This window comes from Lemur catta, chromosome 13 (assembly GCF_020740605.2).
Source record: "Lemur catta isolate mLemCat1 chromosome 13, mLemCat1.pri, whole genome shotgun sequence".
Taxonomy (NCBI): domain Eukaryota; kingdom Metazoa; phylum Chordata; class Mammalia; order Primates; family Lemuridae; genus Lemur; species Lemur catta.
Window position 1 is genome coordinate 82,924,788 of NC_059140.1, and position 265,937 is coordinate 83,190,724.

The window sequence follows — 265,937 nt, forward strand, 5'->3', positions numbered from 1 at the left end:
TTTTCCTTACCGTACAGAGTTCCTTTTTTAAGGCCGAATAATATTCCATTGTATGCTTATGTCACATTTTCTTGAACTGTTCCTCAGGAGAGGGACATCTGGGATGCTTCTGCCTTTTGGCTTTTGTAAATAATGCTGCAATAAATACAGGTGTGCAGATACCTCTTCTAGTACCTGCATTGCATACTTTGGATATATACCCAGAAGTGGGCTTGCTGAGTCATATGATAATTCTATTTTAAATTTTTAATGAACTGCCATACTATATTTCATAGTGACTGCATCATTTTTTTCATAAGCAGTTCACAAGGGTTCTAATTTCTCCACCCCTCAACAGATATTTTTTTTGTAGTGGCCATTCTTGAGTGTAAAATTATACCTCATTGTCATTTTGCTTTGTATTTCTCTAAAAATTAGTAATTATGAGCATCCTCTCAAATGATTGTTGGCCATTGGTATATCTTTGAAGAAATATCAGTTCGATTCTTAGTTAACTTTTTAGTTGAATTATTCACTTTTCACTTTTGTGTTTCAAGAGTTGTTTATATATTTTGAATATTAACTTCTACCAAATACGTGATTTGATATTTTCACTGATTTAATAAATGATATTTTCAAACTACTAAATATTTCCTTTGTGTAGAAATTTTGATGTTTGATATAGTCCTGTCTTTCTATTCTTTTTGCTTATGCATTTGATGTCATATCCAAGAAAACAGTGCCAAAACTGTCATGATATTTTTCCTTTATTTATTCTAAGAGTTTTCCAAATTATAATTCTTATGCTTAAGTATTTAATCCATCTAAAATGTCTTATGTCGTACAAGGGAAGGGTCCAACTTCATTTTTTTCCATGTAGATATCCAATTTCAACACTATTTGTTGAAGAGAGAGACTCCTTTCCCCATTGTGTAGTCATGGCTACCTAGTGGAAGGTCATTTGAGCATATACACAAGGGTTTATTTCTGGCCTCTCTGTTCCCTCCGCTGAGGGAAGGCGGAAGTCCGAGAGCAGGTGTCAGCAGGGCTACACTCTCTTGAAGCCCCAGGGAAGAATCTGTCCCTGAGTCTCTCCAGCCACTGGTGGCGCCTCCGTCCCTGGTGCTCTTGGCACCTGTGTGTGTCACTTTCATCTCTGCCTCCAGAGTCACCTGGCACCTTCCCTGTGTGTCTGTCTCATCATAGGAGGGCACCAGGAGTGGTGGGCCAGGCCCAACCCAACAGCCTCATCTTAAGGTGACCACGCCTGCAAACCTGAGTTCGCGGGCCCTTGTCCCAGCTGCACGCTGAAGCGTCTACAGACCTCTCCCAGGTATTTCCAGGGCTCGAGGTGGCTGAACCCAGGCAGCCGCCCACTGTCCTCCCACTTGGCTCCCTCTCCACCCAAAGGGTCTGCTCCCCGCCCCCCTCATGGAGCCACAGTGCCATCCCACCCTAGGGCACTGACCTCAGGTGCTCCAGGAGAGCTGTGACCTGCCCGGGTGGGCCTGCACCCGCTCTGTCCCCAGGTAAGTTCTGGGCCCGGTCAGTGGACACCACTGCAAGCCGTCTAGGTCGGGGGGCTCAGACGTGAGCTTTCAGGTGTGGGCGGGGAGCCAACATCTGGGACAGCATGCAGCTTACCCTTCCTCTCAAGAGCATCAAAAATCCACTCCCACTATTGTCTGCAAACTAAAATTTTTAAAAATCACAAACCCAACCTCGTGCATTGGGTTCCTGCTGGTTTCCCTGCGCAGCTCTGCAGACAGGAACGTGTCTGAGCCCCACGAAGTGTTGAGTCAGCGCTGCACTTGCTCCGCCTAAGGATACCCTGGTCCCCAGCCCCCCGCCCCAGGCTCGCAGGACCCGTGAATGCATCCAGCCCAAAAGACTGGTTAGATGCAATCCAGGGTGTTGCAGAGTGATTTCTGGCCCCTGTGGCGATGCTATGGACGCTGTGACCTACGGACATACATGAAGGGAGGCTGAGTCACCCTTTGCCCCCCGGGAACAGTGTGACCAGCCCAAGCATATGGCCGGAGACCTGCACAACAGTGACAGCCACCCTTCCCATGGCGACTGGTGGTTCCAGGCACAGTCCTGAGCGCTTTGCAGAGCTCGGACCATAGTCCGTCCTCTGCAGTTCTTAAACCCAAAAAGCTCTGGAAAGCCAGTTTGGTTGATACCTCCCTTGGCAGCAACACAGGCGCTGAGCTTAGCTGCAAGTGAGCGCAGCGTTTGTGCTTCTTCACTGCAAAAGTGGCCGTAGGCTTGGTTACAAGATGCTACACTTTAAATCCAAGCATTTCTGAATTCCCAAGTACATTTGGCCGTGATATATATGGATAAAGGATTACAGGCCTGTATTAGCTCTTTTAAGCAAGAGACACCTAAATAACCTACGAAATATAAGAATGACCCCATTCCCTCTGCCCGAAGTGGGGCAGCGGTCCCGTCCGCGGGCGCACTTCGTGTGGGGCGGGCGGGGCTCGGATGAGGGCGCCTGTCCCCGGGGCAGAGCCAGAGCCCGCAGCGGCGCGGCCCGCGCCTGGGCGCCGAGGGGAGGCTGCCTTGGGACGGAGGAGGGGTGTCCGGGCGGGCGGGCGGCAGGGGAGGCTGCGGCGGGAGGAGGGAGGAGAACTGGGGGTCTCAAAGGTTGTGCGCCGGAGAGGCGACTCGCACGCCCTCTCCGCGAGAAGCCCGTGCGCAGCCGTTTCTTGTGGCTGCTTCGTGGCGGTTCTGTGAATTAAGCCCCTGTGGCTGCGGTACCAGAACTCCGCAGAGCCGGCGGCGGGGGCGACAGCACCGTGTCCTCTCCCGGCGTGCGCGCCGCTCCGTCCAGGCGGGAGCGAGCACCTGCCCGGCCTTCCGCGGCTGCGGCGCCGGCCCCGCGCACGGTCTCGGCCCCCGCGTCCCCGCGGCGCCTGTCGCGCTGGATCCGGGCCCAGCACTCTGTGAAGACCCTGCCTCCAAATAAGGCCTCAGTCCAAGGTCCCGGGCGTTAGAGCTCCGGCACAGCTTTCGGGGGACGCCATTCAGCCCCTCCATGGCGGCATCCGGTCCTGCTTGGGGACGGTCGCGGCCAGGAGCAGAGGCCGCCACCTGCCGGTGGGTCTGCAGCCCGGGAGCAGGGCCGGCCGGGGGCGTTTCGGGGCCTGCTCGGCTGCCCCTGGGCACTCAGGCGCCTCCCTCCGGGGAGCTTCCCCTGGAGTCTCGCGGAGGGACTGCCACCGGCCGGGGGTTCCTGGGACAGCCCCCCCGGAGGCGATCGGAGCCAGCCTGGGGCCCGGGCGGGGCAGGGCGGGGAGACGCGCGGCCGGAGGGCGCAGCAGCCCGAGAGCGTCCCCGCCAGGAGGGGTGGACTTGCAGCCCTGTCGTGAGAACGAGCTGGACATCCGGACTGGACCCACGTCCTGTGCTCGGTCACTTCGTAAGACGTTGCTCCTTCTCCCGAAAGAGAAGAGGGGACCTGCGGCCGGTCGCCCCTCCGCCGGTTCTGCTGCAGCGACAGTTCCTGCCCCCACCCCTCGCCCCGCACCCGGGAGCCTCAGACAGAAGCCCCGGCCCCGCCCGCGCTGCCCGCGCGTTCCCACCGCCCCTGCCGCTTGTGTCTGTCGTCGGTCGCCGAGCCAGCCTTCTCTTCGCGACCCACCCGCATCGGGCCTTCCTCCCGCCCGTGGGCGGCTCCCCGGACCTGGGACTGCGTGGAGGAGGACGGGCCTCCCTGCCCTCCTGTCCTGCGCGGCTTTTCTCTGAGGCGCGGAGGTTGCTGTCGCCCTGTTCCCGACCCGCGTAAGGAGCGCACGAAGGCGGCTGCCACCCACAGTGTGACCCCTCGTTTCCAATACCGACTTTTCGTGAGAGCGACGCCTTCACACGGGGGGCTGCTCTCTGACGGGCAAGTTTCACAACGAGAAAGTGGAAAACTTTGGAAGCAGATGAACCTTCCTAAACTGCTTATTGGACACAGTAATGAAATGTAGATGCCCTTGAAGGGTTGCTGGGACCAGGGGTCACAGAGGCTGCCCTCACAGCCCCCAGGGCCTGCTGCCAGTCCTTCCCGACCCTGGCGGAACCCGCAAGCCTCGGCTCTCTCCACACACAGCCCGGACGCTCGTGTGCCGCGTCCCTGAGCGCGAGCTCGAATGTGGGGCGGTGGCCCCTGCGGTGTCCTTTCTGCTTTCCTGCTGCAGACGGACGCTGACCCACCTGCTGGTAGCAAGGAGCGCCCTGGGGAGTTATTCTGAGATTTCTGCGCATCCTGGTGCACTTTCTGGAAACGCGTTTGTGAGGGCCTGTCCTTGTGCCTTGCTGTGGCTTCGGTGGCTGTGAAAGCCAGATGAGCATAAAGGGCTTGGCCCGGCCATAACAAGACAGACCCCAGAGGGATGCTGGGGGTGTGTGATAAGCTGCCCTGGGCCTTTGTACTTGGCTAAATTAGTTTTCTCTTGAATTACCTCAACTTTAAAACTAGTCCTGGCCAGGCAGGGTGGCTCACACCTGTAATCCTAGCCCTCTGGGAGGCCGAGGCGGGTGGATCGCTTGAGGTCAGGAGTTCGAGACCAGCCTGAGCGAGACCCCTGTCTTTACTAAAAAAATAGAAAGAAATTATCTGGACAACTAAAAATATATATAGAAAAAAAAAATTAGCCAGGCATGGTGGCACATGCCTGTAGTCCCAGCTACTAGGGAGGCTGAGGCAGGAGGATCGCTTAAGCCCAGGAGTTTGAGGTTGCTGTGAGCTAGGCTGACGCCACAGCACTCACTCTAGCCCGGGCAACAAAGTGAGAGTCTGTCTCAAAAAAAAAAAAAAAAAAAAAAAACCTAGTCCTAAGCTTTTCTGAACAGCACAGAAATCTTGGGGGTTTGTCCTCTGTATTTTCACTGCTTTGGTTACTACATCCCAAAGCAGAAAACCTCTACAGAGAAGAAAAGATGTTCTGAGTTTCCATTTGTCTGTTCCCAGTGGACTTCTGTGCCGGTCTGTGGCATGTAGAGCTGACAGGCGTTATTCAGGACGTTAGATGGGAGTGTTGCATGTGGCAAAGAACATTCCAGCCGGGAGCCTGTGCCACACCTGCCTGTGGATTTGAGCCCGCAGCCTGCAAAAATGTTGCCTGAGCAGGGTCGCAGCCAGGGTCGCTGGCCATTTCCCCTCATTTTCTGCACCAGTGGCACCATGCCTTTGTACATCCTGCAGGAACTCTGCTGCCTGCCTTGGGAGTTTTACTGCTCAATTAAAGGATATTTAATACAGCCTGTCTGGGAGAAGTGTGTTATCAGAGTCTTTGATGCTGTCACTGGAAATGGTGTGTTGGTCTTAAAAAAGCAAGTAAGGAACACCCTGTGGGCCCTTCTGGCCTTTTCGATGGTGGCTGCCTTTGAGAAGGGAAGCCTGTTCCAGGTCGACTCTCGAAAGCTCCGGGAAACATTTCCAGCCGCAGGTCCTTCCTGTCTCCTTGGCTAATTATGTGAAGCGACAGTATTGGGTTGAGGGGAGTTCCCCTTGAGTTTAATTTCCTGTCCTCCTCAGATCATCCCTCTCTCTGTCCCTCCCACTGGATTCTGTGTACTCCTGAACCCTTCTCCCTGGGGACCTGGGGGGGGGGTCTAGGCCTCCCTGCGGTTCTGCAGCCCTGGTGAGCGGGATCCCCGGCGGGTCTGGGCGGGCCTGGTGTCTGCTGCCCTCCGAGGGGCCAGGCCCATCCCCGCGAGCACGTGCACCTGCCTGGGAGGGAATTCTGCAACCGGGCACTGCCCTGCAGGCCTCTGTCGGCCTCTGCGCACCTCACCTCTGCCCTCCCGGGCACAGGCCCACCTACCGCCCTGGTTTCCGTTTATTTCCGTCCTGCCAGGGCTCTGTTTTCGCTGTATTCCAACCGGCTCCCGCTTTTACCCGCCAAAATGGAGACATTTTTAAAGCCCCCACTAAAAGTTACAAGTCTGTGTCTGGCCCACATTCTCCATGCTTTTGTCTTTTTATTCCACTTCACTTTTTGTAGTTTTCAATCAATGAACTAATATTCCCCTGGAAACTTGAAGACAAAAGAATGACACGGTGGGGTCTTTTATTCTTTTCTCGCAGACAAACTCCTGCTGCGGGATTAGGGACCAAAGGGAGCCGTCCTGTCCCGCAGCATCCGTGACACTGAGGGGGCTCTGTCCCTCCCTACGCTGGGACTTGAAGGCGGGAGGCCTCAGGTGGGGCGCGGGTTTCGCGTTTCCCCCACAGCCGCCGGGGTCTGCGAAGGCTCCGCGTGCCCAGCCCACCAGCAGCGGCGACCTCCGGGTCCCGGGAAGGGTCGCGGGGAGCGGGGGGGCCCTGGCAGGTCCCGGGGGGGCTCCGGTCCGGCGGCCCCTCGAGCGGGCAGGCGGGACCCCGCTTTGCGGGTGGGCCCGGGAGGACCCCGACAGACCCCTCGCCCCGCGTGTCCCCTCCGCTCGGGCCCGAGGGCGACCCCGGGCGGCCGCAGCGGGGACCGCACGCCCTCTGCGCGACCCCGCGCCCGCCCTCGGCTGGCGTGAGGGGCTCGGGCGGCTCCTCCCCGCCCCCGGGCCCGCCCCTCCCCCTCCGCCCCTCCCCCTCCGCCGGCGGGAGGCGGCATCCGGGCGCGCCGACACCTGCGGCGCGCGGAGCCGGGGCTGGTGCGGACGGTCCCATGGCGGGCAGGTGCGCGCGGGGCGGGGGTGTGCGCGGGGCGGGGGTGCGCGGGGCGGGGGTGTGCGGGGCGGGGACGCGAGGCGGGGGCGGGGGCCGGGGGCGCGGGGCGGAGGGTGCGGGGCGGGGGTGTGCGGGGCGGGGGCGGGGCGGAGGGGTGCGGGGCGGGGGTGGGGGCCGGGGGTGTGCGGGGCGGGGGTGTGCGGGGCGGAGGGGTGGGGGGCGGAGGGGTGGGGGCCGGGGGCGCGGGGCGGGGATGTGCGGGGCGGAGGGGTGGGGGCCGGAGGGGTGCGGGGCGGGGGTGTGCGGGGCGGAGGGGTGGGGGGCGGGGACGCGAGGCCTGGCGCTGCGGACCCAGCCTGGCCGCGTCGCGCGTTTCCCTCCGCCCCGTCCCGCGGCGCGGCCGGACGCTGGACCCCGGCCCGGGCCTGGAGGTCTCAGTTCGGCTGCTCGGCCCGAGCCCGCGTCTGGCTTCTGGGAATCTCGGGACCACGGCCAGGCGGGCTCGGAGTGGGGGAGCCTCCCGCCGTGTCCCCGTGCAGAGGCCCCTCCCCATTGTCACGGTGGGCGATCCCCAGACCCCCGGGGGAACGCCGGGGGAGGGGGCTTCTGCTGGGGTCCCCTGGGTACCTCCTAGAGCCACACCCTAAGCTCTCCGGACACGTACCGGGGCGCTTCAGACAGGTGTCCCGGACAGGTGCCTGCGGACAGGGCTGCCTGGGGAGGGCAGCCTGGGGTGGGCTCCCCCACCTGAATCTTTAATTTCCTTGCTTGTTTGAGCCAGGGTCCTCTGGGCCACCAAGTCCCCACAGTCTTAGCTACTTTGCTTTCCAGCTGAAAAGCAGACTCTGTCCACCCTCTTTGGCCGTTCCTGGAGCCCCTGCTGGAGCCGACTGGCGCTGGAGCTAAAGCAGGAGCCCGTGGGAGGCTGGGCCAGGAGGAGGCTGTCTCCAGAGCAAGTGTGGCTTCCAAGCTCTGCTGGACACCTCCCCCGGGGCACGTAGTCAGAGCTGTCCCTGACAGGGCCAGCAGAGCCCCGGGACCGTGGGGGGGCGAAGGTTACTCAGGGCTGCAGAGGCGGCTGGCTGTGGGAGGCCCCAGGATGTGCTGCCTCGGAGAGGGGCAGGCCGGCCACGGAATTAGAAGTGCTGTCGTCGGGCTGCTGGTGGTGGAGTGTCCGTGCAACCTCCTCCCCAGCAGACGGGCGACCCACTTGTCCAGGTAGGTGTGGGGTGCTGGCCTTGGAGTAACTCTGGGGGCTCTAAAGTGCAGACTGTGTGCGGCACTTGGTACAAGCTGGTTTGGAGAACCGAGCGCAGACCAGGCCCTCCTGGATCAGCAGGAGGGACCTCACCCCCTCCTCACTCTGCCGGGGGACGGGGGACGGGGACGGGACAGGGACAGGGAGACGGGAGCCTCGGTGAGGAGGACTCTCAGGGTGCGTGTGAGTTGGCAGCATGGACAGGTGGAGGAGTGGATTTTCGGGCTCTGAACTCTCCTGTGGCTCTTGCCCAGTGCCCACGGGGGCCAGCTCCGCCCTGCTGGTCCTGGCCTGGTGGGCGGGCAGGGGCCTGGCCTGGGCGCTCATGCTCCAGGTCCAGTGACGGCCAGGCACCACCCTGTCTTCTGTGAGACAAGGACAAGGCGGAGCCCGGCTGCTCACGGCACTGCCGCGGAGCCTCTCACGGGGGTGCAAGGCTGCAGCTTGAGCTCAGGTCTCTGCAGCACCCGCTGCCTGCGGAGGCCCCGACGGGGCGGGCGGAGACCAGCTCTCCGGGTGAGACACACCCACACTGACTCGAGGGTGTCCTAAGTGGAGACTTTCACGAGAATCTGCACATTAATCTTGGAAAGGCAGCATCTTGGTGACCTGGGGCTGTAATTACTGTCACTTCAAAAGGAGAGGTCCCCGCCTTTAAGGTTATTTAATTAACTTCTACAAAATGGAGGGCGAATACCTGAGCAGAGGACACTGCCGTAGAGGTGTGGTGGAGACAGCATTTTGTCACCAATTTAGCTGATTTGGCATTATTTAAAGTGTGTAAAAAGGACAGAAACCGAATGTTCGGGGTGCCAGTCGGCTCTGGCTGGCAAGTTCGCCCACTCCCCACAGCACTGGCTCCCAGGGGGCCGCGGTGCCCCGTGAGCCTGAGCCCGGAGCCTGGGGCTGCTGGTTGAAGGCCGCACCCCAGGCCGGCCGCACCCCACTGAGGTGGCCCAGGGCCTCCGTCTTCAGCAAGCAAGTGCCCCCCCGTGTTGTGCCTGCGCTGAAGGGCGTGGAACCGCTGGTGTCTCCCACAGGAGAGAGTATGGAGGACGGGGATGAGGCTTCTCCCAGGGACGAGGCCAGCAGCTCCGCGGTGGAGTCCTCGCGGGCGGGGCCAGCTGGAGGAAGACACAGTGGCACTATGGGAATTGTGAGTCCCTTGCAGACATCTCTGGGGCCTGGGACTGTATGGCCAGCATTTAACACTTGGGACACTGCATCATGACGTTTCCTCCCGGCTTCCTCAAGCAAAACTTCCAGAGCTTTTGGCCCACAATAGGATACTGGGCCCGCACAGTCACCAAGAAACTCAGGATCTGAGAGGGCAGGTGACCTTGAACTTGGTGGTGAGGACCTGGCTGGACAGCGACTCAACCAAGCCTCGAGGCAGCCCCACAGCTCCTCGGGTTCACAGGACACACAGGTCCTTGTCACAGCTTCCCAGGGTCACTCTGGAGCCTGGAAGGATTGTCCCTGCGTGGCCCGACAGAGGTGACGATGACAGCGGCAGTGGCAATTGGGAGGGCCTGTAACAGAGCGGGGCGACTTTGGGACCTGCCACAGGAAATTTGGGGCATAACTCAATGCTGAGAGCCATTCGCCCACCTGTTGAGAAGGGGAAGTGTGTCATTAAAGTTTCCACCACAGCCTGAGGAAAAGAGGAAACAGTAGGAAAGCGTGATGAGGAGCCCGCGGGAGTGACCACGTTATCTCCACGAGTCTTCACTCTCACTTTTCCATTTCGTCATTCCTGAGAGAAATGGCAGAGTGACAGCAGGACTGGCTGCGGTCAAGGACAGGCCATGTTCCTGTTGGCACCATTGGCCGTGAGGGCAGGTTGGTGAGTGTGGACTCAGTGGGGGGACATGTCAGTGAGGGCAGCATGGGTGAAGGGGGTGTCCTTGAGGTGGGGGCAGTCAGGCGGGGGTCAGTCAGGCGGGGTCAGTGAGGCGGGGTCAGTCAGGTGGGGGTCAGTCAGGCGGGGTCAGTCAGGCGGGGTCAGTCAGGTGGGAATCAGTGAGGTGGGGGTCAGTCAGGTGGGGGTCAGTCAGGCGGGGTCAGTGAGGCGGGGTCAGTCAGGCGGGGGTCAGTCAGGTGGGAATCAGTGAGGTGGGGGTCAGTCAGGCGGGGGTCAGTCAGGCGGGGTCAGTCAGGCGGGGGTCAGTCAGGCGGGGGGTCAGTCAGGCGGGGTCAGTCAGGCGGGGTCAGTCAGGTGGGAATCAGTGAGGCGGGGGTCAGTGAGGCGGGGGTCAGTCAGGCGGGGTCAGTCAGGCGGGGGTCAGTCAGGCGGGGGTCAGTCAGGCGGGGTCAGTCAGGCGGGGGTCAGTCAGGCGGGGTCAGTCAGGCGGGGTCAGTCAGGTGGGAATCAGTGAGGCGGGGGTCAGTGAGGCGGGGGTCAGTGAGGTGGGGTCAGTGAGGTGGGGGTCAGTGAGGTGGGAATCAGTGAGGCGGGGGTCAGTGAGGCGGGGTCAGTGAGGTGGGGGTCAGTCAGGCGGGGGTCAGTGAGGCGGGGTCAGTCAGGCGGGGGTCAGTGAGGCGGGGGTCAGTCAGGTGGGAATCAGTGAGGCGGGGGTCAGTGAGGCGGGGGTCAGTGAGGCGGGGTCAGTGAGGTGGGGGTCAGTCAGGCGGGGGTCAGTGAGGCGGGGGTCAGTCAGGTGGGAATCAGTGAGGCGGGGGTCAGTGAGGCGGGGTCAGTGAGGCGGGGTCAGTCAGGTGGGGGTCAGTCAGGCGGGGGTCAGTCAGGTGGGGGTCAGTCAGGTGGGGGTCAGTCAGGCGGGGTCAGTCAGGCGGGGTCAGTCAGGCGGGGGTCAGTCAGGCGGGGGTCAGTGAGGCGGGGTCAGTCAGGTGGGGGTCAGTCAGGCGGGGTCAGTCAGGCGGGGGTCAGTCAGGCGTTTGCGGCACCTGCTCAGTGGGGAGGTGACAGGAACCGGAGGGCCTGGGCTCTGACTGGCTCCCAGGCTGTCTCCAGCGGGAACAGCAAACCCAGGGGCTGCAGTGGCTCTCGGTGGCCTGTGTTCTGCCACTCTGGAGACTTTGGAAGTGAAAAGACAGGAAGTGCAGCCCACCTGCCTAATGCGGGATGTATCCTCTGTCCTCTTCCTTACGGCGCTGCTTCCATGGAGCCACCAATAAAATGCATTTAAGTAAATAGTGCACAACTTCATTCTTAAGGGAAGGATCCTGCCAGGTGTTAGGCCAACAAGGAGATACAACAGCGAAGCATAGATATGCTAAGAGACTAAGTACAAAGAGACAGAGTCAGTAATTACCTAATGAAGGCGCAGTGTGTGCCCAGCAAATGATTTCAGATGGCCTCTGTTTGACATACAGTTATTCATTTTCCCTTTAAATTCAAGATTGCTTCCAAAAAACTTCATTTAAATCTCTTTGCCAAATTTTCGCTGGAGGAATACTTTAATGTTTGTTCTGGAACCCAGGAGGACAGTCTTTACTAAGGGGATTTAAAACGTTTTTATGTAACCTGAACAAGCGGTCGGCACTGGTTCTGACAGTTTGCCGGCTCAGTGAGACGTGGAAACCCGGAGAACCAGGAACTTTCATGTCCTTGAAACAAGAGTCTAAATGTCAAGGGGAAAAATCTAGATTTTTCTTTTTATTTTTTTCTTAAGCAGCAGAATAATATGTTTTGCTTATACAATCCTGTGTTCTATTTTCATATTATAAAAGAAGGTTCCTTAACTGAACGTTGATATAGTAGAAATATGTTGGTGAAGAATGAGTTTAATTTTAAACATAATATATCCATTTCAGAAAAAGTACTACTAAAGGCTGTATCTAGTTATTTTGGCTTTGTTCGAAGAAACAATTCTTAAGTCCTTTTGCAGTGTGACCTCACTTTCCTTTTAAAATGTACTTTCTCCGTTGCAGCCTCATGTTTGACTGTTGGAGATTTGTTCTGTGCAAGAAAACTGGAAGCAACAATCATGCTTCTCCACAAGGATCCAGTGAAGCCAAAAAGGAAGAAATGGATCATCAAATTGTTGTCTCTGATGTCATCAGGCTTGTTCAAGACACGCAGGAGGTGACGGCCACGCCCACAGGTAGGTGCCTGGTGCTTCAAGCCTGATTTGGTCCTGAAGGTCGTGCTACCACCTGGACTCGCAGGTGCTGTCCTTCGCCCTCCGGTCCGTGGTTCGGATCTCGGGGACTAGTTGCGTGCGTGGCCAGCGTGCTGGTGCGTGGGGGCGCGACTGAGTTCCCATAGCTCTTCCCCACCCCAGGTCTACAGCGAGACAATCTGTCTCAAGACATGTGGGCATTTATTTGGCTTCCTGTTGGTTGTTTAAATACGGATTTTAAAATGAGTTTAGTTCTGATTAGAGATCTCAAGAGTATTTCTTTGGGTTTTAAATAAAGCACAGCACACCCGAAGGGGAAGTGGTTGTAGGTTTGGCTTCAGTTTTTCAAAACAAAAGAGCTGTTGTTTGGATTTGGTATGTTGTCGTATTAACACAGTGAAGCCCTTACTGGTCCCCAAATCAGCACCGTGCCTGGAAGGACAGAATTAGCCGCACCGTGGCAAGAGTCCCTGCGCTCGTGGGGGGTGAGTCGCTTCTCAGAGCACAGCCTGCCCTCCCAGCCAGCCGGGGCGAGGCCTTCCCCTCCGTCCCTGGCGGGTCTGAAAGGTCCGCGTGTGTCTCCTACCTGGAGGACCGGGCTGGGTCCTCTGTCTTGGCTTTGCCTGCATTTAATTGTTTGTTGCCATTTTTCCCAAACTGACTCTATAAGTGACATTTGTCTGGTGCACGCCCCACGGGGAAGGTGTGGCTTGATGCTGAGGGTGCTGGTCTGGTGCGGCTGGGGCAGGGGCTGAGCCGGGAAGGATTGGGTAACTCTCCTCCCGGCCCTGCATCTGGAGCTTTCTGTGGCCTTGGACTGAGCTGGTATTTGCGACGAGTGGCCCGGACCATTGGGCTCCTTGGGTAGAGGCCTGTCCTGAGACCTTCCGGGCTGACGTCCACCCCGTCCCAGTCTCGGCCCCCACGCCGAGGGCTGTGTCTGCTGGTGGGAACCGCCGCGGCATCAGCGCCGTCTTCAGAACATGGCATCCGTGTGTCTGCCCGTGGCCGTGGCGTGTCTTGTGGTGGGTTCTGAGCCACAACTTTTCATAGAGATTCTTGCACCTGGAGACCTGGGCCAGTCACTTGAGTTGGCTGAGTGGGTGGGTGTGTGTCCGTGTGGACCGTGTTTAGTTTTGCAGGTGTGTAGACCTGGTTTCTACCGGCAAGTGAGCGGCTGAAGTCTGCACGGAGCCTCTCCGTGTCCTGTGAATTTCCAGTGACCAGCTGTTCTCAGTCCTACCCGACTCCTTCCTGTACGCTGGGTCACACACGTGTGAGAAACCCCACGGGGACAGAGACACTGCTTCCTGCGAGAGCGGAGGGGGGTCGGAGAACCCCGCCCAGGGTCAGCGGCCGGGACAGAGCTGCAGGGGTGGGTGTGTGCACTGGCAGGTTGTCTGGCCTTTCCCTGCCCCCCTGGGCTGCAAATTAACTGCCCGTAACACTCGGCCGGCCCTGCTCAGCACCCGTGGGCTTTCCCCACCCCGCGGTGAGCTCCGAGTAGCAGGTGTGAGGACGGATGGGGTCGGCCTGTCGTTTAAGTCTGAGACCCTCAGTGCTGGCCTAACGGCTCTGAGTCGCTTGTTAACTAACCTGGGCTCGGTGACACGTCAGGAGCCACTGCGCGTGGCTGTAGAGCAGAGGGCCTGAGCTCAAGTTCTGGCTTTGTCACTCTGTCCCTTGCCGCCGTGTGCTGCCGTGCGATCTGGGTGAGTCCTGAGGGCGCTCTGCACCGCGGGTGGCCCTGCCAGCAGCCCAGCGCCGCTCTGAGGACCTCAGAGCCCCCGCTCGGTGGGTGCAGCTCTTAGGGATATTGCCGGCTGGTTTCCTCCCCTGACGCGTAGAACCTCTCTGATCTGAGAGTTCTGGACACCCAGGGGTGACTGTACCCACAAGGCCCTTTCAGACGGCCTCCCCCCGACCCTGGACTCCAGGAGGTAGCAGGATGATCTGCTGACGGGTTCTGAGCTGAGCGTCCGTCTGGCCTTCCTCGTCGTGTTGGCCTTTGCGCCTCGAGGACAGAGGGCTGCCGTGAGCTGGTGGCCTGCGGGGATGGCCCTCGGAGGGGCCACACCAGCCCGTGCCTGTCGTCCCTGCAGGCTGCCTGGGGCCTCTGCCGTGTTCCAGCCCAGCTGACCCGAGACACCCTTTGGTGTGAGGAAACCTGTTTGTGTCAGAACTTCAGTTGTTGAAATCAGTAAGAGTTTTTTCGTGGTGGTGGTGGTAAAATATGCATAATATAAAACCTGCCATTTTAACCATTTTTAGGTGTACAGTTCACTGTTACACAACCATCACCACCGTCCGTGTCTGGAACCTTCTCATCTTCCCAAACTAAAACTCTGTCCCCACTACACAACCCCCCACCGCCCCTGCCCCAGGCCAGACACCCACCGTCCCACTTTGTGGATCTGATGACTCTGGGACCGTATGTGAGTGGCATCGGCAGTGTTTGTGCTGTCCTGTCTGGCTCGTGTCACTCAGCATGATTCCCCGGGGTGCGCGGTCCTGCACCGTGTCAGGACGTCTTTGCTCTGCACGGCTGAGTCCCCCGCACTGTGCGTGCACGTCCCATCTGGCGTCTGTTCATCTGCTGGTGGATGCCTGGCTTGTCCTTGTGAACCACGTGCCCTGAACAGGGTGCACGTACCCGCCTGGGCCCCTGTGGGTGTGCGCCCAGAGCGCTCTTGCTGGGCAGCGTGAGTGTTCCTTCCGAACCAGGACGCAAGGAGGTTCCCCCGGGACTCCCTGGCTCTCCTGCTGCACTGGCAGGAGCCGTGTGGGAAGGACCAGCGGTGTCCCGTCCGCATTCCCAGTCAGCGCTGTCTTTCTGGGGCGGCGTCACGCAGGGGCGTGGGCCCTGCTGTGTGGACACTGATAAACTTATTTTCCAGCTCGGTTGGTGCGGTCCGTGGCCCTTCTGTTTGCTTTCGGCTTCGTTTCAGCAGACCACCGTAACAGTATGTTTTACACGGTTGTTTCAGCGACTTTGCAGTTAACTGTTTCGCGGGTGGCTCTGGGAAGGCCTCTGATCCCACGGGACGCCGTGCAGATGGGCCTGCTCTGGTTTGTCAACAGGAAAGAACCCAACCTCTGTAAAGATCCGAAGAGGTTTATTCTGAGCTGAGTGTGGCTGACCCTGGCCCGGAGCCACGCCCAGGAAGCCTTGAGCAAGTGGACTCCGTGGCTGGGTTACAGTTTGGTTTTATACATCTCGTGGAGACAGGAATTACGTGTAAAGTCATAGATCGATACATGGAAGACGCACATCGGTTTGGGCCCAAAAGGCAGGAGATCTTGAAGCAGGGCTCACAGGTTATAGGGGGGCTTAAAGATTCTTTGATTTGTAATTGGCTAAAGAAATGAAGCTTTGTCTAAAGGCTTGGAATGTTATACGCTAAGTAACTGATGACCTGCAGGTGTGGTCTGAGCTTCGCCTTAGTCCTGGTGACGAGTCACAAAGGACGTCTCCAAGGAGAGAGGGGCGTGGCCAGGCGTCTGACCTCCTCCTCCTGGTCAGCCACTCAGCATCAGGGTATTTCTGGGGTCCCCTTAGCCAAGAGGGGGTCCATTCGTCGGCTGAGGAGCTCAAGATTTTCTTCTGGTTCACAGGTTCCTGCTGCGGTTCTGCCCCCGAAGGTCAGTGTGTCCCTCCGTGGCTCTGCTGTGTTTGCAGGTGACAGCAGAGGGCATTGCAGGAACCAGCTCACTGTGGCCTCTGGAACTGCCTTCCTCCCAGGGCCTAGCGAGGCTTTGTGACTCATCTGGAGGTTGGCGGGGCCCCAAGGCAGGCCGGAAGGTCCGGGCAGGGGACCAGCTGTAACAGAAGGGACAGAGACTGGTCAGCCGTGTGACCCGCTGGGACCTGGGAGGGAGGAGCCCGGTCGCCCCAGGCACAGGTGGTGCCCAGTGAGCAGGCCTGGGGTGTGGGGAGGACACGCTCCTGGGCACAGCCCACGCTGTAGGAGCCCGGCGTTTACGGTGTTCTGTAGGTGAGAACTACACATGCACACGTGTGTGCACATGTTCACACACAACGCACACAGTACATTTTAGTGGGGTGAGTTTAGAGCTCGTCTGGCTCTCCGGATCCCGGTGCTCCGTCCGCCTTGTGGTGCTTTCACGCCGAAAGGCAGAGCCGGATCGACAGGGGCTGGTGGCTGCCCTCTGCCATCCAGGTGCGAGAATCAGGCAGTGGGGCTCCAGCGGGCAGGCGAGGAAGCGCTGACCTGGAACACTGTCCAGCGTTTCCCCAATGCCTGTCTCGAAACTTGAGCCCAAGAGACCATGCAGATGTGCTTGTGATAGGAGCAGTGTCCTCATTAAAGAGAGGTGGGGCGGAGCCCAGGCAGGTGGCCCCGGGGCCTCCCGGCGCTCACCTGGGCGCTTCACGCACTTTAGAGGGTCGTTTGTGCACGCGCTTCCTTTAAACAAGTGCTGTCAATCCCCCTGGTTAATAGTGTTTTTAAAGATGCCAGCAACTTTTTCCCCAGTAAACCTCTGAGCATCACACTGTTCAGGTGCTGGACAAAGCCTTGTGGATAAAAAACACAAGTAAAATACCGTCCTTGACGTGGGCTTAAGGTGCAAGGAGAGAGACACGTACACAACACCCGCGGTGCCTGGAGGAATCATGGAGTTGCTGTTTTGTACGTCAAAAGCCTTGGAAAGTGGGTGATGCTGAGGGGTGAGCCTCGTACCTCAGAGCTCGTGTGACGTGAGCTTGCACAGGGCTCTGGGGAGGACCCTAGGGGCAGGATAGGGGTCGGAAATGGCTGGAGGAAGAGGAGAGACCTGGCCCTGCCCGGAGAAGTGACGTGAGAATCTCACCTAGGGGTTTGCAGACACAGTTAGCTTGAGCTGAAAATGTATTTTGGGAAGAACGAAATGACCACAGGAAACCAGTGCTTGGAAGGAAACTGGCTTTTTGATGATCTCCAGCGTGTCTGGCGCGGCCACGCTCCGTGGAGGAAGGTCGGAGCGCCGTGGCTGTGAGCCGAGGCACTAAGTTGTATGTGCCACGTGCTGACGACCGGCCCACGGAAGACGTTCTTTCATAATTTGGTAGATTCTGGAATTGCAGCTTCTGGTTCTTGTGTAGTTCTCAAAGCTCGTGTGATTTTCTCTGGAGATTCATTGCTTTTTCCTTGTTGGCCGTTTAAAGTTGGAGAAAACTGCCCTGAGAACAGGTGATTTCAGCAGCGCGCTCCATCACAGAAAGGCAGGGCGTTCAGGGAACTACTTTGCTTTGTTAATCTTGTCTTTGTGGTTTCATGAGTCCTGAATGAGACATTCTCAACAGGTGAACACGTTGTTTGTGGAAATGGCGCCGGCAGTGTGGTTATCAATGATTAACTTCTCATTTTTACCCTTTCCTGAGTTCTCAGCATCTTTTTTCCTTGGCTGTGCTTGTCATTCAGGAAGCTGGCGGGCGTTCCTGGTTTACTTTAGCCGACGTGTTCAGTGCACATGAACTTACAAACACCTGGGGCAGCTGCGGTGTTTCTAGTTAACACTGGAGGCGTGGCTGGTGTTCTGCCCACGTCACTGCCAAGTGTGTGGGGAGCTGTCACAGGCGAGACCGGCTGGGGTGGGCACAGGGCTGAGCCCTCCAGGCCTCACCCGAGGAGGGGCGTGGAGGGAGCCCCCCCCCCACGCCAGAGCCTGCTCTGACCCAGGACTAGACTGTTTTTCTCTTTTAATTACAATGAATGTGGCATCCCGCCTGAAACCAGGAACGACTGTTCTGAGCCACGGGGAGCGACGTCCTCGGGGGCATGGAAGCTGCCTGCAGAGCGAGGCCGTCCTGTCCTGAGGGTTCCCCACCCCCCACCCCCGCCGCCCAACCTCCATCTCCACAGCCAGAGCCGCTTCTGCACGCTCAGTGGTCTGGTGATTTGTCCCTGTTTTATCAGCAAGTGGGTTTTCTGCTTACCTGCACATGTGCAATGTGTGCTCTATGATGAAGGTGTTCTTTGAAGAAAGCCACATTCTCATCTGAAGAGTGTTTGACATTATAGCATCAAAGGAGAACACGGTTAGTCCTCGAAGCGTGTCTGTCCGGGCCGGAGCGGGTGCAGGCGGGCGTCTGGGCCAGGGTTTTGGGTTATGGGCGCCCGGCCTGTGGTGGTGTGGGGTGTCGGCAGCAGCCTGGACTCCGCCCGCTCCACGCCAGGACTGCACCAAAGTGCTGAAGCCCACAGCCCTCTCCAGACACGGCCCAGTGCCCCCGAGTGGCAAAGCCACCCCTGGTTAATAACCCCTGGTCTCCGGTAAGAAATAAAGTCCAGCCGCAGATTCACTCTCCAGGGGCGTCTCGTGTTGCTGGTTTAGCGGACTCCACATTGGCCTGACCGTCAGTCACCGAGGACCCGCTGACACTGACTGACCCGGAGACCCCCCGGTTACAGGAAAGGAATCGGCGCATGCGCAGCAGAGAGGCCCTTCCAGGTACCAGCCGGGCAGGAGGAGGCAGGTCGCGGGGCCTCCAGCTGGGGGGTGGCGATCAGACCTCCTCAGCGCAGCCTGCCCCTTCAGCAGAGTACAGAGGCCGTCCTCATCCTCACCTGCCCCTCGGCAACTTCAGGGTGCGCCAGCTTCCTTGAGCAGGCATTTCATTTCTCACTGTTTTCATAATAAATATTTTAGGACTTTAAAAATATCTGGACACTTTCTCATGTAAATCTTGAAGTTATTATGTGTTTTATGATAAGTAATTTGTAATTAGTTTATTCTGACACCACCAAGAAACACTAGTAATTGTAGCTCATTGCCTGTTTTATCTGTCTGGGGTCAGGGATGTCTCTTATGACTGTGTCCCCAATGCCCAGTGTTGGAAGGGGCCCAGGATTGGAACTGAACTGAATGCAGAATTCTGCTGGTGCCAGGTGGGCCAGGTGGCTTTCTGGGCAGGCACTGCCGGCCCTCAGCTCGGGGCGGAGGCGCCCTGACATCCCGCTGGCGGCTTGCCCACCGCACCCAGGTCACCACCCCCGGACTGCATGGGCCTCTCTCAGTGGGTCTCAGGGCCACATCAAAATACATGACTTGGCCGGGTGCAGTGGCTCATGCCTGTAATCCTAGCCCTCTGGAAGGCTGAGGCAGGTGGATTGCTCGAGGTGAGGAGTTCAAGACCAGCCTGAGCGAGACCCCATCTCTACTAAAAATAGAAATAAAAATTATCTGGACAACTAAAAATATATAGAGAAAAAATTAGCTGGGCATGGTGGCGCATGCCTGTAGTCCCAGCTACCCGGGAGGCTGAGGCAGGAGGATCGCTTAAGCCCAGGAGTTTGAGGTTGCTGTGAGCTAGGCTGACGCCACGGCACTCACTCTAGCCCGGACAACACAGTGAGACTCTGTCTCAAAAAAAAAAAAAAAAAAAACATGACTTTTATTTTGACTTTGAAACTTTGTGTGCCGATATCTGAACATGAATCTTTTCTTAAATATGCATGTACATTTAGAGAAGTTTTTGCAGTTAGAATACATGGTTTTGCAGTCGCACTTCTGTATTGTGTGTATTGCTATAAACATAAATATAGCTATAAAATGGCATAATGCAGTAACTATGCACATACTTGTGTGTGTGTGCTGAATCTCAGTGCTTCAAGTCCTGAGCCCTTAAACAATCGAGGCTTCATCACGGGTTTCCCTGTTTGTTCAGCTATTCATGCGGACCCGGCATTTGGGTGACACATGACTTAGAAGACAGGCGGCACCTTCCCCTGCTGCTGGGGTCATGACTTGTGGGCCCAGCCCCCTGCTTGGACAAGGGTCCCCTGCGGGCAGCCGGGTGGCACAGGGCCAGCCCTCGCGCGGACTGCGTGCGTTCCCAGTGCGTTCTCACCGAGGGATCACCTGGCATCACCGCAGGATGCGTGTTTCTTTCTTGTTGCCAGGACAAGAGTGGCGAGTGCCGGCTTGGGCATGACGTGGGAACGTAACCCACAGATGCTCAGCTCAGTCTGCAGTGCCACTCAGGAATGTAGTGTCAGCCCCGACGCAGGACGGCGACCTGCCACTCTTTAAACCACGCCCGCCAGCCCCGGGAGGAAGCTCCGTTCCTCCCCGGTCTTGGTTTCCCCGTTTCTTCCCAACTGCGCTCTGAAACGCCCACGTCATTGTGACACGCGCGTCCTTCCGACACGCTTCAGTGCTCAACGCACAAGGAAGAGTAGACAGCGTCTCGCCGGGGCAGCGCTCCGCAGGCCGGGCCACCGCCGGGCCGAGCTCTGGAACCCAGGAGGGAAGGTCAAGGTCAGGCTCCCCTAGACGGGGAGCACACCCGCATCAAGACGTGCCCCTGCCCGCGCCGCTGCACGGCCGGGGCGTGGGAGGGGCCGGCCCGCCGGGGCACCGCCCGCTCCCCTCGGGCCCGCTGTCCCCACCCGGCTCTGCTGGTGGCGGGCGCGGCTCCGGGCCGCCGAGTGCGCGCGCATCGCGGGGCGCCGGGCTCCCACCGCGCACGCCCGCTAGGGGGCAGGGCCGCCCGCGCCGGGGCCGCCGCTGTCGCCGGGCGCGCTGGGACCGGTCGGAAGCTCCGCGGACGTGCACGTGCGTCCGCGCGCAGGTGCTCGCGCGGGCATGGACGCCGAACGAGCAGCTTCCTCGGGGAAGGTTTTGTAGAGAAGGTGGACGTCCTGCCGGGCCTCCCTGCTCCCGCGCGTGCGCCCCGCCGCCGGCGCCCCCGGGAGGGGAGGCGGGTTCCGCCGCGCACGGGCGTCTGCGTGGGGCTTTGCGGGCGGAGGAGCCGGGCGGCGGGACCCGCGGCCGGTTCCCGCCCCGAGCCCGGGGGGGAGGCCGGTCACTTCCAGTTCCGCCTCCCGGGGAGCACGCGCCACGGGACCCGGAGCAGCCTGGGGCGGCCTGGCGGTCGGGGGTCAGAAGCTGGGGGGGCACGTGGTGGGGGCCAGGGGGTCGTGTCACCAAGTGCGTGGCCACCCAGGAACAGAGGGGGAGACACCGCCGGGCCCCTCGCAGGGTCCCCGTCCAGAGCAGAGCCTTGGGGGCCGAGTGTGAGGCCGTGGGGAGGGTCTTTGCTATGGCAGGAGCGGTGTCGCTAATAAATGCTTCTCACAGTTTTTCAGGGCCCCAGATGTATTTCAGGGCTCCCACAGTCGGGTGCTCCTCCGGTTTGCTCTGTCTCTGTCCCCAGAGCTGGCGGCCTGCGAGGGTGTGGACAGCAATTGGCTCTACCTACCTCTGCCTCAGCAGTCGCCCCAGCCCCACTCCTGGCTTTTCTGCCCAGCACCCGCCCCGGCTCCTGGCTCAGGATCCCCTCCTGTCCCCACACTGGGCCTCCCCCCGGATCCCCTCCCGTCCCCACACTGGGCCTCCCCCCGGGTCCCCTCCCGTCCCCACACTGGGCCTCTCCCCGGTCCCCTTCCGTCCCCACACTGGGCCTCCCCCCGGATCCCCTCCCGTCCCCACGCTGGGCCTCTCCCCGGTCCCCTTCCGTCCCCACACTGGGCCTCCCCCCGGATCCCCTCCCGTCCCCACACTGGGCCTCTCCCCGGTCCCCTTCCGTCCCCACACTGGACCTCCCCCCGGGTCCCCTCCCGTCCCCACGCTGGGCCTCCCCCCGGGTCCCCTCCCATCCCCACGCTGGGCCTTCCCTCACAGGCTCCACACTCCCCGCCTCCCACAGGGCAGCCTAGACGGGGCCGCACCATCCTCCGAGGTGGTTTTACAGTGGAGAGAAATGACGGCTGTGGTTTGTGCCTCAATGGCACCGCGTGGATTTCTGCAGAGCCACGGCTAGTACAAAGTGATTTCTAACCTTCCGTGGAGACGTCATCGACACTGAGCCACACCAGGGGGCGAGGGCGCCTCCTCGGCACAGAGAGCACCCGCGGGGCTGACCCCCCCAACACCTTCAGTAAATCTCTTTTCAAAACTAGCAGTCCTGGCTTCCCTCACGGTTAGGCCGTGGATTATTTCCAACTATAAATGTTTAGATATAAAATATATAATGTATATTTACTGTCATGAATAAAGGACAGTGGGATCATTTGCTCCAGATTGCTCTGGAATATTTAAAATACGTGGGTGTCCATCACCCTGCTAGTGCCGGACATGCCACGCCCCCGTCCGTGCGGAGTAGAAGCCGTGAGTGGGTCGGAACTGACATCTGTGCAGACCTGCTGGAGCAGCGTGGGCGGCGAGTCCATGGGCTGTGGCTCGTGGGGACAGCGGCCGGTGCTGTGTGCGTCCTGTGCCAGATTCCCAGCGTTGCCCAGGCTGCTCCCGCAACGTCTGTCTGTGCCAGGTGCCGGTCAGCGCTTCAGGATGGTGAATGGAGCCCGTCGGGGTGAGTGTCGGCAGCTCTGGGGTATCTCGCTTTGGGGGGATTTAGCTTTGAAACTTTAAAACTCCTTTCCACTTGTATTTGTTGGAATTCTAGAGCTTTTGGTAACGCACGCTCAAATCTGTTTTAAAAGCTTTATCAGCTTTTCATTCGAAATGTCAAAATTTACGTACAAGGCTTCATCTTGCTACCAAGCCAAACTATCTAACCAAAACTATTCAAGATACTCACATATGTATATAATATATATCCCTAAAGACAATGTTTCATCCTTTCTGATAAAATATAGGAATTTTAATCTCAAAATCAACAAAACATGTAGCTGTCACCCACCCAAGCGTGGTTACCAGGCGGGTGCCCTGTGACCCAACACATTGCTCTACTTTGCTGTGGAAGCAATGTTGACATATGTGCTCTACTACAGCAAAGGACACGTGAAAACACGCTGAAGTGGAGGTGAGACAGGCAGGTGCCGGTTTATCCAGCGCAGCGGAAGTCAGCTGTGCCCGCTCCCCCGCCCGGGCTGTGCTGTGGTGACAATGGGGTGGAGGTTTCCTTGGCGTCACTGCTTCCTCTTAGGTGATGAAACGCACATGTGTGTTGTCTGAGGAATTCTTTTTGAATTAATTCAACTAGAGAACCCGACGAGGTGTGTACTGAGGGTCAGGAGAGCTGCAGAGAGGATGCCTGTGCGGTGGCTGAACTCTAAGAAGTCACCAGGAAGGGCTGCACGCAGCGAGCTGGGGCAGACGTCCCTCCCGCGGTCCACCAGCGGTCCACGGAACCCCGGCCACAGGGGGGAGGCACACACAGGAAGGCTCGGAAAGGAGGCGAGAGGGAGGCAGGCTGGCCGGCACTCGGGATGCAGGTGCGGGGGTGGCGAGCTCCTGGGCTTTCTTTCTGTTGCCAGACTTGGGTCTTGTCTGGTCATTTGTGCTGCTGTGACAAAAATGCCACAGACTGGGTAATTTCTACAGAGCAGAATTTTTTTCCTCACAGTTCTGGAGGCTGGGAGGCCCTTCCTGCAGTGTCCTCGCACGGTGGGAGGTGGAACGGGAGGGCCCAGGCTGCAGGAGCCGAGGGAGGGGCCCTCTGGCCTAGTTGCATATCAAGGCCCCACCTGTCAAGGCTGTCATGTTGTCCACCTGTCAAGGCTGTCACGTTGTCCATTGGGTTTCAACATATGAATTTTGGAGGGGACACATTCAAACATAGCGTTCTCCCCCAGTCCGCCAGAATGCATGTCCTTCTCATCTGCAGAATACAGTCATTCCCTCCTCATAGCCTTGGGTTGAAACTCATCCCAGGGTCAACTCAAAAGTGCAAAGTCCAGAGTCAGCCATGGGCCAGTCCACTGAGTAAGTCCCTGCTCTCCAGCGCCAGGAGCCTGGGAAATCAGCAAGTTATGTGCATCCAAAATCCAGCATGGGCAGGCGTAGGAAGGACTTTCCTGCTCCCAAAGGGAGACTCTCCAGAGCATCGTGCTGAGTGGAACATGCCAATCCGAGAAGGTCACGTGGCGTGTGATCCCGTCTCTGTGACACGCTTGCGCTTGCGGTAGCGGGATTCTAGCCACAAGAGCAGCAGGGTCACCGGGCGAGGGGGGTGGGAGGGCGTGTGTGCAGCAGGGCACGGAGGGGCTGCTGTGTCCACGTCAGTGCCCGGCTGAGGTGCTGTGCTGCATGTCGGCAAGACGTCATCACTGGGGAAAATGGCAGTTCTCGGAGCCCCTCTCAATTCTCACAACTGCATGTGAATCTACAGTTACCCCCAAAATAAAAATTAACCCACAGCCCTGTGCTCTCTGCCGACAAACGCACACAGATACACTGCATTAGAAGTGTTAACGGAAAAGAAGCCAAACTCTGTAAAATAATTTTAAAGAGATTTACTCTGAGCCAAATTTGAGGACCATGACCTGGAGCCGTGCTCAAGAAGCCTTGAGCAAGTGGACTCGCTGTGGTTGGGTCACAGTTTGGTTTTATGCATTTCGGGGAGACAGAGGTTACAGGTAAACTCATAAATCAATACATGGGAGGCACACATTGGTTTGGCCGAAAAAGGGGGGCCATCTCAAAGGGGGAGTGCTTACAGGTTATAGGTGGGTTTAAAGATTCTTTGACTTGTAATTGGTAAAGACATGAAGCTTTGTCTAAAGGCTTGGAATGTTCTAACATAAGGAGCTGTTTATCGAAGATAAGCCACAGGACATCTATTTCTTGTGTAAATTGAGGATCTGCAGGTTTGTCTTGCATACCCTTAGGCCTGTTAATGGGTTACAGAGGATGTCCCCAAGAAGGGAGTGTGGCATGATAAGGCAAGTCTGACCTCGCTCCTCCTGGCAGGCAATTTAGTTGTAGGATATTCCTGTGGCCAAGAGGGGGTCTATTCAGTCAGCCAGTGGGGGGAACCTTAAGATTTTATTTTAGTTCAGAGAAGGGTTCTGCCAACATGTAGAGCCTTACTTGAAGTGGGAAGAACAGGGGTAAAAGGCTTTCGTTTTAGATAACTGCGACCTTGACTGATTTAAAAAGAATATTTGCTACAGATTTGTAAGTCCAGATCTAAAAATATAAATAGATATCAAGGTAGGTTAACTAAATTTCAGTGACCTTGAGCCTTTGAAAATATTGCCTCTGAGTTAAGGCTTGAACAAATAACATTTCTAAGATTAAATCTGCTGAGTCTAAATATTCAGAGCCAGCGAAGGGAGGCGTGAGGCCGCCGGCTGCATGGCGATGGCTGGCGAGGCCATGGGTGCCTGGGGCCTCCGGCTGCCCTGGTGCCTGGGAGTCACGTCCAGGAGCAAAGCCCCAGCTGGAGCAAGAGCCCTGTGGGGGCAGGAGCCACCAGCCCTGATGTCTACGAATCATGGGTGTGGTTCCAGATTTCCCCAGAGGTGTTAGGGTCCAGTGTGACCTTGTCATGCTAGCTGTTGAACCTGTGGACACTCCCAGCTCTCAGACAGGCCTCTTCCATCCCTCTCCTCCCTTGCCACGGAATAAAGCCCTGCCCTTAGCAGCTAGCCCTGGTGGCCTGTCTTGGGGGCTGGCTCTTAGGACTTGCCCCATCCACCTCACGGCTCGGGTTTCTCCCTCCCTCTCCAGGCTGATCTTCCCAGTGGCTGCTCAGTGGCCTCTGGTATCCAGGGCTAGCGTCACAGCCGGCCGCCTCCCTGGGGCGCCTTCTGCTTCCCCTTCTGGGAGGGGTCCCAGGGAGTGATCAAGGGAAGCCTGTTCCCTGGACACCAGCTGGGTTTGGGGCCTCACCCGAGTGTCCTGCGTTTACCGGTGAGGAGCTCTGTGCGTGCCGTTTCCGTGGAGCCGTGACACTGGCTCCAGGCCTGTGACTGTGGTCGGAGTGTGCACCGCGCCGTTTGCCAGCTGTGTGGCCTTGGGCAAGTCAGGGTCCTCTCTGTGCCATCTCCTAGGTCGCCGTGAACGTTAAACCAGCTCATCCACGGAAAGTGCTGTCAGGAGGGTGCGGGAGTGTCGTGGGCAGGCTCGAGACGGTGGTGCTCCAAGGCAAGTGTTAGACGAGAGTGGCGGAACGATGGCATCATTCGTGCTGTAGTTCAGAGAGAGTGAAGGCTTGACAGAGGCAGAAAACTCAGCTTGAAGAACTAAGTCACCAAATGGTGGAGGCTGAGTCTGAAGCCCGCGGGGCCAGGCTGGCTGCCGGGCGGGGAGAGCCGACCCTGCAGTCCTGTTTCCAGAGGCCGCTGGCCGGAGGGCCTCCTCCTCGGGGACGCGGAGTCTTTTTCTCCTAAGGCCTTCACTGTCACAAGTGCCCCCCGTGTTGTGCAGGTGACCTGCTTCGCTCCAAGTCTACCGATGCACGTGTTGACCTCGTCTGAAGGGCACCTCACAGTGACACGTGCACCGGTCATCCCAGGCCATCGACATGCAGAGCAACAGCACCGGGGCCAGGAGCCTCAACCCGCAGCACTACTGTCCCCTGACCTGACACGGTGCTGGCCAGGAGTCTCGGGGGACAGAGTGGACGGCACAGGGTGAGGACAGAGGCTGAGGGCAGGCACGGAAACGTCCAAGGGGTGGAGAGAGAGGAGGTCCGTGAAGCGGGACAGGCAGCAGGTTCTGCATTTCGCTTTTGCTTTTCGTATGGCTTTAAGGAGGGGACCCACGTTAGAGCGGTCCTGAGCGTGGACCAGCAGCCCCGCGGCCCCGTTGGCAACACGCATTCTCAGCCTGCCCAGGCCTCCTGGCCAGACTGTGGGGTGGGGCCGGGGTATTCCGGAGCAGCTGGAGCCTACAGATGCCACCCAAGGGAGGGCGAGGGTGGGTGTCCTGCCTTAGGCTGGCAGGAAGACAGAGCTGCCTACCGGGAGGGACGATCTTCCTTCCCTCTCAGACCTGGGATGATCTTCCTTCCCTCTCAGACCTGTGAAGTCTTTGAGGGCAAACACTGTGTCACCCGCATCTTTGTATCCCTTAGGCCTGGCTCTGTGCCAGGAAAGTCACCACACTGGGGGCCCCAACATGCCCCCGGACACAATGTTTGAGGGCACACTTTTATTGGACCCTGGGATACTGGCACACACATGTTATTGGCACACACATGTTTGAACCTCAGCCACTCCATGCTTGGATTTTCCAATCCATTCATGGAAATGGACACTTCTTCCTGAAATACTTTATTTTTTTCCCTTTAAGAGATCTGGTCTTGCTGTGTTGCCCAGGCTGGACCCAAACTCCTGGGATCAAGCCGTGCGGCTGCCCCAGCCTCTCGAGTAGCCCGGACTGCAGGCTGCACCCTCCTGAGACGCTTTCTTTAAGGAAGGCATGTTACCTGCACTAGAAAGCACAGAAGGATGGCAATCCCCCTAGGAAGGAGACGCCAGAGTCTCCTGCACACCCGCAGGAGGTGGCGGCCACCACGGGGCACACACAGGAGCTGGGATCTGCAGGTGGCTGCCAGCACGCTCAGGTGTCGAGTGCACAGTGTGGCTTCGTGCCGCCATGGTGAGGGCGGAGAGCCCGTGTCTGCAGTGTGCGCTCCCCTCGCTGTGTCCTGCGTCCTTGGGCAGGCGACACCCCCGCCCGGAGGGGCCGTTTCCACGCGCGGCCAGCCCCGGAGCCACTCGGGCACCCGGCGACCCCCAGACCCGCCGGCCTGGGCGCGGCCCGGCGGCATGAGGCCGCGCGGAGAGGGAGAGGGCGCGCTGGGCTGCTGCGGCCTCTGCACCTGCCCGGGGGCGGCCGCAGGTAAAGGGAGGCGGGCGGTCAGCGGCTGCCTGGGAGGCGGCAGCCCACTCGGATGGTCGTCAGCTCGCGTCCCCGCGGCTGCTACCAACAATCCCCGGGCGCGTGGAGCTCCGGGACTGGGGGAGGGGCGGGTCCCTGCGCCCCTGTGCGGAGGGTGCGCACGCGGGCTGCCAGGTGACCGCGGCGGGCGCGCACGCACGACTCCCCGGGGACCCGCGGTGGTGCTCACGCGGGGCTTGCAGGTGACTGCGGGGGCGCGCACGCATGACCCCCAGGTGGCCGCGGCAGGTGCGCACGCACGCCTCCCGGGTGGCCGCGGTGAGGACACGCGCGCCGCTTCCGCTTCCGCCGAGCCGCCCCCCGCCCCGCCCCGCCACGGGCGCGGGACCCACCGGGCAGGACGCGGCGCGCGGTCCGCACCCGGCTGTCCCCAGCCCCGCCCGGCGCAGAGGCGCGCGCCCGCCCAGGTCGCCGTCGCCGTCGCCGGCCCGAGGATGAGGTTCTGGCTGAGGAGCGAGGAGATGGCTCTGGAGGAGATGGTGCGCAGGCTGGACGCGGTTTCCCGGCGCACCGGTAGGAGGCTGCGGGCCCGCGGGCGTTCTGCTGGCTCCGCGGCGCCGGCGGACGGGGGACGCGCGGCTCATCTCCGCGAGCGCCGCGGTGGGCGTCGGCCGGGCCGGGCTCCGCCGGTCTGTGCGCGTCTGGGGGCCGCCGGCCGGGCCGGGCACCCGCGCGCCCCGAGCTGACCCCCGGCCCAGGGCTTCGGGGTGGGGGCGCAGCCATCTAGGCTCGTTCTGAGCAGGAAAAATACTGCTAATGGCGGAGGGGGGGTCTTTTCTCCACCAAATACAATTTAGATTTAAGACAAATATTTGAGAAAGGTATGGGCAAAAAGTGCACGAATAGCACATCGGACATTAATTTCCTGTATTAATTGAAATGTTACATAAGCTACGAAGTGCGGTTCCCACTGATGCGTTCGGATTTGAGCAAACACTGAGCTGGCAGCTCGTGTTGCTGCTGTCGCTTTCAGTTGGTCACATCTGACGTTTTGTGCTGCATTATGCAGAAGGAAGAGTCGTCATTAATTTTTCTTGAAATGAAGAGGGAATGATAATATACCATTAAAAGTAAGTTGCCAGTTTTTTGTCTGATATTGCCATGTGTGGTGTGTGTATGCATTACCGGGCTGTCTAAACGGCACTTTCGTGGGAGAGTAAGGTCTTTCAGTTATTTGGTCGAGGTGTAGCATCTTCCTCTCTCCCTCCCCCGACTCCCCTTCCCGGCAGTGGACTTTGAGAGCACCGGTGATTAAATCGGCATAAACACCATCGTGTGCCACGCTCTCACCAAGATGCTCTCAATGATGGCTTTTGTGATTAAAGCTGCCGAGTTCTTTCTATATGGGTCAAAAGGAAATAAAGCCATTTTCATGCCATCTGCCCCCTTATCCTTGGAGATGCAGCCCCATTTTCTTGAAACAACCTCGTGCAGGGTTTGGCGTGTGGTGAAGGGCTCGGTGCTGGATGGCCACAGTCGCAGGGAGGCTCCCGCTGGCCGGGAGGGGACAGGAGTGTGCCCTGCCCACACTGCTTGCCTCTGCATTTGGCTTGGCATCAGAACCCCGGAGTGGGAACTGCTCCAAAGAGTGATGTCATTCCCTGGGCTTTTGGGGATTGAGGTTTCTTCATGAGCTCTGAAAGACACATGCACATTTTAACTGTAAAAAGGCTGTTTCAGAAGAGCCCACACGTCAAGGTGCAGGCAGCTGGTGCTGAGCCAGGCCTTCCGTGTGGACCACGGGCTCATCTGAAGCAGCAATTCTCAGACCTGTGTCCTCTGACACATCTGCGTTAGTAATAGCTGCAGACTCACCGAGATTCCCTTAAATCCAGGTGAACAGATGGCTCCGTGTATGCACAGCCATAGTGTTCGGTGAGGGGCGGTGATGCCTGGTCCACATCCTCCTCACCACCCGTTAGCTCTGACCACAAATCCTCCGGAGGGCTGTGAGTCACGCGGTGTGGATGGTGCGGAGGGCAGGTGCATGGTGCACACTGCCTGGTCGGGCAAGGGAGGTCAGTGTGCACCTAATCAGCAATGCAGGTTTAGGGTCCAAGCACTTCCTCAGAGGAATTCCCCACCTGCAGCAGGATGACTTTTAGCTCCAGGTCACAGAGTTGTTCATGCCTCCCAGGCCAGGTTGGGTTGTGGCAGGTGTGAGCTGATGGCACCAGGACAGGGACCTGGAAGCTGGTGCAGTTCTCAGGGCAGGGGGCCTGACCCTTCAGGACTGGGTCATAGCGGAGGGCTCACACAGTGACCGGCCTCTTTCCACTGTTCCTACCTTGGCCTGCTGTGGCGTCTCCCTGAGCCCACGGGCATTTTCTCTTCACTGCCGTTAAAGACGTGCTGTTGCTGCTGTGTTTTAATTACAGACCTTCGCTGTCCAGGCCAGTCTGCATGGAAGAGAGGGTGACGCCTGCTGTCCATGTGGCCTGTGAGCCTGCGTCCCTCCAGCTTGAGAATTTATATTTTATATACAACCTGACCTTTAGGAACAAGGCCAGGAGCACTTTCCAGTAGCAAACTCCCCACCCCATGTGATAGGGCTCCTTTTCCAGCATTTTCCTCTGTTTTGGTTTTCTCTTGAGATTTGCAGTAATTTGTGAAAAAGTAAGAAACATTTGAGGGAAAAATGCTGTGGATCTAGTTGATTTAAGGATTTAAGCTTTTTAAGGCAGAAGAATAGTGTGGTCCTCAAACTACAGCTGCATCTGAATCACTTGTTAAAGCTCAGATTGCTGGCCCCCACCCTCAGACTCACTGATTCTGGAATTCTGGGGCAGGGTTTGAGAATTTGCATTTTTAAATTTCCAGGTGAGGCAGATGGTATAAGTCCAGGAATCAAACTTGGGGAACCACTATAGTAGATGAATCTTTAAATGTAGCCCCACCTATTCCCTTAATTGACCTGAAATAAAATACTAACTCTTGTCATGGTTGGATGATGACAGATGGATGAATGGGTAATGGTAATGAGGATGATGGATAGATGGATAATGGATAATGGATGCATGGGTGGATGATGATGGAAGGTGATGGACTGATGAGTAGATGATGACACATGGATGGATGATGGATGGAGGATGATGATGGATGGAGGATGATGATGAATGGAAGATGATCATGGATGGATGGATGATAATGGATGGAGGATGATGTTGGATGGATGGAGGATGATGGATGATGATGGATGGATGATGGATGGATGAAGGATGATGATGGATGAATGGAGGATGATGGATGATGATGGATGGAGGATGATGGATGGATGGATGATGATGGATGGATGATGGATGGATGGAGGATGATGATGGATAGATGGAGGACGATGGACGATGATGGAAGGTGATGGACTGATGAGTAGATGATGACACATGGATGGATGATGGATGATGGATGGAGAATGATGATGGATGGAGGATGATGATGGATGGAAGATGATCATGGATGGATGGATGATAATGGATGGAGAATGATGTTGGATGGATGGAGGATGATGGATGATGATGGATGGATGATGGATGGATGAAGGATGATGATGGATTAAGGATGATGATGGATGAATGGAGGATGATGGATGATGATGGATGGAGGATGATGATGGATGGATGGATGATGATGGATGGATGATGGATGGATGGAGGATGATGATGGATAGATGGAGGATGATGGACGATGATGGATGGATGATGGATGGATGGAGGATGATGATGGATGGATGGAGGATGATGGATGGATGATGGATGGATGGAGGATGATGATGGATAGATGGAGGATGATGGACGATGATGGATGGATGATGGATGGATGGAGGATGATGATGGATGGATGGAGGATGATGGATGGATGATGGATGGATGGAGGATGATGATGGATGGATGGAGGAGGAGGATGGATGGAGGATGATGATGGAAGGTGATGGATTGATGGATGGATGGATGATGGTAGATGATTATGATGGATGGAGGAGGATGATGGGTGGATAGATGATGACAGATGATGATGGAAGGTGATGGATTGATGGGTGGATGATGACACATGGATGGATGGTGGTAGATGATTATGATGGAGGATGATGATGGATGGAGGAAGATGATGGATGAAGGAGGATGATAGATGGAAGATGATGATGGAAGGTGATGGATTGATGGATGGATGATGGATAGATGGAGGATGATGATGGATGGAGGAGGATGATGGATGGATGATGGATGAGTAGAGGATGATGGATGGATGATGATGGATGATGATGGATGGTTGGATGGAGGATGATGATGGATGGATGGTGATGGATGGATGATGGATGAGTGGATGGGTGGATGTTGGGTAGGTGGGTGTGAGGATGGATGGATAGGTGAAGTTGCGTACAAGACAGGGAAAATAAAAGCTGTATCATACTTTAAAGTGTTATTATCCTTCGAATGAGGACTAATGACTTTTAGCTATTTACATATTGAACAAGCAAATCATTGGTTTGCATCAGAGCAGAAGTGATTGAAGGTGTGGAGGAGCCGGCCCTGTCCCACTTGTTGGAGCTCAGCTGTGGTACCCGTTCTCAGTAGGCCAGACGTCTTCTTTCCCACCTATTCTGTGGCATCTTCTCATCTTCTGCATCAAGCTCACCACAATCCAAGAACTAAATTTCAGGTGATATCTCAGCTGCTAACTCAGCCCCTTTTTGGGGTGTGGGGTGTTTGTCCAGTACCATCATTATAGCAATACCTGAGAAGTTAGCATTCGGGGTTATTATCTGAGTCATTAGTCTCAATCCTTGTAAGGAACACAAGCATCCCGCATTCGTGTTGCCGGCACACCGTATTAAGTAGCAAAAGGCACCGAGGCTTCTTGGCTAGGTCTGTCGCTAAGATCCCTGGAGAAGTCTGAAGTAGGAAATGCCCGTGCTTTTGTGGCAGACCTGTGACGTTTCTTTGTACCCCGAAAGCAGATGCTGTTGGGTAGAAAGGGAGAGAGTGAAGGACAAGCTGAACACGAGACGTGTCCCAAGCGGCCCTTGAGGGAAACAGTGCGGCCACGTTCTTGTCTTTGGTTGTGGAGCCTGCATCCCGAGTCTCCTCTTCTAAAGGATGGTCGGTTTTCTGTGTTTTTCCTAAAAATCCATTCGGTCATGTGGCTGCCAATTGTCATGGTCTCAGTGGGCCCCTTGGCCTTCTCCCGCCCCCGGGCCCTGGCCCAACACTTGGGACGCCTGGCTCCACCCAGCGGGCGAGTCCAGCTCAGCCGCGGTGCCTCCGTCGTTGCTGGCCTGTGGCAGTTCTGCTCCTGTGTCGTCCTGCTCCATGTGGCGATGCATCCTGTTCCTTTCTGGGAGCTCGTCTCACCGTGAGTGCGCCAGCGGCTCCCTTCCTTCTCTCCCCGGGCCGGGCCGCCATGGCTCTTCTGTGCCTGGGGCCTGTGCTGATGCTCACCTGCTCTGCCAGGCCCACTGAGGCCTGCGCTTTGTGGCTGGCGTTGCCGGCCCTGACCTCCCCCACCCCTGTTGCCAGGGCACCTGCCCGAGTCCCACAGTCCTCCGGGAGGCCAGGCCACCCTTGGGAGAGGCTCCACGCCTCTCACTGTCGTCTCTGATGCCCGTTGGCTCTGTGTGTCCTGCTCTCATGTCCGGCCGCCAGGTGGGCCTCTGTCCTCCGTGGCCACGGCTCAGGCAGAGGCAGAACCTGCCACACCCGCTACATCTGGCGGGAGCTCCCTCCCCAGAGGTCACGGATAGTCTGTTTTGGGATTCGGCCACAGGCATGGCTGGGTCTGCGGATGACACACACCTGCCGTTGTACGGCCACGACTGCTGCGCTGTGCTGGTGAGGGCACAGTGATGAGGATGTTCGCCGGGGCTCCTGCCGTCTCCCCGGAGGGATCCCTGACGTCAGGCATGCATGCGAGTGTAGAAGAGCCAGTCATCACACCCTTAATCATGGTCTTCTGTGCCGTGTACCCGTCTGGCCCGCCGGCCCACGTGTTGGGCTTTACAGGCGGAATACACAGAGAAAGCTGAAGTGTGCTGCCTCCGCGGATCATCTTGGAATCAGAGGACAAAACGTCGCGTCCACGAGGGAGGAGTCGTGGAGAGCAGCATTTTGCCACGTCTGTAAATTCTGTTAGTGGAAAAACCAAGACGAGGACCCGCACCTCTGGCTCCCAAATGGCACACCTGATCCAGGCTGTTCTACTTGAGTGTGTTAACACCTAAAGCACTGGGAAACTGGACTTTTCTCTAATTTGCCCCAAACTGGACTCATCTGATGGCAGCTGTGCCTGGGTGACAGCTGTGCTGTGAAGGGTGAGGCTGCCTTTGGCTTCCCGGCTGTTAGGAAGGGGAACGAGAATGTGCCGCACTTCTTGGTGGTTTTAAAATGGACACAGGCCAGGTGTGTTGGCTCATGCCTGTGACCCCTGCACTCTGGGAGGCTGAGGCAGGGGGATCACTTGAGACCAGGAGTTGGAGGTTGCTGTGAGCTAAGCTGACACCACGGCACTCTAGCCCCGGCAACAGAGTAAGACTCTGTCTCAAAAAAAAAAAAAGAAAATACAAAAGAGCCAACAATGGCCTTTGCACTTCTGAATTGCGTTGTCAGCAAATGTTGAGTTTTTATTTCTTTACTCCTTTATTAACACGTTAAAGAAATGAGACCAGTGCCCCAAGCTTCATGGTCACACCGCACAGTTGTGTTGCTTAACTTGCTAAAGGAAAGAATTGTTAATGGCATTAAGTTTCATTAATGACATTTTTGGCAAGATATCAGGGATGGTAAATTAATGCCCCAAACATTTTTGTAAGAAAGCTTTATCTTTGAAGAGGAGGCTTTTAAAAAGTGCTTCGATTTCCGAATCCTTACATGGAAGAATGCGCTGTTTGGTGTTTAAATGGGAGAAAACAGGGCTGTTGACTGTCCGTGTGTATCAGTTTTATAATTTATCGTCCGTCAGTTCTGAAAGAAAAATATTTATGTTTTCTCTTCCGAAACGCAGTTGGTGGTGCTGGCAGGCGTGGTGCGTGCGTTCGCTTGGCGCACCTGGGGCAGGTGTGGGCGGCAGGAAGAGGCGGGTCTGCTCCAGAGGACAGGACGAGCCTCTGGGAATGTCTCAGACACAAACTGTCGCTTGACGTGACAAGCATCAGCACCCAGCACAGAGAGAGGGGGCCTTCCTCGTGCCCATGTCGGTCCCTTTGTGAAAGGCCTGGCCCAGCCACGTCCACCCGTGTCTGACAGTCGGTGCAGACAGCGCAGAAGGGTCTGGTGTCACCGTGCGGTTGGCACCTGTGCTTCCAGAGACTTCTGAGTTTGTGTGACTTGGGCACAAGCTCTGGGTTTTGCCTTGGTGGGTCAGTGTGGGGTGGCCTTTATTTTAAAAAGTTAAGCGTTTCATTTAAAAGGCTCATTTTAGGAGTAACAAATTCTGGACTCTGTGAAGACCTAGCATCTTTCTGGAGGATTCTATTCCTGGGTTATGGAGCCTCGGAATTTTAGAACTTCGGCTTCTTGTGGGCTTGCCGGGCCCGGTGCTCTCTCGTCAGAGGGAGGAAATTGTCATCAAAAATGACAGGAGATGTTCCCTCTGCAGCGCCTGCCTAGACGTGGCACCGTCCAGACGTGGCGGGCAGCGCGGCTGCACCAGGCCTCTCGCCGACACCGGCCACTGACGCGTGGGGCCCGGGCTCCTCGAGCAGCGCCAGCGCCACCTGAGGCCGGGGGGCCGCATGGCCACCTGCCTTTCCAGGTTCTTCAGCCGCCTCGGCCAGCCCGGAGCCCGCGCCCCTCACGCGTGCACGTGGCTCCACCGCATCCCCAGCAGGGCTGGATTTGAGGTCGCCCAGCGTCTCGTTGGGTGTCAGACCTGTGCACACAACGCCTGGCGCGGCCAAGACTTGTCCCGCCAAAGCGGACACCACTCACTGGTGTGTGTTGCTTCACAGTGGCTGGGGCCGTAGCACATAAGGCGCACTCTTGGGTCTGGAGAAGCCCCCACTGCCCAGGGGTCCTGCCACCCCTGCGGCCTCCCAGCGCCGCACTCGGGCACCGCGGCAGCCAGCGAGTGCGGAGCTTGGCTCTCAAGTGGTTCTTGGGGTTTTTCACGGGGAGCTGCCGGGGGCTCAGGGAGGAGACGGCCCGACTGCCGGACACCACAGCGGGTTTTCACGATGTCCCTCGACACGAAGGCCGCGCCACGTACGAGAAATCAGCAGACTGTGAGTGAGGCTCAGATCTCACCGTCAATTTTTTGAAAAAGGTTTAAATTGGTAATATCTTTAAAGCATGTTTAGATATTTAGGAACAACTGAATCGATCCAGCTCCACTTGATGGAAATAATGCATTGAATAATGAACTGTTTGTGTGTCTGTGTGTCTCTGCGTGTGCACGTGTGTGTGTTTGTGTGTCTGTGTTCACATGTAAATATGTCTGCATGTGTGTATGTGCCTGTGTGTGTGTGTGTGCACCGTGCACTGCCTGTGTGTACGTGTGTCTGCGTGTGCATGTGTGCATGGTCTAAGTGTGTGTGCCCGTGTGCAGCTCTGACTTAGCTGCTCAGTGAATGGCCCTGACATTCCAGATTGTTGTGACTTTCCTTGTGCACCTTCACCCTTCACATGGAAGACAGCTGTTTGTTGCGGCTCCAGAGGCGGCCTGGGGCAGCGCAGTCACTAGCTGGCTGCTCCGGCCGCCGGGCAGGCAGGCAGAAGTCCTGTTTTGCGTCTCCCCGAGAGGCGGTGCGGGTAGGGCCCAGCGTATGGGCTCGGTTCCTGGGTCGTCGGAAGAGGCCAGAGTCTGGAGTCTCCACGTCAGATCTGGCGCCTGTCCCCTCGGGCTGTGCGGACTCCAGGCTCAGACTGGTCTGCCTGTGGCCGGCATGGCAGGAACGAGCTGGACTCTGCCCCGGCGTGGCCGAGACCTGGAGGCCCTCGTGCTATTGTCCTCCCCAGCCCTTTCTCGGGGTGCAGCACAGAGAGTGGCGTCACCGCTGCCTTCGCAGGGGGTGGCCTCCGGGGCCACCTGTTGCCTGGGCAGGTGACAGCCGGGGGGTGTGGATGGTGGGAGAGCGACCTGCGTGGAGCTCTGTGCTTTCTGGCAGAAGCGGGCACTTGACCCCTGCAGCGCTCAGCGGTGCAAAGCCCGTGAGAGAGCTCTGCGTGGACCCCGAGTCCCAGGAGGCCGAGCGGACACTGCGCTGCCACCTGTTCCCTTGTCCTGACTCCAGCGGGAGGACGGATGGCGGTGGCAGGGCCTCTTCCGCCGCTGTTAGCGCCTGTGCAGGCTCAGGGAGGAGGTGACTGGGTGAGTGACGCCAGGTAAATGCCCCGGACTGCTGCCAGCCGGTGCTTGTGCTCTGATCCCGTGGGCTCGCTGAGGGCGAGCGTGGTGCTCGGGAGAGAGCATGTCTGTCACGGGCGGCCCTCGCTGGCCGGAGCGTGTGGTAATAACCGTCACAGCGCCCTGCAGGGAACCGCCCTGCGGATGAGGTGTGAGGGCCGGTGCACTGGCACCCAGAGCACGACCACCATGACCACGGTGATGATGCCGAGGAGATGCCGCAGCTGCTCTGCTCCAGAGCCCGTGGGCAGCACCTCCCCTCGGGGTCTCGGAGGGCCCTGGGCGTCACCTCGCTTTCCAGGAAGCCTTGGTGTGGGGCTGGCTTCTCCAGATGGAAACCTGGCCGCCAAGCCAGGCAGCCTTAGCGCTTCCTCCCCGCCCAGGGATCGGCAGCAGATGGGTACAGGCGGCGGGACTTCCCGGTTTGTTTCCAGAAGCCGGCGGCCACTTCCCCCGCTTCCTCCTGGTTTGTAGTTGTTTGTTTGAACTTGAGACTTCCTGAGCCCAGAAGGTGTTTCTGGCTTGCCCCACGGAACGGCTCCGTGACATTCGGCACTGCGGACACCTCCGGCCCCCACCCCCGGGGAAGGAAGCGCCCGGAACGCGCACAGGGACGCGGCTGCCCCGCTCTGCCCAGTCTCTGTCCTGCACACGGCGTTGCTGCGGCTCTGCGTGGCGGGGCCTTGGCCGGGCTGTGGGAGGCCAGGCCTGGGGCAGGACGGCCGGGGGACGGCACAGAGGTGGCTGAATCCTCCCAGGTTCTTACTTGGGACTTGGTGAAGCCCGGGGTCGCTGGGACTTGAGTGCCTGTTGCCCGGGACAGCGCAGGTCCCTGCAGAGACCTGAGGGCCGGGAGCTGCGTGGCTGCGACATCGGGGTCGAACTTGGCCTGAAGAACCTGAGCCGCCCCTGCCTGGGAGCAGCCCTGTGACAGGCACCTCGATGGCCGAGAAGGGGGCCTCGCGGGGGACCCTGCGTCGGCTCTGGTCGCTGCCCCGGAGGCGCCGGGGGACCACGGGCTGCTCGAAGCCAGGTGAGGTGGGTGGTGTGGTGCGTCCATCCGTGGGGGCATGGGGACGGGCGCAGGGTGTCCCTCAGTGGCGGGCACCACCCGGTGGTGTTTCTCCCACCATCTGACCAGCAAAAAGGAGGGGCTGTGGGCAGTGGGGGGTCCTCTGAGCCTCCGGGGGCATTTTCGGGTTCGTGGATGGGGCGGAGCCGTCACCGGGCCTGGCCCAGCCTGAGCCAACTGCGACCCCTGCTTGGGCAGCCAGAAGGGCTCCCGTGTGGCACAGCACTGCTGCTGGACGGACGGCACCATGTAAATTCTCACGCGCCTCAGAGTCGCGGCTTTCAAACTAACCTCCAGAGCAGCGTGGGCATCTCAAGTGAGTCGGAGAGAGGGGCCTTGCGGCTGGTTTCTGCTCCCGGCCCGCCCAGGGACACGGGGTCTGCCGTGAACGGGAGGGGTAGCTGCCGCGGCCGCAGGCGCACGGTGGCACCTGTGCGGGGTCAGGGCAGGCGCCCGATGTCTGCGAGGTGCCCGACAGCCCCGCCCTCTGGGTGCTGCTCCTGGGGGGTCGGGTGTCGCCAGAGCCCCAGCCCCCGCCCGTCGGGGAGGGTTGAGCGGCCTCTAGTGCTGTCCGGTCTGCCGGGGGTGGGGGGGGGCAGAGTCGGTGCAGCAAACCCTGGATCGAGGGGCAGAGGGGGCTTGGGAGGTGCCACCCAGCACGGCCTGGTGGGCACAGCGGGCAGGAGAGCCCCTCGTGCCGCCTTTCCTCCCCCCCCACCCCCCGTGGGCCTGGACAGTCTGCGACTGTGAGAACCGGACTGTGGTCAGCTGAGCCTAAGCTGTGTGGCCTCCTGACCAGTCCCCTGACGTCTGCCCCGCACAGTGTGAGGGAGGTGACACCGTGCGACCCCCACACCCACCTGGCACACGGCAGGGCCGACGCGTCCCCGCCCCTCCCCCCAATGCTGCAGCGCGAGGCCTGAACACGGTGCAGGGAGGACCAAGGCGGGGGCTCCTCAGTGTCCCTCAATGTGCAGTGGGGACCCCGGCATCTCCTCAGTGTGAAACGGGGACCCCCCAGCGTCCCCTCAGTGTGAAACGGGGACCCCCCAGCGTCCCCTCAGTGTGAAACGGGGACCCCCCAGCGTCCCCTCAGTGTGAAACGGGGACCCCCCAGCGTCCCCTCAGTGTGAAACGGGGACCCCCCCAGCGTCCCCTCAGTGGGAAATGGGGACCCCCCAGCATCCCCTCAGAGGGAAATGGGGACCTCTCACTGTCTCCTCAGTGTGAAACGGGGACCCCCCAGCGTCCCCTCAGTGTGAGACGGGGACCCCCCAGCGTCCCCTCAGTGTGAGACGGGGACCCCCCCAGCGTCCCCTCAGTGGGAGACGGGGACCCCCCAGCGTCCCCTCAGTGTGAAACTGGGACCCCTCCAGCGTCCCCTCAGTGTGAAACGGAGACCGAGAGGGCCTCGTGCCCGAGTGCGCTGGCCTGCGAGGGGCCGAGGGAGCTGCATGTCTTGGAAAGGTCTCATGCCGGGAGGACCCCGTGCGCCTGGCCGTGGAGGGGTGGGCGCCATGCCCACGTGGGGCGGGAAGCAGGGCGGCGTCTGTGGGTTTGCCACGGTGCTGGCCGAGAAGGTGGTTTGGAGGGCGGGTGCCCGGTCAGGGGGCCGTGTTTTTATGGGGCCTGAATATGCAGATTGGAGGAAGCCATGGGGGTGTGGGATGGAGGAGGGGCTGGGCTGGGGGCCCCCTGGGCACCGCTGGGGAGGGTCTCCCCAAGGGCTCCTGTCAGGGAGGTGGGTGGGGAGGGCTCGGCCCACAGCCTCACAGGTGCGAAGGGGGCGGAGGGGCGGCAGCTCACGGGGACACAGAGCAGCCAGGCAGGTGCTGTGCTCTGGGCACGTTTCCCCAGCTGAGTGCAGGGGACACACAGGACAAGGGCCAGCGGTCCTCGAGTGGCTGAGTCTGTCCTTTCGCGGCAGTGATGTCTCCCTATGTGTCTGTGGTTGGCGGCGAAGGCTGGACTTGCCACAGGGCGCGGCAGCGCTGGGTGACCAGCAGGTTGTGCCAGGGGCACGAGGGCGGGTACAGAGGGGCACAGAGAAGGGGGTGTTGGCTGCAGGGCGGGGGCCCAGGTGCTGGGGGGGCTCCTCCCAGGAGCCAAGGGGGCGATTCCACGCAGGTGGTGGCCGGCTGACATCGGGGAGGCTGTGGAGAGTGTTCCCCGTTGTTGGCAGGGTCAGCTGAAGCGTGGGGCACCCCGTGTCCTGCAGAGGCTGGGACAGGTGACAAGGCCTCCCTTCCACAGCCCCGGCATTGACGGTGCCCCGCAATGCAGTGCCTGGGGCCGGGCAGGGAAGTGCTGCTCCGGTGAGACCGGCCTTGCCGTTCCTCCAGAAGCACTTAGTTGCCGTTTCTAGTTGGTTCCATCTCGTGAGAAATAAGTTAAGACACCTGAGGCTTCGTGCCCGACGGTGCGTGCAGCGGCCCGTGCGCAGCTCTGGGTCTCGGCTTTGCAATTCCAGGGAGAGCCTGGCTCATCCTTGCTCCTGTGTCCCGCAGACAGGCCTTCTGGCGAGGCCCCTCCGTCCTCAGCGCAGAGCCCAGCACCGCTGGCCGCAGTGCCGGGCCGTGGAGGAGCCGTGGCGGAGACAGAGCCTCGGGGGTGCACCTTCGCAGCTCTAGTGGCCTCGCCTTGCCTCTGGGCTCCAGGGGTGCTGCGCGAGGCCCTGCGCCCTGGGTGAACGGCGCCCACAGCCCTCCCGCCTCTGGGCCGGCACCGCCCTGCGGGAGCACTCGACCACCAGGCTCCCTGGCAGACCCACCTCACCACCCCGGCAGCCCCTCGCCTCGGCCTCCCTCCCGCCGGCTCTGTCCACAGCCCCGCCCTGCTGGTCAGGCGGTGTCCGTGTCTCCGTGGCCAGAGCCCGCCCAGGTGCTGCAGCTGCTGTCCTTGGGTTGGAAACAGCACCTGCAGGCTGGGAGACGGCCAGGCGGACTTCCCAGCGCAGGTGAGGGAGGAGCCTCCTCTCTATCAGGAGAGACGGTACAGGGAGAAAATACAGTTGCAAGATGGTGATTTTCTGATCACCAGGAATAGATGTTATCGATTTATTAAGTGGAAGTTAGGGGTAAGCTCCTGACTGCCCAGGTCTGCCCTGCCCCATAGCGCACGACACCTTTAGACAGAGCCCCGCCTGTGAGGGGTGCTGGATCCCACGGTGGGGCTCCACCACGCTCCGCTCTGCTCTGGGGCATTTGGGGATGAGTTTCAGTTTCACACAGAATGTAGGAATCTCCTTTTAGAAGTGGGTTTGAGGCTGGCACAGTTCTAAACAGAACCAGAATTAATTTTTAAAAGCAGATAAATTCATTTGAGTCACATGGAGTGAGCGATCACTGCAAAACTTCTCTTTGAGCTTCCTGGTGGCTAATGCAAAAAGGAAAAATGCGTGGGCATAAGATCATGTGCAAAGAGAAGATTTTCTGCTGGAAAGAATTCTGGGGAAACCATCCCTCGGCTGTTTACGTTGGGAACATTAGAACACCTGATGGCTGATGTCTTGGAATGTTTTCTTTCTTTTGGAAATCAGTGCCCCTTAGATGGACGTTTCTTGCTGACCACCGGGGCACCCTGAAAACACAGCAACTGAGTTTCAGCGAGACCCTCCCTGAAGCAGCGCTTGGGTTTGCTCCCGCGTGGGGCTGGGCCCGGCTCTCTGGAACAGACACGTTGCCGCCTGTGCCTGGCTGGGCTGTGTCAGCAGCGCCGGGGGACGCTGGACACGCCGGACATGCAGGCTGCAGGGTGACGTTCCACAGCGACCGTGGGGAGCGGCCTCTGCCCTCCCAGACCAGGGCCACCGTGTCTGTCCTGAGGCCAGAGGTGGGAGGGTCACCAGGGAGAAGCCCCACGTCTTCCTTAAAGTAGCTTGACTTGTGAGTGAGCATTCTGGAAACGGTAACATTGAAACGTGGCCATTGACTAACTGGTCTGGCCCGTGAGGGCTTTGCTATTCGTGAACCGGGTGTACATCTTTCCAGAAACTACAAAAGCAGGAAGGGAGTGTTCGCCCTCGCTGCGGCTGTGCTCTTCAGTTCCTAGAGCAGCCGGGGCCTCAGCCGTGCGGCCTGGCTGGGGCGCGTGGCCGTGCCCGGGCGACCCTGCCCAGCCTCCCAGGCCGTCCCTCTTCGGAGTGCGTTTGTTCACGGGAGAAACACTTGCATGGGGACATTTTCTTACGGCCTTTGGTCACATTTGTTTGTAAGAAGAGGTTCTGTGGTCTACAGAAATGTGGTGATTATTATTATTATCATTTTGATTTCTGGCAACTTGGTTGAAATCGTTATTTCTGGCTTCTCCCGCCAGCTCCCGTTGCCCCAGGCCCACTCGGGTGGCTCTGCTCGGCCCGAGGGGCTGTGCGGCCCACCCCACCCCCAGCGCGGCTGCCTGTGGGGTCTCTGTGGGGTGTCTGTGGGGTCTCTGAGTATCTCTGAGGGTCTCTGTGGGGTCTTACACTGGGTCTCTGTGCGGTCTCTGTGCTGTCTCTGAGGGTCTCTGTGGGGTTGGGGTCACCGTGGGATCGCCGTGGGTCTCTGTGGGTCGGTGTCCCTGTGGAACATCGGGGTGGCGGTGCTCACCTACGCACGGCTCCCCCAGCCGGTGCGACCCGGGACATGGCCACCCAGTGCCCGTGGGCCCTGAGCTGCCGGTCATCGGGCTTGGAGCCCGCAGGTAACGGGAACCTCACCACCACCTACTGGTCGCAGCGCATGAAAGCGTCCCCACTTGGCCTGCTGGGCACAGAGTGAAGTGACTGTCCGGGCTGTCCTTGCACCCAGGGAAGCCACTGTCTGGGTGTGCTGTGGGAGGGGCAGTCAGGTGCACGTGGGTGTGTGTCCTACGTCCCTCCCCAGGCCGGTCCTGAGATCAGGACGTGGGCCCTTTGTCTCTGCATTGCTCACCTTCCAAAAGAAAGAAAAGAAAACAAAGAAGAAGGAAGACAGACTGCCTCCACCTCTGTGCCCCGCGTTGCCATGTGTCAGGGCTCTGGGGCTTGGCGGAAGGAGCCGGCAGGCCGCGCTGCTCCCGTGGGACGGTCTGACTCCTCCAAGAATGTGCCTTTCCCCGGCAGAGTGGAAAACCAGGTGCTGTGATCTTCCTGTTGCCTGTTCAGAAACAAAGGGAGGTCACGCCCCCAGGGGTGTCCCTGGTGCCTTGAACGGGCGGGGAACAGCTCAGGCTTGTTCCTTTCCGCCGGGTACATCCGCCCCGGAGTCCTGTGTAAACAGCAGGGTGGGGTGGCGTGTGAGCCCGGCTGGTGATGGGGGAGGGAAGGAAGAAAGTCAGCTGGTCCTCGGGCAGATCCGGGGGACAAAGGTCAGCGCAGAAAGCTGCTGTGGCCGGAGGGGGCATGGTGAGCCCGGGCAGAGCGCACCTGCCCTTGGCGGTGGGTCTCAGCCATGGGGGACGGAAAGCCCGTGCGGATCTCCGTGGCCGAGATGAAGAGCTACTACATGTACTCCGAGTGGTGCTCCTGGCTGCTCTCTGTGGCTGAGGGTGAGTCTCTCGGTCCCTCGGTGCCACCGCAGTGCGCTGGGGACAGCAGGGGCACAGCACGGATGTGTGTTCATGGACGCCTTGTGCTGGGGAGGCCAGACGTCTCGGGAGGTCACAGGCTGCGTAGTCCATGTCCCCTTTGGAAGTTGCACTGGTTCAGGAACAGGGACGGCGTGGACAGGCTCTCCAGCCCAGTTCCCGCTCGGCTCTAATTCACGTCATCGTTACCTGAGGCAGAGACCTTGCGTTGCCCGGCAGGCGCACACCTCACGCCAGGTGCAGACATCAGCCAGGTCCGCCGGCTCCAGGCCCATTGGGGGCGCAGCCGGGGCAGGTCTGAGCTCCTTCGGGTGGCGAGCAGCCAGGCGCCAGCCAGAGTGCCGCCTGGGGACTCGGGGCACCCGCTTGGCGCTGGGCTCCCGGTGCGCGTAGCGTGGTTCAGGTGCACAGAGCTGCCCGCAGCAGCTGCCCAGGGAGCCTCAGTCCCAGCCGAGCTCCCCTGTGCCCGAGGGGGTGCTGCCTGGCGTTCAGGAAGTCCCTGGATGTGGTGAGGGCTTGCTCCTTTGGTGGCTGGGTTCCTTGTCTGTGTGTGGCGTGGGCTGCAGCCGGGCCGGCTCCCAGCTGGGAAAGCTCAGAAGGGCGCAGTGAGGGCAGGTCAGCAGGTGGGGCCGGGGCATCTGCCCCACCAGATTGAGAGCTTGGCAATCACATGACGTTGTGTTCACTGTCCCATTGGAACTCACCAGTGTCACAGATGGGGCCAGGTGGGTAGCAGCTGCCATCTGTGGACGTGGCACAGAGACAGCAGGTGCCTACAGGAAGACAGCTGCCACCCTCGAGTTCTGTCTGTGCCTGGCTCCTCCCACACCGCCCATCTCCCCGTGGACCTGCTGCCGTGGCTCAGGAGACCAGTCAGGCAGGGGTGGCTTTGCCACAGGAGTGCCACGGGAGCATCCTCTGGGGACACGGAGCCCACCGGTTATGAGCACCAACTTGGGAGCCACACAGAGCACTCTGGCGTGGTAGGGAGGAGGCTTGACCACCTGAGGGGAGGGAGGACCCAGCTGAAAGGAGGAAGGAGTCACCTGAGAGGAGAGAGGATTCACCTGAGGGGAGGGAGGCCCCACCCACCTGAGGGGAGGGAGGATTCACCTGAGGGAGAGAGGATTCACCTGAGGGAGGGAGGATTCACCTGAGGGGAGAAAGGATTTACCTGAAGGGAGGGAGAATTCACCTGAGGGAGGGAGGCCCCACCCACCTGAGAGGGGAGAGGACCCACCTGAGGGGAGGGAGGACTACTGAGAGGAGGGAAGATTCACCTGAGGATCCTGGGAGCAGCAGAGGAGAGCCAGGTGGTGTGAGCGGTGGGACCAGGTAGCCAGACTAGAGCAAGCCCTGAGCTCTGCCAGAGGTGAGACCTGCCCTTCATCCACTGGCAGTTGCCTCAGTTTACCTTTTTGTGAAGTAATAACTTCCTTTTCCCTTTTAGGGACTTTGAGGCTAAGTTAGGAGTGTAGCGTCTGTGGGGTTAAATTCCAGTCTGTGATTGGGCTAATACGGCCACATTTAGATGAAATGGCCTCAGACACGGCACAGATGCTGATGGGTCAGTTACGTCTGTCCCCAGGGATGGCAGCGCTGGCGGGTGGGCACGCAGTGGGCAGCGTTGCAGGGAGATTTTGCTCGTCGGAGCAGAGCCACATGGGCCCACCGATGTCCTCCCCGGGGCAGGCGCTGGGGCCCCACTTCTGCCCCTCCTCCCGGAAGGGAGGAGACTCTGTTCCGTGTGCTCCCCGCGCAGAGCCGCTGTGCGACTCGGAGGTCCACACAAAGCACCTGAGAACACGTGTCGCAAACAAAGGACGCCTTGTGAGAAGGTCTGGGGGCAGTGAAAACCTAGCGTTTTAATTATTTAGGAGACTTGATAGATGTAAAAGTATTTGTGGAAGGAATTGCATGAGGGGAGAGAGCACACAACAAGAGGAAAGAACGGGGTCCCCAGGCCACCACGCAGCACAACCTGGTGACAGGCCCGCCCTTGGGCTGCGTCCCACTGCCGCCCTGGGGACCCCCAGGCCAGCTTTCCTGGCCTCTCGCTGCTGTGCCCACCGGGGCCATACGGGCCGCCCCAGGGCAAGGGAGGAATGGCCAAGGCCACTGTCTCCTTACGCTTGGACAAGGAGCGGTCCCAGCAGGGCTGCCGGAGGTTCCTCCTCCTGTCCCTCCTTGGTTGTGGCAGATGGGATGTAGGGACACTGTCTGAACGTGGTCAAGTCAGCGCCCCCGTGGCTCCAGAGCACTCGCGGTCACGGGGACAACAGTCCTGGGGGCCGGCCCCGCCCTGCGCAGGCCGATGACACCAGCTGAGCTCGCTGGGACAAAGTGGCCCTTCCCCGCCATCTTGCCGGCTGTGGGGTCCATGGCCGCAGCTCACCCACCACCCCTTCCTCACGGGCTGCTGCCAGAGGGGCCGCCCTAGAGGGGCACAGGCAGCTGGGACCACGGGGTCTCTGCGCCACGTCCAGTCTGGGTTGGATGGGGCCCTTGAGGCGTCTCCACCAGTTCCTCCCAGGGCTTTCCCACACGCTGCCTCTGTGCCCGCAAGGTCGCTGCCCAGGGCTCCCCTGCCACCCAAGCCGGCCAGCGAGGGTGACCGGCAGCAGTGCCTGTGTCATGCTCTGTCTCCTTCCTCTTGTGTTCTGCTCTTAATGTCCAGGTTCCCGATGGCCCTCAGCACCGCGGCCCAGGTGGCTGAGAGTCTCACGGGGGAGGCTGGCAGAACGGCGGCCAGGCCAGGACAGCCCCTCCCCACCTTCAGGGACAAGCGCTTGGCTGGTGACAACTGAATTTGAGTCAGAGTGGCCCAGCAGAGGTGGTAACACCACTTCTGTCTCCTGGGGAGTTGAATCCTGGATCTCAGAGACCTTAGGGCAGGGAGGGCCGAGAGAGGGACAGTGCTTGCGCACATCTGACATTTGTACCTTCATGGCGTGAAGGGATGAAAAGTGAGTTTTTAAACCGACTGGTCAGTCTTAGCCGGGTGGTGAGAAGGGGGCGCTGGGCTCCCGCACCCCGGGGCTGCTGTGGCCAGCCTTCTAGCCTCCCGCCTGTGCTGGGCTTGGGAGGGGCGGGCGGTACCACGCATGTCTTGAGAGCGTGAAGCCTGAGGGAGCGTAGGACGTTTCCGCTAACGCCCTTGCTGCGGGCAGGGCTGGTGGCGTTACTGTCCTGGTCGCGGCTGACCTTGAGAGTGGGCTGAGCTGATGCCATCCCGCCGGCGAGGGGTGGGCACACCCAGCAACACGCACCCAGTTCACCGTTAGCTGAAACCCTGCTGTATGTTTTTGTGCTCCAGAGAAAGTAGACCGGGCTCCGCCTGAAGGATTTGTGTCTAGAAGAAAGTTGCAGGGACGGGATGCAGGGCGGGGGCTTCCTTCTGGGGCTGTGCGCACAGCGTGTCCGGAGGCCAGGTGGCTGTTCACTGGCACCGACCAGTCTGCGCCGGTTGTGGGGAGTGCAAATGGCCTGCGGCTGCGGCTGCCGAGACCCGGGTGCGGGTGCACGGAGCCCTTCACGCTCTGCCTCCTGCGTTTGTTCTCTTCTGACGCTACAGGATGAGCCCCAAAGGTTGTTAAGCACCTTCGGGGTACACCCTCGCCTTAGAAAACCGTGTACCTGAAACACACGGAGCAGGAAAGGGGGCCGCGTGCCTGGCCGGGCGTCTCGGGGCAGGGCCGGATGCTTTCTCAGAGTCTCCGACAGGCACAGGTGAACCTTCCCGTGCAGGTGGCTTTGCGTCCTCGGGTGGGGTGCGCGTTAATCCTCGGCCGGCCCTGTGGTGGCCCCGCAGAGACGTGGCTGGGCAGGAGGTGGAGCTACGTCTGCGTCTCTTCTTTCCCTCTTACGCTCTGCGCAGGTCTGTGATGTTCTCTCCCTGGTCGGCCTCGGGGAGCCTCACCTGTCCTGCAAGCAGCGAGAACCAGACCTTTCCTGGTCCCCGTCCTGCGTTTGCAGACCTCTGGGGCTTATTCAATGTGGTGGCCGCACTACTTTAAGCCCCGTGGTGGGATATTTGTCCCAAGATATCAGGGAGGTTTGGGGACAGGAGAAGTCCGTTTTTGAGGACAGGAAGGAAGCGTGAGCTGAGTGAAACCAGCACAGTGGTTTCCTCCTGGACACTGCGCCTGGGGAGAGAGGGTGATGACCCTTCGACAGCACAGGTGGGACCGATGGCCGACAGATACCCGCTCGCAATCTCGCTCACACCGCGTGTGGAGTAGAGCTGCTCTTTCAAGCAAACCTTTATTTTCCGTGATAGCCCACGAGAGGGGTTCATAGCACTTCCATGATTTCTACGTCTGGGAACAAATTTTCGGGAAAATAAAACGTGCTTGCTTTGAGCTAAAAACGAATGAATTAACAAAAGATTTCCAAGGCCCAAAAGGGGCTTTCCTCCCTTCCCCCATCGCCTGAGCACACACGGACTCTCCTGCCCGCCAGGCCCCGTACCCGATGCTGGAGAGAAAGCCGTGGGATCCCGTGTTGTATGTGAGGACTTAGGGGCGTGACCGGACGGATGGTTGTCGGCATGCAGGAGAGGGGCGAATTCGGAGGCCTGAACGGCACGGGCACTTGGAAACCCGCTCACGCTCCTGGCTGGTGCGTGTGGGGCCGCGGCTCTGCGGGCCACGTGGGAGGTGATTTCCCTCCCGGAACCTGGGTGTGACCACAGCGCGTCCTACCCTGGGCCTCCCGCCACGTCTCCTGCGCTTTCCGCCGCAGGTCATTGTGCACATGGGGCCCAGAGCCTAATTCCCTGTTTCGGGGGGTGTCTTCCCGAAGGGTACACGCACCCTCTCCACACGCCCTCCAGGTACCATCCTCACCCCACAACAGAACAAAAGCAGATTTTTAAAGTAGGGTTTCGTTGGAATGTTGGAAAGTTTTAGAAATTGCTGAGCATTCCGCAAATCTATCGGCTCTTTCTAACTGGATCAGGTGAGTCACCCTAAACACAACAGTGTAGAAGGCAACAGAAATTTGCATTTTTAAATTTATCGACTCACTTTTCGTGACCGGTTTTGCACGTGCACAGCAGCTGCAGCCCGCGGCCGAGCGGCTGCTGTTCACTCCTGGCCAGGGCCTCCCTCCCAGGTGGGGCTGGGCCGGCCCGCCGCCCTCAGGCCGCTCTCGGCTGCCTGGCTGTGTCTGTTTTATTTCTGTGGAGGCGGACAGAGGCCTGCAGGGCAGTGCCCGCTGCAGAATTCCCTCCCAGGGGGTGCACGTGCTGGCGGGGACGGGCCTCGCCCCTCAGAGTGCAGACTCCGGGCCTTCGTCCTCGGGTTCGGAGTCCTGCCCGCCCGGAGCTGCAGCCTCCGTCCCCACTGTGCACACGTCACATGCAGGAGTCTTGGGGCCTGGCCGCCTCTTCTGCCCTGTCCTCATGGGGCAGCAGACGCTTGTGGGGTCGCGATTCCGGCCCCACAGCCCAGTGGGGACGTCTCCGTCCCTGGGGCTGCTGACCCGTGAAGGCAGCTCCCTGGCCTGCACCCCGCAAGCCCCGCTGGGACCCCGCTGACCTCACTGGGCCTCCGCCCTCCACACTCCCCTTTCCCTCCTGGGCCGCATCAGGGCCACGAGTCGCACTCCCTCCTCCTCCTCTCCCGGAGCCACCCGATGCCGTCCCCAGGCTGGTCTGAGCCTCCTCTTCTCGTGACATTCTGTAGAGCAAAGGTAAAGGGCATTAGAGATAAAACACCCGAGCTTTAGAGAGTTTTAAAAATGAGAGTGAGAGTTTTCCCAGTGCCGTGACCCAGCGGCGTGGGCGCGCCGAGCTGCCGTGGGCGCAGTGGAGCTGGGGCCAGCCCAGGCACAACCTGCACTGCGACTCTGCACCCACGTGTCTCGAATGTTGCCTCCACTGGGGACACGTTTGGGGAAGCAGCTTTCGGGGTGCACAGCGCCCCCGCCGCCTGCATCCCAGACATCTGCCGCAGACGCAGACCTGACAGGCTGTCCCCTGGGGAGCCCCCGACTGGGGCCGGCGGGGAGTCCTGTCTCCGGCCTGGCCCCTGCCTGGAATCCTCAGCCACCCTCCCTGCTGTCCACCACCCCCACGAAACTGGAGACGCCCTCACTCCCTCCAGGCACAGCCGCACCCCCACGTCTCAGGCACCGCCAGGCAGCTGCAGGGAGACCCAGCCTAATGCCCGCCCTCGGTGGTGCTCCTGCCAGGTGAGCTCCCGCCAGGTGAGCTCTCAACTTCCTGAGGAGCCTGGATTCCCACTGAGAGCCTGGGAGGGGGCTGAGACAGACCCCCCTGCCCCCCGCCCCAGGCAGCCCCGGGAAACACAGCCCTTCTCTGCGCCTTCCTGAATCAGCAGCAGCTTTGTGCTTCCAGGTGTGTGATGGGGGTGGGGGAAGGGCAGGCCGGACCTCGGACGGCCCCCTCCAAGGCCTGCCTGGATGCCCACTGCAGCCAGAGGGTGGGGCACCGTGGACCTGTCCCCCCCCCTTCAGCCCCGGCAGGGAGCATCCTGGGGGCCCCACCCCGCGTCCAGTGCCTGCCGTGGCTTTTATTTGACTAAACCCTCCGGCTGTTTGGGTTCTGCAGTGTGTCCCTGCCCCACAGCCTGGTGGCTCCGGCCCAGCTGGTCGGGGGTTTAGATGGGATTGTCCGTGGGGGGGGAGGAGAAAGCCGCTCCCGCCCAGTCAGCCCCAGGCCCATCCGCCCGCCTGGGCGGGAACAGCGAGAGCCATGGCTGCGGTGGGTGACGGCCGAGTCCCACTGCACACGGGGTCCCGGGCCCCACCCAGGCTGTCCCCAAGGTGTGGGGGTGGGCGGGGGGCAACACGTGGGATCACATCTCCCCTCCAGGTGGGGAGAGCCTTCCTGTTGAGCTTATCCGGGCAGGGCAGGGGGACTCTCCCCCGGGGGTGCCAGCCCTGCCCACAGCAGTGGCTCCCTGTGGCCAGCGCTTCTGCCCCACGCTCTGCATGAGGGCCGTCCCCGTGTCCCTGCCTCCCAGCAGCTAAACCGTCGTGTGCACCCGCACAGCTGCTAGGCCACTCGTTAGCACTGCTTCTCTCTGCATCGGTGTATCTCCTGTACACATGTATGTCCTGTGCACGTGTGAGAAAGCCGTGTAAGTAAACGGCCCCCTCCTGTGCCACTGTGAGCCCTGCCGTCGGCAGTCCTGACGCACGGGGACGCGCCTGGTGGTATCGGGAGGGCGAAACCTTAAGTGCGTAACAAACTGGAAGATGGTGCACAAAATACAACAAAGTCCCAGCCGAGTGGCCTCGGAGCGTCCTGAGGAAGGCGCAGCGCAGAGCCAGGTGTCGGGGCGCTGGGGTCCCGGCCTGGGCGCAGGGACGTTGGAGGAATGAGCTGACTGTGATGTTTCCAGAGGCTTCTAGGGGCCTGCCCGGGAGGCTGGGTTTGAGCTGATTGGGCTCCCAGAATCAGCTTGAAATCCAACCGAAGGGAAGAAATTGCAGGAAATGCGTGTCCTGGGGCGATGGCCGTGCCCTGGCGTGGACTTGGCCTGGCCTGGGCAGTGTGGACTCCCCGCTGCACCCCCGATGCTGGGCGAACGGTGGATTCTGTCCCCGCTGGGGGTGTGACTTCATGCGCCACTGTCTGGGGGCGGCAGGTCTGGGTGCCCAGAATGCCTTTTATGACTTGGAAGCCGGACGAAAACCAGCGCGGGGCCACGCGAGCTCCTGCCTTGCCCCGGGGACAGCTGGTCTCAGCTCTGCAGCCGAGACCGGAAGGGGCTGCAGGGGTGTCCCAGTTTCCCCTTCTGCGTGTTTCATCAGGGCTGCGGGCAGGTGTGTGCAGAGGTCTCATCCTGCTTGTCCAGTAGGGAGGGGCTGCTCTGTCTGCAGCAGGCGGGAGGAATCGGGGGCTGGAACAAAGGGAAGAAGTGAAGCCGCATGATGTTAGCTGTGGCAGGACGGCCACGCGGGGACAGCTCGCTGGGGAGGCAGTGGGGCGCAGCCTGGCCTGGGGGGCTCCCTCCTGCAGTCCTGGGCTGGGTCACCTCGCGTCGCTTCTCAATCCTTGTCCTGTTTAAGCTACGACGTTGCTCTCACTCTGCCAGATGCTGCCCGTCTGGCCAACGAGGCTGCACTTGCTCAAATGAACCAGCCAGCCCTGGCGGGGGAGCGGGGCTCCCCCAGTGGAATGTGACACCTCCCTGGGCAGGTAGATTCCGAGCCAGGAAGCCGTTTCTGTCACTCGCTGGCATCGCGAGGCAGCGCCACAGGCACAAGCCCGCCTCGAGGCACCGTCTTCTGCAGCCCTTCCGGGTCCCTGCCCCTCAGACCCCACGTTTCTCCAGATTCTGCACAGTTGTTGGGGACGCGGCATGTGCACGGGACCTCCCTGTGAGCAGAGCCACATGGGTCCCCGTGGGCCCAGACACCACGCTCGGGCCTGTGGGGGCTGCAGAGGAGGGAGCTGCCTGCCGCGACCCATAGTCACAGCCGGGTGCGTCCGGGGGACAGGCTGACCCACGCCACAGCCTGGCAGAGTGCACAGAACGTGAGGGACAGTGCCGTGGCGGCGGCGGGTGGGTGGGCAGGTGTGGGCTGAGCGGTGAGGGTGTGACACCCGGGCTGAGCCGGGTTTGTCTTCAAAGTGTTTTTCTCCTGATCCTCCGTGGCACGTGGGCCGTGATGAAAATCGCACAGCCGTGGTTTTAGAACGTGTGTCCTGGTCTCCGGAGCTGGGGCTGGGCCCGGTCCCTGCAGGCTCAGGTCCCCGAGGTCAGGGGACGGGAGGTCCCTGAGGTCAGGGGACAGACTTGGCTTAGCGTGGGGCCCCTGCAGGGAGGGTCTAGACAGCCGACACCAGGAACCCGAGCTGTGGCCAGCAGGGGCTCAGCTGCCAGCAGGCTCTCAGGAGTTAAGCTGCGTGTGACAGGATCAGGGAGCCGATCCTGGCTCCTTCATCGGGGACACTGAATCCAGGCCCCGGGAGGAGCGGCGGCGTCGCCCTGCAGACCCGGGCTCCGCGGCAAGCGCAGGGAGGTGTGGCGTTGCCGCTCTCAGCCAAGATGGTGCTGAGCCGGCTTCCTTTGTGTGCCCGGGGAGGGCGTTCCGGGAGGCGGGCGGTGGGCTCCTGACCCGGCCCGGCGGTGGCAGCATGACCTTAAGCCTGGTCTCCCTGCTGTCCCAGGACATCACGGCTCTGTGGCTTCTCCTAAAGACAAGCACAGGTGCGTCTGGGGTGGGCGGGGCCTCGCTTCCTGGGAACTCGCGGTGTTTGCGGTGGAGACATCGCCGGGGTGATGATGCGCGTGGACCGAGAGAGGCTGGGACACGTTTCCGGTGCCCTCGGCGTGTTGGGCCGGGTGCTGGGGGCTCGTGCCGAAAATCCACGTGGACGCTGGGAATTGCAGAGCAGGCTCCGGGGCGGTGGGGGCCGTGTTCCTGCGCCTTCGGGGCGGAGGTGTGTGCAGGCCGTCGACCTGGTGGCCCTGGCGGTTTGGAGCGCTGGCCCGTGCCCTGGTGTCCCTCCGGAGCAGCACGGGCCGTGTCTGCCCTTGGGACGTGGGTGACAGTCGCTGTGCTCACCTCGGAAGGCTGGAGGTGGATTCCCAGGGGCTGCTTTGTTCAGGGCTGGTCACAGACACGCCGCGCCGGCAAAGGAGGACGACACCAGTGTCTGCAGCTCCTCCGTCTCGGGGACGCCGGCCGGCGCTGTCCCCACAGCTGGCCCGTGCGTGGCAGAGAGGGGAATTTGGGAGTGGACTGCTGGAGCCCATGTCCGGAGCCAGCCGCGTCCTGGGGTGGCCTCTGGGGTCCTGCGTGGGAGCTCGGCCGTCTGTCGGGGGGCAGGTGGCTCTGAGGTGGTGCTGGCCCCGCACGACTGACCAGGGTGGGGACGAAGGTCCCTGGAGGAGGGACCTCAGCCGGGGGCCGGGCTGTGCTGGGGCTCAGCGTGTGCTGGTGAGAACGGCAGAGAACGTGTCTGAAGGAATCTGTCATGATTCCATTTTCCAGTGGGTCCTTCTGCCAGGTGTTGGTGAATAATTCATGAAATAAGTATTTCTGTGAATTTTAATGACTCAAACCATAGTTATCAGTGGCAACAAACAAACACCCAAAGTTTCCAGTGTTAAAATGAAGAGCTGAGTGTGTGATCGGTGGCTGACTAAATAAATTCCCACAACAGATGAGATTCAGGGGGCTGCGGACGTTTGGCCCCGATGAAAATCTCATCATTCATTTTTAAACTTGGAACATGAGCCCTGGTAGGTCAGGAGAACTTGGTTTCGTCCCCGACGCCAGCAGCCAAGTGGGGTGCTGGGAACAGTCGGCCAAAGGCCTTGCGGGGACGGCTTCCCAGAGCTCGGCTGTCCGCTGCACATGAGGGGTTCCGCAGCGCGTGGCCCCACCCACACGTGTTTCATCCCACCCCACGCGTGTTTCATCCCACCCCACGCGTGTTTCATCCCACCCCACGCGTGTTTCATCGAGGGAGAATTGGGGTGGAATTCTTCTGCCATAGGAGAAGTGACCCTGTTGGGTGGTTATTTGTTTTCCTAAGTCGATACTCGTTTTAACTTTCCCTTAACAAATTCTCAGTGTTTTCCTAATGCATACTTTATTTTTAAGACAAATGGTCTCTCAAATAAATGTCCCAAGGGCGTTTGGTGTAATTAGGGATGGAGGGTTTTCTTCACTCTCTAGGAACAATTTGCTGTTTTCCTTCCAACCCCCCCAAGCACGTTTTGTGGGTGTGGGGAGAAGCAGAGCTGTTCCCGCCTGCGCCCTGCAGAGGCCTGTGCGGTGGGGGGGGCACTTCCGTGTGGGCACCGCAGGTCGGGTGACTGGGTGTCTCCCGTGCGTGAGCACCTGCTGTTTACCAGCCAAGCGCCCTCCGTCTGTCACGCAGGACCCACAGGCACACCTAGGAGGTGGCTGCTTCCCGCTCAAGCCGGGAGGTCTGGGAGGCCGGGAAGACGTTGGCGCCTGGCCCCGTGTCAGGAGCTGGGCCGGGTCGGTCAGGGCGGCTCCGTGCGTGAGACCAGGCTGGGTCCTGAGTCTGGACTCGCGGTCCAGGGCTGGGGCTAAGATGCAGCTGTGAGTGCAGGTCTCACCAGGGCCGACCTCCTCCAGTCCCCGCTCACCGAGTTAACGAGGCCCATGAGTGCGTCGTGGAGCCTGCCAGCCACGCCCCACACCGTCTCTCTCTGTCTCTGTCCCTCTGTCTCTCTCTCTCCCTCTGTCTCTGTCCCTCTGTCTCCCTGTCTCTGTGTCTTTCTCTGTCTCTGTCTCTCACGCACACACTGGTGGTTCTGGTCGGCTCGGCCTATGTTGCTCAGCTTAGCCTTTGAGCCGCAGCCGACTGGTCGTCTGTGCCCGGCTGTGTCTGTGGCTGCAGGTGGCGGCTGACGCTCCGCCTCCGTGAGCCAGGCCAGCGCCTCGTGTGTTACTGTCCGTTTGTCCAGAATGAGCTTTGGTGAAGGATGAAGTGACTTCTTGTTTGTGTTTGGTTTATAGAATTCCTGGTTCTCGGCAAGTGGGACAAAACGTCGTGTCTCCGTCCTAGCGAGGAGTCCCGAGGGCCGCTGGCCTGCCGGGAGCTGGCGTGGGCACGGGTGTGGAACCCCCAGCCTGCGCTCCTGTGCTGTCGATGCCGGGCCTTTGTGTTGACCTCCTGGGTCTTGGGGTTGTTTTGCTTTTACGTGGATAAGTAATTACTCTAGGAGGGCGAGAAACGGAAAGCCCTGTCAGAAGGACCTCCTTCATTTCCCAGCGGCGGGCCACGCGGGGTGTGCGTGTGAGTGCATGTGTGTGCATACGTGTGACGTGGAGGCCGTACCTGTTCCTGGTCCCCAAAACCCAGCCGAGACCCGCTGCCCCAGAGCATCACAAGTGCAGAAATCCGGGGGCCGGGCGTAGGGGACCCTGAAAGCCGGGCTGGGGAAGTTGCAGAGACGGCGGCCGAGCCCGGCGTGCTCTCGGGGCCGGCCTTCTGCAGAGGCTCCGCGCGGAACGTGAGCCGGCGTCGCGAGCGCCCAAGGTACCCACTCACCGTCACGCGCACGAGGGCACACCCAGGACGTGTCACCTGCTCTGTCGGGCCAAGGTCACTCGCTTTGCCGACCAAGGTCCGAGCTCTGCAGGGGAAGAGCGCAGTTGTCTGAGGCCTTGGGGGTCTCCACGTTCTTCCCAGCGCCCCTCCTGCCCGGGTTACGGGGTTGGGGCCGTGAAGACTCCGGCGTGAGTGGAGCGGGCGGCTGTTCCGAGGGAGCTCTTGCCCCTGGACGCCCACAGCTCTCCTCGGGACACGGGAAGGGGGGCAGAGTCGTCCTCCCAGCCCTGGCCTTCCCTCGCTCGGCCCTGGCACCTGCCCGGGGCTTTACCTCTGGCTCTCAGCTCCCTTTGGGTGAGTTCAGGGAGCGGCTTCGTGCGGAGTCCCGGGTCTGGCGGGGCACCGCCGTGCGCATCCGGCCTCCCTGCGCCTGTCCTCGCTCCTGGAGAGATTCACAACCTTGAAAGAACTCGCAGGTGTGGGCTTCCTGAGCTTTCCTACCTCGTGGTCCTTCTGAAGATTAAACCCAGTGAACGTGCCCCGAGACGTGGCCCTAGTCCTCCGGCCTGCTCCCCCTTCCCCCGCGCACAGCACGGTCCCTGGCTACCCCGGCTGGGCCTCCCTGCTGTGCACGCGCTCCCGGACAGCCAGCTGTTCCGGATGAGGCACTGAAGTGTCCCCCTCCCAACGGGGCAGGGCCAGCCAGCAGGACAGTGTTGGGGGGTGGAGGCGGGAGAGGGCAGGTGCACCCCAGGAAGGGGGGAGAGAGACTTGTGCATCCGCAGACTCAGCCAGCGCCGGCCTTTGCCCCTGGAGCTTGGGGTGACCCTCAGATGTTAAAGACCCTCAGGGTCTGTGGAGTCTGTGCTGGTGAGAATGCTCCCTGCTGGGGGACCGGCTAGCCCTGCCCACTTGCCCGCTCAGCTGTCCTTGAGCAGTGCACGCCCTGAGCAGCTGTTCACAACACTCTCACCCTCCCAGCTCCCAGGGTCCTGCGGGGCTGCATCGTGAGGCAGCTAAACCAGTCAATGGTGCCTAATGCTTTTCCCAGCGTGTCGTCAGACTCCTTAATTTCTGCCAAGCAGGGTCCCCAGTCACCCAGGGGCGCCCTCGCCTGTGACAGCTCACCACCTGCGGGTGGCCCCAGGGCCATGGCTTCTGGCCTAGGTCTCCGTTTTCTGTCTGCCTGGGACCCTCTGCTGCTCATCAGCAAAGCGGGAGGGGCGCACCACGCCGCTCCTGGCTCCAGGGTGGATCTGTGCTCAGATAAAGCAAGCCCTCGAGCCAGTGTCCGGGGCCAAGGGAGCTTCCTTCCGTGGTCTCAGGCCCTCCAGGCAGTGTACGCGGGAAGGGAGCCTGCTTCCGCGTCCAATTTTGTCAGCACAGGGAGATCTGAAGATAAAAGACGGATTCCTCCCTCCTTGGACTTGAAAACTGCCACCAGGCAGCCAGGGTTGGGGCAGCATTTTGTGTGAATGAGACTGGGTGGTTGGGGTCCCCCCTCACGTCAGCTGAGCCAGGGGCCCCTGCCCTCCCCGCTTATGGGCAATCATGTCGGGGGTCAGACTGCAGCAGCCATGGGGCCGGCAGTGTCAGCCCTTGCGTCCCCCACAGCCGTCTCCCTTCTCGGACCCCACTCTCCTTGGTGGGGGGCCTCGGTCGGGGGGGAAGAGCCCCCTGCTCACAAGCAGGTGCCCCGGGAGCTGGGCCTGGCCTGAGTCCGGTGGTGCAGGCCGGTGGGCCGCCACTTCCTGCCCCAGGACACGTGGCCTGCGCCTGCCGATCCCCCCCAGGGACCTGCGTCCTGAGCCCGCCGCAACAGTGCGGATATGTGATGCATTTCTCAGTCTTAGAGCTGCGAAGTCCAGTAGGTTGGGCCTTACAGACACTCCCATCATAATGCGCAGAACGGTCCTGGCATTCTTGGGTGAGTCCACGCCGAGCGTGAAACACAGGGTGAAAACGTAGCCGTGAGTGAAGGAGAGCCCGTGCCCGTCACGCTCCGGCTGGGCCTGTGGCGGGCGCCTGCCGGGACGGCGGGCAGCAAGTGCACAGACGTGGTGGGAGAGTCCTCATCCAGGGTCACCACGCCAGCGACCACGGACAACGTCATGATTTTGGAGAGTGTGTTTTGTGGGCTGAGCTTTGTGCAGTTTCCTGTCATACTCTGTGCACGGCGTGGCCCTGCCTCTCGGTCCTCTAAGGCACAGCACGTAGGATTCGTCCTGCCCAGAAGCCCAGACGTGTGGGCTCCGCAGGTACCGCTGCCGCCCCACCCCCAGGCCTGCGGAGGCCGAAACCAGGACCCGTGCGGGAGCAGTCCTTCTTCGATGGAACCACCTTCACGTGGACAAGGCCGCTCTGTCACAGGAGTGGGGACGACGGGCGATGCTCCCGTGTCTCTAACCCTGGGGTGAGCAGATGCCCCGAGGTGCAGGTGTCTCGAGGACGCTGCCGGGCAGGGCCCCCAGAGCAAGGTCTGAGAATCGACGTGGGAACCTCGTGTCAGACACCTCGACACCGGCAGGCGGACGGCGTCCGTGAACGGGCAGCGTCAGGACCGTGGCAGGTGCCACCACGCCTCGGCCAGCCCAGTACCTCACAGCCCCCCCGACCTCAGTGGCCCTGCTATCCGGACCGCCCCGTGGTGAAGAACGTGCCCACTCACAGCGTCCTTGGTCTTGTCGCTGCCCCCAGAACGTCTCACAAGCTCGGGAAGACCCTTCGCCAGTGGCTGTGCCCAGTGCTCGGCTGGGCCCCAGGGCCTGAATGGCCGAGAGACCGCAGGGCTCGTGCCCGAGCTGCAGCTGCTCCTGCTGAGGGAAGACACGACGTGCAGCCTGGACGCCCAGCCCAGTTCGGCCACCGCGCCCACTGCCCCTGCTGTCCCCACAGACGGGGTGTGTGAGCCTTAATTCACCTGGCCTGGAATTTAACAAATGTTTCGTGCTTTCTTGGGCAGTTGTCTCTAACCCTGTCTTTCTCCCACACAAGAAGCCGTCGCTGAGACGAGGCTGCTGGTTGGGAGTGGGCCCTGCGCCCCGCGTGCCCCGGAGGCCCCTGCAGCCCGAGGCGCTGCCTGACATCTGGCCACGTCCGCGCCAGCACCTGGCGTCTGCTGAGTCCCGGGCAGGCCAGCCCGGCGGTTGGCAGGTGTGCGGACGGCACGCCTGGGCGTGGGTGCTCCCGTGTGCCCGGCTGAGCCGTTGGCGTGTTTGCCGGGCCAGAAGAGCAGGTTTGAAGGGTGGTGCCGGGCAGACGGTATCTTGCTGCCTGCTCTAGAAGTTTTCAGGTAAAACTGTCCCTGTGACACATGCCTTCCCGCTGTTTGCGGCCTGGGTCTTCCAGGTGTGTGAGAAGTGGCCTGTGAGCCATCTCGAGTCTGCGTGAGCCTTTTAGGGAGCAAGCGTGTTAACACGCAGACTGCACATGTTGCTGTGCAGCGAGAGCATGGCCCGAAATCACACTTGATAGTCTGGGATCGAAAGTCCCTGAGTCACGAGCATGTCGGGCACCTCGTGCCCCCGCGGAGCCCCCGCACCCCTCCGCCTCCGTGGCAGTGCCGGCCGGTCCGGGCGAGGCTGTGGGCTCCCTGGGCGCGTCTCGCTGAGCCTCCTGCTTCCGGGTGGCGTCCCTGTGGCCGGCGGTGCTGCTGCCACAGGCTCCTGGTGCAGAGCCACGCGGGCAGGTGCTGGAGCCGCCCGCTGTCCGTGCTCAGCTCGCGGACTCGGCACCCCAGCGGCCACCCTGGCTCCTCGGCGTCAGCAGGGCATGAGTGCAGCTGGCACAGACCCTGGGCACCGGTGTGTGTGCAGGGCCGGGTCCTCCCTGTGGCCGGCAGCTCCGCACACGGGCAGCAGGCGCGAGGGCGAGGGTGGGGCGCAGAGACCGACACGTGTTTCTCCACCTCATGGGTCAGGTCCCAGCCCCAGCTGCTGCTTTCCTGGTACCTCCCCTCCGCCTGCGTGTGTGTGTGCGTGTGCGTGTTCCTGTGTGTCCCTCCCTCCCTCTGTCTGCCTCACACACATCACATTTTAAAAACTGATGGTGAATCACTCAGCACGCAGCTTTTCCCCTGGAAAACACAGGCCCTCACGGGCTGGAACCGCAGTGCCCTTTCCAGACACCTGGCAGCTCCCGTCGGTGCTGGCCACGTGCCGGCTCCGTGGGGCGGTTCCGGCCGGCACCTGCAGGCCCCAGGCGGTTTCCCCGAATGACCGGGCATCCGCTTTCTCCCGCAGATGAAATCATGCACCAGGACATCGTCCCGCTCTGTGCCGCCGACATCCAGGACCAGCTGAGGAAGCGCTTTGCGTACCTGTCTGGTGAGTCCCGGGCCGGGGCGGGCGGGGGGTGGGCAGGGGTCTGCGGCCTGTCTGAAGCTGCCCAGCCTCGCGCGGCCCGGCCCGCTGCTGGAACCTCTGAGCAGGCGGCCAGAGGCGGCTGCCTCAGGTTGGTGGCACCGGGGGGGAGCGCAATGTTGTGCATTGTTTAAATAACGGGCACATCGTTTGTAAAGTGTGGAAAGCGGTTTAGTTCGCAGGGTTCGGAGGAAGGATGAGAACTGTGTATGCCTCTCAGTTGTGTAGAAAAGCACAGAGAAAAAGGTTTGGGTGGAAATGTGCCGAAGCGTTGGGGTGGCTGCCCCTTGGGGGCTGCCCGGTGTGGGACGTCCCGGTCTGTCCCGCTCCATTGTGCTTTCCAGATGCCGTCTTCAGTGCCGTGCATTTCTGCCACATAACCGTCATACGCAACGGAGACGCTCCTCAGTTTTAACCGAAACTCTCGGTGACTCTGAGAAGTGACTGACGGGCGGCTGCGGAACCCGAGCCCGCACTGAGCTGCCGTGTTCTCTCCCCAGGTGGGCGGGGCCAGGACGGGAGCCCGGTCATCACCTTCCCCGACTACCCGGCCTTCAGCGAGATCCCGGACAAGGAGTTCCAGAGTGTCATGACCTACCTCACCAGCATCCCCAGGTGCGTGGCGAGCCCGGGCCCGGCCACCTGCGGCCCATCCGCTGTTTCTCTATGGGGATGTCAGCATCGTTGAGACCCCCGGGACCATGGGAGGGGCTGGTGTCTCTGGGGGTGTCACCATCACTGAGACCCCCAGGACTGTGGGAGGGGCTGGAGCTTTGTCAGGGAAGGAAATCGTGGCTCGTGGAGTTCCGAACTTGCCCAGGATCTGATCTGGGGCCAGAGTCCAGCTTTGCAAGGCCCAGAGCCACCGTCTCTCCCCGCAGGGCTGCCTGGAGCCCGGGTGGCACCCGTGGCCCTGACTGAGCCTGGGCTGGCTCTTTCCTGTCCGAAGTGTCAGGGGCCTGCAGTGGGAGGGTCTTTCTTTTTATAGCAAGGGAGCCGCGCAGCAGGCAGGGCTGTCCCGGCCGTCTCTGGCCCGGGGGCCTGAGGTCCGTGGGGCTTGTCTGCCTGCGTGTCCCGGGCATGGTGGGCATGGTCCGGCCCTGAGGGCAAGGCCGCCTTGGGGGTCTCGGGGGTCCCTGCGCCTGGCACTGCCATCCCACTGCTCCCTCCGAGCAAACGTGGAGCACGTCGGCCTCCTGCCCTGTGCAGTGGCTGCTGGTCTGCTCAGGTGTCGTGAACTGAGACGGGAACATCCTCCCACACGAGGCTCTTGTCCCTCATGCCACACGGAGCATGAGGGAGGTGGGAACGCAGAGGAGACATTTAGCCAGGAGGGACAAGAGTGGGCCTGTCGTCACTCACCCCTGCCGCCCTCTGTTCCCCACCAACTTTGAGGACAAGTTGTGGGGTTCTGGTGACAGAGCTCTGTGAATTCGCCTGACCTAGAAACGGACCACAGCAGCGAGTTTGGTCCCTGGTAAACGTCAGACAGTTGGTGCTCTGAGGAGGTTCCCGGCGACCTGGTGGGGTCTGGTGAGCAGAGAGGGTGGCTCGTGCCCGGCTGTGGGCAGAGGCTTGGGGACGGCAGCGTTCCAGCATCCAGGACTCCCCTTGTGTGGGGATTGCAGTCTGGGCCTCGTCTCCCTGCCCTCCGGAGAATCTCACACCCCCACGCACCAGGTTCTGCCAACCCCGCTGAGCGCAGAGGACAGAGCCGGCTCTAGGGGACCAGGGGGACCGCGGTGGCTGCTTAGTGAGTTGTGATGCCACAGAGCACATCCGGATGTTTTCTCCCTCCGTCCTCAAAATTGCACAGTGGTGGGAAGGCAGTTACCAAGCCAGTTTCATAGAGGAGGCCACCAAATCCCGGAGCGACGTCTCATGTTGACAAAGTGGTGCGTGGCAGCGGCTGAGGGCTCAGACCCAGGGCCACACCCGAGGACACAGGCTCCAGGCCTCTGTCACTGCCCGCCCCGCCCCAGCCCAGCACCCCGGCACACACAGGGCTGCACAGGACTCCGCGGTGCCGGCGCTGAGTGCTAAACGTCCTGAACGCGTTTCTGAGACAGTGGGGCTGTTCTCAGGCTGGCGCTGTCCCGCCAGGCGCTGACTGTCCCCATCCGTCCAGCCTCCTGCCCCTGCCTCTGAGGCCTCATGGGGTCCTGCAGTTTTCCATGTCCCTTTTCTTGGGATGTGACAGAGCAGACTCCACAGAACTCGGAGGCCGTCTGTAAACACCAGGAGAGCACAGTGTGCACGTGCGCTTTGTCGTTGGTCACCAGGTGGCTGCGGAACCTTCCTCGGCCTCCTTGCTGCTGACTTCCCTGCCCCTTCTGCTCCTGAGACCCAGGAATCTCGGGCCCAGACTCCCGCGGGCCGGGACTCGCCCAGCCGTGCCTGTGGGCGCGGGACCCCAGCACGCGGAGCCTGGCCCCGGCTGGAGGCAGCTGCTCAATGCCCATCCTGCTGGTGCCACTGTGGGTCACGGCCGTGTGCACACGCCGGCCCAGGGCTCCCCGCTGCTCCCTGAGAAAGGATTCGGCGGAGTGAATCCTTCTCCTGCCTGGGGATGGAGTGACCGGGTTTTCTGGCCGCTCTTGGATTTTAAGAAATGAAAGGATCATTTGACGTCACCAGATGGTCTCAGTCAGTCCCAGGAATGTCAAGGCCCAACATGCTGAGCTTGTGCAGCCGAGAGCCTCTCCCGGGGCCGCAGGTACTGACGCCTTCTCGCCCTGCCCCGTGTACCTGTCTTCTCTAGCCCTCCCCCTCCCCGTCCTGTGTCTGCCTCGACATCCTCCTTCCCCTCCCCCTTGACGCTCCCCCACTCTGGCCCATCCCCCACTCTGGCACCACTGGGGCTTGTTGGCTTGTCGGGGCTCCTCGGAAATGGTCCTCACTGCCCTGCGGCCCGTGTCTGCCCCAGAAGCTCCTCACTGTCCTGGGGCCTCTCAGCACGTGTATTGGGCAAACAGACTCCCTTTGTGGATGAGGCAAACGCAGGGGCCAAACTGCCTGGCGGGACCAGGCCCCCCCCCTCCGCTGTGGTCTCTCGCACACACTGACCCAGGCGCCATCACTGTCCCCACTTGAATCGGGACGGGCAGCTTAGACTTTCTCTTCTTTCAGTTTTGAAGAGGTTTTTATCCCGAAAGGGATGCAGCCTTTTCAAAGCCCCGGCCACCAGGGCACACGCACGGGACAGGCGGGCACAGGCTCTCCTTCGGAAGCAGGGGTGGGGGGGCACCGCCTCGGGACTCGCGGGCCTGTGTAAGACCAGCCAGGGGCCGACGGGTTGAACACTTGAAGCTGAGAAGGATGGATCCCATTTCCAGGGTCCACGTTGGAGAAGGCCTGTGTTGGGCATCTGTGTGTGGGGTGTGTGTGTGTGTGTGTGGTACAGCATGTGTGTAGTGTAGAGTGTGGTGTGTGAGGTGTGGGGTGTGTGTGGGGTGTGTGTGTGCTGTGTGGGGTGTGTGAGGTGGGAGTGTGTGCCGTGTGGGGTGTGTGTGTGCCGTGTGGGGTGTGTGTGTGCCGTGTGGGGTGTGTGTGCCGTGTGGGGTGTGTGTGTGCCGTGGGGTGTGTGTGTGTGCCGTGTGGGGTGTGTGTGTGCCGTGTGGGATGTGTGTGTGTGCCGTGTGGGGTGTGTGTGTGCCGTGTGGGGTGTGTGTGTGCCGTGTGTGTGTGTGCCGTGTGTGTGTGTGCCGTGTGGGGTGTGTGTGTGGTGTGTGTGTGCCGTGTGTGTGTGTGCCGTGTGGGGTGTGTATGTGCCGTGTGGGGTGTGTGTGTGCCGTGTGGGGTGTGTGTGTGCCGTGGGGTGTGTGTGTGCCGTGTGGGGTGTGTGTGTGCCGTGTGGGGTGTGTGTGTGCCGTGTGGGGTGTGCCGGCACAGTGGCAGCTAGAATCCAGCATCCAGGTCGGCAGCCACCCTCCTTCCGTGCTGCGGGCCCTGCCCTCTGGTGGACGCGGCCGGCAGTGCGGTCGGTCCTGGGACCCACGGGAGAGGGGGCAGGCACATCCCGACGGGGGGTATGGAAGGCAGCAGGGACGGGCTGGGTCCCCGCTGGGGCCCCACCCACCACCAGCGGCCAGGGGCTCTCCCCTCCCCCATCCTCCCCAGCACAGGGGTCTCTCCTCGGCCCGCTCTACTCGATTCAGCAGCTCGGATGCCGACGGTCCGTGGCCTGCTTCAGCCTCCCGGCTGCTTGGGAGGCTGGGACTCCATCATCATGCAGCCCGTCACAGCCACTGTCACAGCCAGCCCTTCAGAGGCCTGTGCACTTGCAGACGCACACACACCCACACACAGGCATGCATGTGCACACACCACACACACGCAGGTGCATTTACAGATGCACACGGACATGCATGTGCACACAGTACACACAGATACACTTACAGATGCACACACCCCCGCACGCAGACGTGCATGTGCGCACACCACACACAGATATACTTGCAGATGCACACACACCCACACACAGGTATGCATGTGCACAGACCACACATAGATGCACTTACACATACAGACATGCATGTGCACACACCACACACACAGACTTGCATGTGCACGCACCACACACACAGATGCACTTGCAGACACAGGCATGCATGTGCACGCACCACACACACAGATGCACTTGCAGACACACACACAGACTTGCATGTGCACGCACCACACACACAGATGCACTTGCAGACACACACAGACTTGCATGTGCACACACCACACACACAGATGCACTTGCAGACACACACACAGACTTGCATGTGCACACACACAGATGCACTTGCAGACACACACAGACTTGCATGTGCACGCACCACACACACAGATGCACTTACAGACACACACACAGACTTGCATGTGCACACACCATACACACAGATGCACTTGCAGACACACACAGACTTGCATGTGCACACCACACACACAGATGCACTTGCAGACACACACACAGACTTGCATGTGCACACACCATACACACAGATGCACTTGCAGACACACACAGGCATGCATGTGCACGCACCACACACACAGATGCACTTGCAGACACACAGGCATGCATGTGCACGCACCACACACAGAGATGCACTTGCAGACACACACACAGACTTGCATGTGCACACACCACAGACACAGATGCACTTGCAGATGCACACACACACAGACTTGCATGTGCACACACCATACACACAGATGCACTTGCAGACACACACACAGACTTGCATGTGCACACACCATACACACAGATGCACTTGCAGACACACACAGGCATGCATGTGCACGCACCACACACAGAGATGCACTTGCAGACACACACACAGACTTGCATGTGCACACACCACACACACAGATGCACTTGCAGATGCACACACACACAGACTTGCATGTGCACACACCACACACACAGATGCACTTGCAGACACACACAGGCATGCATGTGCACGCACCACACACACAGATGCACTTGCAGACACACACAGGCATGCATGTGCACACACCACACACACAGATGCACTTGCAGACACACACACAGGCATGTATGTGCACGCACCATACACACAGATGCACTTGCAGACACACACAGGCATGCATGTGCACACACCACACACACAGATGCACTTGCAGACACACACACAGGCATGTATGTGCACACACCATACACACAGATGCACTTGCAGACACACACAGGCATGCATGTGCACACACCACACACACAGATGCACTTGCAGACACACACACAGGCATGTATGTGCACACACCACACACACAGATACACTTACGGATGCGCACACACCCACACACGGGTAACCCCAGTTGTGAGTTTAGTTAAAATCAAAGCTCTGTCCCGTCCACCTGTGATGGGACAGCATATCGCGTGCCCCAGTGTGTTGGGGCAACTTCCATGTCAGCACCTCCTGCCACCTGCCCCAGTGGCCCCATGGCACCCCGTGGCATAAATGGGCCTGGTGTACTCCGCCCATGCCTGTGGGGGGTCCTCGCCCCACCGTGTCCCGTGTTGGGAGCCCTGCATGACGAGTGGCCTTGCTCCCGGGTCAGCGGCTGTTCCCGTTCTGTTGGTGGGAGCGTGCCCCGCGTACACCAGCTCCCAGGTGCTCTGCCGGGCAGCCTCCCGCCCGATGTGGTGGCTGCTGTCCCCTGGCTCTGCCTGAGACTATGCGCACGCCGCCGTCCCCAGGGTCTGAGCTGTGAGGACGCAGCTCCGAGGAGAAGCCCTGCCACCCTGTCCAGCTGCACCTGAGAGGCCAGGAGCAGCTGCTGCACGTGGCTGTGGTGTCCTCGATCCACTGTACTGTCCACGAAATCGTTTCCTAGTCTGTGTCCCTCAGCTCCTCCGTAGCATGGGCACTATTTGCGGAGCTGGTGCCCCCGCGCCCTGCGGATGTGGGGAAGCCTCCCGGAGACCCTGGAATCCTTCCCCTGGACCTGCCCCGTGCTGACCGCCTCCCACGAGGGCCCCTGCCTGCAGCTTCCTGGCCACGTTCCCCAGGCCCAGCCTGGAGCTGCCACCTCCTCGAGCCGCTGTCCTCACCACTCGTTGCTGTGATCTTTCTCGGTAACTTCCACCCAGTGGGGTAGCCACAGACCACTCGCGGCCATTTAAATTTAAAATGGAAATTAAGTAAAATTAGAAATCCTGCCCTCAGCGGGGCTGCCGTGTTAGGCAGTGCGGGCCCCCAGTGGTGGGGCTGCGTGACCGGGAGAACAAGGCCACGCCGTGAGGATCTGGCTCCCTGCCCTGCCCGGGGATCACGGCACTTGCTGCTCAGAAGCCACTGCAGGGCAGGGTGGGGCCGGGGAGCTGTTCCTTCCCACCCTTCCCCTGCCCGTCCAGCGCCCAGGGCTGCCCGTAGCCCATGGCCTGTGGGGGGCTGGGGGTGGCACGGAGGAGGCAGGGGGTGCCCAGAATCCTGCCGGTTCGCAGTTTGGCCTCCAGGTGGAAGGTGGTGCTGGGGTGAGGCCGGGGTGGCAGGAGGAGGAGCCGGCTGAGCCCAGGCAGTGGTGGTGAGGACGCGGCAGGCCTCTCTTGGCGGGAGCTGCAGAGCAGGCGCTGTGGGGTTCGAGTGCCCGAGGGGGGCCCACGCCGCCCCGGGTCTCTGCTGGCATGTTCCTGCGGACAGCGAGTGACTGGTCGAGTGACGTGACTGGTCTCGCCGCACAGCCGGGACAAGGCCTGGGCCCTGCAGGCAGGTCGGAGGACGAGCTCGGGGGCCCTTCCTGGGCCCAGGGGTCAGGGTCTCTGTGGCAGCGGGGGCCGAGGTGGGATGTGAGGGCAGCTCCCCTCACGCAGGGACGGCCACAGACGGGCAGGCCGTGGGGCGGGCCCCCCTGTCCACAGCACGGTGCACCCTGCTCCCGACCTCCTCCATGCTCTCCTGACCCCACCCACGCATCCCTGCGGGGACGAGGAAGGCCACCGAGCCCGTGGCCCCGTGGATTCAGGTGGCTCTCTGGCCACGTGTCCAGACAGCTGGCCCCAGGCCGCCTGGGCCCTGCGTGGTGGTCACTTAGGAGCTTAAACTCCCGACCAGCAGGAGCCGGCCACACACTCCAGGGAAGACGAACACGCTCTGGGATTAAGGGATTTGCCACAAAGACAGCACTGCCGTCCTGGCTTCCAGAGACCAGGAAAGACCCTGGATCTGTTCTTGAAAGCTGGACTCGCTCCTTCAGGGTTAGATTGTGGCAAGCTCCGTTCTGCCACAGCGGTCAGGGTGCCTGGGCCAGGCAGCCCCACGCACAGGCTCCTGCCAGGTGGGCCCGGGGAGGGTCTGTCCCCGGGAGGGTCTGTCCCGGGGAGGGTCTGCCCCAGCAAGGGCCCCCCAGGGAGGGATCTGCCCCGGGGAGGGTCTATCCCAGGGAGGGATCTGCCCAGGCACATGTGGTTTCTACCTGTGACCACACGAGGGTGCCATTGCTCAAGACGCATCTTTCTGGAAAGTGACCACACTGGCAGCTTTTCTCCCTCACTTTGACCCGTCTCTTACTTCACGAATGGTCGTGGTTTATTCTTATACCTAGTTGTGACACGTTTACAAATCATGCATGTCGTCTCCGGAGGGTCTGGTTTTCTTGGGTTCCGACGTCCTGTGGTGGGTACGGTGGGTACCGTCTCCCTCGGAGGGGCCGGAAGACCGTGCCCACAAGTGCCGGCTCGCTGCGGAGCCACAGTGACCGAGACCAGCAGTGCAAACAGAAGGGTGACCTCGGTAAATGACCTGGGTGTGGGAAATTAGGGATTTGGGCGGCCCTGCCTCACACCGTACGTAAAAGTTACTGGTAATTTCAGGTAGATCACAGGTTTAACTGTGAAATGCAAAGTGACATGGCTTCTAGACAAGCAGGAAAACGTCCACCTTGAGGTAAGAAAAGGCTCCTCACACGAGACTCAAACGCGGTTACAAACGGAAAGGTCGGCAGGTCGGGCCACCTCAGTGTTACTCAGGCTGTGCTTCTGCTGAATCTGTCATAATTGGACAAAACGTTCTCGTAAGAATGTCAGAGTCCCAGGAAAGGGACTTACATGCCACATACTCTGTCCTAAGTGGGCTGCGATGACCTCCCGGCAACACGGAGAGGCCTTTCTGTGCCCTGGGACCCTGCCTGCTCCTCCGTCGTCCCCTCCTCGCCCTCCTGGCCTGGCGCTCGTCCCAGCTGCCCCGTCCCCGCGTCCGCCTGCTCCCTGCCCGCCGCGCCCCAGGGAGAAGCGTCCTGCTCCCCTGCGAGTCCCTGCTGCGAGATGCCGCCGGCCAGGCACGGGTAGGGCGTGGCTCAGCTGTGTCCACGCTGCTCTGTGCTTGCTGCTTCCGCCCGGCCACGCTGTGGTGGGACCCACGGGCTGGCGGGGCCCGTGTGCCCCCAAGGCCAGCCAGCCTGGCAGCCACGGCCTCCGCTCGGGAAGGCCCGGCAGATCGTACGTTCCTGAAGCATTTATGGGACCTCGGTGCCTTTTTTGTTTATTTGGGCCACAAGTGAACTCATCAGCCTCTAGCCCAGCTGCTGGGCGGGCGGCCGGCCAGGGCGGCCCCTCCAAGCCCGGCTGTCGTAGGGTTGAAGCCGACATCGGGGTGTCCGTGGGCCGTATTTGTGCCCAGGGTGCTGCTTCTGGCCTGGCTGCCAGCCTCAGCGTGGTCTCCTGCCGGCTCCTCCTGTGCCACTGGCTTCAGAGAAACCAGCCCAGAGCTGGGCCCTCAGGGACCCCAGGCATGTTCCTGCTGGAGCCAGGCTGGGCCGCACCCCTGTCCCTTGGGCTTGAGTGGTCACAGATGCGGAGCGTAGGTCAGGGCTCCACCAGCCCCAGGCCCTGCCTTGCTGGGTGGGGTTTTGGCCACAGGAGAGCCACGCGCTGCTGGCCCCACTCTCTGGAGCCACTGCCCCGTCACACTGCCTTGCTGGGGCCCTGCGGGCAGACCAGACAGGGGACAGGTAGGGGATCTTTATGCCCTCACGTCAGGCGCTTTCTCAGTCTAGTTTTTGCACCTTCGGGGTCAGTTTCCCAGAACGTGGCAGGAGGGGAGCTGTGGGCCGTGGGCGAGTGCTCACCTGGGCCCCAGGCGGAGGGGCCGCGGCTGGGGGCAGGCGCGTGGGCCTCTGGGGACAGGTCCCACTCCACACCGGCCCCTGAAGCGGGAGGGCCCTGCCTGGCGTGGATGCTGGGGGGAAGAAGGGGCTGCCGTGTCCCCTACCCGGTGGGGCCGGAAGCTTTGGCGTCAGGAGCGGGTCTCGCCTCTGTGGGTGACTGCAGTGCTGCCCGTGCCTGAGCCTGTGGATAGACGCTCGCAGGCCGGGCCGCAGCGTGAGAAGCCATGGTGTGAGGGCCTAGCGCCATGGGCCGTGTGTGAGGGCCTAGCGCCGCGGGCCGTGTGTGAGGGCCACAGCAGGGACGTCCTGGTGCAGATCCTGGTCCTGGTGCAGAGGCCGAGACCCCTCCGTAGCGCGAGCTCCACTCTAGGGACAAGGGGGAGTCAGGCCTGGCAGCAGCCGGGGGCCCTGCGCAGGGCACAGCATCCGCGGGGGGCGAGGGCCACTATCGCTCCCGATTTGCGGCAATGGAAACGGATGGTTGGCGCCCCGTCGCCTGCCCAGGGTGCCCCCAGCCCTCCCGCCCGGGGCCGTGGCTCCCTCAGCACAGGCTGCAGAGGCCAGTGGGACCTTCCTCTCAGCCCCCACTTTGCAGAGAAGGCCTCTGCAGGCCTTGCTGGTCTGAGGACTCGGTGCTCCACGGAGACCGGCCTCCCGGCTCCTCGCCCTTCGCCGCAGCAGGCGTGGTCGCAGAGAGACCCCAGCACTGCCCAGGGTGGCGGAGGCAGCCCTGGCACCATGCGGGGCGGGGGTGGGGGTGGGGCCCGTGGGTCAGGCTGCCTCGGGGCCGCCCTTCCGAGGTACAGACGGGCTTCGTGGGGACGTGGCAGCGTCAGCAGCGCTGCAAACCTCCCGTGCCGTTGTGCCCCTCTGGAGGGAGCGTGGCGTGTCTCTGTCCCCGTCACCGGGTCTGAGTCAGCAGGATCTTGCACGTTGGCTGGAAAGCTCCGGCTTGGCTAGGAGACACTGGCGGCAGGCGGAGCTCTTCTCGTGCCGTGTGATGTGTGTGCTCCGCGCAGCCCTGACCCCCACGGAAACCCAGAAAGGCTCCCTTAGATGCGCCCAGAGACCGCAGTCCGTGCCGTGAGCCGGCCTGTCTCGGAGCAGCGCAGCCACCGGCAGTAGAGGTTGCCTTCGCTGTGAAACATCTCCCCGGCTCCACGCCGTGCCCCGGGCTCCGGCCTGCAGGCCCCGCCGAGGGGCGGAGGTCGCGGTTCCCCGCAGCTCACGTCTGAGCGTGATCACAGATGTGGCTGTTGCCGGGAGCCCAGTCTCGCCTCCCGCTGCCAGCAGATGCTCCGGAGCCTCCGGAAGCCTCAGGCATTTTCTCCCAGAGCTGCAGCAGCTCCGTCAAGAGCGGTTTTGTGACACGGATGAAGACGGGCCCCGCAGATGCCAGCACTGGTGTGATGTACGGGCAGCAAAGCCGGTTTTGGAGGTTTAACTGCCTGAGCTCCAGGAAAGACGGGCTCTGCCGGATCTTTGAACTGGGGCGGTCGCGTTAGGCTGAGAAATAAAAACACACCAGGAATATCGTTCCGTGTTCGGATGAGAGCCAGTTCTGGGAATTGCGGGGATGGGCTGCCGCCCGTGGGGACGTGGCCGAGACCTCCGCTTGGCGCACACCTGGCCTGCGTGGCGGGAACGGCACAGGATTGCGGGGGGCTTCACTGCGAGGTTTGCTCGGGGGAGCCGGGACCCCCTGCGCACACTGACCCAGCACCTGTCCTCCTTCAGCTTGCAGGATGCTGGCGTCGGCTTCATCCTGGTCATAGACCGACGGCGGGACAAATGGACCTCCGTGAAGGCGTCGGTCCTGCGGATCGCGGTAAGTCCCTGGGCAGGTGACGGCACGTCCTCCTCACGGTGCCACGGGGGGTGTGCTCCGGGCTCCAGCCGGGCCGGCGAGACAGACGCCCAGCCCACGCCGCCTGGGCGGCCGAGTCACCGGTGGGCGTGTGCGTGTTCTCAGATGGGCCAGCTCCTCGGGAGTCTGCTGAAATTTGGAAACAGTCCCCGGCCCGACAGTCCTCTGTTTCTGAACGCCGAGTGTGTGGGATGCTCAGGGTTCCATCGCGTGTCGGCTCTCACACGGAGCGCGGGATTCTGGAGAGGCAGGGTCTGAGTGTGTCACAGGCAGCCCTCAGGCTGGACGTCTGAAATCACGTTGAACAGCTTCTCTTCTGTCCAAAGAGGCTGCTCACGCATTGTCTTTAAGACTCAGTGAGGTGTCATAGCCTTCCCTGGTGGCCGAGCCAGCGTGTGGTCACCTCCTCTCCCAGGCGTGGTCTTTGCCTCCGGGAGCCGTGTGCAGGCGTGTGCCCCCTCGCGACAGGCGCTGGGCTGTGATCACGGATGGGGGAGATTGAGCCGGCAGAAACCCCTGAGCCCTAACTATTTCCGGTGGTGGCCCCCACCTCCACGTGGGAACTCGCGGGGCCCCTCCCTGCCGTCAGTCTCAGCTCCGCCACAGCCGAAGGACAGAAACACTTTGCCGACCACAGGCCCGTGGTCCTCGCTGCGCCGGCTCCGCTGCTCCCCCCAGCCCCGGGGAGATCAGGGTTTGAGGTTGCCTTGGGGCTCCCCGGCCTCTCAGGGCAGCTGGCCGAGGTCGGGGTCGTGGAAGGGTCAGGTCCTTTCCCTGCAAACGGCCCCACTGTGTCACCTCCAGCAAGGATGAGGCTCAGCACCTGCCCTGACTCAGAACCAGCCTCGTCGTCTTGGTGCAAACGTGTCCCTAAGCTGCTAGTTCTCACGGGGGTCGTGGGGATCCAGTGTCCCCCTGCGCACACACGTGCAAACACTCGTGTGCACACACGGCACATCTCTCTGCTGAGCTCCTGCGAGGCTGAGCCCCTCACCTCAACTGACGGCCACGCTGTTCCCTGTCCCAGCCGGCATCATTTACCTGAGGTAACTTGGAACACTTCCGGGTGTTTCCAAAGAAGTGGACATGTCGTATAATCAGCTTTCCTTTGTTTTAATGTCTCTGGGAATTTAGAAAGTGCTTTTGATAAGCTGCCACCAGTTAACAGCCAACGTGTCCATTTCGTTAAACTTTAAGATGAATCTGCATGTGATGTCATAGCCTATTTTAAAAATCGTAAGGACCTACTGGCTCAGGCGCACCGCGGACGTGCGGCAGATACTTCTTGAATGGCCAAGTTAGTCCCAGGCTGGACCCAGGAAGTTCCCACACGCAGGTCACTGTTTGGGAAAAGACACACGTTTATGGCGGCCGCGTGTTTCAGACGGACCCGGCTCCTCGACGCTCCACACCACTCAGCACCGCAGCGCTTCCTGGCGTGGACGGAAGGAGTCCGTGTCCTTGCCGTGGCGTTCTGGGCTGCCAGGAACTGGGGTGCCCTTGTGGCCCCATGGGGTCCGAGCGCCATGGCCCGTCATACCTTATGGCAGCGCATCTCTGCCTGTGCACACGCCCCCCCGGGACGTCCCCCAGCCGTGGCCAGGCAGCTTCTCCTCGTCTTCCTCACAGCGCTCACGCGGCACCTCCACGGGAAGCCCCCAGGGCCAGACCTTGTCACTCTCTGAAGCTGCTGCCCGGCCCCCCCTGCCCACCCAACCCAGGCCGGAGCTGTGACGGCCACACGCGAGTCCCCAGCGGGCGGGGTGCCTCCAGGCCCCGTCACCCGTCTCTCCTCGGTCAGGCCCGCGTGTGACGGCAAGAGGAGCCCCAGACACACGGCTGCTTTTCCAGAAACACAGACGTTGTTTTTGGAGACGTAGGCAATCCTGCGGGGCAGCAAGGTGGGCTCCGCACTGGCGTGTGGGTGCAGGGGTCGTGCGGTTTAGTCCCCGGGGGCTTGTGAGCCAGGATTCCTGCAGCGCCGGCCGCCTGTGGCTTTGCTCCGTGAGAATCATAACTGGAAAGTTAGTGTGTGAGCTTTTGTTCTTGCAGTGACTCTTGTACCATAAAGATACGATTTTCCCATTCTTTTTCCTATAATTCTCACACTTCGCCAGCACTGGTTTGGAAATAGAAGTTTGCATGTTTCCATCAGAATTGCCAAGAATTCTGTTTGAACTCTGGTGCTTTGTCACCACAGGAGTTCGCTGATCACGTTAATGCAGGTTCCATTCATGTGTCCACTCGTGTCCTGAGACGCCTCCGTGTGCCAGGCCCGGCCCAGGTACTGTGGGCTTCAGAGGGGGAAATGGACAGGAGCACCCAGCCCGGGGGACGTCGTGGTCCCAGGAGCACTCAGCCCGGGGACGTCTTGGTCCCAGGAGCACACAGCCCGGGGACGTCTTGGTCCCAGGAGCACACAGCCGGGGGACGTCGTGGTCCCAGGAGCACACAGCCGGGGGACGTCGTGGTCCCAGGAGCACACAGCCCGGGGACAGCGTAGACAGGGCCAGGCCCGGGGTGGGGCAGACCGGGAGGGCTGCGGTGGGAAGGGCGCAAAGGGGAGAGGGTCCGGGCTCTGTCCGTGTGCCGCGTGATGCTGGGGAGGACAGGCCTGGATCGACTCCACGGGCTGTGGGTTGTCGGAACTGCCCGGCTGACCTGGTGGGTGCCAGGCGGGGCAGGCGCTGGTGGGCGGTGCCACCACCCCGGGCCGCGGGCCTCAGCAGGGGCTCTGCCTCCGCACACGCATGCAACGTGGCTTCGGGAACACGACACCTGGCGTGGCCGTGGCCAGGGCCCTGGGGAGGATTCTGAGCAGGTGCCAGCACTCAGCGAGGACGATGCCGCCAGGGCGCCCGGCTCTCCGAGCCGCAGGGCAGGGCAGAGGCTGCGGCGGAGCCTCCCTTCCTCTGCGAGTGTGTTGGCACTTAGGTAATGCACCATGGTTAAGTGTCTATTTTTAGCCGCCATATGGGCCATCTCATGAGCTGAGCTCTCCCGAATTTGGGATGTTCTTTTTTCTTTTTTGGGTACCTTCAGCTTGGCTTGGAATAGAAAAATAAGACACTGGAAGTCAAAATCCAACGTTTCTTAGAGCGGACGCCCACGGACAAAGCCCGTCGACTGTGACGAGGGTTGGGGGAGGCGGCCGGGTCTCAGCCGACGGGCAAAGGCAGGACGGCAGGACCCTCCGCTGGGCGTTCACCGCCGTCCCTTTCTCTGTCAGCGTCAGCACAAGGCTTGGACTGTCCTGGGTGGGTGCGACTCTTACAGAACACGGAAGTGCCTCTCCTGGGATTGCGTGTCAAAGTGCAGCCCCTTCTGCTGTGCCGTGTGTGTGCGTGTGGCCGCGTTCCTGGATCTCGTACAGAGTCCACACGTCTGTGCGCAGAACTAGCTTATTTCACCCTAAATCCCTGCCCAGAGCACGTGGCTCAAGAAAATTGAATTTAAGCCATGTTTGGTCTGCGTGGGACCGAACGCCGGTTTCTGCCTGTGAAGCCCCCGGAGCAGTCTCTGCCCAGAAGGCACGAAATGAAGGACCTGGGGGACCCGGGACTCTCCGTCATCCGGCGGACGCCTCACACTCGGCAGAACACGGCTGTGTGAGGCGCCGCGGTGGGATTCGCACCCTGCACTGGTTACGGGCTGGAGAGGGCGTGGGCAGCGAGAGCCCACGAAGGCCGGGTGGGGGCCGGAGTTTCCCTGGAACACAGGGTGGGGGCTGGAGCGTCGGGGGGGGGCAGCGGGAGAGCACAGGCTTCCCAGGGGGAGGGTCCCCCCACCCGGGTGCCCCCTGGGGAGGTGGACCCGCCCCAGGCGGCGGGGGCTGGACAGTGGTGCCGGCCCCCGCTCGGGAGACCTGGCCCTTGCCGAGGTGGCTGAGCCTGCCCAGGGCAGGACCGCAGGGCGCAGTGGAGCGTGGCCCAGGCCCAGCCCTGTTTTAGGGGACAGGACCAGGCTCTGCTGGGCACCTCCTAAGTGCCAGCCGCTGTTGCAAAAATGCACTTAAACTCGCCCCGTGTGCCTGTCAACCTGCGTGGTCACCAGGCCCCGGGAGCTGGGGACCTGCAGGCAGGCAGGACGCGTGTGGGCGGCTAGACCTTCCTGCCACGGGGGCCCCAGCCGGGCGGTGGGCAGCGCGGGTCCCCGCACAGGGTTCCGCAGGGGGGGCAGCCCCGAGACTCACTGCGGGGACGTGCCCTGCGCCGTGGTCCACGACCAGCCTCCGTGTTCCTGCAGCTGCCTTCCGTGCCGGCGTCTGAACAGTCTCCGCAGCGCTGTCGCATGGGGGCTCTCGGGGTCCAGCCCGTCCTCAGTGTGTCCTGCTGGACCCCGAGACCCCAAGTCTGGTGGCTGCCGCCGCCCACTCTGCGGCCTCTTCTGGGGGGCGCAAGGGCTGCAGGCAACGGTCACGCTGGCGAAGCCATCTGTTGCCACAGCAGAGTCCCTGGTTCTGAGCCATTGACAAGGAAAGGGATTTATTTCTCACAGCTGTGGGGCTGCACGTGGCTCGGGTCTCTGTCCCTTCCTGCGAAGCCACGGTCCCCTCCCGCGGAGCCCGCCAGGCTTCCGATCCCACGCTCCGCGGACGGGGTGGAGCCCAATGGCCTGTTCCCCACGGGACGCACCGGGTGGGGTCTCCACACGGGCTTTGGGGGAGACAGATACTCACACCACGGCACACGCGTGTTTCAAGACAGCTGAAGGAGCAGGTTTCACACGGTGAACTGGGTCTGACTGTGCTGAGTTTGTCCCCGACCCCGGCTCCGGTGGGCAGAGCGAGTGTGTGAGGTGCTGGCGTGTTGACCAGCCTGGTGTATTCATCCCACACGTGTGCATGCTACTTGTAAATTAAAAATAAAAACAAATTTTTGAAAAAGTTGAGCAGAGAAGAGAAATAAAGAACCGGGGTCATCCTCGCGCTCGGGGGCTCTCACCGTGGCGAGGAGAAGAGGGCCCAGCGGCTGCTGGGGGGCCGGCGCCTCCTGGCCACGCTCCCTGCGGCCCCCGACAGGCCTAGCGGGGGCGGGGCGTGCGCTCACGAGGCTTCTCCAACACCGCGCTTTATTTAGCTTGATGCGTGGAGACCGTGTGTTCGCTGCATTTATTTTTCGCCACTTAGAGCTCATTGCACCTCGTGTGCTGGTGACTCGGAGCACAGGGCGGAGGTAGCGCCGGGCGGGGGGAGATTTAGCCACTAAGGAAAGGGAGGGACGGAGGCTTGAGGGGCATCAGCTCAGAGCCTTTGTCCTCAACTTCCAATTTTGAAAAACTGCAAACCTACAGAGAACTTGGGAGAGTAGGGCAGACACTACACACACACTACACACGCACACACATGCACACACAAACACAGATACACACAGACACATACATGCACACACAGACATTCATACACATAAACACACGGAACAGACACACATGCATTATATGTGACACACAAGTACACATGCACACACAGATACATGCCCACACATACACATTCATACACAAACATACATGCAACACACATGCATTATACATAAAAAATGTTGAGGCCTCTGAGAGGGACCAGGCAGGGGCCGTTTTTACGAGATGTGGACGTGGCCCTGTGGGGACTCCGTGGCTGTGTGGCCGGCTGCGGGTGGCGCTGCCCACGTTGGGCCACGCTGTCCACGGAGGTGATGCAGCCCCTCCCCCTCGCAGGCCTCCTTCCCTGCAAACCTGCAGCTCGTCCTCGTGCTTCGCCCAACGGGATTTTTCCAGAGGACCCTCTCCGACATCGCTTTTAAATTCAACAGAGATGACTTTAAGATGAAGGTGCCGGTAAGTACGGCCGCGGCAGCTCTGCCCTGGCAGAACCGGGCGGATCACCCTCTCCGCCCGTTGGAATTCTCCAGGCTGCCCCAGCGCGTGGCCATGAGCAGAGCCCTGTGTTGCTGGGTTGGAAGCCGCATTTCCTGTCCCCACTGTCCCCGCCCCCGGGCTCACAGTCCCTGCTGCGCAAAGCCTGGCCTGGGATGGGCCGCCGAGTCATGGGACACGGTCACACCTGCCAAGCCGCAGAGGAGAGACCCCAGGGCGAGAGCCGTGGCCCTCCAGTGAGCACGGCCCCCGCTCTGCCAGGCGGATGCAGGGCCATCCCTGCCCCGGCACACGCCTGCAGCCCCACACGCAGGGCCATCCCTGCCCCGGCACATGCCTGCAGCCCCACACGCAGGGCCATCCCTGCCCCGGCACACGCCTGCAGCCCCACACGCAGGGCCATCCCTGCCCCGGCACACGCCTGCAGCCCCACACGCAGGGCCATCCCTGCCCCGGCACACGCCTGCAGCCCCACACGCGTGGCCTGTCTTAGCGCTGCCTGTCCCGTCAAGAAAGGGCACGTTTTAGTGTTGACCTGTTGTCCTTTAAAACACGAAGGTCATAAAGTCCCTTAAAGCCCGTGGACCCTGGGCCTGGCCGTCAGCCCCAGCTGAGCCAGACGGGGCTGCCGGTTGGAACCTCCGCGGACTCATTTCTTCTCTGTCCCTGGGCCGTCGAGCAGCACTGGCCCGCTGCCCCGGGAAGCCTGAGACTGGGCTGGGGACCCCTCTCCCTGGGGTCATGTCCTGCCCCTTGGTATGCAGGTGGCAGCGGCCATGCTCCGCGCCCGCCCGAAAGCCGGTCCTGCCCCCTCTGCGGCCCTTGACCTCTGCCCCCGACACACTCGGGCCCTTCTCTGACCGAGGGTGGGGGAGACCGGGTCGGGGCACTTTAACCTCCTCCACCCCACCCACCCTGCCGCCCCGACCACAGCCCGCCCGGGAGCCACTCCGTGACCTGCCGCCTGGCGCGGGGCAGGAGGACGCGCTGCACGGCCAGGCCACGTGCGGGCCCTGCAGGGTCTCCGTGTGAGTCGCGCCTCGGTGGCCCTGAGAACCGGGCTCCCGGGTCCCTGGGAGAACCTGGCACCCGGCCGGCCTTGTCACAGAGACCTTGTCTCTCAGCGACCTGCTTGCCGGAGGGGACGCCTGCCTGCTGGGGGGAGGGGCGCGTCCCCACACTGGGAACAGCCAGAGGCCGTGTGCGGCTCCTCACTCCACGGACAGCGCCTCTCGGCAGTCACGCGTGTGCTGTGACCGGTGATGGGTGACAGGCGTGTGGCAGGTGGTCCACACTGACAGCTTCTCTCTCCACCGCAGACCACCATGGGAAGTGGGGTCCCCCGGTCGTGCCTCTGCTGTGCTGGAGCAGAGCCTCTGGCATCGTCAGACGCGCACGCCCATTTTAGATCGTTCTCCAGGCCTGTAGAGAGGGCCGTGTGGGGGCTGCGCTGTTGAACATGCGTGCGCATCCGTGTTCCGGGCCACATGCCGAACTCGGTGCCAGAAGGAAACCACCCCGCAGAGCAGTGGGTTCCTGCCCGCTCTGTCGCGGCTGAGCACACGCGAGGCGCAGGCGGGACGGCAGAGGCCACGGGGCGGGGGGTGGCCGAGCCCTGAGACGAGTCAGTCGGCCTTGCTGGGCTGGTCGGGAGTCAGGGTCACCCGGCAGCTTCAGAATAACCTCGTTAAACAGCAGAGAGAGGGTGGAGCCATCTCTCCTGAGAACTCTGTTTTCTAGCTGAAACGGGAAACTTAAAAGATTTTTTAAATGGAGACTGTGCCTCCGTCGAGGGTTCTCCACACGGGCGCCGTCGGCAGTCCGTGGCAGGCGTCTCCACCGCGGGGTTTAGCGGCTCTCCTGGCCTCTTCCCCGACCCTCCCCCAGGTGTGACAGCCCAAAGCGTCCCCAGGCACTGCCCAATGTCCCCGGGGGGCAAAGTGGCCCCAGCTGAGCACCCTGCATTAAACTGACGCAGTGTTTAATAGCATCAGCGCTGAGCTCTGCAGCCCGTCCGGCAGCTCACAAGGCAGAGGCCGTTTGTGTGTGAAACCCCGACGGCAGGACCCCCAGGCCCAGAAGAGCAAAGACGAGGCGTGTGCGGGAGAACTGACCTGGCCACCGCAGCCGGGGTTCCCCGTGTCGGGCGTGACCTTGGGCACCGCCAGCCTGTCCCTCGGCCTGGCCTCGAGGTGCTGCGTTGACTAACTGGCGCCTGCGTGACCTCGCGGTGCGTCTAGGAGCAGGGACCAAAACTGCCTGTTCGAGCCCCGAGTGCTGTTTGTCAGTCTCGCACGTGCTGCCTGCCGCGGAGGGCGAGGACGCCTGCGGGGTCCGCCGTGTCCCAGCTCCCTGCCGATGTGTGCGCGGTGACAGCATCACTGGTCACCGCGAGCCGGCGAGGGCAGCTGTACGCGCCCACTTATGCGCGAGACGCTGAGGCGGAATTGGCCACTCGCCTGGTGTGGACCGGCCGGGAGGCGGCAGCGCTGGGACCAGCCCAGGGCCGCTCCAGGCCACGGCCACCGCAGCGTCCAGGGCGGGGACGTGTCCTCTCTGAGCCGCTGGCCCTCCTGCCCGTGGGTGGTTCTCGCCGGAGCCAGTCGCAACCCCACAGGGCAGCCCTGGGCGCCGTGACCCGCTCCCTCCCCTGCAGGTCATGATGCTGGGCTCTGTGCCAGAGCTACACGGCCACATCGACAAGTCACAGCTGACCGAGGACCTCGGGGGGACCCTGGACTACTGCCACACCAGGTGGCTGTGCCACCGCACAGTGAGTCGGCTTGGTGCTTGGGGGGTTGTGGTTCCCGCTGATTCGTAGTTCATGCAGCAGAGCTACACTTGCAGCACAACGCTGCCTTTTCCAAAAACACGTTCACGTCGGCGCAAGCCTCCTTCCCCAAGAATGAGTAGATGGTCTCAGCGGACCTTAGTCATCGTAAAGACATGACATGAGTAATAAGTTTGGGAGTAGCTTTCTCTGGGCTTGCAGACAAAAAAGAAAAGGAAAAACACAAAACAAAGCCCCGTGGTGTTGTGGCTTGTGACGCTCACCCCGCTCCACACGGAGAGCGAGGACTCCGAGCGCAGAATGACTCCGGGCGGTGGGGAATTTGTGAATTGTGCCTGGTACGTTCCTGAAGAAACGCACGGGGTGGGGACTGGCGGAGGCGCACGCGTCGGCCGGTCCCACCTGGCTGCCAGCCGGCCCGCGTTGCACCGGTGACTGTGGGGCCGGCTTTCGGGGCAGCGGGTGGCGCGGCCCAGTGGTGACCGTTGTCCCGTCTCCCGAGGCCATCGAGAGCTTCGCCGTCATGGTGAAGCAGACGGCCCAGACGCTGCAGGGCTTCGGGACGGAGCTGGCCGAGACGGAGCTGCCCAACGACGTGCCGTCCACACGCGCGGTGCTCTGCGCCCACACTGAGAAGAAGGACAAAGCCAAGGTACGTGTGGCCTCTGCGGGGCGCGGCGGTCGGGGGCGCCGTGGGTCTCCCCAGCCGTGGGCGAAACGTGGGGGAGGCGGGGTCCGTGTGGGCTCCGGCGAGACTGAGACCTTGAGCAGGTTTCAGGGGTGCGTCTGGCCGCAGTCGGCTGGGCGGCCTCTGCTGGGACCCGACGCGCTCCCTTAGCTGGGCGCAGCCACGTCACCTGCGGGGTCTGGGGAAACTGAGGCCCCAGGGCCGTCCTCTGTGCGGGGGCAGGTGGTGAAGCAGGTTGGAGTCCTGTGCCTGGGGCCCTCGGTGCCCACACGTCCCCGCGGCTCCAGGGGGCTATTCTCGGAGGCCTGTGCTCCCCGGGTCTGCGGTGCCCCGGCCCAGCTGTGTGCTCGTGGCCCGGAAGCAGCGTGGCCCGGTGGCCGTGACCTGCTGGCGCATCCCCGATGACCACCAGGCCCCCTGTCTGCCGGGGGAGCTGCTCCTCCCCACAGACGGCGCGAGGGCAGCCGCGGGAGCAGGGGCGCTTAGGTCTGCTTTCCGATCCCTCTTCTGCCTCGGCCACGGCCCTGCGCACCCCGGGCTGAGTCCCCACCCAGCCCCCTCACGTCGTCACCCCGAGGGTCCATCCTCACCCTGCGGGATGTCACCACTGCCCGACAGTGCGGGTGCCGGGCCGGGAGCTGCGGCGAGGCTGTGCTGTCCCCGCAGGAGGACATGCGGCTGGCGCTGGAGGAGGGCCGTGGCGTCCTGGAGAGCATCGGGGCCCCGCTGGCCCAGGGCCCGGAGCACGGCGTGAACCAGGACCAGCTGGACAACCAGACCACCGTGCAGAGGTGAGGCCCGGCCACCTGTGCCCTTGGCGCCCTGGCCGAGGGGCAGCAGCAGCGGGGCCAGAGCCCCTGTGAGAAGAGGCCGTGGGCCAGGAAACAGTGACCGTCCCAGCGCCCAGGCCAGCGGTCCCCTCCCTGAGCCTCTGCGTGAACGCCGGCCCCGTCCTGCTGAGATGCCTCCTGCTGATCCCAGAGCAGCGGCCAGTCGGGGAGGGAGGCGGCCAGTCCGGGGAGGGAGGCTGCCCGGAGCAGACACTCCGTTTCATAGGCGAGAAGGGGACATTAGGGCAGAAGGTGGTGACGTGGCACGTGGGCTGCTGTGGCTTCTGTCTCCCACACAGGCCTTGTGTGGACAGGGAGGCAGCTGGGGCTCCACCCACTGGAGACCTCCTGTCACGCTGTGGTGACAGTTGTGATGTGTGCGCGTCCCCTGGGTCTCCAGCCTTGTGACAGGGCACAGGTGACACACCCGTGGGCTAGCAGATGTCAGCTGCCGCCTCGCAGGCTGGGGGTCCAGGACTGCCAGTTGACGCCCGTCCGTCTGCACAGGTGGGCGCTGTCGTCCCCGCCACGCCGACGCCGCTTCTGTGGACTCCTGAGCTCTGCTCTGGGCACGGCAAGGCCACACCAGCAGCCACCTGTGCCGGGGACATGGGGAGCCCCGGGGTGCGGGGGGCACACCACCGAGGGGCTCCACGGAGCCGGGACACGGCCCGAGGCAGAGCTTGCCCAGCCTGAGATGGATGGTCCCAGCTCCACACCGGGCACCTCATCAGCTTCCCCGAGACTCAGTTTCCTCATCTGTGAAATGGAGCCAATCTGAGCACACACCTGGCCGGGAGGCTGGGGACCGAGTGGGGACGTGGGCAGGGCTGGCACCACGCCTGGTGAGCAGAAGCACCGGCCAGAGGCAAATGGCCCAGTGCCCCCCCACCCCTGAGCTAAAGTGCACGAAATGAGCCAAACCTAACTCCTTGGCCTTTTAAAACTAGCAAACCTGGCTGGGCGCGGTGGCTCACACCTCTAATCCTAGCACTCAGGAGTTCGAGACCAGCCTGAGCGAGACCCGTCTGTACTAAAAAAATAGAAAGAAATTAGGTTAGGTGGACAGCAAAAAAACAACAAAACACACACACACACACACACACTTAGCTGGGCATGGTGGCGCATGCCTGTAGTCCCAGCTACTCGGGAGGCTGAGGCAGGAGGATCGCTTGAGCCCAAGAGTTGGAGGTTGCTGTGAGCTAGGCTGACGCCAAGGCACTCACTCTAGCCTGGGCAACAAAGTGAGACTGTGTCTCAATAAAATAAAATAAAAGCTCGGCTGTCTTCGCTGGGAGGGTGACACGAGGGGAAGTGCTCGGGGACAGGACGCACCCCGGCCTCTCCCGCTCCACCTGTGGGTGCTGCCGAGTCCCGCGTGTTGCTCCGCCCACCGGGCGCCCAGGGGGCTGGCCCCCCCACGACACACGCGGGCCACGGCCGTGTCCTCCTCTCCCAGGCTCCTGGCCCAGCTGAGAGAGACGGAGGCCGCCTTCGACGAGTTCTGGGCGAAGCACCAGCAGAAGCTCGAGCAGTGCCTGCAGCTGCGGCATTTCGAGCAGGGCTTCCGGGAGGTGAGTGCCGGAGCCCGGCGGGCGGGGCCGTCCCGGCACCTGTGCGCCAGCCGTGCTGGGCGTCAGGCCTTCATGCCAGGCGGGATGAAGCCTGGGCAGAGCCCCCCAGGCCACGCGCCCCCTCCCGGCCCCGGCTCCCACCGGCGTCTGTCCAGGCAGGGCGCACACGCCCCTGAGGCAGCCCCTCCTCTGTTGCAGGTCAAAGCCAGCTTGGACGTGGCGTCCCAGAGGATCGTGACCTTCAGCGACGTGGGCAACAGCCTGGCGCACGCGGAGCACCTGCTGCGTGACCTCACCAGCTTCGAGGAGAAATCCGGCGTAAGGCGGGCCGCGGGCGGCTGGCGGGAGAGTCCACGGTGTCACAGGGGCTGTCGGGACGGCACAGGGACCGGGCGTCCCCCCGTGGGAGAGAAGCCCCTCAGCTGGGTGCCGTCGGGGCCGGGGCAGGGACCCCCCGCCTGCCCCTCGTCCTGCACGTGCCCCGCTGAGGCCCCGGCCCTGCCCTGCGACCTCTGGGTCAGTTCCCGCAGACCAGTGGTGCCTCTCGGGCGCCATTGTGGGCCCCAGAAGCGTTGGCCCTGGAACAGCTGAGGGGAGCGGGTGGCGTTTCAGTGACCGTAAACACGGGGAAATGACAAGCGTCCCGCGCCTCTGGGACACCCCCCGTTGTGACGGGGGCCCCGCTTGCCCCTCACGGAAGTGACCGGAGCTGGTCTCCCGGTGACTGTCCCGCAGGCGGCGGTGGACAGGGCCCGGGCCCTGTGTCTGGATGGCGAGCGGCTCATCGAGGGCCAGCACTACGCCGTGGACTCCATCCTCCCCAAGTGCGAGGAGCTGCAGCACCTGTGTGCCGCGTTCGCCGCCGAGGTCGGGAGGCGGCGGGGGCTGCTCGGCAAGTCCCTGGAGCTGCACGGTCTCCTGGAGACGGTAGGCGGGGGCGCCCACTCCACCCACGGGCACCGGGCCCGTCAGCGGGCGCATGGCCCGCACTCCCTCTGTTCCTCCTCGGGGTGGCCCGGACGGTCGCGTCCCGGGCGAGTCGTCTCTCCCCTGGAAGTCACTAGCCACAGCAGGGACTCCCTTAGAAGGCCCAGAGACCCAGGCCCCAGCTAGCCCCTGCGCTGCGCCTGTCTCTCCTCCGTGACGCTCGTGCACCCAGCGCTTGGCCTCGCGGGGGCTCGGTGCCTGCGGGTCCTCTCGACTTGGCGGCAGAAGCGTGGCCAGCGTTTTCGGTGTTCCCCGAAACACGGGTCGGCGGACGCTGTGTTGGGCGGCGAACGGGGCCCCACAAGCCGGTCCAGCTCCTGACGGTGGCCTCTCTCGCCGCTGTGTCCCCAGTCCATGAGGTGGTGCGACGAGGGCATCTACCTGCTGGCCTCGCAGCCCGTGGACAAGTGCCAGTCCCAGGACGGGGCGGAGGCCGCCCTCCAGGAGATCGAGAAGTTTTTGGAGACCGGAGCAGAAAACAAGATCCAGGAGCCCACCCAGGTTTACAAGGACTACGAGTCCATCCTCAACCCAGACCTCATGGTAAGGCTGCCGCGGGCTTTGCCCCTCCACTGCCCTGGACGGCGGGCGTCACCGTGCGCGGGGTCCGGGAGACGGTGCAGCGAGCTGCCAGCAGACGGCGGCACTGGATGGGGCGGGACTGGGAGGACAGACAGGAGCGATTCCCTGCCGGCCTCGTGAGGTGGCCATCCTGCCCCCCGGCCGAGTGCGTGCCGTGGGCAGGTGCTGCGGGAGGTGGTGCCCCCTGGGACCCCGGCCAGGCCAGACGCCCCAGTCCCGCCCTCGGGGGCGACCAGGAGACGTCCGCTCCTCCTCCTGCGGCTGAGGGGGCCCTTCGGGTACCGGGGAAGGTGGCCGGGCCCCGCCCGGAGCTGGGCGTCCTCTGGGCAGCGTCCACGGGACGGAGGCACGCCACGCGGTGAACATTTAGAACCGGGAGGCGCATCCCACGTGTGGCGGCTGCGTCCTAAGTGATGTTGTCACACCGATGGTGACACGCGTCTCACTGAGCCCGTCCCCGCGTTCCAGGAGCACGTGCGGAAGGTCTTCCAGAAGCAGGCCGGCACGGAGGAGATGTTCCGCCGCCGGCAGGCCAGCCTCAAGAAGCTGGCGGCCAAGCAGACGCGGCCCGTGCAGCCTGTGGCCCCCCGGCCGGAGGCGCTGGCGAAGTCGCCCTGCCCCTCCCCAGGTGCGTGGGCTCCTGCTGCCTCTGCGTGGGGGGTGGGGGGCTCTAGGGACGCGGCACACGGAGGAGGCCACACGGATTCTCCAGGCTCCGCCTCCCAGAACGAGCGTCTTCGTGACGGGGTGTGACGGGACGCGGCCACATACACTCTCTCACGTGCCGGCTCTGGCTGCTCTCGTGCCAGGCGGGCTAAGCTGGTCCTTTCGGCCGCGTGTGCGGGGCCCACGGAACTGGGACTGCTGATGGCTGTGGAGCCCCTGTCACCTCCCCACTGGGCTGCGCCACCCGCCCGTTCTCAGAGCCCAGAGGGTCCCGCACACTACCCCAGGCCCCTGTCCAGACCCCCGCACAGCCCGCCTGGCCACACACCACACCCGTCCTCCGTGGCCAAGCCCGGTGCTCCTTCTGGGAGACGCTTCCCTGTCACCTCCCTGCCCCCGTCCTGGCCGGTGCCCTTGGCGAGTGTCAGTCGGAGATTCCCAAGAGCCTGCGGGAGCTGGCGCCTGCCCCCCCTTATTTGGTCCCGGAGACCGGGAGACGTTTGCTGTGTGTTTGGGGACCGCCCAGGCCAGAGGCCACCGGTGTCCTCACCAGGGGCTTCTTCCCGTAGCCCCCCGCTCCCAGGAAGCCCTCGCTGCCCCCGCACAGACCCCCGAACCTCGGAAGCCCCTTTCCTGTCCTGCTCGCGTGCACCGGACTCCCCCTGTCCTCTGGGCCCTGTGCTGTTCCCGACTCGGGTGACAATATCGTGCTCAGGCTGCGCTTCCCCCCAAGGCCACCGGGCCCTGGGATGACACCGCCGTGTCCGCTTCTTTCCAAACAGGCGTCCGGCGAGGCTCAGAGAACTCCAGCTCCGAGGGCAGCGTGCTCCGCAGGGGGCCTTACCGGAGGGCCAAGGTGAGGGCCCTGCGCCGGGTGCCCTGTCCTCGTGCCCACGGCGTCCTGGGGAGGGGACTCCTCCTCGGTGGCCCCAGCCCTGCTTCCCTGGGAGGCGCTTCCTCCACCTTCCCCTCCTGCCCCGGGGCCCCAGGCCTGCGTGGGGGCACCTGGGGGCCGCGTCCCCTCCCACACCGACGCTGTCCTCCTCCGCAGAGCGAGATGAGCGGGAGGCAGGGCCGCAGCAGCTCCGCGGGGGACGAGGAGGAGAGCCTGGCCGTGCTGCGCAGGTGGGTGGGCTCCGGCCACGGCAGGCGCAGACGATGCCAAGTGGCACGTAGCTGGCATCGAGGTCTGTGAGGTGGTGCGTGTGCGTGTGCGTGGGGTGTGCACACAGGGCACACACGTCCGTTTGGCATTGCCTTGTCTGAAAAGAAAAGAAATTTAAGTTTTCCCTGGAAAATCCCCGCCCTGCCCGTGCTCAGGTGGGCACTTCGGTGGTTCTGGACGCTGGTCCTCCCTGTCCAGGCCCCACGTGCGACGCCCTTGGGGGGGGGCAGAGCGCGAGGCCTGGAGCCTCCGCCCCGCGAGGGGCTGCCGCACACCTGGGCTGCTGCCACGGCCCCACGCCCTCCGGGGGCGTCCACACGCTCCAGCCTCCCGAGAGCGGCGGAGGTGGGACGCGGCCTGGCGCTGGTCCCGGCACAACCCACCTGCAGCCGCTGGGCTCCTCACGTCCCGCCCCGGCACCTCTGCTGTCCCCCCGACGCGCCACCCCTCGGCGTCCACACCCCGCACACCTGGACGGCAGCATCCCCTTCCTGCTCCCCAGGGCTGCGGGCAGCAGACGGGGGGCCCTTGGGCCAGGTCACCTGAGCCACCACGTGGGGTTTCAGGCTCGGGCAGCGGATGCCACACAGCACCTCGAGGTCCTGTGCATGGCTCACTTCATCTCTCTGGTGCCCACACACCTAGCACACGTGTGCCCCCCGCACACGGCTGGTTTGACTTTGCATGAAGGGAGGGTGGTGATGCGGTGGAGTCCCCAGAGCCAGCCCTTGGCCCCAGCGGGCGTCTCTGCCCGACACGGCACTGCAGGGAGCTCCGTCCACGGCCCCAGGCACTGGCCGCAAGGGAAACGTGTGTGCCACGTGGCAGCTGGAAGCTTTGTGTTGTTTACGTGGCCGCTCGTGGCCAGTGGCTGCCGTGGTGGGCAGTGTCTTTCCGAGCCCCCTTCCCCTGGGCTTGCGAGGCCCCCGGCGTGGGGAGCACCGTGCGCACAGAGAGGCGGCCCCCTGCTTGGTCTCTGCCACCGTGTGGAGGAACGACTCTCTCCAGGGCCGGGGCAGGTGCGCAGGGTCTTGAGCTGAGAAGCAGCCAGAACACCCGCCAAGTGCACGGGAGGCGTTGGTTCCCAGAGCTGGAACCGCAGCCCCTCTGGGGACAGGAGAGAGCCGCTGCTGCGCCCCACTGCCCTTCTCTTCTTGACATTTGCCCTGGTCGCCTCCGGGGGATGCCTGGAGCCGGGCCTCCCTCTGAGCACCGTCAACTCCAAAATTGAGCACGAGGAGCAGGCCACGCCCCAGGGTGCACGCAGGCTGTTCTGCTGTTCTCCTGCACAGCCGTGTCTCTGGGGCCACCAGAGAGCGGAGTCTGGGATTAGAGTAAACTAGGCTTGGGGTGGAGACAGTCCTGTCACTTCTGCCTCTGGTGGAAGCCGGTGGAACTGGCGGGCAGGGGCCGTCCAGAAGCTTCCAGACAGGAAGGAGCGCGAGGCGGCGGGGCAGCTCGTGGTGGTGCGGGGTCCCGAGGTGCTGTGACACTGGGTCCCGAGGTGCTGTGACACTGGGTCCCGAGGTGCTGTGATATGGGGCCACCACGTCCAGGCTAGGGGCGCAGACACCCCGAGCGGCACACAGAGGGGCTCTCGGTGCCACCGGCAGCTTCAGAATTGAACTTCTCGATAGTCTCAGCCCAGGAACAGCCTGCTGGTTCCAGGGTCCGTGGTCCAGGAGGTCGGTGGTCCCCCGTGTAAAACAGGGAGACCCGCACAGCCGACTGGGACCCGCTTCTGGGATCCACAGCCCCGGGGCTGCGTGCAGGAGGTGGTGGGTGGCAGCTGGCTGCAGTGAGGCCAGAGCCAGCCCCAAGCTCCAGGAGCCCACAGGTGGGCGGCTGGGTCGGGGCCAGGGTTCTCTGGTGGCCCGTGAAGAACCCGGGCCTGGATCCAAGGGCATGACTGCCGATAGGTGTGGAGACTTGAGCTCATTTTGCACATGGGAGACCCAAAAGCCTGGGAGGTGGGTCGGGGAATCCACTCTGCAAGGCCTCGAATGCCAGGCTGGGGGGGTCCAGCCACGGTCCCCAGGGTGTGAGGAGCATCCAGCCTGTGGGCCAGGCCCCACCTCCGGTCCCCTCGGGTCTGGCATGTCACCGCCTCTAGCTGCCGCGGTTTCCTTGTCCACAAGCGAGACCCCACGCTCCTGCCCCAACCCCGCCCCGGCCCTAACCTGCCTCTGCCCCGCCAGGCACGTGATGAACGAGCTCCTGGACACGGAGCGTGTCTACGTGGAGGAGCTGCTGTGCGTCCTGGAGGTGAGGCCCCCACGCCCACGCCGTGCCCCTGGGAACCTGCGCTCAGAGTGCTGTTTACGCCACCAACACTGTGCCGGAACATTCCCAGCATGGGTGGCGCTCACAGCAGTGTAGACAGGTGTCTGAGTCACCCGGGTACCCGCAGGTGGCGCTCACGGCAGCGTAGACGCCTGTCTGAGTCACCCGGGTACCCGTAGGTGGTGCTCACGGCAGCGTAGACACCTGTCTGAGTCACCCGGGTACCCGCAGGTGGCGCTCACGGCAGCGTAGACACCTGTCTGAGTCACCCGGGTACCGGAAGCTGGTGGTCACGGCAGCGTAGACACCTGTCTGAGTCACCGAGGTACCCGCAGGTGGTGCTCACGGCAGTGTAGACGGTTTAGAGTTGTGCCCCTGTGTCAGTTTCCCGTGAAAGTAAAAGGTTAAAAGGAAGAAGGACGGACTCCCACCCCACCCAGAAGTGGGTGCTGTTTGCAGCGCAGTCATGTTTGGTTCCTGGGTTGCTCTGACAGATAATCCTCTTGGAAATGACCCATGAATGACTCTGAGCGGATTCACGTGTCCACACTGAGACAGGGTCACCCAGCCCCGCCGGATGCCCATGGCCGTGGCTGTGAGGTGGTCGGGGGAGCTGCCGTGACCCGGCCTGGCCTCGCGTTGGGCTGTGGCCCGGGCTTTCCTGCCACCTGTCCCTCCCCGCAGGGCTACGCGGCCCAGATGGACAGCCCCCTGATGGCACACCTCGTCTTGCCCGACCTCCACAGCAAGAAGGACGTGCTGTTCGGAAACATGGAAGAAATCTATCACTTTCACAACAGGTGGGCCCGGCCTCTGCCACGCCCGGCGCTGCGCCCCCCAGGGGTGAGCTCTCAGGGCCACGGGCGCGAGCCGGTGCCCAGGTGTGTCCTCTGAGTGCCGTGTGGCCCTGGCCTCCCTGACGGGGCCGGGGGCTGAGTCATCCGCGAGCTGCTGCCCTGCCCGCCCTCCTGGTGCTGCGGACAAGCAACGGGTCCCCACGCTGTGCGTGTGGCACTTGGGGGGTCATGGAGGCCACACCGCTTAGCAAGTCGGTTTTGTTCCCACGCGGTTCTGGAGAAGGAGGCAAACTCAGCCTCACTTGCGGCACCGTCACCCGGGGCCGCCTCTCCTCCACCCCTGGTCGCGCTTCCTGGTTTCTTAATGATTTGCCGGAGCCTGTGGGGACAGGATCGCGTGGGCACCCAGTGCCAGTACCACCGGCAGGCGGAGGCGTCTGCCGTGTGCCCTGGAGAGAGGCCACGCGGTGGACCCCGCTCTGCAGAGCCGTCCTCAGGAGTCGGGACCATGGGGACCCCTGTCATCAGCTCGTCCCACCCACCACTTACAAAGGAGGCACAAGCAACAGCTGACCTGCCCGGGAGCCCCCCGCTCCCACAGAGGTTGGGCAGAACTTTTTTCTTTTTGGGGAGAGAGTTCTCTCTGTCACCTGGGCTAGAGTGCTGTGGTGTCAGCCCAGCTCACAGCAACCTCACGCTCCTGGGCTTAAGGGATCCTCCTGCCTCAGCCTCTCGAGTAGCTGGGACCGTAGGCATGCGCCACCATGCCCGGCTAAGTTTTCTATTTTTAGTAGAGACAGGGTCTGCTCATGCTCAGGCTGGCCTTGAACTCCTGACCTGGAGCGATCCTCCTGCCTCAGCCGCCCAGAGTGCTGGGATCACAGGTGTGAGCCACCATGCCTGGCTTTGAACCTCGGGAATCAAAAAGATTCCTTAGCATCCTCGAGGCCTCGGGCCTTGGGCCTCAGGGTCACAGCCAGGCTGTCGTGGTAGAGCCCCGAATTGCCCAAGGCAGCTTCCCCTCCCGCCAGGATGTCCCCCAGGGCACAGAAGCAAATCGGAGACTTGGAGGGGAAACAGCCCCAGAGCTTGGGACAGTGCTGCAGATGGAGGGTCCCTGACCCGCGAAGGCTCTGAGTCATGTCTGCAGGGACCCTCGCCACAGCCAGCAGAAATGTCCATCTCCGTCTTGGCCGCGGCCTTCGGCCTGTCTGTGCTGACGTCAGAGCAGCTCTCTGCCCCTTCTGTGCACGCCAACACCAGCAACGGCAGGGGCCCGGCCCCGGGCTGCGTCTGCCATCCCCCGAGAGCCTGGCCGGGAGGGCTGCTGTGGGGGGGCCCTGTTGTCCGGAGTAAAGTATGGAAATCTGCTGGAAAACAATCTCTGTTAACTGTCGCTGGCGTCGCCGGACTCAGGTTGTTTTTCGCCTGACTCGAGAACCTCCCTTTCTAGAATATTCCTGCGGGAGCTGGAGACCTACGCAGACTGCCCGGAGCTGGTGGGAAGGTGCTTTCTGGAGCGGGTATGTATCTGCCAGGTATTTCCTACAACTGGCCGAGTAAAATGACTGAATAACAACGACTTTAAATCCTGCTGCAAGCTCCGCTTCTAACCAACTGGAACGACAGAGAGCACATGTTTTCGATTTGGCTGACATGATGTCTTATTTTGGGGGAGGGCTGAAAGAATAGAATTTTTTTTAAAGTCCAATAACTGGTTCAAAACAGAGAAAAACTTAAGCTTTAATGAATGCTGAAATTGTATAGTGTCTAAGTTTTATTTATTTTTTTTTTATTTTTAAGATAACATACATAGATACACCTAAATGTGTCTAAGTTTAAATGCAGCCTTAGATGAAGCTGGATTTTTTTTCATGGGCTGCTTGCTTTGGTTTCGGGCTTGGGGGGCCGGGTGGCCGCACTCGCTGGGTGAGCCGGGACGAGTCCCTCGACCTCTCTGACCACAGGCTGGTACCGAGAGGCAGAGGGAGGAGGAAGGGGCGGTGGTCGTGCCCTGTGCAGCCCGGCTGCTGGTGCTGCCTGAGCCCTCCCGGGGGTCGAGACTGTCGCGTGGCCCGGTAGGCAGTCTCGGCAAATCCTGGGATGGATCAGAGATGCAGATTCCTGGGTCCCGCCGCATCAGACCACCCTGGGCGGGGCAACCTGTGTGGTGCAGATGGGGTGGTCCCGCTGCCGTCCACGAGGCTCAGGGGGTCTTTCCTGAGAAGTGGGAGTCTGTGTGGGTCCTGCAGCCTGTTGCCATGGCAAAATCAGCATGTGGAGCCAACTTTTTAGTGACGAGAAAGTAGCAGGCCAAACGCCTCCTGGGGAAGTGACCTTCTAGTGGGAGCTGTTACCTGGCTGCCCATACACGAGGGCGCGGCATCTGGGGGTGCTCTGGGCCCCCGTGCTCGGCCGCGTGTCCCTGCTGGGCCTGGGTGTCCAGGGCTCGGACGCTGGCAGGTGTGTCCCCAGCCTGGCTGCAAGGCGGGGGCCACCCGTCTACAGGCTCTGCCACAGGCCCTCACAGCCCGGGCCCTGCTCCAGCTCAGGGTGGACGAGGGAGCATCGCCCAGGGGCAGCTCTGGGACGTCACATCCAGCCAGAGAGGGCTCTGGGGGGAGGGGAGGTGGGTCATCCTGGGCGCAGCCTGTGGAGGGCACCTGCCTCTCCCAGCAGGAGCCAGGATGAGAGGTGTCTGCGGCTCCCGCAGGGACTGTCCCTGCCCTGAGACCCCTCTGTGCCCTGGGACCTTCCATGCCCTAGAACCTTCCATGCCGTAGAACCTTCCATGCCCTAGACCCTTCCCTCTGTCCCCTGGAACCAGGGTGCCCCGAGAGGCAGCCAGGAGCAACTGCATTTCACACGGGGCGCAGGCCTAGCTTTTGCTATATAATTTGTGTAATTTGCAAAACTGCCAGAGAAAACTCTGGAAGGTGAGTGAGATACCTAAGCAGTACGCGCCACCTTTCAGGAGTGGCCGCGGCCAACGCCTGTGCCCGGGGAAGTGTCCACACTCACACATGGCAGGTCCCCGGGGAGTGGGCCGGGCCTGGCAGGAGCCGTCCTAAGCCGGAGGACGGGCTGTAAGGCGTGTGTGCCCTCTGGTGCAGATGGAGGACTTCCAGATCTACGAGAAGTACTGCCAGAACAAGCCGCGGTCCGAGAGCCTGTGGCGGCAGTGTTCCGACTGCCCGTTTTTCCAGGTAGGTCCCTGCACCCCCTCCGCCAGCTGCTCGCAGACAAAGGCGGTGGGCTCTGTGCACCAGGGGCTTTTGTTGGCTGCAGGAATGCCAGAGGAAGCTGGACCACAAGCTGAGCCTGGACTCGTACCTGCTGAAGCCCGTCCAGAGGATCACCAAGTACCAGCTGCTGCTCAAGGTGGGCTCTGAGGGGCAGCCCGGCCCGCCCAGCCTCCCCGGGCCACCTGCTGCCCTCACCTGCCGACAGGTGTCTCGCTGCCCTGGGGCTGCTTCCCAGGCCAGGCCCAGGCCTCCTTCCCAGCACGCCCGGCCCCGCCAGGCCAAGGGACCCTTCTCTGAGCCGTTCTCTGCCCCCTGTGTTGCGCTGGCTCGTCCAACGCTGTGAGGCCACTGTGTGCCCACCGCTGCTCAGGGGACAAACACCCTGTCCCCCCAAGTGCGTTTCCCTTCCCGTGGCTGGGATTCTGCGATGTCACCTCGGTTGTCCCCTGCAGGAGGGGGCAGTGCCGGTGTATCCTGCTCATGTCGGGGCTGGGGGGGGCCTGACCTGGGAGATTCCTGCTGTGGGTTCACCGTTCGCGGCCCCTCCACCTCCGTGTCTTTGACGGGGTCGAGGTAGACGGGGGGCTCCCCCTGAGGTGGGCGGGGTGCAGTGGGAGCCTGTGCTGGGGGCGGCCAGGCCGCAGCTTCCTGCAGACTGGGAGGCCGAGTGGGGCCCCCTCCTCTGTGCCTGTGACCACCACGCCAGGAACTCCTCAGCTCCGGGAGGGTCCACGTTTCTGGGAGAGCCGGTGGCTCTGGAGGGTGTGGGGGGCTTTGTGGGCGCTGACGGCCCCCCGCCCGCAGGAGATGCTGAAGTACAGCCGCAGCTGCGAGGGGGCCGAGGGGCTGCAGGAGGCGCTGAGCTCCATCCTGGGCATCCTCAAGGCCGTCAACGACTCCATGCACCTCATTGCCATCACTGGCTACGACGTAAGCCCCCTCCCTGCCCCGCGGCAGCTCCGCGGGCCATCAGTGCTGCAGGCTGTGGGCGCCTGCGCAGCCTGGAACCTGGCGGAAGCCGGGTCTGCGTCCAGAGGTCCGGTGCGGCCCGAGGGAGTGGGCTCCTGAGTCGCACACACGGGCTCGCGGCTGGCGCAGAGCGGACGGGCGCCCTGGGGTCACGGCATCTGCAGAGGGAGGGCTCAGACCTCATGTCCCGGCGCAGGGGCCCAGGCTGCAGGTGTGGCCGTCGGTTTCCCGCGGCGCAGCTTTTGGGCTGGCGACTCATAGGTGGCCGCGAAGGGCAGACCCCTGTCTGTGCCCGGCGGACTCTCCGCATGTCCGTTCAGCACCTGCCTCGGTTTTCACGTCAGCAGACTTGGTTTTCCAGCAGCCTTAGGCTCATGGCGCGGCTGCGTGACCGTCTGCCCGCGTCCCTGCCACAGGGCTCCCCATGGGCGCCTGGCGCCGGCGCGACACCCCTGTTACAGCCGACAGCCAAAGTCGCTGCGCGGTCCCTGGCCACACGCAGTTCCCGTGATGGCACACGCCCGGCACTGTGCGCTCGCGGGTCTCGTGTCCGCACACGGTGTCCGGTACCACAACAGGGTGGCTGCCCCAGATCCCCCGGCCCCTCGCCCTGCCCTGTCCCCGGGGGCTTGCCTTTTCCGGCCCAGCCTCCTCCCCACCTGGTGCTGACGGCGCCTCTGCTCCACGCAGGGGAACCTGGGCGACCTGGGCCGGCTGCTCATGCAGGGCTCCTTCAGCGTCTGGACCGACCACAAGAGGGGCCACACCAAGGTGAAGGAGCTGGCCAGGTTCAAGCCAATGCAGCGGCACCTGTTCCTGCACGAGAAGGCCGTGCTCTTCTGCAAGAGGCGCGAGGAGAGCGGCGAGGGCTACGAGAAAGCCCCGTCCTACAGCTACAAGCAGTCCCTGAACGTGAGTGTGGCTACGCGCCCGGGGGACCTGAGGTGCCTTCCCTCCCGCAGAGCCTGTGTCTGGGGCCGGCGCGGATGCTCCGCGGTCACCTGGGCAGGGGTGGGGGCCCCTCGCCCCACCCAGAAGTGTCTCTGGGCGTGTTCACCTCGCTCCCGCCTGCCCGCAGATGACAGCTGTTGGCATCACGGAGAACGTGAAGGGGGACGCTAAGAAGTTCGAGATCTGGTACAACTCGAGAGAGGAGGTCTACATCATCCAGGTGGGCCTTGCCTTCGCCTCGGGCCCCTGACAGCAGCTGGTGTCTAGAATCTTCCATGCGCTTTCGTCACCCAGAGGCCAAGAGCAGCCGCTGTTCACTGGGGCGCTGCCCGAGGGGGTCTCCAGTGGGAGCTGGCCCCAGCACACCGCACACGGGGAGGGTCACGTTCGGGGGCAGAGGGACCGCAGGAGAGGGGCTCCCCCTCCCGCGTCCCTGGGTGGCACAGGAGGGCTGGCGTGTGTCCAACACATGGGACCCGGCCCCTGCGTCGAGACAGGGGAGCGGCGCCCGCCATAGCTCGAGCTCCTGGTGCAGACCCTCCCCTTGGCAGTCTAGTGTCTGCTCCTGGGCTCAGAGTCACTGTTGTCCTTGTCACCTAAGACAATGTCGAGTCGAAGCCACTCCCCAGACAGGGCAGGTTCTGCCACAGCTTTGCCAGTGACCCAGGTGTGGGTGGCTTTGCGGCTGTCCTAGCCTGCGGCCTGTCACGGGCTGGCAGTGCAGGGCCGGGCACCAGCCACGGCCACACGGCCCTTTTCCCGTCCGCCCCGTGCTGTGGGGCCAAGAGTCCTGCCGCCCAGGGCAGGCCACTCACACAGCCGTCCCCCGCTGCTCCCTGCGAGCGGAGAACCCAAAGCGTGTTTTGTCAGGGCCCCGGCACTCACCTCCTGGTGTTTCTCTCGGGGGGAGCAGGCGCCAACTCCCGAAGTCAAAGCGGCCTGGGTGGGCGAGATCCGGAAGGTGCTGACCGGCCAGCTGCAGGCTTGCAGAGGTGAGGGTGCCCCGCGGCCGCATTCGCTCAGCCCGTGCCCAGAGCAGCCCGAACTCCTAATGACGCGAGGTGGCTCGGTGCCTGCGAGGGGCCCGCGGTGCCCGTGGCGAAGTGTGCGAGGTGGTTCTTTGTTTCCCCCGCAGAGGCCAGCCAGCACCGGGCGCTGGAGCAGTCGCAGAGCCTGCCCCTGCCGGCCGCGCCCGGCACCAGGTGAGCACGGCACTTCGCGAGCCTTCAGCGGGGGTCTTCAAGCGTACTGGGGTCCCTCAGCCTCTGCCACTGGAGTTTGCCCACGGCCACTAGCGTGCTAGGCGTCTGGGAACGACGTCTGCCCCAGGGTCAGCTTCACAGGCCTGTGTCCTGGTCCCCCAACCATCCTCCATTCGGGGACTGTGGGCGGCGCCTGCCGTGGGCTCTTCCAGGGCCGTGATCCTGGCATTGCCCTGTGGTCGGTCGGCACCGCGGAGCTGAGCTCAGGCCTCTGGCCGGCACACGCGGCAGCTTCCACACGGCGACTCGGCAGCAGCTTCACTGTCTTTCCCTCCCTGGTTTTTCCTTTGTCATCTTATTTACCTGCTTTTTTCACTTTATTTTTCCCATTTCTTATCTAAGCTGCCTTTAATCGTTCCTGGAACAGGATGCAGCCTAAATAAATCATCCGCAGAGCAGCAGTTTTAAAAGGGAAACACCCCCCTCCCAAAAAAGCCCCACAGACGTCCTACCTGACGCTGGCAGGGTGGTTTGTTCTCACCTGGTTCCGTTTGGGCAGAGCTAGAACCCGCAGCCTCTGGCGCAGTGAGGACGCTGCCGGCTGGGGCCGGTGACGTCTGAACGCCCTGGAGAATTTTGGCAAACTAACCAGGAACATACTTTCCTTCCTTTTTTTGTGTGTTGGTGGTCATCAGTCCCTTGAGAGGGACCATAAGAAACACCAAGAAGCTGGAAGAGAGGAAAACGGACCCCCTGAGCCTGGAAGGCTACGTCGGCACCGGGCCGCTGCCAAAGTCCCCGGAGAAGGGCAGAGGTGGGTGCCGTCCGTGCCGCGAGCAGCCCCCGGGCATTCCCCAGTGTGCAAGAAATGGCAGCTTCCCGCAGCGCAGCCGGCACCGAGGGGCTGGGTCCCTGCATCCGTCCTGCCAGGACCCGCAGCTCACAGGGGAGCCCCGACTCACGGGCGCTGTGGCTCCCAGAAAGCGCCCGGCGGGACCCCGTGTGCGACCCAGGGCGTGGCCCCCCAGCTCTTGCTGTCCTGGGACCCCTGCATCCATCTTTCTCTTCCCTCCTAGACGACCTGGTCACTAGCTCTGCCTCAGAAAGCTCCATGCTTTCCAGAAAGCGCTTTACGCTGCAGGGCTTGGCTAGCGTCAAAGGTCAGAAAGGTAAAAGGCTCTGAGGAACCCACCTGCCCCCAGCATCCCTCCACGGTGGCATGTATGCCCAGCATGGCGCGGTGACCGTCCTGCCCCGGGTCTCGAGGAGCCCAGCCTCCTTCCCCACCTTCACCTCACTGGCACTGCGTGTGCCGCGCGGACCCCCGAAGCTCTGCGTTGGGGGGCGCCTTTTCTTCAGAAAGGAAGGCGCGTTTGCAGATGGAGGCCGGCTCAGAAACATGCCCTCCTCCCGCCTCTCCGGCCGGGCCCCTGTGGGTGCCGACCCTCGGCATCTGCCGTGGCCGGGGCGATCCCGGGACTGAGAGTGCCGACGGCCGGCACCTTCAAGGGCTCTCGGGGTGAAACACGCGGGAAGGAGGCACTGGGGAGCCCCGGAGCCAGCCGGGGTGCAGGCAGGTGGCTCGGTGGCCAGGCCCCAGGCCAGACATTTGGGGATGTTTCCAACTTGTGGAGTATTGGTAAGGTGGCTTCACTCGTGAAAGAAAGAAACAAACTGCAAATTCTGGCACGAATTTGCCAAGAAAAGGCATCTAGAGACAGCCCTAAAATGACACTCTGAGCCGACGCCCATCTGGGGCCCTCTCCTGCCTCCCCTCACCTCATGGCCACCGCGCCCGCCCATCCCAGCATGAGCCGCGCCCCCGCCCCGCCCCCGCGGTGCTCACGCTCTGTCTCCTCTTGTCTCTGCCTCTTCCTCCCCCGCAGCCTCTCCCACCAGCCCCGACAAGAAAGCCAAGCGGCATCAAGTAAAGAGTGACCCCACTCCCTTTGGGGTGCGAGGTAGAGCGACGCGCCCCAGGTCCCGCTGCCCCTCCCCTCGGCCGGAGCGCCGTGGCCACCTAGGACCAGACCCCAGTGGGTCTCCCGGGCGGGGCAGGTTGCGCCTGTGCCCCGCAGCTGCTGCCCTGGGGACAGGGCCTGCGAGGCGCCTCCCCGCTAGGCAGGCCTGTCCTGGACCCCTGCTGCTGCCCTCGCACTGGCCGCGCTGTCACCGTCACCTGGCGGCTGGGGTAGGGTGGGCTGGTCTCGCTGCTCAGAGGCTGGGGTCGGCTGCCACCCCCAACAGGCTCCGTCAGGGCCCCCGTCACGGCCCCTCAGCATGAGCCCCCGTCTGTTTCCCCTGTTTGCGTCCCTCCCCCGGGGAGCCGGCAGGTGCACAGGCGGGTGGGGCCTTGTTCCTGCCCCCTGGACACACTGTCCCGAGAAGCCTGCGGGCACCCACCCGAGGGTCTCCGGTGTTGGGAGAGGGTTTCGTGTTTTGAATCTTCCTGCATTTTCGAAAATTTGGAAAGCTCTGTGGAAAGGACTGTGAGCAGAGCCAGCGTGCCCACCACACCCAGAGACCCCCACCCCGCCAGGCCTCCTGGGCGCACCCGGGCCGCCAGCCCTCGCTCGCCAGCGCCTGCTCCGGCAGGAAGTGCTGCGTGCTGCTCTGGGCCCCGTGTCCCGCAACGCCGGGGGCTGCCGTTTGCCATGTTCGCCCTGCGCCTCGCCTGTCCTCTCCCCGCCCCTCCGTGGGGGTCAGTGCTGCCCCTCGGGGCACCTGGCAGAAGGAACCCGTGCAGGGACACGTGGGCCTGGAGTCCAGGGAGCAGCTTTGCCCCTCACTTGCGACAGACGCCGACTCGGGCCGTCTGTGCCTCGGTTCGCCCACGGTGCAGTGAGGACCACGGCCCTCCTGCTGTCCTAGGTCAAGGGCCTCGGACCCTCTCAGTGGGCGTCAAGCGTTTTTGTTGGAAACTGTCCCCGCTGGTCCGGTAGATGTCGAATGTTACAGGCCAACTAAAGGCGCCTTTCCTGGAGGGGGACCCAGGCCTCCCTCTGCCGACAAGCGCACCGCCCCGCGGAGGGCCTGGGCCCGCTGTCCCGCCTGGCAGGGCTCGCGGGCGGCGCGGGACACTCGCCACCCCCTGGGGGCGGGACACGCAGCTCCGCTGGGGCCCTGACCGGCCTGTCCCCTCAGGCTGGAGCAAGAGCTCCCACTCGCCCGAGGCCCCTGCGGATGACGCGGACTGGTCGAGCGCCGAGGAGCCCGTCAACTCGTCCGACGCGGAGGAGGACGTCGGGGCCCCTCCCGAGAAGCTGGTAACTCGGCCTCGGCGTCCCCGGGGGTGGCGTCTAGAAGGTGCAGCTCGGCCGGGTCCTGGGGCCACAGGCCCTCCTGGCACCTCCGCTTCAGAGCCGCTCTGTTCCCCGGACTGAGTTCCGGTCCCGGGCTCCCTGCGGCTCCAGCCCCGCCGGCCGCTCCGCGGGGCACAGGCGGGGACCCTCCCTCCCAGACGGCCGCAGCCCACCGCCCTCCAGCCCCGCCGGGCCGCACGGAGCGCCGCTAAAGCCGTGCACACAGCTGGGTCTCATTTGGGAAACTGAGCTGTCCTGAGCGTGGGGTTGCGTTCTAGACCACGTCCCGTCTCTGTCAGAGGCAAGGAGCCGCCACTTGCACCTTGCTAGACCAGGACTGTGCCGAGTGTTCGCGGCCGCTCTGTGCGGGGCCGGGTCCCGCACCTGCGCGGTGGCGGCGACGGAGACGTCCGGGATGAGGTCGGGCGGGCGCAGGCGGCGCGGACCGGGGCTGGAGGCCGGGACGGGGCTGGCGAGGGCTCTGCTCTTGCTCCCGGGGGGCGGCGGAGCCCGCGCGGCCGGGTGGTCCCGCCACACTCCCAGGGCAGCTTCCGGTCTCGGGCTCCGCCGCCCACGACAGAACCCCCCGCAGCGCGTCTGTGCCGGGCCGGGTGCTGGGCGCCGCGGAGGAAGCGGGAACAGAACACGCGGGAGCCTCCTCCCTCAGAGGAGCCGGGGGGTGGCGGGACGGGGCCCGGTGGCCCGTGGGCGGGGACAGCTGGCGGCAGACGCGCGGTGGCGCTGGGGGAGGCCGGCTGCGCCGCGCGGGGGCGCCCTCCGGAGACCCGAGCCCTCCCCAGGGTTGGGCGCAGCCTCGCCAGGGCTCCCCGGCGCGTAGTGTCCCTCTCGGTGCCGGGCGGCGTGAGGTCCCCGGACGTCCTTGCCTGTGCCGCGGGGACGGCGGCCGGCGCCGCCTGCTGGCGCTGCGAGGCGAGTGCTGACGCGCCCGTGTCCCTCGGCCCCCAGGTCCCGGGCGGACGCTCGGTCGTGGTGGCCCACGTGGAGGGCGGCCCCGGCGCCCTGGCCCTGAGGAGCGGGGACGTGGTGGAGCTGGTCCGGGAGGGCCACGAGGGCCTGTGGTAAGACCCCGCCTGTCCCCGCGCCCCGGCCGCGCGGCGCGTGGCGGCCGGCTGACCGCTCCCCTTGCAGGTTCGTGCGGGACCCCGGCACGGGCAAGGAGGGCTGGGCGCCGGCCTGCAGCCTGTCCCCGCACCTGGGCAAGTCCGGCTCGGCCCAGTGCCTGAGCAGCGCAGGTAAGCCGGCTCCGCCCGCCGCGCCCGGGCCGCGTGGGGACAGGCCCGGCGCGGAGGCCAACGCGGATCTCCGCCTGCGCCCGCAGAGTCCAGCCCCGGCTCGGCTGTGCTGAGTCACTCGTCCAGCTGCAGCGACGGCGGCCCGGCCCCCTTCGCCGAGCTCCAGGGCTAGGCCCGGCGGACGTCGCGGGCACAGGGCAGGAGACCGGAGCGTGGACCCCGTTTTCTTTGGCTGGGGCTGGCGCAGCTTGGCGAGGGGACGGTGCTCTGCGATACCCTGGAAGGGGGCCCCAGCTGCCCTGCACGAGAGCCACCTGGCCGCGCAGGCCCCGGCGGACCTTCTCCGCGGCGGAGGCCGGGTCCACGGGAAGACCCCCGTCCACGGAAGCTTCCTCGGAAAACCTGGCGCGGACAGCGGCCGCGAGCCGCCGTGCTGCCGGGAGGAGCCTTGTCCCTGGGCCCGAGCTTCCCGCGGAACGTGGGGACCCGGCGCCGCCTGCAGGAGACCTGGACCAGCCCCTGACCGACAGTCTGAGGGGAGAGGGGGCCCTTTTGTCTTTTACGAGTTTTAGGATTTTTTTTAAATAGGGATTAATCCATGGCCATTTTTCATGGTACTTTGGCCTCAAATCTTTACCAAGAATCACTGTGTTTACATGAAATGACAATTTGATACTGTATTTGATATAAAACTATTTTTTGTTATTTGGGGTTTACATCGAAGCACGTGGTTCATACCGCTAAATGGCCTGGGGGTCTCTCACAGAACTGGATGGCGCCCTTGGGCTCGCCTGGTCACAGGTGAGTGAGATCAGCCCCGGGTAACGCCCGGTGCTGCGTCCACGCCCGGAGCAGGTAGAAACCGAGGAGATGCTTCACCCGTGTAGATTTCATTTTCAAAAGAAATTCGAACTATAATTTAAGGTAGTAAATTCTTTTCTACGAAGAGTGGGGGGATTTGATTTTTTTAAAGAGGTTCACTGAGTTAGAATATTTTTTATCATTTTTAAAGAAAATACAAAGATGCCATTTCTGCAGGGCATCATCTGGACCGGCACTGCCGACCGCAGCCTGGTGACGCGGCCGCTGCGCTCAGGCCCCCGGGCAGTACCTCATCTCCGGCCCAAATGCCCCCACCCCGCACACAGGCAGCCCCCACCCCGCTCTGTGTCACACGCACCCAGCACAGACATGCAAGTGGGGTGCATTCACTGTGCTCCAATCACGGCACACGCAAAGAAAGCACTTCTGTCTGACCCCTTGTCGTGTTCCAGAAACAAATTGTTCTTTCGAAACACTTCCCTGTGTCTGGCCAGACAGATGAGTGTGTGTGCGTGTCTGAGCATGTGTACATATGTGTCTGGATGCAAAGGCGTGTTCACGTGTGCTCCTGTCGTGGGGGCCGACCCGGCCCCGTTCCCACCGGGTTTCCAGATGGCTTGCTGGCCCGCCCCATGGCGTGCAGGCCGGCGCTGGGCGGACCCCTGAGTGTGGGTGTGAAACAGGGACGTGCAGAGACTCCGCGGCTGGTCCCCCGGCGAGTGAGGTGTTTGGAGCCGAAGCGTGATGCAGTTCATGCGATTGTTGTTCTGACACAGCCCTTCGTCCCAGCAGGATGTCACTCCTTCATGTGATCTCTTCCTCATGACGGCACTTTAACCTCCCGTTTCACTCCCTGTCACTGTTGTTTTCACTGCTGGTGTAAATGAAGTTTAACAGTCAGAGTTCTTTACTGTATGGATGAAGTTTGAATAAATGTGAGCCAGTCCTCTGTCCGCCTCCGTCTGTGAAGGGCACAGAATCTCGCCGTGGCGCTTGCGCGAGGAGGGCGGCTGGTGGCCCCAGGCTGAGGCAGGTCCCCGCGCGCCTCGTGTGCTTCCTTTTGTCAGACAGTGATGACGCACAGTAGCCACAAGTCTCCACGGAGGCAACAAAAGAAACAGGGTAATGACACAACCGACAACCCCCAGCGGGGAGTCAAGGTGAGTCGTTGGTCCAGCGGAAGAGGGAAGGGTGGCGGGGGGAGGCGTGCCACACAGGCACAGTGACGGACAAAGCGAGTCCAGACACCCACTTAGTGGCCGCAGCCACATCAGACTGACCTACGGGGAGAGCATCACGTCGGGGGTCACCATAACCGCTGAAGGAGCCCACGGAGTAGAACTGTACAAAGGCTGACAATGAAAGAAAGAAAAAAGATTACAACAGACACTGACCAGAGGAAAGCTGGCGTGGCAATGCCAGTCACATAGCACACGGGGCCAGGACAGTGGACGGTGGGAAAGGACAGTCAAGACCGGCAGGCACTGGACAGTGACGTCACAGCACAGCAGAGCCCACGGCAGGGCAGGGGCCAGTGCTCGCGGAAGTGGCCCCGTCTGTCCCTGCTGACGGAGAAATGCGTGTTATCTCCTGGAACACGCCAAATGTGTACAGAACAATGACAGAGACAGTTACGATGGGATTTGGAGTTGAAACGCATGTTTCTGCCTCAGGGCTGGGAGGGAAGCGTCTGGGGCTCCGAGCTGGGCCGAGCACAGCCCACGTCCGGTTTATGAGACGAAATGGACAAGTTGACCACTCACAGGAGCTAAAACACAAGACCAGTTTAACTCAAAGACAGTATAAAAAGGAGTTAGTACAACTGTGAGAAGAAAATAACAAAGGCAAAACAAATCAACAAAATCAAAATGGTTCCCTGAAAAATCTAATGAAGGTGGCTGATTTATAGAAAGCCTGAGAAGGTTCACAACACATATAATTTCAAATGACAGAACCATCATGAATAACTTTCTGTGAATACATTTGAAAACAGACAAAATAGAAATTCTTTTTTAAAAAAATCAAATTGGTCGAATTGGTCAAAAAGGATAAAATACTTGGGCTGATGAATAACAAAGAAATTGAACTGCAGTTAAAAAGAAAACAAAATTGGTTGGGTGTGGTGGCTCACGCCTGTAATCCTAGCACTCTGGGAGGCCGAGGTGGGAGGATCGCTCGAGGTCAGGAGTTCAAGACCAGCCTGAGCAAGAGTGAGACCCCATCTCTACTAAAAATAGAAAGAAATTATATGGACAACTAAAAATATATACAGAAAAAATTAGCCGGGCATGGTGGTGGCGCATGCCTATAATCCCAGCTACTCGGGAGGCTGAGGCAGGAGGATCGCTTGAGCCCCGGAGTCTGAGGTTGCTGTAAGCGAGGCTGACGCCACGGCACTCTAGCCTGGGCAACAGAGTGAGACTCTGTCTCAAAAAAAAAAAAAAAAAAAAAAATTCACCCCCAAACAGATACTAGACCAAGGTGGTTTTATAAGCACATGAAAATACTTACACAGCTATTTGATATACAAAGAGCATCAAAAGAGGGAAACCAACTCAACAGACATACAAAGCAGGTTTAAACTTGGTGCCCAAACCTGACAAAGATTATGCAAGAAAAAATAAAATTATGCAGATAAATGCAAAAGTTCCAAATAAATATATATGATCAAATAATACAGCATCAAATAAAACCCACCTGTACGATATAAATAAAAGTAATACCTTCTAATCAAGCGGGTCTGTCCCAGGAAGGCACAGACAGTCCAGTGTCAGAAACGGTTGCTGTAATTCGCTGCGTCAAGGAGCCAAAGGGGGTCACCAGCCTGACACGCAGGAAACATAATCCAACTTTACTCAACATTCATTTGTCATGTTTAGCAACGAGGAGTAGACGGAAATTTCTGTAGCCAAATAAAGTGTACTGTACAAAATCTTTACAACAAAAATTTTAGTTATTGAAACACTTCAGAACCATCCCCGTTGAAGGCAAGATAAAACAGATGCCCACTACTGCCCAAAGTTACTGGAAGTACTAGTGATTACAACAGAAGAAAAGGAAATGAGGCATATTAATTGAAAAATAACTTCATAGCTAGAAAATCCAGGAGAATTCATAAATTATTGGAACTAATACGAGTCCACAAGAGCAACCCACAAAAAGCCATTAATATTCCTAGCAGTAACAGATTGAAAAATACTGTTTTACCATCAACCAAATGGTAAAATACTAAAATGTAACAAAATTTCTGGACAAAATTATGCAACATCATAGGTCCTAAAAGAAGGCCTAAATAAATGGGGAGATGTCTATGGATGGGACGATTCCATATCACCAAAATGTCAATTCTTCCCCACATTAATCTGTAGATTTAATATAATTCTATGGAAATCCCAGCAGAGTTCTTTGTGGAATTAGGACGTTGCCGTGATATATGTGGAAGGAAAATGTCCCGCCTATCGCTGGGATGGCTCTGGGGCTGGGGCCGGGGAGGAGGAGAGGCCCCGTGTCGAGGCTGACCACAAAGCCCCGGGGGTCCTGCCTCCTGGCAGGGGCCAGAGCTGACGGAACAGCGACCTGTGTGTCCCGGAACGGGAGGGGCAGCAGGGGCACGGAATGGCCTCTTCAGCAAATGTCACACTGCTGGGACCACCAGCTTTCCAGTGAATAATAAAATACAGTTAGACTCCTCCCTAAATGTAAAAAATTAGGGTTATTAGAAGAAAACATCCTTACTGCCTTAGGGCAAGGACGGATTTCTTAACGAAAGACAGGAAAGGGACCCTCTCAACGACAGACAAAAAGACGGAGAAATCCGAGCACATCTCAGGATGAAGTCTTGGCCCTGTGAGGAAGGTACAAAGACAGGCCCAGAGGAGACACTGAGTCACACTCAACATCACAACATTTCACCCCCCCAAACGAACACCCCCCAAAGCGACCAGCAAAGGTTGCCATGTCCTTTGCACTGGGGGGCGGCCCGTGGGTGGCTCAGCGTGGCAGACAGACAGGCGGAGGGACCAGCAGAGGCCACCACAGGAGGAGGCAGAAGCTGTGACCGTCCCTTCCCTGGGGTCAGTCCACAGGGCTCAGGTGAGGGGAGCCTGCCAGCCTCCCTCAGGAAGGCAGTGGGGGTCAAGAGGGTGGGGTGGCAGCCCCCACGCCTGCCCCTCTGGGTGGCCAGGTGCAGCTCCAGGCCCAGGGCTGGGTGCCCACGGGAGAGACGTGGACAAGCCCAAGCCCGTGGGGCCCCCTTTCGGGGGAGTGGGGCCCAGGTGGAGCCCGCATACCTGTGTCCTCACAGAGCCTGTGCTGGGACGCTGGCCTCCGCTGTTGGATGCTGGAGAGCCAGGCAGAGAGCGGGTCCTGCCCTTGGGGACAGAAGCTGCACACGGGTGAGGCTGCAGCCCCAGGCCATGGGACCCTGAATCCCTCAGGGGCTTGGCATGTGTTCCCTGAAGTCCCCCAGGTTTTCTGCTGTCCAGGAGGGGTTGAGGACCTCTGACCCGGAGCCCTGCAGAGGAAGGACACCCTAAAACCAGCCAGGCCTCCACCCTTGGGTGGGCGGGGAGGGGGTGTTACCATGTCACCCTCTCACCCTGTGGCTGTGCTGGCTGAGAGCGGAGGGGACCCCACCGGAGCTGGACACATTATCCCGGACCGGCAGCTACTTGAAGGTTTTTGTGTTTGTTTTTTACTGGATACACTTTTAAACATACTTTAAAGTTTGAAATTAGCTCAAGAGTTAAGAGACCTCCCTGCGACAGGTATTGTCAAAGGACAAACAGGGCTTCAGCTGCTCCGGGTGGAAGGGAAAACACTTCCTGGGGCCTCCCCAAGCTGCCCCGTGGGCTGCGCTGAAGGACAGCAGCAGCCCCTCCCTCCCTACAGGGGACGGAGGGGCCGTCCAGGCAAGGCCTGGCCCGGAAGGAGCTGCCAGCAACACCCCCTTCCCACAAAGGAAATTTACCCAAGAGGGTCCCACCTGGGAGGCTTGGTGCCTGGTGAGCCAGTGGTTTTAGCACAGAAAGTCCCACATCCTGGGAAACCCGGGGTGGCCGGTCACCCTGCTGTGGCTGGGCCTGGAGGGGTGCGGAACAAGGACAGGTGGGCGGGCACGGGGAGGGGCTCTGCTGGGGGCCGATGTTCCTGTCCCCAGCAAGGCTTTCTGGCCCCCCGGAGCCGGGCTGTCCTGACATCCCGGTTTCTCACCTGGACTCTGAGTCGTCCCCCACTGGCAGTCTGTGTCCGGGCCCTGTGACCGAGCCTGCCTCCGGGGCATTGGTGCCAGCGTCTCCCGCAGGAACGCAGAGAGCTGCGGCACAAGCTTCGCAGGCAGGGCCGGGACCACGGTGCTCTGCCATTCTGCCTTGAGCTTGGTGGCAGCACCAAGGGCACGCCCCTCACCGGTGTTTGGGACGCTGTCCCCTCCCCTCCCCCAGCCCCCTTGCCCTTTGCCCGCCAGTCCTGCCGGGAATGTCAACAGGCTGCTGGGACCTCGTCATGGCCCGCCGGCTCCTCTGCGTTCTGCTCGGGCTTCAGGGCTGCCTGGCCGCAGGTACACCTGGGAGCTCCCCCTGAACCGGGATGCAGGGCCGCCGGGCTGTGGGCAGCGAATCCCACCAGCCGCGCCCCAGGCCTCCCCGGGCCCCACCTGTGCGGGGCACCCCTGCCCAGGAGCGTTTGCTGGTGGCCCAGCTTGAGCTATGGAGGCAGCTTCCTCCTGGAGACCAGCGTCCCGGCGCTCACCGCGGCACAGCCAAGGCCAAGGCCGCGCTTGCTGGCCCCGGCGTCGGTGCAGTTATAGTTCCAAGAACTCTCAGGAGGGGTGGTGCGTTCCGGGCCCTGCAAGCGCCTGGGAGGACCCGCGGGTGCCTCACTCTGTGGCTCCCGGGCTCAGGGCCGGCGTGTCTGGGCTGGGACACGGACAGGGGCTGCAGGCTTGGTCACCTCCGCAGCTCTGTGACCGCGGCCACCCTCCCTGCCCCGCATGGGGGTGCTGAGGCCTCGGGGAGAAAACGTGGGCACGTGCTGTGTGCTGGGAGCCCTCGCAGAGGCGATTCCTCGGTTTCCCGTCCACGTCCTCCACTCTCCTCCCACACCCCATTGACTCTCTGGGAACATCGACACGTGAAAGTCTGATGTAGAGAAAGACGTGGCCCTGTCAGCCCCTCCACGCTGCCCTCCCTCCCCTGACTGCGCCATCACCGCCCTTCCCGCTGCCCAACCCCCGCGGTCCTCGTCCTCCAGCAAGGCCCCAGCTCGTCCTCCCTGGACGCCTCCTCCAGCCTCCCCAACGCCCGCCAGGCACCCTGTCACTCGCGTCTTTGCCGCACACACAGCTTCCCCTCCTGCCAGCTGGTCCTACCCCCCCACCTTCTCCACACCCCTCTTGCCCCGGGAGGGCTCAGGGACTCCGCACGTAATTTCTGCCTCTGCATAACTTTCGACAGCTTAACCCTGCTAGCCTCCACCTGCACGGCCTCCAGGACACAGTCCCCACAGCTGTCAGGTGTCCTAAAGAATGAGAGTAGCACTGCCCTGGTGTCCTCGGCTCAATCTGAAGCCCCACCGACCTCGTGTTCCTCATAAGCAAAGTGGGGCCCATTGCCTGCGAGTGGTGGTCGGGCTGCCGTGCGCGGCTGGGAGGACGCTCTGGAGGTGCCCGCTCAGGAGCCCCGGGGGCCCAGGGGAAGCCACAGGGTCTCGAGCTAATGGGCCCGTGTGACGCAGGCGGGCACCCAGGACTGGCGCGAGCTGGCGTGCGGGGATGAGCATGCGTGGGTGCCGTGTGGCCGGGGGCCAAGGCAGGGGCCGTGCCGTCCACCAGGAACCCAGGGAGGAGCCGGGCTGGCCGCCAGGGACACGGCAGCGTCACAGATGAGGCATTTAGGTTTCACATGAGGGCTGTGACGTGCCCAGTCGATACTTACGTATCGTTCGTGAGCACCTGCTGTGTACCCAGAAGGGGACGGCACAGCACACACCGTGGCGCCACCTTCGTCTTCACTTGCTGGGCCGCACCGCAGCTGGCAGCAGGGGAGCCGCCCGTGGTGGCTTCTGACTCGCACTGGACTGCCAGGAGCTCCCGTGGCTGAGTGTGTGCGCGGCCCCGATACTCCCCGTTAGAACACATTCCCGCAAGTGAAGCCACCAGGTCAAAAAGGATGCGCGTGTCAAACTAGTCTAGACAGCACACTGCCGCGTACCCGCATGGAGGGCTGTGCCCGCCACCTGTCACCAGCCGCCCACGGAAAGCACCGAGTTCGGCCAGGCCTGCAGGCACCACGCTGGTCTGTGGCCCCCGGCCCTGGAGGCCGAGCAGGCCTTGGCCCTCCCCGCCCCGGGGCAGACAGGAACCTCTGGGGCCACCACGGAGCAGGGGGAGCCCAGCGTGGCCGGTCCCCCAGCCTCTAGGCCCGGCGGGTTATGCGTATTCCGTGGGGTTTGCTCCTCAGTCTTCATCACCCAGGAGGCGGCCCATGGTGTCCTGCGCCGGCAGAGGCGTGCCAACTCGTTCCTGGAGGAGCTGCGGCCAGGCTCCCTGGAGAGGGAGTGCAAGGAGGAGCAGTGCTCCTTCGAGGAGGCCCGGGAGATCTTCAGGGACACGGAGCGGACGGTGAGTCCCCCTGGAGGCCCGGCACTGCCCAAATGCCCAGTGTGCAGAGGCTGCAGGGAGGGACGAGGCGGTGTTTGGGGTCACGCCAGGGGTCCGCGTCTCTTCATTACTTCGCGCACAGGCGGGGTCACCCCCCCCTCAGGATGACTTCACTCTCCTGGGCGATGCCACCTCCCTCGCCCTGTTCCAGGGACATCCTCCACGCATGCCGGTTTTTACCTCACAAAATGTCATCTGAAAGCACACTCAATGTGTCCCTCGACTTCCCCAGGAAGGGCCCCAAGTCCCTGAGGGTGCAGGGCAGCCCCAGCATCACAGCGGCGTGGGCCGCGCAGATACGGGGGAGCCCGGCCCGTGAGGGGGAACCGTGCCCTCCCCCACCGACGTGGGCCTGTGGATAGCGCCGTCTTCGCTTCTGGCTTCAAGTTCTGAAATTTCTATATTTGCGCATCTTTGACATGTTCCTTTCTCTTAAAACATTTCCGTGTGAACGCTTTCACCAGAAGAATGGGCCAGGGTGTGACGGGGACACAGGCTTTGGGGTCGGCAGGTTCCAGTGGCCTGTTATGGGCCATCTCTGGAACCACCCGAGCGAGGTCAGAGCTGCTGGAGCAAGCGGCAGCTGTCCCTTCGGACCCGGCTCCTTGTCCACACTGGTCCCGAGCTTTCTACCACCAGCCCTGACTCATGTCATCTGTCACACCCACGGGACAACTTACACTCACAGGACACCTCACTCTCACGGGACACCTCACTCTCACGGGACACCTCACACTCACGGGACACCTCACTCCCACTCACAGGCCCACACACTCTCACACTCTCAGGGTACCTCATACCCCCCAGGAAGTCCAGCTATTTGGGACAGGCAGAGCTCAGGAGTCCTTGTCTCTAATAAAAATAGAAAAATTAGCCAGGCGTCATGGTGGTGTGTGCCTATAGTCCCAGCTACTTGGGAGCTTGGGAGGCTGAGACAGGAGGATTGCTTGAGCCCAGGCCTTTGAGGTTGCAGTGTGCTATGATGACTTACTGTACCTGCATTCTACTCAGGGCAACAGAGGGAGACTCTTTCTCACACACACACACACACAAATGTAGAATTGATACTGGAATAATCATAGATATCAATCCAGAAACAGACTTAAGTATACATAAATATTTAGATATAGGTATATAAATATTTTTTGAAACGAGATCTTGCTCTGTCACCCAGGCTGGAGTGCAGTGGCACAATCTTAGTTCATTGTAGCCTGGAATTCCTGGGCCTCAGCCTCTGAAGTAGCTGGGACTACAGGTGCACCATCATGTCCAGCTAATTTTTTATTTTTGTAGAGCTGGGGTCTTGGGATATAGCCCAGGCTGCTCTCAAACTCCTGGGTTCAAGCAGTCCTCTCCCCTCAGCCTCCCAAACTGCTGGGATTACAGGCATGAGCCCAGCATGACCTTTTCCAGGCAAACTGAGGGTGGTCGTGGCCTACGATTTTATGCCACTTAGCGTTCAGGGCGTTGTCAGCGTTGCTCATCTGGTGCATTCTCACAGCAGCTCTCTGAGTTTCAGTTCAGTTCGCCAAAGCTGCTTCAGGAATCAGTTCTATCAATGGGCCCTTTGCAGTTTGCGGAATGCCTTTCAATCTTTTGCTGCCCCTGTCCCGGTGACAGCCCGTGGGTGGGTGGGTGCCCCGTCGGAGGACAGGATGGAGGTCAGAGCCTCTGTGTCTGGCCCCAGGTTCCCAGCTTGGAGGTGGCAGAGTCGGGGCTGAAACTCGGATGTTCTGACTTGGGATAGGGAAATACGTGGCCTCTGGTGGCTCTAGCTGCCCTGGAGAGGGGAGAGATTAGGAAAAATGCGCCCCCCCCCCCAGATGAGTGCACCTCATCTCCAGAGGGAATCGGGATTCCTGAGCCCATGCCCCGCCCAGCCCATCATTCCGGTTCGTGGATACTGTCGCTGGTGCTTCCGGGAAGCAGGTGTCTCACGCGGCTTCCTCTCGCGTTCCCTCAGAAGCAGTTCTGGATTTCTTACAACGGTGAGCCCGTGAGCCCGTCCTGGTCCTGCCTGCCAGCCCTCTCCTCAGCTCACTAACGCCAGCCCGCTCCGCAGATGGGGACCAGTGTGCCTCAAATCCATGCCGGAACGGGGGTTCCTGCGAGGACCAGCTCCAGTCCTACATCTGCTTCTGCCTCCCCGACTTCGAGGGCCGGAACTGCGAGACGAGTGAGGCTCCGCTTCCTGTCCCCTAGCTTGCAGAGGCCCCGGGCAGCGTGGAGTGTGGGCACTGGTCCAGCCGGGGCTCGGCCCCAGAGGGAAGTCTATCTGGGTGACAGTGAAGGCCCCTTCCGACCTTGAGGGTCTTCCATCTAGGGCCCCAAGATTCTAACTCTCAGACTTGGTGGCCCCTTGGGCTCCCAGCCCCGCAAGCTCTGACCGGCCTGGAGAGGGCCTGGGCAGGTCTTTGTGTCACTGCCAGGCAAGGCAGCTTGCTAAACTTCACCTTCTCTACCTGCCTTTATAAAGGTAGGAGATTTGTTTCACCTCCCAAATATTCAATTCAAAGTCTGGGGCCGCTGGCCTCCCTCAGGCTCAGTATTCACTAGAAGGACTCACAGAACTCACCGAAGCAGATGCACTCACAGTTGGTTACAGCAAAGGACACAGCTAAAAGCTGCAGAGGGGCCAGGCACAAGCTTCCGGTTGTCCCCACCCCAGTGGAGTCACGTGGACAGTCCTGAGTTCGCCTAGAACAACATGTGACGAGACGTACAAAGTGCTGCCCACCCGGAAAGCCCCCCTGAGCCTCGGCCCTGTCACGCCGACTGCCTGTTAGCTAGACCCTGTGCCACGGCCGAGGCTCAGGTGAGCCGTGACGCTGCCCTCAGGCAGGACCTCCCGAGGGCTTGGACGGCACCTCCCAGGGGCAGGGGCAAAGGCCACTGTCTCTTCGGGCGAGGCTAAGGCTTTCCTGTCCAGGTGCACATCCTCACGCAGAATTAGATCCTTTGGCTCACGGCCACTGTCTTCTCTAAGCATAAGAGAACCCAGAAAGAGTAGAGGGAAACTGAGGAAAGAGACTCCCTGCTGCTCAGCCTTTGGTCCACCAGGGCCCTGGCTGTGCTCGTCCCAGGACGAGCCTCCCGCGGGGCCAGCTCCCATCCCCCGTCAAGCCAGGTCAGACTGAAGGTCCCTCATCTTCTGTCCCAGCCAGGCGGGCTCTCGGTGGCAGGAGGCCGGCTTGGAGACTAGTCTCGCCTCCCTGGCCCTCTCACTGGCGGGGTCTCCAACCCAGCAGGACACTTCTCCTGTCGCCAAGGGGCTTTCACTGCTTTGCAGGGCCCTCCTCAGCTTCCTGTCAGCTGCTTGCAGGAGGGAGCGTCTTGGAGGCCCCACCTGCCAGCCTAGCGTCCCCCAGACGCCGTCTGGGTGGCCCTGCCCCCCACCGGCCAGGCTGCTCCCCCGGCTGCGGCCCCATCCTCCAGGGCCAATCCACAGAGCAGGTGGTGCCAAGTCCCCCAGCCCACAGCTGAGCGCCACCCCCGCCACCAGGACCCCCCTCTTAGGCCATCCCCTTCCTGTCCCCAGACAAGAATGACAAGCTGATCTGCGCAAACGAGAACGGTGGCTGCCAGCAGTACTGCAGTGACCACGCGGAGGCCAAGCGCTCCTGCTGGTGCCACGAGGGGTACTCGCTACAAGCGGATGGCGTGTCCTGTGCGCCCACAGGTGACGGGGCTCAAGGGGCTGTCTGCTGTGTCACGTGCCAGACGCCTTGTCCCACTGCAGATGATCTTCCTGGCTAAAAGGTGGGGGGTGGCTTGGCATGCACCGAACACCTGCTACTGCCGGGGCTGGGGGGTGAGTGTGGAGAGCAGCCCAGAGCAGCAGTGTCCAGGACGGGCACCCTGGGGGGCTTCCTGGGTGGCCCCGGGCCCCCTGCCTGTTCCAGCCAGGCCCGGGGAGCCAGTCAAGGCCGTCTCACCTTCATCTCACGTGTGGGACCCGTCGGGGCTCATGAATTTACTTTGACACACCCAGAGTCTGTGCCGGCTGCTACACAATTCTAGATTCCAGAAGTTTTACAGGCATGCCCTTTCAGGAAAGTGGAATTTTTCTCCAAACCAGCCTCAAACGAATGGGGCTGCAATTCCAAAGGCTGGGACACCCCACACCCACTGTGTCTCTTCAGAGGTAGAGGGGCCCCGCCTCGTCCAAAAAGCCTGGAATCCAGCCTGCCACCTCTCCAGGTGTTCTTTCCTGGCCCAGGGACTTTAAAGACCAAAGTCAGCATGGGATCCAAACAACACACTGGTTTTCCACGTGGGTTCCTCTGTAGACAGAGCATCACTCACCTTTCAGTAAATTCAAGTGAAACATCTCCCCCTGGAAAAGTCAGCAGAGCCCAGTACCAAGAGGCAGCCACACCTGTCCCCCACCCAGCCAGCCCCTGCACACCGTCTCCCCCACTGCAGCTTCCACAACCTCCCCCGAGCCCCCAGCCCGCCCTGCCCCCACCACCGCCCCTGGCCCCACAGTCCCCGGCTCTTCGGGCACGGGTGCTTCTGATCCTCCACCCACTGGCAACTTCGTCCCTCGAAAACCTTCCGTCTTGCTGATTTTTGTTTTGTGCAGTTGAATATCCATGTGGAAAAATACCTATTCTGGAAAAAAGAAACACCAGCATCCCCAAAGGCCGAATTGTAGGGGGCAAGGTGTGCCCCAAAGGGGAGTGTCCGTGGCAGGTAAGGCTTCCCTGGCCTGAGGGCTTCCCAGCCCCGGTTTCCCCTTCTGAGCAGCGTGGAGCCTTGTCCAGGAGAACTAATCCGCAGGGCTCAGAGTGGAAGCTGCAGGCAGGCCCTGGTTGCCCCCGTCAGCCCACCCCTCGCTGCCCGCTCAGCAGCCTCCTGGCTTCTGCTGGGGGAAAAGAGGACGAAAAGACAATGGCGTTTGCTGAGCGTCTACTCAGTGCTAAGAACCACGCAGGTGCTCAGCAGTTAATTCATGTCGTCCTCAGGGTAACTCTCTGGGGCAGGACCTTTGCTGATGTTTGCAGAATCAGGGGCACTGGGTCAAAGCTATGTGCCGACCCGGGAGGTGCACAGTGGAATCCCACACGACATGCCCACTGTCGGGACAGTGCCAGGACAACAGCTCCGCCAGGGGTGGGGAGTGGCCTCCTGGAGCCAGGGTGCACAGCTTTGCCCAGGAGGGACCTGGATTCCAGAGCCCGTTGTGCAATGCCAGCGGCCCCTTGGGGTGCGCGACCCCTCAATACACTTGTGCCCTTGCCCAGGCCCTGCTGACGCTGAACGGAGCTCTGCTGTGCGGGGGCACCCTGGTCGACCCCAGCTGGGTGGTCTCTGCGGCCCACTGCTTTGACAGAGTCAAGAGCGGGAAGAACTTGACGGTGGTGTTGGGTAGGTGCCGCCCTGTCTCCTGATCTGAGAGCGGCCGAGCGGGGATGTCCCGGGGCTGGGGGCATGGGCGCGCACTGCCAAAGTCCCCGACCGTGGACGCCTCCCGAAAGGGGAGTGGGAGGACTCGCTGCAGCTGCCGTGCTCTCGGCCTCCTTTCCGCCCCCTCGTGCAGGTGAAAAGACCTGGGGGTGCAGCACCCGCCCCGCCTCACCTGGGCCGAGAGCCCAGGGGAGGATCACTCGTGGGGGGGCAAGACGAGGACCCCAGGAGGCTCAGGCCCGGGCTGGGAGGAACTGTGGAGAACTGGGGGCACCCTCTCCCCTCCCACCCCTTCCTCACGGCTCCCAACACCCAGTTCCAGATTCAGCCGGTTCCCAGCTGCCCAGGGAGCCACAGGCTGCGGGAGGTCAGCCCCGGCCTGGAGCCCCGGGCGAGCACGCGGCTGAGCGGGCCCCCCACCCCACGCAGGCGAGCACGACCTCAGCCAGGAGGACGGCGACGAGCAGCCCCGGCGCGTGGCGCAGGTCGTCGTGCCGGCCACCTACAGCCCCGGCTCCCCGGACCACGACGTGGCCCTGCTGCGCCTGCGCGCGCCCGCCCGCCTGGCCGCGCACGTGGCACCGCTGTGCGTGCCCGAGCCCGCCTTCGCGGCGCGCGCGCTGGCCGCCGTGCGCTTCTCCACCGTGAGCGGCTGGGGCCGGCTGCTGGAGCGCGGCGCCACGGCGCGCGAGCTCATGGCCGTGGACGTGCCGCGGCTCATGACGCAGGACTGCGAGGAGCAGTCGCGGAGCCGGCCGGGCTCCCGGCGCGTCACCGAGAACATGTTCTGCGCCGGCTACACGGACGGCAGCAAGGACGCCTGCAAGGGCGACAGCGGGGGCCCGCACGCCACGCACTACCGCGGCACCTGGTACCTGACCGGCGTGGTCAGCTGGGGCGAGGGCTGCGCGGCCGCCGGCCACTTTGGGGTGTACACCCGGGTGTCGCGCTACGCCGACTGGCTGCGCCGGCTCATGCGCTCCGAGCCAAGCCCGGGCTTCCTGCTGCGCGCCCCGTTCCCCTAGTGCGCCCCGAGATGCCCCGCCCCAAGGTGGCCGCGGTGGGGGACACAGAGAGAGATGGAGAGAGACACTCACACACACACAGGGAGAGACAGCTGCGAGGCAGGGACCAGCAGCTGTTCCTGGCGACAACCAAGTAGTTTACTTAGAGCGGACCAGGGTCTGCAAACCACGGCTGAGGGTTGGCTGAATGCAAGCCGCACTGTTTGTAAATAAAGTTGATGGAGCACAGCCGTTTGTTTGCTTACTGTCCCTCCCTCCCCCGGACTTGGAAGGGCTGAGAAATCACCTTTCCTGGGTTAAGCCTTGGACATACCAGGCCCCGCTCGTCCCCATTAGCCAGCCCGCCTGCAAGGAGCCGCGCGCACGGCCAGGGGAGGTGGGGCCGGACGCCTGCATCCGGTCCGGGGGTGAGCGTGGGAACGGGGAGACGTGGCCCACCAGCCCCTCGCGGCAGAGCCCCTCTCAGCCTCGGGCCAGTCTGCCCTGTGCTCAGCAGGCCAGGAGGGGGCTTCTGGCAGAGCCCCTCCCTCCAGGCAGCAGGGAGGTTGCTCCTCCCAGAAGTCCGTGTAGGCGCCAGGGGGGCACAGAAATGTCACCAGAACCTCTGCCTCCCGGAGCCCCTGGGTCTGCGGGTGGGTGGGGGCAGGTGCAAGCCCTGCATGCTGGAGTCCCCCAGTGACACGAGACCACTGTGTCTGGGCACCACCGGATGGCACCCGGAGAGCAGCCGTGAGTGGAAGGACAGGTTCGCACCCAGGAAGAGCCAGGCACAAACCCCACACCCACCACCATGGGCCTGGGCTCAGGCTTCCCCACTCACTAAACCTGTTTCCTGTCCTGGAAACATGATGGGAAATGACAGCTTTGTCATGTTGTGAGGATTGAGTGTTAGATGTAAACATCTGAAAACTACAAAATGAACATAAAATGGTGTTTTTGTTCTCTCTCAGGACAAAAGTTCCCGTCCAGCAGCAGGTCCCGCTGTCACCCAGCCCTGCCTGGGGAAGGTGGGGCCAGGTGACCACATTCCCCAGTGCGGTCCCCGCCCCGCCTGGCCACCAGGCCTGGCCCCAGTCCGGAGGCTGGGTAAGCAGCAGGACAAGCCAGCCTGAGCCCAGGAGAGTGGACTTTGCCCTGGAAGCCTGTCACGTTGGGACAGGGACGCTGCACTCGGCCACACCATGGCGAGCCCGCTGTACCTGGTCCTGCTCAGCGCCTCCCTGGCTGGCCTCCTGTGGCCTGGGGACAGCGGTAAGTGGAGGTGGCCCAGGGAGCAGGGACCGGCGGGCAGTCGGAGGGGATGCATGGGGGTGCCCCGGCCCTGCCAAGTCTGGCCTCAGGTGGCCGGGCTTGGACTTCCCAGCCAAGGGTATAGCGAGGCTAGCTGTGGCTTTGTGTGGGTGACAGTCATCGGATGAATAGATTAGCAGTCACAAAGAGACAAAAACACAGGGACAAGGACAGAGAGGGAGGAGAGGGAGTGAGAACAGAGAGTGACATGGGGGGGAGACAGAGATAACGAGAGATAGAGAGAGGGAGACAGAGATAAGGAGAGATAGAGAGGGAGACAGAAGAGTGGTGCAGCGGTGCCAGGCAGTAGGGAGAGGTCCCCCTTCTGCTGCCAGAGCTGGGCACAGCAGAGGCGCATCCAGCCAGGGAGGGGCTGGGAGGGGCCACCACCCTCAGCTGGCTCCACCTGGGAGGGGCTGCCCAAGGCAAGGCTGGACAGATGGGGCACCAGGCCGCCCAGGCCCCTGGGCCTGTCTAAAAGAAGAGGCCCAGAAAGGGGAGAAGCCAGGCAAGGCTGGGGAGATAGCAGAGGAGGGGCAGGCACCTGTGGCAGGTGCACAGGATTCAGGGACCCGGGGCTGGTTTGAATCCTGCAGAAAGTGGAGCACAGGGGCCCCCGGTGTGCGAGAAGGGAGAGCAGTGAGGGAGAGACAGCTGGAGAGACCCCCGTGGACAGAGGAGGAAGAGACCCAAGTAGGGGAGGGAAAAGGAGAGACCTCGGGGCGGGGGAGGGGGAGAGACCCTCACAGGGAGAGGGAAACCAACCTGGGCAGGGAAGGGGAGACCCGAGGGAGGCCGACTGGACCCTCAGAACCCACAGTGACCTGAGGGCCCCTCTGCTGGGCGACACCCTCTGCCTCCCAGGGTCCCCTCCCTCATGCGCCCCACAGGAAGCTCTAGCTCCAGTCAAACCCACATGAGCTGTCTTCTCAGGCCCACCCTCAGCCCCTTCACCTTCCAGCCCTCATCCCACCCCAGCCACACACAGGGGCCGCGCAGTGGGATTCTCCCCTCTGCCCAGCAGCGCCTGCCATCCAGGCCCTGCTCCTGCCCCACCACGCCCCACCAGGCCACGCCCCCGTGCCAGACCACGCCCTCCCCATGCCAAGCCACGCCCCTGTCCTAGGCCACGCCCTCCCCGTCCCAGGCCACGCCCCCGTCCCCGGCCACGCCCTCCAGCACCAGGCCACTGCCCTGTCCCGGGCCAGGTCCTCCCTGCTGCCTGAGCCCTCTCGGTGGGCACCTGTGGCCATATGGGTGGCCACGTGTACCTGCATCTGGGACAGGGCAGTGGAGGGCAGGGCCAGGCCGCTGCCCTGTCGCCCTCGGAGGCCCGGAGGCCACAAGTGCACATGGCCCGAGGGCGGTGCCCGTCCCCCACCTCCCCCGACGTCCTGCTGGGGACCTGGCCTCGGCTTCCTTTGGAGGCCACTTACTGGTCCTCGGGGGTGGCCCCTGTGTCAGTCTGCTGGGCTCCTGTGCCCGCTCTGCCTGCGCGTCCCGAGGTTCTGCCTCAAAGGGACAGTCAGCGGATTAAGCGCTCGCCCTGTGTAGCCTCCTCCTAACTGATTCATCTGCGAGAGCCCCATTTCCGTCCGGCTAAGTCCACGTTCTGAGGTTCTGGGAAGGACGTGAGTTTTGGGCGACCCTCTTCAACCTGTACTGCCACCCGTCAGTGACTTTTGCCATCTGACTTGTAACTATAGTAGAATCAGAACATGCGCAGCACACGCAGTGCTGGCCTGGAAACTAACCCTGGTCGGTCAGCAGCCGCTAAAGCTGCTGGTGCTTCCATCCTCACATGCAGCGAATTTAAATCCCCTCTTGGTGAGTTTGGCCTTTTTGACTGAAAATATTGTTTGCTGGTAAAACGTGCTCAAACGCGATTGCTGACTGCACGAGTCCCTGATTTTGCCAATCAGCGAGGATAACCGCGTGTTCGCGGAAGGCACAGCTGAACAGAGCTCCTTTCTGAGCCTCTGGAATTTTGGAGTTGCGTTAACTTCTTCAGACAAGTGTGTGAGAACTTGGCATGTTTTCCTTTCTAATCGCCAGTCTTGCTTTACGCACATCAGAAAGTGTGGCTGCGTGGCCTGCTGGACAAGTCACATCAGCTTTCAATGAAAGCCCTTAAAAGTGCCTAAATTTGGTCCAGAGGGCTGAGCGTAAAGGCCAGGCCAGTGGCCCCGTCTTTCCTTCATTCATTCATGCAACAATTATTTATTAAGTGCCTACTGTGCCCCGGGCTCTGGGAACACAGCTGTGATCAAACAGGCTGAGTCTTTTTCAAGGGGAGGGAACAGCACGGAGCCCGTCCGTATGTAACGCCAGAAAGTGGTTAAGTGCCGGGAGGAGAGAGGGCGCTGGGTGCGGGGACCAGAGAGACATGGTGGGCAGCCTTGGAGTGGTCAGGGGGCCTCTGAGGGGACAAGGGAGTGAGCCATGTGGGCATCTGGAAGAGAATGCTTCAGACAGGGAAGGAGGCAGGTGCAAACGCCCTGGGGTGCGAGAGTGTTGGGCACAGTCGAGGACAGCCAAGGGCCAGCATGGTGGAGGGAGGTGAGTAAGGACAGCAGACGGTGAGGAGACCCGGAGGCCTGGCCTTGGGAAGCCCTGGCTTCTGTTCCAAGGCCAGTGGGAGCTGTGGCTGTGGGTGGCCCCTGGCTTCCTGTCATCACCCCTTCCAGCCTGTGCTCATCACCCTGTCCTCATGCCCTCGGCCGTCCAGCGCAAGGCTGCAGGCACTGTCGTGCCTCCACCAGCTGGGAGGCGGGCAGAGAGGAACGGCACGGGGGCTGCAGAGCAAGGGGAACTCTCGGTGGGTGGCCTCGGACCCGGTGTGCAAGCCTTGTCCAGTGTTTCTCAGACTGTGACCTGTGAACCTCCCGCATTCCTGGTGGGGCCTGAAGACCCACATTTTACCTCACTCCCAGCATTCTAATGCACACACATTTGAACGCTACTGTCAGGTCTCTCCTCCCAGCTGTGTGGCCTGCGTCCTTGCGGCCAGAGCCGTGTACGTTTAGTTTTCTCTGTGCTGCCCTACGGCTGGGGCGATGGCTCGGACTTGCTGCAAGGGGCAGACCCCCCTCCACCATGGCCTGGTGCCCTCCCTGCCTCTGATCAGTCCCCCTCTCTTCCTCTGACCCCTGAGAGAAACTTGCCAGCCACGCCCCCTTCTCTTGGTGTCCACCCCTGAGCTCCTCAGGCCGTGGTCATCCCAACACAGGAGCCAGTGGGAGTGGGGAGGGAGGTGGACGTTGCCCTCCCAGCTTCCTAGTGCCCACCCAGCCTCTTGTGGAGTCAGGTGACAAGCTGCTGCAGGGCGGGGACCCAGGTGCACAGATGCGCAGGGCACGCACATGTGAGCTGTTTCGGAGGGACGGGGCAGGGTAGGCAAGTAACTAGCTGCGCTGGCATCTGTGGGATAAAGTAGGTGTCGTAAAAGAAACCGGGAATTTGAGAGGGAAAGTAATGTGAGGTAGGCATGAAGCTAACATTTATTGAGCACCTTCTGTGTATCAAATTCAACACCAGGAGTTTTATACACTCTTTAAAAGAACTCTAAGAAGTAGGTATTATACTTCCCATCTGCCAATGATCAGTAGTAAGTGACCGAGATGTATTGTTTGAGATTCAAGGGGGGCTGTGATGTGTCCCCTCCTCCAGAGCAGGTGCCTGAGGCTGCACCTGGCGGAGGAGGCGGGAGGGAGGCGGCACCACCCCCCACAGCTCTCTCAGGACCTGAGGAGTGTTTGGTCTCCTGAAATGTGGCCCCAGCAGGATATTGCAGCTTGGGGGAGGCAGGGAACAGCCTGAGGAGCTTTCAACGTTGTGTCCATCCCTGTCTTCCAGTGTTTATTGACCGGGAACGTGCCAACAATGTCCTGGTGAGGGTCAGGAGGGCAAATTCCTTTTTAGAAGAGATGAAGAAAGGGAACCTTGAAAGAGAGTGTATGGAAGAGACATGCTCGTACGAAGAGGCCCGAGAGGTCTTTGAGGACAACGAGAAGACGGTAAGGGCTGGGAGACGGAATGGACAGTGGGATGGAGCATGCTCAAGGGCCCTGGCTGTCCCCCGCCAGCCGTGGGCACCCAGCCATCCACCCCGGGGCGTCCGCAAGGAGGGGAGCAGGCGGGGGCCGGGGGCCATCCAGCAAGGAGAGTGGGTGGAAGGGCTTGAGGAGTCAGAATGGTCTTGTTACTGGCCTCGGAGTGGAGGTTTTTTCCACATTCTTGGTGATCATGGGGGAAAGAATTTCAGAATGCACCATGTAAGCCAAGCAAGCGACACCTTTTTATTGACAGCAAAAGTACACTCTCAGGAGACAGAGCGGCTGGCTAGAAAGAGCAGCTGCACTGAAAGGAAGTGCTTTCAGATCTTTTGTAGTCTCACTAATCGAGGGGAGGAATATTCAAGACCAAAGGGTTGGCTTTTACGAAGCATTTGGGTAGTAATTCTTAGAATTGGGTTCTCTCCCATTTTCATATGTTATGTGGTTGTCTAAGAATGGTCATGCGGACTGTGAGTGGGGAAATTTTAAACCACAATGTAAAAGATATTGTCATTAAAGTTCAGATAAGGTGGCAGAGAGGGCTGACAGGCCCAGCCAAGCCGGTTCTTGCCTGTGGCGTAAGCCCCTTAGTTACCTCTGCCTGGCGGGGGGCGGGGGGAGCGGTGGCTTTTAACACCTGCAGCCACGGCAAGCCCGTCTCCCAGGCCCTGCCCTGACAGCCGCCACCGTCCTGCCTGCGCACGCGCACTGCCGCCTCCCCGCCCCTCACTCCCCATCCCTCACTTCGTACTCCCCTCTCCTCACTCCTCAGTCAGGAGAACTTCATGTGTCAAGTCTATTTAAAGTGTAAAATAAACTGCTATGCCAGAAAACAAAACTATCCACAGCAGGCGCTGGCGCCTCCCAGGGAGCCGGCCGGCTGGGTCCCCGGCCTGGGCGGCACAGGTGCACCCTGGACGCCTCAGCCCACCGCCCGCAACGCGCCTGCGCAGCAGGAGGGGGCGCAATGGAGCAGGCGGTGAATCCAGCATTGCGCCTGCGCAGCAGGAAAGCCCTGGCGCGCTCCCCCGGAAGGGGCGGGGCTTCCCGCCCAGACGTGGCCGAGCCGTCGCTCCAGGCCTGGGACGGGGCGGGCCCGGCACTGAGGAAGGTGTCGGCCACAGCGCGGCCGCGGCCCGGCGGGACCTCGAGGTCACGGAGGAAGACTGCGGGCGCAGCTGCCACGCGGACGTCTCGCCTGCTCGCCTCACCTCACCGGAGCCTGCCGTCACGGCAACCTGGGACCACCTGCGGACATCACCTTGCAGGTCCCGCCGGAAGAGCTCCGGGGAGGCTGCCCTCCGTGACCTTTGAGGACTAGGGTCAAGTTGCAAGTCGTGGCCAATTCAAGCCGTTATAAATCGGAAGAATTTATTCATGTCAAATAAACACTTCAGGCCGACGTAATTGAAGTTCAGGAAAATCTGGGGGAACCAGGAAGGGCGAGCGGAACGTCATTCCCATTCCGAGAAGTCGCGGCGCGGTGTCCTGGCTGGTGTGTGGCGCCTGGTCCTCACTTTGCCCCAGAGACAGGGAAACGCGGGACTGTTGGAGAAACTTGGACTAGATCCTGAGTGACTTTCTGAGGAAGAAATTTGTCATCTGCTTTGAGGTCGTTACATAAGTTTTTTGGACGAGTTGGGATTTTTAGACATTAAAACTCCCGGGATGATCCGGGTGCGTGTGTAATCCCAGCACTTTGGGAGGCTGAGGCAGGAGGACCACTTGAGACCAAGAGTTTGAGGTTGCAGTGAGCTTTGATGAAGCCACTGCACTCTACCTGGGGTGACAATGAGACACTGTCTCAGAAAAAAAAAAAAAAATTCTCAGACATGACACCAAGAGAATGGTTCATAAAGGAAAAAATTATTAAATTTGACTTTATCAAAATTAAAAACTTTTGCTCTGTAGAAGAAAACAGTTAAGAGAATGAAAATACAAGGTAAAACTAACAAAATATTTGCAAATCACATATCCAACAAAGAATTTGTATTCGAAATATATCAACTCCTACAACTCAAAAGAAGAAAATACAAACCCAGTTGAACATAATGAACAGAAGACTTGAACAGCCACCGACCACAGAGGATATATGGGTGGTAAGTACGTGAGAAGATACTGAGCATTGTTAGCCATGACAGCAGTGGTCCCCAACCTTTCTGGCACCAGGGACCAGTGTTATGGAAGACAGTTTTTCCAAGGAACAGAGGTGGAGGGAGTGGGGGGTGTGGAGATGGTTTTGGGATGATTCAAGCATATTACATTTATTGTGCTCTTTATTTCTACATACTACATTGTAATATGTAATGAAATAATTATACAGCTCACCGTAATACAGAATCAGTGGGAGCCCTGAGCTTGTTTTCCTGCAACTAGACGGGGGTGATCTGGGGGTGATGGGAGATGATGACTCCCCAAGTGTGTTGCTTATGTCTCGTCTACTCTGTGATCTTGTTTTGGTGGCTGTCACTGCAGAAAACCCTGCTTCACAAAGATGGGATGCTGGACGTGTAAGCAGACTTTTCAGTGCTCTCATGGCAATCTCAGGATATTCCACCTGGACTTTCATCCAGAACATGTGGAGATTTGAAGGTGTCTCAAACATATAAGGCCACCATCATCTGTGATCTCAAGCAGTTGATCCTCTTGTAGCGCAGACAAAATCGATTCACCTGGCTTATTCACAAACGGGTTACGATCCATTCCTTCCCATTTCGGGGGTTTGTGTGGTTGGGAAGTAATGCTCAAACTCTTTTGAAAGCTGAGATAGGTGATCGTGCACCAGCTGGGAGAGAGAAGTCCCTGGCTCTGTCTCTTTCAAAATCTCTGCTACTGTTTGAAATGTCAAAAATCCCGATGTTCATTCATCACCCTCTTAATTCGAGGTTGGCTTTGAATGTAGACACTTTATCTGCCAACTTGAACACAATTGTCATTCTCCCCTGAAGTGACAGATTGAGTTCATTGTGCAGGTTGAATGTGCCACACAAGTAAGCAAGTTTTGCAACTGTGTCACTGAAATGTGCTGCCAGCGGTGACTGTTTTTCTAAAACAAACCTCTGGTGAGGCTCTTGTAACTCAAAAACTCTGACCAGTGATCTACCTTTAGAAAGCCATCTCACTTCTGTGTATTAGAGAAGATGTGTCCATCTCCTCAGAGAGCTACGCGAACACACGTGAGTTAAGGGCATGTACTTTAATGTGGCTGATAATTTGAATCACATCCTGCAAAACATTGTTTAGTTTAGGTGACATTTCCAGCTAGCCAGTATTTCTCTATGGATGACACAGTGCGTAGACTCACATTCAAAAGCGACCTCCTTGACCCAAGTAGTGACCAGAAAGCCGTCCAGCCATGGCAGCTGCTCTGTCCATGCAGGTACCAACACAAAATGACCAATTCAGTTTTCCTGATGTGTAATCATTCAAAGACTTGAATAGTTCTGCAGCTGTGGTGTTGGTTGGTAACAAAGGTGCACATATCCTCATGCACATCCTCCTGAAAAATATGTCACACAGAAACAAGCATCTTTGCCTTGTTGTCAACACTGGTAGACTCATCAGCCTGGATTGTGTACCACAGTGACTCCTTAATCCTCTCCAACAATTGTTCTTCAACATGCTCTGCTATTTCGTCAATCCGTCTAGTTAGGGTGCTAGCCAAAAGAGGAACACGTGCCAGTTTTTGAACTGCAGCCTCTCCTAAAAGTTTATGGCAAATGTCCTCAGCAGCAGGCAGGGTCAATTCTTCACCAGTAGTAAAGGGCTTCTTAGCTTTAGCGATGCAGTTGGCCACTAGCAATGATGCTGTCAGTGCAGACACATCTGAAGAGGTGGCCTTCAATCATTGCATCTGTTCTGCATGTTCACATTTTTTTCTTTTGAAAAACTCCAAAGCCTTGTCTTTCAGTGCAGGGTGCTTGGTCTCCATGTGGTGAAGCAGTTTTGAAGTTTTCGTGGCTTCACTGGATAGCAGTTGCCACGTATTATACAAAGTGGGCTTGCAGAATGCAAATCACCTGGCGCAATGAACCCATAATTTAAGTAGGACTCTTGGTATTTGCTTTTAAATGCAGCTTTCATTTTGTTGGCAGTCTTAGGGTCTTCTAATGTCTCATCATTGGGTCTTTCCCCCTTTCCAAAGATGCTCTCCAGAGATGTTTGGTTTTTTTACTCATTTTTGCTAGGGTGAGCTTGTGGGCTTACCAAGACCGTGACTGAGACAAGTGCCAAGGTGGGAAAGAGACACAGACAGAAGTGGTAAATAAAACAATAGGCAGGCTACGCGTGGACTAAAACTAGTGATGGGTTCTGACTTAAAGCTCCCACCGATGCAGCTTAATTGTCACTTGCCACTCACTGATAGGGTTTTGATACGACCCTGCAAGCAGTTGATTTATTATGGTCTCTGTGCAGTCAAACCTCTCTGCTAAGAATAATCTGCATTTGCAGCCGCTCCCCAGTGCTAGCATCACCGCCTCGGCTCCATCTCAGATCATCAGGCATTAGATTCTCATAAGGAGCCGCAACCTAGATCCCTCGCATGCACAGTTTACAGTAGGGCTCACGCTCCTATGAAAATCTAATGCTGCCGCTGATCTGACAGGAGGCGGGACTCAGGTGGTGATGTCAGCGATGGGGAGTGGCTGTAAATACAGATGAAGCTTTGCTTGCTCACTGCTCACCTCCTGCTGTGTGGCCCGGTTCCTAACAGGCCACAGACTGGTACCAGTCCTCAGCCTAGGGGTTGGGGACGCAGCATTACAGAAATGCAAATCAAACCCACAATGAGAACTACTACATATTTGTGGAATAAAAACACTGACAGATAACAAGTGCTGGTTACGATGTGCAGCAAGCAGAACTTGGGTACGCTGCTTGTGGGAATGCAGAGTGGCACTGTCACTTTGAAAAACAATTTGACAGTTTCTTATATAGAGTTACCATGTGACTCAGCAGTCCCATTCCTGGGTATTTGCCCTAGAGAAATGAAAACTTACTTTCACATAAAAACTTGTACATAAATGTTTATGGCATCTCTGTTCGTAATCGCCAGATGCTGCAAGTCAGGTGCAGCCACGCACTGGAATACTCAGCAATAATGAGGAATGAACTGTCAGTACAATGACTTGGGTGATTTCAAAGGCATTGTGCTGAATGAATGACGCTAGTTCCACAGGTCGCGTAGTGTGTGGTTTCATTTATGCGACATTCTCAAGCAGCCATTACTGTCGGGATGAGGAGCAGATTGCGGAGGGCGGAGTCTGCCGGCGGTGGGCAGGTTGGGCGGGTAGCGTGGGAGAGCGTTTTGGGGGAATGGAACTGTTCTGTATCTGGATTGTGGTAGTGCTCACGGAAGTCTATAAGTGTGTTGAAATTCATAGAACTGTACACCAAAAAGGTGATTTTGCTGTGGGCTAATTTTTTAAACAGAAGATTAAAAGGACAGTGTGTTCGTTCTGTAGTACTGCCGTGACGAAGCGCCACAAATTGGGTGGCTGTGTTATTGTAATTACACAGTTCAGCCTCTCACAGCTTTGGAGACAAGTCCAAAGTCAAGGTGCCAGGCAGTGTGGGCTGGTTCTGTAGGTTCTGAGACTGTCCAGGCCTCTCTCCTGGCTTCTGGAGGCTCCCAGTACTCCTTGGCGTTCCTGGCCCTCACTCGGGTCTCTGTTCTCATGTTCCCACGGCCTTCTCTCCCTGTGGCTCTCTGTGGACCCTTCTGGTTCTTACACGGGCATTTGCGTTGATTTAGGGCCCACGCCAGTCCAGTGTGATCTTACCTGGACTCTGACCTTAATTACATTTCCAAAGACTCTATTTCCAATTAAGGATACATTCTGAGGTTCCAGGAGGACCTGCGTTGGGGTTGGTGCTATTCAACCTACTACAGACGGTAAAAAAAGTGAGACTGTGAATATTTTTTGATATAATACAGGCTTTTGATAGCCTGATTTAAGCTGATTAGCAATTAACATTTTTCCAACTAACATAATGATTATTGACAAGCAAGCAATCATTTCAGGGGTTTTTTGGCTAGGTCTATTAACTAAAGTTGATCAGCTAGAGTGCAGCAAAGCAGAGCAAACCATTCTTGATACAGTCTGTCTCGAGGGGATTAACTTGAAAATAAATTTTCAATATTCAACAAAGATGGTGAATTTAAGATGATTAAAGCCATGTCTTCACAGATGCAGATCTGAATAGCTTCCCCCTTCAGATTGAATAGTTCTAGAACAATTCATTCCTAAAAGTGACCCCTGCTGGGGAAATATCCTATTCAGGTTGGGTTACTGGGTCATGGTTGTTATTGGTGTGAAATGTCTCTGTTTCCCCTAATGTATTTTTAATTTTTTTCTTTTAGAATGAATTCTGGAATAAATACAAAGGTGAGATTTCTTTCTATTTTAAGGGAGGGGGGTTCATTAGGATATTTGAATTTTGAAAATACTTCCTGGGTTTTCTTTCTGCTCTTGTTTTAATCTTACTCATTTAAGACTTTTCTCCTCAGGGTGTTTCCCTAACAGTTATTGTGAAATAGTTTTTATCACAATTTTGCACTAATTCTAGTTTTGTTATTTACTTAAATACAGATGTAAATCAGTTCATTCTTACTGGAGCATACCAAATTCCATGACAGTTTTTTTTAAAATACAAGTGTATTAGGTAGAAGCAAAAAGCAGAGTCTGAAAGATTGGACACCCCACGAAGCTGTGCCACCGTGGCTTAATGCTCACGGTGTCTGAGACAGTGTCAGTCACGACTACCTGGTAACAGTGTCCAACTCTCTCAAAATGACCGTGGGACCTGTCTCCAACCCAGATTATACAGCTCCGCCAGGAAATGAGAAGTCCCGTGTGGGTGCCAGGCAGCAGTCTGCATTCTCATTTTGCCCCCACATCACTGGGAAGACGAACCCCAACATCCTCTCCTGTCAAGGCCCAGCCCAGAAGCCAGCGTCATGCTCTGGCCTGTCCTCTGTCCTTCCAGCTGCTGCCCTGTGGTCACCGGCCCAGGGCCCCTCGCGGGCTGTTACCACGCTGTCTGAGAAAGCAGAGAGCCTGGCTGGTGACCCACACAGATAAGGCATCGCCCACACATGGCACGAGAGCAGGGGACACAGTGAAGGCCAGACGGGAGGAGCTGCTCACAGGGAGACAGGAAGCCGTTTCAGGTTACCTGAAAAGTGTGTGCTCAGGTCACACAGCAGGGGCGTTTCCACGCTGCCGGGAGTAGCGTGCAGACTGTGGTTCCAAACCCTCTCTTGCAGACGGCGACCAGTGTGAGAGGAGCCCCTGCCAGAACCAGGGCCTGTGCACGGACGGGCTGGGGGAGTACACCTGCACCTGCCTGGAGGGCTTCGAAGGCAAAAACTGTGAACTGTGTAGGTTCCCCGCGTGGCGCCTTCCTGAAGGGTGGACGGTGGGGAAGGGGAGAAGCTGAAGTGCCCGAGGAAACGATCTGGGCCATTTCTGACTGTCACCCTGTGGTGCACACGCTCCTCAGTTTGGGGCCACGATAACAGAGACACACAGTCACCCTCTGTCCCTCGAGAGGGTGCGGGACATTCATGAAGTGTGTGAGCCGTTAATGTTTAAATGAGAACTGTTACCCTGGGGCAGAAGGTTTTGCTGTTCATGTTCCTGAGACCCTGCGCTGTGATTCTAATTCACGGCCTGGTGTTTACACTTCTCCCTGCAGACGTCAGTGAGGAACAGAGATCGTACAATGATAAAACTTCATACATCAATTAATTCTACGTGAAAAACTGACCAAGAGTTTGCTCTAATATCTCTAATCCTAATTTTTAATAAAAATTAGGCTATTATTAGATCAGTTTTGCCTAAGGAGAGAGAATTGCATTTCTTTTAAATTACTTAATTTATAATCTTTAGGCCGAGTTCTTAGATTGGATTACTTTTGAATTTTTCCTGATAGGAATATCAATTACGTGTATTCCGTTAGAACTCCAGAGCTGCTCTCCTGCACGCCGCTTGGCTAACTCATCAGACATAATACTGAGCAGACACCCAGGGCTATTATGAAAGTTTTCCAAAATTCCATCAATGTTGGTCTTTGCACTGTGATTCTTTTCCCTCAAAACCCAAATGCAGAGGTGTAAGGCGAGTTGCCATGGCCATGCATTGTTAATGTGAGTTTGGAGCTGGAGTCCGTATCCAGCCATGGGCAGATCCAGTCTTGGACCCCGGGCCAGCCTGACTCCAGGCCACCGGCTGGCACCACGGCTGTCCCTCCAGCCTGCCTGCGCGGGGCAGGTCCCAGTCGCACCCCCAGTCTCCAGCACCCCTGCGGGCTGGTGCTCTCTCCATCTGCCACGAGGCTCCAGCCTCCGCTCTAGCCCAGCGGCTGCTTGTGGCTGAGCAGGGGTGGACGGAGCTGGCGCCCTCTGGCCAGCTGCAGCCTCAGTTCCCCCAACCTGTCCTGAAGGCCAACCTGTGTCTCTTACAGTCACACGGAAGCTCTGCAGCCTGGACAACGGGGACTGTGACCAGTTCTGCCGCGAGGAGCAGAACTCGGTGGTGTGCTCCTGTGCCGGCGGGTATACCCTGGGTGATGACGGCAAGTCCTGCATCTCCACAGGTAGGGGGCTCACAGACCTCTCACGGGGGGCCCCTGGGCCACAGAGGCCAGACCAAGGGAGCACAGGCCAACGCCTCCGGCGAGGACGTCGGCCCACTCTGGGCGGGCTGGGCAGGCTGGGCAGGTGGTAGCACCAGGAGGACAGCCCTGGAGCTCTGGACACAAGGTCTGGAAACAGACCCATTATTTCTTCTAGTCAGATGTGCCACTCAACCTCAGTTTCCCCGTCTGAAAAATGGACCAACGTTATTACCTAGCTCCTTGGGTGAACAGGACACTGCGAGGACCCTGACGCTGCGCCCTGACTCCTGGGCCCTGCGCAGTCCCAGCCAGGGAGACCCTGACGCTGTGCCCTGACTCCTGGGCCCTGTGCAGTCCCAGCCAGGGCAGACCCTGACGCTGCGCGGTGGCGGGTGGGCGACCACCCACGCATGGGGAGCCCGGGCGTCCCACAGCCACCAGAAGGGTGGGGCTGGAGCCGGGAGCCATGGCGGGCCCTGGGCACCGGGCAGGGTGTGGAGGGAGCCAGAGCACCCCAGGACAGGCCTCCTCCTCCGGCCCAGTGCTAACTGGGTTTATCCTGTCTTTCACTGGGTGAGTCTGGACAATAGACTCCCAGAGGGCAGTGGCCACAGGACGGGCCGCGGAGCCCGCCTCCCTGCCACAGATGCCGTGAAAAGGGCCCAAACCAGGCCTAACACGGGCGCCTCGGGCCCAGGGCACGCACGGGCCGGTTTCTGGGGCCAGTGCCTGAGCGTCCCTCACTCGCCTCTCAGAGCCCCGGGTGACCGGCAGGCTTTGGCTTCCAGAGTGGTTTCCCGGCACTCCCGGTGGCCGCTTGAGGTACAGCTGACATGCAGACGGCCACACCCACCTGCAGGCCCGGCCCTGCCCAGACATGGAGCCTGGCCCGGGGCGCCCCTCCCTGGGCCATGGGGGCTGTGTGGGGTGTGGGGCTCCTGGCTGTGCTGAGGCCCCGGCCGCCCCTCTCGTGCAGAGCCGTTCCCCTGTGGGAAGCTTACACTGGGGCGCAGGAAGAGGTCAGCACCCCAGGACACGCCCGAAACCACCGTGACAGAGTGGTCCGTGCTGGATGACCTGTACCCCACTGAGAACCCCTTGGACCTGCTTGACCTCAACAAGACGTACTCCGAGGAGGACGGCAGCGACCTTGTCCGCATCGTGGGCGGCCGGGACTGCAAGGAAGGGGAGTGTCCCTGGCAGGTAGGTGGCACTGGCCCCTCTGGGCCGGCTGGATTCTGCCGGGAGGTGGCCCCAGGCCTCTGGGAATGGTGGAGAGGAGGCTCTGGGACTGGGGCGTGGGGGTGGGGCACGAGCACACCTGTCCCCTCCTCCGAGTGGCCCCAACATTGCGGCAGCCTGAGGTGAGGAAGGGGCCGGGCCCGTCATACTGTGTGTTGAGAGCCCAGGAACATACTGTCCCGCGAGGCACAGAAGAGAAAGGAAAGGCCCCCACCCCGGAGCGTCCCGAAACCTCATTCTCCCCGGAAGGAAACAGGGTTGAGGCCAGGGCCAGCGCCGTGCCCGCTGTGGCAGTCGCCAGCTCCCGGGCAGGCCAGGCCTGTGTGCACCTCCGTCTCCCTGGAAGCAGAGGGGTCACTGTCCTTGCTTCACTTCCAGCGTGGTCATTTCTTTCACCCAAACATGCGGATCCTGAGAAGCAGACGGTACCTGAGAAAAGCACATCCGTTTATTGTCAGAGGTGAAAGTCACGGACATTGCCAGACGCAACAAAGACACACACAGGACTCTCAGTTAAACTTGCATTTCACAGAACCGAGTAATTTTCATGGAAAAGGTCCCAAGTATCACATGAGACACACTTATATGAAAAATTACATGCGGTGTATCCCATTCACGTTTAAGGGGGTGTCCTGTGTCTTATCGGGCAGTCCTCACGTGGGCTGGAAGTTGTTTCTGAAGCCACTGTGGCCTCCTGCACACAAGGCTCCCAGAGCCACCAACACCCGGCAGGAGCTACCTCAGCAGCCCCTGCCTGCGACCTCCCGCACAGCTGTGCCTTGTCTAAAGCACGGAGCCCGAGGGCAGCAAGCAGCGGCCCACACTGACCCGTGCTTCACTGAGCACGTTTGCTGAGAACCTGCTTTGCCGGGCTCTGAGCCGCGTGTGGTGTGCACAGGACATGCAGCCACACAGCTGCTTATCTGACACGTAGAATCTGAGGCTAGGAAGGAGCTAGGACTCCCATCATGACGACCTGCGGTGCTGTGTGTTTGGGGTCAGGAACATGGAGCCAGCGGGTCACCCGCAGGCTCCCGGACAAGCTGCCGAGGGGCTGAGGCGTCGGGGGACCTGGTTTAGCCGGGGAGGGTCCCCTGTCACGTCTGCCAGGGGTTGCGCTTCCTGTTTTACCTGCTTCAACTCTTGGCAAGTGGCCTCATCCCTGTCCCAGACATCCACGTCTTAGGAAGATTGACCTTCCCTGGTGTGTCACTCTGGTGGGATGATGCGTTGGTAAATTATACAAATAATTATAAATGCAAAAAAGGCAAAGCTTTACTACTTCCTAGTCGTGACGTCTCTAAGAATCCTTTTAGGTCTCTGTTGTTTCACTGACCCACGCACACGCCAGCCGATGCCTGTCACTTAGAGCTGTGGTCCCCAGCCTCCCGGCCGGGGAGGTACCACTCTGCAGCCTGTTACGGACCGGGCTGCAGAGCTCCGCGCCCCCCACCCTGGTCTGCAGAAAAATTGTCTTCCATGAAACCGGTCCTTGGTGCCAAAAAGGTTGGGGACCACTGGCTTAGAGGACGGGGAACCCCCTGGAGAGGAAGACCGCCAAGCGCTGGGCTGCAGATGTGTGAGCCCCGCTCGGGGAACGCATGTGGCATGTCTCACTTCCCATCAGTGCTCCACCCCGGAATGTTCCGCCGGCAAGGAAGTCACTTGCAGGATGAGCCACAGGGGCTCCCAGGACACACCGCGGAGAGGCCTGAGTTGTGGGCCTGGCCAGTGCCACGGGGGCACACCCGTCTAGGCCGCTGTCCCCCAAGACTGGCATCAGCCTTGCAGACAAGGTTTTTCTCACAGTGAACGTTTTTCCCAAAAACACTTGAAAATATGTTCTGTGCGTAATTAGAGAGTGCCGTGACAGATGGGGAAGAAATGAAAATGAGTCTCTCAAAGCGAGCTTGTGGTCCGGGGGGAGGACGACAGCAGAACTGCGTGGGTGGCGGAGGCTTGGCGCTTAGGGCCCTTGGTAAAGGTCTGCTGCGTCGAGGAGCCAGCCTGTCGTCGGCTGCTCCAAGAGGCAGGACACAGGGTGGAGGCCCAGGGAGGGCCGGTCATGCTGGGGCCCCAAGAGGTCGGCCAGAGCCCAGGTGGGGCCAGCGGTGGGATGCCCGGCAGGAGCAGGACCCACCAGCCCCAGCAGTGGCGGGCGGGGGTGGGGGCGGGTCTGTGCCCTGGGCCTCCTGCGCTCTGGAGAGCTGGGCAGCCCGCGGGTGTCGGGACACAGGGGCCCGCAGTGGTGCCCCACTGAGGGCAGACGTCCCTGTGTTCCCGACACAGGCCCTCCTCGTCAATGAGGAAAACGAAGGGTTCTGCGGAGGCACCATCCTCAGCGAGTTCTACGTGCTCACCGCGGCCCACTGCCTCCACCAGGCCAAGAGATTCACCGTGAGGGTGGGTGAGTGACGCCCACGCCCAGGGCCTGGCTGCTGTTCAGAGAGCCCTGGAGCTGGTCGGGGATGTGGTGAAAGTGGGGAACGCTCGGGTGGGAGCTGACTCATGGGGAGAGGATGAGGAAGCAAGCAGGGTGGGGGAGGACGTCCCGCAGTGCTCCCCATGCAGGCCCCCAGCACTCTCTGAGCACCCCGTGCGCGGCCTCCCGCTTTCCCTTGTGGGGTCCTTTGTTCACATCCGCGTTGCCCTCCAGACCCTTGAGCTGTTCAGGGGCAGGCCAGGGCAAGTCACAAATGCGTGAACCACGGTGCAATTTGAAATTTTTTGTAACATTAAATTTTCTATTATGTGTTTTAAAATATAGAAAATCAGGTGAAGGCTGGGCTCAGTGGCTCACGCCTGTAATCCCAGTGCTCTGGGAGGCTGAGGCGGGAGGATCCCTGGAGTCCAGGAGTTGGAGGCTGCAGTGAGCCGTGGTCTTGCCACTGCACTCCAGCCTGGGCCACAGAGGAGACCCTGTCTCTAAAAAAAAAAAAAACTAAACAAAAATAACCAGGTGAGGTCAATTTCAATAATATATCTTATTTAACCCGATATATCCAGAATATTATCATTTCAACGTGTGACCAATTTAAAAGGCATCAGGAAGATACTCTGGTTCCTGTTTCTATTCTGAGCCTGCAGTTTCACGTGGCAGCGCGGCCCGGCAGGTGCTCAGCCGCTGTGGGCTGGTGGCGGTAGAGCTTGGCTGAGGCCCGGCAGGGGAGGCCCGGCAGGGGAGGCCCCGCAGGGGAGGCCCGGCAGGGGAGGCCCGGCAGGCTCGGGCCCCGCAGGGGAGGCCCGGCAGGCTCGGGCCCCGCAGGGGAGGCCCGGCAGGCTCGGCTGAGCCCGTGCGTGTCGACAACGTGGACGGGGAGTGTCCGCACAGCCCAGCCCCCCAGCTGCCTGGGGGGTCCCCGGGTAGCCAGATTGAAGGACGTCTTTATCTGCATCTTTGCACTTCCCTATATCTTTCAAATTTCCCAAAGTGACCATATGCCATTTTTTAGTAGAAACAACTAACAACTTCTCTTACGAAGTTCCCGGCGAGCGAGCGCAGAGCCCCCTGGGCTGAGCGCCGCCCTCTCGCCGCCGCAGGGGACCGGAACACGGAGAAGGAGGAGGGCGGCGAGACGGCGCACGAGGTGGAGGTGGTGGTGAAGCACAACAAGTTCGTGAGGGAGACCTACGACTACGACATCGCCGTGCTGCGGCTGAAGACGCCCATCGTCTTCCGCGTGAACGTGGCCCCCGCCTGCCTGCCCGAGAAGGACTGGGCCGAGTCCACGCTGATGACGCAGAAGACGGGCATCGTGAGCGGCTTCGGGCGCACGCACGAGAAGGGCCGCCCGTCCTCCACCCTCAAGATGCTGGAGGTGCCCTACGTGGACCGCAACAGCTGCAAGCTGTCCAGCAGCTTCACCATCACGCAGAACATGTTCTGCGCCGGCTACGACGCCCAGCCTGAGGACGCCTGCCAGGGGGACAGCGGAGGCCCCCACGTCACCCGCTTCAAGGACACCTACTTTGTGACGGGCATCGTCAGCTGGGGAGAAGGCTGCGCCAGGAAGGGCAAGTACGGCGTCTACACCAAGGTGGCCACCTTCCTCAAGTGGATCAGCAAGTCCATGAAAACCCAGGGGGCACCGCGGCCCGCGGCCCCGCCCCCGCCGCCCGGCTCGGCCCACCCTCCCCATTAAAGGTCCCGGCGGGCTGCAGCGCGCGTCGGCTCTGTGTTCCTGCCGCCGCCCGAGCGGGTGGCTGCTGAGGTCTCCTGGCCGCGGCCGTCGTGCGCGTGCCCGTCCTGCCCCGGCTTTCCCTGCTCCGTCGCGCTGGGCGGGCGAGTGTCCGCCTGGGACGCCAGCGCCTGCCTCTCCCTGGCCAGGCTGGGGAGTTAGTCCCTGTGGGCGGCAGCCGGGGCTGCAGGGAGGACGCCCTGCCCTGTGAAGGCCGTCCCTGTGCCACCCGTCTTCTCCGGTCCCCGCCCGCCGTGGCCAGCACCCTGAGAGCAGGTGTCCTAGGTTCCCGGCCACGCACAGAAGCAGGTACGGCCTCCCCCAGAGCCCCGCCCGGGCCTGGGTCTCTCTCAAGTGTCTCTGGGAAACGCTCTCCCGGGGCCTCCCGGGTGGGGAAAGGTCCAGAACGCCCCTTGTCGGCGCGGACATCTTGCCTTGACCTACACGACTGGATGCTCTTCAACAGCACCAGTGCCCAGGCTCCCCCCCAAATTGGAGCTTGCTTGGCAAGGGGGCTCAGCCTTCATCCGCTTGGCCGTGACCGCATGGGGTGGCCACAGTGACTGCTGCGCTTAGGACCTTCAGGGCCGCAGCCCTCCTGTGTGCACGGCCCAGGCACTGAGATCAGTCTCCGGGGGGCTGGCTAGAAGCTTCCAGAGCTCCTCAGGGGATTGCACAGTGCAGGTGGCTGGAGGGGCCACCTCTCCTCACGCCAGAGGGCCAAGTTCTCGCCCTGTCACAAGTCAACGCTGTCCCTAGGTCCCTAGGCCCTCGCGTTAAGTAGTTGTGGAAACCAAATGGACTCTGAGTAAGCGGAAAAGGTTACCGCAGACAGGAGCTCCCACGTGTTCCAATGTCCTCTGCATTTTTCGTACCTCCCCTAAGCAAAGTTTAAAAGTTCTAGTACAAAAACTCCCCAGAAACGTCATGAACAGGATGGAGCTTTTGTAAACAGGAGATATCGCAAGGTTAGGAAAAATCAATGGGAATGAGTATCCAATTTCCCAGAAACGGTCTGGTCCTGAGCGGGAGGGTGTTTGGAGGAGCCGCCACGCCGTGTTGTGCCGGGAGGACTTTCTGGGCAGACGCGGTGTCCGGGGCACCCTCCTGGCCCCAGCGGCAAACCTGGGCCCACGCCTGTCTCTCGAGCCCCGAGGCTCATGGGCCCAGGGCATGCAACTGCCCCAGGCCTCTGCCCCCAGCGTCCCCTGCTGTGCGAGGATGGCGCACTGCTCTGCACGCCTTGGTGACGGGAAGGAAACTGAGGCCTGAGGAGAGAAGGGCGGGGGAGGTCCTGCAGGAAGCGAGGGACGAGGGATGCCGTGGGGACGCTGGGGCTGAGAGCACAGCTCTGAGATTCCCCAAGGCTGGAGGATTTCCTGCCCTCTCTGAGTGCCACCGTCCTCCTCGTCAGCTGTTGAACCCGCTCGCTCTGGCCCCTGTTGGCCCAGGCGGGCTGGTTGCTCAGGGCACGGGGGGTGGGGGGTGAGGGGAGGCCCAGGGAGGGTGGAGAGCGGCAGGGCCGGGGCAGGAAGAACGAGGCATCCGCCCTCTCCATAGCGGGAGGTGCCGCGATGCCACCTCAATGCCACCGGGATGCCCATCTCCTCCCTGCCCCTGCCCCTGATGCCGGGGCCCCTGGGGGGCTTCACCATGGGGAGCAGGAGGGCGGGACCCTGGTCCCCTCAGGAGGATGTGGAGCCATCTGTGAAGAAGGGGACAGGTAACAGGACGCTCCAGCAGGGCAGCGGTGGCAGACCCCACCCAACTGCGCAGGGAGGAGTTGTCCCAGCAGGACACGGCCGGAGCCAGCCCCAGGCCTTAGTGTGAAGCCACAGGAAACCAGATGTTCACAGGGGCTCAGAGTGTCACCCCAAAAGTGACTCCTGTAAGGTGCTTTATGCAGGCAAAGCCGGGGACACACCCTCTTCCAGGGAAGGCGTAGGTGTCACCAATAATGGGACAAGCGGGCGGCCCATGGCCTGGTGCCAGGCTCCGGGGAGGGCACGCCTACCTGGCGGGGAGCTGAGCTCGGGGACAGCGAGGCAAACCCCACTGAGCATGGCCTGGCCGGGTCAGCAAGGCCAGAACCACCTTTGCACTCGCCTCAGCGAGGCTCAGGGGCCCACACGAGGGGACATCGCGGGGTTCCCATCAGACAGCCCTGGCAGCACTGAGCCCACATGCAGATGGGGGTGTGGGGAGAAAGACAGAGAGAGAGTCAGAGAGATAGAGACATAGAGAGACAGAGATGCAGAGAGAGACAGAGTCAGAGAGGCGGAGGGAGGGAGGAGGAGGAACGCCCGTCGTGGGGCACTCCCGTGGGGACGCCCTCGTGGGGCACTCCCGTGGGGATGCCCTCGTGGGGCAGGTGTGTGACCGGTAGGTGGAAATGGGGAGGTGTGTGCCGAGCACGTTTCTAGGGGTCAGAGCTGCGCTTTGTTCTTACGGAAGGCCCCGGTCACTCTGTGGTGCTCACACTGCAGGGAGACCGGCTGTGCAGACCTGGGGATAGGCAGGGGGGTGCCGGGACCCAGGATGGAGCAGACGGGACCCTGGGGAGCAGGCGGGAGAGGATGTGGACTGTCCCCACATGGGGACAGCGTGGCAGAGCCCACGTGGGCAAGACGCCAGTGTGGCCGGGTGTGGCGGGAGGCCCAGCTGGCCGAGGGTCTTCCGAGCTGACAGGCCACGCGTGCACCCTGCACGGCTGTGTTCCCGCCCCACCTCCAGTGTGCACTCTGCCCTGCCGGCCCCACCCCCACAGTGGCCTCCGCACGGAGGGCTGCAGGGACCCTCAGCTGACCCCCTGACCCCTGCAGGCGAGGCCTGTCATTTGCGGGGGCCCCGCCGGCCTTGGCAGCAGGTGAGCGGCCTCAGTGCCCTCCCCGGATGGACTTTGCGGCTGTGCTGACCCTGGCGTCGGCCGACTCAAGGACAAAGTCTGGGCACACAGGCCCCAGTTACAGGAGAAAAACAAACATGAACCACACGTGTGTTTGAGCAGGAGCAACTCACACAGAACCAGAAAAAGAACCAGGTGGCCGGGCACGGTGGCTCACGCCTGCAGGCCCAGCACTCTGGGAGGCCGAGGCAGGAGGATAGATTGAGCCCAGGAGTTCGAGACCAGCCTGAGCAACAGAGTGAGACCCTGTCTCAAAAAAAAAAAAAAGATACCAAAAGCAGCATGAATTTACTCAGTGTCACTGAGCAGTACACTTAAAAAAGGTCAGAGTGGTAAGTTTTATGTTACATATATTTTACCACAATAAAAATATACTTTGCTTCTTAAAAATTGCCAATGACCTCAAAGAAATTAAAATACCCCAGACCACAGCCCTGCACCTCGGGCTCAGGAGGGAGCCTGAACCCCACCAAGGACTCTCCACACGGTGGCGCCAGTGAGGCAGGTGTCCTGCTCCGCTCGGGTGAGGCTAGATTTGGGGGGGGCCGTTCTTCCATGTCTTTCCTGCCCCAGAAGGTCCCTGATCCAGGAGGAAGGTCCAGAAAGGCGCTGGCGTCCCCCAAGCCCTGAGGAACCCATGGATGCGCGACTGTTCTCGAGTGCACCGGTCCATTCGGGTAAGTTTGAGATTCTGGGGCCTGGCCACGGCCATGTCACCTGTGTCTCCTCTTTCCTGTCTCCAGGGATCTTAGGGAAGTTGGGCTCCAGGTGGTCACATGCCACTCGGTCCTCAACGTGGACGTCGGGGCATGTGCTGTGGTCTGAGCGTGTCCCCAAAGTTCACACGCTGGAAACTCCACGCCAGGGCAACAGTGCGGAGAGGCGAGCAGGTGGGGAGGGCTCTGCCCTTGGGAACGGTTGATGCTGGCATCGGGAGTGGGCTCGTTACTTCGGGATAAAGGACGAGTTTGCGAGACATGCCACTATCTGAGGAACCTCCACGAAAGAACACATGCCTGCATCAGCCAGTGTCACTTCAGCCTTGGAGGCAGGGCGGGGACGGTCTCTAAGAATTGGAGCCGCGGGCCCCAGAAACCCACCCAGCTTTGTGATGAACCCACGCTACCCACATAGGCCCCCAGACTCACACAGCGAATTCACCTGAAGTGGCTTCGGGGTGGCAGTGCCCCCCAGGCATGACAAAACCACAAACCTTTTCAGGAGGAACCTGACCAGGTCCAGGTGCCACTGGGACACGGCTGCTGTGAGAAGCCCAACCTCATAGACGTGAGTTGACTGAACATGCGATCACACGGGGAATGCAGTCAGACCTGAGAGGTAAATGGCCGGGTTGTACACGGGCTCATGTCTGGTTCTGCACAGAGCTGTTTGGGGGGGTCCTAGATTTTGCTGGGGAAATTCCACAGAGGACACCCCAACAGTGGGGGCCCTGGAGGGAGGAGGTTGGCACAGTGGTGCAGAAAGTCCCTCGCCCCAGGTGCTTGTCTCTCCCGGGAGACGGACGATTATTTCACACAGAGCTCAGGAGGGCGAGCGTGGGGAGATTCCCAATGCCTGGAGGATTCACTGCCGTACGATCTGGCAGTGATTATCTTTGCGATGACAAATGAGAAAACTAAGCCACCGTGTGCAACAGTAGTCACTGCGGTGGTCTGTCTTTGCCCCCGAATTCATGTGTTGAGACCTCACCCCAGCGAGGCTGTGTGAGGCTGGGCCCTTCCAGGATAGGTGGAGGGAGCCAGCACAGACGAGGACGGGTGGCACCATCTGTCATTGCGGCTGTCACCAGACACTGAATCTACCGGGGTCTTGATCTTGGACCCCCCGGGCTGCAGAACTGTGAGCAGTACATTGCTGTTTATCACAACGCGAACATCCCAGTTGCATGCTGTGTTTCAGCAGTGCAGCCCACGAGAGGGCCCTCGCCAGAGCCCAGCGCCTGGCAGCCTGCCTCAGTCGGACCCCGGCCTCTGCAGCCGGGAGGTCAGAGCTTCTTGTCCAAGCCGATCAGCTGGTGGCATTCGCTTAGCAGCCTGAGCTGGCCCACACTGTCCCAGACTTTACGATGGTGAGAAAGTAAAAGCCACAGGTTCAGCAGGAACCGTGCTTCGAGCACCACGCAGCCGCTGTTGCCCGCCCTCGGCACAGCAGCCAGAAAATTCCAGGAGACACTCAGCACCTTGTTGGAGACAGGCCTGTGCCGGGTGATTCTGCCCAGCTGCAGCTGACACCGTGTTCCAAGCGCGTCTCAGACAGGCTGGGCGAAGCTGCCTTGTGCAGTACTCAGTGCACAGATGCATCTTCGACCTACGGTGCTTTCAACTTGCAGAGGGTTCCTGAATGTGACCCCCTCGTAAATTAAGGGGCATCTCTACAGGCAAGCTATAAAATCTGGAAAGTTTAAATCAAATTAAATTCTGCCTTTAAAAAGAAGCTTTAAGTTAACCAAGCATTTTGATGACATAAAATATTCAAATTTAATCTATAAAAATAGATGTATCCTGGAAGATATAATGAAGAATATGCTGCTTGAACAAATTCAGAATACCTTTTTTATAGAAAGAGCTGCAACTGGGAACAACACTTAGGAAAAGTAAACCGGAGCCGCCTTCACACAAAGCCGCCTTCTCCAAGCTGCAGAGGCGTTTGCATTTTCTGAGGAAAGAGTTCCAGGCCTCCGTGAGGTTGGCATCCCTTACGAATAACGAAGGAGGGTGGAGATGCGTGGGTGTGCGGGCACACTCAGGGTTCCCAGCGTCGCGGCACCACGGGGCCTGCAGGGCTGAGTTGTCAGCACCAACAGGACCCTGGCGACAACCGCCCCAACGCTCAGGACCACGCGCTCAGCATACCGTGGACAGTGGCGGGAAGGGGTTCTGCTTGCTGACCACCAGCTTCTGGTGCTGGTGCGATATGTAGCCCTTAATGTGACCCTGCAGGAAAGAGAGAGAGGAAGGAGTTGACGTGTCTAATCTGAGCCACGGCGCAGACGAAGCGTGATTCAATTGCTCCGTTCCCGGCAGGAGCCTTCTTCCCCGGCATGGGTGCACTTCAGCTCACTGGGCAGACGGTGACTGGAACTAAACACAGCCGGCCCCACACCTGTGGGTCCCCTTCTGTGGATTCGGCCAACCACAGATGAAAAATACTTAGGGAAAAAAGCACCTGTTCTGAGCATGCCTTGTTTCAGTTGTTATTCCCTGAACAACAGCGTAACAACTATTTATACGGCAGCACTCACGCCGTATCTGTTGTTGGAAGTAACCCAGAGATGGTTTAAAGCACGCAGGGGTGTGCAGAGGGTGTTTGCAAACACTACACCGTTTTGTATCAGGGACTTGGGCGGCCGAGGACTCTGGTGTCCAGGGGGTCCCGGCCCCTGTCCCCCATGGCCACCGAATTCCACACACAGGGCTGAATGCACGTACGGTGGAGAACACAGAAATACATATTACATTCACCCCTCAGAAGGCCCTTTGAACAGTATTTGCTGGGATAAAATCAGCCCTATCAGAAAATACCTTCACAAAAGCAAAAGGCTTTTTAACAGTTTTACCACCACTGCATGAAAACTTCGCATCGAGACTTTGTCCCGCCACGAACGGCTGCCAGGGCAGAGCGGGGGCGCACCATGTATATCAGGTTGGCCAGGATGCACTGCACTTCGTCGATGTCCACGTCCTCCACCTGCATGAGCCTCAAGGCTACCAGGAAGGCGTCCAGGGACAGCTGGTGTGTTCTGAGCAGCAAATACCTGGAGGGGGAGAGGCGTCCACTTGGTCACTAGCAGGAGCACAGCACTTCGAAGGCCAAGAAGGGCACCACGAGTCCGCAGGGGAAAAACATCTTTGAATAAACCAGTGTTGAAAAGGGTGAAAATAATTTTTCCACCTACTAGATACACTCCAAACACTCTCTAAAAATAAGAGCTATTAAATATAATTTGACTTTTCAATTAAAAAAAGCCACTAGGCCACTAGTACAAATACTATTTTTTTTTACATTAACTGAGTATTTCATTAAATTTAAGATGTGTATTTTTTCACATTTGAGTGTCTCTGAAATCAGCATGCAGCTGACAATGGATCGTGTCTTACGGACTCAGGGAAATATGGGCTTCCTGCTTCTGACAGACCCACAGCCGTGTAAAACCTCTGCCTTTCTTTGAAGCTTAATTAACTGAGATCCTGGTGGGACCCGGCCTCAGAGGAGAGGCGACGTCCAGTGCTGGGTGTGAGAGGAGGAGCAACCGCATAAATGTCTGACCTGACAGACAGGAGTGGGCTCGGCCGGCTGTGATCCAGGAGGCGGGGTCGGCCCCAGCTCCCGCTGGCTGCCGGTGACAGGTGAGCCCGACGCCCCAGTCCCTGCTGCCAAGTCTGCTCATCACACAGAACCTGCGTTATCCCCCAGAAGCGCCAGCAAAGCCTCTACTGCTCACCTGCGTCTGCGCCCAGGCGGCCAGGTGGCAGTGGGCGGGGCGTCTCATTTTATTCCCCACAATTAAAGGGAAACGAGGGGTCCCTGCCCAGCAGGGCGCTCCCTCCCCGCCTGCAGCGCGGCTTTCACCAGCTGCCAGCTGTACCCCAGCCCCGCTGGGGTCCCCACGTCCTCGGTAAATGCTTACACTTTCTTAAAGAGGTTTCTGTAGGTGATGATCTTCAGTTTTTCGAGGATAAGGAAAATACCACAGCGAATGAAAAACGTCTCGTGCTTGGCCAGCGCCTCGGTCAGCAGGAGCAGGTTGCCTTCGCTGGCGATGGAGGGAAGACGCCACAGCCACAAAACAAAATCCCGGAAAGAGCGCGTCAAAAACCAGTGACTTCTCACACACATCAGGTAGTTTCTATCAGTTTTATGTTTTTAAAAATCTCAAGTGGAAAAGAATAAAATACTCTACCTTACGGCTTTGGTTACCTCAGCAAACTGCATGAGATGGTACTTTTTCAAGAGCTCAATTGTTGGCATATGACCCTGAAACAGTTTTCCAGAATGAAAATGCTTTCATCTTTCACAGAATTGTCTTTGATAAAATTCTTTACAAGGAATTAAGTTTTTAAAAAACTGCAACCTGACGCTCTTAGAGTTTCTACACAGGTAGCTGGACGAGGATTAACAACACACTAGCACCCTGGGAAAACAGCACTGGTCCGGAAATACGGGCACCTGGCACAACAGTTTGTCACTTAGTGACATGTGACTTTGACCTTGGCCTTCTCACGGCTCGCACTGTTTATGTAACAGGAGGGGAGTGAAACCGAAGAAACACTAGTATAACCGTGAGATTTAGGAATACGGAAATGTCTTCCAGAAGAGTGGGCTAAAAAACGTGAAACCGATTGTCTTGTAAGTAGCGTTAGGTACGACATCGCTGCTTTTTCAATCCCAAGCCATTCTGAACCACTGAAGTTTTAGCCGTGAGTGTGCACTGCTTTATTTTCTTAAATTTTTAAAAGGGAGAAAAGAAAGCTCTGTCACTTAAGGATGTGTTAGTCAATTAACTTACCAGTTATTTGACATTTCTTTTCAAATATCAAAAACAAATTTGGTGAACTAAATAAAATACCTACAGACAGGCTGGAATGACATTTTTTTTCCACTGCTGTTAATTTAGATTTTTAGGGAGAAATATAATAATATGCACTTATTTTATTTGTCATATGAATGTTAAACTTTTGAGTTAGATACTTTTAAGAGAAACAGAACACAAGCAAAGCTTTTCTAGAAGGGTCTGGAAGTGGCAGCCATGGAGAGCCCTGTGGTTCGGGCCAATCACAGGCTTATCCCTGCTCTATCTTGGGGCAACCCCCACGCAGACTGCGACCGGCCACACCCCATCCGCTGTTCTTAAAAAGCCTATCAGCTGCTTTAAAGCACCAGGATCTATCAAAACTGAGTATCACTCACTCACCAGTAGCATTTTCACTGGAAGCAAATATATCAGAATCATCCTTTTGTTCTTCTGGCTCAGGCGGTGGCAGTGCTCAAAGGCGAACGACAGGTACTCCTCGGCTGCAGAGACCACCAGGGACCGTTGAGTGTTGGTCCCTGCCGTTTGAACCCCAACACGACAGCCTCGTCCCAGAGCTCCCAGTCGCCGCACTCCCTTCCTGCCTGATTCTACCGTCTTATCCTTGCATATTTTGTTCCTCCTTTTGTTCTCTCAGAAGATAGGAGCCCAGCTTCATTTCTGTCATCAATGATTTTCCTTAGGTAAAACCCATAGCCCCAAATTCAACAAGAACTGCCCGGGAAGTTCTGCTTAACAGAGGGAAAACTGAAGAAATTAACTTCCCTTGAGAGTCTGACTTGCCTACGGTCCTCTGGCAAGCCACCGGGCTCGGGATGTTAAAAGTTTTTAAGCTGCTCAAACGATACCCACATTCGTGGAAAACATAAAAACATATTTAAAAACGTACCTCCATTACTTATTTTAATCATGCATAAGTAAACAGAATAAACATAACTTAGAGAAACACGCCCTCCAGCTTAGTATGTAATTCAACGATCATATACCTTCCACTTGAAATGAACGTAAGCTTTAAAAAATGATCGTATTAACTTGTAATATATACATTCTGTCCTGACAGCAATATTAAGAGGGGATTCCATTTCATATAAAACAGACTTGAATTTAACAGATTCAAAACACAGAAATGATTCAGTTTGTCGAGACAAACCCTACCGACCGCGCGGCACAGACCTGCCAGGAGTCTCGCGTGCTGACCGGCCACTCTGAGGGCAAGGCTGCGTGGACCTGCACTGCTGCTGAGGCTTGAAAGGCAAAGGTGAGAGAATGGCAGGGATCCTGGACAACGGCTCTGCCTCCTCCCCAGACAAGGGCAGGCTTTGCCGACACCGAGTCTGGTTCAAGAATTAGGGAGGGGAGGGCAGGCGCGGTGGCTAACGCCTACAACCCCAGCACTTGGGGAGGCAAAGGCGGGAGGATTGCTTGAGCCCAGCAATTTAAGACCAGCTTGGGCAACACAGCAAGACCCCATCTCTACAAAAACTAAATAAAAATAAAAGAACTAGGAAAGTGAGATGTTCCCTCAGACAGAGGCACGCTACTGTTTATGCTTCCTGAACAGTGACATTAAGTCCCAAACATGAGAGACCTGAGGTGCGCAGAACTGCAGAGGCAATCTCCTTTGCAGACCGTGTCACCAGAAGCAGCAGGCCCTGGGGTCTGAGGGAACCCACCCTGAGAACCACTGCCTCTGCTCCTCACTGGTGCGGCTGTCTCACAAAATAAATGTCTCATCTTGCAGTGAGTGCGCGTGCCGCAGTGCCTTCCAGCCACCGAGTTGTGCCCGCCAGCAGCCCTGCAGGGCCGAGGTCAAGCAACAAGGATTCAGCCGAAAGTCCGCACTATCCCAGCTGCCAGAGCTGGACTTCCGCAGCCCAGACCCTGAGACGTGGACCCTTCCTACTGCCCAGGGCCGGGCCCAAATCCCCATGGAGGTACAAAAACGCATTTTCTAATAGATAGTGCATGCTGAGATGTTCTGCTGTCTTTGAGGGGACTTCACATATTTTGCATCAAACAATATATCTTGGTTGGAGTAAAAAATATCTAGAAGAGTATAAATCTCTGACAATATATTTTTGAAAGTGTATAACAAATAACTGAGATACTCCAAATATTCTTTCTTACATCACATAAAATCACATGAAAGAATTAAAATCAACACAATCTCTGCAGACATTTTATCCACTTCAGCACAATCAGGGGCCCTGGGAATCCCGGCAGTAAAGTGGACATCAGAACCACCGAGAGCTCACGTGCCAGTGCTGGCTTCTTAGCGACACAAAAACTGCCTGATTAACTGAGTAATCTCAGAAAATCACAATCTCTGTGATTTTCATTTTCTTTTACAGTAAAATATTAGTTTTAGATGATATGGTCTTGAAGGAACTCTTTAGCTCTGCAGGTTTTAGAAACTATGACTACATAGCAGCAATATTAACAGATCACTTCTGGCTATGTAAGGCACCCAAACATATCACTCAGTGAATCCTCAGAGGAAAAACTTGTCAATCAATACCTTAACAGAACTCAGTAGAATATAATTTGAAAGTTTCTACCCTTATGCTTTATATTTTAAGAAAAAACAAACAGATGGGAGAATTAACCAAGAAAAGCCCTTCTTTAAAAGCCCTAGATCTACTAAAACTTTTGTGAAAGAAAATGAAAAGTTAGTCTGCAGCCAACAGACTGAAACACCAGAGCAATTACTATCCAAGAGCTGGCGCTGCGGTGAGCAGAGCAGCCAGGGCTGCAGCGGCACAGGGAGAGGCCTTTGCACTCGCTTGTGTCGTTCTGTGCAGCTGCGGCACTGTGCTCAGCAAAGAGCTGCAGAAGTAAGCTTAGAAGTCTGGTTTGAGTGCAACACAAGAGATCACAAAGAACAACCTCATGCCCGCTAATCAGAAGGTATAAAAAGGAAAACAGACTGGCATCATGTTCTTGAGAAAGTCAAAGACAAGCTAGTATGTTAATGTGATCTCAGGACATTCAGCACTGTGGCAACGAGGCTTCCCTGAAAACCACAAACACGAAATACGACACCAGGCCCCGGCACACATCTCCACTGCTTGCTGAGTCATCCCACGCGGGACTTTTAGGCAGTAAGTCAGGAGCTGAGCTCAGTGTTGTCCTCATCTCCACGTCCCATGTCCCCATAACTAGCACATGGACAGGGCCACACGGCTCAGGGAACAGGCCTGCTCAGTCAACGCAGCAGGGACGTCCGCAGGACTGAGAGACTCGGACACGCATTCAGGACCCACCCAGGGCAGAGTAGGAACCTTCAAATATAACTTTCCCTCATTTAATCATTGTCAGTGTCAAATATATACATGTGTAACTTGGACTTTGTTACACACATATTCCACCTTAATAATAAAATACAGTAATTGTGTTCTCTGAAACACTCAAGTTGTTCAGAAGGCAACATCTTATTAAAACACTGGAAAAGAGATGAACACACCTTGCTTAAAGTCGCTATCAAACATGGCCTTGCGCCCGACGTAGTACTTGTAGGTGACCCTCTGTGCGGTGCTGTAGTCGTCCTTCAGGTTGGAGCTGTCGATCGCCCGGATCAGTGGTTTGCACAGATGGAGCTTGTTGATCTAGGATAAATAACAATCCATTTAAAATATTTAAAAACAACAAAAACAGGTGGTAGAACAAACATAAACTTCTACTTTCCTAAGCATAAGTCTCCTCAAAATGGGAGTTACAGAATTCTTTATTGAATAATAAACACTAAAACAGCTGCCAGGCCAGATGAGCTCACTCTGGACGGCGCCGAGGAGCCTCCCTGGGGCCTCTGGGCCTGTCCGTGTCTGCTTCCGCAGTCAGGAGAGGACGCAGGCTCCAGAGTGAACCCACATGCACCGGAGGCCCAATTCCACACCAGCCCAGGTGCTTAACACACAGGTGCCTTAGTTTCTCCTGGTGCTAGTAACACTTACCTGGGAGGCTGAGTTTTGTGTTTTGTTTGTTTTTTGTCTTTTATAGAGACCCTGTTCTCTGGGCTAGAGTGCAGTGGCATCATCGTAGCTCACAGCAACCTCAAACTCCTGGGCTCAGGGGATCCTCCAGCCTCAGCCTCCCAAGTAGCTGGGACTATAGGTGTGTGCCACCATGCCCGGCGAATTTTTTTAATTTTTTGTAGAGAAGGGGTCTCACTGTGTTGCCCAGGCTGGTCTAGAATTCCTTGTCTCAAGTAATTCTCCCACCTCGGCCTTCCAAAATGTTGGGATTACAGCTCTGAGCCACCCCACCCAGCAGAGTTTTAAATATGATATTTGTAAAGCATTTTGGAATAATGCCTTGCACTTAGTAGGCACTCACCCAGTGTTAGCCACTAGGATTATGAATATGCTTATGATCATTTCCCAAGCAATGCCAGAAAGGCTAGCTAATAATTAACAGAAATAATACAATATGTAGAAAGACAGGGAGAAAGAAAACTTACAAAGACATAAAGTATTCAAATGGAAGCATACCTTAAAGTAAATTTTAAATAACTGATTCACCAGAAACAGCATTCCCCACTTCTTAGAGTCCTCTATACCAGCACGACTATGGGAAAATAATTTTTTAAAGTTACATAAGAAGTAAAAATCTTATTTATAAATTACAAAATAAACTGCTAAACAAATTAATATCTTGAAATAAAATCTCACAGCTCAAGTCATATTCATCAAATAAAAAAACTTTAAAAGATGTCTTATAGGTAAACTTGGGGTGAAAAAAAAAAGAGCAAACCAGGAAAATCCCAATTAAATATCTGGGTAACATGTCCCCCTCCACGGCAGCAGCTGAAAACAGCCTCGTCTGCAGCAACATTATGTAAAAGCTAGTTGTTATAACGCCTTTTTGAAAAATGGAAGAATGTTTTCTCTTCTCATTACAACCAAACGGACAAGCAACATGCACAGGGTGAGTCTCAGAGGAAGACGCAGAAAGTACCAACTGGGGAGTCTGTTTGTGCGAAGTTGTCAAACAGGCAAAACTAACCCACAGTGGGAAAAAATCAGAACAGTAGCAAGGGACTGCCTGAGAAGGGGCAGAGGAAAATTGCTGGGGTTTGGGGCACACAGGTGTGTGCACTCGTCACAACTCAGCAAATACAGTTAATATTTCTGTGTAGCTCACTATCTGTAAATTTTACCTCAGAAGACAAAAGAGAAAGGGATGCATCTAGGGGAAAGTGTGCCTGTGTTTGCAATTAACTGTGAGCCACAGTCACGCCACACCTGCAGATGCTTCAGTCAGCGCGAACTGCTTGTCCAGCAGGGCCCGCAGGTCACAGTGCCGCGTTGTCACTGCGCCTCTCCTGTGTTTAGGCCCGTGCAGACACGCAGGCACTGCCCGCGGAGCTCAGCACAGGAACATGCTGTGCCGCCCGGGCGTGCGGGAGGCCGCGCCGGCAGGGCTTGTGTGGTGTGCCCTGCGAATCCACACAGCCACGAAATCGCCTAGTGACACGTTTCTCAGAACACATCCCCATCCACTGGTGCCTGATGTACATTGTTTAAAAAAAAAAAAGAATTAAAAGAGAAACTGAGATAAACTGACAGATGGACAGAGGGAAGACACGAGAATGGATATAACAGAGCAAGGGCAGCACGTTATCAACAGCAGAAGTGGCGAGTGTGCAGGCATTCACCGTGAAATTCTTCCAACTTTCTTTCCTGAAGGCTTAAAATTTTTCATAAAACACTGGAATGAATTCTGTTGAGTCGGCTATGTGTTTTCACTCTGCAAACTATTCTTCCACCAAAGAGCCTGCAGCTCTCACTGACAAGGGTGCCAGAGAGAAGCCCAGTGGCAGGTGGCCAGAGACACTAAATCCAGGGACATGAAGTCAAGGCACAAAAAAGTGCCCAGCACAGAAAACAAGCAGGCTGTTCCTAAGCCCGAAAAAACAAAATTGCTCAAGACCAAAATATGCCCATACAGAAACACTTAAAGTAATGTAAAAGCACAATTTAGTTTTAAAATACCAAAGCCTCTTTTATAACTGCCTACTTCACTGCTATAACTGGCTCTTTTACCTGACTTTTACCACTACCTAACAAAACTTTCTCTCTCTAGGATTCATTATCCTCATCTGAAAATGGAGACATAATAATTCTGCTATACCTACTTCAAAGGATTATGGCAAAAAAAAAAAAAAACCATGAAAAAACACAAGAAGAAGTGCATAGACAAGTACTTTGTAACTCATACAAATGCTTCATTTAAGGTAACATCCTTGCGGGTCTGACACCAGGAACAATGACCTCTTCTGGAGACATGTGGCAAAAGCAAACTCCAAGAAGAAAGATTTGTCACTTGGGGTTTGCTTCTGTCTTCCGGGTACCCACCTGGGAGTGGAACTGCTGGGTCACATGGTGATCCTATGTTTAACTTTCTGAGGAACCGCCAGGCTCTTCTGCCCAGCAGCGGCACCGGTTCACATCCCCACCTGTGTCTGTCTGTGACCACAGCCTGCTGGTGGGTGCGAAGGGGCCGCACTTCAAGTGACGGGTGCGTGTGCACTGGTCACCGGCACCTGGTGAGGTGCGGCACCTTGTTATGCACCCACTGGCCACTTCTGTCTCGCCTCTGGAAGAGTTTTCAAACCCTTTGCCATTTTTAAATGGGATTATTGGCCTTTTCACTATTGAGTTGTAACAGTTCTTTAGATATTCTGAATACTAGACCCTTATCAGATGTATTATTTGCAATTTTTTTTCCCATTCCGTGGTTGTTTTTCACTTCTTTGATAGTGCCTCTGAAGCACAAAAGTTTTTAATTTTGATGAAGTCCACTTCATCTATTTTCCTGCTGTTGCTTGCACTTTTAGTATTGTATCTGAGAAACTGCTTACTGATCGAAGGCCAGGAAGATCAGTGCTGTGCAGAGATATGCAATCTAACAAAACCTCTAGTATTCAATTTCAATATTCAAGTATTTCTAGTCTTAAGAAACATTTACTGTGGGGCAGGCGCTTTGACGGTGAATGCGACGCGGCCTCACGCACTCTGCCCATCAACAGCAGTCGCGCACCGGCCACCCCGTGGGTGAACGGGAGGTGCACTCCACTACCCGTGTTGAAGAAAGGAGATTCCATCCGCCGCGAGGCCACTGGAGAGAGGCCTCAGAGGAGGCTGAAATCTCCAAAACAAGTGGAGACTGCGGAAGGGGAGTCGGGGCGGGCGTTCCGGGCAAAGGAAACCGCATTCGCCGCAGGCCTCGGTGGGAAAGGGTCTCGGCCCGTCAAGGGACTTTCTGAAGCCCCAGCCCCGCCCCACTCACGTGTCACTGGCGCAGACACGGAAGCAGCTCATCAGCAGCTCCGCGGCCTTCTCCAGCATGTCCCCAGCTTTGCTTTTTCCTTTCTTCACCAACTGCTGATCTGCCTAAAAGAATATAAAAAATTTATTTTTTAAAGAAAAAGCTGGTACAATAAGAGTCAAAGTCCCAAAAGGTTCTAGAGAAATTCTAGCATGTACTACAGTATTTTTAAAAATTGAGAAGTCTATACATTGTCCCAATCCTTCTGCAAATCAAATCTGTCTTCAGTGAGTCCAGCTCAATCCGGCAGCATCTGGAAGCCTCAGTGCATTCAGCACCATGCCCGCGAGAGGCTTTCTCCTGCCTCGGTCCCTGACCTTCCCGCCCAGGAACGGCCAGTCAGAACCCTGGAAACAAACATCTCTGGGACAGTCACGTCACCACCGAGCCTGAGTCTCCCTCGATACCCCTGCAGGTGAGCCGGTGTCAAAACTGCTTTCCCGACAGCACACCCCACCCCAGCGATGCAGAACTCTGGGAGAGACTACACGAAATTAAGCAACAGATGGTCACTAAGTTTTAGGTTTAAAACAATAGTGATAAGGAAATTAAACTTACGTTATTGGCAAATACTCGAAGGTCTAGCGCTACCGCATACATGACTGGCAGAGCCCTACGGGGCAAAAGCAAACTCGGGTGAGGAGGCTGTGAGGTCTGAGACTCCAGGACCTGGCGGCAGAGCACCTGCACCCCGGGCTGATCACCAGACTGGGGTCCTCACCCCTCCAAAACTCTGACGTGAGGCTCGGGGCAAGGCCACGCCTACAGGGCCCACACCCACCACCCCAGCCCTTCAGCTTCCCAGGGACCCCTCCTTCCCCTCACTCCCCACCACCATCCCAACAGCCCCGTTAAAAAAAGACGTGGTTTGGGAAGATGTCCTAACAGGAGCCAGAGTATGTGATACACAGTACGTCCTAAACAACTTTTACATCTAGCTGGCAATACTGTACTCCTTTCATGTGTAGATCTTCATGTAACACAGGAAAAAGGTGGGGTTTTTGTTTGTAAAAGGCCTTTGGTTATTTCAGTATAAACAAAATTTCAGTAACAAACTTATAGTTTGTTAATGAATCATAAAATTCAGAATTTATAATACCCTAATATGATTTATATCACCCACTGAATTAGGGTTGGTCTACCTCTTTTATCCAAAATTTAAAAATTGACAAATGAAGGAAAAAATAGTATTTGATAAGTATTTAGGGGCACGCAAGTACTGAAATAAAAATAATACTTTAGATTTAGATAGACACACGGCAAACAATCTGGCTGATCTGCCATTTAAATTTACACAGATGGATTATAACTCCACAATTCTTCTTCATATTACCACATGTCAAGACACTGGTAACAAATATGCACATAGAAAATACAAGACATATTTATTTAAAACAAATTTTTTTAAAGTTTCTGCTTAAAAAAATTTCTGCTTGCTAATTTCCAGCTGCTTCTTTTGACACTTACCAGTTTTCTTCTTTGTGGGCCTGGAATGCCCGGAGGAATGATGTACTATTTTAAGGAAGGTATCAAGTAAGAAATTCAAATGATGCTACGTTTGGTAAAAATGAAGAAGAAGGGGCTTGAGCTTTAAGGGGAATAGCCCACCCTCTAGCAGGCTCTGTCACAGAGGAATCAGTTCTTGAAGGAGAGGCATGCGCCTCCAGTACAAATACCTGTGTATCAGGTGTACATACGCTAGATATTTAGTTCATGCATGCTTTCTCCAAATGAAGAAAGACTTCTTGTTATCACATTTCTTTAATCTGCAGTTTCAAACATTTTATTCAATTTATCTGAGCCCAGATGATCACAAGTTACATTTAAGTGCTTTAGAATCTGTAGGATAAAACAGCATTTTATCCATTATAGAATTTTTGAATTCCAAGGAGACCTACCTAGCTAGCAGCCCACTCTCTTCTGTGTACAATAACATCTATAGAGATACATACAAACACTCAGAACCTCACTGATGGGGACCCTAACTGGAAGACGACATTTACGGGATGTAAGTGAGAAAGTGGCATGCAAGTCGCAACCACCATTAAATGACAGTGTGTCTGAGTCCACTCCTGTCCATGTACGCCTGAATTCGGGAGCTTTGATATTTCACCAAGGGGACTCAGCCAGTCCCTGTGACTACACTTACAAAATATTACTCTTCTCAACAGAATTAATAAGCCCTTCCTCTTAACCAGTGTTCTTTCTCATTATATACGTACTTGAATGAGCCTTAAGATCCATGCTAAATTCACTACCTGAGTGAAATAGCTAAAATGAGTTTTTCTTCCAAGATATTTCAATTCCTTTCTGACTGCAGGTAGGAACAGCTGGCCCAACATCTCCAGATCTTACACCCCAAATCATCCACTGTATCTGTTATACACTGCACGGCGGCCACAAACCACAAAAGATATTGGACTATCACGGTCTGGCACTTGTAGGCCTCTACGAAGTCGTGGTTCCCCACCGCAAACGTGCACCTGCAACAGAAACGTGGAGGCTGAGAGCCAGGGCGTCGGAACAAGCATCGCCTGATAAACACCCAGACAGCATTAGCAGATCGCACAGCTCACTCCATCCCAGCCGCCCCAGTTCCCAACTGGTCCTGGAACCGAAGCTGGAAGCTCCCACCCGGCGGGAGGCAAAGGGTCAAGGCGGAAGTAACAAATGACTGTTTGAACCAAATCAGGTTGGTATAAAACGAGACAGACACCCAGCTGTAGCAGGGGCAGACACACTGTCACGGTGTGGCCCTTGCACCCCGGCAGTGGGCTGACCGTGACGCCCCACCCACACTCCCACCGGGTATGGTTGGTTCACTGCCAAATCCGGAACCCAGCGCCCATCGTGCAGAACTAGAAAGCCGCAGGCCCCTCCCAGGCACAGTGGCACCCAGCGCTTCCAAAGACCCTGCGGGGCTCACAGAGCCCCCCTGACCCCCAGCCCAGCCTGCTCTGAACAAGGCAGCACAGCTCACTGGCTCTAGGACGCAAATTTCTGCCTGGACTGATGCTTTAGAAATAAAGGCAGGAGATACAAAGGATAAATAAAAAGCTGTATTTTATTTGCTTTCTCAACTCTAGTCCATTTCCCAGTGAGGCAAAGAGGTTAAAAAATATATGTATTTCCATGAAAAAAGTAAATCAACTGTTAGGCTCCATACCCTACTAAATAAAAAAAAAAATACTATTTGGTCAACGTGATAAATATTAAGAGATTTTCTTTTTTGTAGTATTACACAACAGGCTTTACCAAAGTGAAATTATAAACGCATTTTTCTACTTTTTCAAAGTCAATTATTTGCTGCTTCAAGTATAAGATGATGCAAGATAAAATCCCTGGTCAATTCAGAAATTTCCAGATTTGTGTGTTTTTCTTCCTCACGAACAGACTACCTTAAATGAGCTGCGAACATCTCATCGTAAGGGGGTTCCAAAACCTGCTGACACTTCTCTTCCGGAGAGGCCATCTAGTTCATAAGAAAAATGGTAAGGATTAAATCAACAGGCACAGAAAGAATGCAAGGTACAGAACAAGACTTAGATCTGTCTCCAAAGAATCCGCACTTCATAGCTCACGGTAACTCTGCACTTAGCACTTCTAGATAATAGGTTCATTACTTCAGCAAGTATTCACCAATACTTCAAGTGAACAGGAAGCCCCTGAATATACTTCCGTTTTGCCCACTGAGGGCCAGAGACCAGTCCAGGCACTTCTCCAGCCCTTGGACTGGGATTCCTGCCACTGGCCCTGGCTCTCGGGCTCTGGGACGCAGGCTGAACCGCACCCCAGCTCTCCTGGTCCCCAGCCCGGGGTGGCAGATAGCAGGACTCCTCAGCCTCCAGAGCACATGACCGAGTCCTCACAATCAATCTCCCTAGATATAAATATAGATACAGATATATCCTACTGGTTCTGTTTCTCTGGAGAATCTTGACTAATACATAATGGATTACACAACATTGAATTTTTTTATCTTTTTTTTTTTTTTTTTGAGACAGAGTCTCGCTCTGTTGCCCGGGCTAGAGTGAGTGCTGTGGCGTCAGCCTAGCTCACAGCAACCTCAAACTCCTGGGCTTAAGCAATCCTCCTGCCTCAGCCTCCTGAGTAGCTGGGACTACAGGCATATGCCACCATGCCCGGCTAATTTTTTTCTATATATATATTTTTTAGTTGGCCAGATAATTTGTTTCTATTTTTAGTAGAGACGGGGTCTCGCTCTTGCTCAGGCTAGTCTCGAACTCCTGACCTCAAGCGATCCGCCCGCCTCGGCCTCCCAGAGTGCTAGAATTACAGGCGTGAGCCACCGCGCCCGGCCTCACAACATTGAATTTTTTAAAAAAGCCTGTGTGCACACTGATACGATAAATACATACGCATATCTGCATGTGTGAAGGTGGGAGGAATGACAGTACCAGAGAGACTGCTGTTTCATAGCCCTAATGAAATTACCGATCCAGACAGTGGCCCGTGAATGGAACCATCACACGGAAGTTAACGGGGAATCTCACAATGACGGGGTTAGCCTTAGACGGCCATGGGACAGAGAGATGGGTGTCCCCTGATGCACTGCAATATGACGCCCACAGCACCAGCTGCAGAGTATTCCGGCAGAGCTGAACCTGATTTCATTGAGTCTCTAGCACTAGCTTCTATTGAGAGCAATGGTTTTCAGTGTTGTCTGCACATTAGAATCACTTAGCTAACTTTTTTTTTTTAATAGAGGCCTGCTGCTATCCCAGAGACTGCTTCACCTGGTCTGAGGTATGGTCCGTACGCTGCCAGATGTAATCACCAATAGATAAGCCCATTTTCTTCCAAAAGAAAGGCTTTGCTCCCCAATGGGAACACACTCCAATATTATAATGGATATCAATGAAGAAACAGGACTTTACAAAATATTTTCTATAAAAAATATCACTTCAATATCACTCATTCTCATCAAGAATACTCTTATTTTCAAGCACGGGTTGGCAAAGGCTTTCTGGAAAAGGCAACACAATGAATATTTTGGGCTCTGTAGGCCACAGATGTCTGTGGACGAGGCCACCTGGGCCGCCGTAGCAGGAAGGGAGCCGTCAGCAACACACAGACCAGCAGCTCTGCTCTGCTCGGCTCCAGTAAACTCCGCAGACAACCCCAGGCTGGGCCTTGGGCAGCTGGCCTGGTTCTGAATAAGAACATAAATTAAATGGAGACGCCTGTGGCGCATGCCGGCCTTGGGGCCTTGCGGACAGACAGGCCTGGACGGAGTCTTAGCTCCACCGTGCCCCCCTCGGGGCAATCCCGATTGCCACCTCACTGCTGCAAACCTCAGGCTGTGCAGGAAACACACGCAGGAGTGAGAGCCGCACGTGCTGGTGTGGGACATGACACAGTCCGTGCTCTACACATGAACTGCAATTAAGAAATCCTAAAGAAACTTTCAAATTCTCAAATAAGAGTGACAATATTAATTTTCTTTTATTCCTAAATTTCTCTTAAGAAACTTGTTACCCTGTAATTCTCTCCTGACACCCGGGTGCATAACTCTTTCACCTACTTGAAGCCGCGGGTTTGCAACATGAGGATGCTTGAAAGACACCAGCTCTGCACAAGATGCTCCATCTCTGGTGTCGATCGCTTCGTACACCTGAAACATTTGAAAGGGAAACCTAAGTAGAAAGTAAAACATTCTATTCTAATAGAACCTAAACAGGACGTTGTACACAGCTAAATTCAGGTTCCCTATTTTGAAAGGAGTCAGAATAATCAAAATGTACCACGTCAAGGCTCTCTTTAGCCAGTAAACATAACTCCATTTCAAAATGAAACCTTCCAGGGGCAAGAAAACAGGTAAAGCAGGTAAGAACAAGCAGAGGTGCTATTTGGTCATTAACGATGATGAATTGTCCTAGTTTTACTCGGTCACACTAGCATGTATTTGAAAATTTACTTATATAGCTTATGAAAAAAAAATCAGCTTAAAACCCACATATTTCCAAAATTCAAAAGGCTTTGACCCAACCTGGGCCGGGCCCAGAGCCTCTCGGCCCATCTCCCTGCACACACAGGCCTGCACCACAACAGGCGCCTTGCAATTAGAAAACCAAATGTGCTTGGAAATTGTATTTACAAAAAGCCATAAAAATTCTAACTACATAAATGAAAAGAAAAGCTAAGCATAAAGCTGCACATGTAGTATAATTCAACTACGATAAAATTAAGTGTGTCACTTTTATGCCCACACAGGACTCTGACCAGGGACAGCATGGGGAGGACATCCCAATGGCCAAAGAACATGTGAAAGGCTCTAGACTCTGCCCCAACCACTACCCATCCGCAAAATGCAATGAGCTACCTCCACGCACCCACCACAGCACCCACAATTGAGAACACTGACAATACTAAGTGTTGCCAAGGATACAAAGTAGCTGGAATGCCTGCACACTGGTGGTAGGGATAAACTGGTACAGCCACTGTGGAAAATTGTCATTTCTACTAAAGCCAGCAAACGTCTGCTCTCTAACCCTGTGATGCTACGCCCCATGTCCACACCCAGAAGAAGCGGAGGCACGTGCCCCCAGGACACACACAGGAACCCAAGTCCTTCCCGAGTTTTCAACTGAGAGCATTGACTAGGAAGGCTGACGCCACCTTCCCCAAAACTAACTTACGTGATAAGGAATCTGCCACTTAACTATTCAACCCAACTACACATGCCTTTACATTTTGAAACAGTAACTCCCCTTGTAGGATTTACCTTACAACTAGAAACAGAAGATACCTGCGCTTGGTTACTCCTTCAGGGACTGCAGGTAATCACAAGATACTGGAAACAGGAGACCGGCTGAATAAACTGGGAAACAGCTATTGTAAGGCATGCGATGCAGCCATTTTTAACGATGAGGAAGATCTCTGAACTGACGTGGAACAATTTCCGGGATATATAGTTAAGTGAAAAAAGCAAGCTGTATGAAGAGTGTACGTAGAATGCTGCCTCTCGACAGGGCAACGGAAGCATGTGTGTTTATGTCTTTGTGCTTGTGTGCCACATATATTTCTCAAAAGCACATACAGAGAAGAGAAGGCAGAATCTAACGAAAACAGCTCTCTACAGAGGAGGTGGCAAAGAGATGAAAGAGAGAAGGGGAGTTTCTGAGCACGTTTTTAAACATACTGTTTATTTATGAACATATTCAAGAAATACAATAAAAAGGAAAGGCAACCTTACAACTGAATACAAATGGAAGATATGTATCTAATGTCAAAGGAGAGCATAACCATTAAAGAAAAAGAATGTAAGTAATTTCTGAACACAGAACTTCATGGGATTTGAGTGTCCTTATTTTAAGGACACAAAGACTGCAAAAGAAATCCTGAATTTTACTTAGTAGACTCTGTTGGTAGTGGTGCTGGTGTCATAATTCCGAAACTGCTTTGTGGGTACAGTAAATTTATCAGAGTTGGGGACCACGGTCCTCAGTATTCAAGAAAGGAAGATACTAAAATAGAACAAGGGAAAGTGAGAATCCCACTGGACTAGAATTGGAGGTATGAGTAGGAACTTAATGATTCGTTTTATCTTTGGCTGAAACCATCTGAAGACCTCCAGGCTGTGGTCACAGGTTTTATGCCTTCATAGGAAAACCATGGCCTTCCAGAGCCAGCCCTCATGACCAATTCCATGTGATACTGCAGGGTGCCACTCAAGGTCACATCACGTCCCCACCTCCTAATATTTTCAAAGTCACAGATGGCTGCAGTGTGACTTGAGTGCAAGTAGTATGAAAACCCATCACTAAACCCAGGCTTTCTCTTCACAGCCCTGACCACAGGTTTAGGAACTTCATCCAAAAGGTAGATGGATGGATACCAAGAGCCTTCACTGGCTTTGGGAAGGGGTTAGGTTTCCTCTTCAAAATAACTGTGCTGGACACCTGTAGTCCCAGCTACTCAGGAGGCCGAGGCAGGAGGATCGCGTGAGCCCAGGAGTTTGAGGTTGCAGTGAGCTATGATGACACCACTGCACTCCACCCGGGATAAGAGAACGAGAAAGAAAAGAAAGGAAAGAAAGAAAGAAAATTAAATTAGTGTGCTGGAGATCAATGTTTTGGAATTAAAAATATTGTATTTGCCAACTGTCATCAACAAGCTAAAGGTGGCCCAGAGAGGGCAACGCCGGCCGCTGCCTGTCCTCTGCAGGAGGAGGGTTTCCAGTGTCTGTGATCACGGCTGGTGTGCAGCCCCCAGAAGCCTCCAGCGGCTCTAAGGTCACCCTTAGGGAGGGTGGGCAGCTCAGGGGGTGCATGTGAGGCAGTTCTCGGGAGGGAGCGCACCCTCCTGGACCAGAGCAGGCTCATGCGTCTTCTGTACTAGCCATCCCATCCAGGGCCAACCCTGGGCTGGAAAGTGAAGTCACCAATCCCACCCAGGTCTTGTGCCTTCCACAGCCACCCTCCACGTGCCATGTAGGCTGCCTGGCCACAGGAGCACCGAGGCAGACTTTGCTGTTGCTCAGCCAGGGCCAGTCAGGCAGAAAAGCAGCATGGGGCCCTGCTGGTCCGCCCAGCTGAGCCCCCCCCTGCTCAGTGTGAACATGACATTCAAGCCGAGAGCCTCCTAAAGCCATCTCACCTTCCGGTTTCAGGTGCACTCAGCCCCTGCACAGCCTCAGTCCTGAGAGCCTGAGGACACACCTCACTCTGGTTAGCAGGGACTGTGGCCACTGGTCACCCTTCAGCACAATGCTCTGAATGTCTTCCAGGCCTCCAAAGCCCTTTCCAGGGGAAACCCACAGGTGACGAGGGCTTGGAGTTGCAGAACTGGGGGAGCACTGTGAAATATAAGCACACCCCAGTGGTGGGAAGCTCCAGGGCACGGGAGTCACCCAGGGATCAAGCCCTCGAGTCAGACACCAGGTCCTGCCAGTGAGCAGGGAGGGCCCAGCCAGGGTACGCTCACTGGTCTCAGCTCATGCTCCAGGAAGCGTCTTCTACCAGGGACCTCCCAGGGTTGTCCATGGTGACATGAGGTGGCCCACATCCTGGGCTCTCCTTGGCCAGACCCACCTGAGCTGCACCCAGCACCTCAGGCATGACCTGGCCAGCCCCATGGCTCATCTCCACAGGACCTGGACCCCAGGGAAGGCCCCAGCTTCCTTGAAGACATGGATTCCCGTCAGTGCCCCTGCCTCGATGACTACATTGTAAGGAAGCTGGGGTGTGAGGGAAAAACAGGGATGTGACTGTATCAGCAAACCTCAGAGACGTGATCAGCTCCTCAGTGGACACGGGGCCCCCGGCAGCCCCGCCAACTCCTCAGGCGCCTTGCCAACTATGAATACATCTCGCCGCAGCGCCTTCAGCCCCCAACTGGACCGCGTAGCCAGACCCCCAGGGAACACCTCCCGCCTCAAATCCCTCCTCCTTTCTTCCACCAGTGTCCAACCGAAACAACACTGACCAAATCAGGCCCGTCAGATCCACCGAGGGCACCGACCCTGTCGTCCATCCCTGTGTCCCCAGGAGGGACGACACGTGCGTCTGCTTAAATCACGAGTGCTCCCCATTCTGCGGACCCGAGCTCCGAGACACTGTGCCGACCCTGCCTCACCAGCACGGCGGCCCAGCAGAAGGAACCCCGGGGCAGCCCCTCGGGCCCAGCCCGCCGTTTTTATGCCATCAGCGTTAAGACACGAAGACTCGGACAGGGAAGGGGCAGCGAAGCGGCGGGAGGAAGAGGCCTGAGGGCGCGAGGCCAGAGATAGGACACGCAGGGACAGGCTGAGGCCCACCCACGCCGCGGTGCGTTTCCCAAGCCGGCACTTACCTGCTGCAGGTACTGGTTAATGGTGATGTGCGCCATGGCAGCGAGCACCGCCCACAGCACCAGCACCACCACCACCAGTTGCAGCCGCTTCCGTCACTTCCGGCCCAGGGTCCGTCTCCGGCAAGGCGCCCCCCCGGCCCCGCCTTCCCCCGCACTTCGGTTCCGGAGGGTGGGCGAGCGCGCGCGGTAGCGCGACCCCGGGACCGGCTGGGCGACGTGCTCGAGCTGGGTCCCCGCCTCAGCCCGGTCGCCTCCGGCTCTGCCTGTGTCTGGGCCCGCCGGCGCTGAGGGGGTTTGGGGTTCAGCGGCGAGGGCAGCCCCACGGCGAAGCTGCCTGTCACTCCGCTGACCCCACGACTGTCGCTTGTGAGAAAACGAGCCTCTCAGGATGCTCCTGGACCCCCAGCCCTAAGCGGAGGGGTTCCGGCGCGCCTCCGAGCCCCACCTGGGGTTGGGGTGTCCCAGCGCGCCTCCGAGCCCTAAGGGGGGGTCCCGGCGCGCCCCTGACCCTTAACTGGGGGACGTGTCCCGGGACGGCCCAGAGCCCTTCAGGAGGGTGTCCCGGCGCGCCCCCGAGCCCCTAATGTGGGGGCGCCCCGGCGCGCCCTCAGCCCTAAGGGGGGTTCCCGGCGCGCCCCCGAGCCCCTAATGTGGGGGAGGCTCCGGCGCGCCCCCAGCCATAAGGGGGGTCCCAGCGCGCCCCCGAGCCCCTAATGAGGGGGGACGCTCCGGCGCGCCCCCGGCCCTAAGCAGGGGTTCCGGCGCGCCCCCGAGCCCTCCGGAGGCGGTTGGGCCTCCAGGACGCGGGCGCGCGGGCCGGGCGGGGCGGGCACCGGGCGGCCGGGGCGGAGCGGGCGGACCGGGGCGGGCGGGGCGGGGACCGGGCCGGGGCGAGCGGGCGGAGCGGGGCGGGCGGGCGCGGCGGTTCCGGCCCAGCCATGGCGGACGAGGCCCCGCGGAAGGGCAGCTTCTCGGCGCTCGTGGGCCGCACCAACGGCCTCACCAAGCCCGCGGCGCTGGCCCCCGGCCCCGCCAAGCCGGGCGGCGCGGGCGGCTCCAAGAAGCTGGTCATCAAGAACTTCCGAGGTGGGTGCGGGGCGGCCGGGCCGGCGCGAGGGCGGCGGGACCCCGGCCCGGCCCGCGGGAGGGCTGTGCGGCCGGGGGCTCCGAGGGCGGGGGCGCGGGGCGCGGGCGAGTCCCCGCGCGCGAGGCCGCGGCGCCCTGGGCCCGGGAGGCCCGGCTGGGCCGCGGGAGCCTCGGGGGCTCCCTGAGCCGCGCGGTCTCGTTCCGGCCCCGCAGACAGACCCAGGCTGCCCGACAACTACACGCAGGACACGTGGCAGAAGCTCCGCGAGGCCGTGCGCGCCATCCAGAGCAGCACGTCCATCAGGTACAACCTCGAGGAGCTCTACCAGGTGAGGCGCGTGGGGCCGGGGACGCGCGTGGGGCCGGGGACGCGCGTGGGGCCGGGGACGCGCGGCCCGCCCCCAGCGGCGACAGCGGGCGGCCCAGCCGACACGTGTTTTTGTTTATTGCTCTTGCGGAATTTTCATTTTGATTTCAGGCTTAAGCTGCTTAGACAGATATTGAAAGTTATCCCATAATGGAAGAGAAGGAAGTGTGTTTCTGAGAGCCTCATCACTGATATTTTGGAAGTATGCGGCAAATTGTTATTATAGTTCCATTTATTAGATATAAAACTCTTACTGTTTCACTTGCTAATATAGTTTCATTATTTATGTTTTAGGTAACTGTGTCATACCATTTCCATTAAAAGGCTTGAATTTTTTAAAAATTTTATGCCTACAGAAGTGATTACATTATAAAAATTACGCAAAAGAACGTTTAAATCACCTCTACTCCCACTGCCCAAAGAAAACTACTATTGACAGTTTAGTGTACATACATCCCTTCTTTGTCTTTAGTGTGTGACAAGACTTTGTTTTTTAATCAGCTTTACTGAGGTATAATTTACATATAACGGTGCACTTAATAAGCTTTAACAGATGTATAGGCTTGTATAACCAGCACCACAATCAAGATGTAGAATATTTCAATCACCCCAGAAAGTTCCCAAGACCCCTTTGCAATCAAACCCCTTCCCCAGCGCCCAGCCCTCGGCAATCCCTGGTTTTCTGGCACTGTATTTTGCCATTTCTAGAATCCATCTAACTGGCATCATGCGTTTTGCTACCTTTTGTACCTGGCTTTCACCTAGGATGGTGCTTTTCAGATCCACGCGTACCCTGTGATAGGAACTTCTTGCTGGTACTGTGTAGTGTGGGGAAACCACAATTGGTTTATCCACTCACCAGTTAGCGGACACTTGGGTGTCCAGGGTTTAGTTGTTACGAATGCAGCTGCTGTGAACATTAGTAAGTCTTTGTGTGATCATATATTCTCATTCCTCTCAAGTAAGTACGTAGAAGTAAGTTCTAAGGATTGTGTGGAAAGTGTATGTTTACCTTTATAAGAAATTTCTTGTTTTTCAAAGGTGACTGCACCATTTTGCATCTCTGCCAGCAGTATGTGAGAGTTCCAGTTGTTCCGTGTCCTCGCCAACATTTGGGGTTGTCTCTTGTTAATTTTAACTCTTCTAGTAGGTGCATGGTGGAATTTCATTGTGGTTTTCATTTGCATTTCCCTACTGATCAGATATTAAGCATCTTTTTGTGTGTTCATTTGTCATTCTAAGTATCTTCTTTGATGAAGTGTTTATTGAAATATTTTGCTCCTTTTTGGGGGGTTTATTATTATTGAGCGTTTGGGTTTATTATGTATTCTGGATGCAAGTCATATCAGATAGTGGCCTTGCAAATACATTCTCCTTGTCTGCAGTTTGTCTTCTGATTCCCTTACCCGTGTCCTTTGAAGAGTAGTAGTTCTAAATTTTGAAGTCAAATGTATGAATTTGTTATGTTATTGGTTCTGCTTTTAGTATCTAAAAAATCTTTGCCTAATCGAAGGTCACAAAGATTTTCTCCTGTATTTTGTTCTAGACATTTCAGAGTTTTGTGTTTTACATTTAGGTCTATGGTCTACATTGAGTGAATTTTTGTGTAAATTGGGAGGTATGGATCAGAATTCAGTGTTTCTGTTGTAAGTGTTCAGTTGTTCCAGTTGTTGAAGACTGTCCTTTCCCCACTGAGTTGCCTTTGCTCCCTTGTCAAAAGCCGGCATCCACTTGGGAGTGAGTGGAGTGAGTGGTGAAGCTGGGCGTGCTGGCCTTCCAATTCTATCCCCTTTCAAAGTTGCTCTGGCTATTCCTAGTCCTGTGCATTTCCATGCAAGTTTTAGAAGCTGTTTGCCAATTGCTACAGAAAAGTGTACTAGGATTTTGATTGAGGTTATATAGACTGTAAGTCAGTGTGGGATCATTGATGTCTTCACAATATTGAGTCTGTCAATCACAACAGATAGCTCTCCCTTTATATAGTCTTTAATTTTCTCTCAGTGTTTTCTAATTCCAGTGTACAAGTCTTGTATATTTTTTATGAAATTTATCCCTAAGCATTTCATATTTTAATGGCATAAATGGTACTTTAAATTTTGATTTCTGGTTCTTGCTATTACATATAATACAATTGATTTTTATATATTGATCTCATATCCTTCTATATTGCTAACCTCACTTATTTCTAGTAGATTTTTTTGTAGATTCTGTCAGATATTCTACATAGACAGTCATGTTTTCTTTGAATGGAGATGACTTCTTCCTTTCCAATCTGCATGCCTTTCAGTACCTTTTTTTTGCCTTACTGTATTGTTTAGAACCTCTGGTACAGTTGTTAATGGAAGTGGGAAGAGCGAGTGGGTGTCCTCGTCTTGTTCCTGACATCAGGGGAAATCTTTCATTCTTTCACCTTTTGAGTGTGACGTTGGCTGTGGGTTTTTCATAAATACGCATTGTCAGGTTGAAGATGTTGCCTTCTGTTCCCAGCTTGCTGAGAGTTTTATAAGAAATAGGTGTTGAATTTTGTCAGATGCTTTTTCTGCATCTATTGAAGTGATCATATGATTTTTGTTTCTTAGTTTGTTAATTTATTGAGTGACTTTTCAAATATTAAACCAATCCCTCTCTTCTGGGATAAATCCTACATGGTCATGATATATTATCTTTTTTTGTATACGTTGGATTCATTTTGCAAACATTTTGTTAATTGTTGCATCTGTGACCACATGTGTTGTCTTGTATCTTTGTCGGTTTTGATATGAAAGTAATGCTGGCCTCATGAGTTGGGAAATATTCCCTCTTCTTCATTGTCTGGAAGAGTTTGTATAGAATTGGAATTTATTTCTTCTTCAGTGCTTGAGAGAATTCCCTAGTGAAGCCACCTTGGCTTTCTTTGTGGGAGGGTTTTAAACTTAAATTTCTTGAATAGATACAGAGCTATTTAGGTTATCTGTTTTTTCCAGTGCACTAATCTGCGATGTCTATTCTCTTAATACCATCTGGTGTAATTTTCATCTCACACGTTGTTTTCCTCCCTAGGTGTTTAATTTGAATCTGTTTTACATCTTCCGTATCTCTACTTTTCAAACATGTGGAATGCAGTTATACTAGCTGTTTTATTGTCCTTATCTGCTAGTTCTGTCCTCTCAGTCAGTTCTGGTTGGTTTTGACTGACTGATTTTTCTTCCCATTAATAGATTTTATTTTCCACTTTTGTGCATGCCTGATAATCTTTGGATGTCAAATGTTGTGATTTTAACTTGTGTGCTAGGTATTTTTTTATTCCTATAAGTATTCTTGGCCTTTGTTCTGGACACAGTTGAACTGGAAACAGACTGATTTTTCTGAGCCTTGCTTCTAAGATTTGTTAGGCAGGGCCGGGAGCTGCGTTGTGCCCAGGGCTGTATCCCCACCTGGGAGGCAAGACCTACCTGAGTACCGTGCCCTGAGGTCTCCCAGCTGGCTGGTGGGAGGCTGCTATTCCAGGCCTTGTGGAAGCTCCAAACGCTGTTACCCTAAACCACCTGGATGGTTCCTTCCCTGGCTTTGGGGTTTCCTCACACACGTGCAGCGGTTCTCTGCTGAATACTTGTGGGGTCCCTTGATCTCCTCACTCCTGTCCTGGGTCCCACCTGGCCCCTTGCTCCCCTCCTGGTCTTGCATTCTCACTTGGGGCTCCTGCAGCGCAGCTTGGAAACCTCGGTGCAGGAGGCTGGAGCTGCCGGGCTGGCCTGTTTCCCTCTCCCAGAGATCGCTGTCTCCTAGCCCACTGCCCAGAGCCTTGAAACTGTGGCTTTGTGTATTTTGTCTGGCTTTTCGGTTATTTCCAGCGGAAGGTTAATCCAGTCCCCTCACTGTGTCTTGGCCGGAAGCAGGAGCCCCCCTGGGTAACTAAACTCTCACAGGTCTTCAGCATAATAAAATGTGATGTCTCACAGCTAAGGCTTCTTACTCCTTTTTCCCTGGAGATTTGACTACCTGGTGTCGGCTGCCCCATGGTTTTTTCTTAAAATAGTGGAATCACTTTGCCATACCTTGTATAGTATGCCCCATAAAATGGTCACTGCAGATATTATTAACAATATTTCCAGGTGCCCCGGTGCCCATCTTGAAATCCCAAGGGCTAGGCATGCGTATGGCAGAGTGCCGGTCCCCGGGTCCCCTGGGATGGGACCTCCCACACCTTGGGTGCGTCTCCAGAGCTGACGCCCCGCGAAGGCGCACAGGGCTCTGCAGGTGTCGCCCGACGCGCCCTGTCTCCCTGCACGGGTGACTTCTGGCTAACCCGCTGCCTCAGGCCTTTCGGAAGCGAGTGAGATAGAGATATGAGTAAATGTGAAATTACCGATCTCCGGTAACGAAGGTGGCATGTTTGACCCGGTGTTTCAGAATAAAGTTTGTTTTTGCTTAGGTGGTGTGTATGGTGTATATTTTGCCAAAGAATCTTATGTGAAAGTACCAGTTCTCTCCAAAGTTTGAAAGGTTTTGGTTTTGGTTTTGGTTTTTGGTTTTGCTCAGTCTCCCCAGAGTGAGGTCTGTTGCCTTCTTGTGAAGGTGGCATCTACCCGGTGGCACCTGGAGGCCCGTCGTTGACGGGGTCTCTTTCTGCTGGCCGCCCCTCCTCTGCTCCGTCTCTGGTGAAAAGGGAGATTCACAGTGTGGTGATGAAAGTCTTCGTGCAACACCACCCCGCCATTTTCCTCCTGTAATGTGAGGAGGAGAATATTTTGAAGGCATAGATATTTTTCTGTTTGTTTTTAAAGAGTTTAGATCTGTAATAACTAATTTGCTAAAGAAAGTACATTTTGTGTGTCTTGTGTCTCTGTGGTTTAGTCCTACTTGTCAGCTTAACGAGACAACAGAAAACTGAAGATTACATTGAGAAGAGTTTCGTAGAAAAGCTAAGTGTTGATTTCAGCCAGGGTTTTTGAGGGGTGTGTGTGTGTGTTGCACAAAAAGCTCTCAAAAGGACTTTGAGCTTTGAGGAAAGCCAGGCTGTCTTTCTTGAGTCACAGAGTAACGTCTCTGTAAAACCTTCATACCTGGTGATAACTCTCAGTGAAGGAGAAAGGTACTAATGGTAGAGTTGGATATTAAGTGTGCTGCTAGGGTTGCTGAAACTGTTAGAAAAAGTGAAAAAGTCCAGAAAATGGTGGACAGAGAGACATAGTATTTGATGGACCAATTTGAGAAAGTAACAAATTAATCGAGTGAATTCAGTACATGAGTTAATCAGAAACAGAGAGGAAAAAATACAGACCCAGATGGTCAGGCCCACCAGGGTGCGACGGCTCACACCTGTAATCCCAGCCCCTTGGGAAGCCACGGGGGAGGGTCTCTTGAGACCAGGAGTCTGAGACTAGCCTGGGCAACATAGCAAGACCCCATCTCTACAAAATACATGTATCTAGATAGAGAGATACCAAACCTAAAAGAAAGGATTTCATAATTCAACAGCTTTAATCACTCAATAAAATTAGTCATTGTATTGGGTGGTTTCCTTCCCGATGACACTCAGGGCAGAGGTCAATACGCATGCCAGGTTGGCACACAGCCAGCTGCCGTGCCCTAAAGCTATCGCCTTAGGAAACTTCATTTGTTTCCTTTCACTGGAATTTGAGTCCTCATTTAGTTTCTGTCTTATTGTTTCCTTGTTTCTCACAGGCAGGAACCTGGAGGGGTCCCTGTCACCATCAGAACGCCCTCCCCGCGGGGTGAGCAGTCCCCTCCTAGTAGGTAGAGATCCCTGGAGCGGTCCTGGGCTGCCCACGTGGTACTGGCCTTTTAACTTGTGCTGCGAAGTGACGAGTGTGGGTTTGTGCCTTGGGCCCTGCTCCTCCCATCGGCCATCCCGTGGGTAGTGGGGTGCGCCTTGTTTTCCGGAGGGTTTTGAGTGGCAGTGCTTGTTTGTTTGTTGTGCCTTCATTTCTCCCCTTTCTCCACATCAGTACCTTTCAGCATCTGCCTGCTCTTTCCTTGTGCCTTGCAGTCTGTGGTAGGTCTCTCTCCTTTCTCTAACGTCAGCCGGGAGGGTCTTCACAGGACATGGACCACCTTCTGGGAAGCGGCGCCCTAACTCCTAAGACTCCGGCTGTTCCTTTCCCGGGGCTGTTGACTTTCTTGTTCTGTTCCACACCTGAGGGCAGAGTTGCCCAGGTCCACGGGGAACGTATTGTTTAAGTAGCAGGAGTACACTCTGGGGACCGTTTGACACTATAAATAGACGAGCACTTGACATTCACATGCATGTCTATTTTATTTTAACACACTTGTCTCTGCCGACAAGACAATCGTCTGCAGAACCTGCTGACCAGAAAGGAGCTGCGGTGTGAGGAGAGGCTGCCCTGGGGGAAAATAAAAGCAAAGTTTTCCCACTTGGCTAAGTTTATACGAGGAAAACATCTTTCACGAATAAGTAGAATCCAAATGCTGCTTTTTCTCTACCTCCAATTATTGGATTAAATTCCGTTTCTCTGGGATTCTTAAAATGTTTATGGGCAGAGCACACTGTCCCTATCTGATTAGGTATTTCATACAAGCAGAGAGGGTATTTCTAAATCTCAAAATATGACTAAGTCTCAACAGTTTGCTTTGGGGAGGGGACACTCCCATGTTGCGCTTCTCCTTAATGCCACAAAAGATTTCTTGGGGTCCCGACCACAGGGAGCTGGCAGGCTGGGTGGGGAGGCCAAGGCCGCCTGCCTTCTGGGGCAAATGAGGGGCCGGCACCGTGAAGCCCAGTAGAGCGACTCAGCACTGGGGGGCAGACCTGCGTCACTCTGGCGTTCAGCTCCTTATGAGAAATGCCCAGAATCTTAATTTTAAAAACAAAATAAATCTCAGCTTGCTTCATGTAAATAGTGTGTGCCAAACACGATACGTAGGAGAAAGAGTTGGTTATAAGATTGAACTTCGATTTTCTGTTGTCTTCTCACTAAGCCGACCAGTAGGACTAAAACATAGACATACAAGAGGTGTGATATGTCACAGCTGGGGAAAGATTATTTTAAGGACAGTGATTCCAGGTTTAGGAATTAAGGCATTCAGAAAATGATCTTAATAAGTTACTGCGTTATGAAGGATGTGTACCGCTAAGCTTAGCTTGATTTTTGCCAGAGAAAACACATTTTCTTCATGTTATGTAAAAAAAGTTATTTTGTAATAATTATGTTTGTGGGATTCACTAATGATTAACCACTGGAGCGAAACCTTTGTCATGAGGTTTTCCTGGATGTTTGAAGAGAGAAGGATGTGCAGTCTTCATGGAATGTGAAATGATGGCATTGAGCGTATTTAGGAATTCCTTATTCTACAGTCAAAGTGTGGGGAAGCTTTGTATGTTCTTGTTATTATCTTGGTGACAAACATGCTGGAAAACAGGATTATAATTGTTATTAGGTTGGTGCAAAAGTAATTGTGGTTTTGGACCTGAATTTATAACTGGGTTCGAACGCATCTTTTTTAATCAAAATAGGAACCATTACAATGAACACATTCTTGCCAGTGAGAAATAAGTTTGTTTAATCCTGTAGTGTAAAAATCTGTGCTTTGGGATTCGAAGAACTCTTGGGTAGCATTTTCTGCATCCTGCTGGTTGTGGAAGCATTTTACCTGCAAAAAATTGTCAAGATGCTTGAAGGAAGTGGCAGTCGGTTGGCCAGAGGTCAGGTGAATGTGGCAGATGAAGCAAAACCTCACAGCCCAATTCGTTCAACTTTTGACGCATTGGTTGTGCCGCATGTGGTCGGGCGTTGTCGTGGGGAAGAATCGGGCCCTTTCTGGTGAGCAATGCCGTCTGCAGGCGTTGCAGTTTTCGGTGCTTCTCATTGATTTGCCGAGCAGATGTCTCAGATGTAACGGTTTTGCCGGGATTCAGAAAACTGTGGTGGATCAGAGCAGCAGCAGACCACCACACAGTCACCATGACCTTTTTGTGGTGCAAGTTTGGCTTTGGAGCTGCTTCTCAGTCCAGCCACTGAGCTGGTCATTGCTGGTTGTCGCATGAAATCCACTTTTTGTCGCACATCATAGTCTGATTGAGAAATGGTTCATTGTTGTTGTGTACAAGAAGAGAAGACGACACTTCAAAACAACCTTTTTTTTTTTTTATTTTCGGTCAGCTCACGAGGCACCCACTTACCAAGCTTTTTCACCTTTCCAACTTGCTTCAAATGCTGAACAACCGTAGAATGGTCGACACTGAGTTCTTTGTAAACTTCTCCTGTAGTTGTAAGAGGGTCAGCTTCGATAATTGCTCTCAGTTGGTTGTTGTCAACTTCCGATGGCCACTGCGCTCCTCATCTTCAAGGCTCTTGTCTCCTTTGCAAAACTTCTTGAACCCCCTCTGCACCATACATGCGTTAGCAGTTCCTGGGCCAGATGCGTTGTTGATGATGTGAGTTGTCTCCGCTGCTTTACGGCCCATTTTGAACTCAAATAATAAAATCGCTCGAATTTGCTTTTTGTCTAACGTCATTTCCATAGTCTGAAATAAATATAAAATAAACAGCAAGTAATAAGTCATTAGCAAAAACACATAAAGCAAGAAATGGGCATTAAAATGATGTACAAGATAACCACATTTAAATCCTAGCCCTCTGGGAGGCCGAGGCGGGTGGATCGCTAGAGGTCAGGAGTTCAAGACCAGCCTGAGGGAGACCCCGTCTCTACTAAAAATAGAAATAAAAATTATCTGGACAACTAAAAATATATATAGAAAAAATTAGCCGGGCATGGTGGCGCATGCCTGTAGTCCCAGCTACTCGGGAGGCTGAGGCAGGAGGATTGCTGAAGCCCAGGAGTTTGAGGTTGCTGTGAGCTAGGCTGACGCCACGGCACTCACTCTAGCCCGGGCAACAAAGTGAGACTCTGTCTGAAAAAAAAAAAAAAAAAAGATAACCACATTTATTTAAGAATGTGTTCCAATACCAAACGGCACATTTCAACAATGCTAAAACCACATTTTTGCACCATCCTAATGTAATTGTCATTCTACATTCCTTTTTGACCATTGTCAATATGCATGTATTTTATATGGTAGTAATTACTGTATTTGTTCATCTAAGGTTAATATGATGTGTTCCCCCAATATTTAGTATTGGAATTAATACTTACAAGTATTGCTGCAATGAATACCTTTATAAAACTTTAATTTGCCTTTTTTTCTAGGGGAATATTGTATTAAGTTCAATTCGGATTGTTTATCAAAAGTGTTTCCATTCTGTATATCTCTACATTTTTTTAAATGGCTCAAAGCTTGTTAGTATAAAAACCACATTTCTTTTTATAATATTTCACATTTGAATTAAATGAGATTCTGCTTTCATACATAAGATTTGAAAGGAAGTTTTATTAGAGCTGGTAAGAATGTACAAACATTGTTTCTTTGATACGGTTAAAAATAAGAAAAATTTTTCTGCCTCAAAAAATTCTTTCTTCATTAAGACGAAACTTAAGTAAATTACACGTCTAGCACGCGGGAAAATCAGTAGGAAGTGACACGCCCTGGTCTGCGTGGCCCAGGAGCCCTGCCGTCTTTTCCTTCCGTTTGTCGGGGGCGGATTCCCTGCCCTCGTAGGGGCGAGGGGGCTGGGACCCGCTCACTGGCCACCGAGGGGAACGTGGCGCTGGTTCTCGCCACGACTTCCACGGGCCGCCGGGTGAACGCGCACATGCTCCTCTGGCTCCAGCCCAGACTCAGGACCTGGCACACCCAGAAACGGGTCTGCAGGACCAAACCTGCGCCCAAGTCCCCGTCACGGACGCAGCCGCGGGAGGGGCTCGGGGGCGTGCGGCCAGCCCCGGGGGTACGACTACTGGCCCCCGCCACGTGCTCAGCCTCGACCGGGCCCCCGTTGCCACGAGAAGTGCCCCAGCTTCGTCATCATAAATGGCTGATTTGTGGGTGACGTAAGCACTAAGGAGGGTTGTCTTTCTGTTGTGATTACAGCTGTTTGTCCAGATGCAGTTTGTTTGTTTTTTTAAGAAACAATGTGTGTTCGTACTGAATAATTAATTTATTCCTTCTGTTTTAGGCAGTAGAAAACCTCTGTTCTCACAAAGTATCCCCAACGCTCTACACGCAGCTGCGCCAGGTCTGCGAGGCCCACGTCCAGGCGCAGATCCTGCAGTTCAGAGAATATCCTTTTTTGTCTGGTGAAGTTTCTGTGTGTCTCTAAATCTTTTAAAACTGAACAGTAAGAGGGTAAAGAACTAATGAGAATCCTTAATATTAAAAACAAACAGCTTTTTAAGTTCTCTTTCATTTATAGAACAAAAAGCTTCAATTTGTTTTTTGACACAATATAATAGATTTTTAAGTGAAATTGTTACCATTTAAATTACTTTGCTGATCTGAATTAAAGGGAAATAATGTCTATTTGTTGGGTCTGGTTGAGGTATTCAGGAAAGGTTCTGAAAAATGTCTTAAAATTTGAGTTCTGTGTCCTCTATTCCAGTGAAAGCCACCCGTGTTGGTTTTCTGTAGTGTGTGGCAGACTCCCACCCACTCGCCAGCTTGCGGCCGTGTCTGCCGGAGTCTGGGTGTGGCGCCGCGGTTTCTCTGCCCAGGGTTTCGTGGGCAGAGTCAGAGTGTCGGCGGGCTGTGGGCATCTGAGGTGGGGGCTCGTCCCAGCTCGCGGTCCGCAGAACCCCTTCGTCGTGTTGGCAGGGCGAGGCCCTGTGTCCGCTCTCAGCTCTCGCGGCCCTCGGCCCTGCCTGTCCGCTGCGCCAGGGCAGAGCCTTCCACGGTGAGCCTGGCCGGGAATGGCGAACCTGCAGCTCCGCGGCCCCATGCTCAGTCGGGCAGAGGGTCAGACGGGGCATGGGGGACAGGGGAGGGCGCTGGGCTTTTGCTGTCCCCCCACCTGTGACTCACCTGCGGGCCTCTGAGCTCCTTAGCATCCCAGAGGGAGCCCTGTAATCTGGCCTCAGGCCCGTTCCCTGGCCGCGGCGTGCCCGCTGGGTGCGTGTTAGAAAGCAGGTTTTACACCTGCAGGGGCTGCGTGTGGCTGTGCTTTCCTGGGCCTCCGTCTCTTCTGTGTGAAACTAGGGGATTGAGACCTGCTCATTTCTAAGTTTCTTCTGGATTGAGGAATCTCTTCCAGCCCCGTCCCTCATCTTGGGGACGCGAGCCATGCAAGTTCCCTGGGACAAGCCCTTGCTGCTGCCTGTGTCGGCAGGTGGCAGGGAAGCCGGTCCCGGGTGGGGTGTGTCCACCCAGGCCATATTCCAGCGCTCCCTGTGGATGGTGTGGGGCTCGGTCCCAGCCCTTCGCGCTGGCGTCCGTCTGCGCGTTCCCTGCAAAGCTGCGGCCCAAAGATTGTGAGCTGGTTCCAGATGGCGCTGGCCACACAGGCCCTTGGGCACCCGGCCAGCACGCCCTATCTGAGGAGGCACCTGTGAGTGCACAGACGCCTGCCGCGCCCCAGATACTCCCGGTCCCAGAGCAGCCGCGCCCCAAGACGTAGGCACCTGCAAGAAGCAGCTGGAATGATTTTTCCTGGCCAGTTGCGGCCCAGTGTACTTGGGAGCTGCTTTCTGACTACTTGGCCAAACCCTCCTCCTGCCTGTCAGTTCCACCCTGCGGCTCGACGGACGTGTTCGTCAGTTCACGCTCTGAGCGGCCGCTGGGTGCCCGCTGTGCTGGCAGTGCGGGTGGGCAGCGTCACCGCGCTGGTCCCTGTGGCAGCGGCAGAGGCGTGACCACTTCCCTGATGCTGTGCAAAACCGTGATTATAGAAATTACCATTTGTTTCATAAAAGAAGACAGAAAAAGCACTATCCTACTAAAGACCTTGTTAGTCACGAGGCATCTTGAGTTCCAGAGTGTGGCACTGTGAGCGCCGGGGCAGGAACTGCAGCTCGCGGGCGTTTGGGGCACAGCTGCCCCGAGGAAACGGCCCTGAGCCACGTCGGGAAGGATGGTGGCATCTCTGCAGACAGCGTGTGGGATTCGCTGACCCCGGGGGCCGGAGCATGGGGGGCTGGCAGAGCCCGAGGCTGCGGCCTGGAGGTGCAGGTTGGGTCTGATCCCTGCGCCCGCCCGGGAGTCGGACTTGGCTTTGTGAGCGCCTGAGCGTCCGGCAGATTTGCTGGTTGCTGTGGTGATCGTGTGGCAGCGTGGCGAGGGAGGGCAGCGTGGCCCTGCACACGTTTCAGAGTTTCTGTCCCTGCCGGGCCGGGAAGAAGAAAGGAGGAGGATGAGTTCTGGCCCTTTTGAGCTCAGACTTGAATCGGTGGCAGAGGCATGAGGACGAGCATCCGCGCAGCTGGGCGGGGGCTTCCGGGGCCCAGGGGAGCCCCCGGCACGGCGAGAGCGGCCTGCACGGGCAGAGCGTGTGGCACAAGGTGGGTCCCAGCCTCTGCCCCAAAGACGGGGCTGGGGGCTGCGGTCCTGGCGCTGCAGGAGGGAAGCCCCTGGGCAGAGTCAGGGTGCTCTTGGGCGGGGAGTGTCTGCCCGTGACGGGGTCTCTGTAGGAGGAGCCTAAAGAAAGGTGGATGCTGAGTCGTGGAGGGGCCTTTGTTAGACTGAAAGGTTGGATTTTACCTGACGGTGGAGACTCGTGCCCAGGCAGAGGGCCGGTGGGTTCCGCCTGTCCGGGGGACGTGTGCCTGCAGGCCGTTGGGGGAGGCCAGTGGCCTGGCTGGGCAGTGAGGCCGCGGAGCGGGCATGGCGGCGTCCCCGGCACAGTGGGGTTCCCGGGGAGGGTCTGCCCTTGGCGTGGAACCAAGCGGGGACGGGGTGGGGGTCTGGTCTGGGCGGTGCTGAGGGAAGAGGGCGGCGGCGCTGCCAGGTGTGCCGCGGGCAGGACGCGGATCCCGGGGCCCCGGTGCGGACGGGCCCCGCAGCGAGTGGAGCAGCAGAGGTGGAAGAACTGGGGTGTCCCTGTGTGGGGACGAGGTTTAAATTGGTCACCGGGTTAGTGGCTGGTGAGTCCAGTCTGCGGGGTGGTGACTGCAGGGCTGTGGCGGGGCCACCGTGCCAGAGGCTTGTGGGCCACAGGTGCACGTTCACCTGTAAGTGCCGAAGCAGTGTTCGCGTCGGACGCTGCACCGTGCGCTGGGGACGGAGGAGGGGTGAATGGCGGGGTTCCTGCTGGAAGAAGGCTGTGGCCCGGCCCAGGCGGACGGTGGCCGAGTGCTGGGGAGGTCACAGGCGGCCACTGGCGAGGCGCGTTCCGGGGCAGCGTGTTCAGATGCCTTTTGCCTCTGGGATGTCCCAGAACTGCACAAACCTCTGCTTGCTAAGACTTAAGTAACGCTGCCGACGGGGCTTTGGTTGTGTGACCTTGCAGCCGCAGGTGAAGGCTGAGCCGGCTTCGTGAGGCCCTCACGCCGTCAGACGTCGGGTGGGGAAGGACTTGTGTGGATCGAGTCACGTCCTGCTACTGTCTTAGTTTATCACACCCTCCCTGCTTCACGTGACGGGTGAATTCTGCACTCCCCGCCCTCTCACGGTGGCCAGCTGCCCCTGGGGACAGAGGACCTTCCTGCAGGTGCACACTCGGCACCGCCTGCTGCAGGCCCCGTGCTGCCCCGCGGGAGCTCTGAAGGGTCAGGCCAGCCGTCCTCAGGATCTAAACCTATAGGTGACAGGAGACAGGGCTGGTCTTTTCCTCCTCCATTCAGCCTCACGGCATTGCAGCTTGGGTTGGCAACGGGGTGCCAGGCAGTGCTGGGCCGCGTAGGAGCCGTGTGGCCGGCGGAAGGGAGGTGCAGAGGTGAGCGGAGCGGGAAGCCATGCGGCCCCGTGTTGCTCTGTAGGGAGTCTCGTGCTCCGTGTTGGCGACAGCAGGCTCAGGCTTCCTTGCAGGGACGAGCCGGCGTCACGGAGCGCTTGCTGGCAGCGAGCTGGGCCTTGTGCGTTCATGGACTCGGAGCTGTGGGTACCTCTGTTCACCCTCTTTTCTAGATGAAGAAACTGGGGCCCAAGATGATGCAGCTAGCGAGGGCCTCTGTGTGCTGGGCCAGCGCAGCGGGGAGAGGATGCCGGTTCTGCCTTGGTGGGCCGCGTACACTGCCCAGGGACACAGTCACCAAATGGCTCCAAAAACCTCGTTTTGATAAATATCCTGAAAGAAAACGTTTTCTTGGCTGTGGTACCGAGGGACTTGACTTAGGTTAGGGGTGTCCAGTGTTGAGCGACTCCTGACCGTTTGTGACACGGAATAAGCCGTCCAGGGTCACCAAACGTGTGACCTGCCACCTTCTGCCCCAACATAAGCACTGTCCTTGGCTCTCTTTTTCCTTCTCTTTTTCTATTTCTTAATTACCGATATGGCATGTAGGTGTGTTACAGGCATTTTTGCTGTTGGGCTTCCCCGCAGGAGGCTGAGTAGGTCCTTTAGCCAGGACGGCCCCTTCTGTGACGTGAGGAAAGGGTGGCGGCTGGAGAAGCTGCCGGCAGGGTGAGCTGTGCCTGCAGGTCCGTCCTGCGGTTTGCGTGTGGCCTGTGGCTGCTCCTTGCGTCCGTGGATCCGGAATGCATGTCTGTGCTTAGAGGCTGGGGCCTAGTAAATGCCACACTGAGATACCAGCTTACCGTCCCGTACTTTTTTCTGTGGGACATAGCAAAAAAACCCTATTCATTGAGCATCTGTGTTGATTTTACAGAGCTGTTTGAGAGCAGGTGTTTCTCGCGTGATCAGTGCTGTGCGTTCGGCCCTTCCGTGTTGGTGGGACGCGGCGCTGGCGAAACTCCGCCTGGGATGCAGGGTCTTAGCGGCCCCGCGGGGTCTCCGGGCTGTGCTCTGTCTGCGGTGAGGCTGCGCAGGGCCTCAGACCTCACAGGGTTAAGGCGCCCCCAGTTGCTCTGTCCTGCCTGGCGCCCACTGCCCTACCGGGTCCGTGCGTGTCGTGCCCCCCTGGCGTGTTCCCTCTCCCAGGGCTTTGCGTGCCGCCCTCGCCTCAGCTCCCAGCTGCCCGTGGGGAAGCAGGTCTGCGGCAAGGCTGGTGCGCACGGCTGGCCAGTGGAAGGCCGGGACTTAGATCTGGGGGCTCCACGTGAGGTGCACCTCTCCCGGGTGGGAAGCTGGAGTGAGAGCGGCTGTGACAGTAGCGTGTGAAGCGCAGGCAGCTGGGAGGCACGTGCGACTTCCGGCTTCACAGACGCCTGCCGGGGTCGTCCCAGGCGCTGGGCCAGACTCCGCCCGGGAGCCCACACTCTGGTTTCTTCTTCATACAAACTACTTTCCAAGCCTTTCTTACAAAGGATATTCTGAGGGTCAAACTGAGAGAGCTCGTAATTTGGGACATGAATGAGATTTCATGTCAGTGTCCTAGAAAGTCAGTTTCTATCAAGGTTGGAAGTTAAGGCCAAACGTCAGCCGCTCTCCTGTCCCCTGTGCCATTAATGGTCACCTTCTTCCCTCCCTAACGCTCCGGAAGCCCCCACATGGGACCGCGTCCAGTGTCTGCCTCTGTGCGGTGGGCCTGTGGGTGCCTGCGACCTGCTGTCGTTTGGGCGGCAGGGACCCTGCTGTCTCTGGCAGTGAAGCCCTGAGAGGGAGGGCAGAGCCTCGCGGCAAGGACGGGGGACGGCAGGTGGGCTGCACCAGCCGGCGGTGGGACGCGGCGGTTGATGAAAACCCCATTTATGGTTTTGAACGATTGGTCGTCTGGGTGTACTCGGGTCGCTGTGACACGACGCCCTCGCCGAGAGAAGGTGGTTCCTCGCAGTTCTGGGGGCTGGAAGTCTAAGCTGGAGGCGCCAGCAGGTGGGGGCATCTTGCGAGGGCCCCTCCTGGATCGTGGGCAGTGTCTTTGCCGTGTCCTCACGTGGCGGGGGGCGAGGCAGCTCTCTGGGTCCCTCCCGTCCTGAGGCTCCACCGTGGGGACCTCGTCGCCCCCAAAGGCTGCACCTCCTGGCACTGTCACTGTGGGAGTGAGGGTGTCAGCGTGGGGTTTGGGGCACAGCATCTTCCAGGGCTGTGGTTATGGACCGCCGTGTGGCACTCGGGGAGGAGAGAGCAGAAACCAGGGGGTGGAATCTGCAGTAATGGCAGTTTTCCTGAGCAGGTCTGCACAGACTCGCTGGACAGCGTTTTGTTTCTGAAGAAGATGAACGGGTGCTGGCAGGACCACTGCAGGCAGACGGTGAGCGGCTTTCCCGGGTCGTACAAGCCTCCGTCGAGCCACACGGAGGGAACTTGAGTGACTGGGGGTGTCCCCTCTGTTAATCCAGCTATCCTGGTTTTCTCTTGCGTCAGACGTGGCCTCACACACCCTCTGCACCCAGGTGGGGACGCTGTGGGCCACGTGTGTGCTGAGGTGCGACGGTGCCACCCTCAGCACCTGCCAGCACCGCCGGGCGGCAGGCGAGAGGGGGGTAAGGTGACCTGCTGCTCCATGGGGCAGAGTCCATGGTGGTGACACAATTCTTAGGCTCCTGGTGGCCTCTCATTTCTTCTCAATCGCAGTTTTCTCCAGATAATTAAGCCTGAATTCCACCAAAGTCTCAGACGCTGTAGGTGTCTTGATACTGACTTAATTTTTTTTTTTTTGAGACAGAGTCTCACTCTGTTGCCCGTGCTAGAGTGAGTGCCGTGGCATCAGCCTAGCTCACAGCAACCTCAAACTCCTGGGGTGAAGCGATCCTCCTGCCTCAGCCTCCCCAGTAGCTGGGACTACAGGCATGGGCTACCATGCCTGGCTAATTTTTTCTGTATATATTTTTAGCTGTCCAGCTAATTTCTTTCTATTTTTAGTAGAGACGGGTCTCGCTCTTGCTCAGGCTGGTCTCAAACTCCTGAGCTCAAACAATCCTCCCGCCTCGGCCTCCCAGAGTGCTGGGATTACAGGCGTGAGCCAGGTCGCCCGGCCAACACTGACTTAATTTTATATATGTGACTTTTGGCGTGACCTGGCTATTACTTGAGTGAGAGAAAAGGCAGTGTTGGTGGTTGTCCTAAGTAGGTTCAATTCTTACACTTTCTAAATGAGGTGAGTAGGAGGCAGGGTGCCTGGTGGGTGCCAGAAGTGGGTGAGTGTCTGTTGGGGGGTTTGTTTGTGGGGACAACAGATGTCCACAGCCAGGCGTGGGGGGCCTGCTGGTTGGAACGCGGGACAGGCTGGTCAGCCCACACCCCTCACCCGCAGCGTGGGGTCAGCTGTCCACGTGTCCACCAGCCTTGTGAGGACATGATCAAAAGCTTGATGCCCCGCTGGCCTGGTGAGGGGGACCAGGTCCCCGCTGACCGCATTGGTCAGGAAGGGGCAGATTTAGGAGACATCCTTTAGGCCAAGTGCTTTAAAAGCCCTGCGGCCAGATTCACTGTGCGGAGCTGAGTCAAACACCAAGGGCAGCCATTAGGCTCAAGAAAAGAAACCGAACTCGGGGGCCCTGGGGGAGCCCCTTTCTGCGCAGAAGGGCCGGGGTGAGGCGGCAGCGCTGGTGCAGGCGGACACCTCGTCCTGGGTGCTTTGCTGACGGACCACCAGTGAGCTGTTCTCCTTTCTGCCCGTCAGATCATGATCCGGAGCATCTTCCTGTTCCTGGACCGCACGTACGTGCTGCAGAACTCTATGCTGCCCTCCGTCTGGTGAGTGCCGCCCGCGGGCGGTCTGCCGTGCCCGCCTCTCCCTGCCCGCCTGGGGGCGTGTGATCGGCCGCCCTTCCTCCCTTTCTCTGGTGCACAGTCGGCAGCATCGTGAGTGCCGGCGAAGGAGGTGGGGTCTGTGGTCAGCAGGGAGGGGCACAGGCGGAGCTGCGCGGGCAGGGAGTCCACAGGAGTGACTTCTGGCACTTTCTCCAGCTCACGCTGAGCTGCGCCGCTGGGGCATCCCCACAGCCCTGCAGGGGGTCGGTGCCGTGGGGCGCTTCTCTCTGACAGGCCCAGGCCTGGCACTGTCTGGAGTGGCTCTTCCCAGCGCTGCACTTGAACTCTGGGAAGGCTGCCGGCTGCTCTCAAGGTCGAGGCCCCTGAGGCCGTGCAGCCCCCACCCCCGGGAGTGGCTTCGCCTCCTGGCCCCTGGCCCGGCCTCAAAAACAGGCCTCCAGATGCCCTGCGTTTCCATCTTTCTCCTCATGCTGTCGTCTTTTGGGGACCGCGTCAATGGGAGCTCTTCCCGTGTGGCTCTGGCCTCCCGGGGACGCTGGGGCCCCTCCGCACTGCCACAGCCTTCGCTGGGCTGGCAAGTCCCTGCTGCCACCAGCCCTCCTGCCTCCCGTGAGCCAGCTTGAGACAAAGGCTTGTGCCCAGTCTCATCCTGACTCGTCTTTCTCTGTTGATGTGAAACTTCATTCTTCTCCCACCTGGAGGGGCCAGTGGGGCTGCCCCGCCCCCCTCACGCCCAGGTCCTTTACCTGGCTTCCCTCCCAGGCCCCACTGTGCCCCCAGCCCAGGGCAGCGCCACTTCCACTCTGGCCAGAGACCAGTAGCTCCATGCAGTACTGATGTGACTGTCGGTGGCACGCGTGACCGGGAGTGTCTCGGCACCCAGCCAGGCCAGGAAGGTAGAACAGCCTTGTTTAAGGAAGAAACGTAAGGCGTCCTGGACTGGCGGGAACATGAAAGAGTTTGAGAAAGGAATTCTCAGCACACGGACGCGGAGAGCGAGCAAAGCAGCACCAGGGTGGTGCCCACAGCACAGCCGGAGCTTCGCCTGAAGCTGCCACGACGGGAGACTGAAGTGAGTCCCGTTTCTCCCCCTCTGCACAGGGACATGGGACTGGAGCTTTTTAGAAACCATATCATCAGTGACAAGATGGTTCAGAGCAAGACGATTGACGGGATCCTCCTGCTGATTGAGCGCGAGAGGAGCGGGGAGGCCGTGGACAGGAGCCTGCTGCGCAGCCTGCTGAGCATGCTGTCCGACCTGCAGGTGGGCGGCCGGCCGCGTCCCCAAACAAGGGGCGTGTCGCGTGCACAGAGTGAACTCGCTGACGGTTTGCCAGGAATGTGCGAGGAAGGGGTGGTGCCTGGGCCAACATGACACGGGGGGCCACGGGGAAGGCGGGTAACCATGGCTACGTAAAAAGGCACATTTCTCGCTGAAAGCACGCCATCACAAAGACAAAACCAGGTGACAGGCTGGGGGACACAAGGCGAGAATCTCAGTGTGCGCGACCTTTCCAGGCGCGTCCCCACCCCGCCCTGGACAGAGCAGTGCGGCCCCCGCGGGTCACGCGTCCTGCCCCGCAGCACGGGGGGGCATTAGCGCTTGGGAAGGAGGCTCGCTAACTCTGCTCCTTCCTTAGGTGTATAAAGATTCCTTTGAGCTGAAGTTTTTGGAAGAGACTAACTGTCTGTATGCTGCGGAAGGCCAAAGACTAATGCAAGAGAGAGAGGTGAGACCACGCGGTATGTCCGCTCCCGACTCCTTCCCGCGAGGCGTGTGCAGGCGCCGTCCTCGCACGCAGACGTGGTATTGAAAATCTCTGAGACCCCAGCGTCCCGCTCCCGGGGAGTTAGATCTTCCCCCATCAGCTCAGACACTGTTGCCCTCCCCACAGGTGAAGAGCCAGGGAGAGAAAGATAAATACAAATGATAAAACATATTACTTGTGTGAAGTATTGAAGAAAATTTTGCAAAAAAGTCACGTGTAAGAAATGTGAGTGCTAACAGGAACCCAAAAACCTTCATAACCCGTGTCTCAGACACTGGCACGTCCTCCTGGGGCATCCCGGGGGACGGCCCGGGTGCAAGTGTTGGCACCGGGACCCACCCGCGGTCGCTGCCTCAGCCCTGGCTTTGCAGGGACGTTTCGCTCGGCCTCGCTGCCACCGCCCAGAGCAGAGCGTCAGAGACCCGAGTCTCGGGACCCGGCCTGTGCTGTGGGGCAGCCGCGGGACAGTGTCCCCAGCGAGCAGGCTGTGTTTGAGGGTCCTGCAGCCACGTGGTTTGGTGCCCAGATGCGTGTTTGCCGGCCCGGCTGTGCGTGGCGCGGGTTTGCACGCAGGCCCTGCTGCCTGTGGCCTCGGGCTGGACTCCGTGGTGAGCAGGACAGTGAGGCGTGGCCAGGCCCTCCGCCCTCAGTGGGACTTCTGTACCCACTCATCTGCAACCCCGTGCCCTGTGTGTGTGTGCGCGTGTGTGTATGTTTATATTTTAGCTTAATCAGGAAAACAGAACTTCAGTTTCTTGGATGATGCTGAGAATCTTTTTGTTACTGATATATTTAAATGTTTTGTTTGGAAGGTTCCAGAATACCTAAACCATGTGAGTAAACGTTTAGAAGAAGAAGGAGACCGAGTGATCACGTACCTAGACCACAGCACACAGTGAGTTGCGCACGTCCGCCGCCAGGGGTCTGTCTTCCTGGCTGAAACGCACGGGGTCGTCATAGGTTCATGCGACACATCCAGGCGTGTCCTTGCTTCTAGCGTACTTTACCACGTTATTTGTCATTGCTTGACACTTACAAATTACACTTTTTACCGAGTGTCCTGTCACGAGTCACCGTCCAGAGGAGTGATTCCGGCTGAGGTGCTCAGCATCTCTGGGCTTTGAGACAAGGGTCTCTGTTTTTGGTGGTGGGGTATCACGAATATTAGGCTCTTTTGACTGTGAACTTTTTGTTAGACATCTTACAAATCTTTACAGTAATGTCACAATATTTTCTCATCATCTAATCTTTTTTCTCCAAACCTGAGGCTCATGAGTGGCTGGGGACAGACAGAGGGAGAGGTCACGTGAGCGTCTGTGCCAGACACACGGTGTCCGCGGGCTGAGCAGCAGGGACTGAGCGGAGGCAGAGGAGGAGGGAGGGGGGCGTGGGGGGCAGAAGGCAGTGGGGAAAAGTACAGACCTCGACTTGGGGAAGGGACAGGCGGGTGGGAGAAGGGACCGGGTCAGCGCAGAATGAAAACGGGCATGAGAGAAGAGGTGACAGCGCCGTCAGACACAGGAGTTTGAGACTCCTGTGGAACAGCCCAGGCCTCCGGCCAAGAGTGCCCGGAGCCGCCACGGGGTTGTGCAGGGGTCCCGATGGCCTCGGCCACGCTGCCGGTGAACTGGGGTGGACGAGGAGCCCAGGGGAGCCTGGGAGGAAGCAGCCGGGAAGATGCAACGGGACTGGCAGGGAGGACAGAGTCGTCAGAGCCCGGGTGCCTCCTCACTGTGCCCCGACGTGTGTGCGGGTCACACGGCCCCCGCTCTGTCCTCACACGTGTGGTGGGGGCGGGCGTCTGCCCGGCTTTCCTTCTCCAGAGGGCTGCTGTGAGATTTAAGTAGGATGGTATGTTAAGAAGTCCTTCATAAACAAAAAATACAGGCTTGGGAAGATGGCGAAAGTCAATAGTCCTTGGAATAAAGCAGATGCTCCCGTCTTCTGAAAAGAACAAAATAAAACAAAAATAATTAGGCTGGGCGGTGGCTCACGCCTGTACTCCTAGCACTCTGGGAGGCCGAGGCGGGAGGATCACTCGAGGTCAAGAGTTCGAGACCAGCCTGAGCAAGAGCGAGACCCCGTCTCTACTAAAAATAGAAAGAAATGATCTGGACAGCTAAAAATATATATAGAAAAAATTAGCCGGGCATGGTGGCGCATGCCTGTAGTCCCAGCTACTCGGGAGGCTGAGGCCAGAGGATGGATTGAGCCCAGGAAGTGAGCTATGAGGACGCCTTGCATGGCACTCTACCCAGGGTGACAGAGCGAGACTCTATCTCTGAAAAAAAAATGCAGTGACTGTGGAGAGTAAAAGAGAAGCGGGAAGAGTCAGGTGTGTGTGCCCGTGGCCCGTGGCAGCCCCGCCTGCTGTTCTGCGGACGCCTCTCAGGCAGGAGGGTCTGGTCAGTGACAACGGGAAACAGGCAGAGGGAGCGGGACAGGGACGGGGGCGTAGTTGGAGACAGCAGAGGGGCTTGGGGACCAGGCACGGAGGGGCTTGGGGTAGAAGCGTGTATCAGGCTGAACTCAGGGCCTTCAGTGCCACTTTGAATGCCAGAAGGAGCGTGATGCAGTCCACCGGCCTGACAGGTGACGACGTGGCAGGGAGGATACATTGGAAAGCCACGCTGAGGGCTGGAAGACGCGAGGGGCAGCGGAGGTGGGAGGCCAGCCTTGAACTCCGAGGGAGGAGGGTGGTTTGGCACAGAACACCCAGGCCGCGGGGAGCTCCGTTCGGCGATTCCTGCGCACCTGACAGGCCGGCGTGAGGTCGGTGCAGGGGCCAGGTTGACCTGCCGGCACGCTCTGCCGGGTGCTCTGGGGTGTCTGCAATTCAGGAGGCCGTGAGTGACAGGAAATGCCCATATGGAGGCAAAGCTAAAACCCGACCTGACCCAGCAAGTACAGGCCACACCCAACTGGGGTGGGGCTGCTGATCCTCAGGTGCTCAGCTGTGTGTCTCCCCGTTGGTGGTGGTCGGTGAGTTTCTGGAAAGGGCTCCAGGGCTGTGGTCAGCAGTGATCACACGTGTGAGCGGGAACGCGTCTTCCTGTTGCTCTCTAACGGGCTCTAGACGGTGTCTGTTTTAGACCAATCCGCCCGTCGTTCACAGCTAACCACAGTTTCTCCTTTAACCTTTATTCCTAATTCCTAACCAGGATTATTTTTGCCCCATATAGGAAACCGCTGATTGCGTGTGTGGAGAAACAGTTACTGGGGGAACATTTAACAGCGATTCTGCAGAAAGGTAGGTTTCCTTGCTCTGGTGAGGGGAGCTGAGTGCCAGCCCGAGTTCCTCAGGGAAGTCAGGGAAACGTGCTGGTAACAATGTGAGGACGTTCGTTATTTTCATAAAACAATCATTGAAAATCTAGCAAACATATTAGCCATTGTGGGGAAAAATAAATAGGTGAGAGAAGTCGTGGAAGACACCTGCTAGGCAGCATTCATAGCTAAACCACACAATTCTCTCGGGACGAGAAGGCCCAGGAGACCCTCTCGGGCAGACGGCACACGGGCTGGAACCCCAGTGTGGACACGGGTCTGGGCCTCGCTTTCACGTGTTGCGCACGCCTGACACCGGTGGGGCCGGCGAGCTTGGGCAGCGTGGGCCGCGCCATCGTCCCCTGCTTGGTTTCCGTGGGGCTGTCCTCGTCCAGGGCCTTTCGTGCGTCTTGGTGTTGGAGGAGCTGCCGTCTGCGGCTCACCTTCCTCTCCTGGCTTTCCTGAAGGGAAGAGGACACGTGTTGCTGATTGCTCGGTTTTGACGTCCACCTTGCGGCAGGGAGGCTGCTCCTGCAGCCTGAGTTTCCACAGCCGTTGCTGATGCGCCGACTGCGCCATCCTTGCTTTGTTTTGTTTCTAGCCTCCAACGTGTGCTTAATTCTCTGGAAACTGTCATGAGCACTGTCCAACCTTTGTAACATTTTAGTGCTTACTGTCACTTTTTAATAACTTAAGCATTTAATGTTACCGTCTGAAAGTCATTTTAAATGTATTTGGAAACTACAGGGTCTCTTTCAAGCCTTTAAAGTTTAATGTTGGGATGGCCCTAAGTAGTGTCCAGACACGGGCTCTCCTTCGCCAGAATGCGTGTCATTGCCCGTGAGGCACGCACATGAGGCTCCAGGAGAACCCGCACGAAGCCTCAGGGCAGAGCATCTGCTTTGCAGTGACCGAGCTTCACGCAAATGTCTTTTAGCGTTAGAGCGGCCCTGCGAAGCCATTCTCCCCGTCTTACAAGTAAGGAAACTGAGGCTCAGCACTGCCAGATGTTGGTGCCTGGAGTCACGTAGCTCGTAAGGTGGCACCGTGGTCTGGTCTGGATGTTCTCTGCTTCTGCCGCACTGAAGCCTACGCAGCCAGTGTATTGCCACGTGGATTAGGTCTTCATTTACTGTTCACCGAAATACAGATGCGTTCAGCATTTGTATCAGGCGTTTTTTAAAAATAAGTCACTTTATAAGGAAAAAAGACTTAAATAGAAATTTGCATAAATTATTTCAGAGCATACATTGAGCCAAATCATTTCAGGAGATTGATAAATTATATTTCATTACTCTAAATTTTATTAGAAGCCTTTTAAAAACTAAAAACCTCTAGTTTTTGAATTCTTAAAGAAGATATTTGAAGCCTCAGTAAAATAAACTATAACATAAAAAGTTTATTTGCATCAGTAGATCAAAATGTAATTTAAAGAAATGACATTTGAAGCTCTGGGTGAGGGTCGTGATTATAGCCCACCGTGTTTGTGCACGTCTTTAAACCACTGGCTTACCCGCGGGTGTCGGGTGTGTCTGGGGGAACCTGGAACCGGGGGAGGAAACGGCAGCCGCGCCTTGGCTGCCTCCCCACAGTGACCAGAACGACGTGCTTAGGAAATCTATGGAAGCTTTTCTAATTGTGGTAGCATTTTAGAAATCTTTGTAAAATTTAAATATCTAAAACAATAAATACTTTTTAAAATGCTGTGTTAAGCACTTCAAAATATCTGATAAATGCTTTCTCTCACAGCTTCCTATATATGTGAATAAAATTAACCAACTAAAAGTTAGATTTGGGCGTTTATCCTTTAACAAGTACGTTTTCCGACTGATGGAGCGAATGAGAGGCCGCTTGGCATGAGGAGCCCCCAGGTCACATAGCCGCGTACACGTTTCCGACCTTGCTGCCTCGGTGAGGTCGGGACTTGGTGGCTGCGGGAATCGGTGGCGCGGCTCCCGCACACCCGGGAAGGCTGGATGCCCTACCGGGGTCTGTCTCGGGTGTTTAACTGGCCAGTTTGCCTCGTAGAAATAAACAGGGTGACAAACGTGCTCCCTGCATTTCTAACTTAGCCGTTAACTTTTGTGTGGCGTGTACCGTGTTCTGGTGTCGCCGTGGCGCAGCCCCGCTGCCGTGATCTGCTCACGTGTGCTGCTCCCCCCAGGGCTCGACCACCTGCTCGACGAGAACAGAGTGCCGGACCTCACGCAGATGTACCAGCTGTTCAGCCGCGTCAAGGGCGGGCAGCAGGCGCTGCTGCGGCACTGGAGCGAGTACATCAAGGTAGCGAGTCCACCCGGGCTCGCCCTCCCGGCACCCGCTCCCGGCACCCCCTCCCGGCATCCCCTCCGGTCACCCCGTCCCAGCAACCCCTCCCGCCACCCCCTCCCGGCACCCCCTCCCGTCATCCCATCCCGGCACCCCCTCCCGGCACCTGCTCCCACCACCCCCTCCCGGCACTCGCTCCCGGCACCCGCTCCTGCCACCCCCTCCCGGCACCCGCTCCCGCCACCCCCAGCGCCCGCCGGTGCCCTGGCTGTGGGAGGCACCTTTGTTCCTCATCACAGGTGATGGGGTGGACGGTGGGCTTCCATTTTCTTCCAGGCCACTCGTGTAATGTTTTTTAGGCTAAGTCTATTTTTTTAAGATAGCACCAACAGTGATAAACCCATTCAGGTGGAAACATGACTTAGAGAACAGCTGTTGGCATAAATGCCGGCTTTGCTCTTCAGTCACGGTGTCTCCCAGGCGGCTCCGGGTACCGCTTCCTGGCTCCCTGCCCGGGGAGCGAGCGTGTGTGCTGCCTCGGGTGCTCTGGGTGCTGCTCGCCTCCCAGCAGCCGAGTTCAGGGTTCGCTGCCCACCGGAAACAGACGTGTTCGGGATTTGTGTTGGATGTTTGTATTTTTTTATTTTATTTTATTTATTTATTTTTTTTAAGCAAAGATGAGGTGTCACTATGTTGTGCTCAGCCTGGTCTCAATTCCTGGCCTCAAGCCATCCTCCCATCTCAGCCTTCCGAAGTGCTGGAGTTACAGGCGTGAGCCCTCATGACCAGCCCAGGTGTTTTTAAAAAAGGAGTCACAGCATAAGGAAAAAAAAGACTTCAAATAAATAGAAATTTACATAAATTGTTTCAGTGCGTGCTTTGATGAGCAAAATCATTTCACGAAAATGGTAAATTAGAATTTTTTAAAAATTTATTTGTAGAGACAGGGTCTCACTGTGTTGCTCAGGCTGCTCTTGAACTCCTGGCCTCGAGTGATCCTCCTGTCTCAGCCTCGCAGAGAGGCTGGGATTACCGGCAAGCGCCACTGCCCAGCCGTAAATTAGGATTTATTACTTAAGCTCGTACTTTCATGTTTCTAAAACGTTCTTTCTGGGTCCTAACGTGCCCAGTTCAGCCCGTTGTACTATGGCTTCCTGAGTGTCACCTTCAGTTCTCAGGTGTCCTGCCCTGCAGAGCCCCTCAGTGCTAGTGTGGTTCCCCACGGAAGACTAGGGGCTCTCGTCTCGGGGCTCGCTTGGCAATGTCTGGAGACATTTCTGGTTGTCACACAGATTTTAATAATCTTCAATATAGTATTTTTGAATTAAAGAAACAAGCTAAAAACTGGGCTTGTTCATGGTTAGAAGTGATGGAGAAAGAAAACCACAGTCAGGAAGCTCAGATTGGTGTATTGGGTTGATAGGAATTAATTTTTGTTTGAGGAATTTAGAACTATTAATAAAAGTTCTTTAAAAAGCACTGGCAGGCCAGGCATAGTGGCTCACGCCTGCAATCTCAACACTTTGGGAGGCTGAGGTGAGAGAATCGTTTGAGGTCAGGAGTTCGAGACCAGCCTGAGTAAGAGCAAGACCCCATCTCTGCAAAAAATAGAAAAATTAGCCAGGTGTGGTGGCTGCACCTGTAGTCCCAGCTACTCAGGAGGCTGAGGCACGAGGATCCCTTGAGCCCAGGAGTTTGAGGCTGCTGTGAGCTAGGCTGACGCCACGGCACTCTAGCCCGGGCAACAGAAGGAGACCCTCTCTGAAAAAAAAAACCAACAACAAAAAATACTGTTTGGTGTTTTTATAAACCGATTACTGACTTGGTATTTATTTGCTTTTGTAGACTTTTGGGACGACGATTGTCATCAATCCTGAGAAAGATAAAGACATGGTCCAAGACCTGCTGGACTTCAAGGACAAGGTGGACCACGTGATAGAGGTGTGCTTCCAGAAGAACGAGCGCTTCGTCAGCCTCATGAAGGAGTCCTTTGAGACGTTCATCAACAAGAGACCCAACAAGCCTGCAGAGCTCATCGGTAGGAAAACACATTTCCAGGCATTTTTTTAATATGGGAAAATAAGGCAAAACTCAAGCACATTTTTTCCAACAATGTTCAGGCTGCTCGTGGAGAGGGAGGGGAAGGATTTTATCAAGCCATGTTAGGACAGTTTTTTTTAAAAAAACACGTGCACATTTGCATGCTTGGATGTGCACATGTGCTGTTTCCACAAAGGAAGATGCATCAGGAATTTGGTAAAGAAATGAAGCTGGACTTCACAAAAGAAGGAAGGGATGATGAAGGTTTCTTTCCGTTTGTATTTCCTGAACTGGCAGCTCTAAAGCTGTCTTTTGGGAAGATTAACCTTAATTCTCCAACTTGATTACAAACAAGTGATTTCTGCTCAGAAATTGGACTGAGAAGGTTTGTTGTGTAAAATGCCCTGTGTTATGGGGATAACTTCATCAGTCTCTGGGAATGTTTAACAGGAGATATTCCTCAATCACCATCTTTGCATCTGCAGTCAGTATTAAAATGGGATGAAATTAGGTGAGATCTCAAATGATAGCCTATTTTAAAATTAAACCTTTTTTAAATTATACCAATTTATATAATCATTTTTGATAAGATCTAAATAGATTCAGAATTCATAGGCTTTCAGTAGTCCATGGAAGTTTTTTGTAGTTTTTTTTTTGTTTTTGTTTTTGAAACAGAGTCTCAGTCTTACTCTGTCACCTGGGCTAGAGTGCCGTGGCGTGATCCTAGCTCACAGCAACCTCAAACTCCTGGGCTCAAGCAATCCTCCTGCCTCAGCCTCCCGAGTGGCTGGGACTATAGGTGTGTGCCACCATGCCCAGCTATTTTTTCTATTTTTAGTAGAGACTGGGTCTCACTCTTGCTCAGGCTGGTCTCAGACTCCTGAGCTCAAACAATCCTCTCACCTTGGCCTCCCTGAGTGCTGGGATTACAGGTGTGAACCACCATGCCCAGCCATAATTTTTTTTTAATTTATAGGAGGAAAGGAGAGAAGAGAAATGTAATACAACAATGCAAAATTGAGCATATGTTAATTATTGTTGAAGACATATGACAGAGCATGGCGTTCATTATACAACTGTCTGCCTTTCTGTATGTTCAGCATATTCCACAATAAAAAGTTAAAAAGGGCTGAGTGTGGTTTCTCACGCCTGTCATCCTGGCACTCTGGGAGGCTGAGGCAGGAGGATCACTTTAGCCTGGAGTTGGAGGTGGCAGGGAGCTGTGATGACACCACTGCACTCTACCTGGGGTGACGGAGTAGATTCTGTCTCAAAAAAAAAAAAAAAGTTAATAAAAGCAACAACAAGGAAATTCATAAGGCAATTTAATCTGGCTTTCATGCTACTTTATTGATTGTGGTTTCTCTAACGAAGACAGGTGTTAAGCTCTTGAGAGTTTGGGCATCTGGAAGTCTGGGGTTCTGTCACGATGTGGAGACTTCTGTCCTCCCCTCCGAAGCCACCCTGCGGTCGGCCTGTGCAGCCTCAGGAGCAAGCAGCGCTGCACAGAAAGCTCCCATCCCTGCCTCGGCAGCTTGGATTCCACCACTTGGAGCCCTCAGAAAAATTCTTTCTCTCTGAAAACGTCCCTTCTGAGTTTATTATGCCACATCTTAAAATTGTGTTGTCTGGGGCAGTAATGTGTAATGAAACCTAGGCATGTAGTCACACGAATCAATTTTATTCTTAAATTTAGAGATTTAGAGATTAGAAGAGATATTTCAGCTTGCTTTTAAAATCCAGTCCCTGGCTTTGTTCACGTTCTCAGTAGTGTTTGTTCCCACATGATGTGAGAGCATCTGTCTTACAGAGCCAGGTGTTGCCACCGTGTCGTACAACAATGTCGTTTTGGAAAGGTCCGGAGTGTCGCTATTCAGTTGTCGCTCATAGAAACTGAAGATGCGCTTTTGCCAACCTAGACGCTGCTTGTTTGCTCCCACAGCAAAGCACGTGGATTCCAAGTTACGCGCAGGCAACAAGGAGGCCACGGACGAGGAGCTGGAGAGGACCCTGGACAAGATCATGATACTGTTCAGGTTCATTCACGGTGAGCGGCGCTGGGCGCTCCGCCAGGGGGGTGCTTGGAAGGTGCTGTGTGGCCAGGAGGTCCGTGTCGTGGCCATAGCGTCCACGTGGGCCCTGTCTCCACGGGGAGACTTGGCACTAGACTTTGGATGCCGGTGGTGCTGGTTGCGTTAGAAGGAGCCCTTCGGGGTCTCAGCAGTTGAAGTAACACTTACCTGCCGCTGTCTACGGTCTAACGCTATTCTCACCTGGTTTTAAATAGGTAAAGACGTCTTTGAAGCATTTTATAAGAAAGACTTGGCAAAAAGACTCCTTGTTGGAAAAAGTGCCTCAGTCGACGCTGAGAAGTCCATGCTGTCCAAGCTGAAGCACGGTAAGTGCGGGCCCCTCCCCGCCCCCCCGTCCCTGCCGTGGCCCGGGCAGCTCTGCTCTCACCCCCGCCCGCTGTGTTGCAGAGTGTGGTGCGGCCTTCACCAGCAAGCTGGAAGGCATGTTCAAGGACATGGAGCTCTCCAAGGACATCATGGTTCACTTCAAGCAGGTGCGTTGTTTCTGCAGGTAAAACAGCTTTCTGAGAAGTGCCCCACGCTAAACTGTGGAAGAAACAGTGGCACTATTTATGCTTCACAAATAAACCAAAACGAAAATGGAAAAGAATCCTCAAAAATGACAGTGAAAGCCCAGTGTACAGGGTCTGGTGGTCGGTCATGCTGGTGGTGTACCAGGAGAGGGGGATACTCCGGTGCTGTTGGGACACGGTCGGCTTTGCTGTCACGTGTTCCAGGGACTGAAATAAATACACAGATGAGCCTTTATTTTGACAATTACTTTTATGGATTCATTACTTTTGATGATTTTCCAAAATACTGTTTTATCTCGGATTTGTCTGTTTCTAGCACGTGCAGAATCAGAGTGACCCAGGGCCTATCGACCTCACCGTGAACATCCTCACCATGGGCTACTGGCCGACATACACACCCATGGACGTGCACCTGACCCCGGAAGTAAGTGCTGCCCACGGTGCATGCACACCTGGCACCTTCCGGAAGTGTTTGATAGGAAGCTTTGTACGTCGCCCAGTTGGTCAGAAATCACAGTGTTCTGACGGTCCCTGGAAGGCAGCGCTGGAAAGTGGCTGCCTTTGTCACCGTCTGCAGCTCCTTCTGACGTGGCCATGTCCGCTGGCCAGCGGGGCGGCTGTCGCCTCAGCACGTGTTCTGAGGCCCTGCTTGCCTGGCTCTTGCCATTGCAGACTGTGCTGACGTCCGGGGACGGCATTATCTAGGGTCTTAGCTGTGAGCCACGGCTTCAGGTACCACGGGGGATTTGCAGACAGAAGTTGGTGCTCGGTGTAGGTGACCTCCAGCAGGGCAGGGGAAGGGGACACACACGGTTACCTTTAATCCCAGGCAAAGTGGAAAGGGCTGATTCCAGTGTGGAATCAGGGAAGGCTTCCTGGAGAAGGGCACACTGTGCCTGATCTTGATCACAGATGAGTGGTTCTTCCCCCCACAGAGAAGGGATGAGGGACGTCCACTGTCAGTGCGGAAAGGTGTGAGACCTTCCCTCACCCATCGTGAGGGTGACGCTGACGCCTATACAAAAGGTTAGCAAGAGAAAAGTGTGACAAGTGTATTTAATAAAGTTTTACAAGGTAGGAGCCTTTGGAAATGAAGACCCAAGGAAAACCGTCCACTTGTGGGGTTAAATGTGACAGTGAGGGGACAGCCATGTAGAGACGTTTTTGACGAAAGGGAATGTCCTAATGAAGGGGACTGGGGGCGTCCCGCAGGGCCTGACACCCAGATTCCTGGCCTCGCCGTGGCATTCCTTCCCCCCAGGCCCAGGCAGGACCCGCGAGAACCGGGGGCTCGTGACCCACAGTCAGACGAGGCGGGCGGAGGACTTGGTGGCCAGCCCCGCGCAGAGCGGCGGGGAAGGTGGAGTCTCGTTTCTAGGGCGCTGCGGGCATGACCTGCTTTGGGCAGACGGTTCTAGGGAAAGAGGGTGGGAGATGGGAGGGCAGGACAAGCTCGGAGACTTCGCCTCTGCGGCCTCCCGGCCCCCTTGGTTCAAAGTGCTCAGCGTGCCAAGTGCCGTGCTTTGGGGTGTCACCTTCTGAGCCCAGCAAGAAAGGCACAGAGCCCCGGGCAGAAATGGCAGAGGCCTCCCGGATGCCGGCTCTTCCTTCGTGAAGCTTGATCTCTTTCAGCCCCACTGCTCAGTCACCTTGTAATTTTCTTCTCCCTTTTGCTCCACCTCTACCCAAAATGCTCGTGGTCTCCAGAATTCACCCTCAGCTCTTCCCGTTCCACAGCTGGGGCAGCCCTGCCCCTGGGACGCGCCCGGCCCACTCTGTCCCCCAGGGACTGTGCCAGCCCTGGGACCAGGCCCTGCCTCTGCCCCGCACGTGTTCCTGGCGCCGTGGTTCCAGCGCTCGCTTCCCTCAGGCCTCCCTGTTCATCCCTCCAAGCGTGTGAACTCTGCGTCTGCTCCCTCCCTCGGCGCCATTGCCGGGGTTTGCCCAGTGGTGGCCACATCGGACTCTAATCCTCTTCTGGCTGCATGACACTGCGTGGTGTGGAGAGACACACCTTGTTCATCCAGTCACCGAACGGTGGCGTTTGAGTGGTTCTGCCTTTTGGCGTAGGAAGGATGCAAGTCTGTGAGCACCTGGGGCGGGTGCCTGGGAGTGGGGTTGCAGGGTTGCAGGGTCGCCGGGCTGCACAGCTTCTCCCGCCCCCACCCGGTCTGGGCCCCCGCTTCACCTCCAAACCCGCACTCACCTGCCTCTGTGAATCTGGCTGTCCCCGCATGTGAGGTGGGGTCTTACTGTGGTTTGATTTGCGTTTCCCTGATGGCTAACGATGGTCAGTGTCTTTTCAGGTGCTTATTGGTCCTTTGTGTGTCTTCTTTGGAGAAATGTGTATTCAGGTCCTTTGCCATTTGCTTATTTATCTGTCTTTTTTTTCTTTCTCCACCCTTCCTTCCTTCCTTCCTTCCTTCCTTCCTTCCTTCCGTCCTTCCTCTTTCCTTTCCTTTCCTTTCCTTTCCTTCTTTTCTTTCGGCAGTGTCTCATTCTGTCGCCCCAGGTAGAGTGCAGTGGCGTCATCACAGGTCACTGCAACCTCAGATTCCTGCCTCAGCCTCCCTAGTAGCTGGGACTATAGGCATCACCACTCCTGGCTATGTTTTCTAATTTTGGTAGAGACGGGGTCTGGCTCTTACTCAGGCTGGTCTCAAACTCCTGAGCTCAAGTGATCCTCCCACCTTGGCCTCCCAGATTGCTGGGATTACAGGTGACAGCCACCATGCCCGGCGCCTTTGCCATTTTTTAATTGAGTTGTTTGTCTTTTTGTTGTTGAGTTGTAAGGGTTCTTTATATATTGTGAATATTAGACCCTTATCAGATATATGTTTCACAAATATTTTCTCCCATTCTGTGGGCTGTTTCTTTACTTTCTTGATAGTATCCTTTCCATAGAAGTTTCTGATTTTGATGAAATCAGATGTATCTATTTTTATTTTTGTTACTTGTACTTTTAGTGTCATATCTAAGAAACTACTGCCAAATCCAAGGTCATGAAAAATGTACCCTTGTGTCTCCTTCCCAGTTTGATAGATTCAGCTCTTACGTTTCTGTCTTTGATCCATTTTGAGCCTGAAGTATGGCAAGTGCGTGAGTTCCCAAATGTTAGCTGTTGGGGGCATTATAATATTATCCCCGTTGTTACTCCCAGTCCTAGAATTACTCCAAGGAAACCATTTCTAGAAGAGGTGTGCTTTAAGTAAGTGTTTATCACATTATTAACTTTTATTTTTTAGGTGTGATAATGGCATGGTAGATATATTTCTTGTATTTCAGAAATTATGTGGAAATACTTAAAAATGACATAGCGTCACGCCTGGGATCTGACGCTGTTGGTGGTGGCGGGTCCCTCCATCCGTGCCCTGTGTTTGGCTTCACGGAGAGGTGACTGGAGCTGGGTTTGGAAGCACGGAGGGTGCCGTGAGGCCGACGGGCACAGAGACGGCGGGGCCCGCCGGGTCTAGCGAAGCCGGCGCCCGCTCCCTCCGCCCCTGCCAGGCGACCGTGCCGCGGCGGGAGCGCCCCCGGCTCTGTCTGGGCTCCAGGTCCGCAAAGCGCTGGACCCGCTGCGGGCCGGGGGCCGGGACAGGCGGCGGGACCGGCGGGGCGGGCGGGCGGGCAGCCGCGTGGGGCCGTGGGGGGCGTGGACAGCGGGGCCTGCGGAGACACGGGCCAGGCCGGTGCCGTCCAAGGTTGGAATTTCACTCCTGTCCCGAGATCTCTGTGCCGTCGAGACACCGGGAGAGGAGCAGGAAGGAGGACTGCAGGGTGGACGGAGCACCGGCGCGGGGCCGGCTGGAAGGTGAAGGAGACGGGGCCGGGGCCGCCGCCCACCGGCTGCCTGCGTGGGCCGAGCCCGGCTGAGCACGCGGCGGAGCGGCCTGGGGGGCTGGGGGCCCAGAGTGGGCAGAGGGGACACGCGGCGCCCAGAGGCCACGCGGAACCTGCCTCAGAACAGGGTGCCAGCAGCGGGGGAGGGGAGGTTGGGACAGCGAGCGCCGGGCCCTGGAAAACGAGGTAACGGCAGTTTCGAAGCTTCAGTAGAAAGTTTGGAAGATACAAGAAATTCTCCCGGAAAGTCGTGCTGATCCCCGCGGCGCCTCCTGGCGGCCCCGCGGGCGTGTTGGCATCAGCCGGTGCCGCGCGGGAGGGGCGGGGCCTGCGCGGGGGCGGGGCCTGCGCGGGGGCGGGGCTCGGGTGTGGCCCGCCCCGGCGCGGCTGTGCCCGGGGACAGAAGCCTGCGCTCTGCTGGCCGCTGTCCTCGCACCTCCTCCTCCGCGGGTGGAGACCCCGCGTGCGGCCCGTCTGCACGGGGAACCCAGCACCGCCGTGACTGCTTCTGTGACGGGAAACCCAAGGGTCCGAGGGTTGGCGACAGAGCCGGGGACGTCGCTGTCCTCGGAACACAGAGCTGCTCGGTAGTTGAGCTGCCAGAAACCGTGCCGCTCTGCAAAGCGCACAGTCTGCGGTGGTTAAAGATTAACAGTGCTCAGTGTAATTAAATTTGTTGTTTTCCTGTGCTTGACAGATGATTAAACTTCAGGAAGTATTTAAGACATTTTATCTCGGAAAGCACAGCGGTCGAAAACTCCAGTGGCAAACTACCTTGGGGCATGCTGTTTTAAAAGCGGAGTTCAAGGAAGTAAGATCTCTGTCTATTTCATTTCTGTTTTATTTTTTGTAAGTATGTTAATAGAATTTTTTCAGTTTCACTGAACTTTGGTGGTAAAGGAGGGAAAAGATTGTTCCGATATCATTCAGCACTAGCGTTTCTAGGTCAGTAAAATTAATAACAGTTAGAGGGTTAATAGTCTAGTCAAAGAAATCAATCCGTAGAAAGCCATTTACCTAATTGAAAGAAGGGTAGAGAGTGTGAAGTCGTTCTGCTCCCTGCTAGACAAAGGGCCGCACGTGAGACTCGCCCAGATTCCGCTTCCCACTGAGAACCTGGTGAAAGCTGGGAACAAACGCACGCAGCCGCTCTGGGCACTGCCGGAGGGAGGGCGGCGCGCGGGGACCCTCACAGTCACGGGCCTCATTGCCGTAGTTCTAATCTGAGGAGACATTTCAGGGACTAACAAATGAAAATACTCGCAGCCGCGCTGTCCCTGAGCTCCGGGAGGGGGACAGCACGTCACAGGCAGCCCCCAGTGGAGCCCTGTCCTGCTCGCATCGTGCTTCGGTGTTGTACGCAAGGTCTAATGACGTACACCAAGCAAAAGAATTACAGAATTTCCGTTTTGTGTAGCTGTGGCAATGTGGCTACCTGTACGTTGTCACATAAATCAAACACATGCCTGCTGTGCATCACGTGCAGGATTATATGCGTGAAACTGCACAAGCGCTTCTCTTGGGGACCGGGAAGGTTCATCCCCGCCACCCCCACTCGGCCCGCACTGCCCTTCCTGCCCCTTCAGCGAGAGCTGGACCTCTGTGGGGTCTTGCGGCCTCTGCTCACAGCTGCCCCCCTCCCCCGCCCCGCTCCTGCGTGGGGAGCCGTGAGCTCCCTCACGGTGCCTGGGGCGCGTCCCTGGGGTCCAAGGCCAGACTTGCACCTGTCCTGTGTGCGGCGGGCCCCGGTGACAGAGTCCATGGTGACCCGTGTGCTCGCGTTTCGTGCACTCTTCCCACAAGGGTGCTGGGGGTTTCTTGGCAGCGTCCCTGCACGTCTGTCACTGAGCCTCTCCCTGTCCTTCCCCTCACCCGGGTGCGTCCCCTGCCTCTGCGAGGACCACGGTGGGCTGGAAAGTGGAACGTGCAGGAGCCGTCAGACGTGAGCCAGCAAGTGTCTGGCTTAGGAGAAGGGAAATGCTCTTGTCTGATAGAATTTAGTAAAGAATGTTTCTACTACTCTGAAAGATATTTCGAGAGAAGATTTTTTAATTGCAATGCGTAATAATCATCTTATTCTCTATAACCAGTAACTTCTTATGTTGGTAGCTCTTCGTAATTTCTTAATCCCGTCACAGAAGGTTTAAGAGCAAAACGCAGCCTCTTGCAATTTTTCAAAGGCTGTGCAAGCACAGCTCCAGCGTGCTGAGCCCGTTTCCTTCCAGGGGAAGAAGGAGCTCCAGGTGTCCCTCCTGCAGACGCTGGTGCTGCTCATGTTCAACGAGGGGGACGCGTTCAGCCTTGAGGAGATCAGGCTGGCCACCGGCATAGGTACGGGGCTGCGTGCCGTCGCCACGGCCGCTGCTGGGAGAGTGTGTGTGGACAGGAGCCGGGCTGGCCCCTGCGGGGCACGCGGGACCGAGGTCTGTGCCCCGTACCCGCCCCGCTGCCTGACGCCAGCCCCTGCCCCCGTTTGCCTCCCACCCAGAGGACAGCGAGCTGCGGAGGACGCTGCAGTCCCTGGCCTGCGGCAAAGCGCGTGTGCTGACCAAGAGCCCCAAGGGCAAGGAGGTGGAGGACGGAGACAAGTTCGTCTTCAATGGAGACTTCAAACACAAGCTGTTTAGAATAAAGATCAACCAAATCCAGATGAAGGAAACCGTATGTATAAACTTCCTTTTACTGACAGATGCTCACCAAGGAATCGTTACTCTTCATCATGATATTTTTTTTTTTTACTGTTAGAGGCCTGAGGCGTATTTCTCAGATACCTGGCGTGGACACAATGTGTGAGAGCTCTGTTCACACAGCTGCCCGCGTGTGCTCGGTGGGCGTGGAGATCAGAGGAAGCCGCGGACGGCTGCTCCCGGCCGTAGAAACGCCGTGCGGGGTCAGACCCGCTGGTCAGGTTCCGCTGGCTCAGAGAAGGCAGGGAGTTTGCAGGGCCCCGTGACCATCTCCGTGTTGTGCACAGCAAGGTCGGCCGTTCTCAGTGTCGGCCTCAGGCAGGGTCCCGCGAGGAGGAGCAGGTCTGTGGCTGCAGCCGCTGCCATGGCATCTGTGTCACTGTGTGCCCAGGACGAGCTCCAGGTTAGACCAGACACTCAAGCGTCGCACATGCAGGTCCATGCCGCTGCCCCCAGGCGCCTCCAAACGCAGCGGCCCCCACAGCCCTGACGCCTGCGCTCAGGACAGGGAGTGTGACGGGGACCTGTGGGCAGCAGTGGCTTCACACACCTCAGCGGGTTGGATCGCAGCCCAGTCAAACCGTGTTCAGACACACAGAGAAATATAGAAGGCCAATGAATACATAAAAGATGTTCACTCATCAGTTTTTTTAATGTTAAGATAATATTCCACTTTTCGTATATCAGTTTGGGAAATGTTACGTTTGATGCAGTCCAGGGTTTGCAAGTATAGCGGGAAACATGCATTACTTTTATTTTTCAAAACATGCTTGGGTTGGTGCCCGTTAGTGTGTGTGCGCATTTTTTAAGAAGACTGTTTTTTAGAGTAGTTTTAGATTCACAGCACAATGGAGGGCAAGGACAGAGCTCTCTCATACGCTGCGGCCAGACACGGGCTCCCGTCACAGGCGATGGACCTGCACTGACACGGCAGAGTCCCCCAGGGCCACTGTCCACAGGAAGGGTCAGGCGTGGTGTCCTGCGTTCTGTGGGTTTGGACAGAGGCCTGGTGACATGTGGGCACCCTGAGAATGTCATCACACAGTGCTCCGCTGCCCTGAAAGTTCTCGTGTCCTGTCAGTCTGTCCCTGTCCTCCCACCAGGTGCCGCGGCCACTGGTCTTTTCACTGTCACAGCTCTGCCTTTCCTGGATGTCACGTAGCTGGGGTCACACAGCACGCAGCCTTGTCTTTTCACAGCTCAAATTGTACTAGTTGTAGCACTGAGTCCCGTTGCCCTGTCTGGACAGACTGTGGGCTGTTTGTCCGCTCGCCCACTGTGGGGCCTCCGGGCCGCCTCCACGTCCCAGCGTGCACGGGCAGAGCTGCTCTGGACGTCCGTGTGCAGGCGTCCGTGTGGACAGACGGCTTCGCCTGCTCTGAGGGGCAGCGTTTCAGGGGCAGTGGGATGTACCTGCTGGAGAGTTAAACGCACATGTCTTTCTGCAGCTTTTACTGTTAGGAACTCAGAGCAGAGTGATCGAGAGTGTAAGTTTTGCAGTCGTGATTCCAAAGCAGGGCCGTCTGTCATCTTTCTCCCAAAGACAACCACCATTGCCACTTCTGTGGTGGCCGTACACATTCGCATGTGACATTACGTGCATAGACGTTTTCTTTAAAGCAGGGTCACCAAGCAGTCAGCGCACATGCCCACTGGGCCAAGGCGTGAGGATCGCTTGAACGCAAGAGCCCAAGGCCAGCCTGGGCAGCACAGCAAGACCCGGTCTCTTAAAACACAGAACGGGCTCACTGCATAGCCGCCATCACGTGCCACCTTGTAACCTGTCTTACCTGCCTGTCACGTTCCTCCTTCCCAGCAGGACTTGGTGCAGTGGGCAGAGGGGTCCGTGAGCCCACCGGGCGCAGCAGGGCCCTGCGTGTGGGCAGCCGGCTCATCCCTGCCCCTCCAGCCAGGCGGCTCCGGCGCTTCCCTGGTTGGTGCTTCGCTGTGGCTCTCACTCTGGGGTGCTGGGTACAATGTGCCTTTGTCCCTGTGGCTGCTCCTTGCCAAGCGAAGCCTGGCAGGTTTCACCGGAGGACGTCATTCCACGTGGTGCCACCCACGCTGTACTGACGTGTGGGGACGGCGTCCTGGATTCTTACGGAATTCCTGATTCCTTTGAGCATCTGTCTGCCGCTCGGTATCTTATACAAAACGTGTGACCTTCCTAATCCCCAGCTGCTCATCTCTTATGATAAAATACACATGATACGACCTCACGTCGTGAGAACTAACGGAATAGTGTTTGTAAAGCTCTCAGCCAAGACCCGTAACCACTCTGTGAGTGTTGATGTTTCTCTGAGACTTCCATGGTTAGTTGGTATTTTTCTCTCTTTTTACCTGCTTGTTCAAGTCAAATACATTTATTATGATGTTCTTTCTCTTACTGATTAATAGGGTTCTTTATACATGAAGGACACTAAACCTTTGCCATTTTTGACAGATAATTTTATTGTTTTGAGTGGGCTTTTTCCCATGTGAGAGTTTTTAAGTTCTGAAATATAGTCACCTTTTACTTTATGGTTTCTGACCTAGGCATCGTGCCTAAGAAAGAACTTCTTTAAACCCCAGATTTTAAAAAATATTCACCTGTGTTATTTTCAAAGTAGTTTTCACATATAAATCCTTCTATGAGTGATATAGAAATTATTTTAGTATCAGAACCCAGTCTAAACACCCCCTCATTCCAAAACCAAATTGAAAATATCATCCTTGGACAACTTTACTTGGATTTTCACCTTTATTATATATCAGATTGTTATATTATGGGTTAGTTTCTCAATTCTGTTGGTCTGTGTCACAGTCAATCCCCTTGTCTTTTAATCAATGCTCCTGTCCCTTTAGCTTTATCCTCCCAGTGGGCTTCAGAATGGTTTATCGTGCTTGTACATCCCCAAATAAGAACACTGATATTTTTAATCCAGACTGCATTAAATTCATTTGCATAGTTTTCATCGTTGTCATATTAAATCTTCTGATTCATATATATGTGTGTATATAAAAATACACGCGACACTTCTGTTAGCTTCCTCAGAGTTGTCTCGGTCTTGTTGTCCTAAGTCTTCCATGTCTCATTAGATAGTGACAAATTTCCATTCATTCACTGAGCACTGGCTGTGAGCCAGGTCCCGAGCAGCCCTGAGGACTCGGCTGAGAACAGCAAAGGGTGAGTCCTGGCTCCGGGAGCTCAGGCCCCTCCAGCAGAGCAGCGGCGGGCGGTCACCGTGGCCAGGCCAGCGCTGTGATGGGACGGCAGCGCCCGAGCAGACCCTGACAAACCGACCTCAGCCTTCTTAGGAGCTGGAAGGAGGCCTCTGGCTGCAGCTCTGCTGGCGAAAGGGGTGGCTTAGCGCGGGGGCCACGGGGTCACGGCTAGAGACTGGCAGCCCCGGGGAGCAGGCGGGGCCGTCGCCGCCCTGCAAAGGGAATCTGTTTCCTCCACGTCTCTGCCGCCTTTCGCCTGGGCGCACCTCCTCACCGACCCGGTGCCCACGCTGCACTTGCCACCGCGTGGTTTTCAGTCGGTCATCTTGGACTCTCCAGCTCATCTACCAACAACAGTCGTCTCATCGGCTCCGTTCTACTTTGCCTCATTGACCTACTCCTGCTGCAAGGCCAGAACCTTCACGGTGGCGTCTTAACACACAGCCGTGCGGCTCGGCTTTCTCCTGACCCACTTTCCCCAGTACGGGGAATATTAGCCCTTTTTGGGTCATGGATCCCTTTGGAACGAGGGCGAAAACTTAGACTCCCTTCCCAGGGCCACACATTTTGTGCCTGTGTCTCGCAGGGCCTTCCCCTCGCCCCCCGCTGGGTTGCTGTTGGTTCAAGTGTGTTCTGTTCTAATACCTGCTCTTTATCTCGCCCGGGTTCTTCTCTGGTGTTCGGCCTGTACGCCAGCATTCAAGTCAGGAATCGGTTCTGTGTCATCGGTGGCAGCGTCTGTCAAGAGGATGGTGCAGTGTGACCCGGGCCTTTGGGATGCTCTCGGCTCGTTCATGGATCCAGTGCTGCTCAGAGCTTGCACTTCTGGGAGAAATCCTGGCGGCTGTTACAGCTCGTTTTGTTCACTGTGCTGCTGTGTCGTCGTCGTTGCTGTTCTTAGAGACACAGCTACACTCTGTCACCCAGGCTAGAGTGCCGTGGCGTCATCACAGCTCACAGCAGCCTCAACCTCCTGTGCTCAAGTGATCCTCCTGCCTCAGCCTCCCGAGTAGCTGGGACTACAGGCGCCACCATGCCCAGCTAGTTTTTTCACTTTTGTTTAGAAGGCAGGGTCTCACTGTGTTGCCCAGGCTGGTCACGAACTCCTGGCCTCATGTGATCCTCCTGCCTCAGTCTCTCAAAGTGCTGGGATTATTACAGGTGTGAGCTACTGAGCCTGGCCTGTGCTGCTAGATTTCATCTTATATAGGGTTTTACAGCCTTTTTATAAAGAAAATATAACTTGTTAAATTATTTTTCAAACTTTGGGTTTAGAGTTTTTCTATTCTTGTTTTAATAAGTTTTACTACAACAACACATAAAACAGGGTTCATCCAAAGTCTGACCTTTCTTTATAACAAAGAAAGTTTCTTATCAGACTCAACAACATGAAATCATTAATGCTGAAGATACATCTTTACACTTGTTTTCTTTTTTGGTACAGGTTGAGGAGCAAGTTAGCACCACTGAGAGAGTGTTTCAGGATAGACAGTATCAGATTGATGCTGCTATCGTCAGAATAATGAAGATGAGAAAGACTCTTGGTCATAATCTTCTAGTTTCTGAATTGTATAACCAGCTAAAATTTCCAGTAAAGGTAAATGTCGTATTGCCGTGATTAGATTTGCAGTGTTGTGCTACACAGTTGACAGAGCACGTGTGATTCCATCTTCAGAGTCGTGTCGTTTGACCTACGCCATGGGTGACCGTGTGTGTGCACTGACGTGTGGGACCCCTGGCCAGGGGCATTAAAGCTCGTCACTCAGATGTCCTTTATCTCTGTCGTAGAAGTGACAGAGACCCAGAACTCCACCTCCAGGGGTGTCGCACTTGCGCCGGCCAGCATTTGTCTCCCTACCCTCCCGGGTGACGTGAGCATCCGTGGTGCTGGGCACAGCTCGCGAGACGCTGCTGGGGACACTGGTCCTTCCTGCCACAGGCCAGGGCACGTGCTGTTTCCCCTCTGCAAATAGACTGAGCAGTGAAACAGAAGGCTGGCTGGGAGTGCAGCCTGCAGCTGGCCAAAACCCTGGGGCGCTTTATGGGCGTGGGGTTTGGGCCATATCTTGTAAGACATGTGCTGTCACTGAGCAGAGTGTTCTGCTGTCTGGAAGAGAAGGTCCCTCTCACAGGGAGCGCCTCGCTCGCACGCCCCACACAGGCCCGCTCGCCCAGACAGCGGAGGGGAGGGGAGGCGGGTGCGGCTGTGGACGCACGTTCAGTCAGCGTGTCCAGCGAAGGAACCCTGGGAATTCGCGGTCACACGGTGTGGCTGTCACGTGTAGTAAGTACACGGCAATAAGACGTGTTCCTTAGGGAGAAGTGCCCTCACGAAGGATAAAAACACCCATACGACATGACCAGATTTCCTTTTCAAACAGACAGACATGTGTCACTTAGCAGGGTCAGCCTGGCGCATGTGCCCCTCACTGGTGGCCAGCGCTGTATTTACGTTGTGCGAATTCCGAGTTTCCCCGGCCTTGGCCAGGCCGACGTGGAAACACTTTTGATCAAGAGGTAATGTTAGCGCTGTCTTTGACATAGGGAATGTCATTCATTTTATAATTACTCATATCATTATAAAATATTTTAATATGAATGTGTCTGCAGTCGCCTGTGTTTGTCAATTTAATGCCGCTATAATTGAGGGTTTTGTTTGTTTTATTTTCCTTTTTTAGCCTGGAGATTTGAAAAAGAGAATTGAATCTCTTATAGACAGAGACTATATGGAGAGAGACAAAGACAACCCAAACCAGTACCACTACGTGGCTTGACAGGGCTGCAGACTGTCCCCTTCTTGAAGCGCTAGAATGTATCTCAGAGCAGCAGAGCACGTCTGTGCGTTTCCGGGACTCTCGTTGAACCAGCTGTGGACACTTGTGGGTGAGGAACGGAGAGGAACCCTGGTCCACCCTCCACAAGGCTCAAGGACTTTCACACGGCAAACGTATCCTTTCCCTTCTAGCTCTGTTAGGCATTTAAATTGTTTCTCTTGCTCTGTGCAGAATAACTTTGAGATTGGACAAGAAGATACTGGTTAAATCAAGTCCTTTATAAGGTCTTGTTCTTGTGGCAAAGAACTGAAAGTTTGGTTTGCTTTTGTGTTCATGAATGCACAATGAAAAAGACCCTAAATGCTGCATTATTTCGCTACAAAGAGTGCTTAGGTGTCCTGAAGACAAGCTCTCTAGGTTGATGAACATTTAGAGTGAAAACAAGAACCCCTCATTGGTGAACATTAAGAATAAATAGTGTTCAAAACTGGCAAATCAATTATGCAACCTAAACACTGGCATCTCTGTGTTTCGTGTATTTTTAAAAAGTTTTAAACTTTGGTGACTGATTTTGATAAATCAGGTTTCCAAGTGAGACAGCTGATCGCGCCACGAGGACCCCGTCCGAGGCGTGTGGTGCGGTGAGCCCAGAGCGTCTGTGTTTCATTCCGGCCGAGTTGGTCGTGAGTTTTCTGTTCCAGGGTTTGGGGGGTTAGTGTGTTTGTGTTTCCATTCTAAGATTGAGTCTGGCGGTCCCTGTGTTCTGCATTGGGATGATTGCTGTTTGATTGTTTTAAATTGCAGTATTTGTGTGATTGCTTGGTTTGGTTTTTACGGCCACGCGCAGGGACGGTCCTTGCTCTCTGCTGCACCCCTGTAAAAAGTTTCATGGAGACAAAGTCTTGATGTTGGAAGCAGAGGTTATTTTGTTGAGAGATTAAAAGGATTTTGTTGGTGTACCTGGTTTCGTGTTGTGCATACATACGTGAGGTTGAGCAGAAGATGGAAGCTCAGTGGTGATGTTGGTGTGGTAACTATGACAAAGATCCTTTTGTGATAACATTTAAAAGTACTTTATATTTACATAAGCATGTTTCATTTTGACTGAAAAGCTACCAAAGGAATTTTGATCATGGTATAAAGAGTTTAAAGCAATATTTTCTGGAATATACCAAGTTTATATAATTTGATTTTATGCTAAATTATTAAAAGATCCTCTCTTTTTGAAACATGCATGTTTAAGATTTGACACCTTATGGGTTCCCATATTAAACCCTCACTCTTTAATTATCAGCATTTCTATATTTGTGAATTTTCTTTGAGTTCTATGATATATGGTCTATCAAAGACCAAATAGATTTCTATTTCTGCTTCTTATATTTTAAGTTCATTGTGTCTAGAGATTGTTAATATTGTAATTTAATGTAGACTTACTTCAAATAAAATTAGTTTAATTGGCCTTAAAATTACATTAATAAAACTTTGTGATATGCAAACGACACAGTCTTCATAGCTCGTTAGCGACTGTAATTACCAGGACACCAGACACAGGGAAGGCAGAGCAGGGACACCCGTCAGCCTCAAGTGATGGTTTCCCTGGTCACCTCGCCGACAAACTACCAGCGAGGCCGAAATCAGCACGTGCGTCTTTTTTCTTTACGGCACGTTGTACATTTTATTACTTGTTTCTATCCATTCTCTTATTTCTCAGTATCATTTCATGTTTTATTATAGTCAGGTTGATGTGGTAGAACATAGTACAATGGAAATACTGAAAAAGAAAAGGCACTTAGGCCGGGCGCGGTGGCTCACGCCTGTAATCCTAGCACTCTGGGACGTCGAGGCAGGTGGATCACTCGAGGTCAGGAGTTCGAGACCAGCCTGAGCAGGAGCGAGACCCCGTCTCTACTAAAAATAGAAAGAAATGATCTGGACAGCTAAAAAATATATATATATATATGTATATAAAAATTAGCTGGGCATGGTGGCGTATGCCTGTAGTCCCAGCTACCTGGGAGGCTGAGGCAGGAGGATTGTTTGAGCCCAGGAGTTTGAGGTTGCTGTGAGCTAGGCTGACGCCGCGGCCAGCACTCTAGCCCGGGCAACAGAGTGAGACTCTGTCTCAAAAAGAAAACAACACACACACACACACACACACACAGAAAAGGCACTCAGATAAGGGGGAAAAAAAGCTGTATCTGCACATGTGACCAAAAAAAGGCTGTAAAATTGGAAAGAAGGTCAAATTATTTGCAAATTATTATGATTGTGTACCCGAGTAATCTAAGAGAAGCAAGTGAAAAGCTATGACTAAAAATAGAATTCACCAAGTAACTGTACACAGAATTAACAGAAAATCAGTTAAGTAGCCTTCCTATAAATACAGACTATAGTGGAAGATCATTTTTCCAATAGCAACCAAAAAATGATAAAATCCAATACCAGGGAAGTATCTCTATGAAAAGCATCGTAAAATTACTCAAGAACACAAAGAATCCATGTGTTAATTCTCACATTTCTCTGTACAGTGCCTTAAGATGTCAGCCTCCCTTTAAAACACAGACAAGCTGATTCTAAAATTAAAATTGAAAAGCAAATATATAAAAATAGCCAGAAATTGCTTTAAAACAGAAATGTACTACTCATATACATTCTAAAAACAAAGTCAACAATGTAAATAACAAAACAGTTGCCATCCGTACCCGGTGTGGTTGTCACACAGCCTCGTGGGGCGGAACAGTCCGAATCCTCCCGGCGCCCACTTTCTGCAGATGCCGTGGAAACGGCTGGGCTACCTACCGCCTCGAAAAGAGCAAAGTTGGATCGTTCTCGCTTTTATGCCAAAAGAAGTTCCAAGTGGTCAAAGACTGGTGTTTAAATAAAAGAAATCATAAATACAAGAAGACGACATGGGTACATTTTTATTGTAAATTGACAATTTATGGGATATGAAGTGATGTTATAATTTATGGATACAATGTGGAATGATCAAGCTAGTTACCTGTCACCTCGAATACTAACATCTTCTGTAGTAACAACTGTTGCTTGCTGTTTCCTGCGGTTCTGAGCAATTTTGAACTACGCGGCACTATTTTAGCTGCACCCCCTGCGCCTGGACTCAGAAACGATCCCCTGTGAGGTTCGGTACCTCTGACCGTTTTTATAATTAGTGTTTTTCCACTAACCCAGTGAATTAAGATCTATTGTTTAAAGGATTGGCATTAAATGGCATCTTGTAAAGTCTACGTGGGGAAACGGCTGGGAGACACGGCGCTGCCGGGTCACTGCGGAGCCGCCGGGAGGGGGAGACCCGGGACCGACCGGCCTGTGAAAGCGGAACAAAGGGGACCTGAAGGAGCCGTCCAGGGGGGTTCCAGGGGGCTGACGGGGCCTAAATTTAAAGTACAGCCCAGCAGCCATGTGCAGAGCGGGGGTCACACCGGTGCCCAGAAACCCCCTCTCATCTTTGGGACTCAGGCTCACCTGCCCCAGCCAGTTGGGGTCAGTGGTGTCAGCCAATTGGGACTAGGCAGGTTTCAATCCCTCGTTTGCATAACCGAGTCCCTGAGGGGCTAACCCTGGCTCTGTTCGGGGCGCATCTTCCTCCCCCAGGCTGTAACTTCCTGGTTTGCTTCACTGGGAAAGTCTTTCGCCCACTTTCCTTTTCGGGGAAACACTGCTGAGAACGTGAACGGCTGGAGGAGGACTGGATCTACGCGCCCCACGGGACAGGCGGCAGGTGCCCGGGGTGGCGTCCTGCGGCCAGGCCCCAGGGAGCAGCCGGGGGGCTGGGGGAGGACCCTGTGCACTCAGGGGACAGTGGTCCACAGCCTGCCCCGGTAGGACGGAGACCAGGCCCTGGTGCTGGAGTGCGCAGGGGCCGCCCTCCCGGGGAGTGGGAGTGGGAGTCGGGACGACGGGCATTCATGAGGACGGACCGGATTCAGAGAGGGTGGTGGAGAGGGCCGGGGTGCGGAGAGGCGGGGACGGGGTCTCACAGGAATGAGGGCCTGCGATGGTGGGAGGCAGCTGGCGGGCGCCAGGGAGGGCAGCAGGGGCACAGCGCACAGTGGGGTCAGGTCCGGGGCCACGTGAGACGCTGTGGACTGAGGGTCGCGTGGTGAACTTGCAACTGTATATTACACATGAAAGTGCCCATGCTCTGCCCCAGCAAGTGCCATGTCTGCGCGGTTTTCCTGCAGCCCACGGAGCAGGCACATCCAGAGCCAAGTCCTCACGTCCACGAGTACCGTGGCTGCTGCGTGCACGTCCTCGTGTGCCAGACTGCAGCCCCCGCCGGGGACAGAAACGCGTCTTTGCAGTTCTCTGATGTTGCAAGTTCCCAGTAGGATTTGCTGCCCAGAACTTTGTAACTTTGTTTCACTGATCTCTTCCCTTTGGAGTTGTTCAGACACAGCAGAACCTTCTAGCAGCCCTGTGATAATTACAAGACCTCATACCCCATTGCTCAGAGTTGTCGAGGTAAGCGGCAGCCGCCACAGATCCTGCCCAAGGGGCAGAGCAGCCCACTCCCCACAGCCCCGGTGCACCCGAGGGAAAGGACGCCCGGCACTGCCCCCAGCGCGAATCCCCACCCCGGGAGGGGCTTGCCCACCAGTCCCGATCCTGCGACGTCCCACTGCCCTTGTGGGCCCTGCCCTGCACGCCACCCCCGAGCACGTGACACTCACTTCTGGCATTATTCACTTTATCTCTCAAAAAGAAACCCCGGCCCTGCTCGCCGGGGAGGCGAATCTGAGGCCTTCCTCCCGGCTGGCGTCGTCTGCAGACGAGCTTCCTTTCTTCCCCGGCAGCCCCCTTCGTCCCTAGTCGGCTTCCTGGCGGAGAGCGCCCGCCCAGGCTCACACGATGCTCTGCTGGTGCAGCTTCAAACAGAGCAGACCCGGACACTGGGCATTGAAGGTCCAGACGCCGGTGTGAGGACAGGGACAGAGCGGGGTGAGTGGCGGTGCTGTCGTGGTGCCACCATGTTTCTCTGCACGTACGTACGTGGATAAGGAAAGGACACAGTCCTGCAGGGCTGCGTGCACAGGGGAGTGGGAAACTTCTCACTGCATGTGCCCTTTCTTATTTCAAAAATTTTATATCAAAAGAATGTTTTTAAATAAAAGTAATTACAAATTAATAAGAAAAACAAAGTGGCCCCACCCACCATACTGTACCTTTACCATAAAAGACAAGGAATCGGCTAACCCAGACCCCACTTCCCCCTGCTCCTCGCAATCTAGCCAGTTATAATTTCATTTCTGTTAGTGGAGAAAACCCAACTCTACAATAATTTGAAGAAGTTTACTCTGAGCCGGAGTGGCAGTGATTTGGGGGGCCACACCCAGGAAGCCTCGAGTAAGCGGTCCCCCCACGGTTGGGTTACAGCTTGGTTTTCTACATCTGAGGGAGACAGGAATTGTAGGTAAAAATCACACATCAATACATGGAAAGTGTACATTGGTTTGGCCCAAAAAGGCAGGGCCTCTTGAAGCAGGGAATCACAGGTTTTAAGTGGGTTCAGAGATTCTTTGATTTGTAATTGGTTAAAGAAATAAAGGTTTGTCTAAAGGCTGGGCATCGGTAGAAAGGCATGTTTTAGGATAAGCAAGTCTGCTAACCGTAGAGCAGCCCCGGTTCTGACTCAGAGTGATCCGGTGAGCAAGCCGATGGCCTGCAGGTGTGACTCGACCTTTGCCTTGCCCGGCCTGGCCTGTCTGCAGTTAGTCTGAATTCCGAAAGGTTGTAATCCACTGCAGACTGACAACTCACCTGCCAGATTGACTAGCCCTAAAAATTTAAAACTATAAAAAACATACATATATATATATTTTTAAAAGTAAACTCCAAAAGGGAGGGGCTATAACGAGGCATGTCCAACCCCCCCCCCCTTGCTGTCATGGCCAAGAACTCAGTTTTAAGGTTTTTCTGGGGACCCCTTAGCCAAGAGGGGTCCGGTGGGTTCACAGTTCTTTTATGGGTTCCCTTTTAATTGTGAATGACGTGGAAACCTCGACCATCTCAGACCATGGATCTACTGTTTCTCAGGAAGACCGGCCCTGTGGAATGAGAACGTAGGCCCATGCTTGTGCAGGCTCGCGCCCCCTCCTCCCCCAGTGTCTGACAGCTCTTATCAGATGACCTGTATGTTTATGTACTTATCTTCCTGATTAAATGCATGTTTTGTCTAAAAAGTTGAACTCATAGGTGGTATTCATGATATTATGATAATTCACCCCAGAGCAAGGAGTGTGCCTAAGCCCTAAGAAAATGAATGTGCCAGCCTGAGCAAGAGCGAGACCCCGTCTCTACTAAAAATAGAAAGAAATTAGCTGGACAGTTAAAAATATACATAGAAAAAATTAGCCGGGCATGGTGGCGCATGCCTGTGGTCCCAGCTACTCGGGAGGCTGAGGCAGGAGGATCGCTTAAGCCCAGGAGTTTGAGGTTGCTGTGAGCTAGGCTGACGCCACGGCACTCACTCTAGCCTGGGCAACAAAGTGAGACTCTGTCTCAAAAAAAAAAAAAAAAAAAGACGTGATTTTACACCCTGTGCAGCTTCTTCTAAGCTTCAGAGACAAACAAGCTCTTTCCCCACACCCCACTAAAGGTGAAAATTTGTCATATTTTAATTTGCTTTATATTTGTACCATGGCATTGTTGTCCACCTTTTTGTTTTTCCCAGAGTTTCTCATTGCTGTTGTTGACGAAAGAAACATAGACCTTTTGTCTTATCACTGAAATCAATAATTTTCTTACTACATTATTTGCACAAACCCCAGATTTTTTCTTAAAAGCAATTTTCTCAGGCTGCTGAATGGCTGGGACGACAGGTGTGTGCCACTGTGCCCAGCTTCTCAGGTCTGTGGCCCGGCTGTGACCCTGGAGTCTCTTCTCCTCGTTACTATTTAGGTCCTCTCTTTCTTGGATCTTAGTCTTCCTTTTTCTCAATTTGGTTTACTAAAGTAGTTTTTGTTTGGGGGGGTTGTTTGTTTTTTGAGACAGAGTCTTGCTCTGTCACCCAGGCTAGAGTGCCGTGGTGTCGTCATAGCGCACTGCGGCCTCAAACTCCTGGGCTCAAGCGACCCTCCCGCCTTAGCCCCCTCGAGTACTGGGACTACCGGCGCCACCACCGCGCCCAGCCATGTTTCACTAAAGCAGATCCTTAAACGATCTTCTCAGAAAGACTGCCTAGGAGACAAGTCTTCCGAATCATGGCTGGTGTCAGAGAAAGGAAAATCTGAAGGGAAACTCTTGCAGGCAGCAGCAGATGGCCGAGGGTGGACACGTGAGAGAAGCTGGGCTGTGGCCTGAGCTAAAGCCGTGGACTCCGCGGGGCTGGAGTCTGTCAGGTGTGTCGCCAGCAGGGACCGACGGCAGCCTCACCTACCACAGGAGGCACAAGCGCGGGACGGCGCGTCGGGCTGGCAGTCTGTTCTCAGTTCTGGCCAAGGAGCGACCAGACACGCCAGAAGCGTGACAGGAAGTCTGCTGAGGAGAAGCAGATCAGTTTACAGGCGAGAGCAAGACACGTTCGCCACAGACGATGACGGCCCTGTCACAGGAGGCCCTGGCTGCGGTCTGGGTCATGTTTTACACCATCTGGAGTGGCCCTCCTGGCATTCAGAGGCCACCACTGGACCACTGTGACGGACAGCTGGCGACATGGTAATCGGCCTTAGGTTACTCCAGGTCACGTTCCAGACCCTGTTGTGCGCGCGCCGCCTGGCTGGGCGGGGATCGTTCCTGTGCGGGTTGGCAGGGGCCCTCCTGCCCCGGGTGTGGCAGCTGCTGGAGGCAGCACCAAGGCGGGCACCCACCGTTGTCCCCAGAAGAGCTGGAGCCCCTCACTGTCTACCTAACAGAATCAGTCATCTCTCTCCAAACCCTGGGACACCTGTGTCCCCTTTAACCTTCTACCCTGCGTGCGTCAACCACATCTTTGTCTGACGTGCAGCGTCGCTGGGCACCACTCAGAGCTGCGCGGTTGCCCCCAGGGCCGCTCACCCGCCTCGCCTTTCAACACAGCAGAGGGTCTCACTCTTGCTCAGGCTGGTCTTGAACTTCTGAGCTCAAGGGATCCTCCTGCCTCAGCCTCGTCTGATGACAGGTGTGAGCCACCAAGCCCGCCAAGACACCATCTCTTAAAAAAAAACAAGAAAGAAAGAAAGACAAGACTGACAACACCAGATGTCGGCAAGGATGTGGATAAACTGTTTTTGGGCACGCACAGTGGTACACTTTGGGAAAGGGTTTGGCAGTTTCTCTTACAGTTAAACACACACCTGCCACAGGACTCCAGCTATGCCACTCCCAGGTATTTACCCAAGAGAAGCGGAAGCCTATGTCCAAAGACTTGTACGAAAATGTTCATAGCAGCCTTATTTGTAACAACCAAAAAGTTGGAAACAACCCAAATATCCTTCAACAGGCAGATCAGTAAACAGATTATGGTAGGTCCGAAAAAGGGCATTTAGGAATAAAAAGGAGGGAACTAGCAGGATATACAACAACATAGATGAACGTTATGCAAAGAGAAAGAATGCAGACGGGAAGTACGCACTATGTGAGTCCCTCTCTGTGAAATTCTGTCGTCTGAAACCAGTCTCCAGTGACAGAAAGGAGGCCAGTGCTTGTCCCTGCGCAGGGATGGGGGGTCAACCACAACCGACACTGGGGAGCTTTGACATTGAAGAAAGTGTTTTATATTTTGATTGGGGGGGGGCGGTTTCACAGGTGTATACAATTGTCAAAATTCATCAAACTGGACACCTAAAATGGGTGTCTTTACTGGATGTAAACTAACCTTAATAATTTTATTTTAAAAATTAAAAGAAAAATGAATGAGTCATTTTTACCTAGCCCTACCTGGATAAACAGGCAAGAAAATGATAATTTTTTCAAGGAGGATTTTTTTTAAGTCAGAATCATAGTCACTGTGGTCTTTCCTAATGTTTCTGTCTCAGTCCTAAACTTTTCTTTTGTTACGAAGCACCATGGCCAGGTTGCCTGGTGATCAACCCCAGCATGGAGCCTTCGTAACAAATACTGGGTGAGGCCGTGTGTTCCCCAACTTCAGCGCCGTCTGCAGCTCTCGCACCTTCCATTTCCGCCACCCCCCTAGGCCGTGTGTGGGGCAGAGAAGCCACTGGGCTCTGGGTTGCCCTGGAGGAACAGGACTGTTGTTAGATGGCCCCGTGCCCTTCGAGTTACAACCACTCGGCACGCAGGAAGAGGTGGCGTCAGGCGGATTTCAGTTCCCAGTCTGTGTTTCCCTCTGAAGTGAGACCAGGCCCTGGTGAGCAGCATGCTGGATCCCAGGGAGCGCGGGCAACGGCGTCCGGGTGGGGGCACGATGGAAACACGAGCACACTTGAAATGACATAATGTCTTGTGCTGCAAACGACAACAAACTATATTTTTAAACCTGCTTTCGAAGAAGGTAAAAGTTTTGCTTCTTTTTTTTGTGAGAATGTTCCTTTTTCAGAACCTTCTAAAAAGAAGACTAGCATGGTTTTAAGTACTTCAAGGAAGTGCTTAAAAACGTTGTTTTTTTTTTTTTTGAGACAGAGTCTCACTGTGTTGCCCAGGCTAGAGTGAGTGCCGTGGCGTCAAGCCCAGCTCACAGCAACCTCAAACTCCTGGGCTCAAGTGATCCTCCTGCCTCAGCCTCCCGAGTAGCTGGGACTACAGGCATGCGCCACCATGCCCGGCTAATTTTTTTCTATTTTTGGTAGAGATGGGGTCTCGCTCTTGCTTAGGCTGGTCTCCAACTCCTGAGCTCAAGCGATCCTCCCACCTCAGCCTCCCACAGTGCTGGGATTACACACATGAGCCACCGTGCCTGGCCTTGCAGTCCTATTCTGTTTCATGACTTTTCCAACCCATCATACATTTGTTAGGTAGACAGGATCTCTGGCTCTTCTTGGAATAAGGGTTCCTCACTTTGGTGCTGTTTTGCACAATTGCTCCACCTGGGCAGAATGATAAGGGCAGGTGCTCCATGTTGGTTCTGCCCCACCCTTAATGCTCCTGAGCAGTTACTGCACATGGGAAAGGAGGGGCTGCTCTATCAATCTGGGAATTCCCCAGCCCAGGCACATTAAGATTTAGAAAGTGACCTAGAGTAACCTACAGGTAATTAATATGGCATGAGCTTGAATCTGCATTGCGGTTCACCTCCCCAAGGGGGTTTTCTTAGAGGGACCTTGTATATGCAGATGGAATTTTGAGGATACCTGTTGATCATCTGATAACATCCCACACCTCCCAAAGCCCTCCTCCAGATTGGGCTAATAAAAGGAAACAATCCAAGAAGTAAGGATTGTCAACCGAAAAAAGCCAAACTCTGTAAAATAATTTTAAAGAGGTTTATTCTGAGCCAAATTTGAGGACAATGACCCGGAGCCACGCCCAAGAGACCTTGAGCAGGTGGACTTGGTGTGGCTGGGTTACAGGTTGGTTTTATACATTTCAGGGAGACAGGGGTTACAGGTAAAGTCATGAATCAATACATGGGAGGCATACACTGGTTTGGCCAGAAAAAGTGGGCCATCTCCAACTGGGGAGCTTACAGGTTATAGGTGGGTTTGAAGATTCTTTGGCTTGTAATTGGTTAAAGACATGAAGCTTTGTTTAAAGGCTTGGAATGTTTTAACATAGTTGCTGTTTGATTATCAGAGATAAGCCACCAGACATATATTTGTTGTGTAAATTGAGGACCTGCAGGCTTGCATACCCTTAGGCCTGTTAATAGGTTACAAAGGATGTCCCCAAGAAGGAAGGGGGCATGATAAGGCAAGTCTGACCTCCCTCCTCCTGGCAGGCAATTTAGTTTCAGGATATTCCTTTGGCCATGAGGGGGCCTATTCAGTCAGCCGGTGGGGGTGGGGTGGGGGGGTGAGCCTTAAAATTTTATTTTAGTTCACATAGACAAAATCTTAGTTGAAGGTTCGGAGAACACAGTAATCGCCAGGTTGTCCTCAAGTGCCTACCAGAATGGAGGTGGATGTGAGGGCAACCTGGCTGCAACATCTGTCAACCCATTGACAGCCAGCAGTGATCTGGCTGATCTGGCTGGCCTGGCGGGTGTCCCCTTCCTCCCTCACTGCTCCATATCCGTCCCTCCTGAAACTGCGAGCTCAAAGAGGACTACCTTCCTGGTTAGAGGAGGACCGTTCTTTGGTCAACGGTATACAAGTAGCTGTGCTCCCCTGCTAGAACCTCCAAACAAGCTCAGAATGGAGGAGGGCATTTATCAAAAAAGCTCAGAACGCTCATCTAGTCCAATCCACACAGTCCCCAGAAAAAGAAAGCGAAGTCTTACTGTTTCTAGGATCTTTCTTTAGGCTCATTCCCTGCACCCTGCAGGGTGAGAACCACAGCCCTCCCGGCAGAGGTTTTTTTTTTGTCTAGTTCTTCCCTTTTTGCCTACGGCTGCCATGCTCTGGCTGAGCTTACCTATTTACCTTACGCGCCTCCACGTTTTGCAGGTACAGTGACTCACAGGAGTAAGTGCCACACTCCTCTTCCCCTTTCTGATCCTGTGCTGCTCCTTCAATCCCATCTCCTCAGGAAATGGGCCCTGAGCCCATTGGTTCAGATATGTTGTTAACTACCTGTCCCTTTACCAAACAGACCTTGATTCCTGTGGCTTTTTTCCTTAGTTGTTATACTTGTTTGCTTTTTGGAGATTTTTACTTCTTCCCGTCATTTCTTTGAATGCAGCTTCCCCTTTCCTTCCCCTCTGGCTTCTGATGTATCAGAATCCTGGGGTTCACCAGCACAGATGTTGGGATGGGAGACTCCCCTCGGTTCTTGGTGTACTCTTAGCTGAAGAATGACCAGACACACCGGAGTGTCAAGTCCAGCCTATTATCCTGGTCCTGACTCCTTTCCTGGAAAAATCACCAGCAGGGCCTATACGACAGAGTAACTTCAGGCAGGGAACAGTTTCACAAGAGCAGCTGTTTACTGTAGAATAAAATGGGTCTGTCTCTGAGAATGGAGACAGACAGACCACTCACTCTCACTACTCTGTGAACTAAAGTAAAATTTTAAGACTCATCCCCCCCCCCCCCCCCCCCCCCCGTCCCGCTGACTGAATGGACCCCCTCATGGCCAAAGGAATATCCTAAAACTATCTTGCCTGCCAGGAGGAGGGAGGTCAGACATGCTTCATCATGCCCCCCTCCCTTCTTGGGGACATCCTTTGTAACCCATTAACAGGCCTAAGGGTGTGCAAGGCAAACCTACCGGTCCTCAATTTGCACAACAAATACATGCCCAGTAGCTTATCTCTGATAAACAGCTCCTTATGTTGAAACATTCCAAGCCTTTAGACAAAGCTTCATGTCTTTAACCAATTACAAACCAAAGAATCTTTCAAACCCACCTATAACCTGTAAGCCCCACAGTTTGAGATGGCCCACCTTTTCCGGCCAAAGCATTGCCTCCCACGTATTGATGTATGACTTTACCTGTAACCCCTGTCTCCCTGAAATGTATAAAACCAAACTGTGACCCAACCACACCGAGTCCACTTGCTCAAGGCTTCTTGGCCATGGCTCTGGGTCAATGGTCCTCAAATTTGGCTCAGAGTAAATCTCTTTAAAATTATTTTAGGGTTTGGCTTTTATTCCGTTGACATCTAGCATGAAATTCGACACTGTGTATTGCTAAACTTTGTTGTGCATCACGAAGTTGTAGTATTCACCATGCTTGTTCAAACACCTCCCCTACTTTCTAACCCCCACTTCCAGCCTTCCCGAAAAGCAATGAACTAGAAAAGTGAGGTTAAAAACTCCAGTTTTATGTAATTACTTAAGCCTGCTACAGGGGAGAAAACAATTTCTTCCTTTTCCCTTTTTAGGTTCTTTAGTGGAGACACTCCTGTGAACTAAAAATCTTAACCGCACTTTCTCCTGCAGCTGGGCGGCTGGGCGCCCTCTTCCCCCGCCAGCGGTCGGCCGGCGGAGGGCGCTGATTGACGTCGCATCCGTCCTTCCTCCCTAAGGGCACGGGGCGGTCGGGCAACCGCGGCCGCCCCGCGTGGCAACTGAGGCACTTGCATCCCACACGCCCGGGAAAACGAGCCGTCTCGGCTCCGCGCGCCCCGCCGTCCGCCCTTTCTCCCCAACTTTCCCTGCCGCGGTCCTTCCCTTTCCCGGAGCCCCCCCACTTCCCCTTTCCGCGCCTCCGCCCGCCGGGGCCGTGGCGCCGCCGGATCACGTGGGCACGCGATCACGTGCCGTTCGGGTCACGTGCTGCCCGGGGTCACGAGCAGACGCGGGCGCCGGACGCGGGGACCGTGCAGCACCTGGGGAGCAGGCGGCCGACCCCGCGCGCGCGTTCTCGCGAGATCCGCGGGGTCACGTGACGGCCGGGCGCGGCGGTATTCACGTGACAGGCGCCGCCGGTCGTGGGGTCTCTTTCGTTCGGGCCGCAGCGGCCGGGCCTCCCGAGTCGGTGGACGCCGCCGCCCTTCGCTTCGCCCCGGCGCCCGCGCCTCCGCCGCCGCCGCGCCCGCCCGCCCGCTCGCGGCCCAACCCCCGCCCGTCCCCGCACCGGCCTCGGCCGCCTCGCGCCATGGCGGTCCCCGGCGGCGCCCGGCGGCCGCTGCTCCTGCTGCTGCTCGGTGAGGGGCCGGGGCCGGGCCGGGGGCTACAGGGCCGGGGGCTACAGGGCCAGGGGTCGGGGCCGGGGACTCGGGGACCGGGCCGGGGCTGCCGGGGGCTACAGGGCCAGGGGTCGGGGCCGGGGACCGGGCCGGGGCTGCCGGAGGCTACCGGGTCAGGGGCCGGGGACTGGGGGCTGCCGGGGGTTACAGGGTCAGGGGTCGGGGTTGGGGACTCGGGGACCGGGCCGGGGCTGCCAGGGGCGGCCTCCCGGGGGTCGCCCCGCACCCGCCTGGCTGCGGGAGCGGCCGGGCCTGCCCTGGGGCGTGTGGTCGGGGCAGAGCCGCGGGCAGGTCCCCGGGGGTCGAGTCCAGCGGCCCAGCGGGACCAGGGGTCTCGTCCGCGGACCCGGTTCCTTTCGGCTCTGGCATTTGCTCTTAGTCCCTGGACTCGTTTCTCCTGGGGCGGGAAGTTGAGGGGCTGCCCGGCGGTGTGGGGGTTTCTGGACGGCTGTGGTCCGGGCATTTGGTTGCTGGGTGACGCAGCCGGAGACGGCGGGGACTTGGGTGGGCTCCCTGTCCCCCTGGGCGGGTGACCGAGCTCTTCCCGACGCGGTATTGCCCAGAAGAAATCGGAGGGCGGCGCGGGGCTTCCCCTTCAGTGCGGGCGGAGGCGCGTGCGAGTTTGGTACTGAGCCCCATGTGTGTTTAAACGACTTAAAGTTTTCTTTGAGATTTTACGAGGTTCCGTGGCGGATGAAATGAGATGAAACTGGGCTTTAGACGCAGGACGGCAACGTTCATGTCTAGCGAAGAGCCCTGGAGGGCGCCGTGAGCCCGGCGAGGCCCCCGCGGCGCTGGGCGGCAGAACCCGCGCGGCTCCATGTTCATCGCTGCAGGGATTTGGTTGTCACTTACTCCCTTAGGAGAGAGGAATACGAGCTGTCTCTCGAACGGGTATCCACTCGGTGGTTTATTCTAAGTCAGCCTGGAGGCCCTTGGGAAACCTGGGACATTCCTTGTCCCTGTCACCCCCCAAACCACGGGCAGATTTAAGTGCCAGTATCTGAAAGATGTGGGATACAGCCGGTGGGAGTTCACGTGAGTAGAATAGAGACACGCGCTCCTCGACGTACCTGCCGGGATTCTTTAAGTATTTCGGAAGTCCCACCCAACTCTGAAATTTGGTTATTGTGATGGAGTGCATTTTGGTCTCACTTTTTTTGCTTTGCTTGTGTAAAGTCTTTGAACTGCATAAACAGTCACGTAGGTGAACTTATTCCAGTTGTAAACCTGAAGCCTTGCTCAGGTCTTGTGATCCTTCAAGGCAGGTGCAATTAATTATTTAATTTTGCTTTTAAAAACATTTATGTAGAGACAGGTTCTCATTTTCTTGCCCAGGCTGGCCTTGAACTCTGGCCTCAAGCAATCCTTCCCCCTCAGCCTGCCTTAGCGCTGCTGTTACAGGCGTGAGCCACCCAGCTCCACTCGGTGTAATTAGTTATGAGAGGAGTCGCTGAAACAGGTTTTGTCATGTCAGAACGACGGCATTGTTCCTTGTTAGAAAAATGCTCAGAAGCCTTGTAACTTTTATATGTTGCTTTATGTTTTTAAAACTCACTTTAAAAATGAGAAAAACCCGTAATTTTTCCATATTGAAATAGTTCAGAGTGTTGTGTGTGATTGTGTAATGTGACCCTTTAAACCATTGGTGTCAACTGGAGGACCCCTTCCCCTTTCCCAACGAGGAACTGGTGCTTAGAAGTTCGGTAAGTTTTATACTCATTGTCACCCTTGAGTGTGGGAGTCTGTCACGTACACAGGTGGAAGACCAAAGTCTTTACTAGATTTGGGCTCAAAATATTTTTGTGGCCTCATAACTTTGAATTTATCCTAAGTTAAACACACACCCCGCCCCCACGGCGTGAGCCTCCCTTCTCTGTACCCGCAGGGCCTTACTGCACATGCGCGGAACAGTCAGCTCAGCGGCTCTGCGGTGGTTTTGCTTAAGTGACACGTAGTGAGTGCTCAGCACATGTATGAAGAAATGTTCAATTTTAAAGCAATGGTTCTTCACCAAACATACGCACTGATCTGCCTTTTAGAGATAAGCATACTTGTACCCTGCCTCTAGAGGTTGTGATTCAGTGCCTGGGATGGAAGCTTAGTCTTCTTTTTTTTTTTTCTCTCTCTCTCTCTTTTAAACCTTCATATATGGTTGTGCATCACTGGTTAAGAAGAAAAATACTAGACTTAAAAGAATCAAGCCAAGATAAAAAGCTAGGATGTGGTTTCTTATGAAAATTAAGATTGATTGGTTAATTGAGACAAGGTCTTGCTCTGTCGCCTGGGCTAGAGTACAGTGGTGTCATCATAGCTCAGTGCAGCCTCAAACTCCTGGGCTCAAGCAATCCTCCTGCCTCAGCCTCCCAAGTAGCTGGGACTACAGGCTCTCGTCACCATGCCCGGCTAACTTTTTTATTTTTTGTAGAGATGGGGGTCTTGCTCCTGCTCTGGCTGGTCTTGAACTCTGGGCCTCCCAAAGCGCTAGGATTGCAGTCGTGAGCCATCACACCTGGCCAAAAGTTAATTTTTAAAATTTACTAACTCCTTCATTTTTTTTTTATAATTAGTGAAGAGATGTCAGGCAAGAAAACTCCTTTCTCTTCAGATGGTAATCTCTTTAATGTCAAAAGCAAGTGTTTCCTTTTTTGGGGGGGGTGTTTTTAGTATATTTTAAGAAAAAAAGAAAAAGTGTTTCCTAGTTAGAAGCAGACTCTCTTACTTACCAAGTGCTGCATGGCTCAGACATGGCACGTGCCCTGCAGCCGGCCCCTGGACTGGCTCCGTCAGAAGACCCAGGTCTAGGTCTGCTTCTGCACCACTCACTAGCCGGTGACCTTGGCCGAGAGGGGTAGCTCAGAATCACAGCAGTGTCTGTGAGGTTGTCATGGTAGTTAAATTAACTGCAAAGTGCTTAGAGCATTGCTTGCACAAACTAGATGCAGTATAATGCCTGTTAAATATTTTTTTGATACTGTGTATCAGTTACTGAGGATTAAATGATGAACTTGATAAATACAGAGTAGAATGTTAAAAACAGCTACCATTGACCCTGGCATCGGTGGCGTGCGTTGGCTCCTCTGATGCTCCGGCAGCCCCGAGGTGTCAGCAGTCTGGTTTCCTGTGTGTACTGTTGCTGTCAGCCCCAGGGTGAGCGGCCAGGGAGTGGCGAAGGAGCCACCGGAACTGAGGTCTGTGACTCAGAAGCATGTGTGCGTCCCCCAGCGGCACTGGTTTCAGAGAAGAGAATTCCAACAAGTGGGAGTATCTGGAGGAACAAGCCCAGGTTGCTCCCTTACGTGACCCTGCGAGGAACGGCACATCCGTGTCTGCGTGAAGCACTGCCAGAGAGAGCAGCTGCCAGTCGGCCAGGGAGCTGGTGTTCAGTGGTGCCACCAGCAGCTGTTGTTTTGGGCTGTGACAGCTGTCAAATTACCAGAAACGTTTTATCTGATTTGAGAAGTTTTTTTTTTTTTTTTTTTTTTTTGGCAAACCAATTGCCACTGTTGTGGAATTTTAAAAAAAACTTGTGACCATTGGCATACATATGTTTCTTTTTCAGTTCTATGTTCTAATGCTCTTGTAGATGTTTTTCTCTTAACCAAAATTGGCTTCCAGGGATAAGTTCCATATTTTAGTAATTCACAGTTTCTGGGCCTTTCCAGAACAGCTTCAGGCCCCAGTGCAGCTGAGAGTTAAGTTTGTTTTAGTAAATGCCTCTGTCCTGCGGAGGCTCAGACCCTCGGCTTGGTTACTGAATACAAAAATTGTATGATTAAAACGGGACTGCGTGTGAAATATTAGTACTTCCTAAAGTGCTTTGGGTCAGTAAAAAGGTTTTTTAATGATTTGGGAAACTTTTATAAAAGGGCACCTTAGTGTGTGTTCCCATGTGGGCGTCCTGCCGTGCCCATGTGGACATGAGCCGTGCGACCCTCCTGAGCAAGCCTGGGCCGGGGCAGGCAGCGCCCACGTCCACACTGGGCTCGAGTCTGCGTCCTGGTCCCTCCGGCTCCCACGCCACCAGCTCTTCCACGCCGCTGCGTCTCGGCCGAGGCTCTCGTCCGCTGCCCCGTGCTGCCCAGGCAGGAGTGAGGCTGCTTTGTCTGTTTTTAAAAACCTTTACTAGGTCAAACTTAAGCTGTGGAATCTTCTAGGTTTTTTAATGTAATATTTATCGGAAATGCTTTTAGTATGATATTGCCCATGTGTTTCAGGCTGTGGGTTGAAAAGAGCAAAACATGATAACTTCGGGGTATGACGTGGTTTGTTTCATTCTCGTGTAGCAGCTTTTCTTCGTCGGTGTAGGTTTTGGTATTTCCTTTACCACAGGCATAAGGGAAGACAGGTGGGATTTCTGGTTCCACGCTTTGCTCTAGGCTTGATTAGTAGTTGCTCCACAGATGTTATTTTGTGAAAGCCTGAAGGATAAAATGAATTGGGTTCATTGGCGTCGTTTGCTTTCCCGGGAGTAGGATTTCAGAGGGAAAGCGGCGTGCTGCCCTCCGCGTGCCCGAGTCCTGTTTGCACCTAGAGTGGGAGAGCAGAGTGCAGGGGTGTGAGCGTCATCGCGAGGGCGGGCTCACCCACGGTGGCAGATCAGATCCGGGGGGCAGGTGCTCACTGGAAGGGTGTGCATGGCTTGCAGCAGAGACGTGTCACTGCATGTCATGTCTGGATGGCCACTACACAGCAGTGGCTCGCCTATTTTTGCCAGTCTGTAAAAGAACTATGCGCTAAAACATGCACTTTGTAAAATTACCAAGTTCTTTACCATACTGATGACATTACCTTTGCTGCTGCACATTTTGATCGGGGCAGTGGACTATGAAGAAGCCAGAGGGGAAATACTCAGCAGTCACCACTCTCGAGCTGGAAGACCCACAGCGCTTCTGGCCTGTCCCTTTGCTCCAGGGTGTGCCTAGACAGGTGGGGCGATGTGCTCTGAGGGCCTTTCTGAAACTGGGCAGAGAGCTCAGATCTGCGAGTCCATGGCTTTTCTTGCTGTACCACTAGTCCACAAGAAGGAAAAACTGATCAAACTTTAAATAGCCGTTGAGGTCCACAGTGGCAGACATTGCCAGCTGTCCCGCGGGTTTCTGCCGAAGGCCAATATTTAGGGTGAGGTGTGCATTCAAGGCTCACTGCGTCTTCCAGAGATGCTCTGAGAGTCGTGGAGCATCCTGTGCCTAGGCTGGTCCCAGCACCTGACATGTCCCTTCCCAATAAAGATTCCGAGACAGAGCACTAAATAGCTACGGACCAGGCTGGCAAAATGACCAGATGGGCTTAGAGGTCACGATTTCAAAAGAGTATCCAGGAGGGACAGAATCTCAGGTGAACCAGCCTGTGTTATCCACTTGTCTATTCTTCAGTGGTTTAAGAAACACAGTGGAATCTTCTAATAAATTCCATTATTGCTGCTGTAGAAAATGGAAGTACCCAGCATATTTTCTATAAGTATTTGATGTTCTCTGTTTTTCCTGGCATTGGCAGGCCTCCTGCACGGTGCATCGGCAGTGTTTGAGGTGAAAAATGGCAATGGCACGGCTTGTATAATGGCTGACTTCTCCGCTGCCTTCTTGGTGGGCTACGATACTCAGAGTGGTTCTAAGGTAGGAATCACTGTGTGCGAAGACGATTTTAACGTTTCAGGTAAATCTTGGAGAGATGATCCCAGCGTAATGTGGTTCTTTTCACGTGTGTGTATTCCTTCTGGGGGCACCAGAGGCTGTGCTGTTGTGTGTACAGCAACTGCAGTCACAGCGTACAAACCGTTTTGTGTTCTGCTTTTCACTATCGTGTGTGTTTTCTAGTTTTCTTCATGAATGTCTTTTATAATCATAGTGCAATACTTCCTTCTGTTAACCAGCCGGAGCTCATTAAGCCACTCACTGCTGGTGGTTGGTATGTTTTCTTACGTTTTTTTTCATGCCGCATGAACAGCTCTCTGCGTATAGCTCTTTGCTGAGCTGACTTATCCTTGCCTTTTTTTTTTTTTTTTTTCTGAGACAGAGTCTCACTCTGTTGCCCAGGCTAGAGTGAGTGCCGTGGCGTCAGCCTAGCTCACAGCAACCTCAAACTCCTGGGCTTAAGCGATCCTCCTGCCTCAGCCTCCCAAGTACCTGGGACTACAGGCATGAGCCACCATGCCCGGCTAATTTTTTCTGTATATTTTTAGTTATCCAGATAATTTCTTTCTGTTTTTTTAGTAGAGACGAGGTCTTGCTCTTGCTCAGGCTGGTCTCAAACTCCTGACCTCAACTGATCTCCTGCTTCAGCCTCCCAGAGTGCTGAGATTACAGGTGTGAGCCACTGTGCCCAGCCTGATATGCTGGCTTTACTTTAGACAAATTATATACTTGAAGAAATGTGTATATAAACGGTTGTTTGATATGCAGTGCTAGTTTGATTAAAATGTTCATTAGCGGCTGGGCACAGTGGCTCACGCCTGTAATCCTAGCACTCTGGGAGGCCGAGGCGGGCGGATCATTTGAGCTCAGGAGTTCGAGACCAGCCTGAGCAAGAGTGAGACCCCATCTCTACTAAAACAAAAATAGAAAGAAATTAGCTGGACAACTAAAAATGTATATAGAAAAAAATTAGCCGGCATGGTAGCACACGCCTGTAGTCCCAGCTACTTGGGAGGCTGGGGCAGAAGGATCGTTTGAACCCAGGAGTTTGAGGTTGCTGTGAGCTAGGCTGACGCCACGGCACTCTAGCCCAGGCAACAGAGTGAGACTCTGTCTCAAAAAAAAAAAAAGTGATCATTAGTAGTTAAAATGACTTTGTGTTTCTGCAGGATATGCTACAGGATCTATTTCCTAGATTTCTAATGAATAAGTAGCATGTATTTATTATATTTCTTCCCTTGTTAATGAGCTCTTAATAGACATTTCATATATTCATTCTATTTAATATTTACTCTTTTAAATATAGCCCTGAATCAAATTTTATTTTCAATTTTCTGCTGAAACTACCATTTTTCCTTACATCCCTGTTGACAGCACTGATTTTCATACTGCCACTCCGGGGGCATGGCGGGCCCGGGGCTGCCGGGAGGTGCGCGGTTCCTGAGAGCGCCCGGGCCCCCGTGCCAGCGCCCGGGCCCCCGTGGTGCCGTAGTGCTGGTCTCTGGGAAATAGAAGATCGGGAAGATTTTGTTTTATAAAACTGTCTCATTATAAATACTGGTCCAAGTGCTCTTTATTTAATTTCTACTTAACTTTTTTTGTGTTTGACCTTGGTGGTTGGATTTTTAAAATATCATTTTGTTAGACATTATGTTTCACAAATGAGATCATCCGCATGCTGTTAGGTGCTTTATTATTTTGCAGAACATGTCTTTGTCACCTCATCTATTCCCATGTCATTTTTCAAGGACCACATTAGCATATGGCTTCACCGCCCGGTCCGTGTTGATGGACATGCAGGTGGTTCCCACTTGCTTGCAGTAGCGAACTCAGTTCCGCAGTAAACACTTGCCACGTTTACAGACACAGTGTTGAAACGAACATTTCTGTAGTAAAAAAGTCACGATAGCTTTTTCCCAAACATAAAATACAACTAGCTCACTCTGAAGCCAGTGTGAATTGTTTCAGGGTCAAGACACTGTATTTTCAAGGTAACTTTAGTTTTAGTTCTGTTACAAATTAAAAGTATATTAATAGAAGATTTTAATTACATGAATAAGTCAACTTTTTCTTACACTTTACACTTGAAATACTCTTTAGTCTGTTTACTGACACATGATACAAGCCCTTTTCTCTGTGTGTTTTGCTGTAAATGAAAAAGTAATACCCAAACAGTGATACCCGAAATGGAACTGAGCCATAAGTTTATATCAGACTTACAGAAAATCTTTCTTTGGTCTTTCTGAATCCGTTTAATAACCTGCATTCCAATTGGATTCTGTTGTAATTGTGTTTATTCTAGAATGCGCCCTTTGACCTGCCGTCAAGTGCACAAGTGCTGAACAGCAGCTCTTGCGGGAAAGCAAACACCTCTGACCCCAGTCTCAGGATTGCTTTTGGGGAAGGACACACGCTGACCTTCACCTTCTCAAGAAATGCAACGCGTTATGGTGTCCAGCGCATGAGTTTTGTTTACAACTTGTCAGACACACACATTTTCCCCAATGCAAGCTCCAAGGGTAAGAACAGAAACTTGACCAATCATGAAGTGATAGAAGTTGGGTTGGAGGATTGTCTAAAATTACTTCTAACTAAGTACTATGAATAGTTCAAAATTGTGATTTTTTTCTCCCCGCCTTCCCTTGGGATCTAGAAATCAAGACTGTGGAATCTGTAACTGACATCCAGGCCGACATAGACAAGAAATACCGGTGTGTAAGCGCCTCCCAGGTGCACATGGGCAACGTGACCCTCACGCTCCGTGACGTCACCGTCCAGGCCTACCTTTCCAACAACAGCTTCAGCAAGGGAGGTGAGCGCCGGCCCTTGACCTCTGGTGCTAATGGTTGGCCTGCAGGCCTGCAGGTGACCTCGTTTCTCTACGTCCTGGTGAGCTGTGCTGGGAGGGAGCATCCACTCAGCCAGGGACACAGCTCTGCAGGTGTCCCAGGGCCCTCTTCTCTTCCCCTTCTTGTTTTTGAGACAGAGTCTCACTCTGTTGCCCGGGCTAGAGTGAGTGCCGTGGCATCAGCCTCGCTCACAGCAACCTCAAACTCCTGGGCTTAAGCGATCCTCCTGCCTCAGCCTCCCGAGTAGCTGGGACTACAGGCATGCGCCACCATGCCCGGCTAATTTTTTCTATATATTTTTAGTTGTCCAGTTAATCTTTCTATATTTTTTAGTAGAGACGGGGTCTCGCTCTTGCTCAGGCAATAAATATATACAATCATTATCCATAAAAGGCAGAAGGGAAAGCAGTGGGAACCTTTTCTGTTGACGCCAGGTAGATCTAATCGAACGAAAGTCACAGAGACCTAGTCTTCGTGGCCCAGCTCAGGAAGGCCCCGGGACGGGTGCAGAAGATCAGCGGTGCCTTTCTGAGGAGGCCGTGACCCCCGACACACCTGCTAACCTGCTGGTGGGCTCTGGAGCCAGACAGGCAGGGAAGCTACCTCCTAGTCCCATGGTCTTTGGCAAGGTAGTTAACCTCTCATTTGTAAGAATAATTGTCTTAGAAGTTTGTCAGGATTCAAAAAGGAAATTAATGCAAAGTGCTCATCTCAGGGTCTGGCAGAGTAAAGAGCAAATATGTGTTAAGTCACTGTGCTGCCGGTTAAGGAGGCTCTCTCGAAATCCTGCCAGTCCAGATCTAAGTCGTCGTCGTTTTGCGGGAAGGCGTGTGATTTGCCTCGGGGTGGGCTGGCCCAGCTCTCAGGACTCTGAGCCTTCTCCGTGCTCCGCTGTCGGGGCCTCTGCTTGGCCACGTTCCTCCATAAAGTCTGAGATATTTACTGTCACTTTGGAGCAGGTTGGCCTCCCGTGATCTGAGGGGAAGAGCGTTAGTGACTAGGGTGGACGGAAGCCTGCCTCGCGTGCGCTTGGGGGCGTCGGGACTCGATGGGGCACGTGAGCTCCTGGCGGGAGGTCTGTTACAGGCACTGCTCGGTGAGCCTTCGGCACGAGCCCCCGGGGACTGTGGCGATAGCAGCTTTCTTGGTGTGGAGCAGGCTCACCCGCCGCGCAGCTGTGTTCACAAGAGGGTCCTGGAGTTGCGTCTGCTCCGTTGGGAAGGGCGTGCCACGGGGAGACTGCGGTTGGGCCTGTGTGCGCAGCTGCGTCTGAGGACAGCTGTCTGGCAGCTGCTCCGGGCGTGTTCACGCTCCGAACCTCTCCTCAGCCAGAGCTCACGTGACTTCGGTTGGGCAGAGTAACTGAGCAAGCAGAAGTTAGAGAAGCAAACCTTCGGAGTCATTCGTGTTCACAGTCCTGACTGTCCACGTGCCTAGCAGGCCGTGTCAGTGCCCTCTTGGATCCAAAGAGGACGACAGGCAAACGCACAAAGTCTGGGCGGTGAGAGCAGCTCGTACAGATGTCATTTGGTGGCTCCCTGCTGGCTAGGCCTGAACGGGTCGCAGCTCGTGGCCTGTCCCATGTTGGCTGCACGGCCTGGGCTGTGTGTCCTGGCACGGCGCGTTCCTGCCTCCCGACGTGCAGGGTGCTCTGGGGGGCAGGGCTGGGGGTCAGCAGTGCCGCTGAGAACCCCGAGATTGGTGGGTGGTCTCTGGGCTAAAATAGATGGCACAGATCTAGGGAGGCTCACTGTGTTTTTACAGTTAATGATTTCTCTTATGATAAAGTTTATTTTTTGAGCAGTTTTAGATTTATAGTGAAATTACGTGGATCCCGTATATTCCCTGCTCCCCGATCCTCCACATGTCCCCACTGTCCAATCCTGCATTAGTTACTTTTTTTTTTTTTTTTTTTTTGACAGTCTCATGCTGTTGCCCGGGCTAGAGTGCTGTGGCATCAGCCTCACTCACAGCAACCTCAGACTCCTGGGCTCAAGCAATCCTCCTGCCTCAGCCTCCCGTGTAGCTGGGACTACAGGCATGCGCCACCATGCCCGGCTAATTTTTTCTGTATTTTTAGTTGTCCATATAATTTCTTTCTATTTTTAGTAGAGACGGGGTCTCGTTCTTGGTCAGGCTGGTCTCGAACTCCTGAGCTCAAACAATCCTCCCGCCCTGTCCTCCCAGAGTGCTAGGATTACAGGCGTGAGCCACCGCACACGGCCTCGTTATTACTTTTTAAATGGAGAGAATACTCGTGTGATTTCAAGTGGAAAAAGTCCAAAAATAAGGCTGTGTCCCTGCCGGCGGAGCCAGCGTCACGGCATAGTCACGAGGGGCGAGGGGCTGTCCTCTCCTCGGGCGGGTGGACGGGCTCTGTCGACGGCAGCCGTGCAGCTGCGCCCTGCCAGCCGTTGGCTAGCGGCACAGTCGCTTAGTGCCTTCCCTTGATGTGGGTCGAAACCCACCTGCCTCCACCCCTGCCCCCTGTGGTCCCAAACTGTCCCTTCTCATCAGGGGTTTGATTTTGTGTTGTACCTGCCAGTGCAGAGTTGAGTGTTCTTTGGACAGGAAATCTTGCTGCTTTGTCAAAGACACCAGAGCACTCAGTGACGTGAGTCGTGTCCTGAAGCTACGCCAAGTGCTCTCGCTGCTGGGTGTCCTGTCGGTTGGTGTCAGCCCTCTTCTCCTAGGGGCTGAGGGTGGGGTGGGGCCGAGGCCCAGGCCCGGGGAGTCCATGTCCCCTTTACTGGAAGCGGGGAGCCCAGGCCTTTAAAAGCCGCATCATTTACAGTGACCCCTCATTGGTCCGGGCCTCTGTGGCTAAGAAACAGTAAGCATAGAACAAAAACTGACGCCCAAGCTGGTGGAGGACTTTGGGGTTCCTTTGCTACCATGTCCTCACCTTGCACATAACTTATGAATTCCTGCTTTGCTCACCATTTGGGGGCTTGGCCTCCGGGGCCTGTGTGGGGTAGGACAGTAGTTAGAAGAATCTCAGGTGGCTGCCAGCAGGTTGCTCCTCAGAGCGAAGGTGGGAAGGAACAGGTTACCGTCTCGGGTCTCTGCACGCCGTAATTACTGATGCAGTGATCCAAATTCGTATTCCAGAGTTGCTCAGAGCGCCCGCAAGGTCGACTCTCAGAAAGAGCCTGGCTCCTGGGAGAGCTTAGGGGCTAAGGCCACTCCTAGGCCACGATGGCGTCTTGCTGGGTTCTGTACGTTTCTGACAGTGCTGGTGCAAAGTTACTTGCAACTGAAGAGACTGGTATTTTCCCTACATAGATGAGGAGATTTGAGATAACTGACCACGTGTGCTGCTGTGAGCATAGATCACCTAAAAACACTTGATGGCTACTAAAATTAAGTCATTTCTTTTTTCATCCTGTGCCAATTTCATTCCTTTGTTTCCTGGGCACTTTTGTGACTTACGGTTTTGGTGTCTCTTTAATTTGAAAGCTGCTTCAAGAAAAAGATCCCAGGCCGGGCGCGGTGGCTCACGTCTGTAATCCTAGCACTCTGGGAGGCCGAGGCGGGCGGATGGTTTGAGCTCAGGAGTTCGAGACCAGCCTGAGCAAGAGTGAGATCCCATCTCTACTAAAATAGAAAGAAATTAGCTGAACAACTAAAAATATATAGAAAAAATTAGCCAGGCATGGTGGCACATTCCTGTAGTCCCAGCTACTCGGGAGGCTGAGGCAGAAAGATTGCTTGAGCCTAGGAGTTTGAGGTTGCTGTGAGCGAGGCTGACGCCACGGCACTGTAGCCCAGGCAACACAGTGAGACTCTGTCTCAAAAAAGAAAAGAAAAGAAAAAGACCCCAGATCGGTGTGTTAAATATATTTTTATATCCCCTAGTCTGTTGTACTCATTGTGGTTTCTTAATGGAGAATTGTTGAATGAATGTGTTTGTTAAGTCAGTGATATATATTTTGGGGGGGGGGGGTAAAATACCTCCTTTTTCTCGTGCCTGGTGAGGTTTCTGTGGAGGAATTGCAGGTGGGTGTTGGCGTGGGCTGCGGTGGCCTCCCCCAGAAAGCCCTTGAGCCCTCGCCCTTCGATGGGGCGTCATATCTGAGAAAACCTGGAACCCACAGGTTTTATTTTAAAAGGCAACAAAACCACCAGCCAAGGTCGAACTGACTCTCCTGCCCTTTTTTGATGAAGAACACAGATGTCTTCTCTCCTGAGGATCTTTAAAGTAGGGCAGATGGGCCAGGCGCCGTGGCTCACACCTGTAGTCCCAGCACTCTGAGAGGCCAAATCGGGGGATGGCTTGAGACCAGGAGTTTGAGACCAGCCTGAGCAAGAGTGAGACCCCGTCTCTATAGAAAAGCAGAAAACTCAGCCACGTGTGGTGCCATGCGGCTGTAGTCCCAGTACTCAGGAGGCTGAGGCAGGAGGCTCATTCGACCCCAGGGTCTTGAGGTTGCTGTGAGCTATGATGATGACACTGCACTCCAGCCCTGGCAACAGACAACAGGGAGACCCTGTCTCAAAAAAATAAAAAAGCAGGGCAGGTGGTGAGACTAGAATAATCTGAGCGTGCTTGGCCTGGGCACTGGAGTGCACCAGGTGAGTTAGCTCACTCTGGCCCTGGCAGGCGGATAGGTTTGGGGTGAACCCAGCCCAGGCATGTGGGTTTAACGGTTCACCTGAGGATTGGGGTTTATTCATGTTTTTATCTTTAGGGTTGGTTATGTGGGCTCTTGTTGAATGAATCAAAGAATTTCTCTAACCATTAAAAGTTAGAAACAGAGACTGTTTTAAATACATGTCATGGTAAATCTCATCTCCTACCAATCTGGCAGTACTGTTACTGTTCTAGTGTGACTCTTTTTTTGAGACAGGGTCTCACCCGGCGCCCCCTGTCCCCCCCTGGGCTAGAGTGCAGTGGCATCTTAATAGCTCACAGCAACCTCAAGATCCTGGGGTCAAGTGAGCCTCCTGCCTCAGCCTCCTGAGTAGCTGGGACTGCAGGTGCTCAGCACCATGCCCGGCTAATTTAGAAATTATTTTTGGTAGAGTCAAGGTCTTGCTGTGTTGCCCAGGCTGGCCTCAAGCGATTCTCCCACCTCAAGGCCTCCCAGAATGCTAGGATGACAGGTGTGAGCCACCACACCTGGCCTCTAATGTGACATCTTTTAACCTACTTTACAAAAGCAAAGTGTGAAAATAAATGTGTCGTATGGATCATAGGTTATAAATAATTGTCAGATGAGTGTAAGTTACGCTTTGTCCATGTGTTGTGTCTTGACTAGAATTTGAAGACTGGCCTGTTTTGATTTGGTTTTGCGCATTTAATCACCTGTTCTGTAACATTTTACTCATTGATCGTGGAGCTATTTTTAAAAGGACAGCTGCAGTGTCAGCCTGTAACCCAGCCCACGGCAGTGAGCGAGGGGTGTGTTGGCACCTCCTGGGCTGGGACGTCTTCAGGGCTGTGTCTGCCCTGCCACCGTCACCCAAGGTCACAGTCACTTCTCAGAGTCTGGAACAGTTACCGTGAGGTCCTCGTGCCATCTTGCTGCTCTGTCCAGAAAGGGGTTTTACAGTGGGGACAGTGTCTTGAGGGAGCCGGACTTCCTGGAAGCTGTGAGGCCAGGGGTGCAGTCGTGGCGAGGTTTCCGCTCCTCCCGCAGGCAGGTGGAATAAGCAGGTGGGATTAGCACCCAGAAAGGAGTTAAAGTGGAAGCTTCGTGTTAGCTTTGAGTGAGAAGGAAACAGCACACTTTGCCGTGGGCTCGCCCGCTGCGTGCTCGGGGCTGGCTTTCCACGACTCGGCCCAGCAGAGATGTGGCAAGGATAGAATCGGGTGGAAATTGTGTGTTATTCTGAACCGATTATCCACAGAAACAAGGCGGTCAGAGCGAGCCTGATTTTGGGGTTGAGAGGATGCTGGTCCACAGAAGGTGAGCGTCTGCTCAGGACAATGCTGGTTGTGGTCCTACGTTTGGTTCGGTCGGCCTTGGTTCTGGCTGTGAGTGTCAGCTGTAAACATCTTGGTGGGTTCACAGTGCTCAGCGTGTCCCGGGGCTGCACCTGCTCCCCGCTCGCCTGTGTCCTCGTGAGCCCCCCCAAACAAAAGCCCGGGACAGCTGGCTGCCCCGCAACTCGGGGTCTCTGCTCACATGTGGGGTCCTCGAGGACACACCCGACTCCCACCCTACCCGGGACCCCTGCTGATTTCTCCGGCACACTCCCTGCTGGGACCCCCTGTGGGGGCTGTCCTGTCTGGGGGCACAGTGCCTGGCACCTGAGAACTCTGGGAACGATTGTTTGAATTGTCCCCATTTCAAGTGGCGTGTGGCTGACCAGACAGCATGGTCTTGCTGTCCGTTCACTCCTCTCGCCCGGGTAGGAAGGAGAAAGCGGGGTGCACACTGGTCGCCATGTGCAGGGGCTGTGGGTGGCGCTTGCTGCCGGATGCCAGGCCCGGCGGGTGGACTCGAGTTGCTCTGTGTCCTCTGCGTGCCCTGCCACCCCCAGCCGTGCGCGTCCGCCGGACCTCGCTTCTGTTCCACGTGCTAGAAACACACTGGCAGGGCCGCCCGTGAGAGGTGGGGACAGCAGCTGCCGAGGAAGTCAGCTGGGGTCTCCAGTGAGTTCCCAGACATGTTTCTGGCCCTGACTTTGGGTGTCACTGTCACTACTGATGATCACGAGGAACCTGGACTCTGACCTGTCTGCCCTGTCCCTGCAGAGACGCGCTGCAAGCAGGACGTGCCCTCCCCGACCACAGCCCCACCCAGGCCCCCACCGTCGCCCGGGAGCCCCTCGGTGCACAGGTACAACGTGAGCGGCAGCAATGGGACCTGCCTGCTGGCCAGCATGGGACTGCAGCTGAACGTCACCTACGAGAGGAGGGACAACACGGTAGGGAGGCCCGGGGCCTTGGCTGCCAGCACAGGTCTGTCGGGAGCTCAGCTTCGCAGAGCGCTAGTGCTTGGTAGTGAGTGACGGGGACACAGCGTCCCCCCCGCTGACATTGCCCACACCTGCTTCCTCTGGCGCGGACGCCGTGGGGTGTGGAGAGACTGCGGCCGGGCCCACAGAGCCCGAGCTGTGTAGCTGGCACCATACAGAGAAGTCTGCTCGCCCCGATAGGACTCAAGTTTCCCTCAATGTTTATCCTCAGACGCTGTGTTTTACTTTTCTCTGAAACAGTGTTTCCCCCTAACGGTGCAGGAGCGCGGCTGCTGGGGGAGGGCAGGGTGTGGGGGCCGCACCTCCACCCAGGGATGCGCCATCCCGAAAGCATCACTCGGAAGGAGCGGGAAAAGTTATTTCTGGAATGTGGAAGTCTTTACTAGTATAAACTCTTATTTTCCTTCTGGTTTTGGCTAAAATGAATGTGGCCTTGAAGCTACTTGTGTTTTCAAGAATGTGGAGGACCCAGAGCCTGAGGTGCCAATCTGCTTGCTTCCTCGTTTAGACGGTGACGCGAGTGTTCAACATCAACCCAAACGAGACCTCGGCCAACGGGAGCTGCAGCTCCCAGCAGGTGACCCTGGAGCTCCGGAGCGAGGACGTCGCCCTCCTGGTCTTCCAGTTTGGGATGGTGAGAGGCTCTGGGGACTTGAGGCCACGGTCTCACGCCCGTGGCCTGGCGCCCAGCAGGACCCGAGAGACCACACTCGTTCTGCCTTTGCGTTGTAGCAGCCGCTTTGGTTCCGCAGTGCCTTGCCCCTTTTCTGTTAGGAGATGCGGGTGGGCCGCAGGGGGCAGAGGGGAGCAGAGCGAGGCCCCGCGTTGGACACTGCTGGGTCCCCTGGCCGCACACGCCAGTGCCCTGCTGCATGGTGACAGCGTCTCTGCCTGGGGAGAACCGTATGCAAAGTTAGCAGAGTAACCCCTGAAGAATATAAATGCCCCTTAACACCCGTGCAGATGAATTAACAGTCGAATCTCCCGTAATAAACTGAACTTTGCTAATCCTGCTTCCGCCTACCACTCAGAAAGTGTGCTTTATTTTTATTTTTTTTTTTTTGAGACAGAGTCTCGCTCTGTTGCCCTGGCTAGAGTGCCGTGGCGTCAGCCTCGCTCACAGCAACCTCAGACTTCTGGGCTGAAGCGATCCTCCTGCCTCAGCCTCCCGAGTAGCTGGGACTACAGGCATGTGCTACCATGCCCGGCTACTTTTTTTCTATATATATTTTTTTAGCTGTCCGGATCATTTCTTTCTGTTTTTAGTAGAGACGGGGTCTCACTCTTGCTCAGGCTGGTCTCGAACTCCTGACCTCGAGCGTTTGTCCCGCCTCGGCCTCCCAGAGTGCTGGGATTGCAGGCGTGAGCCACCGCGCCCGGCCGGAAGTTTGCTTTTGAGCACATAGCTCCCCCCTGGCAGAGTCCCGTCCTGTGAGAAGGTCCCAGAGCTACCGGAGGCCCTTTCCTGACGGCAGAGTCTGCGGTTTTGTCGTGACTAGAGACGCAGAGGTCGGGGTCACTGCCTGGCGACCTCCCGAGTTTGAGGTGAGGGTGTGACCGCAGCGAGTGGCTAAGCACCGTCTCTGTCTCTTTCAGAATGCGAGTTCTAGCAAGTTCTTCCTGCAAGGCATCCACGTGAACCTGACTCTGCCTGACGCGCGAGGTGAGACCCCCCCCTCCCCGGCAGCTCTCGCGCCGCCCCCCCCCCCCCCCCCGGCAGGTGCCCGGGGTAACGGCCGTCCGTGTGCCTTGCAGAGCCCGCCTTCGTAGCTGCCAACAGCTCCCTGAGGGTGCTGCAGGCCACCGTCGGCAACTCCTACAAGTGCAACGCCCAGGAGCACGTGCAGGTCACGAAGGCCTTCTCTGTCAACATCTTCAAAGTGTGGGTCCAGGCTTTCAAGGTGGAGGGCAACAAGTTTGGGTCTGGTGAGTAGCACCGAGGGCAGCTTTCACGGGGACAGTGACAGTGGAGCCCTTCAGGCTCTTCCTGTGGATATGTAGCAGCTTCTGTGCTGGGGGTGGGGGCTTGTCGGGGGAGGGTCCCTGTCCCTCTACAAGGAACTGTTTCCTCTTCCCCATCTGAGGGATTCAGGGAAAACTGCCCTTGCTCTAGAGAAGCCCAGCATATCTTACGGGTACAAACACGTGACACCACGTGAGAATAAGGAGGTCATTCTAGGAGGCAGCGATGGCTCTTCTCCCATGAAACTAGAATATAGAAGCGTCACCCCCTGCGCTCCAGAAGGGCCCAGAGGCCGGGACGCGGCGCGGCTGCCGTCTCCTCGCCTGGTGGAAGTGCCCGTCTCTGCCGGGTCTCCCGGGGGACGGTGGCTGCACCTGGCAGCCCTGCCGAGGGTGGGGCGGGGGCGGGAGCGGCGGGTGGCCCTTGCGAGCGTGGCGGGTGCCGCTTGCCTTGCAGTGGAGGAATGTCTGCTGGACGAGAACAGCATGCTGATCCCCGTTGCCGTCGGGGGCGCGCTGGCCGGGCTGGTCCTCACCGTGCTCATCGCCTACCTCGTCGGCAGGAAGAGGAGCCACGCCGGCTACCAGACGATCTAGCGCCGCGGTGCTCCGCCAGACGCAGCCGCAGGGTCTGCTCCCCCCGGGCTGGCAGTCGTGCTGGGGGCCCACGTTCTGGCAAACTGGTTTTCAAATCTGCTTTATCAAATGTGAAGTTCATCTTGCAACATTTACTATGCACAAAAGAGTAACTATTGAAATGACGGTGTTAATTTTGCTAACTGGGTTAAGTATTTTGCTAACTGGTTAAACGTTAATATTTACCAAAGTAGAGCCCTAAGGGAGGGGAGGAGTGCTTTTCCGGGGGGCACTGGCTCGCTGTCATCTGACACTATGATTCTGGTGTTGGGTTCTTCGCTTTCCTCAGATTTAGGCTCACAGGGAAAGCCGGCCTGGACCTCACGCTGAGGATCCAGGAAGGCTGGCTAGCTGTTGGGCTGACGTGCTTGAGAAGTGAACAGTCGTAGGGACAGAAAGTGGTAGGACAGCACTGTTCCGAAAGGCGAACGCCTGGGGCGCTTACACTGAGCTTTAAACTCGGGCGAGGCCCGCGGCGGCCGGCAGTCAGCATCGAGACCCTGGGCGGACGCATCCTTTGGTGTTTCCCACGCTCTGCCACTCAAGAGCTGGCACTTTTTTAAATATAAAAATGGGTGTTATTTTTATTTACTTTTTTTGTAAGGTGATTTTCAGTCTTCTGTTTGGCGTTCAGGGTGATCCTTTCCTGCACTGTGTACGATGATAGGTAGTTAACTCCGATGCATCTGCGGCCTGGGCGGGCGCACCGAGGAGCGGCTCCGTGTGACGCGTTGCCTGTAACACGCTAATAAAAGTCTCTCTTGTCCAGGCCTTGTGCTCTGTCCGCTGAGACCGTCGGGGACTTGGCGGGGACGCTGCCCTCTGCAGCCTGGCTTCAGGACAGTGGCTGTCGCAGCCGCTCTCGGGGGTGGTGGTGTGGGGTTGTCACAGCGCGGCCGCGTTGCCCTGATCCCTTCAGGCAGACGCCACCCGAGTCTTGAGAAAGGTACAGGCTAAGAGGGGCAGGTGTAGGGAGAAGAGCCGCGTACCTGGCTTCCTGGGGGCCCTGCCGAGCCCCAGCGCTTCCTCTGCGGGGTGCTGTTCTCACACCTCCCGTGTGCTCACGAGCTGTGCAGTGGCCCGAGGACCTGTGTTAGAGTAGAAGCTGCTGGGTTCAGGCACAGCGGTGCCCCGGGGGTGGCCCGTGCCTCGTGCTAGAGGTGAGGAAGGGCCCAAGTGGTCGTGCGGTCTGTCGGGGAGCCGGGGTCCCCGGGCTGCTGCTGGGCAAGTCTGTCCCACTGGTGGCCCTGCTTGTCCCCCACGGGCTCAGCCTGGCCTCAGGGACTTAGCTCTGCCAGGTGGCAGGTTTCTTGGTCGGGGCCTTGGGCCCTGAGAGAGAGGGGTCCGTGGCAGCTGGGCCCCTCCCTCCCCTGTGTCCCACACGCTGCCTCACTCACCTGGCACTGACGGGATTGGGTGAGCTTCCCGTCTAAAGGGAAATCCCTTGTCACATGCACAAGCCTCACATAAAGGAAAATGCCACAGGAAGGCAGAGAATAGCAGTGACATTGCTGTTAATAAGGTGCCAGTTCACTGACAACTGATGATCACAAACTCGCAGGTGTCGATGTACTTTGTCACATACAGACGTACATCCCTCGCGTTTTAATGTCTGATAAAAATGTTTCTTTATGAAGTCAAATTTCTAGCTAATAATCTAAAGGTTGTAGAATGACATGATTTTTAAATCACTTTTTAAAAAAATTCACAACTACAGTACAGCGCCATCAAGTACATACAACACTGAACAGGAACGCAGCACACACTGGTCCCCCGTCGGCTCTGGAGAGGCAGCTCCGTCGTCGGGGCCGCGCTCACCCCTGCGCCAGCAGCCGGGCCCTGTGGTGCTCCCGCAGCCTGGCCACGGCTGCCCTGGATAAGCTCCCAGGTTCTGAAAATATTTTCTGGAATAGAAACAACAGAATTAGCTTAAAAATAATCCAACAGCACATGCCTTAGCTTTCCAGACGGGCAGACGAAAGGCCACAGGCCTCAAGTGCAGGAGGGTGACTGGCCTGTGTCAGCGGGCTCAGGCGGCCAGTCCCGCCTCTGCCCTGGGCCCGAGGTCGCAGCTCAGCAATGTTAATCAGGCGAATGAAAAAAACACCATCTGTTTCCTTTAGGTTTCTTTTTTGATGGAACAATGAATGGTACCGTGACCAAAACACAATCACGGCTTGCCACGGCGCACACGGAAGTGCCAGTGCCCCCTGCAGAGCCAGCGCAGGGCAGGCCACAGGCGACCTGAGTGAGCTTCCTTTACGTTGGTCCCCAAGGCCAGCTGGGTGCAGGCCTGGTGTCACCTTGCTCTGCCTCTGCTGGGCTGAGACAAGTCAGGGTTGTGAGGCGGCTGAGAAGCACCCTGGTGTGTTCCAGACAGCACCTGCGCCGATGCAGACGGTTCCACGGGGCGGCTGGGGCAGGGACGCAGACACTGAGACACTCCAGGGAGGACTCAGTCCCGTGGGGCTGCCGCCGGCTGCTTGGCAGGCGACACTTGTGGATTCACTTGGAAACCGCCTGTTGATCTCGAGGAGAGGGGCCGTCCCGCCGCCCGGGAACTGCGTGGGGAACACGCTGGCTCCCTGGGTCACGTCCACAACTCTTCACGTTAACTATCCATGTTCAAAGTTCCACGGCAGAAAACAGTCCCCAACAGCCAGGTGGCCCAGGCTGTACCTTTTTTGTCTCTGAGGCTGTAGTTGACCTGTGGACAAAGCACTAATGCTAATAAGCAAGTACAAAGCCACCTGCGGGGCGTGGCCCGGGCACCACGCCAGGCACCTCCCCAGGGAGCCACAGTGCTTTGCCTGCTGCCGGGAGCCCACGTTTCACCCCCCACACGTCTGCACCTACCGTGAGGCCTCCGTGGACCCCGAGCCGGAGCCAGCCCTGCAGACGGCCCTCGTGTGGGGGCTGCGGCTGCGTCGTCACAGGGGTCCTGTGGGCACGAGGACACTGGCTGTGGTCTACCCTGGTTGTCCGCGGTGCTGGGACGTCTGTTCAGAGGCTGGAGAACTTCTGCGTCTCTTCAGCAGTCTTGACTCGGCGAAGCCCCCAGGGTGGGCCAAGGCCGCAGGGTTTGTCCACACAATCCAGGGACAGCTGGCGGAGCCCTGGGACGGCATGTCCCCCGTAAGGCTGCGAGGACAGCGCTGCGTCCGTGGTGACGGTTCATTTCATCTGACAAGCCCCCAGGTGAATCCGGGGTTAACTGCTGTCCCATCAGTTCCAGATTCACATTTGACATTTCTCATCTGTCACCACCACCCTCTCTGGCAGAGCCACTGGCTGGTGACACGACTGGTACAGCTGCAGTGCCGCCCACGCCCGCCATGCTGTTTGGCCAGGGTGGTGACGGCGCCAGGCATGTTTGGTGACCACAGCCCCCACGGCAGGGGGACAGAAGGGCCACCTCAGCCTGAGCCCGGCCAGGTGGAGGCTCGCTCACCCTGTGCCCAGCTGCTCCCTGGAGCCGCCATGCGTTCCTGAGCCGGAAGAGGGCCACACTCAGGTGTTTCTGTCCAAGTGTCCTCGATTCTTTGTGAATGAAGACAGTCCCGGCCTGTCTGGGACCACCCTGCACTTCTCTGACAGCGTCCGCTGCCCCTGACGCGAAGCCACCCCCGTACCACCTAGGGAGTCCGGAGAGCCAGCCCCCTTCCTGGGCTTCCACCCACGGGCTGTGTGCCGTGGGGCCAGCAGGTACATGCTGGCACTTCCTCGAAGTTCGTAATTACCTCAGAACAAAACGTTAAAAAGCAAGATAGTGGCTCACATCTGTAGTCCCAGCACTCTGGGAGGCTGAGGTGGGAGGTCGCTTGAGCAGGAGGCTGAGGTTACGGCTGAGCTGTGGCTGTGCCCCTGCAGGGCGGCCCAGTGAGATCCTGTCTCTGAGAAAACCAACGTGAGCTGGGCTACGGACGCCAGCGTCTCACCGGGTCCTGCCAGTGCAGTTCCAACTGCGGGCTCGGCTCGCGGCCTCTGCCCTCGTCCCCTGGGCAGGCGCGAGTCGGGCTGCACCTGCGCAGAGCCCGGGGCGACGGGACCCGCTGTGGACAGGCGCCAGGCCGGCCCTCGGGGCAGCGGGGTCGCGCCCTCCTGGCCCGCAGAGGCGACTCCCGGTGGCAGGTGTGTGAGAGGAGGGAGGGCAGGACTGGGCTCTGGGCAGGTGACAGCCACAGGCTGAGGGGGACACGCCGGCAACACCACTGAGCCCGCAGCGCCCCGGGAGCCGTGCGCTCACCTGCATGAACGTGTGACACTCCATGGCAAAGCTGCCTTTGGTGATCTGCTTAAACTTATCACAGATGTCTGGGACGCTGCTGGCTTCTAAAATAAGCGCCTGATGTTGCTTAATCAAGGTCAAGGCCACCCGGAAGATAATCTTTGAGCCTTCGTTGAACAAACAATCCCAGATTCGAAGCACAGTCTGCGGAGACAGAAACCGAGTCACGCCCCGGCAGCCCGCACCGCGCCCGGGTCCGCGTGAGGCACTCACCTCCATGGGCAGGACGTCCACGAAGAGGCAGACGAACCAGCGGGACACGAGCAGGGCCCACGGCATGCCGTGCCGGTCCAGCAGGGCCCCCACCGCCGGCAGTTTGGTCCTCACCAGCTCCCCGAGGACCTCCTGGTCGGTCCTGAGGCCCAGCATCCCGGGGCCGTAGTAATCTGCGGGCGGGGGCGGCAACAGAACCAGAAACTCACCCCACGCCCCACAGGCCCCCAGCCCGACAGCCGGCTCCCTCCGTCCCCCGGGAGCCAGAGAAGTGAAGCAGGGCGACCCCGGAGGGCCATTCCCAGAGGGGAAGGCAACGTGTGAGAGGGAGAGTCGGGGCCGGATGGGGAGATGACAGCACACACCCGTATGGCTTCCGTCTTTGTCTCTCCAGACAGGGTCTCACTCTGTCACCCGGGCTAGAGTGCAGTGGCGCCACCACAGCTCACTGCAGCCTCCGACTGCTGGGCTCAGCCAAGTGACCGCCCTGCCCCGGCCTCCCAGAGTGCCAGGAGCACTGGCACCACCACGCCAGCCGCTTCAGTAGTCGCAGCAGCCGCATGCGGGGAGCAGCCAGGGCCCGTGGGCAGAGGAGCGGAAGCAAGACGTGTCCATGAGACAGTGGAGCAGCGTCCGGCCTCACATGGACGCTCCGGCACAGGCTACAACACGGGTGGGCCCCGGGGACACTGCTGTGTGGAGTAAGCCGGACATGAAAGGACCGACACCGCGTGAGCCCCTGGTCCCGGGACCGGTCGAATCCAGAGAGGGAACGGGGCTTGGCTGGTGCCAGGGGCTGGGGAGGCGGGAGGACAGTCAGTGGCCTGTGGGGACAGTTTGTTTCCCAAGACAAAGTTCTGGAGATGGAGGCTGGCGATCGTTGCACAGCAACACGAATGGACGTGACGCCGCAATGGTGCACTTAAAATTTAAGATGGAAAATTTCACGTGCATTTTACCACAATAAAAATAAAACTCACACTCAGACAAATCCTCCTTACAGCGTTGCTTTTGTGAACTAAAATAAAATCTTAAGCTCCCCAGTTGATTAGATGGACCCCCTCTTGGCCAAGGGGACCCCAGAAATACCCTGACGCTGAGTGGCTGGCCAGGAGGAGGAGGTCAGACGTCTGGCCACGCCCCTCCCTCCTTGGAGCCGTCCTTCGTGACTCGTCACCAGGACTAAGGCGAAGCTCAGACCACACCTGCGGGTCATCAGTTACTTAACAGATGGCTTGAGTCTCAGTCTACGTCCGGTGGCGTGTGTCTGACTTACAGAATTCCTTAGATTCCGAGCCTTCAGACAAAGCTTCACGTCCTTAACCAATTACAAATCAAAGAACCTTTACGTCAACTGTAACCTGTAAGCCCCTGCTTCAAGATGTCCTGCCTTTTGGGCCCAACCCGATGTGCGCCTTCCATGTATCGATCTATGACTTTACGTGTAATTCCTGTCTCCACGAGATGTATAAAACCAAACTGTAACGCAGCCACGGAGTCCACTTGCTCAAGGCTTCCTGGGCATTGCTCCGGGCCAGGGTCAGCCACACTCAGCTCAGAATAAACCTCTTCGGATTATTTTACAGAGTTTGGGTTCTTTTCCATTGACACTTTTTTTGGGTTTCCTACTTAATTTTTTAGCTTGTTAATATGATATGTTACAATAAATCTTATTGCTTGACTTATGCTATAAAAGAATTCGGTAATTGTGTCACAGAGCGGGAGAATCCGGCACACGTGCGCCAAGCAGGGACTCTGATGCTGCCGCCTGCACACGGCTCGGCCGTTCCCGTGGTGGGAGGGCTGAGCTGTCCTGTTAGGATCTTGGCTAAAGCAGAACCGTCGTGCACAGCGACACAGCCCCACGGCGCTGCTCCTGACTTCGAAAGAGTGAGCGCACGGTGAAGCGCGTTTGATACAAAGTACCTGAGGGTAAATTAACCAGAGTCGATTCAGTTATAAAATTCCAGGAATTAAAAAATTCTTCCCTTTTGACATCCTTATTTTGCATCCATCTCTCGGACCTTCGAGGGCTTTGCTCTTTTTACTACAGAAACGTTAGCCGAGCACATTGCGTTCCACGTCCACAAGGGGCGGCACAGGGAGCCCGGGCAGAGCCCCCGCGACCTTGGCCCAGCAGAGCCGCTTAGAGCAGCTTCTAAAAATAGAGGCGCTAAATGCTCACCCTAGAGCCCACAGGGCTGAGCCCAGCCCAGGGGAGGATTAGAGTAATCCCAGGCGCCTCACCGTCCCAGGGAGCAGCCCCGTCCTGGCCTGGGCCCCCCTGCGGTCCTCCTGGGACAGCCCCACTCCGCAGACAGCCTGACTGCGCTGCGCGGCCGGGCTCGGGGCCAGCACCTCGCCTGCCCTGCGGCCCTGAGCCGTGCACGGACGGCGGCCTCCAAGGGCTGCCACTTCCTCTGCGCCTCATTTCCTATCCTCCAAATTCTCCACGATGAACACGCAAGAGCTGCACGACCACCCACACACACGCGTGCTCAGCCTCCCCCGCCGCCAAGGCGTGGGCCGGGCCTTTTCATTACCGTCATCGTGACAGCAACGGCCAAGCGCGCCTGCCGCCGACGCCCGCCCTGAGGGAGGGGGTCTGGCCCTGACCCTGACCCCCAGGGGCCCCATGTGACAATGAGGAAAAACCCAAGGCACTGACGTCATTTGGGGCTGCAAACCCTATTCAGTGGGTATCAAACTGGGGCCACAGAAAAGGCACAACCACCTCATTCCTACTGCAGAGCTGCCACCCTGGGATCCAGGGAGACCTACCAGGTGGCCTTGATGACCGGCCAGCCGCTGCGCCGCTGCCCCTGCCCGGACAGCCCTGGGTCTCGAGTCTACAAACGGGTCCACAGGGCAGCCCCGTCCCACTCGAGCCTCGGCGACTGTTCCCGGGTGCCCGCTCAGCAAGGCTTGTTCCGCTGCCCGGACGGCCCTGCAGGCTGGGCTCTGGCTGCCCCGTTCTGGTCGTGGGGAACCGACGCCCAACCGGTTGGTGCCGCTGACGGGGAACCCGCTGCAGGGACCAGCCAGGCGGCCTTGGGGTCTGTCTCTGCCCTGCACCCCTCCCCAGCGACCCCGCAGGCACCCACAAGACAGCCTGTGACAACTGCCGCAGACACGGCATGCTCGGGAACGCGAGGCATTGGCATGTCCCTCAGACACGGCCGCACCTGCCGTTGCTGCCACGCCACCCCCCCCCAAAACAAACCTCCCCCCTCCAGACATGCCAGGGCCGCACCCAGTGACTCCTCAATCCTCCGCCCACCTGCACAGCCCCCAGCAGCAGGGAGCCCAGTCCCCCGGCCCTTCCCAGGGAGGGAGGGGACCTGTGGGGTCCTGGGAGGCCTCATGCTGATGCCGCCTGAGGATTTCTGTCCTCACACGCGGAGCTTCGTCCGTGAGGGCCCCGCCTCGCCCCGTCACGGTCGGAACCTCCCCCGACGCCTCTGCACAGGGAGGGCCAGGAGGGCCGGCAGGCCGAGCTCTGAGCACACGTTTCGCCTCCTCCCTCTGCCAGGCCGGCTCCTGTCCACGCGGGAAGCACCGCTGACGTCTGATCCCAAACCGTGCACGTCAGCCCCGGCCACACTCTTCCTCGCCACCTTCCCACCCAGAAGCCACACTCTCCCGTCCTGTCTCTGCTTGAGACAACACCTGAGCCCGGCCCAGCTACTCTGCCTGGGTGGCTCCTCTCTGCTCCTCCCAGGGGTCAGGGTGCGCACGCGGGCAAACTCCTGCCGGCTTCTCTGTCGTGCGTCTGTGGCCAGCCTCGTTCACAGCCCCGACACGGGCAGAGAACGGGGTCTCCTTCCTCCCCCAGGTACAGTTACAGCGTGGCCCGGTCACTAGCTGCAGCACCACGGGGCCATCTGGAAAGTTCTCAAACACCATACGACGTGGGGAGTTCCCACCACAGGATCTTAGATGAAAAAGGCCGCGGCTGCGTCCCACGCCCACGTGTGTCCCACGCAGCCGTTCCGTGTGCACGGAGACCAGGGACGGGCACCGAGAGCGGCCGCAGTGGGGTCTGGGCGGGAAATACTGTCCCCACGGTCCTCTCCCCTCGGTGTCCCCGAGATGGGTGCGAGCAACGCGGGAGGAGGGTGGGGAACAGTCACGGAGCCGACGCGACCGCCGTCAGCACCGAGCAAAGAGCTGGTGCCCGGAGAGCAGGACACACGTGCTCGGGGGAGGTGAGCAGACGCGGGCGTGTGGAGCTCGTTACGGTTTTCCTGGGAAGAAGCCCCCGGCCCCCCGGTCTCCCCCGGACTGTGGGAATCAAGGCTGGGGCGGCAGGTCCTGCACCTCCCCCAGTCGGGAGGACGGACCGCGGCAGGGGCCTGGGGTGCGGGCTGGGCCAGGTGGCTCTGCCGATGCCGGGACCTTGGCCAGGGCTCGCGGGTGCCAGAACGCGGGGACTGGACTCAGGTGGCCTCAAGAGGAACTGCGGGGGGCCGGGTGCGCTGGCTCCTGCAGTCCTAGTCTCTCAGGAGGCTGAGGCAGGAGGATCATGCGAGCCAGGGGCCAGGCCAGCCTGGACAACATAGCCAGACCCTGTCTCAAAGGAAGAGCCAAGGGAAGCAGGGGCAGCAGCAAGGGGTGGGATTACCACCACAGCTTCTCCGGGTAACCGGACTACGCACACCCACCGCTGACCAGCCTCGGAAAGAGCCACTTTCTCTGCGTCATTAGGTCAAAGAAACGTCCCTGCAGGCGGAGGGTCAAGGTCAGACCCTCTCACGAGATGAGGTGACCATTTCCCCCAGAGCCCCTGCGTCCCTTTCCAGGGGGTCACAGCCACTGGGGTCGTGAGAGCCTCCCTCAGACACAGCTGCGGTCAGAGCAAGGAAGCTGGGGTTTTGTTCATGTGCGCACACACGTGCACACCCATGACACCCAAACACTCCAGCCTGTGCTTCCTCCCTCAGAGCATAACCCCTCTCGGCCCTTCAAGCCGGGTCCACACAGCCCGGTTCCCAGCCCCCTCGGGCCCAGGACTCCGCGTGCTTCCCAGGAGCAGGAGTGAGGACCCCGCCAGAGACCAGCTTCACGCGCCCGGCTGAGGGCAGGGCCTCCACAGGGGCCCAGAGCAGCATCCTGCCGGCGGGAGGAGCCGGCCACACCACGGGTCACATCAAAGTACACGGGGCCGACCTGGAGAGGCCCCTGGCCGCGGAGGGGGCAGCCTGAGCTGCAAACGGATAATCGCAGCGGATTAAAACACTTCCACGTTGAACCCACGAGTTCACAATGACATGGAAAATACTAACTGGGCCGGGCACGGTGGCTCACGCCTGTGATCCCAGCCCTCTGGGAGGCCGAGGCGGGACAAACGCTCGAGGTCAGGAGTTCGAGACCAGCCTGAGCAAGAGCGAGACCCCGTCTCTACTAAAAAATAGAAAGAAATCATACAGACAACTAAAAATATATATAGAAAAAATTAGCCGGGCATGGTGGCGCATGCCTGTAGTCCCAGCTACTCAGGAGGCTGAGGCAGGAGGATCGCTTAAGCCCAGGAGTTTGAGGTTGCTGTGAGCTGGGCTGACACCATGGCACTCACTCTAGCTGGGCAACAGAGTGAGACTCTGTCTCAAAAAAAAAAAAAAAAAAGTGCACGCACACACACACACGCACACACATGCACACACACGCACACACACACACACACACACGCACACACACACACAGTTTCTGGGCAGGTGACACACACACTCTGAGCAGTGGGTCCTGAGCTCTCATTATGACAACTTCCCATCGGCCTGTGTTACGTTTGTACCTAGAAGCCAAACTAGTTAATAAAAAACAGTCAGCTGAAAAGATAAAACAACCAAGAAAACTGTAGTCACGGACACTCCCTTAGGTAACAACTCAGTTCACAGGGACGAATCAGCAGAGACCGCTGGAAGGGGACAGCCGTCCCTGAACAACTCCCTGGGACTCCGCGTTTGCGGTCGTGAACCAGCAGTGACGTCGTCCCAGAGTGAGAGCACGAAGTGGTGGGACCCCCACTTTGCCAGGCACAACAAACCTTTAGACAGAAAACAGCAAAGCACGTAGCTCTTCGGGCTACAGAATTGTTGCTTCTTCGCTGGGGCGGCCAGAGGCGGGAGGGCCCCGGTGTGTCCGCAGCATCTACCTCAGTCTTCCCTTCCCCAGATGATTAGCTCGTCAGACAGCAATGAAAATAAACACAATTTTAAAAGAGATCAAGTAGTAAACAACAGATTTCTATTTTCCCCTTTAAGCTTTTGCATATTTTGCTAATTCCCAAACCTGTCAGTTTAGTAATGATAAAAAGATGGATTTAAAAAAAAAAAAAAAGCACGACAGGGGCCGGCTCACACCTGTCACAGCAGTCTGGGAGGCTGAGACAGGAGGATCGCTTGAGGCCAGGAGTTGGTGGTTGCTGTGAGCTACGATGATGCCACTGCACTCTAGCCCGGGTGACAGAGCAAGACCCAGTCTCAAAAAAAAAAAAGAAAGAAAGAAAGAAAGAAAGGAGGGAAGGAAGGGAGGGAGGGGAAAGAAAGAAAGTGGAAAGAACGGAGGGGAAGGGAGGGGAGGGAACAAAGAAAGAAAAAGAAAAATCTGCAAATGGTTCGCTGCCTCCAGGAGGGAGATCAAAGCCCAAATCCTCGTGGAAGGAAGGTGCCTGGGAAGGCCAACTTGGGCTGGGCCTGAGGCCAGGACTGTCCACCTGCACCTGTGACATCATCACGGGCCCCAGGGTGGGGGAGGCCAGCGGGGTGGGGGTGCTGGCTTTGCAGCCGCCCACTGGGCACTGCCTGCACCCCACACTGGCCGTGCAAGCGCAGGGCCCTCTGCTCCGCGGCTCACACTGAGCCCTGGCGCCATCCCCGCCTCCTGTCCTGAGCCCGGGCAGAGCCGTCCCCATCGGCTGCGCCGCAGGCACCTGACGGCCGCCCGTGGGGGCCCAGCACCCGCACTCTCCCAGACTGCATGCAGCAGCCCCCCAGGACTCAGGACGTGGACGTGGGGTGGTGCGAAGTGCAGGGAGGCCCCCCCAGCCCCCACAGCCTTCCAGATTCCAGGACAGTGAGGAGGAGGCACCGTCACACTTGGGGTTTGGAACTGGCTTGTGCTGTTCCCTGCACGGGTAACATGCCGAGCCCTACTAAGTGTTCATTAAACATCAGCCCCACCGCTCTCTGCCCGGCCACGCCTGCAAGGCTCTGCCCAGACCCAGGACTTGCTGTGGCCGCAGCTGTTCAGAATATGTTCTACACACACACACGCACACACATACACATGCACACACACATGCAAATGCACACACATACACAAGCAAATGCACATACATGCACACACGCACACATGCACATGCATGTAACACACATGCATACACATACACAAGTAAACATACATGCACACACAAAGGCACACATGCACAGGCAAACATACACTCATATGCACATACACACGCAAACACCCCCACACACAAACATACACATACATATACATACACTCACACACATCAACACACACAATGAAACAAGGCCGCAGCTCCTCACAGTTCACACACCAGGAAGTTACCGGAACGGAACTAGACAAACAGGATTTTATCAAAACAGACTCAGCCGAGGTGTCTCCAGGGCTGGCTTCCTCGCCTGCGGGGCAGGGACATTCCCGGTCAGCCTGCAGGTGGCTGTGACCAGCCCTGCTGACACGCGCCCACTGTGCCGTCAGAGCAGACAAGAACGCAGCGGATGAAAGCCCCCCCCCCAGGGGGCACGTCGCAGCTGCGATTCTACTCTGCGCTCGGGCTAACGGAGTTTGCTAAAGCACAACGATCCTCCACTTGCTTAGCAATAAAATGACAACCTAAAAATACCCCTGCGCAGTCGATGAAGTTGTGTCCACTTCGCGAGAGGAAATCAGTGCTTCTTTCCAAAGAGCTCGTGGGTCGTCCATCAACCCTGCATCTGCCTCCAAAATGCAGACGCACTTTGGAAAGATCATCCTCAATGTCCACTTCATGCCGGCAAAGTTTCCTCCAAGTAGAAAAGACCCTTTGGTTTTCCTTACAGAACGCGGATACCAATCCTGTTAATTGTACATGTCGAAGATGCCTCCTCCAGACCCGCGGCTTGGCTTGGCTTGTGACGCCTCTCAACAGAACTGTATTTAATTTTAATTTAAATAAAAGTATCAATGTCCTTTACCCTTTCTGAATTGCGTGCAGGATTCCCTGCCCTGTCCCAGCACCACACAACTGCTCTACGTCTCACTCTCCGAGCCTAAAACTTTGGCTTTCTCCCATTTGAGTCTTGAATCCACCTGGCACTGAAACGAGGCTCTAACTTTGTTTCATCACAGAATATTTTAAATAGTCTGTCTTTTCCCCTGAATCCGTATGTCTCACAAAGACCTTCCACTGGGTCCACAGACGGGTCGTTCTCCGGCTTCTCGTTCCGTCCCCCTGGCCTGTGCATCCAGCCGGCGCCACCCGGGCTCCGTGACCACGGCCGGTCCCTGGCACCCGCCCGCCAAGCCTCGGTCTGGCCTCGCCCTTGACTCTGCCCCGCAATCTCACCATCGCCATCCTTGCACTCCTGGGACACAAGATGACACTTGCTGACACCTTGGAGTCCAGTTGCTAATATTGTTACTTTAACGAGGGTTTGCAGACCTGTCTCCTCGGAGAGATGAGCACACGTGCCCCCAGGGCTGCTAGCTTCACGACACGCGTGGATGAGTTTGCCTTTCCTGTTTTCTCACGTAACAAACAGGGGTCACCTGTCCTTCACGGCCTGACGAGAACAAGCACGTCCGCGAAGACGCTCGCTCAGACGTCCCCTTGTCCTCTGGGGCCAGCTTTGCCAGGCCACGTTCTTCTCAGAATTATCCACTTTTGTCTCGTTTTCTTTGTATTGTCTTGTGATTCTTGAAAAGCCCTACGAATCTCCAAACCGTAGCACCTTTTCACCCCTACTGCCCTCACTTTTCTCATCAGTGTTCACAGGCGTGGCCATTTCACCAGTTTTTCCAGAGAACAGATTTTGTCTCAGTCCATCTTTCCCTTCGCTTGTTTTCTATGTCACCAATTTTCACTCTCATTTGTGTTTATGTACACACAGAAAAACTCTGGGAACACCTCCGCCAGCAGATGACGCGATTCCCTGAGTGGGAGAAGTGGGAGGCGTGTCACTGAGGAGGGACTGTCACACTCCGCGCTGTCATTAACACTGCACTGCTCGAACTTTGGAAATGAGAATACTTCTGGGCCAGGCGCAGTGGCTCACGCCTGTAATCCTAGCACTCTGGGAGGCCGAGGCGGGAGGATTGTTTGAGCTCAGGAGTTCGAGACCAGCCTGAGCAAGAGCGAGACCCCGTCTCCACTAAAAATAGAAATTATATGGACAGCTAAAAATATATAGAGAAAAATTAGCCGGGCATGGTGGCGCATGCCTGTAGTCCCAGCTACTTGGGAGGCTGAGGCAGGAGGATCTCCTGAGCCCAGGAGTTTGAGGTTGCTGTGAGCTAGGCTGACGCCACGGCACTCTAGCCCAGGGAACAGAGTGAGACTCTGTCTAAAAAAAAAAAAAAAAGAAAAGAAAAAGAAAGAAAAACAATAACAACAAAAGAGAATACATCTGTATTTCCTGTATAATTAAAAAGAACTGTTTAAAGCAGGATAATTGTGGCATTGAAATGACCTAGTTTGGGTAACCAGAATTTAGAGAATGGCCCATATTTGCCTCTTTTCTCTGCCATCTAGAGAGCTCTGAAATGGCAAGAAAAACCCTTTTCTCTCCCACAGTCCTAACGTTTTAGTTTTGATACTTTCTTTTGTTGAGACAAGGTCTGGCTCTGTCACCCTGGCTGGAGTGCAGTGGCATCGTCATAGCTCACTGCAGCCTCAGCTCCTGGGCTTGAGCGATCCTCCCGCTGTGGCCTCCTCAGTAGCTGGGACCACAGGCGCCACCACACCTGACCAATTTGCCTTATTTTTGGTAGGGATGGGGTCTCACTATGTTGCCCAGGCTGGTCTCGAAGTCTTAGGCTCAATGATCCTCCTCCTGCCTCGGCCTCCCAAAGTGCTAGGATCACAGGCGTGACCCACCGCCCCAGCCTTCTTTTGCTTTTGAATCAAGACCTGTTTGCACTGCACTTTGGCTCAATTGGATCTAACAGCTAACATAAGAAGTGGCATTTTATGGATAAAAGGACAAGTCTGTACGTTTGCTACCACTTCAGGGAATGTGGAGCCTCGCTCGTTTGCTTTCCTGGTCTGGCACTCGAAGCCTTCTGACACCCAGCGAACCCCACTGCCCAGTGCAGGGCTGTCACTGCCGGTGACCACGCGTGTCCTCCTGCCACCAGGGGACAGTTCCTGAACCCTGAGAACAGAGCCTGGAACATGATGGGTTTTCAACAAATGTTTGTCAAAAAGAACAGACTTGACTGTAGCTTTAGAGACCCTCCACAATTCAGTCTTGGGACAGAATCGAGGGAAGAGTGAGCTGTCTGCAAGCTCCGGCAAAGCCGCATCTGGAAAGTCCCCCGACACCGATTCCTCTAACGTCCCCGCCCACGGCAGAGCCCTGCACTGTGCTGAGCTGGGGCGGCCGGAGCCCCCCTGCCCTTTGCCCCTGCCCACGGCCACAAGGTCGGCGGCTCCTCTCCCGCCCCAGGGTCTCAGCCGGCTCCCTCCTGGGGCTCCGCCCAGGCCGGCCTCTGGCACCCGCCTCTCTGCACCTGCAGACCAGCAGGGCCCCCGGGGCAGGGGTAGCGTGTGTCCCCCGAATCTCGGCAAGTGCGTCTCCCCAGCAAGGACACCTGCCAGGCCTCGGATTTGAAGCCACCACTGAGCTGCTCAGGCCAGCGGCTTCCTCGTCCGGGAGACACGTTTGCTGCTGTGTCCGCAGGGCTGCTCCAGGGACGGAACGAGGACATACATGCGTGCAGCTCCGCGGGAACCCGGCCCTCCCGCGTCCTCAGCACCGGGACTGGCCGGGCGGCCGTGGCCCCACAGGCTGAGCCCGCGACCCGGTGCCACAGCCCGGCTGGGGAGGCTGACAGTCCCCCGCCCGCCCTGCCCGACGGCTCTGGCTCCATGTCCCCCAGAGTGACCCCACGCCGCGGGTCGTCTGCACCGAGCTCTCCTGAAACTGGGGTGCAGCTTATTTACCAACAGACACATCGTTAATTTTTATTTAACTAAATATTTCCTAGTAAACAGGAAAGTGGAAAGACTTGCAAAGAATGACTTTCACCTTAAAAAGTGATCACGGCTGAGCATCACTGCGCTCTCACTAGGACTCAGGGACTCACACGCAGGCACGAAGCTGAGTCAACCCCTCAGAGATCGTGTGACCGACGCCGAGGACAGCACGGCCTGCCGGCCCGATGCGAGAGGCGCCGGCCACGGGCAGAAGAGCCCGACCTGCGGCCCAGCCACGTCCGGCTCTGGCACAGAGGGCGGGCGTCCCCGGCCACCGTGACCAGCTGCCGCCGCTGGGACCCAGCCACACACCGTCCCCTGTAACTCCACCGCAGAAGGACGTTTGTTAACTTCAACTCCCAAACAATTTAATTATGTCTTAATGAAATCTCGCCGTGTGGGCAGAATCGCTTTGGCAGCACCGGACAAGGAGAGTCCGGGCTCCGGCAGGGCCCCACGTACCGGGCAGAATCCTCCCGACAAGAGCGTCCAGCAGCCAGAAGGATTCCTCTTCATCCCCCGTGACGAGAATCAGGTATCCTGCTATGAAGTTCATTCCCTGCAATTAGAAAACAGAGAAACAGAAAGCCACACTCAGTTTTAAACCACCATGTGGCTCCATAGTCACCTGGTTGCTGAGTGACCCCTAAAACTCGCTAATTCTCGAACGTTCTTTCGTAACTTGAGAGAGACTAAGCACCTCCCGTCTAGGATGCGGTTAGCACATCTACGTGAAAAAAGCAAAAGGAAAGAGGCAAACCCCTCCGAACACAGCCCTGGAACACCAACATCAAAGACCACGTCTCCACCTGACAGCAGCCCCTGCTAACACAACTCGCACTGGTTTCTGAGGAATTTAACCACCGAGGCCTGACACACGGGGTGCGGGAAACCCATGCACACGCATGCCCCAGGCGGTGTTGCCAGCAGACACCGCATGACCCCTCTGAGGGCCCCACGGCCAGGCAGCATCTTTCTGGGAGACGGGTCTCACACCACTTCCATTTTCTTCTTTTTTGCCCGTCTGTATTTTCTGAAGTAAATATGCATTTTTCTAGTAATAAGTAAAAAATCCAGCTCTTGCCAACCAGCGTGATCAACACGACACAAAACCCGGACAGGCGCAGGGGCTGTGGCACCAGGCGGACGTGGCGACAGTCACCGAGGGCCAAGGCGCACACGGCCTCGCACGCCCGGCACCGGCACCGGCACGCAGACCCCAGGAGCAGCTCGTGTGGGGAGTGTGTCATCGCGCCTGGGACTGCACCAGCAGAGACGACCCCGGGAAGAAGGAAGCAGAACCCAGGGTCAGGTGTGCACCACGCGGCTCCACACATATGCTGTGGGGCGAGCCGTGTCCCCACCCCGGCTCCACACGTATGCCGTGGGGCGAGCCGTGTCCCCACCCCGGCTCCACACGTATGTCATGGGCTGAGCCGTGTCCCCACCCCGGGTTCTCATGCTGGAGACACAAAGGGCCGGGCTGAGGAGGGGCCGGGGCAGGTGCAGCTTCAGCCACGGTCGCAGCGCAGCTGGGTGGCCCCAACCCCGCAGGCCCAGTGTCCTTAGAAAGGGGAGATGTGGACAGAGACACGCACAGGGAGGCCACGTGAGGATGGTGGCAGAGATCGGAGTGACGGTGGGAAGCCACCAGGAGCCGCAGGGGCCGGAACAGGCCCTGCCCTTGGTCTGACTTCCGGCCTCCAGCACTGAGAACCCCCCCTGCTGCTCAAGCCCCCGTACTGTGGTCCTGCTACAGCCCCCCCAAGAAACAGGTACGTGCACACCCATGCACACACGTGTGTACACGTGTGTTCCGAAAGCCAGTAGAGCTCTGGCCTCATGCTAGCATATAAAATCATGTGTGTACTTAGAAATGGGGTCTCACTGTGCTGTCCAGGCTGGCCCTGAACCCCTGGGCTCAAGTGATCCTCCAGCCTTGGCCTCCGGAGTGGCTGGACTGCAGGCGTGCCCCACTGTCCCGGCTACGTGAGTGTTCTTGAAACAAAGCTATTTATTAGAACCCAAAAGAACAGTAAACGAGCTAAGGACAGGTTCTCGGCAATTTTGCCTCAGCTCCCACAGGCCGAGTTCTCGTTCCTGGACGGTAAGGCAACACCAGGAGCGAGAGCCGAGAGGGCCAGGAGTTCAGCGTGAGGAGGAGGAGGGTGCGCCCAGCTTTCCGACTACGCAGGAACCACCGGCGTGTGGCGGAGCAAGGGGAGGCCAGACGCGCTTTCCGGGTGAGCGGCCTCTGCAGCTGGTCCCCGCCCCCGCCACACGCCCCCCCCCCCATCCCGGGGCCACTCGCTCCCCACAGCTGTGCCCGGGATGCAAACCGCTAAACCCACCCGACCTCGGCACACGTCTGCTCAGACGTACGCAGTGAGCCAGGCATTCTGCCTCGGGCTCTTGCGCTGTGTTTCCGGAACTGTCACCTTCGCTGTCAGAGGGAAACTGACCATGATGACAGCTTTCCTCCGCTGTCCTCGTAACCTAACCCCGCCTCCGCCCCCGGGAGCCGGCGAAGCCGGGGCAGGGCCAGCCGCCTTCCAGCCCCGCGGCCGCCAGGGCTCAGCACTCCCAGCATCTAGGGCTCACGCCACACGGGCCGTCACGGGCCATCACGCGCCGCACACGGGCCATCACACACCACATAGGCCATCACATGCGGCACATGGGCCGTCACACGGTGCACAGGCTGTCACACGGTGCACGAGTCATCACACACCACATGGGGTGTCATGCACCATACGGCCGTCACATGCCACACAGGCGGTCACGCGGTGCATGCTCTCCCGGACACCCTCGCAGGGGCCGGACTCTCGCGCCCGCCACACTGAGGCCACCCCTGCCCTGCATGGCCCCAGACACAGGAACGGCACGACTCACAGACAAGTGCAGGCATCACACACGTGTGCACGCACACGGGAGAGGCAGACTGCACGGCTAGCTCTGCCCTTCTTGCCACCCGGTCATGGACAAAAGCGTCCCTCAGACACACGCCCGGCCGAGACGGCCTCAGGGAGGAGCGAGACATGGGTCCGCACGGCACAGCCAGCATGGGCGGCCGGAGTCGGGGCGCCGACACGCGCCGGGCTCGCCCTGCTCGGGGCTCAGACGCCTAGAGACGACCTCAAAGGAGGCGGCGCCCGCCCCGGCACACGCCTGCCACACACGTGTCCACACGTGATCCGCAAGGAGGCAACCAGGCCCGCAACCTCTGTCCTCTGCGCTCACTTACCCCACCCCCACTGCCAAGTCCCCACCCTCACCCCGCCTTCCGCCTGACGCAGGTCAAGTCGCCGTCCCCAGCCTTCCCGGCTGGGAAACAGAGGCAGGGCCTTCCGCGAGGGGCTGCGACCCAGGGGGCTGGAGAGCGGCAGTGACCGCGAAGACCCAGCCGGGACCCCGAGGGCGTCCTGCCGCGAGCTCGTTCCCGACGGCGCGCTCACCTGGCAGTAGCCCACGGCCCGGTTGTGCCGCCCGTAGGCCACCAGCACGTTGTACAGGGCCTGCTGCAGACAGGGCTCCGCCGCCTTCTGGAACCTCACGTTGTCCGGGAAGGTCCGGTTCAGGTCTGCACGGAAATTCGTAGCGAGAATTACTCAGAGGCGGCAGCTCCACGCGGCCTCACGCCCCTTCCGCAGCTGCCCGAGCGGCACGAGGGCTGTCCCGCGCCCAGGGAGCGGTTCCGACCCAGCTGCACGTCTGAATCGCCACAAGAAAGGCCCGGACAGGCGGCTCCTCCTCACACGCGGCCTCCGCACCGCCAGGCAGGAGGGGCGGCCCTGGGGCGGCGGGGGGCCCCTCCGTCCCCTCCACGTGGGGGTGGCAGGTGGACTCTTGGCTGCGGAGGGTCCAGCGCGAAGACCAGGGAGCACGGGGGAACTCGGGGAGTCCCGGTTCTGAAGGTCAGAGACGTGAGCACGCAGAGTGCACCGAGAGGCCCGTCCAGAGATCAACGGTCTAAACCGAACGCTGAGCCCCGAGTTCAGCTTCCGGCTCGACCGCGGTCGCCCCCTGCAGCCCCTCAGCAGACAACCGCCTCCTCGACCGCGCCCTCCCCCGTCCGTCCGGCCACGGCCCCTCTTAGCCCAACGGTGGCCCCGGCCACGCCACACTGTGCGGGGAGACCAGAGGCGTGTGGGTCACAGGCTAAGCCTCGCCCCGCCCCACGCCACAGCCCGCCGGAGCCGAGCTGCCTGCATGGACGGGGAGGATGCAGCCCACGGGAACCGCCGCGCTGCCTGCCAGGTCACAGCCGTGCCTGACGAAACCCCCCGTCCCCTCCGACACAGGTCTCCCCACGGCGGCTGCAGAACACGCACCTGCCATTGTGCTCCCAGCGCCGGCCCACGCCCGCCTTTGCTCACATGCAGCTAGAAGTGGGCAGCCCTGGGCTTAGTGCCTCGGGGCACATGACTCCTCTGCGTGTCTTTTGCAAAAGAGACTTTTCCCCCAGAATTCTAAACATTGCAAAAAAAGGAATGAGCCGCGGGGAAACGAGAATGTTTTTGCTACTTCAGACCAGAGTGAGCAGCTGTGTCCACTGCCGGGTGGCATTTGTCACGAGGAGTTTCCCCGCATGTTTGGTGACGTCACTCTTGCAGAAAGGTTGCAGGGCGGACGCGCTTCTGCCCACGTTCCTGTGGCGCATGTGGCGTGACGCCGGCTCCCTGCGTGTGAAACACCTGCGTCCGGTCGCCATCGGACACCATCCAGATGCCTCAGAAAGTCGAGCGCAGCAGCCCCGCCTCCGGGCAGACGCGCACGCAGCCAGGTGGGAGAACACACATGTCCCCTGGACACACGGATGAACAAGCGTGGTCCAGACACTGCGGCATAGAAGTCGGCCACCGAGGGGGACGTTCTGACACAAGCTGACACCACAACCCGGGGAGGCCGCGCGGAGTGGCACAAGCCCGGCAGGAGTGGACGCGCCACGCGGCCCCCAGGGGGTCAGATCCGGAGACAGAAAGTGGAGGCCGCTGGGCACAGGCCGATGTTTAACGGGGACAAAGTTTTAGTTTGGGAAGATGAAATGGTAAATTCTGTTTTGTATGTTTTAGAATTAAGAAAAATTCATCCAAAGCCGCACTCAACAGAGCCTCAGATGCAGTTTTCAAACAGCAGCATCCTATGTAACTAACGTACGCGGCCCTCCCCCCAGCTCTGCGCTCCCCGCGAGGGACGCCACCAGGCCGGACGTCTGTCCCGGGACCATGGCCGCGATGGCTCCACAAGCAGGACACAGCGCGGCCCCCTCAGACGTCATTCCGGCTGCTCAGCACTTTAAAGCAACCGGACTTTAAAAAACAACTGAGTATTATGTGCTTCCATTTATATTTCTCAAAAATCACTAACAGAACAAGGGCAGATGTATTTACTAAAAATCTGATTATTGAATTTAGATTAAACTGTTTATTTGGACTCTGAACTGTTGAGAGCTGGCGCCTCCATGCCTGCGTGAAACTGGAGGACGAGGAAGTCAGAGGCCGAAGCAGCCGCGTCCCCAGGCAGGTACGACCGTGTGACACAAACGCACGGCGGCTCCCGAGGCTTTTTCTCACTCTCCCGAGAGACTCTTCTGGAAGAAACCTCGCCTTATTATCGTTTTTCTCTTAAACTGGTTGTAAAGACGAGGTCTCCATGCCGCTCAGGCTGGTCTCGGACTCCCAGCCTCGAGCGATCCTCCCGCCCCGGCCTCCCAGAGCGCTGGGATCACAGGCGCCTGGCCCCGCGTTCCTCGTCGGCTAGCGAGGTGCACACACACTGTCCCCCCACTGTCACCATCGCTTCGGTTTTGACTTTTCCTTTGAGACATGTGTGATTTCCCATGACAGCTGCTGCGTCAACACAAGCCGCTCCTCGGCCCCGCGGCTCCACGGCCGGCCGGGAACCACCCGGCTGCTCCCCAGTCGGCGGCTCGCTCACCTGTGCTGACGGCATCCCGCAGGCCGGGCTCTCCCTCCCCCTGGAGCAGGTGCTGGTAGTAGCCGGGGTTCCCGTCCATCCGGGCCTGGGCTCCACTCAGCGCCATCCAGACGTGGGCGCGGTGCTCCAGCGGGACCCCTTTGCGGACGTAGCGCTTCACTGAAACCGGGAGGGGACGAGGCCGCGTGAGCCCAGCGCGGGGAGGGGCTCCCTGGGCGAGCGCTCACTCCCAGGCTTTCGGCTCTCGCCCCTCCTCTTCCTAGATTGAATAGGGGAGACCCAAAACCTTGGGTGTCGCCACCAAAGCCGGCACATGCCCCGTAACATGCCGCTCCCGCCACAAACGGAGCACAAACCAGCCGGCAACCACCGCAGGCACGTCCATGCCACTGCCCAGGACCAGGCTGCGGGCTCACGCCTGGGCCCCCCCCAGGCCACAGAGGCTGCGCCCCCCCCCCGTCCCCCCCCACACCTGCTGCCCTCCCAGAGGGGGGGCCAGGGGCAGAGGGCCAAGCACAGGCCGGGAGGGACAGGTGGGGGCCTCAGGCACCCGCCCAACCAGAGCGTTGGAGAAGCAGCGGGCTGTGGTCAGCCGAGGCTCCGGAAAGCTCTGGGCAGCCACACGGAGCGGAGGCTGCAAACCGGCGAGGGGCACGGGAGAGACGCCAAGTCCAGGGCACCCGGGAGACAGGAGCCCTCCTCGTGCAGTCTCTGCCCAGAACCCACTTCATTTTGTGGGGATATTTTTATTGACAATAAACATCTGCAAATTATTTTCTAGTGACCATAAAACAGGAACAGAAGCCACAACCCAGGAGCCACCTGCACTCAGCAACACGGGGCCACTCGCGAGGCAGGTGACAGGCTCCCGAGTCCGACGTCCACGTTACCCACGTCAGACCCATGGGCTGCGTTGTGCCTCCACGGCTTTGACCTGCACAGCAGTTAATTTTCAAAGCAAATATTTAAAGCTTTGCTGTCTTCCTTTGAGACTGTATAGTAAATACCATTATTTTAAAAGAAACCATACTTTGGGGGAAAATCAGGTGCCATTAGTGAAATTCTGCAAGCTGCCATAAAACAAAATATGTGAAGCACCAGATGTACTTATGTATATAATCGTACGTGTAATTATGAAAAACCACGGTAACTTTATAGGCCACAGGCAAGAAAAGCACAATAGGCCGGGCGTGGTGGCACATGCCTGCAGTCCCAGCTACCCAAGGGGCCGAGGCGGGAGGATGCTTGAGCCCAGGAGTGGGGGGTCACAGTGAGCTACGACGACGTCACTGCGCACCAGCCTGGGAGACAGAATGAGATTCTGCCTTGGGGAAAAACAACAACAACAAGAAATGTAAAGCTCTATGGAGTGAAACCGCATTGACTCACATTCCCAGCTGAGCTGCGACACACGGTCACTGCACACGCGCCTCTAAATGCAAACTGGAAGGACAGAGCCCTCTGCCCACCAGCACCCACGCCACGGGGCACCGGGAGGCGGCAAGTGCCGAGCCCCTGAGGGCAGAACCCGGAGGACAGAGACAGACACGCCCCCCACCGGCGGCCACAGCACACCTCGCGGGAGCCTCCGCGGTCCAGCAGCCCGCGTGCCAGCGCTCTCAGTGCCTCCGTCTCTCCACACCACGACGGCCCCAGACGACACGCGCTTGGTTTTAGTTCTGAGATTCTACCCAAGACACTGAGGATTCAGCCCAATTTCCCTCCAGGAGTGCGATGCACGCTGACGTCTATTTAAATTTAAAAAAAAAAAAAGCTACATCCCAGAGAGTTGACTTCCACCTGTCTGCCCCAACAAAGTCAGGCAAATCCCCAGTTTTCTGGTGTTTGTCTTTGAAAATATGGTCTTGCAGCTTAATTTTGATTTGGGTGGTGCTAACATCTAAGCCACCGGTCAGGTCCCAAACGAGCACAGGCCCTGACGCTTGTCGCTGCGGACACCCTTCCCACCACGCCGGGCAGGGCCCGGGACCAGGAGGGTGGGGTTTGCGGAACTCAGTCTTTCTCGGCTGGGGAGAAACAGTCAGCTGCCTTCTTAGGGCTCCTGTTATGCATTAGCGACGGGAAAAGAAAAGAAAAAGGAAATATTTACTGTGCTCACAATCGGCATGATCGGGCACAAGGCATCACAGCTGTCACCTTAGCACACGCTGGACGCCCAGATGAGCCCAGATACGGAGCAGAGGGAACATCTGCCAGGAAGAGAAGAGAAGAACAATGGGCCTCAAACAAGAGAAGGTGCAGAACTGGATCAAAGAGGAGATTGGGGTGTGGCTGTGGAAATGCAAGGGTGGTCCCCAAACCCAGCCCCGGGGCTGTCCTGTGCCAGCAGTCTCTGTCCTGAGGCTGTCACCAACCTGACTGTCCCATAGCCAGCCCAGAGCGTGTGGCAGGAAACCCCAGACTTCCAGCTCTGAGCAACCTGCCCACGCTCCAGGGGCCACTGCCACCACTCACAGGCTCCCACTGGGTCACACCAGGACCCAGGCCCGGCCGCACGTGCGTGCTGGACCCTGGATCCCGCACACCTCCAGCAGGATCACCCGGGGCCAGAACGTCGGGCAAGACTGGCACAGGCTGGTGGTGCTCACGGGCACCCGGCCCGCGGCTGCCATCCCCCGGCTGAAGACTCTCGGGGAACCAGGTGGGCGTATCTGCTCCCAGACCCATCTGTGCCAGTTGTACTCGTCACCATAATTACACAGTCCAATTAACACTGCACAGATCGGCTGGGCACAGTGGCTCCCGCCTGTAATCCTAGCCCTCTGGGAGGCCGAGGCGGGTGGATGGTTTGAGCTCAGGAGTTCGAGACCAGCCTGAGCAAGAGGGAGACCCCGTCTCTACTAAAAATAGAAATAAATTATCTGGACAACTAAAAATATATATATAGAAAAAATTAGCTGGGCATGGTGGCGCATGCCTGTAGTCCCAGCTACTCAGGAGGCTGAGGCAGAAGGATCGCTTGAGCCCAGGAGTTTGAGGTTGCTGTGAGTGAGGCTGACGCCACGGCACTCACTCTAGCCCGGGCAACAGAGTGAGACTCTGTCTCCAAAACAAAAAACAAAAAACAACAACAACATCGCACAAATCAAAGAAATACTAAAGCAAAAAACAAAGCTGTTACTTCGATAAAAACCAAGTTGAATTTTTAGAAGGAGTTGACAGAGACAAGGGCTCAAAAAGAACAAAAGCAAAAACGAAACTGCGAATTGGGAGCAAGATCCCTGCAGAGGCCTGGGGGGAAAGAATGAAGATCTGGGAGGATTCTGCATTCAGTTGTTTCCAGTTGCCCGTTCCTGCTCCACGGGAACCGCCCCCATTAGAAAACAGAGACAACACCCGCAGCGCTCAAGAGAGACCCCTGTGACAAAACCAGACAGGGGGGAGTGGACGTGCACTTGTGTTTTCCGTAAAAACAAAGGTTTCTGAGCAGATTGGCCTCTCGCGTCCTCTGCTCTGGCCGCAAGTGCAGAGTGACCTCCACTCAGCGGCCTCTGTGGTCACGGCGGGCCGTGGTGCGTCCGCACCCGCACACGTCTGTTCCTGGGGAGCCGTGAGGACGGTCCCCAGCGACCCCTCTGCAGGACACGGGGCCAGGGATGGGAGAGAAACTCAATTTCATTCTGTATCCTTTGGCATGATCAAAATGTTTACCTGTGCTTATCTTGTTTTTTAGGTATACAGTTTACAGAATTACATGTAACTTTTTAAAATTAAAAGACCAATCGACTTTTAAGAATAAACCAAAAAGAAAAAATAAAGGCAGCCGTTCTGCTGGACACGTGTCAACACACAGAGGTGCCATGGGACGGGCTCTCAGGACTCACAGAGGAGCTCAGCTCCAGGTTCCGGAAGGCCGAAACTACCAGCCTTGGAGGTCCTTCCGGCTCCATGATTTTATGAAGCGTTAGTTTAGCCAAGTTCAGGGAGACCCAGCGGAGCCTCCGCACAGCGACAGCTGACAGCCCCCCCCAGTGACAGTCCCCAGGAGGGTGGGCTCTGACCACCACTAAGTCCCCAAGTTCAGCAAGTCTGGGGAGACCCCTCCACCCCCTCCCATGCAGCGCCCAGAGCCCCTGGGCCCATCCACCAACCTCTCTGAAAGCAAACATTGACCTTGCCCCCTCCCGCCATGGCTTAGGACCCCCTTGGGCCTGGCCACAGCCCCAGCCACCTCTACCCTTTGCGCCCTCCCCATGTCCCTAACACTCGGGTCCCGGAGCTCGGCCAGCATCACTGTCCACCCCTGCAGGAAGCCGGCGAGACCCCCCTTTGCTCCCACTAGCAGCTCCCGTGACCCCACGGCCACACTTCCTCCAAAGCCCTCACCGCCCCCCACAGGCACCAAAGGCCCCTCCGTGTCTGCCTGCTGCTGTGGGCAGCTCTGCAGGCAGACGGTCACGGATGACACCCGGAAGTGATCACGCGGCCAAGCACATTCCAGGCACCAAGGGTCTAGCAGCGCTGGAAGCAAAACCCCTGCAGCCGGGGAGGGTCTTAGCTCCCAGCAGGAAAGCAAAGACACGTGAGGTCTGCATGGGGCAGACGGAGTGAGGAGAGAAAGGCCCGGGATGCTGGTGGCAGGTCGGGGCCCATTCCGGACATGGACGCCCCACGGTGGCCTTGAGGGACCTGGGGGAGAGACCTCGGAAGGGGTCCCGCACATCAGTCTCGGGCCAGTGCAGGCAGGCAGGCAGGGTGCTCTGGGGCAGGAGGAAGCCTGCAGGGGTGCAGGAGTGGGGGGCAAGGACCCCGGGGACACTCTCCATCTACTTAAGGAGTAAGAAAGCATCCTTCTCGTGCCCCAGGCGTGGTCCCGTTTGGAAAGAACGGTCCTCAAGCCGCCGATGAGCAAGCTGGTCTCAGGGGGAATGAAGGTGCGTCCCTCCCCTACCCGAGCCCAGGACGGGCGCCCCCCTGGGCCCCCAGCCACCCCCTGGGCCCCCTGCGCCCCCAGCCACCCCCCTGCATCCCCCGGGTCCCCCTGCATCCCCCGGGTCCCCCTGCGCCCCCAGCCACCCCCCTGCACCCCCTGGGTCCCCCTGCGCCCCCAGCCACCCCCCTGCACCCCCCAGGTCCCCCTGCGCCCCCCGCGCGCCCGGCTGGACCTTGGACTCTGCGCCGGCCCGAGGGTGGGGCGCGCGGTGCGCAGCCGGCGCGGGCCAAACCGGACTCACCTGTCGGGCTTTTCCGGACGCGCCCGCTTCTCTTCAGCAGTTTGGACCATTTTATTGCTCTTCTAGTGAGTATCACCAGGTAGGCGGAAAAAAACGCCTCGTACGCCGCGTAGTCAAAGTCTCCGGGCCTCTCAAATCCGTACGGATCAACCCTGCGACGCGGAGAAAAACCCGCGTTTCCGAATAAAGTTTCCGCGCGCACGTGCGCTGGGACTCGGGACGGCGGGGACCGCGGGGAGGACGCCAGCCTGCGTGGGACCCTCGGGCCACTCGGGCGGGACCCCGCGCCGCCCACCCTGGGACCCGGGACCCGCGCCGCCCACCTGGGTACCTGGGACCCTCGGGCCACTCGGGCGGGACCCCGCGCCGCCCACCTGGGGACCCGCGCCCCGGCCCCGCGCCGCCCACCTGGGGACCCGCGCCCCGGCCCCGCGCCGCCCACCTGGGGACCCGCGCCCGCGCCGTCTGCCAGCGCTCAGGGGCCTCCATGCCGGGGGCCGCGCGCAGAGCCGGGACAGCGGTCCGAGGGCGCCTCCCGCTCCCGGGCGCCCGAGTCCTTCCGGCGGCGCCGCGGGCGCGGGCAGGGGAGGGGCGGGGCGGGCGGGGGCGGCGCTTGGGGCGGGGAGAGGGCGGAGGGAGGGGTCCGGGGGGGCCGGGAGGGGGATGGGGAGGCGGGGACAGGCCGGGGTGTGGGTGCCGGGTGCGGGTACCGGGGGCGCGGGTACCGGGTGTGGGTGCCGGGGGTGCGGGTGCCGGGGGTGCGGGTACCGGGTGCGGGTGCCGGGGGTGCGGGTACCGGGTGTGGGTGCCGGGGGTGCGGGTGCCGGGTGTGGGTGCCGGGGGCGTGGGTGCCGGGGGCGTGGGTGCCGGGGGCGCGGGTACCGGGTGTGGGTGCCGGGGGTGTGGGTGCCGGGGGTGCGGGTACCGGGTGTGGGTGCCGGGGGTGCGGGTGCCGGGGGTGCGGGTACCGGGTGCGGGTACCGGGGGCGCGGGTACCGGGTGTGGGTGCCGGGGGTGCGGGTGCCGGGGGTGCGGGTGCCGGGGGCGGGTGCCGGGGGCGCGGGTACCGGGTGTGGGTGCCGGGGGTGCGGGTACCGGGTGCGGGTACCGGGGGTGTGGGTGCCGGGGGTGCGGGTACCGGGGGCGGGTGCCGGGGGGGCGGGTGCCGGGGGTGCGGGTGCCGGGGGCGGGTGCCGGGGGTGCGGGTACCGGGGGCGCGGGTGCCGGGGGCGGGTGCCGGGGGTGCGGGTGCCGGGGGCGGGTGCCGGGTGTGGGTGCCGGGGGCGGGTACCGGGTGCGGGTACCGGGGGTGCGGGTACCGGGTGCGGGTGCCGGGGGTGTGGGTGCCGGGGGTGCGGGTGCCGGGGGTGCGGCTGGACGTGCTGCTGCCCCCCGGAGACCGCGGCCGCCGGAGTTGAGCCACCTCCCTCCACAGGCCGAGGGTGCGGGGGCCGGGATGGGGGATGGGGATGGGGTGTCGGTGGGATGAGGGCGGCGGGGGGGGAGGGGGAGGGGCGCCTTCCGCAGGCCCCAGGCCGGCACCGAAGATTACAGAGCGATCCTGCGGGTTCTTCTGAGATTCCCGCAAACCTCAGTGCTGGGCGGACCGGACTTCGGACATTTGACTCCTGTTTTCATGTCTTTGTGCAGAAAAAGACCGAGTCTTACCTGCTTCCCGCTGGGGCTGAGGCCGCGAACCAGCCGGGAGCCCTGGGCGGGCGGGAAACGGGAGACGCCGACCTGCCCCGACCCCGCGCGCCCGGGACTGGCAGCCGGGGTGGGGGGGGGGACTGGCAGCCCCGGGGGGGGGGGGCGGGGACTGGCAGGCGGGGGGGACTGGCAGCCCAGGGGGGGACTGGCAGCCCCGGGGGGGGGGACTGGCAGCCTGGGGGGGGACTGGCAGCCGGGGGGGACTGGCAGGCGGGGGGGGGGGGGACTGGCAGCCGGGGGGGGGCACTGGCAGCGGAGGGGGGACTGGCAGCCCGGGGGACTGGCAGCCGGGGGGGGGGGGACTGGCAGCGGGGAAGGACTGGAAGCCGGGGGGGGGGGGGGGGGGAGACTGGCAGCCGGGGGGGGGGGACTGGCAGCCGGGGGGGCACTGGCAGCGGAGGGGGGACTGGCAGCAGGGAGGGACTGGCAGCCGGGGGGACTGGCAGCCGGGGGGGACTGGCAGCCCCGGGGGTCCGTCCCGGCCTGTCCGTGCCCAGCGCAGCTCTGGCTTCCAGGTTTCTCTGTGGCCCCCGTCCCCACTGCTGTGCCCTAAGACTTCAGTATCTTGGCACAGAAAACGCATCTCAACTCGACTGCTTTTCCTGTCTTGGGAGGCCATGGGAATTTGCCCAAACCTAGCATTTTGAATTTTGCTTTGGCAATGTGGTAAACGGGTGGCCTCAGCCCCCCACCCGGCAAAAGCAGGAGGTCTAGGACAGTGGGCACATCGGCTCGTCCAGCGTCAGGGGACAGGCCTGCACCCAGGGCCCCCAGACGCTGTGGGCCAGGAGGAAAAGTCCCCGGGCTGCATGCGGTCCCGACGTTGCCGGCTTCCACGCGCGTCTCTCAGGCCTTGGAAACTAACTTGGGAACCCTGGGTTTGCTGGAATGTTCCAAATGCTAAATAGGGAGCCTCTCAGTAATTCGCAGAACGTGCCCACCTGGCCCCTAAAACGGGACACGTGTCTGTATTCTCACCTGTGTCCACACCCCGAAGGCTGTAGGACATCAGCTTCTCCCAGCAGAACCATACGGCTTCTCAGATGTTCCTAGTTTGCTGATTCTGAGAGAAACTATCCAAGCGTCGGGCTCAGTTCAGAAGCACGGTGTCCCCTCTTGTCCCCTCCTTCCGAGACGGTGCGAGCCCTGGGCTGTGCTCTGGTGTCTCAGCTCAAACTTGCAGACAGGGCGACACCCGGCAGCAGCCATGGCCCCGCTCCCCGCAACTCATAGCCCGGAGCTGACGGGTGGGCGGCCCCCCCAGGGTCTCTTCCCTTCACACCCTGGCCTGGGCTGCTCCACCCGAGCAGACGCCGGGAACCCCCTCCAGTCTGCCCGAGCCACACTTCCTGGAGCTCGCGGTCCCACTGCCGCTTCCCTTCCTTCAGTATCTTGTGCCCCAAACCTCCTCGGCTTCCGGGCTTCCAGCCTCCCTCCTGAGCTCGTGCCCTGGAGGGTGGGACACAGGCCACAGGCGAGGTCCCTGCGCTGGGGCCCCCCCACTTGTGGGCACTCTGTGCCGGAGCAGGTCAGAGGAGGCAGCCCCCCTCCAGGAAGAGTGGGCGGGTCTCCCAGCCTCGCCCCAGCCCAGGTTTGGGAACAGGAAACGGGGACCACCGTCTCCTGCAGGTGCCGCGCTCACCCCCAGGGCCACACGAGCACCTTGCTGGCAGCCCCTTTCTGGAAAGCGGCCGGCCGGTCTCCCTGCAGCAGGGGAACCAGGGGGAGCGAATGCGCGGCCGCCCCCACGGCCCTTTCTGGGCAAGGCGGTGAGGCTGAGAGACCACGTGATCGCCCAGGGCCCAGTGCCCTGGCGGGAGGCTGCGCAGTCCCAGGGG

The 265,937-nt window shown here is 57.5% G+C and overlaps 7 protein-coding genes and 1 long non-coding RNA gene across 33 annotated transcripts; 6 read left to right on the forward strand and 2 right to left on the reverse strand.

Annotated features, from left to right (window-relative positions):
• Nucleotides 1-28,012: 28,012 nt before the first annotated feature.
• Nucleotides 28,013-101,085, forward strand: MCF2L (MCF.2 cell line derived transforming sequence like). 3 transcript variants are annotated; one of them, XM_045566666.1, is made up of 31 exons: nt 52,515-52,711; nt 59,778-59,861; nt 60,398-60,512; nt 71,241-71,331; nt 77,062-77,181; nt 79,877-79,993; nt 80,514-80,663; nt 81,366-81,490; nt 82,989-83,103; nt 83,302-83,421; nt 83,839-84,030; nt 84,442-84,633; nt 85,141-85,300; nt 86,121-86,194; nt 86,390-86,463; nt 88,702-88,768; nt 89,471-89,586; nt 91,037-91,106; nt 92,697-92,789; nt 92,872-92,964; nt 93,633-93,758; nt 94,488-94,709; nt 94,876-94,968; nt 95,662-95,740; nt 95,884-95,950; nt 96,646-96,764; nt 97,837-97,911; nt 99,095-99,216; nt 100,219-100,331; nt 100,402-100,505; nt 100,592-101,085. In XM_045566666.1, exons 1-31 carry the CDS (start codon nt 52,639-52,641, stop codon nt 100,675-100,677), a joined length of 3,447 nt encoding a protein of 1,148 aa, XP_045422622.1. In that variant the 5' UTR covers nt 52,515-52,638; the 3' UTR covers nt 100,678-101,085. The 3 variants fall into 3 exon arrangements, with proteins under 3 accessions (XP_045422623.1, XP_045422622.1, XP_045422624.1); XM_045566667.1 differs by lacking the exons at nt 52,515-52,711; nt 97,837-97,911 and adding an exon at nt 28,013-28,093; XM_045566668.1 differs by lacking the exon at nt 97,837-97,911.
• A 5,719-nt stretch (nt 101,086-106,804) lies between these two features.
• Nucleotides 106,805-115,640, forward strand: LOC123648811 (coagulation factor VII-like). Its single transcript, XM_045566669.1, has 8 exons — nt 106,805-106,884; nt 108,785-108,945; nt 110,948-110,972; nt 111,047-111,160; nt 112,523-112,663; nt 113,570-113,679; nt 114,231-114,354; nt 114,823-115,640. The coding sequence occupies exons 1-8, from the start codon at nt 106,830-106,832 to the stop codon at nt 115,416-115,418; spliced, it is 1,326 nt and encodes a 441-aa protein (XP_045422625.1). The 5' UTR covers nt 106,805-106,829; the 3' UTR covers nt 115,419-115,640.
• Nucleotides 115,641-116,504: 864 nt separating this feature from the next.
• On the forward strand, nt 116,505-134,787 carry LOC123648814 (coagulation factor X-like). 2 transcript variants are annotated; one of them, XM_045566683.1, is made up of 8 exons: nt 116,505-116,669; nt 120,564-120,724; nt 127,128-127,152; nt 128,034-128,147; nt 129,233-129,364; nt 130,362-130,588; nt 132,917-133,034; nt 134,168-134,787. In XM_045566683.1, exons 1-8 carry the CDS (start codon nt 116,600-116,602, stop codon nt 134,767-134,769), a joined length of 1,449 nt encoding a protein of 482 aa, XP_045422639.1. In that variant the 5' UTR covers nt 116,505-116,599; the 3' UTR covers nt 134,770-134,787. The 2 variants fall into 2 exon arrangements, with proteins under 2 accessions (XP_045422639.1, XP_045422640.1); XM_045566684.1 differs by lacking the exons at nt 132,917-133,034; nt 134,168-134,787 and adding an exon at nt 131,006-131,878.
• Nucleotides 134,788-137,911: 3,124 nt separating this feature from the next.
• On the forward strand, nt 137,912-158,576 carry LOC123648817. Of its 7 annotated transcripts, XR_006738793.1 has the most exons (10): nt 137,912-138,600; nt 138,932-139,048; nt 141,902-142,077; nt 142,383-142,570; nt 144,373-144,519; nt 145,003-145,195; nt 149,343-151,002; nt 152,908-153,279; nt 155,314-155,354; nt 156,822-158,576. It is a non-coding gene; the product is annotated as an uncharacterized LOC123648817 (long non-coding RNA). The 7 variants fall into 7 exon arrangements; XR_006738792.1 differs by lacking the exon at nt 155,314-155,354; XR_006738790.1 differs by lacking the exons at nt 155,314-155,354; nt 156,822-158,576 and having other exon boundaries at nt 149,343-149,493; nt 150,238-151,002; nt 152,908-153,654.
• On the reverse strand, nt 138,044-161,026 carry PCID2 (PCI domain containing 2). 14 transcript variants are annotated; one of them, XM_045566677.1, is made up of 17 exons: nt 160,035-160,394; nt 159,534-159,786; nt 159,207-159,405; nt 156,133-156,222; nt 153,986-154,059; nt 153,005-153,070; nt 152,055-152,096; nt 151,146-151,200; nt 150,549-150,652; nt 147,749-147,824; nt 146,725-146,866; nt 143,643-143,743; nt 142,632-142,705; nt 142,359-142,484; nt 141,362-141,485; nt 140,584-140,664; nt 140,134-140,505 (listed from the first exon to the last, which is right to left on the reverse strand). In XM_045566677.1, the coding sequence occupies exons 5-17, from the start codon at nt 154,057-154,059 to the stop codon at nt 140,209-140,211; spliced, it is 1,362 nt and encodes a 453-aa protein (XP_045422633.1). In that variant the 5' UTR covers nt 156,133-156,222; nt 159,207-159,405; nt 159,534-159,786; nt 160,035-160,394; the 3' UTR covers nt 140,134-140,208. The 14 variants fall into 14 exon arrangements, 12 of the variants coding, with proteins under 12 accessions (XP_045422629.1, XP_045422628.1, XP_045422627.1 ...); XR_006738788.1 differs by lacking the exons at nt 159,207-159,405; nt 159,534-159,786; nt 160,035-160,394 and adding exons at nt 138,044-140,122; nt 160,401-161,019 and having other exon boundaries at nt 140,280-140,386; XR_006738787.1 differs by lacking the exons at nt 159,207-159,405; nt 159,534-159,786; nt 160,035-160,394 and adding exons at nt 138,044-140,122; nt 160,401-161,018 and having other exon boundaries at nt 140,280-140,425.
• Nucleotides 161,027-161,217: 191 nt separating this feature from the next.
• Nucleotides 161,218-204,824, forward strand: CUL4A (cullin 4A). Of its 2 annotated transcripts, XM_045566686.1 has the most exons (20): nt 161,218-161,486; nt 161,700-161,815; nt 171,888-171,991; nt 177,879-177,948; nt 179,320-179,393; nt 180,513-180,675; nt 181,052-181,141; nt 181,993-182,075; nt 184,363-184,430; nt 186,612-186,730; nt 188,561-188,753; nt 190,698-190,802; nt 191,043-191,153; nt 191,236-191,321; nt 191,677-191,784; nt 195,898-196,011; nt 197,426-197,531; nt 197,689-197,861; nt 202,536-202,688; nt 203,770-204,824. In XM_045566686.1, exons 1-20 carry the CDS (start codon nt 161,339-161,341, stop codon nt 203,863-203,865), a joined length of 2,280 nt encoding a protein of 759 aa, XP_045422642.1. In that variant the 5' UTR covers nt 161,218-161,338; the 3' UTR covers nt 203,866-204,824. The 2 variants fall into 2 exon arrangements, with proteins under 2 accessions (XP_045422642.1, XP_045422643.1); XM_045566687.1 differs by lacking the exons at nt 190,698-190,802; nt 191,043-191,153; nt 191,236-191,321; ... (4 more) ...; nt 202,536-202,688; nt 203,770-204,824 and adding an exon at nt 190,130-190,670 and having other exon boundaries at nt 161,324-161,486.
• Nucleotides 204,825-217,420: 12,596 nt separating this feature from the next.
• On the forward strand, nt 217,421-236,324 carry LAMP1 (lysosomal associated membrane protein 1). Its single transcript, XM_045566688.1, has 9 exons — nt 217,421-217,507; nt 223,046-223,164; nt 225,485-225,701; nt 225,836-225,994; nt 232,735-232,907; nt 233,467-233,592; nt 234,555-234,621; nt 234,714-234,884; nt 235,378-236,324. Exons 1-9 carry the CDS (start codon nt 217,459-217,461, stop codon nt 235,515-235,517), a joined length of 1,221 nt encoding a protein of 406 aa, XP_045422644.1. The 5' UTR covers nt 217,421-217,458; the 3' UTR covers nt 235,518-236,324.
• GRTP1 (growth hormone regulated TBC protein 1) lies at nt 235,957-262,924 on the reverse strand. 3 transcript variants are annotated; one of them, XM_045566691.1, is made up of 9 exons: nt 262,832-262,924; nt 262,390-262,541; nt 257,195-257,353; nt 254,713-254,837; nt 251,720-251,816; nt 240,058-240,230; nt 239,803-239,988; nt 237,296-237,460; nt 235,957-236,644 (listed from the first exon to the last, which is right to left on the reverse strand). In XM_045566691.1, the coding sequence occupies exons 1-8, from the start codon at nt 262,876-262,878 to the stop codon at nt 237,371-237,373; spliced, it is 1,029 nt and encodes a 342-aa protein (XP_045422647.1). In that variant the 5' UTR covers nt 262,879-262,924; the 3' UTR covers nt 235,957-236,644; nt 237,296-237,370. The 3 variants fall into 3 exon arrangements, with proteins under 3 accessions (XP_045422647.1, XP_045422645.1, XP_045422646.1); XM_045566689.1 differs by having other exon boundaries at nt 239,803-240,230; XM_045566690.1 differs by lacking the exon at nt 235,957-236,644 and having other exon boundaries at nt 237,234-237,460; nt 239,803-240,230.
• Between the last annotated feature and the right edge of the window lie 3,013 nt (nt 262,925-265,937).

What these genes read in the sequence shown, in the direction of transcription:
- LOC123648811 (XM_045566669.1), top strand. Translation starts at nt 106,830, where the DNA reads ATGGCCCGCCGGCTCCTCTGCGTTCTGCTCGGGCTTCAGGGCTGCCTG. An exon ending in TCAGGGACACGGAGCGGACG is followed by an intron (nt 108,946 to 110,947) that starts GTGAGTCCCCCT and finishes GCGTTCCCTCAG; the next exon opens with AAGCAGTTCTGGATTTCTTA. An exon ending in GAACTTGACGGTGGTGTTGG is followed by an intron (nt 114,355 to 114,822) that starts GTAGGTGCCGCC and finishes CACCCCACGCAG; the next exon opens with GCGAGCACGACCTCAGCCAG.
- LOC123648814 (XM_045566683.1), top strand. Translation starts at nt 116,600, where the DNA reads ATGGCGAGCCCGCTGTACCTGGTCCTGCTCAGCGCCTCCCTGGCTGGC. An exon ending in CAAGTCCTGCATCTCCACAG is followed by an intron (nt 129,365 to 130,361) that starts GTAGGGGGCTCA and finishes CCTCTCGTGCAG; the next exon opens with AGCCGTTCCCCTGTGGGAAG. An exon ending in GAGATTCACCGTGAGGGTGG is followed by an intron (nt 133,035 to 134,167) that starts GTGAGTGACGCC and finishes TCGCCGCCGCAG; the next exon opens with GGGACCGGAACACGGAGAAG.
- CUL4A (XM_045566686.1), top strand. Translation starts at nt 161,339, where the DNA reads ATGGCGGACGAGGCCCCGCGGAAGGGCAGCTTCTCGGCGCTCGTGGGC. An exon ending in TCTATGCTGCCCTCCGTCTG is followed by an intron (nt 179,394 to 180,512) that starts GTGAGTGCCGCC and finishes CCCTCTGCACAG; the next exon opens with GGACATGGGACTGGAGCTTT. An exon ending in ACTGTTCAGGTTCATTCACG is followed by an intron (nt 190,803 to 191,042) that starts GTGAGCGGCGCT and finishes GGTTTTAAATAG; the next exon opens with GTAAAGACGTCTTTGAAGCA.
- PCID2 (XM_045566670.1), bottom strand. Translation starts at nt 160,436, where the DNA reads ATGGCGCACATCACCATTAACCAGTACCTGCAGCAG. An exon ending in TTAACCAGTACCTGCAGCAG is followed by an intron (nt 156,223 to 160,400) that starts GTAAGTGCCGGC and finishes CAAATGTTTCAG; the next exon opens with GTGTACGAAGCGATCGACAC. An exon ending in GAGGTAACCAAAGCCGTAAG is followed by an intron (nt 142,485 to 142,631) that starts GTAGAGTATTTT and finishes CTCCATCGCCAG; the next exon opens with CGAAGGCAACCTGCTCCTGC.
- GRTP1 (XM_045566689.1), bottom strand. Translation starts at nt 262,878, where the DNA reads ATGGAGGCCCCTGAGCGCTGGCAGACGGCGCGGGCGCGGGTCCCCAG. An exon ending in GCGCGGGCGCGGGTCCCCAG is followed by an intron (nt 262,542 to 262,831) that starts GTGGGCGGCGCG and finishes TCCGCGTCGCAG; the next exon opens with GGTTGATCCGTACGGATTTG. An exon ending in GGGCCGTGGGCTACTGCCAG is followed by an intron (nt 251,817 to 254,712) that starts GTGAGCGCGCCG and finishes TTCTAATTGCAG; the next exon opens with GGAATGAACTTCATAGCAGG.
- MCF2L (XM_045566666.1), top strand. Translation starts at nt 52,639, where the DNA reads ATGACCTTAAGCCTGGTCTCCCTGCTGTCCCAGGACATCACGGCTCTG. An exon ending in TCTCCTAAAGACAAGCACAG is followed by an intron (nt 52,712 to 59,777) that starts GTGCGTCTGGGG and finishes TTTCTCCCGCAG; the next exon opens with ATGAAATCATGCACCAGGAC. An exon ending in CCGACTGCCCGTTTTTCCAG is followed by an intron (nt 92,790 to 92,871) that starts GTAGGTCCCTGC and finishes TGTTGGCTGCAG; the next exon opens with GAATGCCAGAGGAAGCTGGA.
- LAMP1 (XM_045566688.1), top strand. Translation starts at nt 217,459, where the DNA reads ATGGCGGTCCCCGGCGGCGCCCGGCGGCCGCTGCTCCTGCTGCTGCTC. An exon ending in CCCCAATGCAAGCTCCAAGG is followed by an intron (nt 225,702 to 225,835) that starts GTAAGAACAGAA and finishes CTTGGGATCTAG; the next exon opens with AAATCAAGACTGTGGAATCT. An exon ending in ACGAGAGGAGGGACAACACG is followed by an intron (nt 232,908 to 233,466) that starts GTAGGGAGGCCC and finishes TTCCTCGTTTAG; the next exon opens with ACGGTGACGCGAGTGTTCAA.